The 288,358-nt window shown below is 42.2% G+C and overlaps 4 protein-coding genes across 9 annotated transcripts in view; 3 read left to right on the forward strand and 1 right to left on the reverse strand.

The window, feature by feature from the left end:
- Window positions 1–5,363: 5,363 nt before the first annotated feature.
- Window positions 5,364–185,186, forward strand: ADAMTS2 (ADAM metallopeptidase with thrombospondin type 1 motif 2). Of its 2 annotated transcripts, none has more exons than XM_054079224.1 (22): window positions 5,364–5,582; window positions 6,293–6,654; window positions 71,411–71,570; window positions 126,330–126,532; window positions 137,495–137,578; window positions 146,396–146,552; window positions 147,446–147,551; window positions 149,171–149,314; window positions 151,217–151,349; window positions 152,884–152,997; window positions 160,143–160,288; window positions 161,084–161,259; window positions 165,231–165,364; window positions 166,234–166,357; window positions 167,216–167,296; window positions 168,741–168,904; window positions 170,489–170,648; window positions 171,405–171,537; window positions 173,912–174,119; window positions 174,520–174,649; window positions 175,661–175,750; window positions 180,008–185,186. In XM_054079224.1, exons 1-22 carry the CDS (start codon window positions 5,498–5,500, stop codon window positions 180,466–180,468), a joined length of 3,555 nt encoding a protein of 1,184 aa, XP_053935199.1. In that variant the 5' UTR covers window positions 5,364–5,497; the 3' UTR covers window positions 180,469–185,186. The 2 variants fall into 2 exon arrangements, with proteins under 2 accessions (XP_053935199.1, XP_053935198.1); XM_054079223.1 differs by having other exon boundaries at window positions 5,383–5,582; window positions 180,005–185,186.
- Window positions 185,187–191,289: 6,103 nt separating this feature from the next.
- Window positions 191,290–198,061, forward strand: LOC128853573 (uncharacterized). 3 transcript variants are annotated; one of them, XM_054079241.1, is made up of 2 exons: window positions 191,290–191,445; window positions 194,666–198,061. In XM_054079241.1, exon 2 carries the CDS (start codon window positions 194,668–194,670, stop codon window positions 195,655–195,657), a length of 990 nt encoding a protein of 329 aa, XP_053935216.1. In that variant the 5' UTR covers window positions 191,290–191,445; window positions 194,666–194,667; the 3' UTR covers window positions 195,658–198,061. The 3 variants fall into 3 exon arrangements, with proteins under 3 accessions (XP_053935216.1, XP_053935215.1, XP_053935214.1); XM_054079240.1 differs by having other exon boundaries at window positions 191,384–191,523; XM_054079239.1 differs by lacking the exon at window positions 191,290–191,445 and adding an exon at window positions 192,744–192,892.
- A 9,994-nt stretch (window positions 198,062–208,055) lies between these two features.
- On the reverse strand, window positions 208,056–238,276 carry CNOT6 (CCR4-NOT transcription complex subunit 6). 3 transcript variants are annotated; one of them, XM_054079542.1, is made up of 12 exons: window positions 238,107–238,276; window positions 225,214–225,327; window positions 222,472–222,658; window positions 218,939–219,024; window positions 217,905–217,994; window positions 217,730–217,798; window positions 216,166–216,323; window positions 215,504–215,658; window positions 214,405–214,559; window positions 213,218–213,448; window positions 212,288–212,490; window positions 208,056–211,614 (listed from the first exon to the last, which is right to left on the reverse strand). In XM_054079542.1, exons 2-12 carry the CDS (start codon window positions 225,323–225,325, stop codon window positions 211,402–211,404), a joined length of 1,659 nt encoding a protein of 552 aa, XP_053935517.1. In that variant the 5' UTR covers window positions 225,326–225,327; window positions 238,107–238,276; the 3' UTR covers window positions 208,056–211,401. The 3 variants fall into 3 exon arrangements, with proteins under 3 accessions (XP_053935517.1, XP_053935515.1, XP_053935516.1); XM_054079540.1 differs by having other exon boundaries at window positions 217,890–217,994; XM_054079541.1 differs by lacking the exon at window positions 238,107–238,276 and adding an exon at window positions 230,659–230,682 and having other exon boundaries at window positions 217,890–217,994.
- Window positions 238,277–287,985: 49,709 nt separating this feature from the next.
- Window positions 287,986–288,358, forward strand: part of GFPT2 (glutamine-fructose-6-phosphate transaminase 2) — a 17,072-nt gene continuing 16,699 nt past the window's right edge. The window contains exon 1 of the mRNA XM_054079888.1: window positions 287,986–288,081. Within this exon, the coding sequence (XP_053935863.1) occupies window positions 288,075–288,081 (7 nt within the window). The 5' untranslated portion in view covers window positions 287,986–288,074. The remainder of the gene's footprint in view (window positions 288,082–288,358) is intronic.

A 288,358-nucleotide genomic window follows, 5' to 3' on the forward strand; every position in this document is an offset into this window, starting at 1 on the left:
AAGACTCTGTCAATAAAGTTCCTTAAGCCCCCGAAGTTCTGGGACATGTCCCGTGCTGCTCCCGTCTTGGCCGAATCACTCAGGTCTTCTGAGGACCTGCCTGGGCAGTCTGAGCACATCTGGTGAGGGCAGAGGAGGTGGTTCTCGGAAACCTCAGGATGAGCAGGCAGAGGAGATTCCCCCCTTTTGTAGTCAGGATTTTATTAATTACCAATTAAAGTTGTACATATTTTTTGTCATATTACCTCATTTCGTATGCTAGAAATCAAAGTGACTATCCTGGGTATTACTGCTTTAATTTAGTTTCCTGTCACTTTATCTTTCTTAGACTATTTCTTTGGCACTTTCTTCCTTAAAAAATGAAGTGGAAGTGAAATTATTTCAGAGAGCTTGATAACTTGGTAGTTTATTGTTACATTGATCTGGGGTTTTTTTGTGTGATGGATTGATTCACTACTGTACACAGATAAAGGGGGGAAAAGGTGGGACTGGCTGCCCAGGGAGGGGGTCGAGTCGCCTTCCCTGGAGGCGTTTAAGTGAACGGGTGGATGAAGTGCTTAGCGACATAGTTTAAGGGAGTGTTAGGAATGGTTGGACTCAATCCTGTAGGTCCTTTCCAACCTGGTGATTCTATGATTCTATGTTCCAGTTTTAGTTACTGCTTTTTTTGCATACACTGCTTCAAATCAGCATTAAATACATGCATTTTTTTTTTTGGTAGGTACTATATAATACTGCCACGTAAGTGCAGAAGGGTTCAAACAATACAGAGCCTGGAAATGTCGAGTGTGGCAGTGAACTGGCATGTTATTTTAATTTTCCTTCTTTTTTATTAAGGTTTATAACCTTGTATAGCCACTACGTGTGCATCCCAGTTCAGGGTGGAAGCAAAGACAATGATCTGCACAAGAAACATAACGCAGACAACGTACAGTCCTTTTGCAGAAGGGTGTTGTATTGCCTGTGAGGAGGTCAGAAATGAGAAGTCTCCTTTCAGGGGAATTTGTGTAAGAGTTTGGACTGCTTTGGATCGTAAGGGCTGTAAGTTACCTGCTCAGGTGATGGAGTGTGCTTTGGCTCTTACTGTAGTCCAGAATCTCTCCTCGCATCCCCACTAACAGGCAAAAGATTGATTTTCCCTTGAAAACAGCAAGAGATGTTAGAAATCTCAGATACAAGGGTTCTGGCTGCAATATGCAGTTAATGTGTGTTTTGAACACTTTTGTAGCAGTAGCGGGTGATTCAAGCTTAGGATCTTTTCATTTTAGTAAGCAAAATCAAATGTTGAGAGAAGATCTCCACAGGGAGGGTCTGACTGCAGTTGATGCAGATGTTCCCTACCTGGCACAGGAACTGGTAGCACAGACTTAGTGTAGACAAGATCGGCAAATAGTCTGTGCCGAACTCCATACCGGTTCAGGCAGTGCTGTTCGTAGCTCAGCTACCTTGTTTAAAGCTACTTTGAGTATTTCAGCATAAGCTGCTACAACACCTCTCAGTCAGACTGGGTATTTGCTCAGGACACAGCATCATTTTCTCCTTTCTGCATGCCTGTCTCCAGCAAAGGCAAACATCTGTGTGATGGTAGTGCTGTTTGGCAGCGGCAAAGGCAAACCCTGAGATCAAACTATTGGAGCACAGTCATCAGCCCTCGTACCATCATTCCAATAATATAAACATGATGTGGCTTCATTCATATTAATTCAATTAATTTAGGGGTTTGTGGAGTAATGCAGCAGTACATATATTTCACATGGAGTTTTTCTAGTTCATTCTAAGAAAATGTGAAGCTTTCTGCTGGAAACAGCCATGGTAAGGCTTTACTACGGAAACCAGGCAGTGACCTCGGCTGCCCATGCCAAGAATCCTGGGCAAATAGTTTAGGAAATGCAGAAGAATTAGTTCTGAGGAGGGTGTTCCCCTGAATTTCTCAGCTAAAGGGCAGGGATGTAAGAACTTATCTTCTTGAATTGCAGTTGTTCAGACTCTGTGGTGGTTGGCATGCTTTGGGCGACCTCCTCAGGGTCAAATGTGGATTCATTTTTTTTCTCTGGAAGGATAACGGGCCCACTGCTGCGCCATGTGGCACATCCTCAGTTGGTCTAAATTGGCATCGTGAATCCACTGCAGAAAACCTTGGCTCCGTTGAAGTCAGCGGCAGAACTCTCACTGACTCCAGTGGGGGATCAGGATCCATTCCAGCGAGTTTAGTGGCAGTGCCATTTTTACCAGCTGCAGATCTGGCTCCCTTGTTTGACACTTGTTCTCAGTTTGCTTTTGCTTAAGAGAAAAATTTAAAGGCGGCTGTAAAACAGCTCCACCAACCCCTGGAGTCCAGGGAGTTTCTGGTTTTCGGCCCTATGTGATAAGATAATGATGTGCGTATAGAACTGGGTTTCTGCATAGGAATAAACTTCTACATGAAGGCAGTTAAGGATTCATTTTGTTTATATCGTTACTCTGCAGTACAGCTGTTATCTGTATTAAAGCATATTTTCTAACCTTCAGTTTTTTCAAGCAAAAAAATCCGTCTTAATTAGTAAAACTGTTGGCTGGGTTGTTTTGTGTATCTATAATATACTGTCTCCTGATTTTTTTCCTGGATGCATCTTATACAAATAAGGGCTTTGATTTCAAATACAGGGCCAACTCCTTTCTCTTTCAAGTTTATGAGCAGAAGTTATTTCAATTTGAGCAGGATGGGATGGATGGAACATAAAAAAGCCACATCATCAGCTTAAAATACAAGTCCAATAAAAATGGAGTTGGAACTTCACCAGCTGTGTACTGATGAAAGTACATGAGATTTCAAGTAAGAGAAGCTGCTCAATTTGGACTCGCAAACAAAACAAAAAAAAGAGCCAACAGAAAAAACAAATCAAAAGGAAGAACTGGGAGAAGCCCCGTGCAGACAGCAATCCCAAGCAGAGGTCATTTGAAAAGATAAGTGAAGGGATGTAATGTACAAATTGATCTACTCCATTATTCAGAATAATCTTTCCCTTTTTATCTTTAACCTAAAAAATGGGAAAACCAAACTAACAACAAATGAAGCAAGCAGAAAATCATGTACTGCCATAACTGACCAGGCGTGGAGTCTGTGAAACCCAGTCACCAGCACTCAGCAGTACTAGCCAGCTGTTATTTTTCTTCTGTGCTCTTCACTTGTGCCCATGATACAGGGGTGGAAAGTAACAACTGGACCCTTAGTCATCCAGGGGCAAGAATAGTCAAGGATACCCAGGAAAATTCCTTGGCAGAGGACCAGCTTCCTGCAGAAAGCCATCGCATGCAAATTTCCAGAGGGGTATAACACATGCAGGCACAGCGCGAGGCGGTCTGCGGTAGGTCAGGCTGTGGACGGATGAGGACAGCGAGAGCACAAGAAGGGACAATAGGATTCTGCAAGGTTAAAGTGGTGAAAACAGCAAATGATCCCAATAATGTAACAGCTGAGTAAATATATACACTATCTGTAAGGAATAAGCGGTATGGCATTTATCCTGGCCATATGGAAACAAATATAACTTGTTTTTTTTCCTTAAAGGCCACTCTCAATTTTTTAATTTTTTTTTTTAAAATACTTCCTCTATATTGTATTTATAGTATTCCTGAATGCTTCCAGGGTCTATCTCTCCATTTGCAGATATCAGATAGAAGATGGTTTTGCAGCAAGTAATTTCAGACTTATTAGCACAGAGTCTAAACATTTTTCCTGGTGAAATGTCTACTTAGAGTAATTTAGTCGCTCAGTTGAAGATCTCTGATCATGGCTTGCCAGTGTTGGTGGCGCTTTTCCCATTGGGGTCCTTGCTTTTGACAGGAACTCAAGACTCCAACAAAACTCATGGCGAGGTGCCTTAACTTTGTGTATCGTGACTTTGGCTTTCTTCAGCTGCTGGTTTCCATGTGGATGCTGAGGATGGAGCCAGGACCTCCACAGTGGGCACTGCCCCATTGTCTGGGGGTTCCCAGCCCAGTGTGTGTGTGATTGTGCGTGTGAGGTGTGTGTGTTTCTCTCTGTTCCAGGATGCTTGTCCTCCCCCCTCAAGTCCTGTCTCTCTGTTCCAGGATACTTGTACCCCCCTCTTGTCCTCTCGCTCTGTTCCAGGATGCTTTTGCCCCCCCCCCTTGATCCATCTCCCTGTTAGAGGATGTTTGTGCCCACCTCCTGTCCCGTCTCTTTCTTACAGATTGTCCCCTCTCCCGTCCCATCTCTCTGACAGAGGATGCTTGTCCCCTCCTCAAGTCCCATCTCTCTGTTCCAGGACACTTGTCCCCCCCTCCCACCTGCTCTCCCTGTTCCAGGAGACTTTTTTTTCCCCCCCTCTCGTCCCTCTCTCTTAGAGGATGCTTGTCCCCCTGCACATCCCACCCCATCGCTCTCTTCCAGGACACTTGTCCCCTCTCTGGTCCCGTCTCTCTCTTACAGGACACTGGTCCCCCCTCCCATCCCTCTCCCTGTTCCAGGACGCTTGTGTGTGTGTCCCCCCCCATCTCTCTCTTTCAGAGGATATTTGTCCCCCTCCTCTCTGTTCCAGGACACTCGTCCCCCTCCTGTCTCCCCTCTCTGTTCCAGGACACTTGTCCCCCCCTCCCACCTGCTCTCCCTGTTCCAGGAGACTTTTTTCCCCCCTCTCGTCCCTCTCTCTTAGAGGATGCTTGTCCCCCTGCACATCCCATCCCATCCCTCTCTTCCAGGATACTTGTCCCCTCTCTGGTCCTTCTCTCTCTTACAGGACACTGGTCCCCCCTCCCGTCCCTCTCCCTGTTCCAGGACGCTTGTGTCCCCCCCATCTCTCTCTTTCAGAGGATGCTTGTCCCCCTCCTCTCTGTTCCAGGACACTTGTCCCCCCCCCTCCCACCTGCTCTCCCTGTTCCAGGAGACTTTTCCCCCCCTCTTGTCCCTCTCTTAGAGGATGCTTGTCTCCCATCCCATCCCATCCCTCTCTTCCAGGACACTTGTCCCCTCTCTGGTCCTTCTCTCTCTTACAGGACACTTGTCCCCCCTCCCGTCCCTCTCCCTGTTCCAGGACGCTTGTGTGTCGTGTGTGCCCCCCCCCCCCCCATCTCTCTCTTTCAGAGGATGCTTGTCTCCTCTCCGTTCCAGGACACTCGTCCCCCTTCTCTCCCCTCTCCGTTCCAGGGCTCTTGTGTCCCCCCTCTCACCCCCCCTCTCCGTTAGGGGATGTTTGTCCCCCTCTCCGGGCCCCGTCCCGCCCCGGGATGCGGCGGGAGCCGCGGGGCCGTTCGCGTCTCCCTCAGGGGTGCCAGGACGGGCGGTCCCCGCTCCCCCGAGCCGGGCTGCGCCGTGTGGCAGCGCCTCTGTCAATCAGCCTGACTCCGCTCCCGCACGCCCTGTCTCTCCAGTATTATACCCCCGCCGCCTCCTGGTGTCTCTGCTTCGCTGCGAGCCGGGAGCGCGGCTGCGGCTGGGGCCAATGCGCGGGCGGCGGGGCGCGGGGCAGCGCTGAGCGGGGGCAGCCGGGGCTGCGACATGGAGCCCGCGGGCATCGCCTGCCTCCTGCTGTGCTGCTCGCTCGCCCTGCCCGCCGGCGCCCTGCGGCGCCCCGGGGACACAGGTAGGTGCGGGTGCTCGGCGCTGCTCCCCTTCTGCAGCCCCAACGGGGTTTTTTTTTCTCCCTCCCTCCCCTTCCTCCCCCCCCCCACCCTCCCCCCGAACTTCTGACTTCTTCTGCGGCGACTTTTGCCGGGTTTCCCGTTGTTTGCTGCGGGCGGGGATGGGGATGAGCTGCGGAGCCCCTCCGGGCAGGGCTCTCTGCGCGGGGTGCCCTGTGCGGGATGAAGCGCATCGCGGCTCCTCTGCCTCCTGCTCCCCCCCGGGCCGTCCCGGGGCCGCGGCCGGTCCCGCTGCCCATCGCCGCTCCCCGGGGGCACTCGGAGGGTCCCGCTTTGCCCTCGCAGCTTTTCCACCTGCAAACCGAGCTCCTGCCCTCCCGAACGGTCCCCTCCCATCACCGTTGCCCTCTCGGGTGGTCCCGAACTCCCCGAGGGGTCCCCTGGGCAGGAATGGGGGGGTCCTGGCTGGGCAGGAGGGGAGGGCAGCGGGTCCCCGCTGGGTTCGGGGTCCCTGCGGGGCGGGGGAGCGTTTTGGGGAGCAAAAGGCAAGTTTGAATGAACTCTGCGCACTTCTACCGGTGAGCGAAGCGCGGTGTCCGTCTGCCTTATGTAAGTGTCTGCTGGGCTAATGAATAATGGAATAAAAATCCCGCGGCATCAGGATACGTTTAGCTCTAGCATCTCTCCCCTCTCCTGCTTTCTCCCTGTAAAGATCCCATTCTGAGGAATATAGAGGAGTACAGCCTCGTCATCCCCACCAGCACGGATGCAGAGGGCAGGTTCCTATCCCACTTGGTGTCTGGACTGCCAAAAGCACGCTTCAGGAGAGCTGCGGAGGACTCGCGAAGTGAAGCGGCAAACGAGCAGATATTTTACAATGTCACCGTTTTTGGAAGAGAGTTTCACTTCAGGTTGCGGCCAAACTCCAGGCTCGTCGCCCCTGGAGCAACAGTTGAGTGGCAGGAAGACTCGGATGAGACTCGCGTTGAACCTCTCTATGGGAATTGCCTCTATGTTGGGGATATCACTGATTTACCGAACGCTTCGGTCGCTATCAGCAACTGCGACGGACTGGTGAGTTGCTTTTGTTATTATAGCAAAGATAATTACATTAATTTTCTACGGTCTTTAAATATAAAATGTGTGGACTGTCAGAAACTCACACCTCCTATGGTAACTGTGAATGCAAATTAACTAATGTTCCCTTGTGTGGGAATAGCTGCGCTGCACCAGGCGCTTCTTTACAGACAGTGGCAGTAGAAGTTTGAGCACATGCTCTGTGGTAGCGGCTCTGAACAGAGCAGCTGAAGCCAGGATTTGCCTTGATTTGTGGCAAAGTTACTCGAGGTGTCTGATGCTTTGAAACAGAGGATGAAACGGCACGTTCTCAGCATCTCCTTCCGCTTTGCGCTTTCAGTCTATAAAGTCTTAGAAGAGTTTATCCCAAATAACGGGCTGGACTGCCCTGGAGACGCGTTTGATAGGTAAAATATGTTTCTGCCCTGGAAAATTTTTATTTAGTCAGAGTCTGTTTTCATGGATCTTTCCCTCGCTGAGTTTCATTGCCTAATCGAGGGATTGATGGAAAATCGCAAAAGAGTTTGAGTGTTGCAAGCTAAGCAGCTCCCTGTGATATATTTTGCAAGGCTGTGTGTTTTAAAACTTGTTTCTGTTCTGGAGTGCGTGTTCACCAGTCAAATTCCGTTTATCCCTGACATCCTAAACTGTCATACTATCATTTGAGTAGTAATTACTGCAATTTGTTTAGTGAGAAGAGGGCTATATTTTGATAGCAAACAGTCTGACCCGCCAATATTTTTTTGCTTATACCCTTCAGAGTTCATAATTTTAAGATTACTTGATTATAATGCATTCTGTTCTCTGCGTTAAAAAACTATGAGTCAGTTGTAGTTCTGTTTATTTAATCATAGGAAGTTGTTCATTTGCTGTGCCAAGAAGATAACATGTATGGAGATAGTATGTTGGCTATCTGAGAATAGAAGGGAACTGAATGCCTTTCCTCTTATTCCTTCCTTTCCTGTGGTTTCTCCTAGCCCTCTGCGTTCCTGCTTTGAGAAGCAGGTTTTAATGTTGTAGTTGTTTGATGTGGACAGCTGGCTGAGGGCAAGAGAAGCACCAGGACTGAGTCAGAAGAGTAATTCAGAAAGCAGAGCATGAGCCTGTGGGGCTGCCTCTGGTGGGGAAGCAGTTCTGGGCTCTCCCCGTACCTAGCTCAGATCATCTTCTGTAAAGCAAAATTTACTTGCTCTGGGCACTGCAAAACTGCGGTGAAGGAAGGCTCTTCTTCCTCATCCATCTGGGCTGAAAGGTTGAGGGAGATCCCGTTGATGGCTGCTCCTTGCCTTGTGCTTTTCTTTTTTTTTTCTTGTGCAGTGTTTGACTGTAAGGGCAGCAGGGAAACTTGTTCTTTCTGCCTCCCAGCGTTAGCCAGAGCATGGATTCCTTCTACTGGGAGAAGAGAGTTATGATAAATGTAACAGGAGTTAAAGCCAAAGTAGGGATAACTCTGAAGGTCTGATGCCTCATGCTGCACGTGTAAATGACAAAGTGTTTATAAAACACTGCTCTTTGCACATTTGTAAGCAGCTTCTCAAGCACAAAGGAATGAGGCCAAGCCTCAATTCAATGGCAGTCATAAATGGCTAGAAGCCAGAAAGCTACCAAAAGAATTTTAGTTTCCAACCTTTATCTACAGCCTGTGTGCCTCTTCTTTTTGGCATTCTTGATTTCCTTAGACGAAGCAGGAGAGTTGGTCTAGTGTGGGAGTCACCGTATTCCAAGCTGGATGTCATGCTGGTTCTTGCATGGCTCTACAACTTCTGCCATTCTGCTAATACATTTGTAAATGGCTCACTGTTTCCCCCAGCGTGTATCTACATCATATGTGTTGCAAGGCAGAAACCATGTTTGGTTTTGCCCAGTGAAGCCTTCTTGCAGGAAGCATTACCTCAATACCTTTAAGCATTTGGCCGTAATGATTTCCCTGAGATTGTGCAGTAAATCTGTTATGAAACAACAAATTGAACTCCAGTCCCTTGGGTGCTATGTTCCATCTCTACCCATTCCCTCCATCTCAGTTTCTTTCTTTCTTGTGGAGGGAGAATGTAAAACAGATTATCAGTAGGATTACAGAAACTCAAAGAAATTGTACTAGTGCTTCCCAAAAAGCCACTGGTCCATGGACAGCAATAATAAGCAACTAACCCACTGAAGTTAGCACTGCACTGAACTGCCTCTTGGTTTTACTTTTTATTTCTTGTGTTTGCGAGGAGTATTGAAGAGTCTCTGGAGCAATATATTGCTAGCAAGACTTTCGTAGAGACCACTGGGCTGTACGTTATTCTCAGGTTTATTGGTATTTCAGATGTGAATGAAGACACAGATAAAGGTCATTCTCAACTGGTTTTGTGTCTATTTTTCTCTTCACATCCAGTTTATTTAAGGGGAGACATTCTGTAGTATCATGGATTTTCAGTTGTCTGACAATATACACACGATGGCCAATGTTCCTAACATACCTTGAGTACTTCCACCTCCGTTTCTAGATTACTCTGCAGAGAGGGATGGTGGAGCTCTCTGACAACTGACTTGTCAACTGACAAGTTAGAGTTGTTGGTTATACATCTGCTTCGTTTAATTCTTAGTATTTTCTTGAAGCGCTTGCTTTTGAAGGTGGTTTGACATCTGTCCTTGCTTCTAGTGGGCTTCCAGCTTTTGCATCCGAGTATTTGGGTTGAAATAATATTTGAATTGAAGTTTCAGAGTTTAATCTTTACGTTGCAAACTTTTGTTGATTGAATCTGGTTCAAGTCAGTGAATGCATCTGCCACTTTGCCAGCTTCTGATGTTATTTCCTCTGAACGTCCCCTTTGGTTTGCGCGTTACTGCCAACTGTGTCTTATTTTCCAATTATTGTCTGAGAAGTGTCTGTCTGGTGGGGTTGGTATTGCCAAAATGAGGAGCTCTTGGAAGGCATTTACATGAAACTAGTAGGTCTGCAAGCAGATTTTGAACTGTACTATAAACGATAAAGGTTTTTAATCTGGAATAATTCAAAAAAATGAAAAGGTACTGTGAATGCCTATACAGAATTATCTGCTTATCTGCTGCCCTGACTGAGTAGATACACAGTTTGGGTACTTCCAGTTTTCAGTGACAGAAGTCACTGGCAAAATTAGTTTTATTGGCTTGAAAATAAAATCAGAGAACTTCTGATGGATGCAGCCTAGGTGTGTTTTCGGAGCTGAAATGGATCTTTACAAATGATTGCAATTTTAAAGCTAATCAATGGCTCTCTGAATTATGGATGTGATTTTCACCATATTTTTTTATTTTAAAAAAAGTTTTGTCAAAGATTTCCCACTTAAGATAAAACACTCTGGACAACTTGGTATCATTTCGGTTGGCATGATAGCATTCAAACTAATTTTCCACTGTGTGGGCAGAACCAAGATGGTCCTCTTTCTGTGGCCTGCAGAGTGTTATGGAAGATACTGCACCTTGAGTACATCCTTGGTCCTTGGCCTGACCCTTACTGTGGATGCAGTTGGAGGATGAGGGAACTGGCTGTCATCTCCAAGGATTAGTTGTGAAGAAGTGGTTGGAGGCTGTAAAAATGCCATAAACAAAGATTTAGGATTATGATAGACCTTCCAGATTGTTGCCTGAACTATGGGAACTCCCTTTCTTTACCCCAGCAGATGAACCTCCCATTGTAGAAGAACTCTTTATGCATCTGAATTTCTTATTTTAACAAGTACTTCTGTGGTGCTTGAGGCAGATGTTCCAAAAAATATCTTCTTCGGGTTGACAGGAGGGCAGTATTTGGTTGTGGTACTTCAGGGACATAAACTCTCTTCCAGCCTCCTCGTAACATTTGTAGTCTGTGGGCTAGAATGTGTGCTTAAACACAAGCAGATTCAGGAGAAACACAATATCAACACCACATCTGGTATGGATAATGAGCACATGATTAAATTAGGCTGCAGTGCAGCGTCAAACTTACTGACGGGGTCCTAACAGACCGAAGATCACAGCTTCATGTTGAATAATCCGTATGATCTAACACCCACTGGAGCAAGTGGAGGAACATCAGTTTTGGTAACACAACATGGTGTCTTAGCTCTGCTTCATTAGTATAATCCTCTTCCTTTTTTAAAAGTTAAAATATCAGCTGTTCCAAAATTTCACTGTGTTGTCATTAAAATGGAAAGTTATTGCAAGTAGACATGTAGAAAGTATTCAGACTGTCTACGGTTGTATGTTTTCTTATGGAACTGTAAGCATGACGTGTCTTGGGGTACCAAGCCACAGTCGCCTTAATAGTATGATGGACATAAGTGCTTCTTATGTGATGAAATAGGCAGAGTTTGCTCTACAACATCAGTTTTTACTGTATGCTGTAATAACCCTCGCAAACCGTTTGACAGAAGCCTGGTGGCTGGCTGCTTGCCCAGATGCTGTTCCTTCTAGAAATGCTTGGGACGCCAGCAGCACTTTTTCAACTCATGCCTAGTACTAATAGGAACTGTAGCTCTGGATGAGTTTGTGGTGATCCATTTGCTTTTAATTGCCAGTCACGAATCCTTAGGAATTGACCGGACCTTTGACTGCTGTCTGGATACATACGTGTCAACAGCAGTGTTAGTTGTCCCAAGACTTTATTATGTATTATTTGTATTATTAGTATTTTCTTTACTGCTTTAAAATCAGATAATGTAATCATTTTATTTTTTTTCCAGTCTGTATTTTAGAGGGGTGTATTCAAATAACCTAATTTGTAAATTGTAAGTGTAGGAGCTCAGGTTCTGTATTCAGGCAAATGGTGTTTCCCAAGAATAGTTCCAACTACTCATGTGAAATAGCCACCTTTCTCCTTCCTGGGGGAATATTCCGCACCTCCTTCCTGCCATGTTCCCTGCATTCCAGAAGACATTTAAACACCTTATGAAGTCTATCCTTGTTTAGTATAATCCTGCTTCCCTTTGAGCTTCAGCTTGAACTCTTTGAAGTCAGTGAGTTTTAAGGTTATATTTTTAAATACCTTCCTGACAGAGATGCTTTCTTGGAAGTGGCCACACAGCTGAAGTTGAACCCGATTCATCTTACGTCAGTCATGTAATTTACCTGGCTAAGAGGGTGAAGGATCTGCTCAGAATGAGTACATCAGGAGAAGACAAATATGCTTATATAACTTTGTTTGTTTGTTTGTTTGTTTTTCATTTTAGACATCCAATCTCCTGCTTTTATATGGATTTAAAATTCAGTTTTGTTTCTGTTTTATCTGTTTTTTTGGATTACACTGGTTTGTGATGTAGGAAAAAAGCAGAACTCAAGGTAGCACAGTGTTGTCTTCAAAGTCTGGTCAGGTCAAGTGCCTTACAGTTAAAGCAGATGCTCGATACAAATAGTTCCAGTAATTCTCTTTTGTGTGCTAAGTTCTTAGCATTTACATCGTGATTGGGTCGCATCCAATTTTAGTGAATTTAAAATATGGCATATATAATCTCTTCATTTGGGAGCATTTTCTCTTTACATTTAAACAATATCAACCCAAATTTTCCATTTGTTTTTTTTGTTGCTAAAACCACTATGGGATATTTGCTTTTTGGACAAGCAGAACTATAATACAGTGGCAGAAGAAATACAAATAATTCCTGTGACACAATAGAGAACAAAATTTATAAGCCATTCTCTTTAAGAAAACAGCAGCCCTTGTTCTGCAGATGGTTAGAGTGGGATCGCCGTTTACCCACACGATCTTTGGAATTCAGCTGGGGTCTCTACGTGTTTATGTATGTACATTTTAGCTCAGGGTCTTACTGCACATCCACATCCCCACACAAGACTTGCGTTGCCTGACAGTATGGAGCTATTTTGATGTCTAATACTCGAGCATATCCATGTAATCTGACAGGACAGAGGCTTTGCTTCATAACCCATTCTCTGGGTTTCTTCTGTTCATGTCCCAGCCAACACTAGCCTGATTGGGCAACCCCTTCTTCTGTGTAAACTGCAGAGGCTTTCCCTTTTAAAAGTTATAGTATGAAACACAGAGAGTGTAAACACTATGATTCAGCCTCTAACTGGAGTAAATTGTCCTCATTTTGCTGTCTTTAAAAGAGACTCTATCATCAGTAAGTACTGTTTTTTTCTCTCCTTTGCATCTTCTGTGCACGGATCATCTCACCTACATTTTATCCGAGAGCAGAGTAGGTCATTTCCTACATCATACAGGTGGACACCATCTGGACAGAACAGCCTGAGGCAAACAAAATGGGTATCTTTGTGGTATGTTGTAGGCCTTTGGATAAAAGATAGGTATTTCCTTATGTCCTCTTTGACCTTGTGTTGCATTGTCCTCATTGTGGAACTCAGCTGTTCTCTTCTCTTTGACCACACAAGAACTAATTTTCCAACCAGAATATTAAACCATGTGCATCCGAAAAAATGTGCCGAACGGCTCCTTCTTTCTATCTTGAAAGATCCAAATATAGTAACTAATTTTGACAAGGTCATGATTACTTTCTGGGGTAAGCGGAACATCTATTTTGAGAAGTCTGTCCCTCTTTGGCTTGCAAAGGTAGGTCCCTTGAAAACTGCTGTTAGCTTGCTTAGCTACCAGCTTAGCGTTTCCTCATGGTGCGGCAAGGTGTTCCAGTATTATAGAATCATGGAATATCCTGAGTTGGAAAGGACCCACAAGGATCATCGAGTCCAACTCCTGTTCTTGCATAGGACAACCCCATCTTTCACACCGTGTGTCTGAGGGTGTTGTCCAAATGCTTCTTGACTATTGTGAGAATTCAACAGTGCAGACTCCCACAAATGGCAAGGCATTCCCACATTCTGAGCTAATTACATGTTTACCTTTTGCTGCTGAAGGCTGGGGAGTATGTTTTGATCAACTGGAATTCCAGCTGTTGCATGGACTTTTTCTCCACTGATCACACTAGTATTTTATTTGACCTACTTCTGAGCACTTTTTATTAACGGTGGCTGTTGCTTTGTAAGCAGGTCATGCTATTACCTAATTGCACACTAGGACATTTCTCCTACTGGGTCTGATTTAAAGAGAGAATCCGGGAGCAGGTCTTCGTTTTCTTGTAGGAAGTTGCACAACCTCAACCAACAAAGATGATGTGCCCACCCTCTTTTTCAAACCAACTTCTGCCTTTATTGCTTTCCTTCTTCCAGAGTTTCAGTAGGTTCTTTAACACATCACATCTGGTTCCTTTGGCCTCTTTATCTGTGTGTGGTTGAAATTCATCTTTGTTTGCAGAGTCTTGACACAGCGGGTTCCCAGTTTTAATAGCCTGCAGAATGAAAGGCCCACATTTCACATGCTATTTTCAGCACCATTCTATTAAACTGTAGCATTGAAAAGAAGAGTCCTCTTCAAGTGCTGAAGAGCATGTAGCTTCCTCATATCTAAGTCTCTGCTATAGATCTTCTGAGTTATTCCCAGGTCTCAAAACATCTGGTACTTTATTCAAATTTGGAGTTTCTGGAGTCGTAACCGTGAATCTCAGCATCAATTTTTTAACGTTTTTTTCTAAGTAACTTTTTGTTGTTGTTGTTTAAAGTAAATGGGTTTAAGTAAGAGTTTCCCTCAAGGAGAGGCGGAGAAATGTAAGTTGTGTTTCTTGAAGTCTCAAAAATCACCATATCAATGAAAATCATCCCAAGCGTGCTGTTCTGAAGAGTCAGTTTACACTACAGATGAGTCTGTCTTAGCATCTCATTGCTACTGGGAGGGGTGATACTCTTCTCCTGGCTGCTGCCTGTGCTGTGCTTCCATTCCTCCCCTGCTCCAGCACCTTCCTTATCTTATCGCCTCATGTGATAACCCAGAGGGTGAGTGACCAAACCAGTGGGTTGCTGCCCGCCGGTTTAGCTGCTTGAGCTGGTTTGCCATAGGGTGAGCTGGATGTTTGTACAGGCAAAGGGATGAACGTGGGAATGCCCTCAGCTGAGCTTGAGGAGAAAAGTGAGATTGCTCCTTCGGTAACAGATAGACTCAAGCTGTATTGTAAAACCACATCCTTATGATTTTGAAATCGGTCTATTTAAGGGAGCCTGGCTTGTGCCTTTGGGCATCAGAAGTTGGACTGCAGCTTTGGACAAACTGTTCTGCTCTGCAGATGATAGCTTTCTGCTTTGCAGCTCTGCTTGGTTGTTTTTTTGCTTTACAATAGAATTCCACCTCCATTGGAGGGGAATGTTATAGGATCAGAGAAAGGAGTGGAGTTTGCTGCTGTGTGAAGAAAACTTACTCTGATGGCAGAAGGGAGGGTGGGAGAAGCAGTTGGGAGTGAAAGGCAAGTTGCTGAATGGAAAGAAGAAAGCAAAAGATGAGGATCTCTCTTGTCTTGCATGTACTTCTGAGAGAGTTTGTCTACCAGCATGTGTGATGTGGGCTGGTTGCCCCTCAAGTGGAGGAGATTCAGTTGCTGAATGTGGCAACTTTGGTATCATTTCAGCCTCCGTGGTCTCCCAGGGAGAACCTACCCTGCCCACTAATTTATATACTTGCCTGTTTTATTCCCCATATCCCTTGTATGAGAGTATCTACTAACAGGTTTGCTTTCCAAAACTTTGCCTTGATAAAATTGAAGTCCCATTTGTACAACTCACTGTTACTCTTTTGTCTTGGTATCCTAAGCATGTTATAGTTTATCAGCATTCCCTTCAGGTTTATATTTTTTCTTATTCCTTTTATATTGTTTTATGTCAAATTTAATGTTTTGCCTCTTTACTGCTGCACTCACGACCTTTATCTTCAAAATGAATAAATACAATTAATTTTTCACCTGTGCGTCTCTCTGTGGAGAATGCAGAGGCTGAAATTGCTCAGGGTTCGTGGTACTTTCTGACTCTTACACCTGCAAAGTACAATATAATAATTTTTCTTTTGATGTGGTGAACTATAAATAAAGTTACTTTAACTTCCTTCCTTCTGTCATTCCCTTTAACTTCTCCTGCAGTTGCCACCCACATGTTTGAATTCCATTACATGGTCAGACTGCTTTTTTTCCCCAGCATTTAACCTCCAGCCCAGTGGACCTCAGGGGACAGATTACAATCCATTTTCTGCTGAAATTAAGCATGAAACCTACTAATCCTGTAATGAGAAGGAGTCAGTGAACATAATTGTGGGTGTTGTGGATAGGAAGAGCTCTTTCTATCTGTAACAAAATAAAGCTAATTTAATGCATTTAAATAATTTTCTTCCCTAGGTGTATTGACTATAGGTAGTTGTTGTTATTGCCCTTTATTGGAGCTGAACTAGTTCCAGAGGATTTTGAAGCAAGAAAACTAGAAGAAAGTACTTGGTCAACATTTAAACTGATCTTTAAAAACCATGAAAGCAAATATCTTTCTGAGGTTTTAGGACAGCACAGTGCCACATCTTGATGTAGACTCTGAATCTTTAAGCCCTTATTAATGTGTTTTTTGATTTGCTACCACTGTGAGAATAATGAAGTTGACATGTGGAGGAGAAGAAACTGCATCGCTAAGTAGCAGGCTGGCCAGCAGGTCTTTCTGACCTCTTTTCTTTTACTCCATCACTTGAAGTTCATGAAAGGTCGGGAGTGGTTGAATGCTGTAGCCAATACAGCGTGTTTCTTTGGGAGTGGAGCCCTCTCAGCCCGCTGTTGTGCCTGCTTCCCTCTGTTGCTGGGTAGTCTCTCTTTCATTCCTCTCTCCTTCCTCTGTGCTATGGGAGTGACTGGTGGGCATGTATTAGCCACCTTAGGCAAACTCATCCAAAGGCACATCACACTGTGCACCCCGGACAGGGACTGTAGATTCAGTGCTGCTCTTTTGGTCTCTGGTTGCTTCTTAAAGCTGTGCTTCTAAGCTTGTGCCTTTTTGGCATAATATATGACTGTTGCACAGTAGAGGATGGAGAAAGTCAAAATAATATGGCAAGTCAGAGAGGAAAGAAAAGGCTTATTTTCTTGGGAGTGAAAATATTTCAAGAGGTAAGCACGGTAATAAACCATTTACATTTTAATGCAAATATAGTGAAATGATAGCATTTAGAATGGAAGAGAGGAAAGCACAGATTTTACTCCAAAGACTTGCTAACATTGCTGTTATTTCTTTTCCCCATGGGCAGGAGACAGAATGAACATCTAATAGCTGCCCTAAGCACATGTTTCTTGTATGTTCTCCCATGGTCGAGGACGTGGCTCCCAGCGCAGGGCCATGGCCATTCCATCAGTTGAAGGGCGGACCCATTTGCAGGGCACAGCCCCGTAGCTCATAAGAGGAGAAAGAGCCTGCAGAAAATGCCAAGATTAACTAAGGATAGGTGGCAGCACAGGCTGTGGTTACTGTTTTTAATAGTGGTTTTATTTGTTTTAAATCATGGCTTTGGGGTAAATCATGTTCATTCAATTCCTATGCAGAAGAATATTCTCCTTGATTCTTCGCAGTGTTAAAATTGTTAGGTTTCTTTCTTTTCCTGAGCGGAGGAGCTGTGGAAGGAATGTGAGAGATGTTGTTTGGAAAGCATTCTGCAAACCAGAATGTATTTAAAAAACAGTCTTTGAGAAATAAATCACTACCTGATGATGAAGACAGCTGAGCTGGGCCAAGAGTCCTTCACGTGCCAGCACTCTCTCACGTGACAGGAGTTATATTGGATGCTGGCAGGCTTTGAAGCTTGCAAGGCTGAAAATGTCTAAAAATTTTCATATACTTAAAGTCATAGCTAGAGAAAAATATGGCTTTGAAACTTTTTTCAGAGCACCTTGCTAAACAGAGTCACAAGGTCACAATCTTTTTACTCGTTGGGAACAAAAAAAAGCCCCCAAACCCAGAAGCACAAGTTTCCCACCGCCCCAGTTCAATACCACTAAAGAGCTTAGGGATGAAGAAGTTTTAGAGATGAATTTGGATTGATTTCAGATTTATGACAAAGCTTGAAATCAGAATTTCCTAATAGCTTTAGGTTTCATTGTGAAAATGGCAGATCCACCATTCATCAGTAGACCAAAATATTTAATCCCCAAATAAATGCTAGAGATGTCTGTTAATAATACCTTTGTTTGCAAAGTTACGGCACGTTGAGGCTGATGGAAGCAGTAGGTGTAAAAGTGTGATTAATTAAAGGATGATATACCACTCTGAAAGAGTAATACGAAGCTCAGTCTGGATAAAATAACAGGCAAACAAAGAAAGACCAGCCGATTTACAAGATATTTTTAAGTCATTTAAACTCCTCAGTAGGAAAGGGTAATGAATTTACCAGGAAAATAAAGTTGTTAGTTCACTGCAGTCAAATGAAAGCCAACAATAATCATACGTGTCCTATAAAGAGAATAAAGATGAATAAGAGAATAAAGATGCCAAACCTATGAAAACATAGGGTAATCTTGCATTTATCTACAAAGAGAATCGCACAGACAAAATAGATCTATTTCAATTTTTTTGTGTTATGGTCCAGCGTAACTTTGCAGAAAGGCCCTGGAAGCCCCATGGCGAGTGACTGATCTTTGAGTTTGTTCCAAAGCAGTCGAAGTGTGTGTGTTTAGTTTCACTGACTTCATTTGGCTTTGTATGGGCAACTTGATTAGTGAAGAATTTGGGACAGAAAAGCGGGCCGTGGAGTATTCTGCATCATAACCTTGTCTGTCACCTTGTTCTCTGTTCCCTGGTGCAGCGGTGGTTGGTGAGGGAGGCGACTACGAGAGGCTCAAGTGCAGCTTTTCCCACTGCTGTTTATATCCTGTATGCTGGATGGAACAGGACAGAACTGCATGCTTCTAAAACTGAAATAGCTCTGCTAAACCTTCTTCCCCTTCTGCCTCACACCACATCCCCACCACAGAAGAGGTGATGCATTAAGCAAGGGGGAGGGATCAGGAGAAACCCTCCTCTTGTCCATGCCAGGAGGATGAGGCAATTCCAGCTGCCTTGAATTTTGCAGGGTCATTCTAACAGCTCTTCTGTCTCCTCATTCCTATGAAGATGGGGCCAGAAAGGAGAAAGATTTTCCTGCTTTCTGACCCTGCCTTTCTTTGCTTCTGTGCTGCTGGTGGTGTGGTGGTGGGAAGAGCTTTCTCTGCCTGTCTAAGATTATTAGCTGTGACCTCAATAAAACTAGCATCACTTGTAAAAAAAAACCCCAAAATGCCAAATCCACTCCCACCCCAAACAAAAAAACCACACAAGTCATGAGAGAAAACAACACGAGGAAAACTCTAATTGCACATCTGTTCAACAGACTTCTGTGATAACTCTGCAACAGTTAATTGAAACTCATAGATTGTGAATATGCTTCCAGCCAAACTGGAGTTTACTTTCTCTGATGCAATCCCTTTCAGCTCTCCATTGCCCTCTGAGATTCTGGTGGTCAGGATTCCAACAATCTGTCAGTAGATGGGGAAAATTAGAAGTTGGGTCTTTTCAATTATAATGAGCCAAACCTCTGTTAATCTGCTCATCGTGTCTCCGTGGATTTCTGGGAGTTCTGTCACTTTGCATTAGCTGAAGGCTTGGCCTTATGTAATTAGATGTTTTCACACTCTTCTGGTGACATGCCCTCCTCTGACAGCCTGGGTTACAGGCTACCATGGTGTGCAAAGAGATATACTCCTTCTTGGGAGGCAGCAGGACACACAAGACCTATAAATGCGTATGCACTACTAACATGTGATTTTGTTAAGTAACATAGTCAGGATTTGATTACGTACTTGGGAATAGTGAAATGCATTGGAAGAGGAGACCAGGGATCCTGGCATCTTTGAAGGTTCTCAGAGGTCTTGGTCGTGAATGGGCAGATGGGTTAAAGAGACAGCTGTGGGCGCTGCTTGTTCTCATGGAGGCTTCATGGCTTCCTGTCTCTGAATAACCATTCTGATGTAATTTTTGTGATGTTTTCGTGTTGTTATGCAAGCCTGTAGAAATTATGACACCACTGGCAAAACTGTTGAATAAATATAATGTTAGTAATGTGAAATTCATCCGTGATGGATATACTTAGGTCTTTGAAGGGTTTGGGTGCTTTTGGCAATTCTGTTTTCTTTCAGAGTGATAGAAAGAGGTGTTTGCTTTGATTTGTAGGTTTAAGAAATATTTGAGCCTAGATAATGTTTTTATAGTGCACTTCCAGAATGAACTCATTGAATCACTGTAGAATCACTGAGGTTGGAAAAGACCTTTAAGATCATCAAGTCCAACTGTCAGCCCAACCCCACCGTGCCTACTAAACCGTGTCCCAAGGTGCCACGTCTGTACACTTTTTGGGCACCTCCAGGGACGGTGAGTCTACTACTTCCTCGGGCAGCCTCTGCCAGTGCATGACCACTCTTTCAGTAAAGAAATTTTTCCTAATATCCAATCTAAAACTTCCCTGGCGCAACTTCAGGCTGCTTCCTCTCGTCCCATCACTTGTTACTTCTTGAAGTCTTTAATCCAAGGGTATAATTTTGGAATATTCAGTCACTGCTTGCAAGTCCTACAGTGCGTTCTAGCTGTCCCACTGTGGGAAACTCTTGGTTTTTCCTCTTTTTCATTTGTTTCTATGAAGGCAGCTTTTCGCTGACGTCGGAGACCTATCAGGTCAAATTTAATCCTGTATATATCTCTTCTGTGCCACTGAGTCCATTGCTTTGACTTAATGCAATATCAACAATTGCAATGAGTCTACCAAACCTTTAAGTTTAAATTTTATTTTGTTGTTAGAACATCATATTCCTAACTGAAAAAAATATGGGCAGAACCTCATACATGAGGCTGCTTAGCGACCTATATGCTATGAGGAACAAATTGCAAGATGTTTTAAAATGTTCTTTGAAAGAACGATGAAGATAAACTGAACCTTGTGTCCTCTGAGGAAGTTCTGATCTTCTGTAGGCTGCTTTCAGGAGGAGCTGTTAGCACTCAAAGAGGGCAATTGAACACAGATTAGAAAGTGCTGAAACATTTTAGCAGACTGGAAACTCAGAGAAGTTTTCAAGTAGCATTGATGTGCTTCAGTGAAGTAGGTTTGGGTACTTCTAATTAGTAGAAGGTGACCTTACAGCTTCACTGTGATGCTGCAGAGTCATGAGGGAGCAGAACACAGTGACAGAAACACACAGAGAACATCTTGTCATAAAGCTGCCCATTTAGCTCTGTGCTACCTTGCCAGCCTTTTGAAAAACCACTAAACAGACTTCTATTAAACTTCAAGATCAGTTCCTGAACCACTTAGTGAATATTGCCAGCGAGCGTTCTGTCCTACTGATGAGAAAAATACTTGTCACCACTGGCATTGGCTGTAGGAGGATTGCAGGTCGCCTGATGTTTGATATAGAGTTCTGTTGCTTTTCAGTACCTGGTTTCCATAAGCTTCTTTAGCATCCGTGCCAGTGGGCGCTCTGTCTGTGTTTCCCAGCCTTGTAAAGCAGTGGCACTGGGGCCAAAGCAGAGAGAAAAAAGTGAGCAGGTAGCTACGCTCCAAACCCTTCAGGTATTGATTTTAGCTCAAATATTACTAAGAACCTAGCCTAGTCTCCAATAAAGAGATAACTTTCTTCTTCCTGAACTACTCAATCTGCTGCTTTTCGCCACAGCTTTGGAAGAAAGCTGCAGAGTACAATACAGTGGATTTTGGGAATGGATTTAGCTCTGTGAAGGTAATCAACATACACGATCGCAGGTGATCGGATATACTGTCTATACTTTTTGGTGCATCTTGAAATATGGAAGCACTGGGCAGTGCCGGGGGCAGCACAGTGCACTGGCTTGACCAGCCCTAATGCTTGTGTTTTCCCGTCTATGCGGATTCAGCTGATGATGTCCTTCCTGAGCTGGTTCTAGGTGATGGCTGAGCCCTTTGGGTTCTCGCTCCTCGCCTTCACAGAGCCAGGGACCTTCTCAGCATTGCTTCTTTGCTGAGGAATGTGGAGCAAATGGCCATCCTTGAAACTGCTGCCAAGAGGAGGTTAACGCCGCCCCACCACAGTTAAGGGTTTGAATTCCTGAGCTACAGAGATTGTTTGAAAGTCTACCTCCCCACAGGCTGCTGCTGGGCTGGTGCGCAGTACCGCTCTCCTTTTCATGAGCTGGAAATACTTTCTTCACTGCAGAAAAATGCACTGTGGTTCCTGTGGAGAAGCATATTATTTGGAGCAGCAAGATGACTGTCTATATGTGTGTTTTCGGGGACGGGAAGGGACGGGTCAGAAGAAAGGCCAAAGGAAAGGGCGGTTACAGACATCTGATCAGTGTCAGTAGGGCAGGACGCTGAGCCCTGGCACTGGAGTGCTGAGGTGGTGAGAATAGTTTATGAGTAGCCCATGCAGCAGGAATGAGCAGAAAACGCTGTCTTTCTTATTCACAACAAAATCCTTGTTTGATGAATATAATCCTTTAAAAAGCGCCTCCAGAAGGGAGAACGAAACAAGAAGTGAGGACCCCATTTATCCTCAGTGCTGGGCAAGGCTGGAATGCTGACTCCATTTGTGAGCAAGCTGAACTTCTTGCATCTCACAAACCAGTACACGTGATGGTATGAAGTGAGTCAGGGCTGCCCAGAGGCACCGGGCACGTGGGGGCACTGAGCTGGAGCCATGCATGTGCATCACCAGTGCGTCCCATGCACTGCAGGACAGTCCCCTCCAGAGCTGTTGGGATTGATTCCATGGGAAGGGCTCATAGCTCCAGCCCAGAAGGGGCTGAAGCACCTCTCATCCTCACCTGGAATTTTCTTTTTTTCTCTATTAACAATCTGCCAAAGCTGTGTTCAAGGAAAGTTGTCTCCCAGCCTACTGTGCTGCCAGGATGAAGTGGTGTGAAATGGAAAAAAAAACCCAAGCCATCCAAGAGGATCCTAGAATAGTTAGGATTGGAAGGGAACTTAAGGATCATCTAGTTCCAAGCCCTCTGCCATGGACAGGGACATCCCACTACAAGAGCACAGGTTTGTTTCTTTTGTTTGGGCTTTTAGGAATTGTAAAAGTATTCCGTGGCTGTTCCACTGAGTCAGCACTGATGGGATATGAGTTCTGAATGTGATTTCTGTGGTCAAACTTTGCAAAAAGCTTTGATGTTTAACGTGCCGGTCCATTAAAGCACGCTGCTATGTAAGAAATGATGCAGTTGCTTTGTGCAGCTTGGCTAGTATTGCCAAAGTGGGTCAAAAGTATCAGAAGAAGGTTTAATATCCCTGTTTACGTGGTATCATTTTGCTTGCTTTGTGGTTCACTACCTTCTGTAGTGATTTGGGTATAGTCTAAGAGCAGAAAGCCTTCTCTCTATACGATAAAAATAGCTGGTGCTCTCTCCTGCTAATTTGATTAAAGTGGTTATGGAAATTCGGCTGTGTTACGTGTAATGCTGACTGCTCTACTGAACAGAACCTTCTTCAGGCATTGACTGTCTCAATGCCACGTGGTCAGGTTTAGATGTCATCTGGCCAAACAGCCTTAATGGGTTAATCGTGTTGGTGAAGCTTTCTTCGGAGCAGCCCAACAGATAGGCTGTGTGGGCACAGCTAAGGGGATGCTGGAGGAATAACGAGTGTCTGGGGGCAGGACCTTTTAAGTACGGTTGTGTTGCCAAATCTATCTTCAACAGAGTGAACCATCGTCTACTTGTACAAAGTAGGCGCTGCAGGAATGGCTTCAGAAGATTGACTCTTTTGCTGTCCTAATCGTGGGAAGGTTTTCCATGGTGAAGCGGAAAACCTTTAATCACTTTAATCAGAGTGGTAAAAAATGAGCGGTCCAGCGGGTTCTATGATACGTTCAATAATGAGATTTACTTTAAAGCCACTAAAAATCTTAGGAGGGTTTTAAGATTGTATTTAAAGTGTAAACTTGGAGTATCTCTTCTTTTCCTAGGGGTGTTTTATTTGATTCTGGTCCTAATTCAGGAGTTGGTCCAAAGCCCATTAACATAAATGAAAAGAGTTTTATTGACTTTGATGGGATTTGGATCATACTGCGCTAATTAAATAGTAAAGTATCCATTAGCAGTGAAGAAAACAGAACGGAGGAGAGCCAAATACTGTTGTGATGAACCCTGTGAAGTTGAGTGAACTGCAGCCAAAGTCTCAGTATCTTTGCAGATGAGCTTTTCCGTATTTCTCTGCTTCGGTCCTTCCAAAACAGACCCAACTGTGGATTTTTAAGAGAACTAAATTTGTAAAGGTCGTTACACTTGCACTGCCTATTTTAATAATTTATGTAGACACATTTATTCAGTGAAGGTTACAATATGAAAAAAATGGAAAGTGAGGTGTGAGAGAAGACAATGATAGGCTTTAAACAATCTTGAAGTCAGGTGCTAATCATTTACACTATTTTATTTGAATATTCTTGTAAGGTTTTTGAGTAATACAGAGTTTATAGATTTCAAAGAAAAGAAAAGCAGTTTTTCAGTGCTACTGATTCTCCAAGTAGACGGTGAGGGTAAAAGTTCACGTACTACACATATAGAAAATCTACATAAAAAGTAGGCTACATTTAAAAATATCTGTATTTTTTAAAAAGGCTGTTATGGAACTAGCCAGAGAATCAGTCATAGCCAGACAGATTAAAAATACAGCGATAAATGAATTTATATCCACTGCTGGGTGGATGCAAAAGTGATCTGCGGTCTAAAACTCAGAGATGCTGTTCCTTGTTCGTTTTGCTGTGATGCATTTTGCCTGGAGGGCAGCAGTAGCCCCAGAATTCAGTAGCCCCCAGCACTGTTAAGACACTGAGCTCACCACTCCAGCAAGAGGCATTTACAGGGGTTTCCTTACGGCAGTGGGATGGTTGGAAAAAACCCTGCATTTTAAGGAAGTTGGATGTGTTAGGATGGAACTCTAACTATGTAAGCTGAAGTTCCGAGGAGGCCAGGTGCCCATCTGTGTTTGGATGTCAGTTCTCCTAGAGCGTCTTTGAAAATACACCTTAGATGAGAAATTCTCTGAAAACATCTTTCTGGCATTGTTTGCCTGCTGAGGCGTTTGTGATGAAGGGTAGTGCTCTCATGCCAGTTCACAAGGTTATTTCCATTTCAGATGTTTGTCTTCAGGCTTGCTAGTATCTACCGACCGTCCTCTCTCTCACGCTCAGTTAGCAAAAAAGAGGTTTCCCCCCCCTTTGCTGCTCAGATATTTATGAAGAAATATTGTCTGCAATTTGTTTTAGTTTTTCAATTAAAATTATCAAGAAAAAAATGTTGATGATGACACCATGATACTGTGATGCCATCTTCTGTGTTTGTAAGCATATCTCGGTCTCCTGTTTGCAAAAATCATGAAGGTCACATCAGCTGCAGATTGGAGATATTTAAGTTTAATTGTAGATTTCTACTTCTGTGACAGTCAAAAGCCAAAACAAATAAATGCCCTAGTGAAATAAAATTTCCTACAATACTCAAAATAGGAATGGATGAAGGAATTGATTTCAGGCTTAACAAGTCAGACTTTTGTCTGGGCTCCAAAAATAATGAGGCTGAAGTGGAACCCCACCTTCCCTTTGTTTAAGCCTTCCCTTTCAAATCCAATGGTTGCTTAGTCAAAAGTTTCCAGAAAAATAATCTTCTGGCTGTATGTTTTACATGAGAAAGATTGATTGGAAAGAATTTTTTGTATTAAGGAAATGGATGTGTGGGAATTGGGTCTTCAAATCAGGCTTTTGATGGAGCCTGCAGAGTGAAATTGATGTTTGGGGAATTTAGAATTGTTCTTGTGCTTGTTGAGTGGCCAACAGAACAAAGCAGGTACCCCGGAATCATAGAATCATAGTTTGGGTTGGAAGGGACGTTAAAGATCATCCAGTTCCGACCCCCCTGCCATGGGCAGGGACGTCCCGCTGGATCAGGCTGCCCAAGGACCATCCAACCTGGCCTCGAACAGGGCAGGCGCCAACTTGCGGCAGTAACTGTTTATGAAAAGGGGTTTATAAAGCAACTAGAAACCATTCAAGGATGCAATTCTATGCATTTCTGATCATTTCTAGTTCTGTTGGCCCATGTGGGTACACTGATAAGTTACAGGATTAACTCTTCAAAGGACATGACTGTCCCTTATAGTGATTTCATTAATTGTAAAAGGAAAATTAGTTGGAGGCTCCAGCACATGGGAATACAGAGACAGATTTGCTGCATATAGGCTGCAAAAGAAAGTCTTTCCATATAAAATAACTTTTTGTTCTGAGCTAGGGGAAACACTCCAAAATATAATGCAAATGCTTTCACCACATTTAGCTTCATTGTTTCTAAAGTGAAATATTTCTGTCTGAGAACAATTGACAAACTAATTTTTCCCCACCCAAACCCTTTTTTAGTAACTGTTGGTCCAAGTTTTTCTTTTTCCTTTTTTAATGTAAAATGTTGCCTTATGTTCCAGGCAATACAGCATGTGTTTCCATAGCAACCTCTTCTCATGTCTTGAACTTGTCAGCATCAACATATGACATTTTAAACTATAAAGCGTTTACACATACTGCTGCCTCGTTGGACCTGAGTGAGATTTGTCAAAAAACAGGTTCTTGCAGGTAGTTGAAATTAGGGGAAGGTGATCGAGTCAGATAGTCTTCCTACCTCCAGCTTGTTTCCAAAGAATATAAGAAGTCCTGTTTCCCTGAGCTCGAAATAAATCAATCAATGGGACATGTATTCCTGCTCCCAGCTCTAAGGCTGCTTCACCCAACGACTTACTCAAAGTCTAGTTTTTTCCCTGGGGCTGTTTGTCTGTGGGTTTCTCTGCGCTGTGGTTTCTGACTTTTCTCAGGCTGTATTTGCTTCTCAAGCTGTACCATGTTCAGCTGAGTTATTCTTGACCATGATCTCTGCTGCTGCTATCTTAAACCCAGTGGATGGTGGACCCTTTTCAGGTTAAGTGCAGCCTTGGCCAACTGGCAACAGATTTGCAAAACATTTAGGAAATAGGAGAATGAGGAAGGGGAACGGAAAAGACTTATTTGGCTTGGGAAAGAATAGAAGGGATGGTATTCCAGTGAGCAGTAAAGAAGATTTAGTTTGACTGACCAGATATAACTGTAAAACTTTCTCTTGTAGGTAGGAGGGAGAATCGATATAATTCTGAGATGTGCTTTTACTGTCTTCCTTTTTCTCCATGTAGCATGGTTTGGCTGCTGATTTGAACGTCTAAAATCTATATTTGCAGATATGGGCAAGCTGCCAAAAATGTGACTAATAAAAAATGCCTATTGATCTCTTTTTAAAGCCTATCTTAACATTGCTCTTTGGAAGATAGTAATCAGTTCTCACTTATTATGGTATTTATACAGACACCTTCCTGAAGGTTAGCTCTATTTGTTACTAACAGAGAGGAGTACTGTTCTCCTATTTTGGCTGTCAGTGCGTATTTGGATTATCTTTCATGTGTTCGCATAGAAAAGAGCTGATTTACCCAGAAGTATTTGTTGTGGCCTTAAATCCTTCCTCCACTGATCTGTCCCCACGTTGGTTAATGGTTTGTTTTGTCTTGATTTCTGCTTTAACGGTTTTGAGCAGGAGGCTCCTTTCATGGATGACCCCATGCATTCAGAAGATGTGGGTGTGGATTCTTTCCTCTGTATTTGCCGAAAATAGATAGCACAGCGATATTTAACTATGAGGAGTTGTCCTCGAGCTGGCCCACACACACGCCCATTCCCATGTAAGCCATAGCCTCGTTAGAGGTCCTCATTAGATGTGCCAGTATTTCCATGTATGGCACAAACCTGATGGTGTAATGAACTTTGGTGATTTGTTGTCTGGGACTGGACCGTGCTCTAAAAGCGGAGCAGGTACTGTTTATGCTGAAGGAGTAACAGTGCTACAAAAAATAGGTATAAGACTATCCAGGCAAGTATCTGGTTATATATTACATATCCAGCCTATGTTTGCATTCCGGGGTTGATAACTTTATCAGGAGAGATGAGAAGTAGATGCTTGAATTTCTCCTGGACTTTCTCAGTTACTAAACTGGTACAGTATGTTCTTGGGCCAGTGCTTTGATGCAGCTGAGATACAGCCAGGGGGAAAAGAATTTCATACTTTTAGTCTGCTAATCAGGAAATGAGATAATTCGTATAAAAAGTCTCTGTCTGGAAAAAAAAAAGAAGAGCCTTCTGGTCACTTTGTAGACATTAATTTTCAGATAAAGAATTTCGATTTTGCTTCTGAACCAGCAAACATTTAATTCAAATAACACAAAGCTTTGTGTTTTCTGTGTTCCTTAAATCCAGTTTTAAGCAAGAGAGTGGCCTTTCCTTCCTTTCAAAATACAGCTGATTCCCTTGAAATTCTAGGTGTGTAAATACACATTGCTCTCTTCTGTTAGTTTTCTGCATCTTTGGCTCATTGAAGTATAATCCAGTAAATACCACCTTCACATCCTCTTTAGAGGTCTGGAAAAGTTCTGCTCTGTTGTTGCTGAGGGAATTACTGAGTGTCAGTATTTCCTTTTTTTTGCCCCTGGTTTGTAAGAAATGTTACCTATTCTCCACAGCTTTCATTACATGAACTCTTCTAAAGCATTTACTCCTTCTTTGATTCATCTCATTTCAATTATGGCTCTTCTGCACGTTCAGTCTCCTACTAAATATAGCGTTACTCGCTACGTTCACTGCTTCCAACTGAAGGAAATCAGACTGGCCCTTCCAAAGGACTTACGTCTCTCAGAATTTGGGTCTGTTACTGTGAGTCTATTACCCTTTTTTCTTGCTGTTACTGTCACCCTCTGAGCTGCTGATGAGCTGCAGTTCCCGGGGTTCCTTCTTCCCCGCCAGCAGTGCCGCCTGGAAGCTCCTTCCAAGGTGTTGGTTCAGCCTCTCCACGTAAAGAGAGAGTAAAGTTGGGGGTGCGCGAGAGAGAATTATTGAGTTGCAAAGGGAAGGTGCTCCGTATGTGGCACATACATCCTCCTCCCTCCTTCCCCACACCATAGATAGGAGCTGTTTGAGGAAGAGGGAGGTAAAGCATCTCTCTATCTTTCCCATTTGTCAAGTGCTGGCTCAGAAGAGGTGAGCTCTGCTGAGTTCAGCAATAAGTGACTGTAATATTATTTTACCTACATAAAATAGCAATTGCATCGGTTCTGAAATTGAGAATTACTCAGTTATTTGGAGCGGTGCAATTAAAAACTAATGGATGAAAGTGAATGTAACAATAATTTTCTTTTTATCAAGTGTCAGATTCATGTTTTTCTCCTTGTGTGGTTGCCTTGGGTCACTACTACTCAGCTGGTTTTTAGAGAATACAATCAGAATAATTGCATGTTAAGAGAGACCAAGAAGGGCTTAAGAGAGCATGAAAGTTCCAATTCAGTAATGTATTTGCATGCATTCCTTTTTTTAATCCGCTGTGTAGTTACCTTACCAAGCACCTATTGCTCTTTTCTTTGGAAAAAAAATAATCTTTTTAGTTTCTGGATTAAGATTTATGGAAACTACTGGAAAAGAGAGGTTTCCTGGAGTAGTCTGTGTATATCATTAAATTTCACTGTACTTGTAACATTATATTCCATTTTCAGGATAGTCCAAGTACCACCTTCTGCAAAAGACAGTTGATCATTTTTGTGGAACTCGCAGAAACTCAACATAAAATATTGATGAAATGAAATTTAGGCTGACTACTTTAGGTCATTGTACATTCAGAATCCCCCAAGAACTTAAAAAATGGAATAAATGGGCAAATGGTGCTAATGCACCTCTAAAGCATATGAAAAAAAAATGCGTAAAATATGTAAATCTTTCTTACTTTCAGTACTTGCAGGGAGCATAATGTCATTAAGAAAGGAAAATGTAAAACATGTGACAGCAGATGCCAGACTAACCGCAGTACTCAAGCTCTCACGAGAAGCCCCCTTTTCAAGCTGTACGCAGCCTTGGCCAAAGCATTCTTTTTGGACTGCGAGTTTTTCATTCCTGGTCTTAGGCCAAAGGTAAATTCTCTGTGTGGAATATTTCATCAAACCCAGTGCAATGGTTTTGTGACTTCTTGTGGGTGCTCCTGCCACTTTACCACCGCTGTGCGAATGCTACGACAGCTGAGTGAGGTCTGGTGAGCATTAGCCGCTTCTGCAGCGCTCGCAGTGATCAGCTGGAGTTAGTTCAGTAGGTTAAGTGATCAGCAAAGAATGTTTTTGCGTGTATTCACAAAAATATTGCTGCAGTCCTTTGCCTTTTGCTTTTAATATCACCAGAATATTTATGATGCTGATGACTGATCTCTTGTATCACACAAACTGCAAAATCTCCTGTAGCAATCCTAATGCAGTGCTTCAGACCAAAACAGCCTTCTCAGAAAAATAAGATTTTGCAACTTCCACTGGTATCAAAGACGATGGTGAATTTTTTTGAACCCACCCTCTTCATAATCCAGTTCAAAGTGCAGATTTTAGTAGAATTATTTAAGGAACTAAAAAAGATAGGTGACAACTAGTGAAACTCCCACGTGCACCTGAGCTATGACCTTGGCTTGCCTGACCTCCAGTGATATTGGTATCTAACTCACTGGGGCTGGCAGGCATTGCGTGTCCTACTAAGTGCCTCTTTGACGTGTAAACGCCTTTGGGTACGTAACCCCACACATTTGAATTTCTGAACTGTGAGCTGTTGGCTTTTGTTGGATCTACTTTGTAGACTTCTGAGGAAGTGAAGTTATGCCGGACTTCACTGTCCTCTTCCAAATTTGGTTCCAACCCCTTTCAAAGTGCTTTGGGGTTGTTTTAATGCTTTTTGAAAACAATGATTTATGTGTCCTCTGTGAAATAGAACTGATGAACATCACTGTCCTAGCAAAGAAGGAAAAGTGGAGACAAGGACTTTGAAGTAGCCAGAGCTTTTGCATGCAGCAACGTGAACAGGTCAGGCAAGCAAAGAAGAGCTACAGTACATTTCTAGCACTGTTTGAAGGTAGTAGTGAGTTTCATTAGAGCTGACTTGGCTGAAACACATTCACTTGTGCTCTTCCTTGAGGTCAGACGTTTCAGGGCTGTTCTCAGTTGCAGTTTCATTTGGGTGACTTGATACCTTGGTGTTGTCTTTCTGTGAAACGGACTTTTCTCGCCTTGCTTCTCTGAGATCTTCTCTACAGCTTCAAAGTGATCCTGTATCATCAAAAGAAATCCCCTTTGTAGTTTACCTTTTGGCCTTTGCCATTCTTTTGGCTCTTCTTGGCAAGATGCCGGCATTACGCAACCAGATTTTCTAAGCAGGCAAAAATGGTGGATGCAGAATGTATCAGTGTGGGATCCCTGATAGGCTTAAGTGTGTATGAAGCTGAATCTAAGTAGTCAATTACTTGCTGTGGCTTATTTAATTTCACTCAAATGTTTTCTCTCTTGATGGTTTATAAGGTATTCATACCATGTTTTGCCTAATTGACTGAAGTTAACTCTGCCTTTTCCAAAAGGAAATATGCCAAACTATATGGTTTCAAATGAAGACTGTAGTCACATGGGCATTTTTGCCAATATTATGCCAATATCAGTTACAACATTTAGTAGTGAAAAAAGTGCTGTTCAAACAACATGATAAAAAGCTATCAGAATTTTAAGGAAGACAAAAAGTAAATGGGGCTGTCAGGAGGCAAATCTGGCCACTAAAGCAGTTTTATCTCATGGTGAATCTCTGCTGTAATCTAGGCTTCCATTCATTGAATGAGTAATAGCAGATAGAGAATGATCTCTTTTTTAATGTAATAATGTGGGTATTCATATTTTTTGAGAATTCAGCCTCAAGTTCTGAAGAAACAAAGGTTTTATTTCAATTCGACTGGATATTTTTGAGATTTTAATTAAAGAAAAAGAGCCTTTTAGTCTAAAGAAATAAAAGCTGTGTTTCTACTAGACTAGAGACACACAAATTTACTGTTGCTTTTTCTGTGTTTGTTTAGTTTTGTGGTTTTTTTTTTTTTTTTTTTTTGAAGTGCTTGTCTGCCGAAGGCTGTAATTGGCTCTGGAGAAGGCCTTTTACTTGTGTTTCCCAGTCATGGATGTCTGCACTTATCTCATTCTTGGCATCCTCCCATTTCAAAGTAAGACGTGGCAGTAAAGTATTCTGAGGCTGTGCCAAAGAGCAGATTGTCATAGGAAAAAAAGTGTTTCTTATATGTTATGCTGAACTGTTAAGCTTCTAAGGAATCAGACTAACCTCTTTGACCTATAACATTGGAGAAGAAGGTAGTTACCACCCAAATAACAAGTTGCTTACTGGTGCCTCTGAGGACAGCACATGTATTTGAGTGAAGAATAACTTCGTTTTGTGTCTCTTGACCTGTTCCCTTCTCAGAGTGTGGCGTGGTTGTGTTGGAAGGACTATGGGATGCAGGCAGGCGTCTGAGGTCGCCCATGTGCGAGCTGATCTGCTTGCGCTCCAAGACAGCTGCTGGTGTGAGAAAGGTGGTCGCCCTGTAAGAAACCCTGTGCACATCAGATTTGCCTTTTTATTTGTTAATAACTTCTTATTTTTTGTTTTGAAAGCTGTAATTACGAGGTGGAAGTGAAAATGAGTGAGGGGTAGAGTAGGAAGAAAAGCTGACGATTTTAAACACGTGATAGTGTAGATCAGCCTTCCTTACCAGCAGGGTTTTGCAGTACAGCTCACTAGCTGTTCCTTTCCTCTGCTGGTTTCCTGTGAAATGGATTAAGGCGTTAATGAATCTGGAAGTAATTCTATTCCAGTGTAGTTCTTGTAGCTGAGAACGTGGAGTGCAGTTACAGAAAGAGAAGGCAAAGGGAGGAACATCTCAAGTTAAATCTCCTGCGTGTTGATTCATAAACCCCTGTGTATTAATCTGTGGGAATCTACTCCAGAAAGGGCTAAATCATATTTCATTAAAGTGCTAAATCTGTGTTGGAACAGGAGAAAGTGGTGGGAAGTCTGTAGCTGGCAAAAGGAGCTCACTTTGCTTCAGTGTCGCATGGATGAACAGCTGAGCTGGGCGCGATCCTGCAAGAGGGCGATGCGGGACCATCTACTCGGAATTAAAGCAAGATGTGAAGGGAGAACAGTATTTTTAATCATGTTTCATCCGAGGCGTATGTTCATTGTCTCAAGAGAGATTTTGAGATTTTGTCCATATTTGAACTGGAACAAGAAAACAGTTTTTCTCAAGCTTTGGATCTGACTTGCATCCAAAGCAGATTTGGATGAGCGCCCCACCTGAATTGTTAAGGACTTGGAAGAAGTGTTTTAGTCTCGGCCTATTTCTGGTTAAAATACATTCTTCTGCGATGGAGCAAAAATATTTAGTTTAAAAAAACCTTGAAACAGACAGGAGGAGGTTTATAATCTCAAGAGATGACATTAAGAGATGATTCTGAACGTCTTTTAAGCTGATCGGAATGTCTTTTAAGCTGATGGGAATGTCTTTTAAGCTGATCTACCTTTGGTAGGCAGGTTACTAAGGTCTGACTGCTGAGCAGGTTTCTTTAAACTCACAGTAGTGTGTGTGGTATTGAGAAAACTCCACCATCAATGCAGGGAAACGGGAGTGTGAACCCAGCCCTTGCCTGGCTTACTTGAAAAAATGTGACAATGCACCCACTATACAAAATGGTTCTCCCTCAGATTTCCTGTTCTGTTAATTAGGATGTCTCTACTCTTCATAGCTCATTTCTTGAAGCAATTTCTTAATGAGTCAGTTGAAGTTTTTTCAGCTATGGGAAGGGATGGGAAAATTTGGTGAACTGGCTAACGTTTTCCTCTGATATCTGTTTTGATATCAATTATGATTCAGCTTCCAATTAAGCAGGTCAGGGTGCCTTAGCAAGTCTCCAGTTCATGGCTAAATACTATGTAGAGAGATGGCATAAGGCTAAATTCAAGATTATCCAAAGTAATTAGGACAGAAAATTATTTAGTTTGCCTTGCTGGAAATAGTCTGACTTATTGCTGAAATGATGCCAGCCTTAGTTCAGTTCTCTCTGTAGTTCCAGGCAGAAGAAAGCCTTTTACAGCAGATTGTAATCTTTAATAAGGTTGCATTATGCAAGAGTGTAAACTAGGATGAGGAAAGGCTGGAGCAGAACTCCCTGAAATAGTATGGACTTCAGTTGCAAGAGAGACAATCTTGCAGTTAAAAGGCCAAAATTACCAATGATCTGTTGGACAATAGACTCTGATATTAAAGAACACTGCCTAAGAATATGATTTTGAGGAATAAAAATAAACATGTCCAGTACTGTTGAGTTTACTTACACTGAGTTATTCATGTCCATGTTTTGTAGCTTCATTTCTAAATATTTCTAATAGCATCATAGGCAATATTCATCCTTGTCATATTGACTTGCCGGGACAAGTGAAAACAGTATCTGCTAAGCTTTATTAGGCTATGTTAATTTGGCTGGGCTGTGTAGGATGTGCTTGGAATGTAGCAATTTGTACACTAAGGAAAAAGATGATTTCTTCAAATTAAGTTATGAAATTTGGCAGCATTTCTTAACGCAAAATGTATGCTGAGTTGGATCTAGAACAAAAACATTACTTTTAATTCGAAAAAACGGCTTTGCATTTATCAGAGATGCTCCATACATCTGGTCATCATCAGAAATGATCAGAAAAAAATAATCTGCAAAAGTTATGCCATCAAGTTCCACTGTCTTTTTTTTTATTATTATTTGTGTGATTATTTTTCTTATTTTTGTGATTACTCCGATTCTGCAGGATCGATCACATGCATTAGTGTTACTCTTAGTAACAGTATTTTTCTTTGGCTCAAGTTCTTCCAGAGTGATGGAGCTCTTCCCCCTCCTCCCATATGAAAAAGGGAATTTGAATCTATCTATCCGCGGGATTGCTCCATGCAGAGCTCTTGTTCTTCTCTCTCGCTAGCCGGTAGCTCTTCAGACCTTGATCGCTGATGTCAAGTGAGGCTTTCCGCAGTCATTTCTAGCCTTTGGATCAGATCCAAAAACAAGGCAGTAAATTTCTTAACTACTTACACAGAGCTTTTATATGCGTGATACCTTCTCTTTTTGTGCATTTTGAAAGCTGCCTTTTAAAACCCTGGCCAAAAACGTCTAATTATATTGCCTTGAAAGCCAAGGTCTTATTATGCCCGTGGTGAATTACTGGATGCTGTTCTACCAGATGTGCCTACGCCACTCTCTCCTCCTTTGGAGCCTGCCTTCCTGCACATCTGACAAAAAACTCAGGACCGCAGCCGTTAGTTGGCACTTTGAAATCAAACCATCTTTCATTAGAGTTGGTATTTCTGACCTTTAAGCCCAAAATTCTGAACATGCTCCCTTGGCGGCTTTGGGTTTTATGCTGTGCTTTAGGCAGTAATTTGCTGAACCACTCCTGTACCTTCCAAAAGCCATTTTCCTTTTGTAATTAAAAAAGCCTTCAAAAGAGATAGCTGCAAGGAAAGCGGAGCATACACTGGACTCCTAAGGCTTCTGGCTTTTTTTTGGACTTAGGGAAAGGTTTTGGAAAAACTGTGATTTCTGAGGCTTAAACAGCAGCAGTAAAAAGTAAGATAAAATTTTATGAAAAATTGATATAACTCATGAGAACCATGTACTAAACAAGGAATTATCTTAATAAGGGAAACAATTCCTATGGATAGCAAGACTTGCTGCTCTGTTTAAAGTCCTTGTTACGTACATGTCACCGCATTGCTTAATTTTATTGCTCTTAAATGACAATGGAATAGAGCTTTCTGTGATATCCTGAAGGTCCTACTCAGCAGATGTACTCATGCATAGAATATGTATAACTAGTTTTGCCTTGTGTATGCTTTGCTGCATGAGATAGGGTGGTGTTATTTTACTCAGGGACAAAGTATCTAAGGTTTTTTGAATCCCTTCTTTAATTGTCTTTGAATTAGAAGTGCTACTTCAGATGTGACATCAGGACTGTAATCTCCTCGGGCTGATGATACAGGTATCTGTAGTCAAATTAATCCAGCTCCACAGTTCAATGGAATGAAATCAAGTTGGGTTTTCAAGAAGCTTTTAATTTAGGTCATTTTAAAGTGCTCAAATAGGGCTTTGAAGAGCCAAACCTACAGACGCACAATTGAATGTTCCAATTTTAGTTTAACTAGGGGTGACGCTGTTGTGTTTGCTTTCCTCACAAGATGCGGGAGGATTTTAAACCATTGCTACTTTTGTGAAGAGAGGAAGATAAAGGGTACCCAGGACACCAGCAAGCTGGCAGAAGAGGGAAGTGAACAGGGGTGTGTACAAGGGAATGTAATGTTCAGGGTAAATGTCTTTGTCCTTTTCTCTAAGGATAAGCCCTTCTGGACTTAAAAAGCTCATTTCTGTTTCTTAAGGCAAACCTTTACTCAGATGGCACTGTTATATTTGTTGTGCTTATCTAAATCTTCTATGTCTTCCCCTGTGCAGTCTCCTTGCCATCGAATTTTTATGGACCCCTAAGTAAAAGGGGAAATTAAAAAGCATCTATTTGTTTACTCTAGTCCCGTCATCTGGAATAAATGTCTCAATTTATCCCAAGCCCTAGTTACACTAAGAAAGTTCAGTTAACTGATGGTAAATGAACCTGGGTCATCATTCATTAGTCTCCATAGCTCTGACAAAGCCTTCTGGTCTACCTTTTTTTTCCCCCTCTTTCTTTGATATTTAAATTCTCTTTACTTGGTCAGGATGGGTGTTTTCACTCAGTCCCCCGAGGCCTCTCATGAAAATGAGATGTTGCATCATAGAATATCCTGTTAAGCAAAACTGCCTGAATAAAATTCAGAGCCGTGTTTTATGACAATAGCTGACTGTACCGCCGTAGGGAACACGGGTCCCTCAGGACTTGCACGTTCCTTTACCTTCTCCTTTGATCACGATGAAACAGATGAAAAGTTGCTTTTATTTTTAATTACCCTTCCCTTGTTCTGCTGTAGTTTGAAAGTAGATTTCAGAAAGGCTTTAAGTAAACGATATTAAAAAAACCACAGTGAGGCACTGCCAAATCCATGTCCCACCCATTGCCCGGGGCCGTGTGGAGCATCTGTTCTATTAGTAACAGGAGCAGGAGAGTCCCAGCTCCCAGACCTGCACAGGGTGCTCCCGCAGCAGAGCATCGCTGGAGATCCGGGCTGGAATTCCTTCTCTCTCTTCTTGGTATGTTTTGCCTTTTGGCTCCCAGAAGGCAAGGTCTGCCTCTTCTGTAGGATGATGCCTCCTGCTGTCAAAGCCGTAAGCAGATGAGAACCCCTTCATCCTTAAATGTATTTGCATATCCTGCAGATATGTATAAAAAATTGGAAGGCCCAGGAGTGTGGGAGGAGCATGGAAACCGAAAGCTTGTTATGCTAAGGCTAATTTATGGCTGAGGCAGGGAGTTGTGGCAGCAGGCTGAGGCAGTGGACTTGCTGTCCCAGCTAATGCATTTGCGCCTACAGCTGTTTTGATCTATTCTGTTGCTCCCATCACGATTACAAATGTACCATCCGTTTCTTCACTGCTCCCAGCTTACAATGTAATAGAAAATCTGCCTGAAAGTTGGGAAAGGATAATGAAAAGTGGAGGGATTCTTCTCTCTCCAATTATCCATTTGTTTTTTGGCTTTATGTGTGGGTTTCTTTTTTTCATTCCTGCAGCACTGAGATTTGCAGGCAGTTTCCTCCTCCTTTGATCCTCCTCCAAATGCCAAAAAACCCACAAACCCATACTTTTTAAATGTTTATTTGTAATCCAGTTGTTAGAAATGAATCTATCCATGAAAATCACAAACTGATTTAAAACTCCTGCATTACCTGGCTTATCGGACCTGCTAAGGCTTTAATCTCAAGGTATTTTTCCTCACTTCGGAATTGTGAAATAACCACTGTTGTGGCCAAATACCGCCTATCCCAGCGCTGACACGCAAACCGTACGGATGACGAGCACTGCACAGAATGTACTCTTGTGTTTGGTGTCATCCTCCAGTGTGACACACAGCTCGCCTTTGCTCTGCGCAAAGGAGGTTTCCTTGTAAACTGCAAGAACTTGTGAAAGTGGATTAGCTGAAAGTGAAGCCAGCCCTGGCTTTTATGGGAAAGCAGCTGGAGGACAGTGTTTACCACTTTCTCCAAGTTTGAACTTCACTGTGTAGCTCAGTTTAGCAATGGGACTCACTGAAAACTACTGATTGTAGGAAGAGCTTGTGAATGGGTGGAGGTGGCACCTGGAGTAATGATATAGTAATGATATTACCTGGAGTAATAATATAGCTGCAGCTGTATCCATGTTGGGTTTGGTTGGAGTTTCTTTAGAACTTGACGTTGTAGTTACGGTTTGTTTTGTACGCCTGCACTTTTCCATGGCAGAAAGAGTTTCCTTTTAACAAGGTAAAGGAGACCAATAAAATAGAGTCCTAAACAAGTTCTTTGAACAAGATGAATCTGGATAAAGTTAAAATATTAAGAGCATTAGTCAGATTATATTCTTAATGATGTTTCCAAACATGATCCTTCCTCTTTATGCCCCATAGGAACTGATGCAAAATGCTCTGTACAAAGACCTTAGATTAAATAAAGTTTTTTTATTTAAGGTTCCGAAAGAACTTTACCTAAATAAAATTATTTTTTAGGGCATTGAATGAAATAGAACTCCTGAGCTGTGTTACACAATCCCTTTCCTTGCAGCACCTGTTTGAGGTTGTCCCTTTTGTCATCTCTGTTTCACCTTTTGGCAATCTGTGGCAACTCTGTAGAAGAGTCAGTGGCAGGGCTAGGAGAAGGCTGGAGTTTTCTGTTGCAATTACACTATGCTGCCCTCTAAATGCCAGGGGTACAAGTCTCTAAAATAGTTCTGCCAAGTTTCTACAGTCAAACGTGTGTTTTGATTACAAATGGCCCGGGATTTAATTTTGCCAGCATTTTTTTTTTTACTGTAAATTTCTGAAGCAAATGGAATAATTTAACTGAAATTCGCTTCACGATAGATATATTTATCTTAAACAATTTTAATCGGAAAACTGTCTTCAGTATTTTACGATGAAAACATTAGAAGGTGCAACTCCCTGCTGTGCACTAATGAAAATAGGCAGTAACTCTGCTGTGGTCAGTGAAATTGTTACAAGAGCGTAAAGAGCCTAAGGCCCCATTTTATGGTCTTGTGTCTGTTTAGGAAGCCTGGCGAGTTTGAGGATAGAGTTCTGTCTTGCAGACGTGAAGCCACAAGTCATTATGAGCTTCTTGCTCATTCAGAAACTGCAGTAACTGAGACCTGCTACTTCCAGCGCTGTTTTGCAGACTCTGTGCATTGCAAGAGTTTAACAGAAAGAGAAGATTAAATAAAAGTGGGAACCATACTCTTTACTATTAACTCATCATCTAGAAAATAGCAAAAAATAAATATCCAAAGGCAAAGGAAATGTTGACAAACATCATGGAAAGCTGCAGGGAAGGAAGATGAACATGAAGTAATAATTACTGGCTGGTGTCCTTTCAAGCCAAGAGATTTACTTCTTAATTAGGAAGCTGCCTCTTGGGCTGGGAATAATTAGCAAATTTAAGTGCAAATGAAGGGGGAGGTACTAATCTTTTGTAATTCATTAGCTCATTATTAGGCCTTTTGGAGAACAGCTGAAAATGATAGTAAATTTTTGAGAGCATTTAGTGGGTCATTTTTCTGATCAGCTTTTGGGCAGCTAATTTACCGGTATATGTATGCTGTTTTAACTATTGGTAAACTCCTCAAGGGTTATCAGCCTGATTTGTGACTATAAGTTGGTTGCTCGCCTCTCAGCACAATGCTTGAATAGCGTGGAGCATGCCTGAGGAATTTCCTTAGTCTCCAAAGGTATGAATGTTGACATTGGACCCGCTTTTAGGAAGTGGAATCCCATGGATGTTAATGGAAAAAATATGGAACAAAATTTCTTCTCTTCCTGCAGATGGTCTCTCAACTCTGCTAGAGTGGTGTAGAGCTGATTTGAAAGGGGACTGGGAGGCAGAGGGAAGTCTGTTAGATCCTTTTCAGGTGGCACTGTGACACACTCCTCTTGTTTGCCTGATATCAAGGTAAAGATGCAATGAAAACCATTGGTCTTGAGGTCCACTTGGATAAAATGGAAGTGGCGCTGAGGAATGAATGTTTTGTGTGGTCAGTGGGTAGAAGGCATGAGGGGAATTGAAAACTCTGGAGGATGTTTGCCCTTTTCTTTGTGGAAGGGTTATGCAGCTAATTTTACAGAGTGGATTGAAACTGTCGTGGTTTCATTCATAAGTACTAGAGATGAGTGGGGAAAAAAGAGACAAGGTTGCTGGCTCTTAAAACCACAGGAAAAGATATGTTCTCTTAGGCTGATTTAACCCTGTTGAGACCAGCAGGGGTGTCACTAGTGTAACTGATGGCATTTGGATCTAGTAAGCAGATTAATGGCAGGATGTGACATTGGATCAATCATACAACTTTTAGAAGCGCCTGTGGTTGGTTGGTTATCTTGGCTTTTCTAGCCAGCCCACACTTCCCAGATAATTTTTAGCTGTGTTTGCAATGCGCTCAGTTTAGCTTGGCTAGTGAGAATGCTTCTGTTGGCTGTGCCTCCATGAAGAGAGGTCTGCTTGGTCATACGTGAACTCCAGATCACATCCATGTGTGACCTGTTAGAGCTTATGTCAAGGTATGCTTTCTATCATCTCTAAGACCAAGTGCAATGTGCCACAGAAACTGCACCTTCTGAGCTCTTTTTCATGGTCTAATTTCACTTGCTAATTGATTTTTTTGTTTATGTCCCTTTGGGACAGTGAATCCATTGAAAATCTTTGTTGTTTATTATAAGTATCGGAGTTTGGATCATTTACTGCTATTTTAGTCTTAAAATGAAACCCATCAAACACATCATCTTATCAGAAATGGGCCGAGATCTGGTCAGGACTTGACACACTGTCGCAAACGAGCATTTCCAGTATGTTTCAGTTTTAAAAAATGAAATGCTTTTGAAGTGCAGCATTATGATGTGGCTTTCTCATTACTGTTCAACTGTGGCCCAAGCTTGCATCTCTCAGTGTATCAAAATGGTTTATAAAATAGTATATAGGCTTTCCATTTTCTCTTAAATGGTGCTGAGAAACTCTTGAGAGCTAGCAAAACAGCATTAAAAAGTGACCAGGGGCTGGCCGTGTAACACGCACAACTGTTCCAGCTCAGCAAAAGCAATATATAAAATGAAGAGTGTGATAATTTATTTCGGATGAGACTTAGGGACAGCCTTCCTGAGGAGCAGTCGCACTAACAGCGTAAAAAGAAAATGTAGTTTTGTCAGTATGAAGATATTTAATGAATATAAAAGTGTTTGTGAAGTACGTGTGTCAGAATTGTGATGTAAGAGCATATTATACATGTTACTATATACCTATAGTACAGCAAGCAAGCGGCATTGTAAATTCTAGGGCACGTACAATGAATTATCCCAGTGACCTACATAATTTTCTCTCAGAATGCTTCTTTCCTCATATTTTTTCAAACAGTCTGTAGTAAATCTTCCATGTGTGTTCACTGAGATTTAGCCTTAAATCCTCACACTATTTACCCCTTAAGGTTGAAAGCTTGAATTTAAGATAAGCTGCCATAGAAAAATGTGTGTTTCACTTCCAGACAAGCAAGCTGCTCCTAACGCTTACCTAACTTCATGGGGAAGAATGTGGGAGATGTGATACTTCGCCGTTTAGTCTCCATGAAACATATATACTTGGTGCTATGAACAGGATGTTTCATGTTCGCATTCCTTGTGGTTTGTTGTGCCTCAGCAGATGTATTTGATGGAGTTATTTGTACCATAACCTTGTCAACAAGCCAGTGATAACTAATCAAAATTGCAACGCAAATGGGTGTTGTGAAACAAGCTCATCGTGTCATGCTAGTATTATTGGCTTATAATTAAATATTCTTTTAAAGTATGTGGTTTGCGTGGGGTAAGAGGGGTCATAGACAGGAGCCAATTTCATGTGCATAAGATATTCCAGTACTTGAGAAAAGCATTAAGGAAAAAATATGCTTAAACTGTCATTGTTTGGTTGCAAAACAAATGGAAAAATTAAGAATTCTCTGCTTTTCTGGCACAGTGTGAAATTCGCTAATCCCTTTGAAGAACTCAAAACCCCCATGTATCATTGCAGTCTAAATAGATATCATTATAGATACCATTACTGTTAACAGTTATTCTGCAGAGAATTTCGGCAGAACCTGGTGTAGGAGAGGTCTTGCATGTCAAAGTACAAATGCTTCTGTGGCTTCATGATATCGTCTGTAACCTTTGATCCAGACGGCTCTTGGGCTGAACACCAAGGCTTCTGCTCTCATTTGCTGTGTTTAAATCCTTCTGGAAATGTGTTGCGGTAAAGCCAACTTAGAGGGCTCTTGCTCGATCCATCTCTCCCACCCCTAATTACAACATCAGGGCCAGAGGAGGCTACAAAGATGAGCAGTGGGCTGGAGCACCTCCCATACGAGGACAGGCTGAGAGAGTTGAGGTTGTTCAGCCTGGGGAAGAGAAGGCTCTGAGGAGACCTTAGAGTGACATTCCAGTACCTGAAGGGGCTACAAGAAAGCTGACGAGGAGCTTTTACAAAGGATTGTAGTGATAGGACAAGGGGCACTGGGTATAAACTGGAGAGGGGCAGATTTAGACTAGATGTAAGGAGGAATTTCTTCACGATGAGAGTGGTGAGACAATGGCACAGGTTGCCCAGGGCAGTGGTGGCTGCCCCATCCCTGGAAGTGTTCAAGGCCAGGTTGAATGGGGCTTTGAGCAATCTGATCCAGTGGGATGTCCCTGCCCATGGCAGGGGGGTTGGAACTGGATGATCTTTAAGGTCCCTTCCCACCCAAACTATTCTATGAAAAAAAATAATATTTTTTTTTTTAGTTATTCACATTCTCATTTTGGTTTTTGACCCTGAGCAGGCTTTCTATGTTGTATTTTCAAGTTGCTTACGTATTGTGAATGCTTCTTTGTTTTTTTCTTGAAAGCCCACTGTATGAATATAATCACATACATTTAAAGACAGGAACTGAAACTCGATCCTATGAGGCTTCTGATAAAACCAAGAGAGTAAACATGCAGTTGCTTACAGTTAAGAAGACAATAGATTTCAAATACTTCAATAATCAAGAATTGACTTTAGGTCAGGGAGTCTATTAGGTTCCTTCAGAACCATATCCTCATCCCACCGGGAACAGGAGGAGCAAGCACGCTGATTGATCCTCAGTTCCTCAAAATACAGATGTAATTTGAATAATCAGTAGGGGTTACAGCAGAGTTCCTTCAACGTGGTCTCCAGGGTGTGCTCCCACCACAGGCTGCCCAAACTCATCTTGGGCTCAGTGTGGCTCAGTGCTCAACCCTACAGGCAAGGTCCTTGCAGTGGGAACTTCTACCTGACATAATGATCTTTCAAGCATCCCAGAGCTGTGCTTTTCAAGAGCCCATCAATGGACAGTGGCATTTCTCAGCTTGCCAGCAAATATTTGGGAGGTGGTAGGATTTTTCCCTGAGTTCTCGCTTGTTTGTTGTGGATGGACAATACACAAAGCGTTCCACCATAATATGTTGTTAAAACATATTGTTTTTCAATGGCAGATTGGATGAGGCTTTGAGCAACCTGATCCACTGGAAAGTGTCCCTGCCTATGGCAGGGGGCGTTGGAACTGAATGAGTTTTAAGGTCCCTTCCAGCTCAAAGCATTCTGTAATTCTGTGAAATATTTTATGGGGTAAAGAAAACTATCTGCTTTTTCGGTGTTTCAGCTCATGTTATGAGCTCAAGGTGAGAATCTAGTCTGACACAATTTTGATTGCCTTCAAGATCTGGGGTTTGGGAATCTGGGATTTTGATCTGTCCTGGTTTAAGTCTAAGATTTCCTTGTAATATTTGAACTGCTTGAAAATAGTGGTATGTTAAGCAGCAAAACCTGACTTAACGGTAGAAGGAAGGAATGATTTTGTACTTGGATCTATCCATAAATGAGACCTAGAAAGAGCATGTTTTATTTCTTAAATGCTAATAAGTATCACCATTATAAAATGCATGTGGAGTGGCTAGAGAGGAGCTGTGGGTAATTCAGAGCTAGGCTGTGGTTTTGGGAATGCAGTGCAAAAGTACTCCTCTCTCTGCAGTGCATCATCCAATGGGATCTGTAACATGTTTTGAAGAGCTTCATGAAGATACCAAAAGCAGCAAACCTGTAGCAGGGAGGTTACTTGTGTCCCCTGACTCCTTGTTTCCCTGGAAATTTGTTAGATGCATGTGTTGGAACATATATTGATAATAATGGTGAAACAAAAATTAATGACCACCTCAGCCTTCACCAAACACTGAAATAAGTATTCTGTGCTTTCCACAGTCCTTTACTTGTTGGAATTGATTTTCTGCTGGAGCCAGCTTGCTGTGTAGCGTTGGAATGAATTCGCATAGTTTTACAAATTGGCTGGATTAGGAGGCCCAGCTTTACACGTCAGGGGTTGTTGTCAGATTCTCCAGATAAATGGGGTACTGCCATCTCAGGTTTTTGACTGATTCCCAAGGCACAGGTGTGTATGGGGTTTTTTTCCTTATTTTTTCTCTTTCTTTTTTTTTTTCCACTTACACACACATATGTAAATGACTAGAAAGTGTCAGGGATCATAAGTCATATCTGGCCCCTCTGGACAGATGTCTAGAGTGCTTTGAATGCAACACGTGCAGCTACTAAGAGCTTCTAAGTGATGACATGCTGACACTTAAACCAAAGCAGTAACTCATAGGAATGTCAGTGCTGACGTATGTGGAAGATGGATGGGAGAACTCCTCTTCCTTCGGTACCTTCAGAAAGGAACACCAGAAGGTCTCCTTTCCTTATCCTTTCTTATCCAGTAACTCCATGAACTTGACTTTCTCCTCAGGAGGACCAATCAGGCTTTTCTCTATATAAAAGATGATATTTTGTGTGGCTTTTCCTGGTGAGCTGCAGGTGGGATGTAAATTTTATGCATGTTTTAAAGAGCTGCTTGTAGTCCATGGTTCCATCATGGGTTTCTTGAGTCTAGGCTGTCTGGTCAGCAAGAGGGCACTGATGTCTTTTCAAACACATGGTGTTTAAAATGAGGGGGGAGAAAGAAAAAAGCGCTTTTGTTTTAGTAGAATATATAGAATGAAAAAGTCTGATGTGAGCACAGGGGCCATGCAGAGTTGTCTTCTGCCAAGTCACTGTGTGTCAAGAGAAGGAGGCAATTAAGATAAGTGATGTCAGAGCAACGTGATGTGACCTGGATCTGAAAAAAAAAATAAAAATAAGAAAAAAAGAAGTGCTACCTCACAGCTGGAATGTTTCCTCAGACGGCTACCTTGAAACATCTGAGGGAATTTCCCAGCAGCGTTTGTGAATGTGTCCAGACGTGGCTGGAGGCAGCGGAGGCCTGAATGCAATGCTGGAGGAGGCATGTCAGCGCTTGTGAAAGTAAGCGACGGGCTAAGAGATTGCCAGGTCACAAGCCAAAAACAAATTCAGGGAGATGGGTAGGGTCAGTTCCCAGAGCTGTGTGCGAAACGTAGCCGGGGAGTGTACTGCTGATTTTTCCAAGAACAATTGTGGATCAGTTTTGTAACACTGAATGTTTGAAGCCTTTTGTCTTCAAATTCCTTTTTTCTTTATTTGCTGCAAATAAGTTTTGTATATGCCAAGACTGTCAGATAAATGCCTGCTTGATTCAGCTAAATGTTTATTTTAGCCGACTTCTATGCCATTTTGATCAAATGAGTGCGTATTGCCATTCATGTTCTCAAATTGAGATGATTGTGAAATCCAACTTAACTCAGTCCATGAATAGGTTTTTAGGACAGAGAATCTTCTTTATATTTTTTGTAAAATGATCTGTAGGTTTTCAACATTGTATAAAAGCTATTAATAATTCAGGGAAGCTTTTGAAAATAAGTTCTGAATCAAATGTAAACAAGCTGAATACCAATTTCCTACAGCAGCTCTTACTATTTCTACGTTCCCATCCAATACACAGCCTTAAAATATGCAATGATTTCATATAAACAGGCATGAGTAAATGGAAGCTGGACACAAGAAACACCATGAATTTCAGAGTTTATGTGAATTTATTTTGTAACTTGGTTCAGTGTGCAGAGTGAAAAAGATGCTTCAGTTGTACTCTGAGCCGTGGAAGGCAGCGGAGGGAAGCTTTGAGCTAAATCCAACTTGGAGTCCTCTTGAATTCAATTTAGGTGGATTGCCCTCGAGTCAAAGGTATGATTGCAGTTTGTGTAGAGTACATGTACTGGCTTTAAAATAACTGAGTTGAGTATTGGTAACAGCATTGCCGAGGCAGCAGGAGCTTGATGCAGAGGCTACAACCCCCAACCAACCTGTGACTGCAGCCCCCGTCACTCAGGGCCATAAGCCTGAGCTGAGCTTCACCGTAAAAGGAATACCCAAAGAGCCCGTTTTAAACTTGCTCAGTCTTAGCCTGCATGAGCTGTAGGTGCAATGTTAGGAAGCAGACAGACAATCCATAGAGTGTAGAGAGGGATTCATGCACTGAATCCTATTGCTCAGAAAATGAGATTTGGTTAAAAATCCTCAGATTTGTTGCTTAATTTCTCATCATGTTTGGGTTTGTATCTGCTGCCTCCTCTGAGCTTATAATACTGCATTAAGGTTCAAACATTTCTTTGCAACCACAACAGCTAGAGCTGTTTTGTTTTAAATGCAGGGAGAGAATCACAGGGAGTTATGCTCCTGCCAGAGTAGGCTTTAAAAAAAAATAACCCTGCTGGTATCATAACAGCAGTGATAAAATTGTGAAATGAGTTCTTTCCTCTAAGTATGAATTGCGTGATCTTTACAGGAGTAGAAAAAAGACTTTACTGGGATAGAAGAGGCTGTGGTTGTGTAGGATAAACCACCAGTTTTTCTGTCTATCACTTCGTCAACTATAGTGTTCTCTCTCCTTGAATTATAACTTGCAAATCCTGTGTTCAGATTGGAGCTTAACCTTGAATGGAGACTAAGCAAGTAGATGGGATCTTTGCAGCAAGTTTGCAGGAGGTGTGGTACGGAATATCACGTAATATTAAATAAAGCCATGAAATGCAGCGCTAGTACAGAACTTGGCATGTGGAAAGGAACAGCTAGGGAGTTGTACTGGTAATATGCAGCATTTCCACCAAACTCTTCCTCATGAGCCTCTGGGAGGTTGGACTGTTTGTATGGCAGTATGGGAACCAAGTGAAACTGTGTTCTTGGACGCTGGGAGTGGGATGTGGGCTACAACGTACCCATCTCTGTTTAGGACAGTTGAGGAATGCTGCAAAGGGCAGAACAATTCCAAGGGAGGGGAGGTGGAAAGAGGTAGCGAGATATTGAGGTCTGTAAAATCACGGGTGGTCAGGAGAAGGTAAACAGGTAATCGCTATCCCATGTCCGTTCCTGTATAACAACTAAGGGACATCAAATAAAACATACAGAAACCGGTTTCAGACAAACACAAGGAAGCCAATACAGAGCACTATAAAGCGATGGAACTACTTGATGAGTTGACACTGTGGGTGTTAGTGTTGTGTGAGTTCAAAGAGTCATCAGAGAATCACAGAAGAAAAATTGATTAGGGTCTGGGATGTATCCAGTGCCCAGCACTGCTTCAGGAAATCCCTGCCTAGCAGTTTGCTGGAAGTAAGAGGGGTATTCTGGAGAACACTGCTCTTGCTTGCCTTACTCTTATATCGTTTTTTTAAGAAGCAATTATAGGATAACTTCAGAAAGAGGATATTGAGCTTTTCTTTCTGAGTCCAACTACTGAGAGTATTTGTTTTTAGGTTATTGTGACTAGGAACCCTCGGGGCTCACGGACACTGCTGTCATATCTTTCTCTAGCATCCTCTGTGTACTCCGTCTGTCTCTGGCCCAGTAAGCACAGGCATTTGATCTTACTCATCATATATGATTTTAAAAAATAACGTACTTCTCCACAGTCCCATCAACACACCCGGTTACTGCTGTTAGGAGCGGCTTGAAACTTTGCTGCTAATGCAGTTCTCAGCAGCTTTCCTGTGTTATATTGTCCCAATATCCCATCACTCTCCATGTGTTAAGCTTCCTCAGTTTCTTAAGCTACTTCTTCCATCTTCTGTTAGTTGGCATCAAAGCTTTTTAGACTTTGGAGGAAATGTTTTCTTTTGCTAATTCACCATTTGCTTTAGCAGTGTGGGGCTTGTGTTTGTTGTGATATTTTTAAGATATTTTCTTGACATCACGACTGATTTGCAAGACATTGAGAAGACACAAAAATACCCAAGGTGAGAAGGTTGAAGTTTGGTTTAATTTCTTGGCAATGTGCAGATTTATGTCCCTGGTCTCTCTAGTTAACAGTGCAAAATATCAGCCTGTTCCCAAAGTATCAACATTCTTGGGTCTTTTTCTGGTTGAAAATCTGTTTCTCACCATCCATGTCATTGGGACGGGGCAGGAAGTGACTACGTAGGCTGCTCCATCCCATGCTTTTATTGCTGTTCTGACAAATGGGTGCTCAGAGACCCCTTGCTACTGGGATATTTTGCTTATTCATGAAATTTCATCAGTGCCATTTTCTGAAGAAATTTCTTGGTCTACGTGCAGTGTTGTACCCAGAGGCATGCATTTGGCAGGCCTGATAAGAAGTCTGAGTATTGAGGATTGTTATGTCTTTCTCACCAATATGTCTAAATTATGCTTCATAATTAACTCTGGCAATCTCTCTTGTCCAAGCAAAATTCATCATTTTGTGATTCTCTGGGGCTTTTGCCAGCTTTCCCGAGAGGACTGTTTGCACTGTGGGTGAGGAGATTGCAAGGCCAGCTGAAACAGCCAGCAGATGATTCCTCTGGTTAGCGTATAGTGAGTGTGATGCCCATTCTTGCTGAGAGCGTGCCTTTTCCTTTCTGGCAGTGGGGCAGTCATCAAGGAGTCTCTTTTTGTAGTAAATAGCTCTTGGCCTCAGTGGGAAATGAAGCCATGGGGTTTTTCTAATCTTACCTGTTTTTTGTGGGTGTAGTTGCTGTGTGTTCGTCTTCTGGGTAGGATTAATTTATGATGAACAAATGCCTGTTCCGGATGAACATATTCTACAGGGCTTAATGAGCTTTAATTATGTGCATCAACTTTGTAGCATTAGTTGATGCATTTACCTCTTCTTATTCTGTGCACCCTTCTCGGTTTCGATTCGGATGCCTCCTTATCTGGTAGGAAGCATGCTGAGCTATGACTTTTTCCCAAACTGCTCCAAGCAGCTGAAACATCTTGCACATAAATTTTCCTCAAACGCATGTTTCGAGATCTCCTTTCATGATTGGTGTCCAAAGCCCTGTTTGCAAACCATCTGCAGCAATGTCTAAATGGTGCAGTGGAGTGGTCCTCTTGCACCTCATCCACACTGCCCATGGTTCACTGTCCCCCTTCTATTTGACAGTTGAGGCTCAGAGCCTGGCTCACCCAGGAGATGGAGACATGGCTTAATCCCAGATCTTAGAATCACAGAAACGTAGAATGGTTTGGGTCAAAAGGGACCTTAAAGATCATCCAGTTCCAACCCAGTTGTCCTAACCCAATAGTTCCAAATCAGAGCATAGAATTTTACTTTTTTAATAAAAATCTGATTTACAATAAATGCTGTTGGATTATGGCTGTCAATAGGGTCATGTCCACCTCTGACCTCTCGGCTCTTGTGATCTCAGGTGAAAGGCTTCTCTGGGTTAGAAGCCTTCCTCACCTGCCTCTTCAGGTAGTGCAAAACTCATTGCCAGAGAGGAGATAGGAATTTCATCTCCAATGTGTGAAACTTTCCAGGGAGACTCGTTTTGTATTGTTAATAATGAAAATTGAATGTTATTAATAGATGGCCTTTTGCAGTGTGTCTGTGTGAACAAATAAGCTGTATAATGTAATATTGCCCAGAGCAGATGTGTGTTGGAGAGAGAACAATGACAGTGGAGGGTACAGACCTGGAGCTGTGCGTTACAGGGCTGATACATCCCAGGAGCTGGAGTATGTTTTGCACATATGGGATCCCCCATTGTGGTTTCAATTTGCATGGTAATATTATTTTTTTTAATATATATTCTTTTCTTTTCTCCTTTTGCTTTCCATCACTATATTTAAAAGTTCCTGGAAGAAGACAAACCATTTTCTTTGGAGCCAACAGCAATACCACATTTTTTTTGCTTTTGGCAATCTGCTAGTGCTTGGATTTCGATTTCCTTTACCTACTAGATATATTTATGCATGTAGATATTAAAATAACACAAAATGTATTTTGTCTGTTTCTGTTCATCTTTAAAACAAGGTGCAGCTGTTGACCCTTACATGAGTGTTCACTTGCCGTGGTTCATTCTTGCTCAATGTGTTTTATTGCTGCACCCGGGCAATGATTGCTGAGAACAGTGCGATGGGCTTTGTTCTCTTTCCCTTAAAAAAATAAGAATTATAAGAAATAATTACAGGTTTACATGTGGTGAGGAAGAAATATTTATTTATGTTCTTGGCTTGGTCATTTTTCATCACCTTACATTCCCTGTGATATAAATCTTTTGTTTCTAAAAAATGTGACACTTGTGACAGCTCAGTTAAAAACCACGTTCTCCTCCTTGCTTGTCAAAGCTTTTCTCTTGGACCTTTTTGCTCCTTACTGTAGGTTCTGCTTTCTCTCCGATTCTGCCTTTCCCGTTTTTTTCTTTCCTTCCTGTTGAGTGTTTTGAGTCATGGGCCTTCCCATTCCATCTTCCTTCCTGCATACAGCAAGTAGAGGATTTATCTTAAGCATTTTTCAGCGGCAGGTCGACAGAGAATCCCAAGAGAATGTTTTCTGGGATGTTAGGCTGGCACAGAGCAGCAGGGACTAGGTCAGCTACTTCTGGAGCCTGTTTTCCTTTTGCTCCACTGACTGCCTCTGCAGCCTCCCCTTGTTCAAGAGGTTCAAAATCCTTTGGCAGCTCGGAGCATGTGTTGTATTCGGGTCATACTGTGCTGCCCTTGAGAGGTCACCATCCAGGATTTTGAGTCATCGGATTACTCCTCAGTACGTTAGTCATGTTTCTTGGATGCAAACTAGAGGCTGAGGCTGCATAGAGTCAGGGCGGTGACGTAGCAGAGGGAACACAGATGGAGAGTCATTAGGGTTACTTGGAAGTTTTTCATCTATTCTCCCTCTGAGAAGAACACTTTTTCCCCACCACAAACCATATATTTGCTCAGAAACGTCTATGTAAAACTTAGATTTTCCTTAAAAAGCAGCAACTTTTTTGAGATTTGTAGAGAACTCAAAAATTGAGCGTTTTTTTATTTAATTAAGAACAGAGGGAATTTATTTATGCGGACATATTTCTCAGAAAGTGGATGGGAGGCCCTTTCCAGCCTTTCCAAGAGCCACCCTTTCTCCCTACTCTCCCCTCCTCAGTTTCTGCATTGCATATGCACAGAAGCACCGAGCATAGCAACGTCACTTATCTCTAGGCTATGAGCACAGGCTTCTCCCTCTGTCCTGGTGACCTGGAGGGACAGAAGTCGCTTTGAGGTACATCACCACCTGTCCTGGGTCGCCTTGTTTATTCTTAGGGAGTGAAGAATCATGTTTCTTTTCCTGCTTTTTTTTTGTTAGTGGTTTGCTTAAACCACTAACAAACCATTGACAATCTGGCTAAGATTCTGGAAAAGAATCAAAATATTAGATTTGCATTGTGGTTCTCCTTCCCTCGGTGCTGCCTGATATGTGGGATTCCAGTGTGCCTGGAGCAGCAGCAGCTTCCCAGCAGAGCAGAAGCTTCTCTGCTCACATGCAGAGAAGGTCCTGTCCTCGGGTGCAGTACTGTATTTTCCTCTCAGGGCTGGGACTATAGTGATGCTCTGTAATGTGCTGATTTGCAATTCCCTGACATATGCTAGTTACAATGATACATGAGGTTTTGGGAAAACAGCCCTCCTAATATACATGGGAGATAACACAGCAGATGACTGTTATGAGAGAGATCTGAGACATCTTATTTAACTTAATATCAAACCAAATGGAGAAACTTTGCAGCAATGACTGCCAGATTATCCTCTGAGGACCACAGCCTGACTATTTGGCTGCCAATAAAACTACATATTTTTGTATTTACTAATGGGGGAGAAGTGAACTCTTTATGGTGAGTAATACAGATAGCGGCAGCTCCAGTTTCTCTTCATTCATCACTATTACTGCTTTCCCCAAGCAAAGGTCGGTGGATATATTTGGTTTGTTTGCCTCCATTGTAGGATTTACGTTCATGAGTCACCAGAGGGTCTGTGATTGCATCCTGGCAGGGTGAATGGAGAGAGTTGCTCTTTCAGGACTTCTTCCCAGCTCTTGTTGGAGGATAGACCCAGGTGGTGGTTCAGTGCAAGGGGAAGGTCAGGATGTGGAAAGTTTAGTTCCTTAGCCCATGACTCATCTTACCTTAGAGATATTCTTTCACGTGACAAGGGAAAAGGTCTATGATCAGGGCTCGATCCTGAGGCAGACAACCGCCAGGAGAGAAGCAACATCTTTTAAGTCTGCCGGTGATTGTCTTGAAGTAGGTCAGTAGGTCATGCCCAGATATCTTTAGTTTCTTTTGAAGGATAGTGCTTGTAACCCAGATGTTGATATATCTTATAGACCACAGGTAAGATAACGCTTCCTGCCTTTATGTAAAACAGGAATTTCAGATGGAGAACGTTTGGTTGTAATGACCGATCCTTGTGTGCTTTCCTTCAGGGTTTGGTAACATTCAGTTTATTTTAATGAATATGGTATTGAACTTTTCACAGTAGGGTTTAGTGAGCAGATTGGAAATTCTGAAAAAGATATTAGAACTGGGTTAATAATTCATAGAGAGTAATTTATTTTATGAATGTCACCTTTTTCTATTTTGAATTGCCTGGGAATAAAGCATGACTTGCTTGAATTCAGTTGTTAATTAAAATCATGCACCAAATAATTTCTGTCAGCAATCTCCTTACTTTGTAGCTCATTCACAAGTGATTTGTTGAGAGCAGTTGATGTTCAGAAGCTCAGCTGTTACACTGGACACAGATATTTATTTTTCCGTTTTTTTCTTTTTTTTTTTTATTACAATATCGTGACTTGCTGATTTTTGCTTTGGAGGAGTTGACTAAGATTCCAGAGTTTTCTGATTTATGAGTGGATGAGAATATTGCAATATTTGCCAGAATTTCCAGTTCTGGCCAGCTGTTCTGCCAAAACAGTATTTCATTAGAAGGTAGATGAAGCAATTATATTAACAAATATAAACTGTCACATTTTTTCCTGTCTTCTACCTACTCTAAAACTTAACTTCTGACTTTTCTAGTAACCGGTGTACGCAGGCTGTTTCCACCACGGCAATGTTACTAGACTCTAGTGTTGATTTTTTTTCAGGTGTAAGTTTGCAGAGTGAGTGAAGAGGAACTGTGACTGTTTTTTTTTTCCTTCATTTTGCTCTTCCTAATAATGGGTCAGAACAGCCCCATGTCAGGCCCAGAGATTATCAAATTTTGTATAAGTAGATCGCTGATTTGTGTTTATTTTGTTTTGTTTTGATTTTTTTTTTAACAAAGTTGACCCCATTGCACAGTAGCAAGAATTAGTTACATTCAAATATCTTTTCTGTAATTTTCACTAAGCTTATCAGCTAATGAGAGCCATGCATCTTTGAACCTCTTCAAAACTGGAAGCTAAAGTAATACTTCCAAACACACTGATCTCTAGAAATTGCTGCAATCTTTCTTTTGCACATAGTAATGGGCTTTATTAATGTACCAGATTGCAATACACGAAATTAAAGGCATTAGACATGTATACTGCTGCTTATTTGACAAGGTGCTGCGTATTGCTTACACCAGCTTTGCTGGCTGTAGTTGCTGTGGTTGCACGCTCTGCCTGACCTTGTGCTGAGGTTGGGAACTCCAGCGAGCTGGGAAGCTACGCTGACCGTACGAAACGCCTCGTTTTGTCACCTCTCTTTCTAGTCCATCTCAGTGACCAAGGTGTCTTTTATAAATGCAATTTAAAATCCCATAAGAACTTCAAAAAAATGCATTGAATTTATCCCAACTGTATTTTATGCTGTTGGATGAGCACTGGATGTGCAACTTCAGGAAAGCAGAGACTGGCAGCCCACGCTCCCGGACTCTGCTGCTGCCCTGCCAGGTAGATGCTTCTTAAAATAGCATTGCCCACAGGGATATTTGAATTGATAACTGGCAATCTGTTGTAACCGGTATTGCGTTTTCATCATTCCTTGCATGGTTTTGCCCTCGGCCTGACATGTGCCTCCCATATGGAGTCAGCCTTCGGGGCTCTGCGCCCTGGACTGTGTATATTATGGCTGGACTTGATCTTAAAGGTCTTTCCCAATGTTAAAGATTCTATGGTTCTATGATTCTACATGCAAACTGCAACAGGCGGGATGCTGGTGCCTGAGCTGCGGTGTCCTGGGCTGCGTAGCAGCGCGTAGCTGAGCGATGCGCTCTCTGCAATTAGGACTGACTTACGTGAGCTCAGGTTCTCCAGCTGCTGAGTAGCGACAGATCATAATTCTTTCTGATTACCTGATGTTTACCCTACTCCTCGTTTGTTTTTGTATCTAGTCCTTGCGTGCAGGATTATCGTTTGATTGTAAGGAATTTGTGGGTGGCGTATTTATGCAATGCCTGACTCTTTACTCCTGAGCTTCTTCAGCGAAAAGAAATGATAATAATGCATGTTCAATCTTTGTTCTCCATTTTCTACTGCAACAGAGCTGGAGCATTATCTATTTAGTGTTTGCTCATTTGCTTTGCAGAATTCTTACTGCTTTTATTCAGTTTATGTAGGTGTCTAATATTGCTTTTAACTGTAGATTGCAATATGAAGGTTTTCACAGAGTAAACATACTCAAATCTGTACAGAAGATTCTTAGTTAATAATAGAGGAGACTAACATAACCTGTTTTAATTTGACATTACACATCCTTAAATAGGGTGTGGAGGCACACTGTGGTGTGGAAATGCAAGAAAAATCATATTCATGGTTTTTTTTCAGTATGCAGTTCCTTCTGCTTGGGTCAAAGGAAGGGGGAAGAACAAATTCCAGTAAACCTATGTGTATTATTAATGTGCATTAGCTCACTCAAGAGGACTTCAATCTTTTCTGTATTGCTCAACTAAGAAGATGCAAAACAGATCTGTGGAGCAGAAATGGAAAAAATGCATCCAAATAACTCACTCTTCTGTGGAGTAGCAGAGTGGGATCGGACACCCTCAGGTGTGTACTGCATGAAGGGATGTGCTTTATTAAGCACAGTGTCAATGGTCCTTTCTTCAGCCATGTGTTTTGATATTAAGAATGTTGGCTACTCCGATTCAGGCATTTCCAGCAAAAATTAAGGGTGTTGTTAATCCTTTCCTTGCTATGAAGAGTGGCAGATTTAGCATCGCTGGTGAGTGAGACAGGAGTCACTGGAGGAAAAGGTGACAGGTGGAGGAATCTCTTTCTAGGCTTCTCTTCGCATGTTTTCCATGCGAATTCAATGGTTTTAAAACAATTGTAGTCACATTAGTTAGTGTGGTATTATGGTCTGTGCTGATCTGTGTATGTGTTTGCACTGCAGGGTTGGTCTGTGCTACTGATATTCTAATTTAATGATTTATGTTTTTTCAGTTGAATTCACAGGGGGCTCCTGATACCAGGCCTTGGCTGTCACTTTAGGAGAACACGCGCGTGCCAGATATCCGGCTATCCTTTGCATGTGTGCTTCACAGAGGAAAGATTAGGCCCAGGTTTAAAAAGCAAGTTTACTTACTCTTTCATGTATGCAAATATTTATTTGTGTTTCAGCTCTTTTTTTCATGAGGTGTAGTTAAGAACCCCTACGTGTTAATTTTAGCCGTAAATAAAATTTGTACAAGTACTGAACAGAAATGTACAAGTGCCCAAGTTTACCTTGGCAGAGCACAAAGAGGAATTTTAGAGTAAATGGGTCTTTCAGCAGTTTTTCCCCTATGAATCACTTATAAAATAGGAAAACCCTGTGTTTGCACACATCTTTCACTTGTGCCAAAGTGTCTTGATTGCTGCAGGGTCACATTCAAGCTTTGGGGAAGAATAGAGTCCCAAAGACCAATTGCTGCTTCCTGAATTTTGTAATTGTTGAGGTTCTGCATTTCTGGTCTTATGACTGTTCAGGCACAGGAGCTGAGCACCGAGAGCTTTGGCCACGGTGAATGACTTTGCTTTCTGAAAGGAAGCCTTAGGAGACTTGTATGGTGTCATTTCGTTTTTCCCGTGAGACAGAAGAAGTAAAAAAGGATGGCGCAGAAGCTGAAGAAATGTTTGTTTTTAAATTGATTCCTTTCCAAGGAAGTCAAAAAGGAAGGAAATTTGAATAGCTGCTGAAAGGAGAGTTCTGTTATCTACTTCTGTAACCCTTATTTTCCAAGGTTTGGCCAATATTTATACACCTTTCTGCTGAGCTGTGGTTTTGGCACCAAAATATCGGTTGTGACTTGTGTAATCATGTGGTTCAGATCAGTAGCTGCCTACGAGAAAGCTGAAGTTATTCTTATTTTAAAAATGCAACCAATTTTGAGGGATTATACTAAATTTTAAAAATCTCTGCAAGATGTGGGAAAACCTCAACATTTCATTCATTCTTGAGAGATACATAAAGGGACTTGGAGAGAGTCAAATAATAGAAAGAAAGTTTTCAGTTCCTGTGAGATTGAACTCGAATTACTTTTACTTTTCTTCAATAAACTATAAAAATTCAGTGGAAACTCTGTAAGGAAACCCTTAAAAAAATGTCATAGAAAAATGTGGACTCTAACTACTCTGTTTTCTTTTCTTTTCTTCCTCTTCTTTGCCCAAGGTAGGAAGTAGTATCAAAGATCATTTCTATTAGAGCTGTGGGTAAGAACTGTTACTGTAGTAACTTGCTTTAGAAATAGAACACACTTGTGACTGTAGACATTAGTGAGCAGATGAACAAGTTCGTTCATGCTAAAATCATTTGGTTCCCATAAGCATCCTGATGCCTTTCTAATCAAGGATATGTTAGTACATTTAAAATTTTGTCTGTATTAGCGTTAGCTGATAAGGAAAAGGCATCTTGAATGGAGTACCTTGAGGATCACAAGCCCAATATAAAACCAGGAGAAGACAGAGCTCTGTGAGCATACAGGTGTTTTAATAATCTCTCTCTTCATGTGCTATGTTTTTTCCCAGTGCAAGTCCTCAGGGCTAATTAACCTTCTTTATACTTCCTTTCTTCCTCCTCTTGAGATTATCCCCACAGATTGAAAAATGACATCTCCTTTTCATGGTAATTTAACATACTTCTAAATGGGTATTAGCCCAAATGGAAACCAAAAATGGGTATCTGAAAATTCCTTAATGAATTGAAGTAGGCTGAAGTACTTCCCTTTGAAGTACGGTCCTTCTGAAATGGGCTGGTGATTTAGTGGAGAAGGAGGAAAGGCTGACGGTCCACAGCGAGAGGAAGGCAGGCATCACATCTGAGGGCTCGAAGTGTTGCCATATAATTTTAAGCCTTTGTAGGAAGGGAAAGTGGGAGTGACCTGAAGTGTTCTCATATCCCAGACCTCTTTCAAGTGCGTGTCTGGTTGCTGAGGTGATGAGTTGGAAGAATGAACTCGTCATTATCTTTTCTTCTATATGAGCCACTTGTGCCCAGAAGAAATCTGGACCACTAACAGAGAGACACCCCTGGAGATGCCACTGTGAGCTCTCTGTTTGTCTTTTGTGGGCACATGGGAGCGCAGTCAAAGTATGAGTAGAGTCCTCTCTACGTGCCTGATGTGACCTAGTCATACCTGGAATTTCAAAGAAAAGACTATTTCATCCATCACCAGTCAAAACTTTCAGGGATGACTTGCTGCATGTGTCTGTCACCACAGGAGAGTGCTTGTCAGGCCACGGGTTTATTCTCACTGCTGCATACTCTGTGCAAGAAACCAGGTCTGATCACAGTCTGCTGTCACGAGACTGAGTGACCTCTGTCTTTCCAAGATGGAACAGGTTCCTTCCACATATTGTAATTCTGACTGATGGAATGCTGCTTAAGAGCTTGAAATATGGCTACAAATGACAGTACTTGTCCTCAGGCTCTGGAGAGTCAGTGCATCTTGTTCTTTTGTGCTCTACAATTTTCTTCCTTCTCCTTGCGCTTTAATGGTTTCCTAAGGTTTGTTATTCCCATAGACCTTGTGGTGGGAAGGTGGCTTTTGGCGTTTGGTTCTTGTGCTGCTAACTGGGAGATGCTCTATCTGCGTCCACCTGTGCTGCTCAAGTGCCGACTTGTCTCTGGGAGGTTTGGCGAGGTCCTGGTTGTGCCCTGTCACCGGCTGATGATTGCAGCATTGCTGTCCTTGGCCACCTGGCTCACAGAGGCAGACTTCACCAAGCACAGACCAGAGTGGAGAAGAACAAAGCAATCACATTTGTCCATTTACTAAAGCAAATCTTAGCGTTGTGCCATCTGTTCTGCGACTACATCAAACCCAGTGAGCTCTTTGGAAAAGGCAGAAAATATGTTCAGAATCTGGGGGGAAGATGGATGTGAAAATAAGATGCTGAGAATTGGTAGGAGCCTGGATAACACCAGAACAGACTGAAAATAACAAAACAAAAACGTGAAGTAGAAAATACGAGAAAGAAAACTGCTTTAAAGTGGGAGGAAATCCAGCGCTCATTAGATTTTTCTCCTCTACCTTCCCCACTGACTTTTGTGTGCACATTCATTTTTTTTTTCGTATCAATTCCGCTCAGGAGAGCAAATCCAAACTGGTATTTAATAGTTCAGAAATGCTGTGATGCAGCAGAAGCCCACAACCCTGCACCCTGCCATGCTGGCTGGGGGCACCGGTCCCTCCTGGCTGATGAGAAATCCTGGGCAGCTCTGGGTGATGCTGGCGTACCCCAGCCGAGCATCGGGCCCCCTCTGCCTGCTGCCAAAAGGCACAGCTGTGATCCAAAGCACAGCTGTGTGTCATTTTTCAAAAAGCCAGGAAGGAGAATTGCAGACTGTGTGAAAAATGATAAAATCTGGAAAAAGTTTTTAAAACAACCTTTATAGCTTTGTGAAATTCCTGCTTCCCTAGAGTTCAGATGAATCCCATGAAAGTCTAATTGCCTTAAGCTCCTCGTTGCACTGCAGTGAGCGAGCCGGGCTGGTGGCCGTGCTGGTGGCGAGGGGCTGGAAGAGAGGATTGTTTGTTGACTGTCCTTTTGCAGCAGGGCCAGAGCATGTAATGATGTATCCCTTAAGGCTGTGTAAACTGAGAACTGTGGTACGGTCAGAAGTGACTATGATGCTGGGAGCCGCTTGGAGCATGAGGTTTTGCTGGTAGGAGGGGAAAGGGTATCTTGTGGTTCACGCTCTGGACTTGGCCTTCAGGACATCTGGTTTCCTGTCTCTGCCACAGAGCTCCTGCATGTCCTTGGGCAAGTCATCCAGTTTTTCCACGTCTTGTTTCCCCAGCGAGGGAAAGGGGATTGCTTTCCTCTGGCACAGTGCTGTGAGGCTCTGTAGTGTTGGCAGTTACCATAGAGATGAGGGACCTAAATAGAATTTGAAACTTGTTGAAGGAGAGCTATGAGACCTGATGGTGTTACCAAAAGAACAGCTCGGCTCTGGCTGTGTTGCGTGGGGCAGCTACAACAGGTTGTAAAACCGTCACAGTAGGTGTAAGTCCTGTGAAACCAGGGTCAGCTGGAACATAGCCTTGTAAAAACAAAACCTACTAGTAACAAACTCGACCCATAAATATGAAGTAGTATCGCTAGTTAAATAAACAAAAAGAGATTTTTCACTTTAGGATCCTCTGGGCATTTTCATCTGATTAAGTCTTTTGGTCTGGCAGGATTCCAAGACCAAGAAGTTCAGACCTGCTTCTGTTCTTTCAGGGGCACCCTGGAGCTTCTGAGGCTCCTCACTGTTTGTTTTAAAGGTCTTTAATTTGCTATAAGATGTCAGCTGCAGACTGAAAACCATGGAGCTACTCTGTGATTTGTTTTAGGCAGAGGGAGGCAGGGGAAATAATGTTTTAATTTAATTGATACTCTCTGCTGTGTAATGGAGAGATGACTTTCAGGTTTTCCTTATTGTACCATTCATTGTTTTCTTCTGTCTTTCTCATTCACGTTAAAGATGTTAAAGCAAATATTTAATGTATTCAGTCTCAGAAATGAGAGTGGGTTTGAGGTCCTGGTCATTCCCATTAAACTTCTTTGGAAATGTTTCAATGTGGTTGTATTTGCAGGCATCCTGAATCCAGTGTTTTCAATGCAGCTATGCCACCGACTTGTGTAACACAATAATAATGCCATCTGTCTTGTCTTTTTTTATCCCAAATTTAAACATCGGGGTTTTTTTTTTCCTCTCTCTTTCTCTCTCTTTTTTTTTTTTTTTTGGCGTGTGCTGGTTGACTTTGACTGTAGAGTGACAGAAAATCTTCCTTGAACTTGTTGCAATATTCATCCAACCCTCACCTGAGCTGGAAGTAGCTAATTTAGGACTTTTTAAGATGTGTAGGTTGGTTAAATGTTCCTGCCAAGGCATTTTGTTTTATTTTTTTTGGTCAGCGATAGCTTCCACTTGACAGTTTCCTGTGTGTTCATTCCCTAATCTTCCTGAACAGTGTCTCTTGGGCTTCTGATAGTGCTATCTCTAACCTGAATTGCGTAGCTCGCTGTGAATTTAAAGTGGAAGAATGAGGATTTTGTTGACCTCCTCTGTAATTTGTCAGAAATGCTGGAAGTTCATGGTGAAGCTCGGTGCCTCACTGCTCACATGACCATGTCTTACCACCAGCGTGTTCACCTGTGTGTTCTGGGATGCACATGAGTTGCTTGGCAGCTCTGTTTTCTGGTTGAAGGATATTTCACTCTCAGGTCCTAAATGCCCCGTGTCACTGATGGGTATCTTCAGCAGCGTTCTGCATGCCCTCAAGAAACAAAGGACAGCTAAGTTTTGCCCTGTGCTGGATATTTGTTCCTCCTCTAGACAGAACTTGGGAGAGATGATTGCAATAACTAATATTGATTTGGATGTTGGAGCTGATACAGATTATCTGATAATTTCTTTTGAAAATGGAAGTTTTTTGCATTTATAAGGGGAGATAACTGGCTTTCTTACTACATTATTTCCTCTGATCCAGATTCTTGGCTTTTAGGTCTTGTAACTATTTGGACAATTGACTTTGAGAAGCTTGTAAGCATTGTTGTTGGCTGCAAATGTTTTTTCTCCTCTGCCTAGTAGTCTAAATTAATAATGTCTGGTTAATTATAAAGTAGTCTCATGAGATTAAAAGGTAACTTTGAATAAGAAAGCCACATCATTTTAGACAAGACACGTACAGGATGAAAACCTGCTCTTGAAGGATTTCCTTAATATCTTTTATTGTAATAGTGTTGTCCAGGTAAACACATGCCACTTGTAAACATCAGAATGTGTGAGAGCTGACCCTAACCCAGCTCTACTGGAGGGAATATACGAGCCCACTGACATGTGGTATGCACTTTGATTTCTAGTAGTTCTGAAAGATTTATGGGCTGATTTATGCTTCTTTTGTTGCATTTATTTTCACGGAGTGCATCCCTTACGGGCTTCATTTGACTCAATGAGTGTTGTGTCCGCTTTCTGTCTAGTTAGTTGCTGCAAAATGTTTGGAGCTTCACTTCTATTTATTTATTTATTTATTTTAGAAAACAGGCACTTTTCTTAACTTTTGCCAAACATTATAGGTGTTTTTGTTTCCAAAACAAAATGTTAACAGTCTGCCTTGTGCTTCAATGCTTTCTAATTTTGTGTGTTTTTACAGTTATTACAACCAGTGGTTGTATCCTTTGTTCCAAGGACATAGATCAGTAGCTACTGCTAAGTTTCCTGAGCCTTATTTGGGCTCAGCTGATGTTCTCTATTTCTTCTGCTTCTGAAGTCTGCTAAAATGGAATTATTATATAACGCCTAAACCTTGTTGCATGAACTGTAGGTACCAGTGCAGGGTTAAAAATAAGGAAGGGTAATTAAAAGATTTTTAAGGACAAGCTTTTGGGGTATTTTTTTAAAGCTGCATAAAACTTCCTATAACATTTCAGGGTAGAATTCCTATTAGAGTTTCTTTTTTTGCTTGTTTCCTGGTATGTCCAAGCTTTTCTCATCAGCAATTCTTATTCTCTCTATGCTTTCAGATCTTGGAGAGTTATCATATGCTTCCCTTCCTCTTTGTCATGTAAACAAATAGTGCACATTAATTCTTTGATTTAATCCTTCTTAATAAGACTGTTCCTCCAGGGATTAATTATTTTAGTTTCTGTACTGAATCTTGCACTTTGTTGACATCTTGTACCGGGAGCCTACAATTGAAAGCAGGATAAAATTGAAAGCTCATCTCTCAGTTTTTCATGCTCTCATTTGGATAACCCCTTTCCAGGTTCATTCCTCCAACACGGTGGTAAGAGAAGGAAGGTTAAAATAAGCCTGTCTATAGGCTATGGAAAGGAAAACAAGTCCTAGCTGTAGCAAACTTTTCTCCTCACCCTTACGGGCATCTGGTTTAAGTAACACTAGCATTTAGCAGAGAAGAACCTTATCTGGTTCCCAGACCATGAGTAACTGCATTGCTCGCCCCTGGATTTGGGTTTTGAGCTGCTACATGGAACAGTGCAAAGTGGGTGTAAGACGTTCTCTTCCAGGTGGGTTGAGGGTCTTGCTGTCACTGGAGTTGCTAACGTTAGAGGCTGTGGACCAGGGAGACCTGGTTCTACCGAGGTGCACGTCTTTCTAGGATGGTGATTTTGGGGTAAACTTCCTGAAGCTGCCCGTTGGTTGTGTGGGCAGTAGGGGTGGAGGAGGAGGAGAAGATGGGAATGGCCCAGGCCAGAACTGGCTCCTGCTGCTCTGCAGCTTGCATTCTGCAGCTCACCTACTCCTTTGGAATATGAAATGACATCTTCTAAAGGGAAAATTCAGGATTTCTATAGTGTAATTTTAAACTACTTTAAATGCTAAGTTTTGACTCAGATGAGTTTAATATATTAAACTTCTTTTAATACAGTAAACCTTTTTGTCCTGTTTGTGGTCTGGATCCTTTTATCTTGTTTACCATTGCAAAGATCTAGGCTGTTCCCTACTGATTAATGGATCTGATCCAGCTGAATTCAGGATGAAGACTGTTTTTGGGAGACTGCAGCGGTGCTTTGGTGAAAGTCTTTGGCCTGTCTTATATAGAAGGTCAGACTAAACTGCTTTAATATTTATGAATCCGTTTATGAGTCCTGGCCCCGAGATTTATGAATGTGACACCCGTTGACTTCAGTGGGTGGTGATTTGTGCCTTAAGCAAATATCTTTTTGAAAAGAAACTTGTGTAGCAACCATCCCATTTTGTGAGAGTTGGAGCTGAAGAGCTTTCCAGTTCGACTGGTTTTGTTTTCTTGCAGAATGTCAATTCATTTTTATTGCTGAGGGTAGGACACAAGTATGCATTTTGTCAAAGTGACCTCAGAAATGCCTTATTGCAAACGATTCCTTGTGTTAAAATTTAATCCTTCTGGATCTCGCTGTTAGCAAATTCATAGGTTTGATATTCATGCTTTTCCTCTCTGAAAGATTAAAATTGAGAAACTCTGTTGCAGGGAACTGCAATTACTATTCCCTGCTTGCAACAATAGCAATCAAGTTTATAATCCCCTGAGTCTGCAAGATCTGCCGCATTTATCATTTTCATTCTTAACAGCTATTTAATAACTCACCTCTTTCCCTCTTGGAATTACACGTACCAGTGGACATCAAGCCTTGAGGCTTTCCAGAATGTTCTTGCTTAAGCATCATTTTAGCTAAAAAAAAAATTAGTGTTCTCTGTTTAAAAAAAAGTACAGCGTTGTAACAATTCTTTCATCTGAACTCTTTGGAGACCAAAGTTCCTGCAGTTGGTGGTGGCAGCATTGGAGAGATGGAAGCCAACCTGGCAAAGGTGCGATGCTGTTTCCCTGTAGAGCTGCAGGAAAGTCTGCTCTGAAGTCACTGTTACCCTTTTGTGGGCTGTACTCTGTGTTTGCCACAGATATTCATTTTTGCTGAAACCCATGTTATTGTGTATTGCCTAAACCTGTTGAAAATGAGATTTACCTCTTGTGATGTACCGGGATTCAGAGGCGAGAGGCTGCCGAGATGGGGCGGATTGTGGGGGACAGAGGCAGGAGACTGAGGGAAGGGAGGTGGTTCTCAGGGTGGTGGCCGTGTCTCCTGCATTGCTGCGGGCCCTTGGCAGGCACCAAGGGACAGAGGTGAGAATTTGGTAATTTTCTTCTGAAGGCAGAGCAGCTGAAAGCAATTTTTTTAGTGCTGTCCACTGGTAAGAGCCAGGCACTGTTGTCGTGAAATCTGCTGCCGCTGCTTTGTGAAATCACTTCAATTGTGTCTGTTTTCTTGATGGCCCAGTGAGAATGGGACACATGCTGCCTCACTATTGTGTCTCTTAAAAACCACACCCCTCCCCCTTTGAGTTTCTAAAATGATTTATACCATATAAATACAACATTTGGGTCCGGATTCCCATCTGCTGTGAACAAATGCAATTCTGTTCACCTCAGGTTATATCGGCTGCAGATTTGTCCCACTGCTATTATTAATCTCACCTGCAATTGTGCAGTAACTAAACTGGGCTCTGGGGACAAAACCTTATTTTTGGTAGCAGTGGAAGTGTGCAAATGCTTGAATGGATGGGTATCCGTCCTCCCTTGAGCTACAAGGGTTGTACAAAAGCAGCCCATCATGAAAGCACTCTTAGTTCAAATAGCTCTTGTATGCTGCTTTTCATTAGTCGATCTCAAAGTACATTAAAATGTGACCTTATCCCCATTCTGCAGAGGATAAATAGGGGCTCTAAGTGACAGGCAGCTTTCATGGGGTTACCATGCAGGCTCTGCCTCTCTGTCAGTCTATGCAATTCCTATGTGTATACATAATTATTTCTCCCCTTAATTTTTTGATGATATGTGAGAATAAAGCAACTTAATTGCAAACCAACTTGAAAAAAAAAAGCTGAAAATTACTCCTTTAGACTAGCAGTAATAAAAATATATATGTTCAGTTAAGAACTTTCTTTTTCTCTCCTTCCCCATCCAGCTTGGGACTGAAGAAATCAGGGTAGCTTCAGGGCAGCAGCAGCACAGAGCACAATAAGCGACAGCGTGTTCCAAATGTTTGCTACAATTCCTTCAGTACCTCCATTCACTGGAGGGAAAGATGAATTTTCAGCACTGCACGGGTCCTTCCTCCGCAGTGCTTCTGTAGTTTGAGGCATGTTCTCAAAGAATCAAATACAAATATGAGAGAAGAAGCTTTTTTTTCTTTCTTTTTTTCATTATCTGTATGAACGAAGCTAAATGGAAATAAAACTCCAAGCGTGTCTGTCCCTGAATCGATGTACGGTGTGACTGGGAATGAACACTTTGCAGAACTGAAAGTATTGAGAGATCCCATGTGGGCTGGGATGAGATCGAAAGGTCTGTGTTATGTCCTTACTTCTGGCACGGACTTCCTGGGTGATCTCGCCCCTGTCAGAGCTCCTGGTGCATCAGGTCTGTTCTAATGTAGTTGAACCAATAATATTCCTGTTCTTCGCTTCAATGTTGGGAGGACACGTCTGCCGCTACTTGGAAGAAAGCATGATCCTGTGGTTCTAAGGCACAGAGAAGCATTCATAAATAAAAATAACTATTGGGATTTGCTGTCAAATTCACTGCTGAAAGTGCTATGGTAGTGCTAAGTTTGGTCAAACGTATAGCAGTCGTGTGTATTTAGAGTGCAGGCACATTGATCTAAAAATAGAATAAGACCTTGTCCAATATGCTGTTCTGCAAATATAAATATTTTCTCTTTCAAGTCATCTACAGAGTATTTTTGGCAACTATTCAGTGAAATGCAAATCTCCTCTCTCTGTTTCTCTGCAAGCTGATTGTTGGGAGGATCCCATATTGCAAATTCCTCTCTGGAGGCTTCACTGACATCACAGGCAGCGCAGGCTCCTAACCCAGATAGCCTGAACCGCCCCTCGGTGTCAGGAAAAGCATCCAAAATTCAGGACTGTGTGTAGGACTTGTTCATGCACAGGTACGTCGTGTGGCTGTTTACCTTTTATAAAATAAAGCACTCAAAACAACAGAGCGCTCTCTATACACAGGAATCCTGTTTCTAAGAGTTTCTGAAACATTCTGGTTTTGTAGTTTTCTGACTTAATTAACTAAGCAGACATTTAGGTATTTTTTTAATATTAATTTCAGGTCCATTCACGGTTAATTTTAGCTTCCTATCTGTATTGTGTGCTTTGAGATTGGGAAGTAAATCTGCCTTTATATGGCAATGAGAAACTTTGTAAAGCTCTACTAATGAGGAAGAAAATGAACATTAATTAAACTTATGGTAACAGGATGGGCTGAGGCTATGGAGTCCTGAAGCAGCAGCTAGATGGGTTACTTCATTACAGCCTAGAATAGGGAGCTGTGATGGGAATTGGAATGAGGAGACAATTAAGTAGCTCACCAAGTGCAGAGCCAGTGATACATTTAATTATCCACAGCAGCTAATGCTCTAAAACCTGGAGATTTCTGTAGATCTAAATAAGTCAGGCAGTTTCTTCTGTCAAATTAGACTTTTAAGGAATGCCTTTGGAAATGCAAGAGGGATTGGGGATATTGAGGAGACTGGGGAAGAGACCTGATTTTCAGATGAGCTCTGCAGCGTGGTGGGAAACTGCTGATGGGTCTCCTGGGCTAGAAAGGAGGTCTCCATCACGAGATGGGACTTGTGTAATTATCTTGGGCAGAAAGCCCCAAGTGGAGATGGTGACCTGATGGCAGGGTGGACTTGCCTGGTGAAGCTTGAGTGGTAGAGAAGAATCCATGTGGCCATTGCCATATCTGTAGGTCCTGTGGTCCTTGAAAGCCCCACAGCTCTTTGGGGAGGTCCAGGAACCTTGTTACCCCCAAAAGCAGGTAGTGAAGCTCTAAAGCCAAGCGCTGTGTATTGCAATGGACTCATTTGTGACTCATCAATATGATTCTTGTCTTAGTTAGACAGGATGGTCACTCTCTGCCTTCCTTGAGAATTTTTTCCTGTGTAGCTTTCCCTTCTAAATAACTGCCTTGCAAACCTTAGCAAAGGTTTTGATTCTCTGAACTGTAGTTTCCTTTTGATTAAGTGTCTTCTACTCTAGTCTTTAATGCATATTAATGAATGCTAAGCAGTGCTTGACTTGAGTAATTTGCAGCTGGGATCTGAATATCCTTGGAAGGAAGGCTTGGGGATATCCAGCTTTGGGAAATACTGGGATATTATAGGTTCGTTGCTGCAATTTGGTGCATTCCAAAGGTAAACACTTTTTCAATTAATTTATGTTTTTATTAGTCACATTGTTACTTAGCAATATTCCTGAATTCATTATAGTTTCAAGTTAGAAGTCCTAGAAGAGGAGGGGAAGAGATAATAGTTAGCTCAGTGTTTTCTTTTCCAGGATTGGAAGTCCTTTCCACAGCAAATGCTCATTCCCAGACCTCGTTCTGAATTACACAGCATGTGTGTGGCTGCAGGATGGTACTGAAGGGAGGCACTGCTAATCTGTAGCTCCTGGAAGAGCAGTCCCAGGATGGGCAACGAGCCGTATAAAACAGAAAAACACTTTTGCTGGACAGTACTACTAAGCCCTTGTTTCTTGAAAGCCATTACTGCTCCTCTGTTTGGAACTTGGGAAGGCAAATGAGAGGATTAATTCTTCTTTCTCGTCCACTGGAGCAAATGTCTAGAGGATGGTCCAAGTATTTTTCTGAAGTCCTTCTTAACCTGGGCCAAAGGGAAGGCACAAACTTGCTCAAACAACAAAGCATTTCTGTTTTAGCCATCCAGAGGCATTCTCCAGGAAACTGCACCAACTTTAATGCTCTTTGCTGTCATCATAAACTTGGTAGTTGTCTGACAGTTGTCTTGGCATGCCAAGCTCGCACAAAGGTGACTGCATCTGTGGATAAGATCAGGACTAATGGGTGAAGGGCATGAGCAAACTCATGCTGCCTGAGCAGTGCCTTTACCTTGCTTGCTTGGCTGTGCACAACACTGGTGTGGAGTTGATGATTGAAAGCAATTTTGCTTTCATGGTGGCTTTTTGGAGGGTATTCTGAGTAGTATCAGAAAAAAGTGCTTTAGGCAATTAATCTTGAGCTTTTCGTGTTCACTTGGCAAAAAAATAAAAAATCAGCCTTAGTAATTATCCTGCAAGACTGTTGTTATGTTGGTTCAGAGGTGGAGAAATGGAAGTAGAGAGGTTAAATGTCTTGCTCAAAGCAGCAAGGAAATGTGTGGTGGAGACATTCAGGAGCCCCATGTATTTCTTAATGAATCATTTATAACTGGATATATTATTAGCCAGGTGGCTTGAACTGTGGATTGCTGTAGGAACTCTGCCTTGCAGTCTAAATGAATTTTCTTCCTAAAGTCTTAAACAAAGCTATATTTGCTTACTTTATTTCAGTTTAGGACATGAAAATATGTTGACTAATTCAAAGACTATGTAGGACATAGTGTATAGAAATGTATAATTGTTTTACAGTTTGAACACAAACTAATTCTTTCCTAATAGAATCATGGAATGGTTGGGGTTGGAAGGGACCTTTAAGGTCATCGAGTCCAACCTCCTGCAGTGAGCAGGGACATCTTCTACTTGATCGGGTTGTTCAGAGCCCTTTTCAACCTGACCTGGAATGTTTCCAGGGGTGGAACATCTACAGCCTCTTTGGACAACCTGTGCCAGTGCGTCACCACCTCATTGTAAAAAATGTCTTCCTTCTATCTAGTCTAAATCTGCCCTCTTTATTTTAAAACCATTCCCCTTGTCCTATGACAACAGGCCCTGCTAAAAAATCCTTCCCCAGCTTTCTTGTAGATCCCTTTAAGTTGCAATAAGGCCTCTCCAGAGCCTTCTCTCCTTCAGGCTGAACAACCCCAGCTCTCTTCGCCTTTCCTCATAGGAGAGGTGCTCCAGCCCTCTGATTGTTTTTTGTCTCTCCCCTGGACCTGCTCCAACAGATCGGTGTCTTTCCTCTGCTGAGGACACCAGAGCTGGACCACATACTCCAGGTGGGGTCTCACCAGAACGGAATAGAGGGGCGGAATCCCCTCCCTTGACCTGCTGGCCATGCTGGTTTTGATGCAGCCCAGGATACAGTTGCCTTTTGGGGCTATGGGGCGCACGTTGCCGGCTCGTGTCCAGAAATGAACTTCTGACCAAAAATAATTGATATATTTCTCAGGACTAAAGGAAAGAAAAATTCTGGTGTAAAAGAAAGTTATTTTTGTCCAAGATTAAAATGAGAAAATATATATTTGGCTCTGTTTGAAGGTTAAGTTTCTTCTTTTCTACTCTGTAGCAGAATTAGGATACTACCATGGGGAAGTACCGTGTGGTGGCATGTCTATCTGAGAAGTAGAGTGTAAAATAAGATCGCTTGATGGACGGCTGGGTATTTGGCAATATTCAGTGCCACATGAATCCTCCTGCATGTGAAAGGGCCTGCACCAGGCACAATGATCTGCAGGAAACATCAGCATTTGACTTCTGTTTTTATGTCTTGGGAACCAGCATTCAAATATCTCTTTTGTTTGGTCATGCAGTCAGTCCCAAAGTGTTCCCTTCATGTTCCCGGGGGGAGTCTTCTCACTGAGTAGACGTTTTCTTTTCCAGAAGGCCACCATACCCTGGAAGGTAAAGTTCACCTATAGAAGTTGTTCTTCTACAGTCAGTAGCTGAACTGGTTAGACAGAAGTTGCCTATCTATTAATTTTCTTAGAAAGTCTGAACTTCTCCAAACTCCCATCGGTACCACCTGCTGTGCACAACGTACAGCCGCACTTACCCCAGGATGCTGAAGGATGGTCTGCATTTTAAACTAAGATATGGCATTAGCTGCTTAGTTAATAGTGACTTTAATAAATCCAGAAATGTGTGTGAACATGTGTGCAAAACCGTGTTTTTTTCCATATGGCATTGGAAAAGTTGTGTGTTTCTCCTGAGCGTATGTGTGGTGTGTGCATAGTATTCTGTGCAGCTGAGCATGCAAATGCTTGTTCCTTCTTGATCCTTAGTCATGTAGGTCTCATAAAAAGACTTAATTTCTGGATCTATTTAATATCCAGAAGAAATGTGTGTGTATAAAATTAAAATATATATTAAACAGAAAATAATGTCAATTCTGAATTTTTCATGTACCCTTTTTCTACAGTAAAAGGTTAGTTGCTGTCTCTCTGGGTTCAGCACTCATTTTTTTTTGGTTGTCTGGGCTTTCTTGAGCTGCTGAGCCTGTCTCACCTTTTTTTTTTTTTGTGTCTGATGTAGAATCTAAATTAGATAAGAAAAACCAGGACAGGATTTCAAATTCAGTTTCCTCTATACAGGCAGGATGGCATCAGTTTAAATTGCTTCGATATAATTTAGCTTCTTTAATTCTTCCCTTTCAATCTGTTTTTGTATACATTATACATATGAAATCTGGGACTGGAAATCTTGCCTAATGTAAGTTAAGACATGACAAATGAACCTGACATTTTTCCAAGGAGGGAAGCAAAGAACATACTGTATTTATAGCAGTAGGAATATAGTTTGCTGCTTGTAGAAGAAACATATGCGTTGTATGAGAACTTTAGTGCTGGGATATGAGAAGTGTGTTTAGCTGATACTTGCTTGCAGTGAGGATACTGGATTCAAAGGAGCCAAACTGGTTCTCCTGGAAGCGTGAGATAGGGCTTCACCAGCAGAGGGTTTAGGTTCCCAGGAGCTCAGATACCAAGATGAAACGTTTCACAGTGTGGAGATGTTCTCCTGTGCCCAATCTGAAAGTCCAGTGACTCCAGGGTCACCAGAGAGAATGGGAAAGAGTGGGATAAAGCAGCTTCTGGAGGCTGGATATGAGGATTCTCAGAATTTCCTTCACAGTACTTGTAAGACTTTCTGTTTACAAGCTAAGAGTTCATTAGTTTTAAGTTCTCAAACACAGATGTGCAAACATATGCAGAAAAGTTGATTCAAGCCAGTCATCTCTGCAAGCCAGCTACTGGCTGCTGTGACCTTCTGTGAGGCTGTAAGGGGAGACAAATGGAGGTGATCCAGGTGCCCAAGTTGTTTCACCTGCAGGAAGATGATGAAAAGACTTCAAAAGAAAAAGTTTTTGGTCCTTGTGGGGGCTTCCCCTGAGCACAATGAGAATTGCTTGGATGATGTTCCTCCGAGGTGCTCTGTAGAAGTACAAATCTATCTTTTTTTATTATTATTATTATTTCTTTTTCAATTTTTATTACGTTCTTAAATTAGTTGTGGCTAATTCTTGAAAGAATATTTTGTCGGTACCACCCTTTATATCAAGAGGGAAATAACTATGCAGCTTTGTTGCCTGCATGTTACACATAGTACTTTTTTGTCTTGCTTCTGAACAGAAAGGTTGATTCTACGTTTTCTGACAGACCAGCTTGTGGCACTGAACCAATCTTTTATTTAGCAAAGATAGTAAACGCTGGAGTGGTCTGGGGCTGACAGATAGCTAAGGTCACAGTAACTTTCATTGTAGCTGGTTTCTAATGGAAAGTGTATTTCCTGGACAGATTCTTAGACCGGTACTTTGTTCATGTGGCTTGAGGAGAAGTCCTTTTGGTTCAGGGTTGTACCTTTTGTCCTTTCTTGTCAAGTTGGGGAAATGATGCTTGATTTTGCTCTAATAAACAATTCACCTGGTTTCCTCTCTGCATTCTAATTGCTCTCTAGAGAGCACTAAAGTGTGCTTAAGCATATTGTAACTGTTTACTCACAACGTCTGCTGTGTGTGCGGTAACGCAAAATGTTCGATCTCTGCCCTGTCGCTGCAGGCTGGCATGATTCGCACAGACAAGGATGAGTTCTTCATTGAACCTCTGGAGAAGGGGGCCCAAGAGGAGGAGGAGGGAGGAGGCAGAACGCATGTGGTCTATCGCAGAGCTGCTGCCAAGAAGCAGCTTCCTACTGAGAATACGGATACCCTGTATAAAGGTAAGGGAGAGATGTTAATTCCAGCTGATGTATAAAGTGGAGCTGAAGGCATGTAGCCAATGTGTTCTGCTATCTTTGTCTCTTTTATCCTTGGAGATGGAAAAGTGTTCTTCTCTTTCTGTGGATGAAAAGGTGGGGAAGGAGTTGAAGGCTTTACATGGAGTAAGCAAGCACTGCAGCAGCCAAAGCCATCTCCAGGATGGTGGGGCTGTGCGTGCTTTAAGGAGTTCCCTTGGCTCTGGACACAGCCACCATAAAGTCGTGCATCCCATTGGGTCCCTGGGTCAGAGCAGAGGAAGGGGATGGTGGATGGAACATTGTAAGAGGTGCCTGTGTGTGCTGGGGACAGGTGATAGTCCTGGCTTTGCAAAGGCCGTGTTGGAAGGCTGCAGCAGGGACACCAAGACTGATGTGGTACACAGGCTTCTCATTGGCGGTGTGTTTCCCAGGCTGGATTTAGTCCTGACAGGGCAGCAGTGGTATCTTCTGATATGAAAACCAACTTTGTTGATTTATTCGTTTCCCAGTGTGGAATATAACATACTCAGTATGTTATAGACAGTGATAGAATAAGAGAAGCTAAACGTGAACGCCCGTTCTCTGTAGTATTTTCTCTTTCTCTAACTGCTTGGATGTTGCACCTTTTTTGCTGAATAATTAAGGGATGCAGATCTGGTAAGTGGATGTTTGGACAGCTGACTTTAACAGTGTGATTAACTGGGTCGTTTGAATGGAAGCGACAAAACAGCTACATTTTTCTTCCAAATGTGTGTACCAAACTGCAGCTATTTGCCACTCATAGCCTAGTATTGTCTTATTTCGGCATAAGTTTTGAAGTATAATGCAGTGTGTTAGATTGTCGTTTTTAGAAACCTCCTCAGTGACCCCCATCCCCTGCTATGCTACCTTAATAATTTTCAAAAGACAAAGAGTGTGGTACCTGTCGTAAAAACTCTACCATCAGTCTTGCACATAGCAATCCCCAGAAAACACTTGAAGGAACAGATAGTCACAGTGATGGAGCGCTGAAATTAGGACCAAGCGAACAGTAGAAATTTCTCAGTGTTGAAGCTGGAAAGGGGAGGAAAAAAGAAAGCAAGGAATAGCATTTAACTAACATTTATTTTCCACTTTGGCCATGAAAATGACCCAGGAATCTTGTGAATGATGCAGTGCAGTGTTGGGCTCTTCTGATTGTCTTTGTACTCATTCTGAAACAGAGCTGAGGGATGGGGGCATCCAAGTGCCACAGTTCCAGAATCACAGGAAGTAAGTTGCTCCATTAGTAGATGTTTATAAAATTATCACAATGTTGGAAAATATCAGCCAGTCACTGTATTTCCTCTTAAACAAAAGAGACTTGATTTTATTCACACCTTATGGCAGTATTTTTGGTTTTGGATGGTAAATATTCCTCAGGAGTAGGAGTCTGGTACACAGAAAAGCGTAAATTGTAGATCAGCTCCAGTTATTGGCATGCGGTACCTGCTAGAGGAAGAACAGTATCTGAAAACACCTCTCGGAGACGCAGCGCCGCACTGCGTGGCTTCTCGTGGAGCTGGCGACCAACCTGCGCGTGGGTTCCTGCCGTGACCAGCAGCAAAGCTACGTGTGATGCCACTGGACACCTGCCCGTCACCTCACCTGCGCTGTGCGCTCGCGTAAGGATGGAAGTTTGTAGGCTGTGGTACAATGGTACAAAATGACAATAGCCATCAGCCAGTGCTGGGGGTTCAAAAGCAAAGGCAAGGCTGAAAGCTTGCAGGCAACGCTGAGGAGTAGCATTGACTGTGTCTGGAACAGCTGGTGCTGATGATAGGCAGGAATAGTTGTGATTTTTCATGTTTCAAATTTTAAAGTAAGGAAAAAATCCTGAGAGTAGTACATTCCCTTCCACCCACCATCTTTTGATTTGTTAATTTGATTAAGGATTAGTTTTATTTTGGAAAAAAATCTCCGCTATGCTGTACAGGTATTTTTCCATGAATTTCTCTTTGCCTTTAAAAAAAAAAAAAGTGAATGGCCCTTCCAAAACTGGTCTGTTCTGCTCTACTTTTCATTAAACCTGTCTTCCCCCTTCCGATTTGCCCTAGGCAACAGCAATGGAAAGGGCATACTTTCAAAAACTGTAATTTTATTTTCCAGTTTCTTTTTTGCTAGAATGCATCTAGTTTTGTTTAACAAATGTCAAAATATTTAGTGACTGGGTGTTGATAAGCACACTGTGCTGCATGTTTCCATAGTGCTTTAAATGAATCAATGGGCTTATTTAGGTGATAAATACTTGGTAGGGCACTTTCATTGTGCTCTATCTGTCTTGAAAAAAAAGAGGTAAACCAAGAAAACTCCCCTTCTTCTACTATCCCTGGGGACAACTGCATTGTTGCCAAGTCCGATTAATTTACATGTGTTGAAATATAACACTTGGACTATTTTTAAAGGTCCAGCCCCCGGGAATGTTGTGAATATATGCTGTTTTTTTGTTTTCCTTGAGGTAAGCTTCTGGCTCTCTTAACTGTGGATAAAAACTTTATAGATTTTGACTGTATAAATCTTTTCAAGTAATGAGTAACACAAAGTCTATAGTAGTCCATAATTTTGAAGACAGCGTCTTTCAAAATCCCGTGATATGTTAATTTAATCCCATGATTTGGGAGGGGATTGTGACTCATAATTTTTGAATGTTTGGTTTTGGATAGAAAGATATGCGTTCTGTCTAAACACTCCTATCTCTGGCACTCTTTATACAAGAAATAGGACAAGCTGTTCTCTCCCCAGTGAAACAGGAGGTGAAGGAATTGAAAGCTCCATGAACTTGGAGTTGGGTAGGTCAGTCGTAGTTTCAAGGACTTGGGGCTTGCGCTGGGCAGCGGTCATGCTGGGCCTCACACAGCACAAGGGCTTTGGGATTGACTCCCACAGCTGGTGGGTCTCTTAGGATGCCGCTATTAAGGAAGTCTTTCCAGGTTGTCCCTTACAGAAGTGGGGCTGGGTCTGTGGAGCAGAAGATCCCAGCTGGGCACAGGGGAACTCCTACAGTGCAGGGCACAGGACTAATGCCATGCTAGGAGGGTTCTTCACACCTCCCATCTCCATGCAGAAGTGAAGAGCTCTTCATGCCCAGCATGCTGCCTGAGTGGCTGCTCGTGTTTAGCCATGTGAGACTTTGGGGGCAAACTTGCTCTAACCACAGTTATTCTGGTAATGCATCTACATGGGAACGTGGTCTTCTAAACACACTTATTCTGGGTGGTGGTTTGTTGAAGAGCTCAATACCCTGAGTCAACGTGTACGTCCCCATGGCTGTCTGGGCAGAGAGCTCCAACATGGAGCTGCAGGACAGCAAGAGAGAGACCCCAAAAGACACCTAGGACTAATGGAAGGTCTGTTGATTGTTGTGAGGGTGGATTCGTGCATAAAGAAAAAAACCAAATTCATTTTCCCAACTGTGGAAGAAAATTCTAGATTATGTTAACGGGTACAGTGAGGTGGGCCTGACAGCAGGGTTTTTCTAGCATTTTGCATATGCTATTATCAGTCTTTTGTATGGTAGTAAGGGAAATAGAGATTTTATTCCATCTGTTTAAAGATACGAACAAACAAAAGACAACCTCCTAAGCCCTGGAGAGATCAAGGTATGCATCTTCTTTGATAAAGGCTCTGCCGACGTGCTGGAGTTTAGGAAGTGGCATGTGCTGGGAGAGAACAGGCATGAAATGAGCAGCAGAGCTGTAGTCTGATTTCAGACCGTGCTGGGTTTGCTTTTGTGTTTATATAAAACTCTATCAGAATATAAGGAAAAGTAAATACTCATTTTGGCAGCCCGAATCATTGTGTTGTGACTGGTGTAGGGTTATCTGGTGTTTGTGACAATGTGCAGGGAGTAAAGAGTCCAATATTCCTATCTGGATTTCCCTTCTCAAACAAAACTATTTGTTAATGTACTGGAGCAATGTAAGCATCATATTTTAAGCAAGTCATAGTCTGCAATAGAGTAGTACTGTTGAAGTCTGTGTGAGCTTACTACAAATTAGGCTAATTGTTTTGGAAAGAGAAATGTTTTCATGCAGTGGTTGATATATTGCAGGTATGGTGGGAATAAACCCTATTTTCTTTGGCAACTACTTTTACTACTTGCATGAGTATAATAATTTATCTTCCTCTAGATAAAAATAAGCAGCATGTTGAAAATATTTTAGTATTTCCAGTTGAATTCCTTCTTAAAAAGATGAGAAATATTGCTTGACAGCAGGCAAATTTCCTGTGCAATAGAATTAGGATTAAATAGGCAAGCTAGAGGAGGTTGGTTTTATCCTTGGAACTGCTGGATTTTTGCTTAGATGTTGTTTATGTGTTAGGTGAAGAGACGGTAAGTATTTAATTAATGGTTATGATGAGGTCTGGAAAAGCAGCTTGATTTTTTTGTGTCAAAAGACAACCTGATAATCAGGCTTGTAAGCTTTATATCACATTTCCTCATCTTAAATTGTTCTGTCTGTTATGTTGATCAGCTGAGAGGGAATTATTATACTAAAACTTCCTTAAAGTTTGCTTTCTCTCTCAAAATCATTGTCAGATATGCTGCTCTGAGTTTTATTGTGTTGCTTTGCTGATGAGAAACAGAAACTCAACTTTAGTTGACAGTTTTATTTACTGTGCAGATGAAAGATGACCTTAGCCAAGAACAGTTTATTACTGAGGAAGACAGCAAGGTAGCTCTCCAAATGTGCTTAAGCCAGGCAGATTGTTGTTTCCTTAACTGCTGATTAAATCCCTTGGAATGGCCAAGCCCAATCTGACATAAGTCCCATCATGAATATACTTGTGGCTGATGAGATGGACAGGCTGACAGCCTCTGCTGGAGATGCGTGATCCCTTCCCACAGCAATTTTTTGCGTGTGGTGATACCTTCAGAGGGGCGGTGGCTTGGCACTGAAAGACGTGATCATTTTTTGTAACCCTTTGATGTATTTCCTGGGGCAAACCTCGTCTTTTGCTTTATGGTTTTAAATTCTACTGCTATTTTATTTCACCATCAATAAACACATACCAAGGAGATAAAAGGACAGAATTAAGTTGCTATTTCTACTCAACAGAGGCAACCATCTCCATTCTGACAGATACTCAAACCTCATCAGAGCAGAGCTGCTCCACAGTCCTGTTATTGGCATCTCCTGCCCCTCCGTAGTGTGAAAGGACAAAAGCCTTTCTTCCTCCTCATGCTGATGGAACGTTAGGCCATACTGAGGGACTGGGAGACAGTTCAGCAGGAGAGAAATCCATGTTGATAGAAGCTGAAATAACCAAGCACTGGAAGATGTTGCAAAAGATAAGGAAGTTAAAAATATTATGAAGTTGTAACAACTCAGTTGCTGGAGCTTTGCAGGTTTCTAAGATGATATTTCAGAGGAAGACTCCTCCATCATGGTCCATCAAACTGTCAATGCCATTGATTTACTAATGTATTTAAATTACTTTTTAGAAACCAACGTGCATCTGGTGTATATTTTACTGGATTGCCTGAAATGCCACTCAGATTGGCTGCAGGCTGGCTGGTTGCCATTCTAATTTACAGAAACTTTCCTGGTTACCTTTGCAAAGGAACAGTTCCTTCAGGAAACAGAAGTGTCTCCAAGTTCAATCAATATTTCCTCTCAGCATGTACTCCTGCTGATTAATTACTGTTCCCTTATTTTTGCAGTCAGTAAGGCACTGATGACAATATTTTTTGTCTCCTTCCTACATCATCTGTGCATGATAAATACATCTGTCTTTCTCCTGTCTTGGGTTTTCTCTGAATTTCACATTGCAGATTCATGGGGCTTTTTGGGGGGGAGGGGGGGAAGAGAAAGATTGAGAACTCAGTTGCAATTCAGCTTTTGAATAAGAAGCAAGGTTATGCACTCATGAAAAAAAGTCTCCAGGGAGTGGTGTTAGGCCATTGCATGTCATCCTTCCCAACCATAGGCACAGCTTGATGAAGCTGATCTTTGCTAGCACAGGCAAATAGGACTCGCAGCAATTTTAATATGAAACTTTAGGATAAATCTAAGGGTTTCTATTTTTATAACAGTGCAATAAATCACCTGGGAGGATTAGGTGAATACTAATGAACAATGCTCTTGCATATGCTTGGTGTAATGGAATTTTCTACCGTAGTCCTGCCCAGCAGGTGGCCTTGGCTGGGCTACAGAATGGTCTCAGGTAAAAATTCAACCTGTCCTGTACTTCTGAGACAGTCAGTTTTCTTTTGCCTAGAAATAAAATTATAATGAAGATAATGGGACTGTGTGCTTTCATGGTGTGGGGGGAAGGGAAGTGCTCATGTAACCAAAGTTGCGTGGTGATGCGTATGTGTATCAGGACCACAGGAGAGCTGTGTGGGCTACTATTACCATGAGCTTGTTTGAATTTTTGAGTGCTTTGGAGAGTGGATTGCATCTTCAAAGTTTTTTTTTTTGCTTTTAATTAAAAACCATCTCCTTCTCCCAGATGCTAAAAATTGTTTTTAGAATGTTTGAACATGCGCATTAAATACTTTCTCATTATTATTTTTTCTTGATGTCAAATGCTGAAGTCATTGCAGCACAGTTTTGTTTTGCTGGGAACAGAAATCCTTGCATAGATAAGCCAAGTTAGTGGGGCAGCACGGGGCAACGCAGAGCTGCACGGCGATGCTGTGGCTGGGATGGGGCAGGGAGAGGCTGAGAAGGAGCTGCCGCATGGGCCGGCTCTGTTGGGGATTCCCGGTGCTGAGCTTTTGTCTTCCTTTCCCATAAACTCCACAAAATTGCAGTCATTCCTGTAATAAACTGTCACAAAATATGGAATACAGGAACATAATAATATGTAAAGAAGCTCAGTTTCTCTGTTTGTCCCTGCGGTTCTCATTAGATAGTTTGAGCTCCATGTAGTTTTCGAGGGAATACTTAAGTACATGCTTAGCTTTAAGTTGAACTGGTATCAGTGGGATTCAGAAATGTACCTTGGGCTGAATGGTTTTGGTTTTGAATGGAGGTGGAGTCCTGTTTCAGTTGTGAGGCAAGTTACCAGAGTGACTTGCTTCCATTTAGATATGCATGAATTAAAGGTGAAGAACTGAATTATTTGTGCTTATTTAAATGTCACTGATTTGCTTGTATCGCCAGCTAAAGTAAAAATAAAATTAATTTCATACTCAACCCATGAGTTAATTTTAGACTCTCTATTGAATTTAGACACAAACGTTGCTAAATATAGCAAAATGATAATACAGGTGATATTGGTCTATAAAACAATAATTTCCAGTTCTCCTACAAATACTCCTACAAAATTGTGAGAAACCCTGAGGAAAGAATGGGGAAAGCGCTCAGTTTATTTTTCACATTTTTCTATCAATTCAGCACTGGAGGTGTGTGTGAAACGAAGCTTGATTAATCACTTGTTTGTTTATGTTTAGTCAACACTTGTTTGTTTGTCGATCGTTTATAGAGACAAAACATTTTAGAATAGGTTTCATTAAGTTTTGGTTTTATTCTTCCTTATAATACCCATTGATCTCACAGTCCTTAATGAATTTAGCCTCGCGATCTCCTGGGAGGAAAGCGAGAACAAAATATTTGCCTTTTGGACGAGAATAACATAAACCGTGTTTTTCCTGAGAGCCGATTGAGTTTCTTGCTGGTAATGGCCGAGTATAAGAGCAGAGTCCGTCAGAGCAGCAGTTCATAAGTCAGACGTTGCGTTCGGAGCCCAGGCGGGTGCTTGCGCGTGCGAGTGTGGGCAGCCGCCCACAGGCATGTGAGGAGTTTGTGCTTATGAAAATGTATGTGCACACCCACATGGTTTTTGCAGTTTCACATTCACTGGTGAGTTTTTCCACAACGTGTCATCCTATTGGGGTTTGTTTATTTACAAGCAGTGTTCATGTTGTCCAACCTGCTGAGAAAGACAGAGGATGGCAATGATCCAGTGGGTTCTGATGTCTCTGCCAGGCGTAAAGGGGGAGAAACTTGTTCACAGAAAGACCTTAACATTCCATCTTGACAAACTGAAAGTGTTCTGCAACTCATATCTCCGTTTAGGAAATGGATTCTGGAACTGAGAATTTAAAAATATGGGTAGCGTGTACTGTTTGCTGTTTTGTACCATGAGATTCAAACTCTGTGTTTAATAACAATACACAAAATAGCATCTGGTATGCATCACGAAAATAAGCTCTAGTAGAAAATGCCGATAAACATTTTCTGTTTAAAATGTTTTCTGACTAAAAGTGGTATAAATTTTGCCTGCTGTCCATGATAATGATGATAAAGTGGTTTGATCAGGCAAAAAGCTCCAGGCATCATCAAATGAAAGCAATGGGCAAGCCCAGAGTTGCGAGGGAGATGGATATCCTTCAGACATCTAAATTTCTGTCATTTCTTGCAAAAGAAGAGCCAGATGTGAGGCCTTGTGAAGTGGCCCAAGGATTAAAAATGTATTCCAGCTGGTTCTGACTATCCTCAGCTGTGTGAAATCTGCTCCTCGGTGGCTGAACCGCTGGGAAGTGCTGTTTGCTGCTGGTATCTCAGTGCTTGCAGAAGGGGCACTGGGAGGTCCATGTGGAAGCCTGGACAGCTAATGCCTGGGCTGAAGGGCTGTCTTCTTTAGCTGATGTGCATATGGTAGGTTATGCAGGATAGAATGCACTTAATCACTGCGTTATGTGCTGTTCCATTTAAAGGCTGTTCTTCCCACTGCCTTAAACCCACCTCCCAGTATAGCTATGACTGCTTGTCCTACCTCCCTTCCCTGTTGCAATCACACGTCACGTGTGGCTCGGTGAGATGCCGGAGTGCTGGGGGAGCTTAACAGTGCGGACAACCACTGCTTGCCGCTACTCCCTACTGGGAAAGAGAGGATACAGAGCATTTCACCTGCCTTTTGTAGACAGGTTGAGAGGGCGATGCAGCTCTCTGGGCCTGATCCTTCCCCTGGTGTGTGCAGGTACAGTGATGAGCAGGGAAGCATGTGCTTCTCTTATGCTTATGTTTTTAACAAAGCATGTGTTACGCTCTGCAGGAGACTGGGGAGTACACCTGCAGGAACCCGGTGGTTGGTATGAATTAGGTGCGCGGTCTACAGAGCCTTGGTTTATAGCTCGAGCTAATAATTTCCTGTAGCTGTTTTGTAACTCTTGATTACTTATTTGTGTGCTCTGTGTTTTGAACTCCCTAAGCAATGCTTGAGGCTGCCTGGACTTTTTAGGTAAAAATAACTTTCACTTGAAAAGCAAGCAACAGCAGTGCTAACTTTCATTTCAGCTAGTGCAGGTCTCCTTTCCCCTGTGCTTTCCTGGAATTATAAAAGGCAAGAGGAGCTCAGCCCAGGAAAAGTACAGTAAAATTTCTGATTTCTGTTGCATTGAACCTGCATTTTGATACAGGAGTAAATGAATTCCTTTTCTACAGAGCAGAAACACTGTTTTGAAACAGTGGGATATGTAAGTGGGATAAAGGAGTAGCAGAAACTAAGTTACAGCAAAGTATGAGCACGAACTCTAATTTTTCTAAATGATCATATTACAAATTATTTGTAATTATTTTTTGAAATATTTCATCCCTAACTATGTATGGCACAGTTGGTGATGGTTTGAATTTCATTTTCGTACAAACCTCAGCTGTCGCGTTACCTAACATTTGCATGTTAGATTTAAAACGTTCTGTCTGCAGCACTGACTTGGGTCACGATGTACTTTTAAGCCAAACAATGATTATTTTGTTAATACAGAGGCATCTTCTTGGATTGGAACCATTTCTGTTAAAGGCCCACAGGTGAGCAGTAGCTCCTTAACTGCTTCGCTGGCTTACCGTAGCATCCCGGACATTGTGTGATGCTCTTGCTTGGTTTGAACTGTGCAGCACACTCACATCCTGATACTCTATTGCTGAAACTCTACTTTTGTGATGAGAACATCTCTTGCTGGCCACACAACCCCTCTCCCTGCTGCTGTCATTTGAGCTGCAAAGGGATGCAGTGCCCAGCTGGAAGCTACTGGATGGTCCAACACCGCCAGGGCAGGCAAGCGAATCACTGCGGTGCTTTCCTTATTGCCCATGGAGGACCTGCTCTCCACTGGCTGTGTGTCTCGAAAGAGACCCACTCAGAGAGTGGCATCTGGTTTTGTTGTCCACTTGTCCCATTCCCATGCAAAAGGTAAAGTCTCTTGCAGACCAAGAGGTTCCTCTTTTACTGTGTGATTTTGCATGGCTCTTGAAACCACACTGCTTGTTAAACAGTTAAATACCATTTATTTTTCAGCAGGCTCTTTGATTAAAAGCCTGGTATGCATCTTTGCTCATCCTTTTATCTGTGAGTTTCTGTGCAGTCACTTAGTTGTTCCAGCTCTCTCTGTGTGTGCTCGGACCATCTGGCACAGCTCTCCTGCCCAGCGATGCGTAGTGCTTTCAGGGGGAAAAATTATTACCCACAATCTGGGTGGCGAGGGTGTTAGGGATTGGTTTGATTTCGACTCCAGAGCTGGCAGTTCCACAGGCAGGTAGTTCTTCAGAGAAGAAGGTTCCTCAGCAGCCCTTTGCAGTACTGCCTGATGGATGTGCGAGGAAAGGCAGCCAGAATTCCCAAGTGGCGGGGAGGAGTTGGGAGCAGTGGTCCTTGGCGGCTCAGCCTCCGCAGTCCCTCGTTGCTGGCTCGCTCGGAGGCTGTCGCGCTGCAGGAGCTGCACGGGGCTAAGGATCACTTTCTTCAGCACTGCTGGGCTTCAGACAGTTGTCCTTGGAACAAAATTCATTTCCCTGGGCTTCGCTCCTTCTTTGCAGGGTTTGGCTGCCACAAACTGCCAGTTTTAAAAGAAACATGGCCTTTTTCTTTTTTTGCCAGTAACCCGAATATTTTAACGTTACTTCAACAATCGCTGCTTTTTAAACACTGGAGAATTTTATTTATAAAACATTTGAGGAAGGATTCTTTTCTCCAAAGAAAGAGTTGCACATAAGACACGCTCAGTCCTAAAACTAACCTGGAATAAAAGCCTAATAGTGGTTTCTATGAACTGCCACATGTGGGAATTTTTAAAACTTATAACCTAGACAGGAATCTGTGCACTTTCTGACCACGTCTGTTTGCCTGTCAGGGGATTTTTTTTTCCTGTTGTAGATGTAGAGACGTATTACGGTTGTTGAAGGTGTTTGCTGACTGTGGATGGTGAGAAACACTGAGAAAATGGTTTATGCCTGATCAGCTGCCCCTGAAATACCCATCCTTGTGTCTTCTTTCCAAAACCACCTTGCACTCATAGCAAGGAAGTCAGCAGAGAAAACTTCCCTTGGTGGGGCAGGGATTTTTTTTTTCAACTTTTAAAGAAATATGAGCCATAGTTTTTGTTTTCTCTGATTTTTTTATTTTATTTTTTTATGAAGAATTTTTTTTCTTTGGAATGAATGGGCAATGTGGTTTAAAGTGACATGGGGTTCTAAATGGATCTTTGGATGTGGGAAGTGATGACATTTGGCAAACATTTTTCTTCCGTAGGTCAGCAAACTCGGGCTGCTTCGTGGGAAAGCATCTGGTTTGACTGGTAGCAACTGCAACTAAACAGTGACATGAGAAATTCCCCTCCACTGACTATTAATATACATGAAATTAATAGGCACTGAAAATTGTATCTTATGAGCTGTGTTTTCTGTTGCTGAGTGGGCAGCAATCCCGTTTGTCTAATTCACTAGGTCATAGTGTTCAGAGTGCATTCATCCTACTGGGTTCCTTTCAAGGGTTTTCCTTTTTTGAGAGCAACTGTTATTTATAGTAATGAACATATCACAGTCATTAATATCTTTCTCCCCGTGGAATAGTGCAGAGGTTTGATCCCCATTTTACAGACACATCTGCATCTCGGTGCTCTTGTACCATTTATTCATGTTGAAGAGGGGTATGCCAAACTCTAGGTGTTTGGGGCTTGAGTATATTTCTTCAGTGGCTTTTAAAGCAGATTTCTTTTCAATACATCAAAAAATGGATTTAATGGTGGCTGAGGAGTCTGTTCTTTCAGCTTAAATGATCTGTTATCTAAAGTCATAGATTAAATCTGGGCTTGAATCCTTGTTCACATGTTTGCTAGCCATTCTTCCACCCAGTTGAACTGAGCCTTTTTCCAATCCTTGTTACGGAAGTGCTGAGTAAAGATTAAAAATCATGGATTTTTAACTTTATATTCTACTTGCAAGCTGAAGGGATTTTTTTTTTTTGCTTTGTTTTTCTTCAAGCAGAATCTCTGGAGACTTGTTAAACTATGAAATGGTTAGAAAAAGGCAGCCCAAAGGCTCTAGCTAGGGGTATTAAACGTCCTAGGCAGCCTTGAAACGCTGCTCAGTTTCCTGTGTAAAATCTAACAAAGGGGAAAAATCTGATTTTGGGTTAACATAAGATGACTCGAATATAATTTCTAAATTTCTGGTTATTTTTCTTGAATCTCCCAATTATAAATGTGCAGAGAAATGGATGGTATTGACACTTCCATGGCAACCCGTTGCAGCGTTTCAGATATTGACCTGCAGGTCATAGATTACTGAAGCAGAATTTTTTAGAAGACTGGCAAAATCCGTGAGTCTGCTGCAAAATGTACAGACAACAGCATAGCAACAAAATGTCGAGGAGAAAACACAGGCTTTGCAATAAAATCTGAGCTGAAAGTTAAGCGGAAGTTTTGTTTGACTGTCAGTAACAGCAAGTGACAGCCCGGAGGGGTTGGTTGCTGCTATTTTTTGGCTGTGGATCTGGTTTGCATTTGTGGCTGGATGTGTGATAGAGGTGGGATGGTTGTGGAAATGATGTAGCAACTCTTATTACGCTTATAATAGAGATGCTAACAGGCTTCAAGAGAGCCTCAGCTGGCTGTCTTCGTGCTACTGTTACACTGGCTGTTGGTGGTGATGATAGGATGTAGGTGGGAAGGGCGCACAGCCTGAATTAGTTGAGCCGTTGATCTACGTGGAGGTATTTACTGGTCCATAATAACTGGTTGCCTGCTGTTCGATTTGGGACCCCCTTATCAGACATTCTGAAGAGAATTAAATGATCTTCCATGCTGTTGAAAGCGTGGGCAAAGGGCAGAGCGTTCCTTGCAAGAAAAACGGGTGCATCTAAGCTCTGAGGATTTGCAGCAGATAGGATTGATTGCACTGGTAGGATTTACTGTCTCACATCAAACAACTGTCTCTGAAGTGATGGCGGGGGCATTTCCAGGAATCTCTAGGAGAAAGAATCCCAGAGCTAAAGGGCCACATTTCTTCCTTAAGATTTGTTTCTTTTCAATTTTTCAAAGTTTTTAAAGGAGAGTTTGGAGTCTTTGCAATGTGAAATAGAACCGTACTCCCAGCAAATAAATTACTGTGTCTCTTTCAAAATCCCCGTAGGCAATGCGTGTTATGTGATAGCTAATTCTCACAGACCTTATATGAATGCATTTTCTGGGAACTGCCTTTGTAATAATAAATTAGTCGTTGACAAGTGGGTAGGGTTCAGCCAAGCCATGCACTTGATGCCGTTCACACTGATTTTAATGGAAAGGTTCCCAGTGAGTTTAGTGGGGGCAGACCCAGTGCAAGGCTGTGGGAAACTAATTCAGGCAAATTCAGCCACCCAAAGTATCTTTGTCTGCTTTTGCTTTGTCTGTTTTGCTTAATTTTGTTACTTCTGGGTTTCATAATATACTTTGAGATCCATTTGAATACATTGAAACTAATGTGTAAGTTGAAGTTAAGAGTTGAGCATTGTGAGTATGATCCATGTATTCCCAATGATGGAGTGTATCTATAGACATGATGGAGTTGACCTGGTGTTCCTACTGAAGCCACATCACACAATTCTGCACTCTTTGACAACTCTTCTGTGTCTGTTGAGAGACTGCAGCATCTTTCATTGTTCAGGAAACATTACCGGAGACCCTTGGAAAAGATTCTTATTTTTCTTACTGTTTTACCACTGTATTCCATGCATGGATTGTATGATTTTATGTGCTCTTTTACAAATGTTGCAGTTGCAACCAATGTGTTTCCCTCACATAGCGTTGTCATAAGGCCGTGTGCTATACACATTAATGTAATTTGCTCGGCATTTGGGCAGAGTCTTTTTCTGCTTCGGCAGCTTGGCCACCATGGGGTGATTTTTTTTTCTCCCCAGTTACATCTTGTCGATACTCTTCCTCCTCTCAAGAAACACATTATTAGTTTCAACCAGTTCGACCAATTTGCTGTTAATGATTCTGATAAGAAGCTTCCAGATCATAAGCCACCAAGTTATATATCTTGGGCTTTCAGAGCAAGCTGCTCTTTTTCTTTTTAATGAGTCTTTCTTCCTTTCACCTGGTCAGGTCCGCCTTCCTCCAGTGTTTGTTACAGATGCATTCAGAGCTGGGATGTAATTTTGTTAAGCTCTGTCAGTAATAATCGCACCTCCATTCCTTCTAGTGCTTTCTGATTAAATAATTTTCTGAATTTTCTTTGTACAGCCCTCTCTTGGGATATGCACTTCACTGCGCTTAATCTCATTATTCCATTCATACTTTGTTTTTAATCCAATTTGCAGGACATCCATAGTGCCTCCTTTTCCCACAGTACTTTCCGAAAACGTCTGCTTTGTGTTCATGTAGCCATAGCTTCTTGTCATCCCTCTGCTCCAATTTTATGAAAACTGTTCAACTGATTTCAATGATTGATTGAATTAGCGTTGGGCTGTTCTTCTCCATATTTCTTCATTTCAGCAAACCCGTTTCAACTTTTCAACTGTAAAAAGTCCAAAATTTTTACTCCACAGCTCTGTGCTAACTGGTTTGTTCTTCAAGTTCCTCTCTTTTTGTCTCATCCAGCTAAGCCACTTTTTTTACTTGTAACAACCAAAACTAATTTAGGTGTCCAGGTGATGTCTTGGTGATTTCCATCTTTCCCAGATGTCTTCGTATCTTTGAAGCTTCTCACCCACATTTTTTCAAGGAACTGGTCACCCCCCCTCGATATTTTGACCACCGTATACCAAGATGTCATGCCTTTGCTGCTCTCATTTTCTTCCAGTTTACAGAATTATAAGAATTTGATATAAATGTGTTAGCAGTAAAGAGAAATTCTCATTCATGGACAAATTGGAGTCAAAGCACAAAACCAAGATGCAATCGTCGTTCCCCCAATCCTTGTTCTGTTAGAGCTGAAAAGGATAGAAATGCCTTCCCTGTGCGCTAACACCAAAAGCATCTTGCAGTATTGATCTATCCCCATTCCTCCAGCAGTCGTGTCATGTGCAAATAGATTTCTCACTTCCTTTGGAATAAATGTAAACAGTTTAAGTTTTTCAAAACGAGTTTCAAATTATTTAGATACCCAGGAGAAATTACTGTTTTCCGCCTCTGTGGAAAGGATCTCAAGAAGGTAATTTTACTGGGTTCAGGATCTGAAGGGGGAATCAATAAGGCACCTTCACACTTAGAAGCTCCTAGTTTGACCTCTGTGTATACCCATTAGCTGCTCTCCTCGTTTCACTCCCTCAGAATTACCTTAATAGCATAGTCAGGGTAAGCCCTTGGACTTCATTTAATTTCAGTTTTTGCTCTTAAAAACCACAAAGTGATTAACAGGATGTTTCAGAAATGCTGCCAAGAGCTCAGGGTGAATTTCCTTCCCTTGGAAGTGCCAAGCTTGGCTGGAAGAGGGGGCTGCTGTACAAATCCAGGCTGGGATCTGCTCTCCATTTGCAGAGGGGTCTAAAGCTGCTGCAGGTGCTTTCATTCCTCAGTGCTCTTACCCTTTGCCAGGGGAAAACTTTCTAGTTAGAATATACCTGGTTAGAATATAGACGTGTAGTGTCCTAAGGGGCCCTGTTGATTCCTGGGCAGACTGGGTGAGGACAGCAGCACAACTCACCTTATTCCTGGGGAAGAGCAGCTCTGGTGCACACTCAGTGCAGGATGGTTCCCTGCCAGGATGGTTGGTAGGCAAGGTGGAACGGCATATAGCAGAGTGAGGAAGCGAAGAAGGAGTGCCATTTAGTGTCTGGTTGTAGAGAGAACTATATGCTTGCAATATGTTTTGCCTTCTGCTGGCAGTCCTGGTGTGAAAAGCAGCATAGCTTAATTAAGCAGTGTCAAAATACTCGATTCTTCCAATCTGCCTTCCAATCTGAAGTGTTGTTCTTTGCTGGTTTAGCTGTATCTTGCAAAAAGTCTACATCCTTATGGCTAAATGATCAAGTTTCATGAAGAATTTCAGCGTCAACCTGATTTTTGATGCATTTTAATAGGACTTGGGCAAATCTTTTGGGCTTTGGGTGTCATCATTCTGTCCAGAATTTTCCAATCCAGATGTGTGCATGCTTTGACCAGCACAAATCTGCAGTGTCCAAGTAACATGCAAGATGTAGGACACTGTGTGCATGTCCTGCACTACTGGTCTGCCCACACACTGTAAACACGGCACGTACCAGTTGTGTCCTGCTTGCTGCACATGCTTGGGAAGTTCTAGAGCATGTTCTGCACATGTGAGACAGCACTGAAGGACATCTCAAATATACTGGGTACGTGTGTAGCTCACTTGTTCCAGTATGTTGCAGCTGCACTAGATTTATGACTCTCATGGAGTTGGTTACCTCATCACCAGTGCTCTTTCATGCAGCAGTGGTCCAAAACACCAGTAGCCTGGTCAGACATCTGGACATCAAGAAATGTGAGACAAAGAGCCAATATTCTCTAATTCTACCTGGGCAAAATTTCTGGGACAATAAAGAGCAGAATAGGAGGAAACCTGGATGAACAAACTGCTGTCAAAACCTTAGTCTCAAGGATGTACTGTTCTCAAGAGCTTTATTAGGATCGTGTTTGATAAGAATCAAGTTTCAGTGGTTTTTGGATTGTATTGTTGAACAAGATGAAGCTTTCTTTGCAAAATTAAAATGAAGAATACAAAAGGAATTTGTTATTGGGTAAAGAACTTTTTTCTTACTAGAACCTTCTTCCCTGAAATATGAAAGAATCCTTTCCAAATCAAAAGTTATGCAAACATGTCTGAATATAGAAATGAAACTGGAAAGCAGTAGGTTTCTTTTGCCAGTTTTGCAGGAGGCCACCCACAAAGGTATATCTTCTTTTTTCTGTTTCTGTTTCCCCCCCCCCCCTGAAAAAATACAATGATTTTTGGCCAAAATTGGAGGCTATTTTGGTTTTATAATCATGCTTATCAAAGCGGAAGTGAAATGTAGTTTGAATTTTTCAAGTAATGTATAATTAGCTGAAGAAATAACAAATAAAATAAAAAGTTTAAAATTTGCAGATGATTTATCATGAAGGCTCTAAGTTCTCCATTTGGTTGAAGGCATTTTCCTTGCTATTAGTTGGTTTTGGCTGTATTTTTCTTCTAGCTTTGAGTGTTTGGTAATGGTTTGCTGAATTGAAATGAAAGTCCTGTTTTGACTTGATATTTCCAATCTATTTCTCAACTGTTGGTATTCTCAAATTTTACTTGTCTTGAGAGGCTGTTACTTTCCATTCAGCATATTCACTCCTTCTGACCAAACGGACAGGAAATGTACTTAATAATTTCTCTGTAACCCAGAGAAACACGGGATTCCCCGTGGAGGGACTCTTTGCAATGGTTACAAATGATTCCTCTCTCTTCGCATCTGTCTCTCTGCCTCGCGACGCTCTGCGTACCATCTGATGTATGGTTTTTCAGTGTAAGCAAATCCTTAGAAGTGTGGTTAGAATGTGAGATGTTTATCATCCTTTATGATTCAGAAGCCAAATACTCCAGATCTTTGAGATGACTTGTGTAGCAGTATCCTCTGTCTACAAAGGAAATAACCTCTTTGGTTGTTCAGTGCACCCTGAGCCCCTGTATCAGCTCTCCTTCCTGGGCATTGATTAGACTTATTTAAAAGAATTCCAGAGAAAGAAATCCAACTGTTTGCACTTAGAACTTACATTGTAGTCTAAATGATCTCACTGCTTTAAAATGTTTTCTTGGGTCTAGATTTAATAATTTTTCATGATCTGTCCTTCGTAGCTAACCCTCCCCCACTTTCTTCTTAAAAAAATTCCTTCCCTTCCATGTGCCAGTGTTTTCTAGACACATAAGCTGTTATCAGGTTATCTCAGCCATCTTTCAATCAAGATGTACTTTTTAGTTCCTGTAGATGATTGGGTTTTTTTTCTTCGTCTTCATCTTTATGTAAATACAAAAATCGTACTAATGTAACCTCCTGTAGTTAAAATGATGCAACCTCGCTTGTGTCGTTGTGTAACTCAGTTCTGTGGGAAGACAAATGCTGCTTAGGATAAGGCTCCTTTATCCCAGTACCCACACTGTTGCTGGCACACAAGGTAAGTGATCTAGGACAATAAACCAGAAGGATGCCTTTAAGTGAACAAAGATTTCCACACCCTTAACAAAGAAAAATAAAACAAGTGAGTAGGCAGCTTGGCAACATAGTCATCAGCTGAGTGAATGTGTGTCCTTGAGCAGAGTTCATGTTCTGCTGCGGTGTGGTGGTGTTTGGGAGGAGGAATGAATCTTATTCATACATTTGTATTCCCAAATAAGTCTCAGTGATTAAAACATTCTGACTGAGTGAGGCTGTTTTTTATAGATTTGGGATTGGGGCAAAGCAATAATCAAACGTGGAGGATGCTGTTAATCCTGCAGTACTGTCCTGACATTGGGGGTAGTTATTTTCCTTAAGGGATATTTTTCCAGAAGTGTTGTGACTGTGTGGTGTTGGAATGACTTCACATCCCGACTTTGAATTAAAAAAGGTTTCAAAGATAATAAAACAGAATCACAAACAAAACCCTTAATGCAGGCGTTGAATTCCTAAGTCTGTTTCATACAAAGGCTTTTCAAGAGTCACTAAGTCAATAACTTCTCTCAACTACACTGGTGTTGGTCCAAAACTCTCTAAAGCCATTGACTTTATTGAGATTACACTAAATATCTCCCAGCACAACTGAGAGTTGACTCTAGTCCCACCTCTTTATTGTCCATGTGCGAGATGGTTTCCAAAAATGAGGAGAATGTTGTTCGCTGCAAAGGGGAAAATAGATCATTAAATGTCTATGCTGTGGTATAGACTAACCAAAACATAGGAATGGGTGCCAGAAAATTCGTAGCTAATATATCCAATGTATTTCTTTAAATGAATTGCTCAGCAGTTTGCTGAGGTAAATCATGAATGTCAGCAGGAACCGGTGGGAATTTAACGTTAGAAAAATGGAACTCCACTGTTCAAGGTAATGAAAAATCCAGAAGTGAGTGGCACTTTCTAACATTAACACGTGTTCTCTCATTCAGCAATGCTGTGTTGCAGCGGTTTGGCAGCAGGGAGAAGACGGAGCCTATGCAAAGCTCGAAGCAGTAATGTTATTCACAAAGTGCTTTGGAAATCGTGGTTTTTGCTTAATAAAGTAATTGGAAAGTAAAAAATTGATGATCATAAATGCTGCGGTGCCAAATGCAGGCTTCTACTCAACAGATACCTCTGAATTTGGGACAATCAAACTTGCGTGAAGTTGTGACCCCTCTAAAATTACTGGGAACTTTCCCAGAGAATCCCTTTTGGTGTCAGTTTGGTAGAGTGTTATGATATGCTTTTGGCATGTAAAAGTGCGTCTCATGAATTTTGCTAACCTATTCCCTCATTTGCTGCTGTTTGTTGGTATTGGAGGGACTCTGGGTCTCAACAAGAGACAGGACTTTTCCAGGACCAGTGAATTGTCTAACAAGATTGTGAGGGAAATAAAAAGCATAGAGGGAGGTGGATCGCCAGAGGTCTCTGAGGGCTAATGGAGCAAAGGCAGGTGGTAACAAAGGAGATGAAGATGCTCAGTACTTCACAGTACCAAAATTTCTCAGTCTTTTTTGTTGTTTCCTTTTACTCTCTTCCATGGCTCATCGTTAGCAATGCTAGAAGCGTCCTTGAGATTGGCATGGAATAAACATGCCCAAGGAATCAAGGTCAGCTTGTCAGCAAAAGTTCTGCTGTCCTCAGCTGTTTCCATAACATTGGGTAGATTAGTGGGGCCTCCACAGAGAGAGAAAATAGCAATAGGCTTCTAAGGACAGGGACTATCTAAAAAATGGTCCAAAGTCATAGGTCCTTTTTAGGTTTTAGAAAGGACAATAAAAAAATCTGTGTTCAGTACTGGTCATGTATTATGTTTTGATGTAAGTACCTTCTAGTTACCTTTGTCTACCCTTTAAGTCGCCCTATTGCACTGACACTGAGAAGCAGCGCTTCATTCAAGCATTGTTTGTGGCCTCAATTGAATTGATCTGAGGCCACTTTCCAGTATAAATATTTTTGTTATTATTATCAATAATAAAAATAGAAATATGTATGTGCAATAATGCTCTTAGTGCAACACCTTCTGCCCATTAAACGTTTCTACCAAGAAGTTTTTGCCGAGGGCAGGGCAGCCTGGCCGAGGCACGCTCGGTGGCGTTGACTTGTGCAGCTGCTGCCTGTGTAATCCTGGAGAAATCTACCTAAATCCTCCAAATCAGAATTTCATGCTCCCTGCTTGAGGCTGGGTGTGAAATTTTAATTTGCACTTGTCAGTCTGAAGTAAGGGGGAAAGGGAAAGCAAAAAAAACAAAAAAAAAAGGCATATGATAAATGTCACACTTTCCTTTGAACAAAGCAACGCGGTACTTTCCTCCGGGTGTCTCAATGAATCTCTGTGTGGGCAGTTTGAAGCTGGCAGTTTATCTCGAGAGATGGCAGAGTTGTAAGCAGTGTGGGTAGTGTCAGCTATCATTGAGTTTATGTGATGCTTCCTATTATTGAACTCTGATTTAATTTTGCTAAAAATTTGCTGAACTTTACCGGTTTGGGCTGAAGTTTTTTGTGTCGGGTGTCTGCCAGGGCCAAGTTACAGTGGGCACTTCAGCCAGAGGGGATTTTGGCAGTGCTGTCAGGTCCTGCTTGATGAACACGGTAAACAGAGCTCTCCACGAGAGAATCTGCGTAGGGCTTTGCTTTCTTCTTGTTGTCCAGAGAATCCCTTCATGCCTTAAGGCCTTATCCCTTTTCAGACTCTGCTCCAAGCACTGCAATTCCTGCAGGAATTCCCTGACGCTAATCACTGCTCTGCCTGAAAGTTTCACAGCCATTAATGCATCTATTTTCAGAGGCCTCTGCGAGAAGAGAATGGTTTTTTCCACATCTTACAAAGGAGGGAACCGAGTAAGCAGTGACCAGAACTTAAAACTTCCCTTGGATTCTGGCTGACCCATTTGAGATATGCTTTTGAAAGTGATTTAAACATTCGAACCACACTGAGCAGCTGTAATGCCCAGTTGCAGACAGAAGTGCTTGAAGCTTTTAAGAATCAAAGGGCTGATGTTTCAAGCCTGATGGCTACTAAATGAGGAGCACATCCTTAGTGGTACCTGTAAAGGGAAATCTTTGTGGTGTATGTGGTAGAGTGGAGTTCAGTTTTCCAGTGCATCACTTTCTATTCCTTCCCTAGACACTTTTCAACAACTTCTCGTCTTTTACAACATGTGATAAAAGATGTTCCACATAAAATGATTCATTACCCTCTTCTGATTCATGTCTACGCATGCTTATAGTTTGTGTGGTCAGAAGCTCAGTGGAAAAAGAAAAAGGGTATGTGAGCATCTCATTAAAATCTGTATCATAATACATAAGCACTGGGGACCAGGGTTAAGGTTGCAGAAGCATTAATGAAGGCATTTCCAGTAAGCGGCCTTCATAGCTGAGACAACCTTTGACACTGCTGCTTTAGAAATGCTATTTAAACGTGGGTTGCAATTTTTCTCTATTAGAGAGTTGAAGGATAATCTGTACTAATTGCGGTTTCCTACTTGACTTGATCTGATCTGGGGTGTTTTCTGATGGGTACTTGGGCTGTGATTGATTTCCACAATACTTCCAGTGGAAACTAATCCAAAGCTCAGTGAAATTGTTGGTATTCTCTTGCACCAGACTGCCGAAGAAGGCCTAAATAATCTGTATCTACGCTACGGGTAAGTGCTATTTAATAAATGCCAGGCTAGGCTTCTTTGACTGAATTTCCTTACTTCAAGAAATGTTGTTCTTTAAAAGACAACGTCGGGAAACTGTGCAGTAAAACATTGAGTCATTGAGATTTTTCTTCACCCAGATAAGTTTCTAGAAATTTTGATTTTGATGAAGGCCATTGCTGCTCTGGTGGAGTGGGGCAGATATTTATCTTCTGAGATTTGAATTATACCATTTTAAATTAAATCTCCATGATTTTTGCAGAGACTAGAATTTGCCATAAGACAGAAGCAAATGTACTGAAGAAATAACTATCTGCTATGCTGGACAGTGAGGCAGGTTAATACACAGTCATTAGCTAAATGGCACACTACTAACTAACCAGTGTTTCGATGGGTTGGGTTATGCAACAACAGTTGTAAAAATTCACTGGATTTGAGGTTATGGAAATATCACTGAGCAGAAACACAGATACTGATTGATAAGAAGTTAAATTGAATCTTTCTGAATAATCTGGCTTTGAAAAATTAGTTAAATGTCTCAGCTTGTTGCAAAGGGCAATTTTTGCTTTCATAATGTAACGTTATAACCAAACATGCCAAATAAGACCCCCCAGTCACACTTGTGAATGAAGACAGTTGCTAAATACTAAGATCTACCCAGTGAAAGCAAATGTGGGCTGGATAAATATTGACTGTTCAGCTTTATTTCCTTCTACCTCCTGTTTTGTTTCTTATAAAAAATGGGCAATGATTAAGTGGTCTCGTGTTTACACAGAAGTGGGAAATTATGCCATTAAGTGAACCTTCGGAGCAGGAGAGGGCCTGGAGGAATTCCTCTTGTCTAGGGGAAGCTTTTGAGGCTGTAGTAGTGAATGGTGGGAGTTTGTTTTGCACGAAGTAGGGCACCGTGTGAGGTTCCAGCACAGCCCAAGCTGCTGGAGCAGCCGAAGAGCAGAGGCATTGTCATGTAGCACTGTGGATCCTGGAGGAAGTGTAAACATGTGAGCGCAGTTATTGCATGTAGACCCTTTGAGCTTTGTTTTACAGGAAAACAGTCCTTCTATGCCTGTCCCCAGTAGTTTTAAATGGAGCTTAATATCAGGTTTTGCAATGACTTTAATATGAAAGGCGTAGCACCCAGCTCTGACGCAAAGCCGTCCACCCCGCGTGCCTTGATTTCCATCTTACACAGTCAGCAGACGCAGAGGAATTCTTCTGGAAAAGGACTCAGAGCATCTAAGTTGTTTTCTTTTTCTGAATCACCATCTGGATGCCTTTTTCTCTTTGCTTACTATTTATAGGGTCTAAGGTGAGTGGATTCCTAAACAGCGAGCTGCATCAGATGCTAAAGTTAGGCAGGATGACTCACTCCATGGATAGTGACCTAGTTTGAGTTGTCTGCAGGGGATGGTGTGTGAGAGATGTCAGGAGTGTTGTAAGGATAACAACAGCAGTGGAGCTGGGCATGTCGGGGAAATTCTACATCTACGTAGTGTTTTTATAGGATAAACCTTTTCTAGGACACGTTCCAGGATGGAAAGGAGCTCATGTAAGCTAAGGTCTTGTAGCTTCTATACAGCTGACTTGACCTTCCTACTGGATGTACTGGGTAGCTGGTTATTAAGCATGGGTTGTGCAACGAATATACAAACATAGAAATATTGAAAGGGTTCTCCCTGGAGTGGGTGCATGAAGTTTTTGTAGGATTTCAACCCAGAGGCCAGTTTCCTGGAACTACCGAGCGAAGGCTGTTGATGGAATGCTATTGAAAAGCCAGAGAAGTCAAGCAGAAATTAACTGCTCTCCTGAAAGGAATAAAGGCAAGCCACCCCATCTCATTTTCTGAGTTAAAAGCTACAATTTTTCTCTTATTCCACACAGCTAATGTGGCTGAATTATGAAAGCCGAGAACGCAGCTTCCTAAATGCTTGTTGTATTTACCTGTATTCAAATGCTAACTGGTGCGTATCTCTGGTATATCTAGCTATGCAGTAGGCAACCATTACTTGAAGGTAATATGAGGAGGCTCCTTACCCTGGCACCAGATCGCTTTTGAAGACCGACACAAAGCAGAGCTCACCTGCCATGCCACCTGATTGATTTCACAGATTTGTTCTCTTGTGTGCATCCTGGTTAAACAACCAGTGGATGATTGGCAGCAGCCAGCTAAGCCTTTACCTTCTGTTTCATTTTGCCAGAAATCAGCTCTATTTGCTTTATTTTTCTCTCTACTTAACTTTAGGGAGATATGGTGGAATTCTAAGGCCAACAGGCCACTAGTTTTGAAAATGGAATACGTGTTGTTCTATTCCCTGTGTGCACATACTCAGTGAGACGATAATCGCGTCCATTTAGGCCTCCAAAAGCAACGGTGTTCGCTTACTTGTTTTGCCATGAATTTTACTGAGGTATTGTGACTTATGTGATGCAATTGGCAGGAGGATGTTTGGCAGGATGGGAGAGCGGCACAGCTGCGTTTCCTGTGGATATGTGGAAACAACATTTAATATTAAACAGTTTTTTGTTCCTTGCTAGAAATGCCATTTTTAATAAATGGCATTTATTTTAGTAAATAAATTATTGTCTGTATTCTGTCATATAAATCTGGCAACCTGCTTTTGTGGCCATTTTCATTAAGTTAATCTAGTTTTGCAGATAAAAATATTTTCTTCCAATAAAGCAACATGTGTCTATGGAATGCCTGTTTTCTATAGTTTAACTAGTGAAAATAGTCTATGTTGCATGCAGGGAAAAGAGGTACGTTGGCTTTTGTGAATATTAGTATGCTGCGAGATTCGACAGCTTGAATATAGGTTACAGAGTTTCAGTTCATTAGTGATACCAAGAAAGCAATTAGAGTTTCTGGGATACAGGTAGTCTCCAGTGGCAGATTTGTAGGTTGTTGGCATTTTTTGCTCTGAATGGATGAAAGACTTGCCTAGAGAGACACAGACAGACAGAGGCGCATATATATATATATATATATATATATATATATATAAAATCAACTACCAGGAGAAGAGATAAATGACTACTTTGGCTCCCAATGTTATGGCCACTTGTGACTGCTAACCTTTTAGTGTGATATTTGCCGTTGGAGGACTAAATATGAACTCTTCTAATCTTTCCCTACCTTCACCACTGCAGAGTACAACTGAGGTTTTTGTGGGTTTTTTTTCCTGTTATACATTAGAATCACTTTGAAATGTGTTTGATTGGAGCAGAATCTTATGCCTCACTAGAAAAAGAGGTTCCATGGTTGAACTTCCAGGAAATGATAAGCTGCAGGACTCTCTTGACTGTTTACACTGCTCTTCAGCTTGACAACCTACATCTCCTAAACATAAAGCGTTAGCCAAACTGCAAACACAGGCTTCCAGTAGGATAACCAGAGAATTGTAGAAACATTTAAGTTGGAAAAGACCTTTAAGATCATCTAGTCCAATCAGTGGTGCCATGAGCTGCTGTAGGACAGCCCCAGAGTACACGGCTCCTGAAGTCTTTCTCAGACTGCAGGACCTGGGTTAGACCACCACAGTTTTAGATTAATTAGGCAGGGTTTCATTAAGGTATCCCAAAGATTTATTGGTGTATATACTGATTCTTTGTTTTCTATTTCATCTGCTGTCACAAAATGCCAAGTTGCATCACAACAAACTGTCCCCTCCTTCTCCCTTCAACCCCTGACATAATGCTGAATCCCTCTTCAAATCTGAATTCAGGCAAAGCAGCTTTGCAGCGTGTCTTTCTCTCTCGTGAAAGACTGTGTCTTGGGATGTACTTGTGGTGGGGTCCCCTTAAGCTGTTCTTAGCGCAGAGTCTTTCCCCACAAGAGCAACTTCAAAACAGAGCATCTCTTACAGCAGACAGTTGACTTTGGCTGTTTGTAGAAGGGAAATCATATTTTGTAGCCAGTTTGGCTTGCTTGAAGACTTCAGAGCAAGAATTCTGATTGTTTTTCCACTCAATGCAACAGGTGGCTTACATTTTTTAAGGTAGCTGCAGAGTTAGAATTTTTAATATTTTTGCAAAGGCCTCACTTTCAAAAACTGCCGAGCCATGGTTGCTAGAGAATTTAGGCAAATTGAAGACATTTCAGGCACCCAAAACCACTTGGTGCCTGAGAAGATCCGAGCTACTGAGGTCGTGTTTGGATTTTGAAAGATAAATTGATTTCACCAGACATGGTGTAAGGCACCAGCGAGGCTATAAATATAGTTGGTTTAAAACTAAATTATAACACCACAATGATGAAGCCAACTGTCCTTTATCACAAGAAAATTAATTTTCGTTTCTGTTACTAATCACACTTAAATCTGTCTTGGGTCACCAGAAGGTCATTAGGTTTTCCATTTATGTGTTTCCTAAATGAGTTTTAAAGCACTGTAACTTTGTGCTATTATTAACTCTCTGAATTAAAAGGAGGCATAAATCAAGACTGAGTGGGCCCTAAATACACGCTAGAAATAGTCTGGGATGTGTCTGACCTTTTCACAGTGGTGGAAATCTGCCTGGTGCCAACTATTTACTTATGCCAGCGATACTGGTTTTCTAGCAAAAGATACCAGAGTGGTGGTAGGGAGGACTGGCGGGATTTCAGCTGTAAGCACGTTAAGCTATTGTGTGACAGGACAGGGCAAAATAAATGACAGCATTTTCAATGATTTAAGAAAATGACAAGATTTTTGCTTCCTTTCAGTTCAGATGCACACACCAAATTTGGGTGCGTTACACAAGCGACTGAGCTCTTCCCCTTGCGCTGGAGTTAGATGATGCCAAACCAGAGAGGAGCGAGACCTCCAGTCCCACCTCATCCCACTACCTGGTATCTGCAGGAGAGTTGGCCCCCGACAGCTCTACTATCCATATTCTGCAGTTGTAGGAAACCTTACTTTTTTTGGCCTATATTTGAATGCCTGACCTATTTCCCTGTGGAATCAATGAAATTTTCTGCTGGCTTTAGTAAGAACTAAATTGATTTTTAAAACTTAAACCAGCATATTTATTTATTATTAGTTGAGCATTCCCTTTAAAACCAGGAGTGATATTTTTTTTCCTTGTAGAACAAACTAACATTAAATGATGTTGATGAAATGACGATGATAAAAACTTAAGTGAAGATGAGATGAACTGCATTTGACATTTTCCATAGTGCCTTGCAGTTCTGGAAGTTTATTTGCTTATGAATAATGACTTCTGAGCCTCTGACTGTGTAAACCTTTAAATATAAGAGCATCATAGCAAGTTCTCTGGAACTCCATATGTGCTTACAGATAAGGACATTAGTGAGCACTGTGTAGTTTTAGACCATAATATGGCAAGAAATCCACTTTAGGATTAACTTTTTTTTCTGTGAAGTAAGTTCTGTGCTCCACAGAGCCTCATTTCAGCCTTCTGGAATTCTTGATAGGATTTGGTTTAGGTAGTTTCCATCACAAATATATATTGCATATATTGTATATTTTATTTCATATTGTACATTGCATCTATGCAATAGAGAAAACATTGTGCAGGTACGTAGGATATCAGCCCTATTACAACCAACAGGATAATGTGCAACTACCTTGTGGAAAAACTTTGCAACTTCAAAAAATGTGCCAATTTAATAGGAATTATGATATCTTTTATCACCATTCTGATTTATATGAGCAAATCGAAAGTGAGAATAAAGCTGGATTCAGTTTGCTGGAAATGCAGCCGGTCAGTGGCAGTGTGTGCTGAAGTTGAGTAAACACTTTGTGTCTTAGGACTGTCGAGTAAACAAAGTGTTTGTTCCTTCTGGAGAACTTTGTTGGCCTAAGGTATGGTTCACCTTATTTCAACTCAAGCTCAAAATAATCTTGCAGGCCTGTAGTTGTTCTTGTAAGCTAATAGGGAAGAACATATGCTAAGCATTGGTAATGTCAGTTAAGCCCTTAATTAAGTGATGAACGAACCTCAGTTTTTCCCTGTGGTTCAGATCGGATACTGCTCAAAAGCTCAGAGATTCTCCAGGTTTTAGCCAAGTTTTTTGAAGTATCTCAAATTTTTCAAAACCAGGTTTGTTACTCTCGTAAAGATAAAATTTTTCTAGACTGTGACCAGGCTATAAAATCCTTAACCATCCCCTAGCTGCGTTTTGGCATTTTGGGATGGAGATGAGGGAGGTAGAAACAGGTGTTTCAAAGACAGAAAGATATTTGGATCAGAGTTTATATTCTGTGTCTGCTCCATACAGGCTTCTGAATTCAGGAAAATCTTAGCTCAATTTTAAAGAAGATCAGCATTTGCCTGTGCTCCTGTGAAGTTCCATTCTTCCACTTTGAAAATAAGTAGATGAGGGTGTGGCTGAGCTTGTGTGCGCTGTAATGAGGGAACTTGGGCTGTAGGACCTGCACTGGTGGAGCACCTGGGCGGGTGTGTACCTGCTGTATCACAAAGCAATAATGACTGGTTTCAAATGAAAAGGCAATCTACTTGTTGCTTGATATCTTAGTAAGGAAATAGCAGTCAGTCAGGGCTATGTACAGCATCTGAGTAACAGTGAGTGTTTGGTGTCCCAGGAGTAACTGCTTTCTGAATGTCTTCAAAGCCGGGACAGGGTGCTGAGAGGAAAGGCAGGGTTTGGTAATTTGTTTCTCTGCTGTGTCACCTAATTAAACACGATGCCATAAATAGCACTCCTAACAGACCGTGGAATGGGCTTGGCTCCGTATCTGGAAGAGGAGTGAAAACGCATCTTCACAGAGCTGGGATGTCTGAAGAGTTAAGAAACTACAATTAAAGCCTAGATTTACTAAAATCAATTTGTTTCAGAGCTTTTCTGTGCTATGTTTTTAGAGGAGTGCTTTTGAAAGCAGGGCAAAAGCCTTAGGTTTGGATTGAGACGAGCAGAGCTCCCAGTGCACGTCTAGGCCCCTCTCCATATTGCCTTGGCTGGCCTTTGCTGCAATGTTTTTTTCATGTCATCTTATAGGCACAGAATTAAAGGTTATTTCCATTCCTGCTTCTTATCGCTTTAATCTTTTGCCAGCTCTTAACATCTCCAGCAGATTTGCTCTGGATCTGTTATTCCCATACCTACCCTCTGCCTGCGACATTCTCTGACATTTTGAATTCTGCACCATCCCGTTACTTTCTTTTTCTCCCCGTTTATTCTTTAAGATTTTTTTTTTATTGTTTATCTGTTTTACTACTCACTGGAACAGCTACACAAAGTGATTGATATTGCATACAGTTGCTACCAAATTCAGTCTTACTCCATGAATCATGAACGTGAATATTGCTCATAATATTTTTGCATTCTCTGGCTGCTTAGCCAATAAAAAAAAAAATGCTGTTTAGTTCCTTCTGCACTACATCTTCCAGGTGGCTTTCTTCTGTGGTTTAATTGTTTATTAGCTTCAGGATCTTTCCTGGAATTAGAGAGAGTGAAACCAAGGACTGGGAAAGATTAAGCCTCAGTAATGATGGTATGACTTCTTCCTGTCTTCATTTGGGGGAAGAAAAAACAACAACAACAAAAAGGACTTGTTTGAGGGGGAGAGGAGGAAGAACAAGTAAAAGAGTGAATGAAAGGGAGATATCTAAGAAAAAAAAAGGAAGAAAAAGATTTTCTGTTATTTTTGAGTTATTGCATATCTGTTTCTCCGCTACATCTATTTTTCATGGGTTAAACGAAAGAATGGAGTGTGTCTGAACCTGTTGTGGCATAAAGCAATATCTTTGTCTAATGGTCTAAAGCCATGACCAGGAGGTAGGAGTCCTGCACTATTCATTATGCCGCTGTTTCGTCCTGCGTGTTCTCAGGCCAGTCATTAGTGGCATTTATCACTCCTCTCCCCCTGCATAATATTCCCCGTGGTGAGCTCGGTCTGATAAATCATGTTTGAAGAATACAGCACCCAAAGTGATGCAATTTACAGCTTTTACCCTCTGGTGTACAATATACAATACAACTTTGTATCTGAGTCTCTGGAGGAGATCTGCGAAGCCAGTGGAATTAAAAATTGGTAAAGAGAGTTTTATATTCTTTGTGGGGAAAAACAGGTGCTAAACTTTTGATGATGTTGAGTTTTCTCATGCCTGTGTTCAGAGTATAGCTGAAACGACTAAGAGCTGAAAGATGTGCTGGTATTAAAGGTGGAGAACAGTTAGTGGGCACCTTCAGAGACTGTGCAGTTGTGGAGGTGGGGATGTTGTGGCACTGGGCTGGGACAGCTGATCTCTGTTCGGTCACCTCCCCTCCCAGGGCCACATTTTCTCTCTCTCTACTACAGTGTAATGATACAAGCCTCTTTTGTGAGTATTTTGAGATCTGTAGATTAAAGGGTTGGCTGCAGCTTCTACTTTCCTTGCTGCTGCAGATGTGCTTGTTAAACCTGCCTGGAAGCTGAGGGAGAACATTAGTAACCCCTTAAAAACCCCCCAAATATGGTACCATTTATACAGAGCATCTCTGCTGCAGGATGGGCTGTCGCCTGCCTTTGGGGCAGAATCCCAGGTGCTCAGAGCTCATTTTTTGTGTCTGTGTTCGGGGACTCTTCCTCGCTGAGTCTTGTCTCTCACCTGGCATGACAACATGGCAGGGATGGCTGAACTGCAGCTTCGTTGATTTAGGAGTGAGATTTAAGACTAGCTGTCTAGACATTCTCTGTGGTGGATTTTCAGCTTCAGACTTAACGTGTTCCCTTTTTCCAAAGTCACTCAAATCCACTGACCTTCAGGCCCTGTTGAAAAAAAAGTAATCCATCAATTCTAGCAGTTGTAGTGATATTTCTTTTTTGTTATTTGTAATAAATTACCTTAGCCTTCTCTTCTGCCTTCTTTATTCTTATCTTAATTCAATTTATACTATCTCCTACTGTAAAGACAGTGCTAAGGATGTTGTTGGATATTATGATGTATATAAAAACCTGTTGCTTTTGGAGTGCTCTTTTCTAGCTGACACAGGAGTATTCAGATCTTAGAAGAATTATGCCGTGCAAAATAATAAAAGTCTTCAGGCACATAGGTTGGTACTCAGGTATCTGGCTTGCAAAATGATGCAGGGCATGATTTGCTGTTGGTTTTTGGGTAAATGCAAGTTTTGTTGAAATGGTAGTTGAACAGAGACTGAGGTCTTCCACAGCTCTGCTTGCTGACGAGCCTGTCTAGCTGCCTGGTTTTGGCAGAACGAACCTGTGGCTTTATGAAACATACTTTAATGGAAATGTCTCATAGCAGAGATTAACAAACTTCTGTGCAGACAAACTTTTGCTTTATGACGATGGCTGTGTGCATGCCTCTCCCAGGGCTCATTACCCTCTGTGCAGGGTAATTTCTGTTACTGCACTCGACTGTAGACTATTCCTACTCTGAACAAAACAAAATGCCTGTGCTGTTACTGAGCCAACTTTTAGTTAATATATGGAGTTGGGAAAGCATGGGATGCGTTCCTGGTGTGTATAGTGTCTCATTAGCCATGCAGACAGCATCTTTCCATTTTTCAGGTTAGATAAGTCTTACCTCGGTCTTCCCTAGCGCCAGTTTAACTGACTTCAGTTACTCCCTATTCTAACAGAAATGAATCAGAGTTATTTTTGATTGGTAATAAAATATTGCCAAAAATGAGTATGTATATTGAAATTACAATTGGGAGTAAGTTACAAAGATAATATATTTTAGGAGTGATGCAATTATTCCTAAATTAGGGGTAACAAAAATGAAGTATATCCAAGATTGAAATTATTCTCAGAGAAATCCTAGAAAGTGAAGACACAGAAGTGGAAAGGAAGTATAAAGCATCTATTTTTTCCTTGAGACAGTTCTTTGAAAAGACAGCAGAGGTTCTGTATTGGGCACCACATGCCTTTTTCCTTGGAACTGCTGCTCCAATACTCTTTGTGAGCAACAGGAGGGGTGTATTTCTGCAAAGCAAGCCTGGTGTCCTGCTGAGTACCGGCTCTGGGTATCTGAAGGTGGCCCATGATGCCAAGGGATGTCCTGGACAATGGCAAAGTGCTGGGCTAGTGACAGGATGTAATTTGAGGCACTTGATGTCTTGGCCTATATGGCTGGGGGTACATAAAAAAATTTCCATTCCATAGGGGAGTGCAGCCATCCTTAAGGATGTGAGTTTGACTTGGAATTACCTGCAGCAGCAGCAGCAGTGATGGTACCCATAGTGCTGCTAGTTGGTTTATGTTGAACTGCTCTGTGAAGGAACTTGGTGGGATTGGAAGTGTTTGCAATAGCTCTTTTATGAGAATACTTTTGTTTTTGAAGAATAGCAGTGGAAAATGTCCCTTTATATAAATTAAACACAATAAAAAATGACATAGGATGCAAGTTCTTTGTAAGTGGGAAGGCTGAAGAGAATAGCTCTGTTGTTCAGTGAGAAAGGACAAATATTTGATGCAAAGGGTTGTGACAGGCCAATTTTTGATTAATTTAAAATTATAAGTTAAAAAAATAGATTTGTTTCTACATTCTCAGGACAGGGTGCTATTCTTAGAAATCAAGTTCTGTAACTTTGGGCATGACACACTGTGTCCTGCATATGAAGACGGCTGGAGCTTCACTCCGAGTTCCAGACTTGTCTGAACCTAACCTGTGGAATTCATCTGTGACTTCTGTAATGTCTCCTAGACAGTGCAGATACGCACTGAACGCACACAGCAAACCCTGAAATGATTAATTCATTCACCCTTTGCCAGGCCTCAGAAAGTTTCTTGCCATTTCCTTGTGCTGGGAATAAAACATCCAAATTGCTGAGTTTCAGAATTTTGCTGAAAATTCCTTGTAACAGTTAAAGAAGAGAGAAACTTCACTTGTTTAATTTACTGACTTGCATTCCAGGACTCTGAATGTTCCTCCAGCTTCCAGCCATTAAATAGCAGTGCTGGTGTCTGGACAGACCCAAGGGGCCTGGCTGTGCTTTTATGGGCGCAAAGCTCTCTCCTACAATGTGTTCTGATAAATAGCTATTGTGTTGCTTGTTCTTTTCCCATTACTAGGAGTTCCACAAAACCGTCGCTCCGTGGTGAGCTGGAATCAAGCTTTGGAATACTCTACTTTTAGAGATATAAAATGGTATTTAAAAAATAGTAGGACATTGATTATAAGCTCTCTGCTTCTTCCTAGCAAGTTAGAAGCAAAGGTTGTGGTTGGGGTTTTGAGATGACTTGTCTTTTGAATTTGAGACCAATAAAATAACATGTTAGTTGAGCTAATGATATCTCCAAGTGTATTAACAAAACATTATTCTGGTGGTCTTGGAAAGCAAAAATATGGGATAAATACCTTGCAGTCCTCTCAGCAACAGGATTATCTCTGGCACAGATGATGTTGGCTTAGTAATGCTTATGTTCTTAGTTGCATTTTGGTTGTTTTGCAAAGATCAGGATGAAACTGTGGCTCTCAAAGTTAGTGTCAAGAGTTGAAAATGTGCTTGTAAACTTTGGAGTGGTTGTTTTGTTTAAGTACTAGCACTAAACTGGGTGCAAGGCAGGACTTTTGTAAGAGAAAGGAAGAGAAATATGAAATGTTTTATGGGAACTGGAAAGGCTAAGCAATCCATGAACATCTCTGTGATGTTATCCTTATACGCTGTTATACTCCAGAAAATGTATTTAATGTATGGCAGCATCTATGTAATCAGCTGTTACATTTTTCTGTTTCCCCCTTGTGCAACTTCAGTCTGTTTGATGTTCAGGAAACTAGATAATGACTTGGAACTCAATATGAAGAATACTCAGCTGTGTCTGCCCGCAAACAACTGGGTTATATCTTTATTAGGTAGTAAAATCAGAGAATGGCTAACAGAATTGTGGATGCTTTCCACTGATGCGTAGTTTCACTGTGTCTGTAGCTCACATTGTATGATGTTTGAAATGTCTTTGGTGTGCTTTTCTGTCTCTCTTGCTCTGCTGAGCACATACCTACTTCTCAGAACTATTGACAAGGTTACTTCAATTTACCCCCATGTTTGGATTAGTTTTTCTCTAGTCTCCATGGTAAGTAACAGAACTACAGCTTTGGCCAAATGGAAACTGGAAGAACAATGCAAGAACATCTGTGCTGTTGCACATGTTATTTGAAAATCTCTTCTGTCTAGGTATCAAAAATTTGTGACAGCTGTGAAGGTCCTACAATTCCTTCAGCACAACTAAAAGATTAAAGACCCCAAAGGTCTGGAACTGTATTTAGAGGAAATGCATCACACAGAATTCCTGAAGGCAGCGGCTGTAACAAAAATTTAAATGCTTTTTATGATATCTTAGGGAACAGGACTAGAAAGAAGTTGGACTGGGACTCTGAGAAATTAAATCTCTTTATTGCTTGCTGTGGGTTGACATCCCAAAACCTGCCTGTCCCTGGAAAGATGCTTCTTCAGACACTGCTGTGGGAAGAGAAGCCATCGAGGCAGAGGATGGCTGAAATCCATGCTAGTGCATGGAAATCACTACGGGATATTGCAGTCACTTGGGCAGTTTGGAAGCTTTTATCTCTATCCTGAAGAATCAGAAATGGCGTGGAGACCGGGTGTTTGTTACCGGTGGGACAGGACTCCTCTTGTCTGGTGAGGCAGGTCAGACTCCTGCGTGGTGGTTTGGTACAGGGGCACACAAAGCACTGTTGGCTGTATGGCCAACCCTCTGGTGGAACTCTGGGCTGGTTTTAGGAGGTGTCGGGTCCAATGGGCACCAGCTTACTAGAGGTGATCACCTGAAACAGGCCTAGTCCAGTTCCTGTTCCTTGTTTCTAGCATGGAAACCAGGTGAGAGAACCATGTGTGGCAGGTGACTGCTTCAGTCTGTCACTGCATCTTACTCGTTTGTAAGACTGTGAATATGCCATAGGTAAAACTACACGATAACCCCTGCATGATTTATGTGGGCTTTTTTTCTTGATATGCCTAATAAGCTCACTGGAAAATCATAGAGTAGTTTGGGTCAAAAAAGACGTTAAAGCCCATCCAGTTCCACCCCCTGCCATGGATAGTGACACCTCCCATTAGATCAGGCTGTTCAGAGCCCCATCCAACCTGGCCTTGAACACCTCCAGGGATGGGGCAGCCGCAGCTTCTCTGGGCAACCTGGGCCAGTGTCTCACCACCCTCACGGTGAAGTAATTCCTCCTTATGTCCAGTCTAAATCTGTCCCTCTCCAGTTTATACCCATTGCCCCTCGTCCTATCACTAAATGCCTCTGTCTAAAGTCCCTCCCAGCTTGTTTTAAATTACCTGGAATATCCATTAATGCAGAGAGCGGGATGAGAAAGGCAGCTCCAAGCCTGTCTGAAGGCTTGTTGGGGTGGTGGGACTCCAAGGATCTGCAGGAAGGGTGCTCGGCATCCTGCCTAATCTATATCTGCCCCAAAGCTGGGCGAGGGCAAGGCCAGGGATGTGTCCACAAGCACCATGGGAGGTCTGGGAATGTCGCTTTCTCTTTTTTTGGGTGCCCCATGTCGAATCGGAAGGCTCCTCTTACCCCTGCGCAGCAGTACAGGGGCTCTGGTGTGATCCTTTCCTGGTTGCTGGCAGCCTGTCCTTCTGAAAGGGCAGCTGATGGAGGTGAAATTTGCTGTTATTTGATATACAGCATCTTCTAACAAAGTCCGAAGAAAGATGTGATGAAAGGTTTATATGTAAGTAATTATAACACTGCAGTATTCAGTTCAGGCAGAAATTAATATATGAGGTGAAAATGTCAAAATAAAAGGTCAGGAAAGTGAATTACAAAGAAAGTTGAACGTTAGCTAAGAAGCAGTGTTTGTTGGCAGAAGCTCCCTCCAGTATAAAAAAAAGGTTAGGAAGGGGGCTTATAAAAACTGAATGTTTCTCACACAGTTAGAATTCTGTATTGGTTATCTTGAAGAGTCATGCTGCATAGTTAAACTAGGACAATTAATATAATGAAAAATTCATGTTTATAGCTTCTGGGTTTTGCCTGGGGATACTTCATAAGCCGAAAGTGACCCTTTCCCTTAGAGGTGATTCCAAAGCTCGACACGACATAGGTGGGGCAAGGGAAATTATTCAAAGAAAACAGAGAATTCTTAAAATAATAACCACCAATGATAAACACAACTGAGAAATGTTTAATAATAACATTCTTCATAATAAACCAAGCTATCCCTTTATATAAGGAGGGCAGCCATACAGCATTAAATAATAATTCAGTAGGGCTGAGAGCGGTGGAATCACCGTTTCTATTTTAGCAATAAGCAATAATAATAAATTCTTTAGGAGGATGCTACAAAAAAAAGTGTTGGAGGAAATGCACAGTGATTGATTTTTCAGATTTAAATTGTACAGACACATTGAATCAATGAGCTCTTTGTGCTTAAAGCTTCACCTACTTTGGCTGCAGAAACTGGAAATTTATGTTGTCAAAAAAATTGTAATAGCTATAAATTGCTACACTGGTGTCTTTTAAAGTTAATCCACTTGGTTGCAGTATGAAACTGATGGTTTTCTGGCTTTCATAAGTTGCCTCGTAGCATGAGTTGTCTGAATTACTGGTTTTCCTTCCAGCAGAGATTTGCTATTAAAGTTGTTGTCCTGCTGTACGTAGATTTCAAGGATTATTCATTCATTTACTTAATGTATTGTCCCAAATAACTTATGCAAAGTAATGCAATTTAATGGGGGGGTTATTGATCATTTCTGCTTTTGTAAATGTACTTTAAGAAGGCAGATTAAGCGATTCTTAACAAAATCTTAAGTACTGAAAGGATTTCTGTTTTGGCAAGTTTCGGTAAGAAGTGTGCTTCAGACCTTGCATAACCTGGCACGGATCAATAGCATCTGGTGATGCGCTGACTTTTGGGGTTGCAGCACTAGCAAAGTAACCGTGTGTGGTATTCTGCTTGGAAGAGTGAAAGTGACTCTTTTCCTCAGGTGCACAGAAACCTCTTGCACATAGTATTCATTTTTGTCCACCTTTATTGATAGCGGTACCTGAGCCCTCATTAATTTTTAACAGAGATGCACTGTATGCAATGTAAGAAAATTATGTTGCCTAGCTAGACGGTCTCAATAGGTCTTCTGGCTGCAGTGAGTCTGTATCCTGCCTGTGTAATGGAAGTGCTGCCCACAAACCACCAATGTCAATAGCAAGTCCTGTCTGTGGTTTCACACCAGTTGCACGTACAAGGTCCAAATCCAAAATGGATATACCCATGCATTTACTGTGGGGTAATTTATCTCACATAGAGTTTCCTGTTCTCTAGACCACTGTGAATGACCGTAACTATCCTCTTAATAGATCCATTGCTCTGTAAAATATTATCCCCTGTTTTTTTTTTAAATCTATTTTAAGGAGGCAGAGTTTGGTCATGTGTATAACTCTCCTCTTCACATTTTTCCATCATTTGTCTCTCCTCCTCCAGCATCCTAAGCCCTCTGTCCCATGTTGGTGTCCTCAACCAACCAACACCACCAGCAGGTCATAGTGTGTAAGTAGTTTCCTGAATTATTAAAATGTTAGTTTTAATTAAAAGCATATTTTTTTTTTCTCTCATGGGTAGATGAATGGGTAGCTGTGGTGTGACCTGCTGGGTTTATATTTGCCTGTTGTTCCCTGGGCTAGGTTGCAGTAAAGGCATGATTCAGTTGTGGATGTACTTCTGTGAAAGGTGACTTTGCAGAGATGAAAATGTGGACTTCCATATGAATTGCTGTGGAAATGCTGCCAGATTCTGTTGCACTGTTACAAATAGAACATTTATTTGAGTGCTGAGCCATGCAAAGTTGAGCTTGGATCCCCAAATCGAGTTGATTACTCTCCTGCTCACTCATCAGCAACGCCAGAGTGTTGTACTCAGAATTTAGGTAACAGTCTTATTGCATCAGTCCAGATACAACCCAGATCATTTTTCTGTAGTTGTCTTGATCCTGGAGTAAACCAAAACCCCAGTGTTAATTATAAACAGAAATAGGTCAGCTATGAAATACAGCTAGAAACAAAGGCATGAGTTAAAATATCTTTTTAAATCAGGCATGGGATAAGTATTAATCCTAAATCTCCTTAAACTGTTTTTTGAAAGGATTAATAAACCTGTACCTTACACAATCTTGCTCACCTCCTCTGGATTTGCATGCTCTGTGGCCGGCTCCTGAGGCCGAGGATGCTGCTGCTATGAGGTTATAGACACAACTGTTGGCTGGAGGTTTGGAAACTGGGGTTCAGTCCCTGTGCTTTGACTATTTCCAGTGCTACAAAATCCAGAGCAGTTCACCAGTGTTTCCTTTGAGTCTGAGTGACGAGGAAGTCTGTGCTGAGCTCTGCCTGCCCTGCTGCTGAGCTGAGTGCAATTGCTCCTGCACCCACTCAGACTGGCAGCTGATCTAACATTGATTTAAGAGAAGGGGATCAGTTTGGGGAGTGGGCTCACTGAACACTGGGCTTCTTTTAAAGCTTTTATGAAATCTGGAACATCTAAATCTAGAACTGCAATATAAAAAATTGTCAAATGATAATGCCTTTGACATGAGTCCCTTCCAGATGAAATGTGGAAGTTATTCCATGTTTCCTATTATTAAATCATAAACAGAATCAATATTTCTGGGCTGCCTTCTCTTTTAGCAACTTAAATAATCCTTCCTGTGATGAAACTGTTCTGAACACATCTTCCTGAGAATTTACCTAGATGTTCATCACCACAATGTTTGAAAATCTTCTACTTCAGTATCTGTAGTGAAGTGCTCAGCATCTCAGGGGCTCTGTTAGGGGAGAGACACAGTGGCCGATCTAATAACTGATTTCTAGTTATTTATTGTTTGTGTCCTCTTTCTGCAGATACAAAATTATTGTTGTCTTTTTCATTTTGCTTATCATTATTGCTGTTTAATGATAGATGATCCAAGGGAATACACCAAATGAGGAAATCTTGGAAACCCCTCCTCAGAGTGTTATGGAGAGTGTATGTGGGAATGCACAGTTTAATTAGGGCTACCTGGCAGACATTCAGGCAAGGGAGGTCATGCTTAAATAATTTGCTGAAGTTGTTTGAGGATACAACTGCCACAAGAGATAAGGGGAAGTCAGTGGATGTGGTATATTTAAATTTTGAAGGAATTTTCTGCATCCATGCTGTGGCCGGGCAGGAGAAGGGCAGGGCAGGGAGGACACCATGTGCAGGACCACGTCTGCTGGGAACTGGCGTAGGAATAGCAATGATGCTGCTAATCTTATATGCCAAGTCCCACCTGTATTCCTATGTGCAGTGGGGAAGGTGCTGTACTGGAAGTAACGCATCATGAAGTAGAACAGCTGAGGAAGCAGAGAGTACCCACAGACATCAGTGCAAGAAGAAGGCACCAGAGGAAGTCACTTTTGAGGGAGACTGGAGACAAGGGGACCCGCTAACTGTGTCACGCTGCCTGCTCCCCTTCTGGGTGGCTGGAGCAACTCTGTGGGGACAACTCTAACCCTAACCCTAAGCCTGCCCCTAACTCTAACAGCTCCCCATAGAGTTGGCTGCAGAGAGGTAGTTATCCCTTCCTACCTTCTGGCATCTGCTGTCTGCCCCATGTGAGAAGCTGGATGTTTCTGTCTCATCATCATGTCCAGGGGCTGGCTCTGCTCGCTGGCTGCAAGAGCAGCCTGGCCAAGAGACCCAGGCAATGCCACCCTGCCTGGGATGTGCACAGGTCCCCCTGGGGCACCGAGCCCTTCCTAAGCCTCTACCTGAGGCTGAGAGGGGGAAGGGAGAAGGAAGAGTGTGTGATGCACATTGGGAATCATGTGTACTTTAGCTGGAAATCCTGGCGTGTCTCTCTGCTGTGCCGCGGTGGGATGCTGTGACCTGCTGTGCGTGGGTGGCTGTACAGGAACACACTGGGGTTGCACGCTGAGAGCCAACATTCCTGGGCAGAGGCAGTGATTAACTCACGTGTGTGTGATGCACTCAGCCAGGAAATCCCCTCTCCCTTCCAGCACAAGGATTGAAGCAAAAGCATAATATAGACACACCATGGTCTATATAACCTTTTTATCCACGTGTTTGTGCTACATATATATAGAGTAGACTTAATCACACATAGCAGGGAATTGTGTAAGAACTATGCAGGAGGATTAACCTTGATTTAATGGGAACAGGTTTTTTTATTGCTTTTAAACAAATTGACAGGTTAGCACAGGCTCTTTAAACATGGCAGCACTCATGCTAAGTCTGAATGACAGAAGATTTGAGTGTTTTCAACATTAAAACATCCAGAGAGGCTTTTCACAGCCTTGGACCCAGTTGGCATGGTGCTAAGAAGCCCCCAACTTCCCAAATCTCAGAAGGGCTGTAAAACTAAGCACGGTGCTCCTCAGCTTTGAGTTTAAACTTTTAAATCCCAGCCTACCAGGTAGTCAGAGTGGGCCTCTACTAAACCTGAATTACATTTAGCATATGGTTTTATTAGATGAGACTTTCCTCAACCATGTCAGGCATGAAAGTCTGAGTATAAATAATGTGTTTAAAGCTGCATAGAACTGCTGTCTGTAAAACAATGTGTTGCTCTGAAATTGCCAATTAGAACTCCTGTTCGTTTTGTTGTGGAAGAAAGACGTGCTCTGACAGCTTCTTCTGTGTTTTTTTTCAGATTAGGAAATAACAAACCCCTGTCGTTTCTCACATTTCTAATTGACATGCTAAAGAGGCACATTCAGCGCAGAGATGTGCGTGAGCTACTGAGTTTTATTGGGTTTTAGTTATGGCTAATAAAACCCATTTTCTGCACAGTTATTTAATTTGCATCTGTAATTGCTGCAGTTGTACATAAATTAGACATGCAATCGGAAGCCTAATTCAGCTTGTCTGCTCCTTATGCTACATCCATAATTATGGAGCCGTGCTAACTTCGTGTTAGGAGGCAGAGATTTACAGAAGTTTGAGGAAGCGGCTGGCTCCGGGAAAAAAAAAAGACTTGTTGCTATTAGCTGCTTACATGATGGTTATACCTAGTGCTCAGCCTAGACTAGAAATTCCTCATAACATGGTGTCAGCAGTGAATGGGGGATGCTCCCTGCCCTGCAGAATTTACAGTCTCAACAGATCTGGCATGAGCTGTAGCAGCAGCCACAGGTCGTGGTGTGGCAGAGAAGCAGAGGTGCAGCCGCTGGTACAAACTCGGTCCCTGCCTGGCTTTTCCTGGCTTCTTTTCCTTTCCTTCCAGGATGCCAAGGGAGGGAAGTGGAAGATACTAGCTAATCCCAGGGTGCAAAGCCGGGAAGTGGAGGGTGCTAGTTGGGATCTCGTATCCCTTTATTGTCCCCTCACTTTCCCAGGAAGCGGTAAATCTGGGGAAACTCCATCAAGTGTGAGTTGGTATTACTGTACATGTACATTATTCCAAGACGTGTGTCAGGAAGGCAATGGTAGGAGGAAGAAAGGCTGTGCTGGTGCCAGCCCTGCTGTGATAATCCTGCATACACGAAATGGCTCTGTTTGACCCTGTCAGCCTGATCCTTGCGCTGTGCTTGTCTGTTGTGGTGGACGCTCTCCTCAGCACTTTTTGTCAATCTTCCGAGGCGTTTGTGTCACCACCTGTGGTCCTGCCCCTTTGCAGATGTGGTCCTCCTGCGCTCACCCCTGTCAGGAGCAGCTGCAAAGCTTCAGCTGGTGCCACAGCCTGCAGCCCTGTGTGTCTGCTTCAGAGGCAGAGCTTTTAATGCATCTCCTGCCTTTACAATTACCTGCCAAACCGGCTGCTCCTCAGTTACATAGAGGAAATTTCCATCCCTAGCAGATGTTCGGTCAAGTCTACCCTGCGTTACCCTGTGAAAGGCAAGCTGCTTGTGCAGGAGAGCATGAAACCACCGGTGGTCAGGAGCCCCGACTCTGGGAACCAGGCGTTGCTTGTCAACTTGGTTCTTTCTCTCTATTCAGTCTCCTATTCCTCCCAGATACGTGTTTTCCCTATGCTTTTGTGCCATCAGCACCTCTTTTTTGCCTCTTTTCTTGCAGTTCTTCACCAGTGTTTCCATCAGTGGTCCAGCACTTGGAAACACATCAAATGTCTCTTCCCAGAGTGCTCTGGCTCCATCATCATACTCTACGAGAATCTACCAAACAGAGCAACGCTTCTCCGCAAGCCCAAACAGCCCTTGTCCCCTTCACACACATGTTCTGGCATGAGCCTTTTCCTTGCCCAGATGGTTATGTATGAAACCTGTTGAGATTTTACCATCCCTTGTCTTTGGGGAAAGGTGTTGATTTTCTGGAGATTATTCTGAATTGCAAGGAGAAGGTGGAAATGCGGCCCTGTTCAAGTTAAGCCACTGGTACCACTGGTGTGGCTTCTATATATCTACCTGTAGATGTGTGTACATTTATACATCTTAAGCTGCTGCTCCTCCTGGGGCAGGATATTACCCCCCCAGGGTGCTGGGCATGTTGCTGGCTCTAGGAAGTGTCTCGATTGAGCTAAATCCAGGCCTGGAAGACTGGGAAATGGAGAGAGAGGAGCTGCATTTGCAGCTGGATGAGGGAGTACGTTTTTACCCTCTCTTTGCCTTGAGTAATGGTGACGGAGTGTTTGCAACAGGCAGCAGTCTCTCTGGGTGAATGTAGGACATACCTGTGAGACCACATGCTGTACTGTATAGAATTTAGGTTTTTAATCTTTTCACAAGGAAGTTCAATCAGTTGCCTTAGTTTCTCTGTTGTGAGACTTCAAATGGACCTGAAATTTGTGACGTTAAGAAATAATCCTGGCAAGTTAATGCTTCAGACATTTTGTTCTTCACTGACTTTCTTCGTACTTCAGGTGATCCAGATTCCAATGTTCTCTTTGTCTCCCAGAGTGTTACGTGGCTTTCTAGATGAGCTTTTTTTAACGCAGTGTAGTGGGATTTTGTCTGAAAATATTTAGCTCCCTGTGGTCATTGGGAGGTCACTGATCACGGGCTTCTTTAGAACAAAGCAAACTAGGAGCAGCTTGGTTAGCCAGTCCTTAACTAGGAATTCAAATAGTCCAAGTCACGTATTCAGATAAAACTCATATCTCATTGCAGAAACTCAGATCTTGACTGACTCAATTTCTACCAGTTTTAGAGTGTGTTAATTACTAGTAGCCTTTACTAATGTCAGCAGAGCTCTTGGTTAACTTCTCCATTAATCTAGCAACTGCTTCCTAAGGCGGTTGGAACGGTTTCTTTGGTGGCTTTGACATTTCCTGTTTGCTCTGCAACAGTAACAGGTTAGAGGCTAAATGGTCTTTCAACACTGTTGGAGTTCAGAAGGTAGAAACTACTTGAAGCTCTGGAGCAAGTGTCTGTTTTTACCCTTAACAGCTTCTACTGTTTCTCTAACAGCCAGTGAATTTTCTAGTCTTTTTAGCATTAGTTTGTGTTCATGCCATTTAAAAAGGATTTAATTGAATTAAAAAAATCTGAATATCTCAATTTGCTTTTGTTTCTGACAGTTTTCCAATATGTTAGGCTTCTTTTAAAAATGTTTCTAATAGAATTATTAGCTAACAAGTGAGTTGTCCATCAACCTAAAACCCTTCATTCTGCCCTGTTAAAATACAGATTTTTTTTAACTTTAGCAATTACTCTCTGTGTATATACCTACATGTATGTGTACTTATATATGTGTGTACATTTATATATCTAAAAGGCTTCCCAGGCTTCTTACTGGATGTTATACATTCACTTTCCAAAGTGTGATCTCATTCTCTGTAGTAAGAGCAGAGCAGTCATTAATACTAAAGCAATTTTATAATGCTCTGCAAAGTGAATACAAACGCAATTTCTGACCACTTTAAGCTTTATTTACACAGACAGAGATGATACTGTCTTTAATTCAGGAGATAAATTCCTTACTACGTAATTCTTGAAAGGCTTTTATTTTGAGGTGCAGTGGGTATGATCTGTCCCTGTAGGACAGTTCTTTATCTCCTGCCAAGGAGCATTACATCCTACCAGCTACGTCTCATTTAATAGACAAACAACCTCAGTTTGATTAGGCTGGAAGCCAATCGGAAGGACAAGTCGGACAGCACTGAGTACAGCTTGCTTATCAATAATACGTGAGTAACCCGACGAAAATACAGAGGTCCTGAAATGATGATCGTTGTTTTGGGGGAAGTAGGATAGGGAGTGAAAAAGAGGCAAATGAAAGCTCTATTTAGGCGTGATGTTTGCAGTTGAGTTGGGTGAAATTTTTTATTGGTGATAGAAGATAGTGAATTTTCACTGAACTTCACACAGATAAAGAAAGACCCTGAAAGTGTTGAAAGACTTCATGTGGCAGTGGGTTTGAAACAAACCGTTTACCTTTATTCCCTTGAAATGTTTTATATTTTTAAGTAAGTATCTGACTTGAGACTTGAAGCACTTGATTTCCTATCAAGCGAGTAAAACATGATTTCAGATGAACTGAAATGATTTGTTTGTTTGTTCACGTTAAAAAATTTCCAGCATTCAAGTCTCTTTGACCCAAAAGGAATTAAAAATATCTTGGACCTGCCAGAAAACTAAACAACTGCATGATGACCTGCCTCTAATCCATCTAAAGCCCACAGATATTAATGCTAAATTTATCTTGGAAAAAGAAACATTAAAGCCTACCCTGCATGCGCTGGGGAGACGGATTGCCCTGCAAAGCTAGCTCTCATCCCTGTGCTTCTGAAGCTTGGAGGCTGTTCGTAGGCCCCAGCTCTCAGGGCTGAGGAGCAGGAGGTGGGAGCGAGCCCTGTCTTTGCCTCCCTGGGGGCACTGGGGACCTGCAGCAGGAAGACCAGTCATGAGTTCTTTTTACTTTCCTTTCTTGCGTTTGTGTTGCTTTAACTTCTGCCTCCTGATTCCCCTTCTCCCCAGAGGGTTTTGGTACCCGTACATCTATCCAGCTTCTTTCCTTCCCCTTCTCTTCTCCAGAAGAAGAGGTCCATACTCGTGAGAAGTGCTGCATTTTGGAAGCCTCTCTTCTCAGTCGTTGTCTTTGGGACTGTCTCCCACCCACACGCTGCAATAGGAAAGGCAGCATTTTGCAATTTGCCTTTTTTAGGGCCTGGCGGATTAAGAGGTTTTGTACAAATGACAAAACAAGCCTTTGCCCTTGATTTTGAAACGCCTTGGGAATAAACCTCGTGCGCTTTCACTGGAGCAGAGACTGGTTCTCTCTTTCAGGGTTTTTTTAGTGTCATTTCGAAGTTTAAGAAATTCCTGCGTCCTCCAAGTTAGCTTTGTCTTTCTTACAGTCTCTAATCAATTGCAGCTGGTTTTGTTATTGCAGAAAGTCCAAGCAGATTTAGCAACAAGGATATTTTCAAAACATAGGTAAAATTATAACTCCTTCTCACTCCAATTCAAATCCTGCCAGTGTAAGTAGCCAAGGCATCATACATCGCATTGCCAGGTATACTCTGACTGCCCAGATGATGTTATCTTCTTGTGAAACTCAGAAAAACCTTTTTTTTTTTCTGACCAAGTGATGTTTTCTGTCATAATCTGAGATGTACAAGAAGTTGGTTGAACTTAAAGGTAGTTCAGCTTGCATATGTTTTTCACCTTAGCATTTGGAAAACTTTCTTCCTTTGCTTTTCTTTACAAGGTGAACTAAGCAGACTGTTTACTTTGTCTAATTAAAAGATCATTATGATTATATAGAAGAGCAGGAGCTGTTTGCATTGTCATTTGTGTGATACATTATTTACACTGATGAGATTATACTATGTTTGTTATACTCGACATTGAAAACATTTAATTGGATTGTTTACAACTTTGTGAGACTTTATACCTGGCAGAAGAGTAATCCTTTTAAAAGGATCGAGTAATTCCACTTTGAAATGTTATCAGAAGGTGAGATTTGTTGTTCTGTAGTTATGACTAAAGAGCATTGGAAAGATATGTATATGCTTCAGCTGTTATTTTTGAGTAGTATTTCCAATGTATTTGTTTGTCTTTTCTCTCTTTTCTCACCCTCCTTTACTGGCTAGGAATTTTGCTCTTTTTTTTAACCTGTGCAGTTTTTAAAGTTTATTTGTTAAACTGTAATTAAACTTAATGTCCCTTTCTGGCAGAATAGTTGGCTTATGGAAAGACAACTGCCACCTCCTGCAACACGTTGTTATTCAGGTCCTGTACCATGGTTCAGCATTTCATTCTGTTAAAAATGCAAGTGGGATTTTTAGACATGTCACCTACAAAGCCAGGGGGTCAGCTAGGCAGCTTACTTACTGTGCTAATTTGCTGTAATTTAATCATGCTTGGAATATGGATTGGATGTTTGAGTAACTCAGTGGCAGACTGGGACTCCAGTAGCCCATAAACACTTTGTCAGAGCCTGGTCAGGGAAAGTAGGTTGTGGGTCAGATGCTGATCCCTTACTCTGAGAGGAGTGTGAACGATCTGACTTAGGGACTGGAGGTGGCATCTCTGGGGCTCGAACAGCTTTGTGGAGACATGGCTCTATGCCGAGCGCCTACGTGGAGATGCGGCTGAACTCTGTATTTTAATTGGTAATACATTAGTTGCAAATGAGATTGAGAACGCTGAGCTCCTTTTGTAGCTCTTACATGAGTCATGCACAACAAAGCTCGCTTTGCGTGAGCGCACATGTGCGCTTGAGGGCTTGATAGTGATGGAGCCCCTTTCCTGGGGCAGCTGAGGGTGGGATGTGGTAAATCAGACAACATGTTTTGCAAGTCGCAGGCTCTGCAGTACAGGCCAGTTTGCAATGACATGCCAAAATATTTGCAAGTTAAGCGCTTCCCACATGCAATCAATTAAGTCAATGAAACTTAGAGGTTGGCCCATAAATTAGTTTTCTACAGAGTAGCATTTTTTTGCCTCTTTCTGAGCTCGCTTTTAAGCATTGAGTTAGGAACATCTTGCTCGTTCATTATTTGATACTAAATCCTGAAACCTGTGTTTGCATTAGTAAGGTTGATAGCTGAAAGTTGCCCAAGGGATAAATTTTGCTGTTGGACAGAATTTATGTTCAGTTCCTAAAGAGCTCCATTTCAACCAGGTCACATTGACTGTTTTGCCATTCCTTTAATTTCTCCTTTTTGACTCTTATGTTGTAATATGAAAGTTAGAATTGTAATATAATATATTTCACCATTTTGCAAGTTTTAGCCCAAGGTATTGTATTACCTCTCTCTCACTTAATCTTTTAACAGTGCAATTATCTATCATCTTTATGTTATTCATTGTGTGACTGTGGCCCTGATGAGATCAAATTAGTTTTTGACTTTTCTTTTTAGTATTGTAATTCCTTTTCTCTTTGTTGTGACATGCCAGAAAATATCTCCTTGGCAACATCTAGCTGTGGTTATTCTGAGTGTCTCTCACTTGGCTGTTTGCCACAGCATCCACCTGGCCATTGTCACTGTGCTAATTGGTTTATCCTTTGGAAAAGACAATTTTTCTTTTCAGTCATCAAAGTTTTCCTCTATTTTGCCACTTTGGTAGGTTTCAGCTTTATTATTCCTTATAACTCTGATTCAGGCAGGCACTTGAGCATGACTTGAGATTTGAAGACACTGCGTTGTTGCATAGGCGACAAGAAAAAAAAAGGGAACGGTGATTGTGCCTGTGTGTTTGCAAGAATGTGCCCTCCTTCTGCAAATATGGGACAACTGTTCTGCCTCAATAAGTGTGCAAGAATTGCTCTAAAAAGGCCCATACATACAGTGCTTGAAATACCATTTAATTTTTTGAACTCCTCTGGATGTCAAATGCCACAGCCAGATCATTCCAGCAGTTCAGCTGCCGTATCTGCTGGCCTTCCTGCAGCAGGATTCTGAGACCTGTTTCTGAGAGCCCAGCCTACCCTGACACCCGTAGCAAAGTTCCCCCAGACAGCTGAAAGGTGGAGCAGGCTCTGTCTTGGAATGTGATTTGACTTGAAACGGCATTACTGTAAATTAAGAGGCAGGGAGCTCATAATGAGATCATATGGTTAGCAAGGCATGCAGCTCAAAAGTTTCCTTTTAAATTATTCTTCTTTTCAGATAAGGGCAGGACGAGGTTTCATAACCTTGGTGAGGATGCCCGGTGCATGCCCAGTCTTTAGACTACTAGCGTGGTCTTGCTTTTGGTTTATATAAAACAGTGGAAGAGGAGGAATTTGAACACACACCCAAAGAGGTTTCTGCTGCAATAATTGCTCTTGGTTAAGGATTTACCAAGAAGCAGCTGCTGTTTTAACCCATGACTCAAGAAATCACAAGAATCCTATGACAATTGAACTCCAAGTTAGAAGTGTGTTGAGTTAGAAGTGTGTTGAGGCAGAGTCCTCCTGGGCTTGCTTTTTAAATAGGGCTATCTTTGTATCATGTGCTCAGTGCACTGTGTGAGATCTACTTCTCTTGTTCAGACCATTTTCAATTTGCTTTCACCTCACAGGAGCTCTCTTCCACTTTAATTCACCTTGTTGGATTTACCCAGTTTTCTTGTGAATGATCTGTAGCAGACGGGACCCGATGCAGCCTGTAGCGTGGGAAGGGGGGTTAGAAATTATGAAAGACCAATGTAGCTGAGCAGTATGGTAAAGGGGAGAAGAAACACAAATAGAGGGCATTTGGAAAACAAAACAGAAAGCAAAGAGGAAAGTGAGCAGGGCTGCAAAACCAGCAGAAATAAGTTGAAAAAAAAAATCCAAGAAACAGAAACTATTGATTAGCAAATGAACGAAATGCATCACGATCGTGTGTGAGCAGAGTGAGTAACAAAACCCCAAACTGAGGAACTTAAAAATGGGAGAAAAAATTGCCAAGAGATAAAGAGCATGATTTTTTTGACTGTTCATTGTTGCCTCCAACCTCCCTGAGTTGGACTTCAAACTACCATGGAAGATAAATGAGGATTTGGTAGAATACACAAAAAGGCTAATTGAGGGCTAACTGGGGAGTCGGTTGATCACAGAGGACAGGCACGACCGAAGCCTCCAGCATACGAGTGGCAGGGAGCATTGCAGGAAGATGACTTGTGATTTAAAGTGCAATTCCCAAAAGAGCAGTTCTTTGTCAAGCTGTCGAGGGCGTTTGGTACTTTTCCAGAGGTGCAGATGTACACAAGCAGTGGGACACAGCCTGTTCCTCCTGCCTTTGCAGCACTAAGTGATGGATGGGCTCACGCCTACGCTATGATGACAAGTCCCAGGCTCAGAGTGGCATTGCCACCAGCTGCAGTGCAGCTGGAAAGGGGTGGGTGCCCCGTGCTTCTGCACTGCCTCAGCACAGCAGATACAGATATGCTTGTCACTGCAGCAGAACAGGCTCCAGCTGAGCTTCACTGCTAGTCAAGCTGAGTGACTGGGGTTAAAAAGAAAGAAAAGAACAAAAAAGCTGGTCGTTTGCAGCAAGCCACGTGAAGGAATTGGAAGGTGGGAGTCCCTTCAGGAGTGTGTCACAGGAATGAAGATCAGCAGCACAAGAGTGCATCAGAAGTGCTGATCCTTGTGAGGCTGCAGAGAAGATGCTCAGCAGTTGGCTCAGGTGTTTGTCTACTGTCCACAAAAGCAAACAAGCTGCATTTCAAATGGTGGCTGGTTGGTCTGAATGATGCTCACTTATATTTGAAAAGAAATTCCAGTGAGTTGCTGTGCTGAGAAGATACAGGTGGTGGCTGTGAACATGACATGCAGTTTCCCAGGTGCCTGTCCTAGTCTCAGCTCTGGGCTTGCCAGAAAGTCCTCTTCCCTCTATCAGAAAGAAGAGGTAAAAAATGAGAAACTGCTTTATTAGGACAACATTGCTGCTGTGAGACTGGAGAATCCTAAAGCTGGTATTTTTCAAGTGCAGTAACTTCATGAGGGACTCCTTAAGAAGTGAAGGTGCAGCTGTATTTCCCCGAGCCTTTTTGAAATGGGTCATGAACAAAACAAGATCACAAGCCAGCAACTGTGCTTTTGGTGGATGTCCTAAAGGGAGTGACAGAAAACACAGGGAGAGGTGGTTTTTGTGGCAGGCAGCATGTTCACGCTTCAGTAACTCACAGCATCTGTTTGAGCTTCGCCTGCCATGACGGCTAAGGGAGAAGCAGGAGATGTCATGTAATTAGGTTTCTGTAAAGTACATGATATCAAAGATTAATAAGCAAAGCAAAAATTCCCAGAAAATAAGGTATTGTCAAACATCCCAAACTGTCACAGATGGAGACTTCTTCTGAAGCCCTGCAAAGGCAAAACTGATATTTGTGTCCATGTGTATTTTCCTTGCCCTAGAGACGGGGATCAGAGCCAGGCTGCATCGTGCTGCCGTGGGACTGGGAGTTCAGACCTCTAGTCCCAGGGAATGTGGGAGCTCAGGTAGAGCCCGAAACCAAGAAGTAAAATAACAAATTGAAAAGTGGAACAGATTAAATAAAAGATTGGGATATTACACTTTGCTCAGGAGAAGGGAGCAGAACAGGGGGATATTGTACGACATATAGTGCTGTAGCAATTTGCAGCTCTATGGTATAAAGACCTTTACTCTTTCCATTTCGATGTACTCTACACATTCTAATGCATCACTGGGGCTGTTGCAGCTGGACACATTGTCTGCTTCTTGAGTCAGCAGATGACGAGGACTCTGCTGCCTGGGAGCAGTTGGGATCACCTCTCTGCCTCCACTGCAAGCAAAAATGAAGGACGTCTAAAAAAACTCCCAGGCTGTGTCAAGCAGGATTGAACACCCACTTTTCCCTTGGCAGTTTTGCTGCCCAGCCCTCAGCTGCTTTCTGCATCTCCCAGCACTGTGGGGAAACTGTCAGAGGCAGGAGCACAAGCCAGGCTGCCTGGCTCCTCATTTTATGCTTAAGCCAGAAGCACAAGTTTCCCCCCTATTGGCAACTTGGGCATTTTTAATTCCTTCTCTGGAAGATGGTCTGCAGTGATAGGATAAAATCAGTGATAGAGCAATAATTTTTTAGCTGGCTTGAACTAAAAGTTTTTTTGAGGGATTTGTGAGTGAGCTGTTAGAGTGTTGCTGTCTTTTGATTTATTCTGGATGAGCAGCAGAAGAGGAAAATATAACCATGTCTGTCAGAGGTTAATTTTCACAAATGTGAATTTCTCCTAGCAGGAGTAAGGAGGTTTCGACACAGGCTTTTGTTAGCCTCTACAAATGCCAAGTGTCTGCTCTTGGGAGGTGGAGAACAAAGTTGGCACCAAGAATCAGTGGCTGATGCACTGATTTGGCAAAAGTTGCTGAAAATTAACATCCGATGGAGAGGTCTTGGGATGATGTGCAGTTTGAGGTGACTTATGGGATAATGTTATTGTGCAAAGTGCAGGGGTGATGAGAAGGAAGGTAACGTGGAAAATTTGAAGAGGGAGTTTAGTGTCTTAGTGTGCTGGCCTCTTCTCCCAAGTGACAGGGGACAGGACGAGGGGGAATGGCCTCAAGCTGCACCAGGGGAGGGTCAGGCTGGACATCAGAAAAAAATTTTTCATAGAAAGGGTCATCAGGCCCTGACGGAGGCTGCCCGGGGAGGGGATGGAGTCACCATCCCTGGAGGGATTTGGAAGGTGGGTAGATGAGGTGGTTTAGTGGCAGAAAGGGGTGGTTGGACTCTATGATCCAAGAGGTCTTTTCCAACTTAGTGATTCCGTGATTCTATGATTCTGTGGTTTAGTTCTTCAAGTTTTTCTCTTGATGTTTTCTAGCATATTGTTAGCAGCACAGTTACAACAAAGTTACTGATGTTAGCTAAGGAAAGTTAAGACGCCAAAAGGTGACAAATTTCTTAGTTGTTATTGATGCCACTTTGTTTCACTTTCCCGGTGGTAGAATATAGGTATTAATTTGACTCAGATATACCTGTCGTTTAGGAGCAAATACAACATGGGTATAAGACAGCACGGGCCAACAAATCCAAGAAACTGAGCTGCAGAGCAGCGCTGGAGGAGTCATCCATGCTATGCGTGGTCAGGCCATGTGTGGAGGCATCCCTGTCTGTCCCAGGAGAGCCTCCTGGGAAAGAACACTCAGTGGGAAGTTGGGAAAGGAATTAAAAGATCTTGCAGCTACTGTTGTAAATGCTTTAAGCTGTGCTGCTGATCTTGGGATGATTCCAGCACCAACTGGAGCCAGCGCGGTGCACTCTCTGCTGGGATGCACATTGGTTCGGTGCCGCAGGGGTACCAGTGCCTAATGGGCATGTTATTCTGAAGGGGTAACACTCCAAGGGTGAAGGTAAGCGTTGAGGTGGGGAATTTTTATGCTCTAAGCAAAATTTAAAGTAGCTGGTTGGCACCCACTGGCAGCAAGGTGACTCCCAGGGAACCACCTGATAACTTTCCGCAGGAGCTGGCAGGAGTGTAAGGGTTATAGTGTGACAGTGATGAAGTGAGGAGCAAAGAGGGAGGACAGGCAGTTTTCACTGCAGGATGGTAGGATCACATTTTGCCTCTGGCTGCTGATTTACTCACACAGGAATAAAGATACTGCGCTAGGAGTTAGTCTGACTTTGACACATAAAGAAATGAAAGCACAAAAGCTCTAGGATACATCGACAGCCAACCGTCCACCAAAATAACAGCACCCCAGCCAGCAGAGCTGCCTGTCTGCAGCTCAGCACAGGGCTCGGGCTCTCCTCACCTGCCCAGCACCGCTCTTCTGCAATAGCAGGTCTGATAGCTTTGGTCTTGCTCCTGATTACAGTAGGTTTTTTTAGTGAGCAGCAGAGAGAGCATATGACCTGCAGCCACTGCCAGCCTAGCCTTACTTTTCTAGAGAGCATTTTTATGGTCAAATTTTACAGTAACTGTGACTTGCCTTGTTGATCATGAATGTAAGATTGCCCCTCGATCCCACAGCAAATCCCCTGAGACTGCTGTGGAAGCTTGGTAATTACTTCTGGGTGCTAACGAGGATTAACATGAAGCTTTCCCAGTGGAGCGAACCATGAGAGTGGGGCTGGAGCTGGCTGCCTGGCAGGTTTTGAGCCCTGTCTGCATCACTGCGAGGCCAGACCCGTTTCCCCTCCACAGTAAACCTACGAGTGACAGCTGGGCTCTGCATGAAGAATGAATTTTCATGCTGAATCATGGATCCTGACCAGACTAATTTAAAAAACTTGTGGCCCCAGGAGCAGAAGCTGCTGGGAGCCTTGAGGCTGGCAATGAGAACATGGTGATTGTGCTTGTTAGCTGCAATAAATGCTGCCCTCCCAGGAGAAGGACCCTGTGGCTCCATGCAAATGTAGGACCACTCTATGGGGCCATCCGTCTGTCTGAGCGAGGGGACCTCCGCCAGAGCAGTGTGGTGGCCTGCAGCTGTGGGTCTCCTGACAAGCATGTCCTCGGAGCTTCGTGGACAAGTGGTGGAAAGCTGCCCAGGCAAATGTGTCTTTTGAGGACTGTCCTTCGACTGGAGGTCTCTTCAAGGAGGCTCAGAAACGGGCATCTTGCCACTTTGGGCATTGAAGGGTTGGGGCAGTCAGTGGTGCTGCAGTGGGGACTGGGGGGGAGTGGGAGTTGTGCCTCCTGGCAGCTGGAGGCGCTAGGAATTGATATGTTGTTGTCACTAGGGCAGGGAGCTGTGGGGACTCGGCGCGGGCTGCACATTGCGCAGGGCCCGCTGAAACGGCCGCCCGAGGCAGCGATCTTAAGGCGAGAGCACAGACATTCTTGTAATGAGCCCAGTGTTTTGGTGACTCATTCATCCCTTCCCAAGCAGCCAGTTTTGATGTGAAAACTTCAATAAATGAAGATGGAGAATCCACTTTTGTAACATTTCCAAGAGTTGATTCTTATTTCTGCTTTGAAGGTGATGGCTTTAGCTTCCTCCCTTTGCTCCCTATTATGTTGCTCTGAACTAAGCACTGGGAGCCTTTAATCAATCCACAGCACTCTCGCCGCTTTTCTTTGCCTCTCTGAGCAAGTCTTTTCCTGACATTCTCTGAAATCAAGAGGTTCTCGTTGGGGCTTCCAGGGCTCTTGTAATGCAAATTATAATAATGATATTAATGCTAATCATTGTTATTCTATAGGGTGAAATGTCAAGATTCCGTATCTTCACGTTAACTTTTAATATGTATGTGCCATATTAACAGTATCCCGTCCTGTCAGACAATGTGCTTTTCACATCACAGCAACCATTAGAAATGAGTAAGAAAGCTGCCTACTATTGTGTGCCTGAAGGATTGGTCTTCAACATAGAATAACGCAAAGTGACATGGCAAATTGGGAATGATGAAAAGCTTAAATAAGTTAAAAAAGTTGTGAATGTAGCTATAAATTAATTAATTTCATGTCTAAAATGTGCTCCTGAGTTGTAACAATAGAGGATCCATGTCACTACCGTTGAATTTCATGTGTCTGTCTATGAAAGGAGCTAATATGTTCGAGCAGGAGGGGTTGGTTTATTACTACCTGTCTGAATATAAAAAGGTTGCATTTGCCAATGTGCTTGCCTTGAAATAGGATTCTGTGGGCAGTAAGAGCAGATTTTGAAGTGTGATATCTGCCTTTAATTGTGGTTCTGAAATGGAGGATATCCTTGGTAGCACAGGAACCCTGAACAGTGTATTTTTTTTACAAGTACTTTTAAGCAGCAAGTATTTTACTGCAAACAGCTTCACTCTTCTCGTTAAGACATTGATATGACTTGTTCTTCTTTTGCCCTTGTGTTTATTATGTGGTACTACTTTGTAGAAAGTATTGCTTTTACTTCGCAGAGTAAAAACTTTTGGGGTCAGATTTCTCTCTCATTGAGGTCATTTTTAATTGACATTAAGTGAAACTAATGCTGTTATATAACACACGGAACATAACAAAGGCTGTTACTTCAAATTTATATCAACTTGGCTGAGATCTGAGCCTGAGCCTCTCTTGGTTGATAACTCATTTCTCCGTTTGATTTCAGCAGCTAACCTCACTAATTTGGATAGTCTCGACAGTGCGTTGAGCTTTATTGAAGACCGGGTGCATAGATCGAGGCAGCGCCATCGAAGGCATGTGACAGACGATGATTACAACATTGAAGTCCTTCTGGGAGTCGATGACTCAGTTGTTCAATTCCATGGGAAAGAACATGTTCAGAAGTACCTGCTGACCCTTATGAACATTGTGAGTACAACCCCGCTAACTGCACTGTGGGAAGGCACTGAAAGGACAGTGGATGTAGGTTGGTTTAGCCATTTGAATAAGACATAATAGATTTTTCTCATGGCAGGAGATAAAATAATTCTAGGAGGAAAATCCAGGCCACTTTCAGAAAAGCCGAAAGGGGAGAAGGAAAAGAGGAAAAAAGGGCGATGGAAGAAGCTGACTGTGGGACTCATAAAATGTTCAAAGTTCTGCTTGTGTGCTTTGGTGGATGGGGGCACGGGGTCAGGGGCTCAGGTTCTTGGAACTCATTACGTTTTAGATGTACATTCCCTTAACCTAAGCTCCCTGCTGAAAAACATGGTTTGGAGAACTATCTTCAAATAAGGTTCTATTAGAAACTTCGATTGGCTTATACGTTTTTAAAACTGCTCAGTTAAATTCTTTGATTCCTTGAAAACCACTTTAGGTCTCAGCCCACCTACTTACTCCTTCTTCACCCTGCAGTAAAATGCTGTGCAGTGTATCACTGAACTTTCTTAAACTGGTTTAGTATTTACTCCATGGCTGACATCTTTAGCTTTCCTTAGTTAAATATTTCATCTTCAGAAGCGTTGTCTGTGCAATAGAGTACACTATGTGATATAGTAGTGATGAAAGGAGACACAAGAGAATATTATATTTGAAAGAACCATTTTTTCTTTCTAAACGTCAGCACAGCAGATACAGCAGCCCTCTAGTACCCCAATCAGTAAGCAAGGACTCTGGTTTGTGGGAAAACAATCAAGGTTTGAAAAATGATCTCTATTACACATATTATTATTATTATTATTATTATTATTATTATTATTATGACAAAAAAAGGGAAGTAAGTATATAGCCGCCTTCATAGACAGCTCATTCAGGGATGACTTTCTTCCTTCTTGTTCTCATATGGAACTGGAGTCTCTTCTCAATAGAACATACTTCTGTAAAAACCTTTATTCTTAGTGAAATATTGTTGAGTAAAAAAAATGTAAGGTCTTCTCTGCTTTTGATGAATAGAGTATGGCTGCTGAGGTATGCTGCTCTAAGAGTGTGACTTACAAACCATAGAGGCAGATGTATAGACATAAATCCAGACTATTAGGTGCATTTGCCTGGGTTGTATTTTTTTCCAAGATATATTTTTTTAATTATGAAGCTTGGGGTTTATTTTCTTTATTACGTTTTTAACAGTGTGTAGAACGGCACTGTTTTTCACTTTAAATGAGAGGTGGAGTACAGTTTAAGGCAGTCTCTTGTGCGATATAAATTCAGTTACACTGACTTCTTATAACAGTATTGTAAATAGTTAAAAATCTGCACTAGCATTAGAGTTATAGGGTACTTAGTGTCTGCTCTGATGGCTGTAAATACCTATATTCTAACAGAAATGACATAGTGTATTTCATTTATTTGTGTGGTTTGTTTCCTCTGAGGTTTAAAACAAAGTCTACAGTGAAACAGATGGTTTTATACAACTCTAAATTAACAAGCCAAACAGGCCAAACCAGGAACGTGGCACACAGGCTGAAACAGATTAAACAGGACTCTTTACTTATCATGTCACTTAAATCTATTTTTAAGAATTAAAATATACAGTAATCGTAAAGAAGCCATGGATGTTCAGCTCTGGAATATACTTTTTCCTAATTTTAGCAAACCATCCAACACGCAAATGGTAAGAAATAACAACTCTTAAGCTTGCTGTCTCTGCAAGTGGTTTAGAAAGTGCAGACCGTGTAACTGTACCCACAGGGCTATAGCAGCTCTTGGCATAGGCAGTTGTTGTTCTTTTGGAAGATCTGAGGTAGAAACGTGTCGTTGGGGAACTGAGAATGTGTCCCATGCCTTGTGTCTAAGATGTGAGGAATTGTCCTGTTCTTTTTTTCTTCAAGATTTGGCTGGTTGGCCTCTATTTTACCAGATGGATGGGTGATGGTAACCAGTTTTATTTCCAGCTGTCCAAGCGTTGTTTCGGTATGGAGAGGCAAGGGGGTTTGTTACTGCAGATACCAGATGGTGTTGGGGACCTGTATTGTGTCAAGGGACATCACAGTGCAGAACTTCTTCCCCTTGGCAGTGTAACTCCAGCTGGCAGTTCCTCCAGGTCTTGCCCTCATTACTAGATGGGTGCAATATGTATTTCTTTGTAGACCATTGCTTTGGTCTTCTTTGCTAAAATTCACACAATGACTCACCCATTGTCCTATCTTCTGCCTCCTTGAATAGGTGCAGTTCTTTTTTTTTCTGTAGAAAATGGACCAAAAAGCCTTTGGGTCCCTAACTGTTAGGAGTCTCATGTAGACAGTATGTTTCTAAGGAGATGTGTAGGTCCAAGGGGTAGCTGCAAAAGAAGAGACAGCTACAAAGAAGTCCATCTATGCTTTTAAATCTGATGGAAGATCATACCATAACCACCAGATTGTGTGTACCCTGCTAGCTTTATGGATGTAATCAATTAGCTTGGTACAGTAATGACGTACTGATCTCAAAACCAAAGAATACGTGGTAAGGCAATAAAATAATAGTGGAAGTATTTACTTGGAGGTAGGAGCGTGATCAAATAGTTGAATTTCTGTGGTTCCAAAAGTGAAATAAATCTCAGGTGAATCCTCCCTTATGCCCAAACTCCCGGAGGAATGAAATGACTTTCCCAGAAGCAACTCCCAGCATGGCTGTTTCTCCCCAGCTTGTTTGATTTCACTGCGTGTGATGTTGTGAGCAGTTGTCCTTAATTAGCTTTTGCTGGGGATCTTGGGTGGAACCCTACCACCAGCTCAATAAAAACAATATATTTTTTCAAGCCCAGTGCAATGACTTACTCAGTAAATCTGTTTTGTACTGCTTAAGTGATGTGTTACAGTCCACACCTAAAAGCCATAAAGTGAGAAAAAACAGGGGCCGGGTGTCCTGGCTATCTTGGATAGCTGTGCTAATATTTATCCCAAAGTTTGGAAATGAAGTCACTCCCAAACAAATGCTGATAGACGCCAGAGGATTTTTAATGCTTTGGGCTATGGCCACGTATCACCTGACTGTCCGCCAGTCATTTCACCGCAGTGAACTCGGCCTCTTGCCGCCCCCTTTTTATCCTCCACTCACTCCTCATACAAAAAATCTGGTTTCTCTTGACGACCTCTCCTTTCTCTACTTGGCATCATTGGACATTAAGTCCATCTTTTGAAAACGCACCATTGTTTTCGCTTTAGAGACCCTCGACCGCCTCTTGCTCACATTTTCTTTTGTATGTCATGCTGTGTTTTTTTCCCGGGAAGGATATTAGCTTGCAGTCCTCTGCATTTCCAAGCGTGAGCCCACACATTGCACAAATTAACTTTGTATTTATAGCTTGCAGGAGCATTGCAAAGGGGGAGAGATATTTGAGAGGTACCTTGCAGCTCTGTAGTTTACTCAAGAACATGGAAGGTAGTTTAATTTCAACAAGAAGGTTGAAAAACCCCAAGGATTTTATTTGCTCTTGCAAGTGTTTGGGACATATTAGAAAAGTACAAGACTGGCAGTGGTACTGGAGAATTATCTTGTTCCTTGGGAAACCAAAGGATTTCACAACAGGATGCTTTGAGAGGACGGGCAGGGTGCAGAATGGCCGTTATTGAGTTAAAGTGCATATTGGTGGTAGCCAGTCCCAGGGCTGAAATTCTCTGATCATTTCATAATCCTCTCAAAAATAATTTTCAGGATTAAACAGGACGTTGCCCGCCTGCTGTGGAAGGGCAGCAGACCCGAGACTCACCACTACATTTACCTGGCTGAGCCTGCAGTATTGATTAAGGCGAATATTTCAGCCTCTGCAATGCTGTGTTTGGGGTCACGTCCAGGATGGGTATCTTCAAAACAGACTTCCTAAAGAGGCAGAGGTGGAATATGTGATCTTACAACATTTTGGCCATTGCAAATAGCAAAGTCTCATGAAATAAGCTCAGCTGTGAATGATTTTGAATATATTGGCTGTATCTGTCTTGACTTCAACTATTCAACTTGCATGCCCCTCTTCAAATTGTGTTTATTTTTTCGAGCGAGGCCCTTGTTTTTGCTTTTTCTCGTATCGTTTGTCTGTCTCCCTCCACAATATTCCTCAGTCCCTCAACTACCTCATTTTCTAGTGCTGGTAGTTGTCACCTTGGTATGTATTGTGGAAGAATTTGTCTCCAAAGTATGTACATTTTTTGATTTTTGGACAGTTATCAGGGGCAAAAGTCTTCAATTTGCTTTTGATTCCTTCACTTTAAAATATGTGTTATCACAATATTTAGGGGTTAGCCTCTGTTACACCTGTGTAATGGATAATTAGCCAAAACGCTTGTGATTCTAAATCCTCAAAGTAGATAGTGCCTAACTGCCATTATTTCAAAGGGAGATAGACCCTGAAGAGGATATATGACTCACTCTGGGCGAGATTCGTCTGAATATTTGGTCATTTACCTGTCTTTAAAATCGGTGAGAACTAGTTTTAAAAATTAGCCCATGGTATTATGTCTCTCCCAGACTTTAAGTGAAACTTCAGCTCCAGAACAAATACATAAAGCAACTTTTCATTTGAATACCAGAAATCAATGGGAATTATGCAGCTGGGGTTTTTGTAAAGTCCCTGGAGTCTTTCACCTGCATCTTTCAGCACTACACATGTCTTTGAAATTGTGGCCCTGAGGCACTTTTGAATATGTTATTCATCGTCTTTAATAGGATCTACATGATACTACTGTTATATATGAGATTTCTGCTTTCGTATCTCTGGCTGATGAGGGATGAAGATTTGCAGGTACAGAACAGCAAGTCCCTAATGAGAGGAAAGGGCAGAAATGCCGTTGATTTCTAACTGGCATTTGGATGAAAACCTGAAAGCATGTCTAATTCAAGCTGTTAAAAAGAAAGTGATGATTGAATGCTTTGAAATAATGGTGCACCCTGTATTCATAACTGTGCTTTTTAAACTGAAAACCATTTTTTTTCGGATGGGAATGATATTTCAGTAATACAGAATTGGCTGGATTCCTATAAAATTAAATAATTCATAAACACCAGGACTCATTATTTCAAATCAATTTATTTAAATATGTACAATTCAGATCTGAACTGACTCTTAGAAGTTCCATAAATAACAAATGCGAGTCCAGCTCTATTCATCTGAGGGACTTCAACTGTCAATAGTTGAATTACAGCTTGCTTGAGAACTTAAACACATGTATGTGAGTTAACTTCCCATTTAGACCAATCATTATAATCCAGTAACTGCGACTAGTGAGAAGAACAGTTTCTGACGCTGCCTCAGGAGATTATTTTCGTTCATTATCTTGATTGCTACACTACAGTGGAAGTTGTACTTGTGATGAGGCATTCAGGATGTCCTGCAGGAAATACCGTTTCTGAACTCTTACAGGTTTTATTCATTTCCACAGAGGTATTATTTCCCGTGTCAATTAGGTGAGCTCTGCTCATTATTATTAACTGGAATGTGCCTTACTACCCTGCTGGATGTAGCACAGAGCGTCACACAAGTTTTGGTACCATCATTGAAGCAGAGGGTAACTACTGTTAAAATAGAGATTTTCTTTTTTCCTTTATTCCAAATACCAACATGAACTTTAGCCATAACTGTTGCAGCCAGGAACTTTTGAGTTGTGACAGTGTGGTTTGTGTGATGGAGTATGGGTAATTAATATCAGCTTTCACATTTTAGATGCTTTTTTGTAGCCAAACCACTTAGATTTGAAGAGGTCACCATATTTATTGCATTGACACCACATCGCTTTGCCTTGTAGTAATATAATAGATGAGTTGGCTTAATTATTTTATGATGCTATGGTTGGCTTTATGAAAGTGATCTTGAGACAGTAATTTGAACAAATGCTGAGTCTTTTGGTGCTAAGGTAGTTTACAGTGTTTAGAGATATTTCTCAGAGCAGTGGTTTGTGGGCAAGAATGAGGAGTTCCAAAAGCCTGAGGGCAGAACTAAGAAAAATAAATTAGTCATGAAGTCAGAAAACAAAGTCTATGACCTTTTTTAAAGCCAATGTTACAGTCAAAGATGAGATAGAGACCCATAACACGAAGCCACCTAGTGCCTTGCCAACACATCTGCTCTGGAGAGTGTTTTTCATTTTGATCAGAAGCAGCTAACTCGGACTTGGTAACATCTACTGACGCTCACACCAGGGAAGGTAAATCAGGGCTGAGGCTCATATTTGCATACCAAATGCCAGATTCTTATCTGCATTTTGCAATGTACCTTGCCAAGCTCTTCTAAAACTGCCTGTTGCCTGTGGTTTTGAGCAGAATGATAGATGTTTTCCAAATCTGAGATCACAATTTGACCTTTAAGTTTCATGTGAAGGAGAGTTCCTTTCTGAGGAAACGAGGAAATGCCTTGTAAGGACTAGAAAGGGAGACTGGGAGCCCTGCATTTTCCCTGATGACTTTCTGTGTGACTATATTTTATCCACCAGAGGAACTGCTGTAATTTTATTCCTGTGGGATTAAGATGAAGCTTTGGGAATGTTAGAAATGTTAGTTTGAGATCTTCAAAAGCATAAAGGAGGTGATGAAAATTGAAGAGGATAGTGGTGTTTGAAGCGAGGGGGGAACGCTTTTGGGAGGGTCAGGTTACAAAAGTTTGGGCTCAGTATCCACCATGACATTTCTGATTGCTATTCTGTAATTCAAAACAGCCATTTCTTACAGAAATAGGCGATCACTGGATGCCCACCAGGCACTGAGGCTTTGCTGCAGATAATTATGATCTGATGAATGAGCTGCATCTTGGGCTGGGCTCAAACAATGGCTTGCCAGGAGCCCTGCCATCCCACAGGGAAGGCACTGATGCTCTCCAGCTCCTCTGCTGTCGCTCTGGCAGAGATCCACACATGGTCCCTACTCTGCCCGAGAGCACGTAGCCATCAGTACTGCAATAGCAGTTATATAAGGATATTGGGTGATCAAAGAGCGATCTAATTGGGTTTGCGATGGCTGAAAAGCCAGATGCATAAACTGCATTTTGTATTGTGCCCTCTCCAAATGGTTAGAAATGCCCTCTGATGGCTGCTGTAGCTAGGTCAGATCCGTTTGAGGTTGATGGTAGCCAGAGGTTGAAACTATTAGATGCCCGTCAGGGGTGTGTGCTCAGGAAGCCTGGGGAAGTGGTGCTTACCCAACCGTATGGCGCAAGCATGGAGCTGCGGAGGGTGCGCCTCGGGATGAACTGAGCCGCAGTGATTTATGGTTCAGTAGGATGGAGCCGTGTTGTGATGAAGTGGGCTGTCATTTGCATAGCAGACACTAACAAACTTTGCAAAGCTGGGCAGTCCTTCAAACTGCATGAATGAGTTTGCCTATGACTTGCCAAAATATGCAGATTATTCTTCTTCCTTTTGCGCATTGGTTTAATTAGAGATTCAGGGAACCACCTGACTTCTCCTATAAATCCTGCCAGCTACATCAGCAGGTAAGCTGCTCCACACCAAGACTACCCAAATTGCTGGCTGTTTATTACTTTTTGTGTTACAGCAGTTTTCTAAATTTCTTTTTAGGAGTAGACCCGGTTTTGCTCAATAATAACAACTTTGCAGTGCTTCTTTTACAAAGTGTGATGCATCTCACAGATGCTTAGCTTGTCTTTAGTTGGGCTTTTTTGATGTATTCTGCATGCTCACTGTGCTGGTTTCAAGCTCGATCAGAACAGTTATAAAATAAGGAGAAAGGGACAGAACAAAAAACCAAATAGAGTCTTTGTTTTTCTTATATAGAACTGATCTGTGCCAGCCCGAGTTCTAAATAGCAACTTTAAATAGAAATGTATGTTTTGCTTTGACTGAAATATCCCAGAAAAATAAACCGAAGTTATCCCAAAATAGTTTATAAACTATAAGAGCTTGATGAAAGTCTCTTTACAGCGTTCCACCATGTTTTGAATTCCTTGAGATTTATGCAGCCTTCTTCATCACCCTCTATAAATGCTGAATCACTGTAGGACATCTAACAAGCTTTAATGCATTCACTGCCTTCAGTTCAGGAGCTGTGATTTTGAGATGGTCTTTGTGCACTCTCTCATTCTGTGCAGCCACATAATTTTAGACTCGCTGATCTAAGAACAACAGGAGATCAGCTCTGATTTTTCTTGAGTGGATGTGAACCACGATATCCTACTGAAGTACGTGGAGATGCAGTGCTCTAAAAGTACTACGGAATCTTTGTCACGTCCGTGTGTATTTGCTACACGGACATCTGAACGCATATATCCATTATCTGATTATTTCTACTTTGAAATAAACATTTCGGCAGTTGTGTTGGAAGAGAACCAGGAGCCTTCCAATTCCATGGGTTGGTTGATCGTTTTGTGCCCTGTACAACGACTTGCATTAGCTTAACTCTGCTTTCCTGTTGGAATGACAGGGGAGAATTTGGAGAATCGGAACTAGGGGTTGTGGAGGCCCTTTTGGTGTATGCACTTTTCATGAACGTTTAAGGGCGCAGGAATCGGTCACTTTTATCTCGTATCTTTAATAACTTCCTGAAACAAATAGATGCTATTTAGGCCATGCTGAAAAAAAAAAAAAGCAAAGCATTGATTTCAGTGTATTATTTATGAGACCCTACCAGTAAAGCCACAGTTCAGCCTGGAGAAAGGCGCAGAGGGTTCAATTCAGCTGCTGTGTGAAGAGGGGTTGGGCTCATCCTTATTAATGAAATGAAGAGCCAGAGCTTTGAATTGACCCACTGTCTTGCAGAAAATTGAGTATCCCAAGAGAACCAAGCAGCTTTTTCACAGTGCTTGAGCTTTTCTGTTCATTCACAGTTTGTTTGTTAGATGTCATTTGCATGAACAGTCAAACAGTGTTTCAATTCTGTTCCATCAACGTTTTCAAGCCAAGTTTCATTTTTGGCATGCAACAGCGATACGGTTGTTCTGTTCAACTATTGTTAAAAGAGGCTTAGGTTAAATTCTGGAAGTTAATGACAGAGCGGTGTGCAGCTATTTGGCTTATGCTTTATGAACTAATTAAATACTTATTTACATGCCATGTTTACTGTCCTCTATACACAGGAGTTTTTATTCAGTTCTCATTTCATGTGTAGATAATTTACAGCGTCATTTCCTTGATGCGTATGATCTCTTCCCGCTACACAAAGAGTGAGGCAAATTAATACCCCTGCTTCCCTTGATGACACGTAAGGGTCTTTTTCCTGGGTAAAAGAATTTTTGGAAAGCAAAATGTGTGTTTATATCTTGACTCTTTGTAATCTGTGTTCAGTAATGGTTCTTAGAGTTGAAGCAAAATATTTTTTTTTAATACAGGAATATAAAGTCAGACTTCTAAAATCTTATTTTGGTGTGCAAATAATTACCCAGAGGGATTGTTTACAAAGCATATTTGAGTAGATCAGCTACTTTACACTGCAATGAAAATAGCATCCCTTGAAGCCAGTCATGGCCATGGGCTCCTCACCCACCATCTTCCAGCCCAGGACCTGCTCATCAACCAGTACTGAGCCTGGATCCTGGGCTTCCCACAGCATGTTCCCCAGGTGCCCAGGCAGATGCCCTGCGGGGTGTGGGTTTGCTCCTGGAGCTGTGGTTCAGCCACGCAATCTCATAACCATCAGCTCAGGATTTCTGAAAACTTGGACTTTTACTAGACTTAAAATGAGGTCTTCATTTCCAAAAAATACTGAGAAAATGAATTAAAATTCACTTTAAAATGTCAGTGGGGGTTGCTTAGCAAAACCTACACTGATGATTTTAGTTTTAATGGTTTTTACAGAGATAAAAGATGGACCGTTAAAACTAGGGCTGATTGAAGAAACAGGACCAGGACATTATTTACTCTGTTCCTAATGAAAGGTTTGCTGAATGTTACTTATTAGCTTGTAGTAATGAATCTGTTTTGTAGGAATAAATGAAATTTAAGTCCAGCCAGTAAAGCAGTTTGGTGCAGTCTTTACAAAGGGATAGAGGTGTTAGGAAAGACACTTGCCTTGCAGGGAATCTCATCTGCCTTTTCTAATTTGTAAAGCTAAACCCTTGCCATTTGGCCAAGTCTCATGTAGGCTTCATCACTGAATACCTAAATCAGCCTCTTTAGCAATTAATATTTGCCTAACTTGATTGTAGCAGTGTTTCCTAAGTAATCTTTATATATCCACATTTAATTCTCCATTCTAAATATTTATAGTTTTCTTTTCAGCGTTCCCAGAGCGGTTTCCCTGAGTGCATGTCCAGTTGTGTAGCTCTAGTATTAAAAAGAAGACAGTTTTTAATGTGCTGGCATTTTGTAGCTTTTGTTCTACTTGCAAAGTTGAATGTTGATTAGTTTTGACGCACAATAAAGCCAGCCCATGTGGCCGACCATGCTTTTTGAGCGAGGTATGTCCTCTTGTCAGAATGTGATGTGATGGGTCCCAGATGGGAGCGTTCCAGGGTGCAGCTGAGCCCATCCAGCAAATGGCTCTCAGGGAGAGGTCCTGTCGCTCTGCTTGCTTGTCCCCTTCCACATTCATGGTCTTGCCCAGCAGAGAGCTGTTCAGGATGTCGCTTGGATTGCTGCACTCGGGGCTCCAGCGGGCACGCACAGCTGGGATGGAGGAAGGAGAGCTGGGAATCTTCCTTCTCAGCAGCACTAGTTGCTAGATTAAGCTCAGCTGCATCATGCCGGTGCACCGTGATACGTATAAGTCCATTTAGGCTGGCACTTAAACACCTGTTAATATGATTTCTCTGATGATGTGTTGATTTTAAATGATTTCCTGAGTTATGGCCTTTTGGGAGGCTACAACAGTTTAGGAAAGAAAACATTCTCTCTTGCATTGGTGGAACTTTCCCTGTTTCATATGAGATCACAAAGTGATGTTTGGCATAGACGCAGTGCATAAAAGGAACTGCTGTATCGCTGCTTTTATGGCTACTTGTTGCCAACACAGTGGTTAAAGTGCTGAACTCTTTTGCAGGTCAATGAAATTTATCATGATGAGTCCCTAGGTGCTCACATTAACGTTGTCTTGGTGAGGATAATCCTGCTGAGCTACGGCAAGGTGAGTAACGTTTGATTTAAACAGAGGATGTCAATATCTTTGAACTTCATTCTTTTATCAACAATATAGTTACCAGTGACATGTATTGATTTTGTATTTTAGTACATATTGTCCTTACCAGTCTATGAATATAAAAAACTTTCATATTTATATGTATTTGTTTATCATTTGAACTTCACATTTCAAATAATTTCAACGTTTTCTGGTTTTTCCCTGTGACAGTTTTAGTTGCTGCTTTGCTCTGACAGTTTATATTTTCAGATTTGTTTGGGATAATCCATGAAGCATAGTGAACATTTTGGTTCCTAAAGAAAACATGAAGTGTTGTGGTAGAACTGTATGTGAGTAGCAATAAACACAAGATCAGTTCTGCAAGATGCTGAGGGCCACAACCTCATTCAAATAACTCACTTGAATTTGGGCTGAACGTTACTGGGAGTACACATGTGCGTAAAAATAAGTGTGAGTTCTGTGGGATAGTCAGAAGGCAAAAGCTGTGCAGATCAAATCTGTAATTAGATTTTCCTCCCTGGTGCAAATGAGGGAGTTCTGAGTTTTAGTCTGGACTCTGCTGGAGACAAGTTACCCAGGCTGGGAAAAATCATTCTGTTGGAGCTTCCGCATCTGAGAACTAAACGCACTGATGCACTCTGCATCCATCTGACGTGGATGATGATGTAGTTAAGTATTTTGGGTAAGATAATCAGATGCGCGTCCTAAAACAAAAGATTTAAAAAGTCGCTTTTGCCATTTTGTGACTGAAAATTCATGATGTGTTTAGTTAACATTAAATTACAAAATAAATGAAATATCCTTGTGACTGGTGTAATGAAAGCAGTTTGAGGGATTACAGATTCACTAATAATTCTCATAAAAATCTGATATTCTGGTAGTGCTAGAAGCCAGCAGAATTAGCACGTGGGCTTGTCACTTCCTTGCTGTCCTTATTTCATAAGTATTTCATAATTGTTATGTGTGTCCATCTTATCTCTATAGATCTGCACCAGTCTGAACTCTGCTAACTCCTGCCGTTTTTCTGATGGCAGACAGTAGCTATGGCAGACCTCAGTTCGCCTTAAGAGTTTTTATATCCTTGTGAAGAACAAAGCTTATAAACAAATAAAATTGTAAAGTTCCTGACCAGAGGACTAGAACCAGGGAGCAGAAAGGGAGGCAGCTTCTCTTCAGAGGGCTCCGATTATTTAGCAGTGGAAAAGCAAAGAGAATATGTGTATAGTACTTACGTTCTGAACCTGTTCTGAGGAATTAGAACAAAGCCTTCAATATTCTACTGTCCCACACACCAGCACTAACAACTTTCGGTAATATATGTTTAAAGTACATAATAAAAAGGGAGAGCGCCCGTACAACTTAAGGCAGTGCATGAATGAAATAGCCTGGTTGGCTTCACAATATGAAAATATTATCCCCGTCTTGTTTGAATGAGCATTCCTTGACATGGCTGATATCTTCAGATTCGTTTGCTTCATTGTAGGCAATTTATATATATAATCAAGGGTGCCGTTTAAATAATCATAATAATTACTTTATGGTCCTGTGATTGATGAAGTATGTACCATCAGTGTCAGGTTTATGACAGCACTCTGAGCTGTTGCCAATTCTCCCTCCCTGAACAGCCCTCTATTGTGGATTTTTTTAAAGAGGATTATATTATTTTATACAATATGTCATCTGTTGATAAGAATAATATGGACAATATTTGAGTTGCATAGCAACCAGCTTTATATGGTTCTTGCTTCAAGATACTCCACTCCTTGAAATTCACTTAATTTTTAATATTTTCAAACACTGTACATGTAGAAGTTTCAATAATTTCAGCAATTGTTTTAATTGCCCTGGTAAGATGAAAAGATTGAAGGCGATCCTTGGTGATCACATGTTGAAGAGCAAATTCAGAAGATCCGACACGGTTTTGCTGAATTAACACCCTGTGTAAATTATCACCTCTGCACTTTGAGGGTATGGCAGGCTGAGACCTGCCAAGGAGCACCAGCCTTGGATGCTGGTGCTGGGTTTTTTTGCTGTTTTTTTTTGCTGGTCGGTGCTGTTTTTGAGGAGAGGGCAGTGTGTGGCTCTGCTGTGTCTCTGGGTAGGTGTGCTGAGGCTAACTGCTCTTTCTTGACTCCCCACTTTTCCCTTAGTACTTCAAACAAGCAAACAACGTAATCTAATGTACCAGAGGGGCTGATGTGAAGTCCTCAACCACGCCTGACTGCTGCCCGCTTATTTACCAATCCCATCAATAGGATAGAAAAGTGCATCCTGCAAAGGCTGCTCCATATCCACGGTGGCTTCAGAAGCTACCGTGCATTTCTCTGCATTTTCTTTCCATAGACTCACAAAGTCACAGGCTTTTTTGATGTGTTAGGATACTGCAAATAAGTAAACAGAGTACGTGTGGCGCATTTTCCATCAAATGAGAAAAAGATGAGCTGGCTCGCTTCTGTCTTTTTGAGTTCAGTAGTAGGAAGATTGATTCCAAATTTTGGGAACTGCGGATACATTTGAGATGAATATAATTCAACGTTCGGGCAAATCATTCAATTTAGACCTATTTTGGCTGTAACAGCTCTGTAATCCAGCCAGCTCTCGAATGCTTGGGAGAATAAGCAAAGCAACCACTATCACCAAGTGCAGAGGAGGTGGCAAGAGATGAGCTGAGAATGGACTTAAAAACCCTGACTGGTTATTATAAATTTGGTTTGGAAACATTTAATTCCTGAGCACTGCATAAAATCCTTTCATCACCTCTTTGAGGTGAATGAATAAAGGTTGTTATTCTCATTTTACAGCTGAAAACCCAAAGATGTTAAGTGTTATTTTCCAAGGCCACACGGAAGGCCACTGGCAGGCTGGGGATAAGACCTCATAAATTCCTGGCTCCAACCCCACGCTCTGTCCATCGACAATGGTGACTTTGTGTGCAGATGAGCTGCGCTTGCACAGGGGCAGAGAAAAGCACACACATTATCTGGGATGGGTGTAATTAAGACGGTCATTAATGGAAAAAAGAAATCAGAAAGAATTTTGCAGGAACTGCAGGGGTTTCAAGAAATGCAGCCACCTAAGGATTTATGAGGGTTATTTCTTGGGAAATGTGAACCTGGCTGTGTAAGACACCCCTGAACTCTCCTTTGGAGCAATGTACACTGCTCAAGTCACCCTATTCAGGCTGGAAGAGGGTTCCATAGGTTGAGGGGTGCTGTGTCTGCTCTGTACACTTCTGGGATGGCAACCAGCAGGGAGAGAAAACCCGTGTTAGCTATAAACCAATGTTGGACCCAGAACAAGTAGCTTGTAAACTGGCTCTGTGTCAATTTGGTCAAATTGAAAGAGGAACCTGACCACCAAGGCGGAAAGCCTCTCAAAAAGATTAGGGGAGGGAAGAAAACCCAAATGGCTTTAAGATGGCAGTTCAGGAAGAGGCTGTGTGGGGTGGGTGCCTGCAATTCAGTGGGTTCAACTGAGAAGGATTTTTCAATTGTGTTTGTCTGGGATACTAGTAGAGCTCCTGATGCCTTCATTTGGGACAAAGTTTTACCTTCGATCTTTTCATAAAATGATGCTCTCTTTATTTCTGTCATCTGACCTTTTCATGTCTAACCGTGATACAAGCAGGGAAGATGTTCTCAGTTCAGCCAGAACAGAAGGCCGTGGTTCATTCCAAGACAGGTTTTTCTCTTCATTTCCCAGAGGTTGGCACATGTGACACAGCTGAGATGGAAGGACAAGCCAGATTTATCCCTTAGATGTGGAGTGTATCCTTTCCATTTTGCTGTTGAACCTGGCTGGAGGGAAAGGGGTGAGTGCTCCCCTCACCTCTGCTCTTCCTGGAAAGAGGCAAAGACAGGCTGAGAGCAGTCACGCCTGACCGGGCAAGGGGGTTATTAGCTGTACATTCAGGTCACAGAGCAGCTGTACTTGGAAGAGACCTCTGGGCATCGTGTAGTCTCATGCCCACCCCTTCTCAAAGCATGGTCACCTAGAGCAGGTTGCTTGGAACCTTGCCCACCTTGGTTTTGAATATCTCCAAAGACTCCACAACATCTCTGGGAACCTTGCCCAATATTTGGCCACGGTAAAACTACAGTAACACTCTTACAGGTGTTTTGTAGGGTTTTCTTACGTTTAAATGGAATTTCTTATCTTTCAATTTGTGCCCATTGCGTCTTGTGCTTTCTCTGGATACCACTGAGAAGATTCTGGCTCAGTTGTCTTTAGTTCCCTCCCAATAGGTGTTTATATACATTGACGAGATCCCCTCCAGCCTCTCCTTGTATTGGGAGGTCACTGATGTGGGTGGAATATCTTAATTTTCCACTGACGTTGGTAGGTGCAGCAGACCCGAAATCGTCGGCAGGAATCAAGCCCTAATCTTGTAACGTGCTATGCAAACACGTCTGAACTTGGAGCTCCTGATCCCAGTCTTTGGCCATCTCCAGTAACCAATTCTGCACAAGCTGTGTTGCGTGGCCAGAACCTATGTAGCTTATAGCATTTTGACTGCTGTTCATATTTTTGTACTGTTTTTTATATGTTTAGAGTGGGGATAAAGATGAGATCAGATATTGCTGCTCTTATTTATTTATTTATTTTTTATCTGGGGAAATGGTTGAATTGCTCTATTTTTGTATTAGACTCACAGATCATGATTACCCATTGTGTTTTGTTTGGGACCTCGAAGAGTATAGAGCTGACTGATAGCATAAACACTACTTGGTATTCCTGATCTGCTTAAATTTATACAGAATTAGAGACAGAAAAGTGTTTACAAACTGCTGCCATAAGAAAGCTTTACAAATCCTTTGAGTGCAAAATGATAGTTTATTGAATGAGTTATTTTTGTTCGTTTGGTTTCTATGGACACTGGATAATTGTATTTATTTATTTATTGCTTGCCTTGTTCAGGATGGGAGAATAATATAGAAGATCTAATCCAATATACAATGAACAATAGATGTGTCAAATCAAAGTAATGTAAACAGTGTATTTTGCAGTCTTTACTTATTCAAGAAGGGAGAGTCATACATTAAATAGTTTCCCGAATGTGTGTGCTGCTTTAGTCCAACTTTTGCTACCATAGTTTGAAGCCTGTCAAGTTAAGCATGTTTCTGCTCCTTTTGGAGCTACTGAAGAGCAGCAAAGCCTTCTCCGTTGGCACTCTTGGAGCACCACCTAATGGATGAGTTAGGAAAGGTCTTTTTTCAGCAAGCTTCTGACTAGCTTACATTTCTTGTGTTCTGCTCATCAGTACCATTGCAAAATTGTACCCAGTTGGTAGAACAGTTGGTTACGGAAACCTTCCATTCTCTGCTACCAGTGTGCCTTTCACAGGTGCTGGCGAGCTGAACTTTTTTTAAAAGTTTGGGTTGACTTTGCAGTTTTTCTTGTAAGATAACTTTGTATTTGAAATTGTTAAAGAAAAATTTTACTAATTTCTTACTTTTCAATCAATTTCCACAAATATTTGAAGGACCTTCTAGTCAACTTCATAAATGACTTGTTCTTCAGAGTTTTCATAACAGAGAACTGAACATTACACTGATAACATCCCAAAAGACAAAACAGGTTGCAAAGAAGGTTCAAAGGCCTCTGGATCTATGTACTAATGGCTTTCAACCATTTCTTGCTGTCCTGCTTTGCCTCTTTGTATGAATGGTAGATGCAACTCGGTTGTCTTCTTTTTTTGTCTAGTTTTTTCTGCTGCTGCTTCCATCTAAAAAGGAAGGGAGTATAGAAGAAATGAAGGCACAACCAAAAAAGAAGGAAAATGGAGGGCATTAATAGATGTTGAGTATCCCAGAGCAAGGATCTCCCCTGGTTCCTTAGGGCAAACTGTCCTTGTAACCCTCTGTGGCGTTCCCCCCCAACGTGAGGGATGTTCTCCTAGCTGAGCTCTTTCTATTTCTTGGCCAACACCTCCATCTGTTTCCATCAGCAGTTCTCTGAAATGCCCACAGTTTTTTTGGGGTGTTTTTTTTTTGCTTTTCTTGCTGTGAGAGGAAAGTTTCTCTTTCCATTGGCAGTTTTCCTGCTGATCAGCTGAGTAATGCTCTCCACAGGCCTCCTGTCCTTTTTGGAAAGAGATCCTTCCCAGCCAGGTCTGAGCTCCTAGCCAGATGCAGGACCTGCATGTTCCTGGCAGCGTGGACTCTTTGCTGGCCAACAGTAACACCTACACCTCTTCTCCATATGCAGCCCCCAAACTTAGTCTGTGTGCAGTCTGACAAAGAGGGATTTAACTTTTACTTACAATCATTATTACTTTACACTGTTCGTCTCTTCTCCTCTCTTTCCTTTTGCTTTGTCTATTTAGTAAGGTGCTGGACTTTTCCAAGCCTGATTGACTTCCAACAAAATATTATCAAGTGTTATCTGATATCTCTACAAGACTAACTTTTTGGATAACATCCTTCCACAACACATTGCATCTGCCCTGTCTAATAACAAGCTGTGCCTCACCCTGTGATTTCCTAAGCTCCTTCTTGCAGAACAGCAACATTTCCGTTTAAAGGCAAAGCAGCTGAAAAAAAACCAATAAGAATGCAAATAAAGACTGACTCAGAAAACCACTGATAGAAAGACCATTGGAGTCTTGGAGGTTATTTGGAGGAAAATACTACCCTATACTTGTGCTCCTCTAATTCCCTTCCCTAGGCATCCCATTGCCTACTGTCAAGAGAGCACCGTGGCTTACATGGTTCTTTGGTCTGAACCAGCGTATACTGAGGTTGACTCAGACTCCACATCAGTGGTTCCCTGGCCATGCAATGTTTGCTCTTAGTGTTTTTGTTTGCTTTCTGAATAATGTGTCTTATATAAAGCAATGATTTTCATTTGGTAGAATGTACAAAAGGAGGCCACTGTGAGAGAAAGAACCATTAGCAAAAGATGCACATTACTTGAGTTTTTTCAACTTCATTTTACAACACTCTTCCCATTTTTAATCTGCCAGTGAGATTTCTCACTGAGGTCCTTCAAGGCATTGATGTGTCTTGTGAGGCTTTGAAGAAATGAGAACAAGGTAGAGAGAGAAGATGTAAATAGATTTTTTGTTTGTTTGCTTTATTGTTTTACCACTGATGGAAGTTACCAAAGACCTCAACAATGGTCAAACCTTGTTTAATCAAACAGTATTTTTGCTTGAAGAGTCAGGATTTTACTCTGTAATAGTAACTCAGAGTTTGTTTAAGTCTGTTCTTATAGATATACCAAAATGCAATAAAGGCATCGCAACTGTCATAGTATTTAAACACGTTATTAATTCAATTTCCAAGGGAATTAGGGCTGGAAGCAGTATGATCCAGTGTGGGATTATATTACAACTTTTTCATTCCACAGTGGTATCAGAATCCAAACTATGCCTCTATTTGGTTTATTAATTTGTTTTTCTCAACATTCGCAGAACTGTAATACTCCAGTTTTGCCAAAATCAGACCTCAGTTTGGCAGGCATTTCTTTTATCAATTCCAGTAGTACTTCTACAACCCTTTAAGGATTTTCTTTTTCGTGTAGTCAATACTCTCTGTACTCCATCATGCACTCAGTTACAGGACACAGCAAATACATCTGTATTTGAAGCTGAACTATATTACTTATTTCTTATTTTTGGCCCAGGATAGGATTTACTCTACATTAAGTATTTTGGAATGACAAATGCTTACAGTACGGTATCGCATCTAAACTGTATTGGTTAGTGTTATGATTACAGTGTTGTCATGGTAATGTAATCGTTGCAGATGAAAAGCCAGGCTTCACATATGTAGTTCTTACAAATCCTGGAAGACCCAGAATGGGCCAATTAATCATACATTTTATAGCATCCCACATACAATAAGTTTGCCTAAGTCTTAGCAATGCACAGTATTAAGTAGTGTTAGGTGGAAATTCTTAAGAACGGACTATTTTGAAAAAACGCAAATGTAGCAGTTGGATTTTAAAATAGTTTGTTCTTTCTTGATCAAGAGAATTATTCTTTCATCACACCTAACACACGTGAGCTCATTTGAGTCAGTTAAGCCGTGCCAGAGCACCACCTGTGTAACATGCGGTTTATAGGAAGAAGGTTGTACCACAGTGGGAACTTGCGTGTGCTACCTCCTGAAAGATCCTTCAGATCTGGATGAAGAAAATGCCTTCTAATATATAGTCAGTGGGAAAGTCCATTTCTGAAAGTACACAACTGGGAAAAGTACATTTATGTTTTACACCTAATAGAATATCCAGTAGCATTCAAAGGTTTGACGAAACAGCCCTAACAGCTCAGTTGCACGGCCAAAGCAGCTGATGAACCAGGGCAGGGTGATGGTCATCTGCTGCTGTTTGCTTCCCTTGGCCGTTAGGCGTTACTCTTCCCCACACTGGGTTAGTCTCCACTGACCAAAAGCAGCTGCAGTTCCAACAGGAGAACAGGCTCCCTCAGAAGCTGTACATCCAAAGTGGAAGCGATGGTGCAAGGTGGCATAGAAGTCCTAACGCACAGTGCACAGTACAGTATCAGTTTTCTCATTAAAATACCCATCTTTTTATTCTGTTATGTCTGTTTATTTTTCCTTAGTTATCTCTTAGACCTCATTATATGTGGAAATCTCATTTAATCTAACTGTGAACTCTAGCTATTTTCTTACTTTCTTGACCCTGTAAAACTTGTTTCTGAAGTGTCATTGTCTCTGTAAGAACAGACTTTTATTGGAAGTGGGATGTTTAGTCAAGCACGTGAACAAGCTAGGAAAAAAAATTACTCAAGCTTTTAATCAATAATTATTGGTGTCTTTTTTTTTTACTGTGTATGTGCAGTCCATGAGTCTGATAGAGATTGGGAACCCTTCACAAAGTCTGGAAAATGTGTGTCGCTGGGCCTACCTGCAACAGAAACCTGACACCGGGCATGCAGAATATCATGACCATGCTATCTTTCTCACACGGCAGGATTTTGGTCCATCTGGCATGCAAGGTGAGACGTTCATCAGGTATTGTTTTGTAAACGTCCACCCTTCTGAGCAGCATTTGCGTTTATTGCTTATCAAGGCTAGTTATGTGAAGTTTAATTGCGTATCTTTTTCTTAGTTTTGGTCAACGTTCTTTCCCTGAGATCTCTGCATATGGCCATTTTCAGTTGGAACTGTTTCACTGACCGTTTTAGTCATTCTTACTGGTGGAATTACTTAGTGGATCCCCTCTTTGATTTTGCTGATGCCAAATGAGTGAGATCTCTGTGTAAAGAGTCCTGAAAATGCCCAAGGATTAAAGAAGAGATTTTATGTTTAAAAAGTCTCTAAAGCTGTTGCTGTGTTCCAGCAGGATTGCCAAGAAATACTGTTACAGAGAGGTCTGGGATGGCAAGACCAAGTGCTGTCCACTTTTTCTTTTTTTTTTTTCCAGGGCTCTGCCTCATGTGAAATCAGGTTTGTTCACGGAAGGGGATGAATCTCAGAGCTTTCCCTTCCCTTTTGCATTGGCCAGATCTGCTGTCAGCACAGGGCTGGAGCTTTGCTCACACTTTCCCAGAGGGTTTGAACTGCACAGAGCTCCTTGTGAGCTCTAACAGCAGCATGCAATGTCCTTTTCCCCAACAGCTTCATGCACTTGGAGAAGGCAATTGCAAGATGGTTCTAGAAGTGACAACAGTATTCTTCATGAGCCAGGAATAAAGTTTTGATTTGTTCAACAGGCTGGTTTCATGCTTTGTAGGTGAGGTAACACGTTATTAAATGTTTGGGGGTAGGTGTCTCTTGAGAGGACCGTTTCAACAGTATTTGCGTCACAACAGAAGTTTGTCCTTGAGCTTCTTGCCACATTACCTTTCCATACTTGTTCATTTTCTGAAACACGGGGTATTTCTCACAGGCTATGCTCCAGTCACTGGAATGTGTCATCCTGTTCGAAGTTGCACTCTCAACCATGAAGATGGTTTTTCATCTGCATTTGTGGTGGCTCATGAAACTGGACATGTGTGAGTACAAATGTGGTCATTGTGTCCTACCTTATAATGTTGTTGGTACTGACAAATGTCCGTGATATTGGAAAGATGCTGTTTATGTTAAGAAACAATATTCAGCCCTGGCTTCAGATCTCGGCTCTCTCAAGGCTTTCTTTATAGTCTTAAACAAGCCTTATAGTTTGATATTTTCAAATGGAAAAAGGAGCTAATAACAAATTACCTTCCAGGGCTGCTGTGAAAGTGAATTGAATGATGTATTATAGTCTCCTGGTGGAAATGTAAAGTACTCGTAATGATGAAATATGAATTCATTAGGTCAGTGGAATACATGATTCTTGAAAACAATCCATATTAAATAAGCACATAATCTGCATACGTTACTGCGGGTAAAGGATACAATACTGTATTGAAAAGAGGTGCCAAGCACTGAGGTTACAACTGTTCTAGTTATTTCATATGAAAAATGCAATCATTTTACTTATTGATGTGATTAGAACCAATGACCAGGTAGCAGTTGTCAGAACTTCGGTTTCTGCCAGAGTATTTTAGTTTCCCTGTTCGCAGAGAACACCCACTGATTTCCCATTTTCTCTTTGGTAGAACAACAGTTCCCAGAAGGCTTTTTCTGAACAGTTTCAATCCATTCTGTTTTCCTTAAGAAAGCCTGCAGGCACTTTTCCCTTTGTTGAATGAGAATGATTAAGGGCTTTAAACAAAGAATTGCCAAAGTTTATTGAATCTCACTATAAACGTACCTTAATTAGACAAGGACATAGAATTAATATCCAGATGGCATTTGATACCAGATTTTTTTAATTAGGATTAAAAAGAATACACAGTGAGCTTTAAAAGAGATACAGCGGAAGAATGTTTGTAATCTCTCAAATCACATTCAGCCCCAATCTGTTAATTTGGTTTGTTATGGACAGGTATTGCCCATGTTAATCAAACAGTGTTCATATTAAAGAAATGCAATACAAGAGCCTAACAAAGGGAAGGAAAAAAATATATTAATAATAAAAGAGAGAAGAAAATGTTAAATATCTGCAACTTGGCTAATTGTCTAGAAAGCTTGAACAATGTGGAATTGCTGCAGGGCCATAGCAGCAGCTACTCTAAAGTAGCTTTCAGTGTGGTGTCTGTCTTTTTTTTTCCCCCATTTAAAGGATTTGCCTACAATTGGAAATTACTTCAAATTAAGCTAAGGTGTGATTTTTTTAAAGTTAGGTAAACTGAATAGCTGCGGGCCAGAGTATGAATAAATTTCAGTTAATGCTCCTGGAGGGTGGACTGGATCCTTAATCCAGAAATTGATTCATTTGGCCGTAGGAATTCACAAATGTGGATGTGCACAGAAGTCTAAAGAGGCATTTTTAGTCTATTTTGAAAGTGGATTAACCTAATCGCATGAAAGTACTCTCGAGGGTCAGTGCTTCTCTGTGGGAGCTCCTACAGACTAGCTCAGCCTCACCCTGTCTTATTTCTCATGACTTTGCTCATTTGGACAAAGTTCAAGGGACTTATGAACCTTGTTGCAATCAGCCACTGGTGACATTTGGGATGTGGAAGCACTTGAGCTCTCAGAGTTCACCTGCGATGTAACTGTGCCTGCTCTCTCCTGTGCGGAGCAGTTTAGGCATGGAGCATGATGGCCAGGGGAACAGATGCGGAGACGAAGTCCGCCTGGGAAGCATCATGGCCCCCCTCGTGCAAGCTGCATTTCATCGCTTCCACTGGTCTCGTTGCAGCCAGCAAGAGCTGAATCGGTATCTCCAGTGAGTAGCTGTTAAACAGCCTCTCTTCCTTGGTTAGGAGGCATGTAAGAGCAATCCTGCATTTAGCATTTGTGCTTTATCCTTTTGTTAGTTACTCAAACGGGGTTGAATAAAACAAAGAATTCTTTCCATCCTATCGAGAATGAGATGATTTCCCATCAACTGCAAATAATGCAATTAGTTTGATGTCAGTCCATGTTAAATTGTTCTCATTGCATTTATACCTGTTCATTTTCTAGACATTGGTAGTACATATGCTGTCCTCTCGGGAGTTATGAGAAGACACTGTTACTTATCTCATTGCTAGCTTTCCTCCCTCTCTAATGTAACTTCTAGGGGGGAGCAGTGCCTATGCTACCCAGCAGCATGGAGCCTCTTACAGATACCAGATTTGGCTTCAACGGCCGTTTGGTGGTTATGATACCTGTCAATGCTAAGATGGTGCTGCTTGAAGAGAAAATTCTGCTCTTTAAGTGCTCAGGGCTTTTCTTGGCTTGAATAGACATCTAAAGAAAGAACATGGTTCTAGAATTAATTTGTCAGTTGTTACTTTTCATACATACAAAAGCTATTTAAACAGTTTCATCTATGTCTCTTGCCTTCCCTTTGAACCTGACACTTTGAGCACTAGCCCTGCACTGGAGTTCCCTGACAAACTCTGATGTTTATGACCATGTTTTTGCTCCTTATAGAAAAAATATTCCTCTGTTTTATGGGCAAGATGTACAGAGAAATGTGGGGAAACTACTAGGATACCTAACAAAACCTGAAAATGGCTAGGAAAAAAATTGCAGCAAAATACACAAAGTAAGCATCGGTCAGTCTCTTTGTCAATATTTTTATTACTTTAGGTATCTTAGGCAGGGCAATAAGGAATAAAAATATTGTGAGGGAAGTGTGATTATTTCAGTTATCAAGATCCTTCAGAGTGTTAACCATTAAATAAAGGCCTAGAGGGCTGCTTTACATTCTTTTAAATACAGCTGTTTTAAAATATCTTATAACAAAGCAGAACGATGGTTTGCTTTGAAGTAAATCTAACCTCCAAATTCTGCTTTCAACTCTTGGTATCTTCAAGGCAACCCAGAATGGTTGCCAGAATAGATTCATCTGTGGTGTCCTCGTGACTGTTAAATAACCTGGAGGCATTTCAGCAATACTGTTAATCATATTGGTTTGGTGAATTAACCAAATATTATACCGTGTTAACCATTCAGTGCTATTGGCATCAGTACTCGGTTGTCCCTGCAACTTCGTCAAACATGATTCTAATATGTTACCCACTGTCCTCACTATTTAGGACAAGAGGGCAAACTCCCATATTCATCGCACAGAAAATAAACTATAATTTATGGATGGAGCTGAGAGCTGTCAGCAGAAACAGAGAAGGAGCAAACCTGAGCATTTAATGCAGGCAGGAAAGTACACATGCTTGTAAACGAGTTGCTGCTGCTCAGCAAGGACACAGGAAAACTGCAGCCTTAGTGGTAATCTGGTATCATTACCCTGGCTTCTGCTTCTAACACTTCCCTTGAAAGACAGTTCCAGGTAGCAAGAAATTCCACAAATGGAAAATTAATTAAACTTTCTTTTCTTCTTGGTCTTGTGTGGATTCTTCCTTTGATTCCTCTAACATAAGGATCCTGGAGACTGATAGGAATTTACCTGCAAGCTAAATGGAAATTACAGTGGAAAGCTTCAGGAAAAATACATAGAATCCATTAAATGTGGATACAACATAGTGAAGTTAATGTGAATGTAATTGCAATATTAGCTACTCTTCGTGACCAACATCTGAGAAATCGTAGGCTCTGTTTTGTTTGGAACAAAAAGGCAACGAAACCACAAACACTGTGCAAGTCTCACAGCCCCATCTGTTACTGTAATTTTTGCCCGTTGCAGTTCCTATGATTGTCTGCGTGATGATCCCTTCGAACATGACTGGCCTTCCCTTCCACAACTGCCAGGAATTCACTACTCCATGAATGAACAGTGCCGTTTTGATTTTGGTTTGGGCTACATGATGTGCACAGCTGTGAGTACTTAAGTTTGGCTTCTGCTATTTCTCATCCAGGAGTGCTGTAACTGTCTCTGAAATGTCCTTAATAGGGACAGTGTAGTCAAGGCCACAAGGAAAGATATGCCCACTTAGCTGAGAGGAAGGAATAACGACTGAATGTTGACAATTACGTTATTTTAAGTATCTCTGTCTTTTTATCTTTAAACTGGAGTTAGAGCAAGAATTATTCTGTAGTTTCTGACTTCAAGCAAACGAGCTTACTGCATTAGTGAGCCTCCCTTTGCTGGCAGCTAGTTATTCTGCTATGAAAATCCCACCCAGATGTGAAGGAGATGGATTTGGTGGTACATTTTTTAGTGCTAGCATAGGGCAGTGGACTTTTATGATCCAATTTTACGGAAAGCCTGATGCATTTTGATGCCTAGCACGAGAAAATAAGCCTGACAGCAAGTAGAGCAACTTGCAAGGACTCTTGATCACATGGTTGGCTCTCTTGTACCAGGAAAACAAGAGACAAAGTCAATTTAAAGCAAGGCAATACTAGTGCAATATTCAGTGGAATGGTCTTACAAAGCAGAGTCTTTTCCAGAAGGGCTTTGCCTCCCACCTCCATCTCCTCAAGTACGACAAAATATTAAATGGAAAGAGATGTTTTTGGCTGGTGTGGCAGCTCCTAGCACGTGAAATTTCTGCCTTCCCGTCTGCAGGAATCTGTGCACTGAGTGGTGTCTCTAGATAATGGATGAGAACCTTTAAAGCGTCAGCTGTAGTATTGTGTCTTGACACGTGTCCTTCTTACACTGCCTGGGAAGAACGTCCCAGCCAAAGATGGTCTTTCCTTACAGCTGTACTCCACAGTCTGGGAGATGGAGGCTTTCGTCGTCTTTGTTCGGAATAGCCAAACCCATGTCCAGACATCATACTTTAGCATGTCATGTGGTGGGTGGTTCTCATCCTCTCCTATACAAACACTTGCATTGTGAGTAAAATGCCAATTTATTCATTGGCATTGGATCAGGGTCCTGAGCTCAGATTTCCATCCCCCGAAAAAGGGGACTGCAGCAGCTGAGCTGCAGTCTGGGCAGCTCCTTTACCTCCCCCGTGAATACTTAAGGATTTTTTGTTTTGTTTGCAACGTTGTTCGGAGAAGCTGTAAGAAAAGACAGAGTGAGTCTTGCTGTCCTTTCCCCCTTGCCCAATCTGCCTTTTGTCACTAGTGTAAAACTATTTTTATCAGAATCATAGAAGGGACCGTGAAGGTCATCTAGTCCAACCTCCCTGCAGCGAGTGGGGCATCTTCAACTCGACCAGGTTGCTCAGGTTTTGCCTTATAAAGGGAGGTGAAATCTCACTTCAGAGTCACCAATGATTTTGCATGAAAGTTCAGAGATGCTGACACAGACACCACGGTGTTCCTTAGGAATCAGGGATAACAGCTGGCATGGTAAAGCTAAGAAAGGAAAAAACCCACCATGCTGCAGCTTCTATTGCAGTTCGCAGTGGGAGTTCTCTTAAAGCATCGTCCACTCTGATTTTTCTTGTGTTTCAGTTCCGTACCTTTGATCCCTGCAAGCAGCTGTGGTGTAGCCATCCCGAGAACCCCTACTTCTGCAAAACAAAGAAAGGGCCTCCGCTGGATGGGACCATGTGTGCACCAGGAAAGGTGAGAGTGGATGCCGTGTGTACCTGTACGCTCATATGTGTTGAAGTGTGTTTGTGTGCAGCTGGGGATGTTCCCCATGAAATCAAGGGGAACAAGAGAAGAACCTGTCTTGAGGGCTTGAAATCTGCTGAGATGTGAGGCAAGGTCTGAGCGCAATTAAAGCTGTTGAGCAGCAGTAGGGGAGGAGGTAGGCGTGAGGGCTGGCGTGTCCTGCATGGCAGCTCTGTGACCATCGAAGCCCGTTCTCCTGTAAGTTCTGAAAATATCTGCAGATTCTCTGTGCTTCTTGCCAAGTCTTTGTGGCAGATCCAAAAATTGGGCAAATTTCCACTTGCCTATGGCTTGTGTGAGATCAGGGATGTGTGTTTGTATTGCTGATGTTGTTGTGATGTTTACTGGCCTCTCTGGTACTGGGGGTGAAGAGAGCAGTGAGGTCCTGGAGGTGATAGCCAAGCTAAGGCTGCTGTGGTTGCCCTGAGGGAAAGGATGGATGTGGGAGTCGAATGTTAGCTAGAGAGCAGGTGTGACAACAGAGAGAGACTGTAAAGAGAGAAGAGCAGATTTGCAGAGATGGGTTTGCTGGCTTGATGAGAGTCAAGGGAGGCATGAGAAACTATGGAGGGAAGGTGCAAGGTGACAAGGACTCAGACGCCTCTGACCGCCAGTAGGTCCATTCTGGACTCTGTTATCCTTCTGTGGAGGTCACGCTGTGCTAATAGCGAATCTGAACTCCAAGTCCTTTGAAGTCTGCTGAAAAAGTCTGGCTTCACTGGGCTTTGGATGCGGTTACTGAGGGGGAGAGGAAGATGTCGCTACTTGGAAAGATGTTTTATAAAACCCAATGGATGACATCATTTATGCGATAAATGAACCTTATTAGCAGCTGCTGTTGTGGTTTGAAATATCTTTTTTATGAAAACATAATGTAATGCTAAATTAATTCCCTAACAAGTCATGCTCTATGTAAACTGCTCCCTTATGATTCTCTCTTTAGATTATTCCTGCTACAACGGCTCTGGTTCTTGTTTAAATATATATATACGCATATATGCATATATATTTTAGATTAACATCCAAAATCTTAAGACAGTTTCTTTGTGTTTACTTTTCTATATCGTGATTTTTGTGTTAAAAGTATGCATGAAACGGCCAGAAAAATAGTTATATTTCATTTTGTTGCATCACCCTATTTCCCAAGCCATTCATTTGTATTGGTGTTTGAACAGAAATTAGAAGGAAAAAAAAAAACTTGTAACCATACAGTTAAGGATCTGTCAGTGCTTCCATTATAAACAGTTTGTCAGGATATTATGTAACTCAGCTGTAAAAGTTTTCTCTGGACTGGAACTTGGGATCCAAGGGTTCAGCAAACTGTGCAGGCAGCCAGGCTTTTTAGCTCAGTGGAGATGCAAGGCAGGATGTGCACAGTCTGAAGTTTCAGTAGATGATAGGACTATGACTGTTTTATTCCCAGAGGAGCTGTCCCAGTTTTTTTGATAAATCAACTTATTGCAACCTTCCAGGAGAAAGTGAGAAAATTATATAAAGTGAAAACCATTTTGTTAGATAAGGCTCAGCAGTCTGAGCTAAACATTGTTTTAAAAATAGCATGAGTTTTGAAGGTTGTACAACTGTCTTTGTATATCTGAGCTCAGCATTTGACCGGTGTGTTTATTAGTTGTTGGTATTTTTAATACAGGCACATCAGATCAGTCCTTTTCCACTTTTCCTTTCCTTTTCATTCCTGTCTTTGATGTGACCTTTCCCTGATCACTGTTTTCATCAATTCAGGCGATACCAGAGACTCTGACCTGAAAGGATGGGGACTGTAGAATGCAAAGCTGGGACTTGGTTGCAGTGTGTCAGCTTCCCAGGATACCTCTTCAGCACATGAGGAAAAGGAAAATAATTTCCAACTTGATTTTCTGCTTTCTTTGGAATAACACCAGAAAAGAAAAGAACAGAAACATAAGCAATTAAAGATGTTGATTCAAAAAAGATCCATTTGTTTCCCGCTTTAGAGGCTTGCAGTTTTCATGATTTCATACCGCTAATTCCCAAAGCCTATTTTAAGCTCAAACCAATCACAACACTGCTGATGTGTCAGGGAAACATCCTGGCTTTGCAGCAGCTGAGGGGACCGAATGCCAGAAATGAAAGCGGTGTTTGGGAGACTAACACGGCGGATGGTGCGTAGATGTTCACACCGAAGCCTGGTGTTCAGATAACTGATAACTGGTCTCTTTGCTTTCCCAAACTTAGCAGATGCTCTTGAGGAGAATCCAGTACAGCTGCCTCTTTCCTAACTTGACAATCAGGGGGCGAGAACACCTATAGGAGTCACCAGATCCATGTCTGCGGGTCCAGCAAGCACACTGATAAGGACCGTGTCTCTGCACACCCAGGCTGTGTGTTGAACCTAAGCACTGATCCTTAGAAGTGGAAGAAAGAGTAGAGTTCCTAATGCTGTCTCTGTGTGTGTATGTGTGCATCTATAGAGATGTATATTTAAGTAAATATATGTAAGTGTATATAAGCTCTTCTGTGCATGTTATTCGAAATAAGTTGCCAAAAGAGCGAGGTTCTGCCGTTTCAAAAACTTTTTAATAAGTCTCCTTGTGTGAATGGACACCACGAACAACTGTTACGTTAATTGGCAGTAAACCAATCATTTGCTGGGTTTAGGGATAGAACAATAAAATATTTTCTTGGAGCATCTCAGCCAGAGAAGAAAATTTCTACTTTTATAAAATACTAAAGGAAATAGGATACATTCTCTTGTGCTCAGCCTGTATTTTTTTTAAAACTAGATTGAGTTCTCGATAGCAAGAGGCAATATTCTGTCAATTCTGTGAAGCTTCAATGATGCAGCACCTTTCAATTATTTCTGTGTCTGAATGATCACTTTAACTTCCATGAAATAACTCCAGTGTGTAAAGTTAAACATATGGAGGGTCGGAGTCTTAATGTGAAGTCAAAGAGACTCTATAAATTGCTATAGTAAACCATGCAGATAAGGCACAACTGTGCAAATCTTAACTCTGCATAGCATTTTGTGGATTCAAAAAAACATAGGCTTTCAGCTGATAAATTCCTTAGTTGTATATAGTTCTGTTAGCTGTGCGATTGGCCTCAGGCTTCTGAAGCCAGGCAACCTTCGGAAATAGACCACCAGATTTTGTTGTACCATTTTTTTAAACTATTACTCTTCTGGGTAGACATTTATATTGGCTGAAGTAGCTGTCTGCTCTCCACAGGATAGAAATAAGCCCCAAAGTCATTCATGCAAGGAGATCGCGTGCTCAAGTCCATCTGCTTGCTGCAGTGACTAACACAAAGGTTTGCACCACCTGAGCCTCCTTTGCTTCTTTTCTGGGAGAGCGATAAGAGCTGCTCTGCCAGCCGAGCTGATGTTGCTCTTGGATTTGGCTTATGATCCAGCACAAGCTTAGCAGATATTGTCTTCACTTGCACTTAATGAGACAATCTGAGTCAAACTTGGAAGGACTTTTTGATTCTGTCAGGAAAGGAAGGGAATGATTAAATATTGAAATAAATAGATATTATTGCAAAGAAAAATGGACCAAGAAAAAAGGTTTCTGAAAACACTAATGTGTGCTCAAAGCAATCCAGATAATTTCCCACTGAGAAAGCTGACCTCAGCTTCTCTCGGAGACAGGAGACAGATGGGTAAGTGTATGCTGTGTTAGTCACCACAGAAACAGTGAGAAAACTTGATTCTCCACTGAAGAAACTTTTACTGGCTTGGGATACACGTTAGTGTCAGAGCTTTGAGTTTGTCCCTTGCAACTAATTATTCTCAAACAGATGGAGCAGAGCGTGCCAGCCTGCATGTGATCGGAAATACAACTAAATAAGTAACTCTGTACTGATATGATCTCAGGAGAGTGAGAAGAGCTGAGAGCTCGCAGCCATGATGCAGCGCGAGGGGTTACCTGGTGGATAACGGGGTGTCAGGTGAGCAGACAGGAGGATTGCCTGTACTTAATAGGTAGAGATAATCATGGAAGATCTGCAAGTCTATTCTTGAAAAATTAACCTGCAATTATGGTAAGCCCACAGGAACACTCTGGCTCATTTTATGGCATCCACAGCAGTTGTTTCAAAGAACTGCTGAAAACAGCAGTGGAATCTTTTACTGCAAGAGATTTAAGCTTCCTCTCCTGGAAATTGCACTTGTTTTGGACTGTCCTGTTTGCCAGAAAAATAGGCGAGACCGCAAGAAGTCATCTTGTCTTCCACTAAAAAAACAATTCGCATTTACCCATGTGTTTGGTTTTTTTCCTCATTAAAAAAAAAAAAAAAGCTTTAATATGCTTCAGTCTTTAAATGAAAACCGCTATTTCTGAAGGGAATAGTGTTTGAAGTTCTCTGTTTTCCATCTTATCATGTAGTAGCAATAGAAAGGGTTGACTTTAGCTTCCTTTATTACCCTGGAGGTTGCTCCGTCCCAGGTTTCACCTTCTCGTGCATTTTCTTGCATGGATCTGCACAGACTAAGATTCAGTTGTGAATCATTTTGTTTCATGTAGGCTTCTTTCTTTTAATCCATGAACAAAAAGGCAGAGCTGGGAATGACTCATTTTACACAAATGCTTGTCTCCTAATAGCTCTGCCTCAGCTTCCCGACAACAGGCGTATGACCAGCTTCTCCAGTAAAAATCCGTGCTGCTCTTTCCTTTATGCAGCAAAGTCAATAACACTTTTCCATGTTTCCCTTCCAATTCAGGGACCAGTCACAGTATCAAATGAGTGGTTTATTAGTGTTTGTTGCAAATCCATATCCTCCTCTTACTGGCTGAAACAGGGAAGAGATTGGAAAACACAACATCATGTATCTCTTCCTCCATGGAGTCCAAGAACTGGATCACTGCATAATGAACATACGCTATGTAGCTCTTGAAAGGGATTCACTGATTGCTGTGGAAGTTACTTAAACCTGAGGGATGCAGAACCCTGATAAAAGGATGTTTAAACAAGAACAGATCAGGAGCTGTCACATCTCATCTGCTTCCAAGCCCAGCTGCAATGTGTATTGACAAGTTGATCCATTGCCAACTTCCCTTGCATCTCTCTGAACGGTCCCATTACTACTCAGTGCCCAAAACCTCAAACTGTTCGTTCAAACAAACCTCTCTAAAGCCATAAGTAAACAGCCCCTGAAGGGTACAGCGCTGAGCTTCAAAACTGAAGAAAGCAAAGGACACATTAGCATTTTGCATTGCTTTCATGCTTTGCTGAATTATCTCTTGTTCTGTCAAACAGCAAAGAAAAATCTGCCCATTACAGCTCCCGAACAGGATTGGTATAATTGGCTTTGTGGTAATTCATGTATTTCATAGGTTTTGACTTTGAATATTTGAAGTTGTGAGAAATAACGAATAGTTGAAACCTAATTTCTACTCTCTTTTCTACTCTGTGTCCAACTAAATCAACACCAAAATAAATTACATGAAGAAAGAGACAGTCATTGAGCAGACTAGCGAATCAGTAAGCTGTGTCTTGTCACCATTTTACTAATGATTCTCTCTTTAAATTCAGCATTATTAATGATTAGCCATCACTTTTAAATTTGTCTTCCAGAGCACTAATCGCTCTATGCTTAAGAACGCTCTCCTGTTATATATCTTCTGATTTTGTTTTTGCTGGCAGCATGCATTTAGCCATATGCTCGGCTTGTGCCGCCTGCCAAATTCCTGCATTCCAGGGCTTGTTAAGCTGTGTAAAATGTTGTTGTTGACTTGAATGTTAAGGAAAGTAAGTGACTGATTGCACTTGTTGTTGTAGCCATCTGTGCGCCTGAGCCAAAGCTCTTATCCTGACAGCAACCGTTAACACGGACAAACTACAACAGTCTAATGCAAAGTCATTTGTTGGGCTGGGAATAGTTTCCAGCACCCGCACTTCATCAGTAGACTTTTATGAAAGCAGAAATAGTACCAGTAGGGGCCAGAATCTATGATCCTTGAGAATAATTTATCCTGACTTTAGCTAAGAAAAAATTCCTTGATCAGGGACTGAAGATATTGGTAGAAAGGCATTGTTGGGTTTCTTTAATGAGAGGAGACAGTAGAGAGTATCAGTACTGAAGATATGAAGAGTCTTAAAGAAATGCATAAATAAGTTATAGATTTGGGGAATGTTCCAAGTTGTGTGTTTCACCCTGTGTAAAATGACTGTGTTAAAAATCATAGAATCATGGAATGGTTTGGGTCAGAAGGAACCTTAAAGATCAGCCAGTTCCAACCCCACTGCCATGGGCAGGGACACCTCCCACTGGATCAGGCTGCTCAAAGGCCCATCCAACCTGGTCTTGAACATCTCCAGGGATGGCATATCCACAACTTCTCTGGGCAACGCTATTTCTTCCTAATATCTAATCTAAATTTTCCCTTTTTCAGCTTAAACCCATTCTCCCTACAATCCCTGATAAGGAGTCCCTCCCCAGCTTTCCTGCAGGTCCCCTTTAGGTACTGGAAGGCTGTAAGGTAAAAGAAGAGAGAAAGCCTGGTAGAATGTGATTTCATTGTGCCCAGGGCTGCTCCCTAATGAGTGCTTCCTAGTGTTTTGATCGGGTTTACTATGAGATCTCCAAGGAGACAACAAGAGTTCTTTATTTAATAGCACTAATGTCTAAAATGTGAGCTGGCTTTAATTTCATGCCACTCTGCTGAGCACGTCTTTGCAGGAATAAGTATTCCGTGTTAGGAGCTGCTGGGAAGGACTGTGCTGTGGCGGGAGCTCTTGCCATTGCTGCCCAAAGTGGCTCCGTGCAGTCAGGAAGGGGCAGAATTTGCCTTTAGCCCTCAAGATTTGGGACTCTACCATTTCCCTTAAATGAATCTGTGTTATTTGTGTTGACATCACCGCTGCAGACGTGTGATGAAGGCATGTAGTGCCGAGAGTGGTTTAACAAGGCTTGAATCCTGCAAGCATATTTGTTCATATTTAACATGGGTAAGTTCATAAAATCTGTGAGAGTTTGGGGTCATGGGCATGATCTCACAGTAAGTCTCACTACTTTCTGCTGGTGAAAAAAAATCCAGAATTTGTGCTTAAAATGAAATCTGCTGCACGTAAGCTTCTGATCTGATATAATTTAATCATCGAATTTTCTCTTTTAGCATTGCTTTAAAGGTCACTGCATCTGGCTAACACCAGACATCCTGAAGCAGGATGGGCACTGGGGAGCGTGGAGTAAGTTTGGCTCTTGTTCTCGCACCTGTGGCACCGGAGTGAAGTACAGGACACGGCAGTGTGACAATCCGCAGTAAGTATACATACACCCATGCGGTTTTCTGATGTGGAGCGAAGGAATGGTTAGAATCCTTGCTGAATTATGAGTGCAGTAATGCAGTAAAGGATGTTGAGTGGTGCTTGCTAAATCTGACTTGTAGTATGTCTTGTCAGAAATTCAACTTTTGCCCCTTAGCAAGCCCTGAATCATCTTTATTTCTCAGTTTATCCATCCATGAAGCTGGTTATGCAGTTACAGGGATCTTGACAGTGCTATTACACTATTGCACCTTTATTACGTTGGCAGAATGAAAAGGTACCTTTATAATTGTGGGCACAGTTTTAGTTGTAAAATCTGTTTTCATGTAGGAAAAGACTAATGTTCTCTATGTTTCCTGGAAGAGGGTGCACAAATCCTGAACTCTGTGTTGCCAGATCCAACAGTGATCTGATGTCCGTCTGCGTGGGGCTGCGGCACTGAGCTGGGCTGTTTCTGGATTTGCTGCTGGCTTAGGGGTAAATGGGAATGAGTTGCTTCATCTAGTCATGATGACTTACGTCCTTTTCTGGGCCACACTGAGAAAATGGATTTTCTTGCCTTTGTCAAGTGGTTTGAAGCTTTTCATGCAGAAATTGCTTTTTATGAGCTAAATAGCGACAGTGGGATTTTACAAGAAATAGATATTTTTCCAGAGCAGAAACACATCACTGGCTTCATCAAGTGCTTACTGACATGACTGTGAATCAAATTACTCCTCAAAAGGTTTGATAGATGCTTGATTCATGCAAGTGTGGCAAAACTAAGCCTGGTATTCTCTCCTCTTCAAAGTCCTGCTAACGGAGGCCGTACATGTGTGGGGCCGAGCTACGAGTTCCAGCTCTGCAACACTCAGGACTGTCCTAAGGACTTCGAAGATTTCAGAGAGGAGCAGTGCCGACAGTGGGATCCTTACTTTGAGTACCAGAACACGAAACACCACTGGCTCCCCTATGAGCATGTTGATGGTGAGTGGTCCCTTTTTCCTATGAAAAGTAAAATCAGTTGCAAAAAAAGAGTAAAAATTATATAAAGTGAGGTAAGACTAGTAGGGAACTCACGCTCAGATCTGTTATGAGTTGTTTGGAGGCATTGGTGTCAGTATATGAGTGATCCAATTCATGTAGAGTACTTAGATTTTTTAAAAGCTTTGGATGCTGCTCCCTTGTTAACTGCTGTTAAACAGAGTATTAGATAAAAGGGAATGGTGTTGCATGGGGATAGGGTGTCCCACAAGGATGGGTGCATGGGAGCATGTGTGACAGTGAGCTGGAAAAAGGAGTAAAGGAGGTGGCAAAATCTGTTCAGCGTACGAAATTACTCAAGCTAATTGAAATAAGCAAACCTACAGTGAGAGCTGCTGAAGGACCTCGTGACACTAAGTGACTGAACGTGGAAAATGAAGTCTGACGTTGATAAATGCCAATAATGGATATGGGGATAAAACCAATCTGTGTATATATATATATATATATATATATTGATCTGTACACAAGCTGGAACTCTGAAGAGAAAGGTGTGGGAGTTGAGGATAGCTTTAGGAAAACATTAGTTCAGTGACTATCAAGAGACGGATGCAGAACACTGATCTGCTCTGTATACCCGCATGATGTGTCTGCATTTTAGATACTCTGTCAGTGTAGCTCAGGTTGTGCACATCTCACTGCTGCCCCATTGCTGAAAACCCCACAGAAAAGCCTGAGTAAAGTAAACATAAGCCACGACTCCTGTGTAAGGAGAGTTTAGATAAACTAGGACTTTTGACTCTGAAAAAGGGATGATTTCTTAAAAAGATAGAGTTACAGAATTGTGAGTGGCATGAAGAGACTGAACTTGGAATGATTGTTTACTGTTTCTCATAACACGAACCGTCAAATAAAATTCAGAGAATAGAAAAATTGTCAGGTGGCAGATGTAAAACAAGTAAGAACTATTTTTCCACATAGCGTATAATTAAACTGGAATTCATTCCACTGCAAGCTGCAGATGCCAGAAAGTTTTAAAAGGGATTTAGGGAAATTCTTGAAAGTTCTATAATCCATCAAAAGCTATTAAATGCTGAGCTCCAGGCATGGCGTAGGAAATCCCAAAGCTGCGGTTTACGAGGAACTTGGAGAATATTCTGAGAAGTATATCAGGTTGGTTCTTACATCTTCCTGCAAACGCTGGTGGTGCTTTCGGAGGCAGGTGTTGGGTTGGACGGATGCTGGCTCTGAAGCAGCGTGGTCAGTCTGATCTTGGCAGAGATTGCCTCTTAGAACAAAAACGTTCGTTTTCCTGTTTATGCCTCTGCTTTGCCATCAGTGAAAGTGCAGCTGGTTGATGTAGGCCATGAAGGCTGTTGCCGTGCTATTCCCATGTTGTGTTGAAAACATGCCGAGAAGAGATTCTACTAAACAAAAAGGCGGGTGGCGATGATTCTCAGCTTGTTTTTGAGGAGTGTGGGCTGCTCGCTGTTTTTAATCGTGGTCACTTCATTTGAAGGGTGGGCACTCCGGGGCGGTGTTGGCCTGGCACAGGGCAGGGATTGGGTGCCCATCTCTGCGAGGGGAAGGGTCACTCCGGGTGAATCATTTTGCATTCCAGTGAGAGGATATTCTGCCAGAAGTTAATAGCAAATTCCCTGTAATTACTTTGCCTGACTTTCTTACCAAACTGTTCTCAGGGTTCCTTCCTTCTTTCTTTTCATGTCTTCTTGTGCAGTGTGGGGTTTTCAGAGGCACAGACACAGCCTCACAGCTTAATTTCATGATATCGCTTTGCTGGCACAGAGAGAGCAGATGAACCCCGTGGCCCGCAGACCTTTGCTTCTGCTTTATCCTTTGGAGCAGTTTGCTGCAAAAAAAAACCCACTGAAACTAATCAGATGTTTTTCTATTAAATTCAATGGCTTCTGGGTCAGAAACCAGTTCACTGATGTGTGAGCACTGAGCGCTGCGCACCGCTGATTTCCCATATAACTACGCTGTAACTGCAGACACCTTTGGGGTTACATTCATCTGTGCAGAGTTATCAGAGGGAACAGCTTTTGTGTGAAAACAAGGCCAGAGAGTGGCTTATGCTTGAAATCTAATATATTTAAAACTCCCGTTTGTAAAGATATGGCATACGAGCATCATACTTTGTGCAGATAATGCAGTCATGGCTCAAAAGTGACATAAATCCATACACTTCATACTGCTGGACACGTCTGACACGTTGTGTTAAGTTGTGGGGACAGAGAGGAGTATCTCATCCGGTGGCTGGAGAAAAGCTGCTGAGCTGGGGTACACCCCAGTGAGTGCTTGAGGAATCTGATGCTGCACTGTGCCATTACCCACTCAAAGCCCCCCGAGCATCCCGTCTCCCAGCCTCCACTGTTCTCCTGTGCCCCTATGCCGTGTCAACTGCTATAAGCTGTTAGCTGCCAGCCACAATTAACGGGGAAGGAAATGCGTGAGGAGCAGGCAATAGACAAGCATACAGTTGCATCCATGCTCCTGCACCTCTACTATGCCCAAAACCGGTGGATAGAAAGAAAATAATTCTTTGCAATCCACTTGCACATTTGCTGGTAAGAGAAGCCTCTCTAAAATAAAGCCCTTGTACAGAGCCGTTGGCACCCAGTCAGACCTCCTGATATTTTCATTTAATTGCATACAGTGAATGTATGGTATGTATGGAGTGGGTGTGGGTATGTACACAGAGGCTGGGCGTACGTGTCTGTCTTGTGCCTAGGTTAATGTTTCTAGTATGTGCAAATACATTTGGTTTGTGTTTATTATGCTCTTGGTAGTCTCCTACTAATAATCTGCACAAAAAGGTGAAGTACGTGCTTTAATAGTGTAAATCCTACATTTTTAGCACGACATCTCTGCATTGTTCAGGAGCGGTAACAAAGGTGTCTGATGTACCAATACCCAGTGTCCGTGAGGACATCAACAGCAATTACAAGGACTTTAGGACTTTATTAAAAGAGAGCAGAGGCCATGGAACTGCACAGGGAAGAATGCAAAGGGCCTATGAAGATATATTTTAATTGAGCTGCTATAATGGAAAGGTTGTTATTGTTTTAAATAGTGGGAAAAGTGTCTCGACTTTTAATCATGTTAAAATAGCAGAACCTTTTTTTCTTTCATCTAACAGAAAGGCCATCCACTCTTCACTGCCAAGGGAAGCATAGTGAATCCTACTACAGGGCTAGGAACGGCAAGAGATTTGGGTAAAATGAAATACATTGGTGGAATAAAATTTTATTCAGCCACTGAGTAGTGATTTTAGCTTATCTTTTTGTTCATGGCTCTTTGGAATAGATTAGGAGAAAGAGGAATGCTTGTCTGTTTGTCCATGTGCTAGCAGTAAAAAAAAAAATGTTTTTTTCCTGAATCTCTTTGACACCTCGTCTTGTGTAGTGATTTAAACTGTCATAAATAGAAGTACAATAATAAGGGAGAATTAACTTCATCTTCAGAAGGAAACAGTATGGCACAGCTGTCTCTGAAGACGCTGTGGATGCCTGACTTGCTCAGTGTTGAGCTGCTTTTAAGGGCAAAAGGATGACCTCTTTATTTCAAATTTCAGTGCAGTGCAGGTGAAACTGGTGCAGAAGCCTGCATCTCGCACAGGTAGTCATGTACCAGGCTGCAGAAACCTCTGCCAGATTGCAGCATCTGACAAAGGATTAAATAGAGCCCCCCCCAATCAAAGTAAATGATCTGTTCTTTTTAAGACTGTCTCCTAATGATGGCACGTGGGTGCTTTTTGATTCAGCAGTTTCCAGTTGATCTCATAGCCTTTGAGAGGGGAATAAGCACTGACGATTTATGGAGTACCATGTTGTGTTCCGTGAGGTATGAAAGGAAGAAGAGATTGCTAAAATTATCGAAGGTGCTGTTCGCAAAGCCAGCAACTAAACTGTCAGGACTGAGCACGCATGATTTTGGGTAATTTTATTTTCCAGCTAAGGAAAGGTGCCACCTGTATTGCGAATCAAAGGAAACCGGGGATGTGGTATATATGAAGAGGATGGTACATGATGGGACTCGCTGCTCCTACAAAGATGCTTACAGCATCTGCGTGAGAGGAGACTGCTTGGTAAGCTTTGATGGCTTATTTCAGAGCTTAATGTTGTCAAAACAATTAAAATGTTTTTCTCCCCAAGAACGATCATTTCTTTTCTCCCCAAGAATGAACAATTCCAGTTTTTTTCCCCAAGAATGACTATTTAAGTATAATAACGCATTGGACAAGAAGGAGATTTTATTAGGATTATTGTCACAATATTATGTGTGATATTCACAGTTGCCATCACATTGCCTGTGACTCAATTCCAACAGCGCCTACCTACACAAGTAATATTTAATGCAGTATTTTAGGATGAAACTATTACAATCAGCTTTCAACGAAAGCTTTTCCTGCTGAGGTTTAGCGGGGGTAGAATGTACGATGAAGCAGGAACATGCAGCAGCTTTCAAAGAAAGTGGTGTTAAGATATGGCTGATGTGCATTCTCTTTGTATTTGATCGTGCTATTTTTAACAAATCAATGACACTTCCTCTAAGTTGGGATCTGCCACAGGTCAGCCTTCCATGGAATTAGAGGCTCAGACTTAGCAAAGCACTGGTGGAGGTGCTGATCCTCACATAGATGCTTTGATTCTCCTGGAATTCAGGCATCTGCTTTAAGATAAGATGAGGCTTAAGAGCTTTTCCTCAGCTGTGCTGCTTTCCTCCAGTGAGAGGACCACTGTGAAGCACGATAGACAAACATAATCGCCTGATTGACAGCTGTTATAGGAACTGGAATTATTAAAATCTATTTAGGTGTCGATCTTACAGGAAAATAGTACAATTGGTTCTTTAGGTGTCAAAACCCAGAAGTGTGGATTTCAATACCTGAAGTGAAGGCTCATTTAAATTGAAGTGTGGATAAATAAGAATGACTTTTTTTCCTCTTGCGCACAGAAAGTTGGGTGTGACAGGGTCATAGGTTCCACGAAGCAGGAAGATAAGTGTGGTGTTTGTGGAGGAGATAATTCCCACTGCAAAGTGGTGAAAGGAACATTTTCAAGAGTACCTAAGAAACAAGGTCAGTGCATATAGTTTTGGGGAACACGGGGTATTTTTGTTTAATCTATTCAGGTACGTGGAAAGTACCAGAATAATCATAAATCACTTACAGCATTCCAATCAACTCTCTGGACTTTACTTGGAGATGTGTCTAGAATTTTAAAATACTACATTTGTCCCGTGGTCAGTAAAGTCTGCTGATACCAGGGCCTGTGCATGGATAGAGAAGGGCTTCAGTGCTCTGTCTTGGAGAGCTATGGACACATTGGCGCTGCTACTGAGAGGAGATTTAGATCAGATATTGGGAAGAAATGTTTTCTTGGGAGGGTTGTGAGGCACTGGCCCAGGCTGCCCAGAGAAGTCGTGGCTGTCCCACCCCTGGAGGTGTTCAAGGCCAGGTTGGATGAGGATTTGAGCAGCCGGATCCAGTGGGAGGTGTCGCTGCCCATGACAGGGGGTTGGAACTGGATGAGCTTTGAGGTCCCTTCCAACCCAAACCATTCTTTGGTGTCACTCAGCTGCTCCATGTGAGTCGCTGGAGTGCTGCAATGGTGTATTGCCATCATTCGCTGTCAGACCGCAGCTTGCGTGCCTCCCTCTGTGGGTGCATAAGGCACTAAAAGTCTATTTTAAGTCTGAAGTAAAGTCAATTTGTTGATGATATTTAAGGCATTTTTCTTCTGACCTAAAGCCCTTTGGCACTGTTATGTTCCATCTCGTGGCACAGAAATAAGGATGGGAATGATGCTGGATTAGGTTCAGCTTACTGTAATACAGCCTGCTTTTAGAAAATATGATCTGTTTAAAAACCTGAGACAAACTCTTGCTGTTCATGACATACTAACCAATTACTATCTTTTTGAATACTACAATAAAGGGCACATTAAGATGTTTGAAATTCCTGTTGGTGCAAGACATTTACTCATACAGGAAACAGACGCCACCAGTCATCATCTCGGTAAGTAACAAGTAGGAAAATTTTCAGTCAGAATAGGTTTTTTCTGCTGTTTATTTTTGTCTCTGCAGCCTCACAGTGTGTTTATGCATTTGTTTACCCATTATCCTCCTGCACCACATACCTCCTTTGAGTATATTAAATTAGGAAACTTGTTTGGCAGCTTGATTTCCCTGTCCTGTATTCCCCGGTGTCCTAGCCAGAAGGTCCCTGCATTGGCACGTGCATGTGCAAAAGCTCCTGGAAGAGGAGCTGAATTACATTATGGGCTGCAATGCATTATCTTCATGTGCATCTCGTAGTGTGCTTCCCATCCTCAGTCATTTCCCGGCTACATCCAAATCTGTTTCAGGTTCTGCCCCATTGCTAACGGTATTAATGCAAGGCTGCCTGATCAATCATGCAGCTTAGAAAGTAATTGAAATCTGCTCCTTGTGGTGCCCTGTAATCAATGTGAAGCAGCGTCTAGTAGGCTGTTATTAATTGGAAGTAGATTCTCAGTGAATAGCCTGCTAATTGTATCAGGAGTCATTCCAGCTTCTCGCCAGCGAATTCTTGCCCTGCTGCTCAGTGCCGCCCAGCCCCGTCGGTCGGGAGAGCTGTTGCTCGCCCATTCAGACATGGTTCTTCTATCCATGTGGCATAAGCGATACACAGGGACATGAGCAGCTGTCTCTCTGTCGAGGCCAACGCTGAGGGAACAGGATGCTCAGGTGGCTGCTAGGCAGAGAAGAGAACTAAATCTTGTGTTGAATAACAGTCTCTGATTCTTCTAATGAGGAGAGCAAATTTTCCATCTTGAGAGAAAACCAAGATTCATAAGACAAAAGTGGCTGAAGTCTCTCTCGTGAAGGATGGGACATTGGTGACAGTTGAACCAGAGGAATCAGGTGCTGTGTGCAGTGGCAGGAGCCCACAGAGCAACAGGAGCTTAAGCAGGGCTGTATCAATGTCAAGGCTGGATATGAACAGGAGAATTAATGCAGTTTCTAGAGTTTCTCTCTTGCTGTGGGGACCTGCTGGGGTTTAGCCCAGAAGCCTTTCTCTCATGGAGCAGTAACAGCTTCCTGAGCTGCCTTACAACATGTGAAAGAGCTGAGAAGCTGTGGGACCCCCCACTGGCTCTCAAATTGGCTCAGATTTGGCCAGTGGATTCAGAAGTTGTTAGTTGGGAGCAGGCAGATGGACACACGCGGTGCAGTCGTGCTGGCCTCATTTCTCTGGCAAGGCAGGCTATGAAAAAGGAAGAAAAAAGATGATTGATGTTTCTGGAACTGAGCAGGAAAGCATTTGCAGTTCAGTGAAACACCTGAAACAGCCTTTCCAAACCTGTAAAGCAACAGAGGGAAAATGCACGCTGGTCTTTTCTGCTTCTTCCACTGGGGCAAGAGCAGAACAAAACTCAGCAGTGAACCACTCATATTCATTTTTCTTCTGTTGTTCCCAGCAATTAAAAATCGTGCAACGGGGAAATTCATTCTAAGCGAAGACAACTATGTGCCAGACTCTAAAGTGTTTATTGACATGGGTGTGGAGTGGGAATATCGGAATGTCGATGACAGAGAAACTGTGCAGACCATGGGGCCACTGCGTAATGGAATAGTTATTTTGGTAAGTCAAATGGAAACCATCTTCCACAGAATCCAATATCCAGGGTTACAGAGCCATAATGTGCTGCAATGTATTGTAGATCCCTCCTGTGAGTTACAAGAAGACATCTTCAATTATAAGACAGTAGAAGGTGTGTTTTAATTCCTTTCTCCTTAATTCATTGCTCTGTATAAGAGTTGTTATAACTCAGGGGTATGTGTTGAGCAGCCAGCTCTCCTGATTATATCCTGTGGATAACCTCGTGAATGGCCACTGTGTAAAGACTCCAGCTTACTTATTCTATCTGACAGGCGAGCATTAGTTAAAAAAAGGTCAAAATGGTTTATAGGAGATAGATCGAATAGCTTCTCCTCCAGTCCTTGTTTTGAAAATATATCCTGCAAAGGCCAATGCAGGATTCTTGTGTTTCCAAGCTCAACTTTGTCAAGGCAGAGGCAGGTCTGCAGTTTCCAAACTGACACGACTACGTTCTTTTTTCTTGCAAAGCAGCAAACGTTAGACTACAATGAGCAGGGGTAAGTTGATTGAAGAAGGGCATTGGAGCTGGTGAAGGGTCTGGAGCACAGGTCTTAGGAGGAGTGGCTGAAGGACCTGGAGTTGTTTAGTCTGGAGAAAACGAGGCTGAGAGGAGACATTATTGCTCCCTACAACTCCCTGAAAGGAGGTTGTAATAAGGTGGGGATTGGATAAGGGGAAACGGCCTCAAGTTGCCCCAGGGGAAGTTTAGATTGGGTATTAGGAATAATTTCTTCACTGAAAGGGTTGTCAAGCCTTGAAACAGACTGTCCAGGGAAGTGGTTGAGTCACCATCCCTTGAGGTACTTAAAAGCCATGTAGATGTGGTGCTTAGGGACATGGTTTACTGGTGGACTTGGCAGTGTGAGGTTAACAGTTGGACTCGAAGATCTTAAGGTCTTTTCCAATCTAAAAGATTCTATGATTCTGTGATTCAGGATCCCTCTTAAAGCAGCTGTAGTGTGTTGACCTACACCAGCTGAATATCAGAGGAAGAATAAATATTATGTTTTCAAAGGACCAATATTTTGCGCTTTATTCACATCGAGTTCTGTTTTCTTGCATTTGTCTTAGTACAGTGTGCTAGCAAAAACTGTTTTCAAATATTTTATATTTCTGTCAGGATTAAGTAACAGGCTTCACAGAATTCCCGGGATTACTGTAAGGATATTTATGTTTTATCAGAAATATAAGCAATTTTCTTTACTGCTTTCAGTTTCTGTGTGTTTGAATTTACTTTGTGTTTCAGTGGAACTATCCATTATCATTTTAGTACATTTCCTTCTTTTATGATGAGATATGGAAAAAATTTAGTATTGTGAATTCAGTCCAATACTGGCAAGAAAAATAAGTCTAAATCAACAACAGCCTTTCTTAATATGCAGTTTAGAAACTGTGTCATAAGGATAGAGATACTTTCTCATCAGGGAAAAACAAAGTGTTGAGTGCAGCTAAAAGGTTTAAATCCCTCTGAGGATGTTTTTATATCTGAGCCATGATGATTGCTATTTCATGTCATTTCACATAGCTTCTGGTATCAGTCTTTTTTACATCTGTTTTCCTTACTAGGTGATTCCTCATGGTAGTGCCAAGATATCTTTGACTTACAAGTACATGATCCATGAAGATTCCTTGAATGTAGATAACAATAATGTTTTGGAAGAGGACTCTGTGTCATATGAATGGGCTCTAAAGAAATGGTCCCAATGTTCAAAACCGTGTGGAGGAGGTAAAAACAAAACCACAAAGCATTCAAATTTGATTAAGAGAAAACTAAAGGGATGAGTGCCACGTCTGGAATTCATTGCCTCAAGACATTAGGGAGAACCAGGAGTATGGGAAGGTTTTATTTAAGTTAAGGAGTAGATAAATAAATAGTGAATGGAGTTAAAAATCTGATTTAAATGGTTTTGGGGGCAAATCTGGGTGACTAATTCATGATTTATGTTTAGAAAATTGAAAAATAAGACAAATGTTCAAGATCTGGATGAGGGTCTCCAAGACATGGGGCAGCCCTTAGTATATCTGCAACCTGTGATGTGGACCTTGCAATGTGAAGGCCCCTGCTTTGAGGGCCAGATGTAGAACCTGGCGCTTTTCACCAGACTGATGGGCAGGTTGCAGCCCCTGGATGTGGCTGTGGAGGTTTGCTGTGGAGGTTGTGGAGCCTGGGAACAGGGAAGTGGTGGAGTCACCATTCCTGGAGTTGTTCAGAAAATGTGTAGATGTGGTGCTTTGGGATATGGTTTAGTAGGCATGGTGGTGTTTGGCTGATGGTTGGACTTGATGATCTTACAGACCTTTTCCAACTTTAACGAGTCTATGATTCTATTCTATGAATAAGTGTTTTTTAGTGTAATTTACAATTCCTTTTGTGGCGTTAATCTGTAGTTCCAACTGCAACCTTTGACAGCGTACGTGCAGTTTGTCTGAGACCTGTGTAAGATCTACCAGTACTGAAAATAAGAGCGGTGTCTTTCTTCAGGCTATCAATTTACAAAATACGGCTGCCGGAGGAAGACTGACCACAAGATGGTTCATCGGAGTTACTGCGAGTTGATTCAAAAGCCGAAGCCCATTCGCAGGGTGTGCAACCTCCAGGAGTGCTCCCAGCCCATGTAAGCATCACTGCCCCCCAGCACTGCTTGGCAGCAGCCGCAGTAGGTGTTATACCCAGCTAGCGCTTGTCAGCTGAAAGAAGGTGACTTACGCTTGATCTCTGCTTTTCCAACCTGATATGTGGCTTCTTGAGCTTGGGGGCGCTTAAGTATCTCTGTGCATCATTGCAGAGACCCAGGACTGTGAGGATGTGATGCTATATTCTGTTTGTAGAAATACAATGGGACTGCTGGTTCCCATTACTTCTGAAATAAGTTGGATTAGAAAAGAAATGCTGTCTTGATCCAGATGTTTGTGTCCAGGCCATCTTGAGGTAATAAAAAAGAGACATAAATTCAATTTATACCAGTTGATTTTACACAGTGTGACTTAACCGTGTAAGAACAAATTTACAGAGCGCTACACAAGAAAACTAATGTCATACAACCTCTCAAATCCAAATCTTCTTGGATTTCACAGCGTATTTTTTGACATTTAAAAACAAGGCAAAATATTTAGCCTGGTAGATTTCTGTGGCTGCCCTCGTACAGCATGGCATGTTTGTTGGACCTTCAGCTATGCACAGTCAAGTGTTATGAATATTTAAAATCACATTTTACAGGTGGTTTTTCTGGCTGGCAGCAGGATACTGCTGCCATGTGTAGGACTCATATATGCCTCGTGTTGCTACTGCAACAAGAAAAGAGTGTGTTGATCCCAACTTTTGTCTCTGGGGACCAAGTCTAGATTCCAGGAAACGCAGCAAATAAGTAGAAAATACCACACAATATTTCCTAACTTTCTTTCAAAAAAGGTTTGCAAGAGAGAAAAGTCAAGGAGCTCTGCCCCATAAACTCAGCATGGGTCAGGGTTTAGCATTTATTTATTGAAACAGAAGTAATGACCTAACCATATCTCAGCTCTCTGGAAAGGACTGTAGTGTTCTTTCAGCTGCAAATATAATTGGACCCAGGTACCACAGAGATTCAATAGGATCCTAAATTGTACTTGGGTTTCTGAATGTTTTGTTCACCTCTGTTTCCATTGAATGGTGTCAGAGAATTTGCACTTGTACATAGGAGAGGCAATTATTTAAGAGATTTTGAGAAGCTGCATGACACCCACTGCACTAATATGCTGCTTCTTCACTGCTGGGAAAAAATCATGTTAGTCTCAGAAGTTGCCTTAGGATTCATGGCTTTGTGCTCCACAGCACTCGCCTTCCTCCACAGCTGAGTGGTTTCAGTAAGCTACAAAGAGAAAGTTGGGTGAAATCGCCACTTTACATTTTGCTTAACTTGGGTGTTTAGGGCACTGCCTTTGCGCACACTAATTCTTGAAGATTTCTGAAATCAAGATTTTATCAGTACTTGGGGACAATTGCTTCAAGCTCAGAATATTTCTTCAGATTATATATATATTTTTATTAATATATTTATCCCATGAATGCTGTTTACATTGAACAGTCTTTCTTTCTTGCAGATCTCTGCATTCTCTAAATATTTATAGACTGCTGTATAGCTTCATTACTTGATTATAACAAAGCTTTCAGTAGTCTACATAAATTTTGTCTGGTCCTGTATGCCCTTTTTGCTCTCCTTTACGTTCCTTACAATTTATAGCTGTAATTCTTGAGCTAGTTTGGATGATCAGAAAGTTTTACAATTGTGTCCCATTGGAAAACGTGACATTTTTCAGTGGCCAACTTGACCTACACATTATGAACTCAGACTTTCTGATTTTCAGTGGCCTGTTGCCTTGCCCAAACCCAAACATTTATAATGCTGAGGCCCCCAGTTCCCCTGATCTCGGCATGCAAAGCATTGATGGCGCAGCTGGGTCTGCCAGTGCTTCAGCAGACGGTGTCTACCATGGCCAGGGATGTGGTCCATGGATTATCCAGATACAGACCAGGCAGGAGCTGTATTTTTAGCCCAGATGTTTTGGATTCACTCCTGTGGGGATGGCTGGTGCATGCTCAGTTTTCCCTGCAGACAAGGTATAGCTTGTGCACCAAGACCTCGGAAGCTCAGCAGCACCCTTGGGTGGCTGCTTTTGGCACGCGAACTACCAGATTTTCATCTGTGGTCTTGGAAAGGTCAGCTTAAAATCAAAGCAAATGGAGCAAAGTAAGAATAATGCTTCTCTCAGAGATAATGAGAAAGAGTAATTTTAAAGATCTGTGTCTTATTACATATTTCTCAGGGGCGCAGTCAAATAAAACTCACCATAACTGCTTATGGTTTTTTTTCATATCTTCTTCTTTTTCCATTTCCAAACCAGTATTAACATCTTGTTAATCTTGTCTTTAAGACTTACAGTTCAACAGATAGTTTGAACTCGCCTAATTTAGGAGATAATTTTACTCAACTTATTCTCTTTTCGCTCCCCCAGATGGGTCACAGGAGAATGGGAGCCCTGCAGCAAAAGTTGTGGGAAAACAGGATATCAAGTACGATCTGTCCGATGTATCCAACCCCTACACGACAATACAAATCGGTCTGTCCATACCAAGTACTGCAACAACGACCGTCCAGAAGGCAGGAGGCCTTGCAACCGGGAGCTTTGCCCAGCGCAGTGGAGAATAGGATCCTGGTCACAGGTCAGTCTCTTTCTGGAGGTCTCAAGCAACTAATTTCTTACAATGCATAGGGAGAAAATATTGGAGTTTGTTTGCTTCCCATTCCAATGCGTTAATACAATAAGCTAATACCTATACAGAAGGTGTGTTACTTCCATTGCTACTAATGGCACAGAAGGTGTGTTAGATGGAGAGATGGTGGTAGGGAAACAGCCCATAAAGCCATCCGGTGGTGGTGCTGGATGATCCAGACCCAGTGAGCCCCCCATATACGATAGCAGCATCAGGAAAACTGGCTTCTACATGCTCTTTGTCCTGTTCATAGTCCCTGAAGGTACTGCCGTGGTTCGAATGAAGTACCATGTCAGCAGTGTTGTTTCCAGAGGGTGGCTGGAGGTCTAACTGGTGCATCTCATTTCAGTGCTCTGTCAGCTGTGGCAATGGCACACAGGATCGCCCGGTCGTGTGCCGGACCAGGGACAATGCTATTGGCATTTGTAAAGAAAATAAACCAGAGACCGTAAGGATTTGCAGACTACCTCCATGTTCAAGTAAGTGCTTGTACCATATATTACTTGCTAAAAAATACATTGATTGTATTTATTGGAAATGCCTTCATCAAACTTACACTTGTGTGCTGTGTCTGCCTGGGGTGGTAATTCTCCATAGCCCCTGTTTTGAACAGACTTTCCAAATGTAGAACTGTTGTGTGATTATTGGGCTTCCTGAGCATGTGGTTGTGCTCTTCTCATGGGAGCAAGCACTGCTTGCCCCAGGACAGCAGGAGAGGCTGGGGCAGACCTCAGCACTGTGGTGATGGCTGGATCCAGCCTGCAGACGACAGCTCCCTGAGGTGAGAAGCACTCTCTGAGTCTGGCCCTGCGCCCCTAAGACCTGCTGGGCTTGGCAAGAGGCTGGTGCGTTGTGGCTGATCAACGGCATCACGTATAAAGATGCCTCTTTGCTTTACCCACCTCCAGCAACAATGCCAGGCTGCTTTTCCATTCTGTCAAGCACAAGTTATCTTCAGGGGTTATCTAAATTTGTTCCTACTTAATCCAGGACACTTAATGCCTTTATCCTTGTTAGCTTTTCAGCTGTTTCCAAATGGTACCTGTGAGATCATTGTACGTACTCCTATTATTAAGTAATTAATATTTTTCATTTACTCCAGATGTATTTCTCAGGGTAGCTTTTGATTCCTAATTAGTTAGAAACAAGCTCTCAATCATGGTCTCCAGTACTAAAATTTTGAAGAGGCAGTATAAGCAAACTAGAATGGAGGTATCTTAGGACATACCTAACGCTGCTGTGAGAAGTCCTACTGGAGAATGGGCCTTCACGCTGTCTTCAGTGTTGACTGTCAAGCACTGGGCACAAAGTGTCACAAACTGGGAGAACAGCACCTTCTGCCCAAAATGCACAGCCTGCTCATAATTCTTCCCTGGGCTCCTTGACCATTGGAGCCCACTCATGCTCTCAACGTATCCACTTCCCATAGATCAGGTACTTAGTACTAACATATGTTGTGTTACATCTTTTTTTTTTTTCCTCTGTTCAAGGAAACGTTTCTGATCCTTCAAAGAAAACGTACATGATACAGTGGCTGTCAAGACCTGATCCAGACTACCCCATCCAGAAAATATCTTCAAGTAAAAGACCTATTTATAACTCTGCCTTTGCCCTTAAATGCATGCCACATCGAATGTGGACTTTGCCTTTTGCTCTCTTCTTCTCTCTATGCGGAAAGTTCCCTTGACTTTGCCAAGTTTAAATCTTGGGCTGAATCTTTTTTTCACACCAAGCACTCGGTGCTCGGTGTCTTTCTTCTCTGGAGCTTGCGTAGCACTGGTGGTGGAGGTCTTGAAGTGTTGGATGTGTGAAGTTGGATCTCCACAGTATGTTGCAGTCCTCTGAAAGGGAGCTGGGATCGGTTTGCTTGTTGCTTGATGATGGTGAAAAAAGGCTCTTACTGGTTCATGATGTTCAGTTTGATAGCAAAACTGAGAACTTATTGTGAATGTGATCACATCACAGTAATGACACCTTGTAGTGCTAAAGTTCTCCTTTATCTAAAAACTGTAAATCTCGTAGCTCTAGTTTCAGTTCGCTGACAGGGTAGTCTGATGAGTGAAAGAAATTTTTCATTCCATTTTCCTTTGTGGTACCATTGCTTTACCCACCCTTGCTGCTTATTTTTCATTCCTGCCCCTCACATTTATGTTTGTAACCTGTGGAGGGCTCACGGGGAAGCAGAAGCCCAGTTTCTGTTGGTACTTTCCATGCTGCTACGATGCCATCCACTCTCGCCAAACCTCCTGGTGGTGGTTTGAAATATTTTTCCTTGAGAAGAGCTGCGTTAGTGTTTCCCTTCGCACAATTTTTTGCCAGTTTTGCGTACTTTCACTTTAGAAACAAAACCGAAGCAGAACAGGCATGGTCCACGTTGAAGGTTGCGTGGTGGTGTTTTTCTTAGCCTGGCGGAGGCAATATGATGTTTTCATTGACTACGATGTCTCCAGCTGCTCAGCGCAGAGCTGTTTATAGTCATTACATCTCTGGTCTTTTTTCACCATGTGCATGTCTGACTTGACTGGTGCGGTTGTATGTGTGCGTGTGCGTGTGCTCTATAGATGTGTCAACTGGCAAACATAACAGTGTGAACTACTACAGAATTACCTCAATTTTTATTGCTTTTTTTTGCTTAGAAGAAGAATTTTAGAAAAATGCCTTAATGTTGAAATGTAAATGGCATTAATTTACCAGATCCAGCTTTAAATATAAACAGTACACTGGTACCTTGAGTTAATCTTCATACGGAGTGTTTTTACTTGAACGATAACTATAAGAAGGCAGTAAATTTGAGCTGAGGTTAATTTGCACAGTGCATTTCCATACCTTCTTCAAGGCAGGATTTGTGACCTGACTTACTGGTATTTAACTGGCATTCTTGCTTCACTTTCTGTGTTTGTGTTGAAGATTTGGAATTCATAAGTCATAAACCTGTTTGTGACAGTCAGTACCAATAGTAGAAGCGTATCAACTTTAAAACTGCAGTCTTGGAGCAAATTACTACCTTATTGCATTGATCATATTCTTTGGAAAAGTGGCATTTTTGAATCTTTGGGTCGTCAACAGTGTAGCACTTCAAACTTGTCATTATCATGTGATCACATATTTAAATTTTGCTGTTAATATGAGAATTTCCTGAAACATGTTAACAATTTACATGACAAGGTGAAAAAGCAAAGACACGTATCTGGCACTGAATACTGTTATGTAAAATAATCGGTGTTTAACTGTATAAATATATTCATGACTGTTACCTTTAAATAGACAATGTTTAGTGATGTTTCAAGAGATGGGTGGCTATAGAGAATGGTGCAATAAGGTATCTGGGCATTGTGCACTATGTCTATATGCACTTTGGTTTATCAGGGATATTTTATTAGTGTTTTGTATGTATTTAACATAATATTAAAGATGTGCCAATTCAGTTTGCTTTTCAATATTTTTTTATGAGACTAATGTGTACCAAAGTGACTGTGAAACTGATTTATTTTTTTCTTACTGATGTTTTGAAGATATACTTCCAATCTGTCATGCATACTGCAAGTAAAAATAAATAAAAGTTCAGCAAATCTGGATATTTTGGTTTGGATAAAGGACAAAAAATTCATTCTGACATTCATAAGTCACAGAGTTTATTTACAGAAATTATCAGATGTCACTAACCATATTGCATAATGTGGTTTTATTTTCATGTATTTTTAAGCTTGACATTACGTATTTTTGAGAGGAAAAAAAGGCATTTTTCTAAAGGTGCTTTTAGTGATTCTTGCAAAGAACAGATCTGCCTTGTTGAAACTACATTTAAATGTAGTAAGCGTGTTGGCTTTTACTTTGCAAGCCATTTGGAGAAGCGTTCAGGTCATGCAACACAAGGCAAAACATTCAAAGGGGACTCTACATGGTATGTAAAAAAATATATATAGTTATATAGGTGCATGCAGTCCTTTGTATGGAGTTGTGCATGCAGGTATGAACAGTTCCAGCTCCTAAAGACTGGTTTGAAAATGTCTCCAAAACCAAGGTACTGTTTTTAATTTCCTGAGGAAGGAGTTGTTCTTTATTTCCAGCAGCATCCCAGTTTAGCATCTGAAAGATAGGAAAATGAATTTTGTTTTTCTGCAACAAATGCAGCAATTGGGGCGTAAATACAGTGCAAGGAAGGTGTTTCCACCTTCCCTGGACGGCACTGGCATTTTAAAGCAGTGGCGACAGTTATTAGTTTATTTTAGACTGATATGTTTGCCAATTAAACACCTATAATGCCCTGTTTTGTTAACTGAGGATGAGTGAAGAGGCGATACCTACTCTTTCTGAGTTTATGTGGTATCTCTGAATCTGCTCTAGTTCTCTACTTTGCTGTAAGGTTGCTGACAGAGTAAGTCAGTGTTGGGAGCAGGATGGTGAAATACGAGCTCCTGTAACGCGCTGACTTGAGCGCACTGTCTGCCATCGGGCGCACTCTAAATAAAGGCGAGTAACTGGAGTTACTCATCCTTTACTGTAAGAGTAGGTGGAGATGTAGTAAGAGCAGGGAGACAGACAGAAGTGATTTCAGCTCTGTCTCAGCACTCTGGCCACAGAGAAAATATTTGGTTACTGATTATGCCAAGTGTTGGTCAGTCTGCCCTTACCAGCCCTGTCCTCTCCTACAAGCTCTTGGGCTGCATGTTGGGATTTTTTTCTCGTAGTTTCTGGCTCCATCACTTCAGCCTCGAGGCACAGGAGCTGTACAGCCTCTGTGTAGGAGGACAGAGGACAGGTAGCTTTCTCTCCAAGGAGCTTGCTAACCCCTCGCCATCCATCTGCTGCCAGTTCATACAGTCCCCTACCTCCACTGAGCGTAAATCTCAAGGCCTCGAGTAATCTCTCAGTAGACATCTGTTAGTGTTTCTCAGGGAGTAAAACAGTTTGACCAGATCCCCTTTGCCACTTTAGCCTACATTTTGCTACCTGTATTTCAGCAAGATCAGGATCTGCTGTAACACCTGTATTATAATGCAGATTGTTGTAACAGCTATCGACAGCTTAAAACCCATAAATTATGGTGGTTTCTCTTCTAATACGGTTTTTCAGTCAGTGACACAAAACCCAGGACTTGTTACTGACTCTCCCAGTCATTAATGAACTGGTTTGGCCACAACACACTGGAGTTTGTTGTTCTCCCTTCAAGAGGAGAAAAGCCTTGTGCACCACTTTTCTCTCAAGAAAGGGACAAGCTCAGACAATGCTGCTTTTTTCAGAGTAGAGGTATCTAGCAAAAAAAACCCAAAAAAATCACTCTAGTGGGAGGTGGATTAATTCCGAGAGTTACATGGTACGTGTAGAAGTCAGACCTCATTCTTGAGACAGTCCAGATGAACAGAAATTATTCCTGTCCATGGTTAGTTGCTGCCAGGCTGCAGAAAAGCATTAAAAGGAGAGGAGGGAAGATTTCTTGGTATAAACCTTGATGACTTTCTGGTGTAGTGTTTGCAAAACACCAGCACTGTTGGTATGGTTTGAACTCTAAGCCAAGGCAGGAGTGCACATCATTGTGGCTACACAGTCTTCAGGGAACCGCTCACAGAATGTGAAGCCAAAAATTCAAGTGTTATGGCCTATAGCACGGATGGGGATGGGGCACAGAGTTCAGATCAGCTTTTGCATCCCTTCAAGTGAATTGAGTTTTAGGTTTAATATTAAGCCTGCTTCTGCCTATGGAAGGCTTGTTTGCCAGTTTCCCATCCCACTTTAAATACCAAACCCTCTGCCCACTGCCAAAGCTTCAGCTCTCTTTCTTTTTCTGATTAATGTGAAGATGCTCTTTATTTATCCGTTCCCTTTTTCTCTTTCAGAAGATCATTGTCAAGGAGACAAGTCAATGTTTTGTCGCATGGAGGTTCTCTCTCGTTACTGCTCAATTCCTGGTTACAATAAGCTGTGTTGCAAGTCCTGTAATATGTACAGCAACATAACAGAGGATGACAATGTAACTGATTCTAACGTAAATAAGAATAATGTCATTGAGGAGGAGCTCCTGACAACCCTCAGCCCTCCGATGGGAGTGTCCACCACACAGTCTGCCACCAGCCCTCCTCTTGTTTCCAAAACACGTGCACCTCCTCCTAATGCAACTGAGGAGCACCCAGAAATCAATGCGGTGGATGTTCCCTATAAAATCGATGGGCTGGATAACGAAGTATCGCAGCACAACATCATTACACGGAGGAGGATACCTTATGAAAGGACAAGGAATCAAAGAATTCAGGAGCTGATTGATGAGAAAAGAAAAAAAGAGACTCTTAGGAAAATAAACTAAAATGGAAATATGGCACAAACAACATTTTTCTCTTATAGAGATGTTACCAACATCATGGTATTGCCGATGTCATAGAGACTAAAAATGGGAGAAAATCAAAGTGGTGCTATGGCGGAGATGCCAAATTCTCAAGCCTACTATAAATGGAAATGACAGATTGTTTCATGAGTGCTAATCCGAACACTTTGACGGCTAGGTTTACAGGGTACGGTCCAGTATTAGTGCAATATCATTACAGCATTTCACTGAATCCAAACAAACTGTAATACCTAGGCCAGGTTAGCAGGTTTCTTGTTTATGGGCTCTTTCAAGTCTTCTATGCCTGTGTAAAACTGCTTGGGAATAGTAATGGGAATTATATTAAGGGTGGAAGAAAACAGTCCCAAGACGTAATAAATGCCTTTAACGCTGACAAGCAGGTGGTCAGCAATCCTGTGATGCTTCTGTGCATTGCATAAAGCCGGGCACTAACTCAGCCCCTGGTTCAGGAAGGTATTTGAGGGCGTGCCAGGCGAAGGTTAGCTGACTTTTGCAGAGCTGCTCCCGTGGTCATGGCTAGGCATGTGCTCACATAGCTTTCTTAACCAGAACTGTGTAAGAAAATACATAGAGAATTCTGTAGCCGTATATTTATGTGTAATTTAAAAACTGGCAAACAGTAGTTTACATATTTCCATACACAATTTCAAAGGATTCTCCTAAACTTTTGAATACACGGAAGATATTTAGAAGGGTAGATCTGACCAACTTGGACTGACAACATCGTAGTCTTTCTGTTTACAATTATCCATATTTTTTTATAGTCTTTAAGTTCCTGTAGTGCAACAGCCTCAGTGATCTTTGTTGGTTGGTGCTTTTTTATTGGTCTGATTATTTTCTACCCACATACTGTTTAAATGACTGGATTCTTGGTGCCTTTTCTTTGGTGCTTTGTTAAGAAAAGATTTTTTTTTTTTCTCCCATAGGATGAGGCTATTTTGGAGGAAATAATTTTGTATTATCTTCCTTTTCTTAGGACAGCTTTATTGGTGCAGATGTGAGCAGTCATTTGCTGTGCCCTTACCTATACACGTACACACACACACGTGTACTGACAGTACCAGGTCTGCTAGAAACTTAAAGAAGTGTAACCTGACAACCCTTTGAGTACTTCCTTTCCCCTCAGGGTCATCATGGTTTTCATAGGTCATTTTGAATTCTTGGTTGGAGATCAGAAGATGAATTCAGCTTGGCTCTAACGCTGCAGAGACAGGGAGTGTGTCCTGGTTCCTGCTGTGAGCGGCATCTGAGCAGTTCTCCTGTCTCCTGGCTTGGACTCTTCCATTTATTTCCTCTTTGCTGGTAAACCTCTCGCAGAGACCAGGGCTTCCCTGAAATCTTACTTTTATGACTATGTAGGTCTGATAGCTCTTAGTGCAGATTTTCCAGTCTGAGAGTAAGACCTCATCCTGCAGCCTGAGCTGGACTTGCTTTGAAGCAGCATCACTACTAGCGCTGTGTACGCAGTCGCAGAGTTATTGGAAAGGTCCTGAGTTTCCAGCAGTGTGTAAGCTCTTCTGTGACCCCGCTGCTGCTGAAGAGCTTCAGAAGTATTGCGAGGTGAACCGTGTGGCTTCCTGCAGCCCTGCCTTTTGCCTTTGACCACCGTGGCTGAATGAGCTGCACAGTTTCCTCTCCAGAACAAGCCAGTCCTGCTGGAAAGAGGCAAAAGCCTGCAGGAGCAGCATGGAACTGTTTCTGGCCTGAACTGTGGCCAGAGGTCTTTGAAGGACAAGACCTGGTGTAAGAAAAATAATTCACAGAGATATTAGCCAAGACAGACAATGAATGTTTTCATCTGATGTGATGGCATCAAGCATCCCTTCTTACAGAGGACCAGGGTGATACCCTTGGGTGAGTGTTTAGGACCAGCTCGGATGGCACCAGGGGTGGGAGTTACAGCGAAGGCCGTGAAGTCCAGGAAGCAAAGCGGTCCTGGTAAAAGTCCAGAGCACTAGGAAACATTTCCCAGGCCAAACAGATGTGGCTGCAGATGTGAAAGCAGCAGCCAGCGCAAGCTGTTCTGGTTTTGAAAAGTAAAACTAAAGCTCCACAGTTTGGCCCCACTGAGCAGTAGTTTGCTGGGGCAGGAGTCTCACCTCAGAACTTAACTCGTGAGACACTAAGCATTTTCCTGAAGCTGAAGGTTGGTTATCTTTAGTCGCCGATGCGGCAGCCCTCGCTCACCCCAGCCCTGCTCCCTGCCTGCTGTTACAGAGCCACCATGCATGAGTGTGCCCAGCACTGGCCCAGGAGCCTTGTGCCGAGGGATTTGTGGCTGTATACAGACAGGACAAGTTTTAGTAACAGTGTAGGGTCAGGTCACATTGTGCAAAACAGAGCAATGTAGCAATGAGCACTGAAGGGAGGGAAAAAAAGAACCCCCACCATGCTATTTATAAGCAAGGAAGATGTGTCTAAATCAACATCATTCCAGCTGCTGTGCCATGGGGGAGACAAGCTGTCGCTGGGCTCCCAGCCTGTAGACATAGTGAGTATTTTTTGCCTTCCACATTTCCTTTATACAGATGTGTTTAGTGTGAAACTCATCTTTTCCCCTTCAAGACATTATCCTGCTTTTAGCTCTGTGGTCAATAAAAATAATAAACCACAATCCTCAGCTTTGTCATAGCCTAGAAGCACATCCAAGCAGATGATAAGACCTAGGAAAAACCCTTACAAACCCAAAGGTAGAGAGGGTTTGAGGCTTTGAAGTTATGCACGTGGGGAGGTAGAAGTTTCCTGTATTGATAGTACCAGTTCTATTCACTGGGACTTTGTGGAGACCCATTTCTCTGACCTCCAGCAGCCCAAGATAACCCAATAGCATCTATTCTTCCTTAGTATCAGAAACAGGCGTAGTCAACCAGGCGCTGTGAAGAAATGCCACAAGAGGAAGTTCCCAGAGCTGAAATGTTGTGATTCAAAAGCCTCTTCTGTCCAAAGGAGTTCTAATTTGCCTCCCAGTATCAAATTGGGCAGGAACGGATTTGGTGCAACCTCAAGTGACCTTTCTGCAGGCAGCATGAGGGAAGGCCTGTTCCAGTGCGGAGGCTCAGCATTTAAGGAAGTCTCAACAGTTCTGTGCTGAGCATTTCCAGCTGTGTCTCCCAGTGGCCGGGACTGCTGTAGGCTGGACACGGTCAATTCACAAGGGTTTCTCTTGCTCACGCACAGCATGGACACCTTGGCTGATACTTTCAAGCTGGTTCAAAGTTCAGAAACTTGACCACTTTGTTCTTTCACCAGAGTGAGTCAGTTTGCAATCAAACAAACCAAAAACATTTTTCCAGGTAAGGTGGAAACTTCTGCTTCATCTTAGAGCAGGAGCAGCCTCCCAGGTGGCTGACGTGGTGCTACGCTATGTCTGGTGCTCATTAGGGACCCAATGCAATGCCTGGTGGTGTCTGTGTTTAGTAAGGGCTCGCTCCCTTCTCAGTCTCGCCTTTTGGTAGATTTAACTTGATTAATTTCTTTCTGGTTTTAATTTACTGAATATTTGTCTGGCTGTTATTTGGGGAACACTGAAATTATATTTGAAAGAGCAGCTTTGGTCTAGATTGCTCAACAGAGTGAGACACACATGGGTCCATCTCCTTATGAAGCAGAGTCACCAGTTGCCTTCTCTTTACATTCTTGATGTAGGAGGGGGTAAAAAAGATCTCCTCAGAGCAGGAAAGATACCTACTTTTGAAGTTGGCATGAATTTCTATAAGGTTTTTTTGCCAGCAGTTCCCCATGGTATGTATTTCCTAAGAACGTGTACTTCACTTCTACTGGAAAACACTGATAAATAAAAAGCAGCCGAAGGCAGTAGGTGAGGTTTTGCTCTCAGCTGATCTTGGTTCCATGTCATGCAGTGGAAGTTTTGGTTATTTTTTGGCTGATTGAACTTTGACACCTCTTTCCTCTTTTCTACAATGCTGTAACTGGGCAAGAGCATCCTTACAGTGTGTCTTCTGCAGCTGTTATGGTGTCGCTCAGGCACTGTGCTTTGAGACATAGTGAGCAGAAAATGGTATTTTAATGTAACCTAATCCCTAGAAACTAAAGCAGATTTATAAGTAAGTATATTTCTGCAGGGACCATCTCAAAGACCTGAGAACTAAAGAAATGTACTCCCACTAAGCAATACATTTGCGATCTAACCATGCAAGTACATAGCTTTCTAAATTGTCATTTTTCTGTTAGTCTAACCTTAAAATCCAACTGACAGACCTTCATAAAAAAAAACCCCAAGATCCCAAACTAATTCTGGTTCATTTGGCTCCAAGCTACTGCCATTTCTTTCACCAACATTCCTTTAAAAATGTCTGTAATCTATTATGAATGCATCACTTTTTTTTATATTCATATATCCATTCCATATTTAGTCTCACCACATCTCCACAGAATGCTTTCAGATAATTTGAGAATTCTAGAATTGGTGCTTTACCAGTACTCAAAGGGTTTTATGTTTTATTTTATTACGTAATGCATTTAATGTCTTATTTACTCACTACAATGCACATTATTAGCTATGTTCATCTGAATATCTATATGTGACTTCCATTCACTTACATATGCCTTAACAGCAATTGCAATAAATAACCATTTCTTGTATATTAAAAATGTATATACAAATTAGAATCTTTAATTTTATAATTTATTAAATTCAAATGTCCGTGTTCTTTTGCAAAGTTTTTGACTTTTCCCTGTGCTTTTTTCATTGGAGCAACATTAAGCAGAGATGCTGGGGGAGGAAAAACCAGCATCTTCAGACTTGAAATCCAATTTAATTTCTAAAACTTATCTTAATGAATTGGGATGCACTTTACGCCAAAGTCCTACATCCTTATTACAACATCCATTATCCAAAGCCAAATAGCACGAATTCACTGGACCAAAACCTCAGTTGATAATTAAATGGATATTTAATCAAACTCACTTACACCTGCTTGAAGCTCTCATCCTTTACATTTGGCTGATATCCATCCTGGTCCATATATCATCTCCTTAAAATGCTGGGTTATTTGGGCTTCTGTTCAGGAACAATGAGCAAAAATTCCCTTTGCATGTCCTGTTGATACAATAATTGCTTTGTTTCATTAAATTCTTTTGTGTGCATTTTCCTGCTGTATCCTGCACACTCGTAGCCAAGTTTCCTTTAAAGCATAATTGAATCTCTCCCATCTAATTGAATTTTGTTGCTTGAGGATTTGAAAGATCCCTGCTTACCTTGATTATTCAGTTATCACCGTGCAGTGCATTCAAGTCCAACATGTTCTTTAATCAGGTAGCGAGCCACATCGGCATTTTCAGTACAGAAAAGACATTTACTTATTTAAATGCCCTGATAAAATGGTGAAGCAGGCGAAACCTGGGTTTCTGTGACTGTGACAATGGATGTAGTATCTAATTTATAACTGTGACAAGTGTTATGTTTAATTGGCTGTTGCTTTCCCAGCCCAAAGATTTGGAGGTTATTGGAGTGGCCATGGGAAGGGATCTCATGTCCATACTTCAGACATGAGAAACACCCATGGTGGGGTCAAACACATCCAAGGGGAAGTATTGCGGTCATCCCGTGGGCCCTGCTGGGTCTGCCACTGTTTCAGAAAGCCCATGACAGCTTAATAGCCACACAACACCTCTTTCTCCAGGTGTAGTTGAAGATGGCAGCAGGTACCTGCCATGGGGCTGGATGTGCTTGGAAGCTGTGCTTAGGGAACAGCACCTTAGGTGTTTGCTCCAGGAGCTTTTTTCCATGTAGGACATTATGCTCATGTCCCCAAAACTGAGTGGGTCAGCTTGGGTCTCATTGCAGATAACTCCCTGTAGGAAGCCTGGTGCTGCAAAGAGTGCAGGATCACAGCGGGTTAAACGCTGCTGAGTGTATCACTAGCTGGGATTGATTTACCCAGCTCAGGGTGTGCATTAAAGCTCTCTGGCAGTGGAAGGAAAAGAAACATTATCCTAAAACAGAGAAGCTGCGGGGAGAATGCTCTATCTCATCCACACAGACAATGTCTGTACAGTGTCCTACTCCTGTGGCATCCATGAGCACTTGTTCCTGAACACGGAGCCCTGTCTGCCTCTTTGCATCCCCCCCAAAAGCGACCCTCCATGTACGATGCATAGGCAGCAACCTGTAAGCTAAATGCCAAACCCGTGCATTGCACTGTAAAACGGGCCTGGATATTTGCAAGCTCTGGCTTCTGTGGCTGGGGACCCCATCCTGAAGAGATGCTGAGGGGACACCCCACTGACTTCATGGGAACCACTACTTTGGCCTTGGAAGAAATAAAATTGGCCCCTGCACAGCTGGGACTGTAATTCACAGCGTGAATTAATTTATGGTATGTGCATACACGCTCTTTTCTCATGTGCAAAGACATCCCTCGCTCATGCACAGGCAGTCACAGGTGCTGCAGCATTACCTGGGGGGCAACTTGTTCAACACAGGCAGAAGGAATGGTTAAGGGATGACGTTTTCCAGCAGAAACCCTGCAAATCCATTTGCAATCCCATTAACACCGGTGAGAGGTAGCTTGGGCAGAGCAAGGAGCCTGAGCTGGTAAACTAGAGCCTACCTGAGCAAATAGTCATGTCCTGGAGGAGGGACTTAGAGGCTGCTAGTGCAGAAATAAGGAAACAGAGCCAGAGAATCTCACAGCTGGTTCTGCTGAGCACACTCTAAAAGAAAAAGAAAAAAGAAAAAGAAAAAGTAGTTCAAGGAGCAGTTCCAGGCCAGGAAAGTAGTTACTCAGGTTATTCACAATTATACCAGGCAGAACGTAGCTTCTCCAAAGTGCTGAGCTCTGACTGCCTCTTCACAACTAGGGGTGCACAGCATGATTTCCATCCACCCTCCCTGGGCTGCTGGCTCAGCACTTGGCTTTGCTGTTAGGAGTTTAAAAGGGGCTGAATGTCTGGAAACCACCCCTGGAGCTGCACATGCATGCATTGGTCTCCTGCGCGCTCTCTCTTCCTATATCAGTCCCACAACCCTTCCACAATCCCTCCTTCATTAGCAGTTTCCCAAAGCTGAGCAGGGACCAAAGCACCGGAGCCGCAGAACCACATCAAGTGCGAGTGCACTTTGAAAAACCTCATTACAGCAAGAACCAAAGCAGGATGACACAGGGAGGAGAAACCTCATGCTAGTTAATCTGCTGGGTTTTATGCTTCATCAGCAGAGTGCTCCCACCAGCCTTACGTGATGAATTTGCACTTTGCATCCATCTCACCTTGAGCAGCGCTTGGATTCCCAGCAGGATGGTGACTGAGGACCCGCTCAGGATACTTTGCCTTTCCAGATGCAGAGTTTCGAGTTGAGTTACCACTAGATGGTGGCATGGCACAAGAAGTACGGTTATGGAACAGCTGCTGGCCTTCAGTACCAGGGTGAAAAACCTATTGATGGATGAGAAGGTCTCGCAGCACCCCGACATTGCAGGAAGGACCAAATGGGGTAAGACCTGCTCAGCTCCCACCAGAGTGTGAACATATCTGAAGATGCTTTTCAAAGCATATTTAAAGAACAAGCTCGAAGCCCGGAGGACAGAGAGACAGCAGCAGCAGCGGAGAAGTAGAGCCGTGATCAGCCCTGCCACCCAAACCACAGAAGACAGTTCAGAAATGAAGTTCTGGCAGTGCTGGTTCTTAGGGCATCAAAGCACAGCTGATGACAGAAAGTTTAGCGGCTACGAACACTGCAGGGTTTTCCACTGATGGTTACCATGAAGTGGTCTTGCAATTTTTTTTTTTTAATCAGACAAAGCACTTTAATAAAAGAGATGCAATAAATATAGGAAGACAAAGCTGTCTTGGGTGAGCCGGCAGCTTGGATTAACAGCCAAGTGCTGAGCAGTTTGTAAGAAATCATTTCTGCAGTGAAAAGGGATCTGTTCCCATTTGCAAGTGACTGGGCTGCTCCTGCAGTTGTTCATAATCAACGAATCTTTTAAGCCACAAAAGTAATTTAAATCAGGTTTACCTCATTGTTTGGGTCCTTTGTGAGCTTCCAGAGGGGTCTGTGGGGCAGCTTCCACAATAAAACCTGTCTCTGTATTTAAAGGATGGACATCCTGGGGCCTGAAAAATGAAAGCCAGACAGACTTCTGTGCAGGTGAAATCTTCAGAGCAAAGGGAAGAAAACACCTCAGCAGCCTGAGCTGAGCAGCCTCGCACTCTTCTGCACGGTGTGTTTGGATTTATTTTCAGCCCTAGGAGAGGCGGATCAGTAGCACAGCAAGTTCAGACCCCTTTGCCCTGCCAGCAATGCCAGAGCAGAGGAGGAAAGGAGCTACTCAAATGCAATTAATTCTCCAGCAAGGCCTGACCGGCAGGAAACACCTTGTTACTTGTAATATGTAATGGCACAGCTGACTGCTTCCCATGGTACGGATTTCTCCGATTTTCCAGGCACTGCTGGTGTCCCCGGGCCACCCTGCTGGGTTCTGGCTTCAGGCAGCTGCTGCAAGCAACTCAGCACCCTAAGGTGATGGTGGCACAGGGGTTCTCCATGGGACCCTGGGTAGAAGAAAGCTTTCAAATGGTGTTGGCACAGTGTCCTCAGCAAGCCCTGCCATGATCAGCACCACTCAGCTTCCCAGAGTCCAAAAGGGCCAAACCTGCATCAGGCACTTTGGGATGCTCAGGTGTCTTATTCTGGACGTGCATTTCTGTGATCTAAAGTGCTATATGGAAAAATGTGTGCAAGCAAACCTACAATGTAACCTTATGGAATATTAATAATAGAATAGGAAAAAAATTGTATTATTTCTAATAAATATTCTAGACTGGTTTCTCAGCAGAAGTCGCCAGGAGCAGCGACCACAATTTACACTTTCTGAGACTTCAGGGTTCTTTAACACAAGTCCACACCAGCACTGAGCTCTGCACGCCATGGGCAGCCCGTGCCGACGAGAGCCAGGCTGATGAACCCAGGACACTGCCAAGACCAAGAAACTCCCAGCAAAGACTCCCAGGAGTCATTTTCCAAGCTTAATTGAAATCCCAAGGGAACTTAAAATCATTCCAAGTGCTTAAATCATTCCAAGCCTTTTCAAAGCCTCCTAGGAAGGACTCCGCCTGTTTTCCCAGCTGGATGGAGAGCTCAGCTCCTACAAACAAGCCTTGTGGGTTGCGGTAACCCAGTCCTCAGCAATCAGTTCCTCGCTTGCAAAAGACCAAGAAATACCTGGTGATTTCCAGAAAAATCTGTGTGCATCAATTACAGTGTTTGTACAAGAAGCTGCCACCAGTTACCATGTGAGCTGCAGCCACGGCAACAGCTGTGGGTGCGACATTTCTAACCCAGCTCTGTTTAGTTAATAGAAAAACAGCTCATTAATGTTTCACGGGAGGATCTTCACTGCGTACTGCATGGGCTGCACAGGAGGTTAACAGGCTAAGGGCTGTAATTAGAGAACACAAATAATCTGAAATCTGGCACAGATCGGGTCAAACTGTTTTCTATTCCTGAACTTTAATGACAAACCTGCAAGAGAGGAGTGGCTCGCTGCACCAAGGCTCGGAGGAGCTCAGGGTCGCGCTAACCCGTACACCGTCCCCGGCAAGAACTAACACTGTGACAAAGCCCAGCATTAATGCAACTCCCTTCCTGACATGTTTTTAGATACCAGCTTGCAGCATGGGAGTAGGATGGAAACATCATCCAGTCATGCAACAGTCATAATATTTGCTAACTTACCAAAAAGCCTCATTTCTGCAGGCAGGAGCACAGCAGGACAACATCCATGGGCAGATAGATGCCTCTTTGTGGTGCTGGTTCCTTTGGGTACTGTGGCTGCTCCAGGAGGAGGAGAGGGCAGGGAAGAGCAGAGGCAGAGAGCTGCCAAACAGGGTAAAAACTGCTTAATAGAAAAGTTAAATAAAGAGTGAATTTACAGTACTACTGGATACTGAGAAAGCTTGAAACTGGCACCATAAATGTCCCTTGGAGACCTCGTAATCAGAAAGCGAAGGGAATGGACCTTCAGTTTAGTGTCTTTTTGACCCCTTTTTGGCAGCAGGCACAGTCTCCCAGTGCGGGAGCTTGAATCTGGGATTTCTTTCAGACAGGGATTTTGCTACCACAGCCCAGGGCAGCAATGCGTGGATCTCAGTGCCCAGGGCTCGGCTGTGCCACCGCAGCCATGAGCAGAGCAGCAATGTGGCATCATTGAGTCGTCACAGTAGTGCCACCGGGTGTGACCTGCATTCCTCCATCCAGCTCCACAAGAGCTGCCCAGCTCCTTGCTACCTGTGGGGTTGTTGGTTGCACCCCTCTGTCCAGATTCATTATTTTTGAAAGCATAAGGTTACAATTCCCCTTCCTTCAGATCAATATTCCTTGCAATATTCCAAAGCAAAAGTTATTTATGAAGCAGCCTTGGCAGTGCTCGCATCCCACCAGACACCATCCCACAGCCTCTGTTTGGCCTTATGACTATTTTTCCTGAGAATATCCAAAATGCAAACTTACTTTGGTATCCATTTAGGGCTCCCAAAGATTCAGTGGTTTGTTTATCTAAACATCAACAAGCTTCAAAAATGCCCAACGGAGAGCTGCTGGCTACACTTGGGCAGCTCCCTGAGCTGTTGGAATACCAGGCTTTCCCCAGAACTGGCAGCATTCAAAATAATCCTAACGAACATAAAACTAAACAAAAATTAACCCTCCGGCATTTCAATCTCAGACACTCAATGAAGCCTTGCAGAACCAATAACTCGTGTTTTCCTCAGCAGAGTGGGCACCGCTGCTGTTGCTGTTTTCTTTTGCCGTTAATCCCAGTTGGTTACTGTTTTCATGCACTCAGGAATGCTGATTCACTGCGCTCTCTCGGGGGAGTATAAGTACGAGAGACCAGAATAGTTTAACTAGAGGCGTCCTCAGAAGTGCTTGGAAGAAACCTGCGGCAGTGTTGTGAAGAGGCAAACAAGCATTCAAAGGTGCAACTCTTTTCTTTTTTAATTAACTCTTTTGAGCAACCGCTTGATGAAAGGTGAAACCAAACGGCTGTTGCTGAGGTAAAAAAAAAAAAAATAGGTATTGCTGTAAATTATATTTGGTTAATGATAACTACTTTTTAAGCATTTTTGTGTATGCATTTAAATCTCCATATCATCAAGAATGTAAAAAAAAAAATAGATGATAGAGAACAAATAATTTATACTGGGGTTACCTGGGTAATTCCAATAACAGTTTGGATAAATACGTCAGTCTAGGGTTTCTGCTTTTCTCTCCATCCCTCCCAGCAGCTCAGGACAGGTGGTGTGGGGAGCAGTAAGGTTCAGAAATGCAGCCACGCTCCTGTCCTTGGTCACACCGGGATGTTGTGCAGTATGGCCATTCTCTGGTAATGAATAGCAGCCATCAAGGCTCCCTTGGAGGACAGAACTGGGAAATAAGAGCAAAAGGAAGATTCTGCTGCAAATCAACTATTCACCTCCTTTCCCAACGTGATGCTGCAAGAGAGGCTATAAGAAGGATGCTGGAGTTAGACTAGAACTGCAATCAGTTCGCAGCATGCTAATAAGGCAGAAAACAATGACAAATCCCTCCTGCCCAGAGACCCGCAAGGCTGGACACGGCTGGTCCTCCTGGCAAAGCCATTTGCTGTGATGCATTCGTGTGGTCTCGCTCACCAGGCGCCAGCTCAGAGAGACACAGACAGGGCCGATGCTGCATCTCTTCCCCAGGGGCAGCAGGGACAGGGGGTTACAGGAGCAGAGCCCCGGGAGGGACGCGGCTGCCCGCGCTGCGGTGGGGTTGGCGGCTGCTGCGCCTTTGCGGTGGATGCGCGGCTCGGGCAGATGGTCCCTGCGGCTGCCAGAGCAAAACTGGGAGTGGGGATGGAGGACAACGGTGACAACGATGCTGAGAGCATCCCCTGCTCTCTTGGGTAGACCTGGTGAAGCAACGGGGATTTGCTCATGAAATAAGACAGAGAAGGACTGAAAGCAGCCCAAAATGTAAGGGTTTAGCAACAAAACGTGATGGTACTACAGCGTCTTTTCACATCCCCCCCCTCAAGAGCAGAGGTGACCCCTCTGTCCGCACCGCACTCGCGTTTCACACAGGGAAATACAACGAGGCAGCCGAGCAGCAGGATTTGCCGTGGCCCTGCGTCCCTGGTGCCCGCTCGCTGTCCTGGTGCTCCGTGGCGTTTGTCAGAAGCGCGCTCCGAGGCAGGGCAGGCAGCCAGCGGGCTATATTTAGCAACAGCAACAAAACAGGCAGCCAAATCAGCTGACTGGAGGCAGGGAGCCTGATGCACGGGTTAGTTTTAGACAGCACATATTCCGTACTGAAAACAGGGAGGGAAAGAGCCAGGGAGAGGCAGAGGAGCTGCGGAGCTGAAAGCCGCCTGTCCCTCCACACCAGGCAGCAGCGCAGGTAAGGGGAGAACATCGCAAAACCCGGGGTTCCACCCTGGGCTGAGTCCCAAATATTGCTGGGAAGGAGCCCGGATGGCCACAGCCGGCGATGCTCAGGTGTGGCTGGGAGGGGAGGCTGCAGGGCAGCCGGCTCGTGCTTCCAGGGGCGGGTGGGAAGGTGACCCCGGCACAGAGCGGGGCCACACCGGCACGGTGCCCGCGGCAGAGGGGATTGCATCTGGGCTGGAACCAATCCACCCCATCGGAAGAGTTTCACTGTAAATAGGTAATTCGATTTCCTTCCGGAGGAAGGACACATTAACAGGACCTAAGTTAATGATTAGCACTATCCTAAGTTAACATGACATGCCTGTGCCTGTTGCGTGGAGCATCCGTCTGTCCCCCTCGACACCGGGGTCAGGGCAGGCCTGGGTGCTGACTGCCAAACTCCTGCAAGGGGATGGGGGGAAAGGCAGAACCTTCTTAATGCTTAAAGAAATGAGAAGAGAGGAGCAGATAGAGTAAAGAAAGGGAAAAAGGCTGTAAGGTTTAAAACAAGCATCTCCTGTTCTGGGTTCAGCAAATCCCCCCTTGGCTGATTTCACCTGTAGCGTCTGAGATGAAAACCAGTAAAAGGCAGCAGCAGCTGGGGGAAGCATGGGCACCCCGGCAGCTCTGCCCTGAGCCCGGCAGGAGCTGCTCACTTGTGCTCTCTGTGTGATCTGCAGCTTCACAGAGAGGTTCAGCAAAGCCAGATTTATTTCCAGCAATGACAAAGAAGACATTAAAATAGCTAGCAAAGCACTTTTGCGTTTAACCACACAACAAAGCTATATTGTGTAGGCAGATTATTCACATACAAATTCTATCGGGGGTAGATTGTGGGGAAAAAAACAAAAAAAAAAAAGAGAGAGAAATGGGATTTGGGCTATGTGGTCATTCCTGCCAGAAGGGAAGATAAGCAAAGCATGTGGGAGAGTATTTTGAGAGAGGACAAAAAAAAAATCAGTACTGTTAGCAAATGCTGCAACATGAAATAGTTGTAAAAAAGGTTTACCTGACTCATGGAGCAGTTTGATGAAAATCCATCCTAAGAAAGAATTGAGGATAATTATTTGAACGTAATGAACATTAATTAAATCCCTTTAACTTTATGGAAGTGTTCAGGGAAGGACCTACCAATCCACAACTACCTTTATCACAGAATAATAGAGTGGTTTGGGTGGGGACCTTAAAGATCATTTAGTTCCAAACCAGTTGCAGAGGTAAAAATCATACATTATCACCTACAGCTTCTGGAAAAGATCAGCTGTAATGTCACTTTATTTATCTGATGCTCCCCATGAGGGTAGGTCAGCTCCTCTCCTGTCAGCTTTTGCCTGTTCGGAGACAATGCAAAGACAGAGCCCTGTTACAGTGAACGGACCGGTGGAATATTTAATAAGTCTCTTGCTGCTACAACCCACACAGCGCACCTGCACCACGCTCCTTTAGCTGCTGATGCCTTGCATTGCTTTGGAAGGGAGCACTGTTGCTGACCTCATTAAAGAACCTTTTATTTTCTACCGCAGTTTATAATTTGGCTTCTTTTGTATATATTGGCTGTTTATTCAGCCATGGATGTGGAAGGACTGTCAGCAAACCTTAAAAATGCAGTTCCTGTAAACGCTGCTGTTTGCCATAAGAAAGCATCACGTGGCTTAGGTAGCACGGATATTACACAAACAAGCCCAGCATTTCTTTACGGCAGCTGCCTTTCACACGCTGATCATGTCTGCTCTGTCCTTCGCAGCCATGGCACCGCGGATAAGACCGAGTCTTTCAAAGCCTCTCCCAACCATACGTGAAACTCATGAGGAAGCGATGGAAGATTCAACGAGGAACTTGAAGCTTGCTGGAGGCACTGCAGCCAGGCCAGATTCGTATTCCAGCGATGATTACATTCAATCTATCTGCCACCTCGCCAGACCCACCTTCCCGGCTCTTCCTGAAAGCAGCCACAAGGTTCAGGACAGAAAAAGCCTGAAGATCCTTGAAGACAGATCATGGTCTCCGTTCCTTGGGGAGACAAAGCAAGAATTGTCAAAATGTAAGTTGACCAATTTAATGTCTAATGTGGTGCCACCGGGAAAAGTCACACCTGCAGAAGCCGACATCTGGTCCAGCGCGGACCCCCTGGCACAGATCTACACCCATACAGGAAAGCTCTGCCCCTCCAAGGCTTCTTTGTATGGCAAAAGCTCCAGCACAGGTTACTCACAGTGCAACTCTAACCCCTCAAACAGTGAACTTCATCCCCCAACCACAAAAGAAGCCACAGGAAAACCCAGTTTGCCGCGACTGTTCAGTTTTCCAAGGCTTCCCTCCCCAAGACCAGTGCAGAAAGAAGCAGTCTGCTCAGAGCTGAAGTATCTCAGAAGAGATGAGGGAGCAGTGTTAGGGAGTAACCACAGCCAGAAAGAAAATGGCCCTGTGTTCATTACCGGGGAAGAGCTATCACCATGCTCAGCCAGAGGGAAGCTGGTAGGAAACCCAGTCCCGCACTGTTCCGTAAGAAAGCAGAGTTGCTTGTTCAATGCAGTGGGCACTGATGAAAAAGAAGAGAGAGAAACTTCTCACAGTGGTAAAAAAGTAACGGGTGACGTCCACCCTAAGCAGAGATACTCAGAGTGCTTCCGGGCAGCTAAAAAAGCCACGATCCATAATTGGGTTTCAGCACACAGATGCATCTGGAAAGAAACAAGAGTAAAAGCTTGTTTGCTCCCAGCCATTGCTGAAGTGTGAAAAAGTAGCTGCTCAGAATAATTTTATTCGCAAGAAACAATCACCCTGTGCTCTAGAAGCTCTCCCTGGAGTCCTTACACAGAAAACATGGCTTGAATGTGCATGCAAGTCAGGCAGACATTTGTGAGCCATCATATCCCTCATCAGTGGGCAAAGGGACAATTCAGAGTCTCATCCACGAAGGAAACAGCAACCGATTCTCATTTTGGAAGGGCAACAGTTCATAAAGCATGTCTATCCCCACCCCCTATTGCCTAGAACTGCCCCAAGCACGAAGAAGAGCTGGAACACAAACCCCATCTGTTCTGGAGGAGAAGAGATCTGGGGGAATATCAAACTATTGCTGTTTTCCAGCAAATGCCAAGCACCCAAACGCTGCTCACACCTGGGTACAGTTATTCTGAAAGGAACATTTTGACCTATGCTTGGACAGCACTAAGCATGCTCTGACATATCCATTTAATAGGACACCTGTTGCAGATCACTGTGTCAACATCAGAATACCACTTATAGGTCACCTGTCGATGAAATAGCATAAAGAAATAGTTTTAAAAGAAACATGAGTAGTTTTTGATGAGGATTTCCTAGAGGGCAACACGGGGAATGTTACAACTCCTCCCTGTGGGAATATGCCTTTTGCTTACCCTGGCACAACTCTGTTACCTTTCCTCCTTGATTACGCTTGGCAGGAGGAGAGCTAGGAGCCCTGGGTGGGATTGCCATGCCAGTGCTGAGCCTGTCCTGGGGCTTCAACAACTCGCAGTGCCCGCTCTGAGAAAATCAGCTACCGCTGTGGTCTCTGCGCTGTCACACCCGCACCAGGCAGGCTGCACACCACGAGCAACCAGCGTTGGCTGCTCGGGTGCAGGAGCCTCACGGGCTCACACAGGCTGTGCAGGCTCAGCAGCGGGACGAAGAGCGGCTTTGGCTGAAGGGCAGCCTGGGAATGCTGGGCTGGCATTCATGGACCTGAATGTAAAATAAGCATTTCTGGATTTCAGTCGGTGTATGTGCTTCTGTATTCTCACCTACCTGACCGTGCTAGTGATGCTGTTCTTCGCCCGGTGCTGTGAGACTGAGACATGAAAAAAAACACATGTGCATGTTACAACCATATATAAAACAATTCAGTTGATGTTAACACTACATGTGATGTCTGTAGGAAGGAGTGTTCTTGCATTGCTGTAAGATCCTGGCATGGTGTGGTGAGCACGCACCCAGGTCGTGCCTTGCTGCTGCGCAGAGACATCTCCAGCCAGAGAAACTGTCTCTCGTTGGCACTTTCCTGCAGTCAGAACAATCTCACATACCTGCATTTGGTACCGCAATCTCCGCAGCCAGCCAAGAGCAGTAGGTGAGAAAACTACAAAGCAATATGAGCATAATTATTATTAATGCTACTAGGAATAAATCTTTTGGCACAGAGGAGAGCAGAGGGACCAGGTTGTTTGTTCAACTGCAGCTAAGATGGGAAATACCATTGCAAAGCTGCAATTATAAAAACGCTCGCAAGTGATTTCTAAACCACTCTCGAGCAGATTAAATCAGAAAGCAACTTCTGCTCAGTACCAACATGAGCGTAAATACGCTCGAGGATCAAAAGGTGAGCATATTTGAGTTTCTCATTCTCACATCTCTTACCTCAAATGTTTTTTCTCCTGTTGAAACTCATTAGCGCTATGGAGCTGAACTGCTTCTCATCTTTGTTTTTGAACTAACCACACAGCAAGAACAAAAATGAAGGTGGCTCCAGCTTTTATTAAAGCTGTTGGAGACGGCTGAATCAAGGAAGGTGCCAGCCCACTCTGCCTTCTCCACATCTTTCCCTTCCTCCTCAGGTTCAAGTTGGGATTTAAGCGATGCTTGCCCTCATTGCCATGCTGACATTTTAATTTCCCTCCATGTGAATATTTATGACACTCATGCCTAGCAAGTCTTGTGCCACGTGCATGTATCACTGCTTTTGTCAGAGAAAACAAATAAAACTGTCACATCGAGCTGCTGTTTCCATTACTACAAAACCGTGGTTGATGATTTTCAGTGCCAGGCTGGTCCACAGCACATGGGCTTGTGAGTTGCCACCTAAACACCTTCTCCCCCCACCAGGTCTCCAACACAGACATCTCTCCCCATGCAATGCCTTGCAAAGCATTTCTGCCCTGCCAGGGTCAGTCCCTCCGTGCCCAGGACCAAAGCAATTGCTTCTCTTAACGCCAGCCAAGCTGTGAATCAGCAGAACCCCTGGGACAAGTGCTGTAGCTAAAATAGTCATTCTTAGAGTAGAGGCAAAAAAAGGACCTTCACACCTCACCCGTTTGGCAGCTGATGCCCAACTCTGTGGCTCCTTTTCAGCTGCCGCATGACCCTGCGAGTATCTAAAGCCCTGAAACCCACCAACTTTTCCAGCTTCCTAAAACCTCCAAGCAGGAATGGGAGCACTGATGTGCTGTCTCTGGAGGAGAGCCCAGCCACAAGGCCCCCTACCCAGCCATTCCGGCTGCTCCTGGTTCTGTAAACATTGCAATACTCAGAACAAAGGGGTGCAGGACTGGGTTAGATCTGCAGCTCAGGACAGCCTGGGAAAAGTCCCAACTCCGCTTACACGAGGACAGGGAGCAGCACTGTGGTCTGTGGGGGTGAGGTGAGCAGAAGGAACAGTGTTAGGTGCATCAAGGCTTGGAGGAACGAAACTTTGGAGGGAACTGGCTTTTTCTAGATAAAAAAATACTTTCACTTTAGTGATAAACTGAGGTTCATCTCAAGCGATAAGGTTTTGCAAGAGGAGCCAAAGGTTCTGGGATGCAGCAAAGAGGTGGACAAACAGAGGCACAGGTAAATTAAGGTCACAGAACTGACACGGCAGCAAGATGAGAGGAGGGAAACATGGGGCCGGTGGTGGTGCCTGTGAGCAGGGCAGCTCCCAGCAAGAGGGGGAGGCCGGAACGCTGGGCTGCGGCAGTTCCAGCTGTGCAACAAAGGCTGTGACTGATGGGAGAATGGGAAACCTGATTTACACAGGACAGAGACAGCAGATAGGGCAGGCTGTTTCTTTTAGCTTCAGCTGCCCGCTGGGTTCAGACGAATCTTGTTTTGAAAAGCACAGCCCTCACCTTCCTCACCATCACCTCTGTTGGAGGCACATTGGCCCCCATGAAATCACCGGGCAATTAAATACTACAACAGTTCCCAGAATCAGGCAGTTTTGCATCCAAATAACATTATTCAGCTCCCACGGACGTGCTTCAGGCTGGGTCAGCAAGGAGATGGGGTATAGGGCAGCCCCTCTCACCCCACTGCTGCTGCTGTTGGCTGCTGTAACAGCCCTTCTACTCTCTGGCCTCCAAGGTCTCTCCAGAAGATAACAGAATGCTGCTGAAGGAGCCTGTGGTCCTACCAGAGGAAAATAAATCAAAAGCTCTCAGATGGGGTGACCTGGAGCATAGTTATAAAGGACCTTTCTCCCTGTTTCCCCCTTTGGTGACCATACTGCCCCATGGACATACGTCTGGGGCCACTGGGAAATGCTCCCCCTCTTTTCCTCTATACAGAAGAGCAGCTGAGGAATTGCCAGTCAGGATAAACCTGCACAAATCACCGCCTGTTCAGTAGTGCTCCCAGACAAGAAAGAAATCCTTATCTAGGAATTTAGGTCACAGAATGAGATAAAAGCCGTGCTGCTTCCACGACCAATCTCATGGCAGCTTCTGCATTTGAAGTCAGTGGCAGAAAAACCTCATTTCTTGAGCTCATCCGAACTGCTGAAGGGACTTGGATTAATTTGAATGGGGAATTGGTATCCAAATCCCACCGGCAGCTTTTGGTCTCAGCCTTCGCAACTGGTTCACAAGCAATCTACGGACTAATGTGCAATTTTGTTTGTATGATCATACAGCCTTTTACTGCTGCAAACAGTAAATGCATTTAGACACAGAAAACCATGACCAGAATTTACAAAGCAGAGATGGAGAGGTAGAAACAATCCTGCCCTGCTCTTTCCCCAAATGCTTATCTTTTAAATGATGAAGATACCAATCAGCTCAAACCAAAGGTCAGGAAGCAATGGCTCCATGAGCTAATGGGATGTGATGATTAGAGCTATGTGATGCAGCAGCAGCTCAGGAAAATTCTTCCAGCAGCCACAGCACACAGGGACCTTCATCCACCACAGGAGGAGCTTTTCTGTGACAACCCAGATAGCCAGGAAGACAGGTGTTAATCAGAAACTAAAATACAAACCAGTGGAACGTGATGACAGACAAGGATAGGTCATGAACAGGTTTCTCTCAGTGAAGGAACGTAATAACCAGGGACAAGCTGGAGCAGACTTAAGGGCTGCACGTGAACAGGGAGGTGCGTAGATGAGATTAGCAAAACCAGTTTCTACAAAGGTCTGTGAGCTCTGAATTTAGAATTAAAGCAACTGTTTTGAAGAAAAAAATCCAACTGTTGAAGCTCCAAGAGAAAACACAGTGCCTAATTTAAGACGATCAAATCCAAGCCCGCGGCAGAACGCAGGGTCCCTCTGCTTAAAGCAGAAGCTTTGTGGATAGTGAATCAGGATTTCCCCATGCCCTGAAGTGCCTGCAATTGGGCTTAATTACTCATTGAGGGCATATTTTAATTAACTTTGAGCCTTCCTAGGTGAAAAGTAATGATAAATGGTGCACAAAGAAGTTAAACTGCATTTAGTGACTAAGCAGGAATCCCTCAGCTTTGAAAGAAACCCTCCTATGTGCCATGAGCGACATGATTAATGGCAAAGTGTTTTTGCATTTGCAGCTGTAACCGCAGACAGGAGAGAGATCCAAAATGATGGCTGAAAGCTTTTCTGCTTGTATTTGAAGAGTCAGACTGTTCAAGCACAGCTCTCTGCCTTCCTCACCAACCCCCAGATGTGCTTTGTGGCCGGCGACACTCATGTGGGCCAGAGTTGACAGCAATGGTGACTCCTGAAGCACCACATCCTGGTCTCATGGCCTTTCCCCACGCTCTGGGATGCTCGAGTATAACTCAATTTGCCTGGCACGAGCTAAAGCTGATGCAAAAATGTTGTGTAAATACAGATATAATGTTCCTGGCAATCACAGCCTTCCTAGAATTAATGCTCCTGGAGGCAACACTTCCGAGGATTGTTATGAGAAGCTACAGAAAAACTGGGCATTTTTGAAATACCATCTAGTTGCTACATAATATTTGACCAAATGCCATTTAATATCAAAGGGAGTCCCTAAGTGCTTTGGAATGGGTTTGTAATGGGAATAATTTTCTGCTGCATTTAAAGCATAGATTTCTAATAGCAGCTGATGAGGGAAATAAAATTCTTATTATAGTTTATTTATTTGCATGTATTAGCATTTGGTCTACCATTTCTTGTCTTTGCTTTTAAATTAATCTAGCTGAAAGCCTATCAGCTTGCTGTAAGCTTAAACTGTGCCTTAACCCTGCGTTTTATCTGCCTGCACTTCACACGACTCGCAGTGGGTTTTCCCCTCTGCCATCAGCAAGTCTCGATTCTGCAAAGCACGGTGGTCACCCAAGGCAAAAGCAGAACTAGCCAGCAGGAAGACTGCCACATCTCATCTGGTGGTGGAATACATTTACGGGTCAGCTGCGTTTCGCTGAATGTTTCATTATTTTTCCCTTGGTCACAAGTATGTAGGAGAGAAAATGGCTTCTGTTTTATACCAGAGGTGCTGGGCTGCAGTTTATTATATCCTTCCAACTCACACGATGGAGCATCGCGTGGAGCTAACCTGGCTCATAGCTCAGCTTCAGAAAAGGGAGATGTCATATTTTGACCGTCTCCAAAGCAATAATATGAGAAATATCAACTTTGCTTGAAATGCTCTTCACATCCTGCCCTCAGCTCATATTATGAAATGCACAGAAAAAGCTGTGACATTCACTCATAGATGCCCTTTGTGATACAACGCCAACTGCTCGCTAGGTTTTGTCCAGCTGGGCGCTGTACAAACGCACGGAAAGCAGTCATCCTCAACTTGCCAAGCCTAAGAGTGATTCAAACCTTATTAGTGAGATTAGTTGGGTGCTTCAGATTAAGGCTGATTAGCATGAAGAGCAAACAAACCTTTGTGTGGTCCTTGCTCAGAGCAGAGCCACCACTGTTAGTCAAAAATATTCCTGGTCGGTAGGGCAAGCAAATATAAGCCCAGGGTTGATCGCGCCCTGGTTTGAATTCATAAACTTATAGGTCCTATTCAGAAAAGGGTGTCCTCTGCTGCTGTTCCTGAGCCTGGTTCAGCCCCAGTGCTCCCTGCAACATCCTCAGTACCACTTCTGCAAGGTTCTGTGCGGTGACGCTGGGCATGGCCAAGGCACCGTGGCATTTAAGCCGCTTGGTAGTGGTGCAGCTTTGCTCCCCATGTGGCTGGGTGCAAGTCACCCTTCCAGGCACAACCTGTCCCTCCAGGCTTGGACACTGGTTGCTGTACCCATGCTCAATGCTGCCTCTACTCAAAACCAGTTCGTTGGAACAAGGGTACGTGGATGGAAAATGAAAAGCAGATGATTCAGAGAGAAAGCATCAGACCCTCTTGCTGCGCAGGGTCAGCTCCTGGAATTAATTGCTGCAGGATGTCAACAAGATAAAGTTTAGCAGGATTCAAGAGAGGATTAGACAGTCCTGTGATCAGGAACATTTGTGCAATGCTAATTGGGTCAAAGAAATACAAGAGAAATTATGTGGTGTTCTTCCCTGAAGGGCTGAGCTGGTACCAGCTGGATTTAAAACAGATTCCTCCCCACCTCGCCAATCTTTTTATAGCAACAAGCAAATAGCAGGATCTATTGCAAAGCGTCTTCTCTTTCCTTAGAATAATAAAGTATTGCCAGCTCTAGGAAGTCCTCAAGAGCCACAGCAGAAACTGGTCCCCCTGAAACCTCTTCTCTTCATTTAAAATACAGGAAGTTTTACCTTCTCTCCTGCCACTAAACTTCAGATTAATTCATTTCTCAAGAAGAGAATGAGCTACACAATAAATCATCTGCAGACAACCCTGTTGTGTCTCCACCCTGAAACCCTTTTCTAAGCATAATTAACCAAATTAATTATTTAACTGTACAATAACACCAGCTAGTAAAACATGCAAGGGAAATAGCTGAATCCAAAAGCCAACACTAGTGCTATCACAGGGAAGTGTCAGTGGGCTAACGAGAGGGGTGGTTTCTACCACCAAAGAGAGGAGAAGAAATTGGGTCTTGCTGCAATTAAGCAAAGGAGCAAAATCCTCAGTGAAACACGGACTTCATTCTCCAGGCAGTCAGATATGCAGCAGTTGCTCCATGGAGGGACAATCTGGCAGATGCTGTGCCCAGTATAACCTCTTCTGAAATTTCCTTTCTCTTTAGAAAGATGCTGACAACAATCTATAGTCTTTGCACATTTTTCTGACACATTTTAAAACCCCCCTGGCGCAGCTGGCCAGAAGGCACCGTGCACTGCACGTGACAGCAAGGGCAGCACAACCCGCTCCACGCTCAGCAGTTCACGTCATTAAATTTCACTGTCTTCAACAAAGGGATTCTGAGAGGAATGTCTCACTAAGGCTGATGTTGGCAATACAAAATTACCTAGAAATCTTAGGCAGCAGAAACCTTTGGATCCTGTGCCCAAAGACAAAACCATCTTCCTACAGTCCACCACAAAAAATACAGGATAGAAAGAAGAACACAGCAACATCTAACCATTATCCCATTTGGCTTGGCAGAAACTTGGGATGTCCATTTTCTTCAAAATTACAGTATTTGAAAATAAGGATGAAAAAAATGCTGCCAAAGTTTCCAAGGAAACAAATCCTCCCCAAACCTTCCCACCAAATTCTGTTGCATCCAATACCATTTGGTCAATTCCAGGGATTTCATTTCAAAATGAAGTTCAAAGTCTTTTGCAAAATTCTACTGTATTTTCCATTTTCCTTACTGCCCGCTTTTCCAGGAATAGCAATGCTTAATGCGATCAGTCACAACTTTGTCAGACTGAGACACAGCGGGACGGCGAGGACCCAGCTACCAGAGAAAACTCCCTAATTAGGATTTATTAGAGTTCTTTCGTTTCTCATTAACGGTATCAAGAGCCACATTTACACAGCAGTTTGTCATACATATCTTTTTCCCACCCCACACCCCCTTCAGAAGTGTTTCTTGCTTGGATCATAACAGAATAGTTGGACCGTAAGATTTTACTGCCCCTGGTAGGAGCCCTTACATCCTGATCTGCAGCAGGTCCCAAGTTATTCAGCTCCATTGTACTTCAACAGACAACACACACATATATTTATGGATCAGGGCCTTTGCAGGCATATTTAAGGAGCCACTGCTTTCAGAATCTAAGAGTATTTTTAAAACCACTACAAAAAAACAAGTGCTGCAACCATACATGTTTCTCCCACTGGGGACAGAGGAGGGTAACAACCACCCAACAGCCTGAAGGCACATTGCTCAACCGAGAGGTACTCCAGGCAGGACACAGCCACAGCCTCTGTACTCTTCTCATACTTTTGATCTACCTGAATGCAGAGCAACTGCACCCTTATGATGCTCTCTTCAAACACTGTGGCTCCCAGGAGGCAACACTCACCTGCAGGACACCAGGGAGCAGAAATGACCGACAGCCTGAGTTGTGGAACACGGGCATCATCCACTCCACTGTCCGGACACAAGTTTCTGACTTTTTGAGTTATTTTTGCATTCTGTAGAACGAGAATAATTCTTACTTAGGGGACGAAGGAGGATTTGTATTATCAGCCAAATCTGTAAGAAAAAATAATTATATAGAAAGAGATATTTCATAGCTGGCAAAAAATTGCAGTGGGAAAAGAGGAGCAAGTGCTGCAGCAGTGGGTGTGTTCTTTCTCTTTATCCATTTCAATAGTTCCTATAGGTCATGAGTAATACAAAGATAAACGTAATGGTAAGGCTGGCTGTCTACTGAAGGCGATGTAACTCGATGAAACTGCAGTTTTCACCACCAAATGTGAAAGTTTAATTAAATTGTACAGCCATAACAAAGATTCAGGACTGGACCCAGCAAAAAATGTAAACCCAGTTCAGTGGAATGTGGATTCCTGTGTCCGGAGCTGCAAGTCAGGCACTCGCCCTCCCTGCCTGTGGTGTTTTGTTGGGCTAGGGTAGATCTCGTGGAAGACAGTCTTTCTACATGCACATATGGTAACTGCATTTTTCGTACTCCTGGAATATCTGTTTTCCCAGTGAAAGCCCCGTGAATTAATGGAAAATTTCCTGTTGGCTGTCTTGGGTCAAGACCCACATTTCTACCTTCTGTTCATCTCCCTCCTCCCTCATCGCTGGATGAAAGGTTCAGTCTAAGGGACCTAAATTAATCCCAGCCCCTCCTGCTGTCTATAACATAAACCTACACCAGAAATAATTCAGTTTTAATAAGTGAAAGCGTTAGCAGGAATAGCCCCCACTGATACCCAGCTACAGCCTCTCAGAGAGCTACTAAGGACCTATAAACCTTCAGCCATTTTACACACTGTCTTAAAACACTGCAAAGGGAATAAAAACTCTCATGAACTGAGAAACTGAAAATCAAAATGCACTTTAAACAATAAGCGTGTTTGGCTTGCTCCTCTCTCCCTGGGTGATGCACTTGGACTTCTTACTGAATAAAGGTACTACTATTCATTGGAAAACTCATGACCACACTGAGACAAAGGAAGCTCGATCTTCAGAGGTGCGAACCAAGACAGATATTAAATATCTCCGTTCGTTTCCTTTGCATGGTAATCTGTAATTAATAATCTTCCAATTTCAGCAGCAGTTCTCCCACGGCTGGCAGCACGCGCCCCATGACCTGTGTCAGTCCTCAAGTCCAAATAACAAGAACTGCATCTGCAGCATCCCATCGCCACACGCAACCACGCTGACTGATTTGCATCACATCTGTACCTTGAACTAGGAAAAAACCCTACAAAAAACTTAGAAAAACTAAACTAACTAGGAGAAAAAAAAAGAAGTATGCTATGAACGATCACCCGAAGATCAAATCTTTGCGATCATTAAAACCCAGCAGGAGTACATATAAAATTTTATCTTCTATAACGCATATTTTTAGCATTTTTAAAACAAGTGAATCCTGTCCATTCACACACCAGGAAGATTTAACCAGAACACATTATCCTATATCTTAAAAACTGATAATCTGTGAGAATACCAGGCTTATTTTGGAATAAGAAAAATATTCAAACACGCCAAAGGTCCCTATGGCTTAATTAGCTTCACTGCTTTCCATGCAAACAGAGTAAGTGAACATTTAGAGAGCGAACAATTAGAGCCTCTGAGTTAGGAGGGGAAGATGAAAAGCAAGAAAGTAACCAGAACACTCACCTTTAATGAAGTACAATTTCTCCCAAAAGGTCACCCAATGTACCTTGCTTATTCCTTTCCTTCCCACTTACCTTTTTCCTCAGTTTCTCCTTCCAGCTTCTCTCTTCAGGCTCAATTCCAGATGTTTTAAGGCTTCTCTGCTCTACTCGTGTCAGTAGGTAAGAAATGCCACTCAGTCACCTGCACTGATTTGGGAAATCCCCACCCTATAAGGCACAAACCCAACTTTGTGCTATTGCTGAAGAGCCAGTGGACACAGGGTCTGAGGGACAGTAAGTCCCAGAGTGATTTTGCATTCAGTTAAATGAAAATAACTGCAGTTACTTTACTGCAAATTAAGGAAAGATGAGTTTCCTCCTACCTGACTTTGGACCACAGGGCAGCAGCTGAACTCAGTCTTTTGTCTGAGTGAGAGATACCTTTTTCTGTATTCTCTCTGGACTGGACTCCAGCTTCTCCATTAATTTTGGCACAGCTTCCCTACAGAGATCTCCCAATACTTACACACCAGGTTAACAGCTATTAAGAGCTCAAATCCTCTGATTTGGAATCATGCAACAACTGTACTAATCTTAAGAGATAACATTAAGTTCACTAACTCCAGCAAGCAAATGCCCTACCCTAGAATGATTTTACCACCGAGGATGAAGGAGGTCATTTTTATTCCCATCATCACAGCTGAATTTATATAACCAATATTTAATTGGCATGGATGTTACCAAACCAACTGCTGCCACTGGAGAAGGTTCATTCCTGTGTCTGAATTCCCACAAATACTCTTTTAAGAACAACTCCACAAGCCCTGCTTTGTGCACGGCAAACTCAACTCCTTGGCACTCCAGGTGCCGTGCAGCCTGTGTTGCACACCCCATCTAGTGGCAGGACTGCAAATACAATAGTGGGAATTAAAATCTCACCTGTGTGATTGAACCAAAGAGAAATGACTACTGAAATCTGGAATGGACTCACCACTCCACTGGGGACTTATAGTTCCCTCAGGACAGCGAGTTTTACAGCTACAAACTGAGCACGCTGGGACACGTGGTATTTGTGGAAACACGGAGGTAGATCATTTCTTTCTAAGCAAAGCAGTGCCAACATACTGAACTAGGAAGGAAGAGGAACATACTAGGAAGCAAGGACTAGGTTCTACCGGACACAGACAATACCTGTGGACCCTGCCCTGCACAACTGGCTTTACCGACTTACTTGGGAAGGTCAGAAGATGGCTAGATAGGAATACATGGGGTTGAGATCAGCGTACAGGTTTCCCACAAACTCTGGAGGCATGACTAACCAGGTCTTCACTTTGCAATCCAAACTCAACTGATTCAAGTAGCTTTCTGGTCTGCAGATCTAAAAAGTCACAGGAGGAACAGGGATTATCACGCTTCTCGCACGCTTCCGTTTTGCCCTCAACAAGCTTCACTCACTTCGGCAAGTGCTGTAAGTGCAACTTTAAGAATTAAGTTAAAATATGAATTAGACTTCAAGAAGGTTTGAAACAGATATTGGATTTATTGGTCAGCTATGAGTAGGAAAATACATTGGTAAAGAAAAAGAAGACCCTGTATATAAATATAATACTAACTAGTTAAAATTTGACCAAGAAGAAAGTTCCACTGAAGAGAACAGTAAAAGCCCTTGTTTACCATCAGACCATATTCAGTTTCCCATTTATCTTATTGAAGAGCTGCCTATAGACAAATGCAACATTCTTTGAGCTTAGTGCAGATAATGTGCTGGTTTTTGTTACATGAATGGTAAACAAGAGTTAGTCCAGTGCATTACACATTATACAGAAGTACTGTGAATAAAGACTAAGATATTCTAATTTAGACACTACTTAAACATACCAAGACACTTAAGTGTTACAAATTTATGCAACCAAAAGAAAAGAATAGCAGTTAACATACTAAAAAAAATACTGTGTCTGGCTGGATGAAAAAGGCTTGCTACTTAAGCGGTTAACTGAATTATTTATTTTTTTTTTTTTTAAGTTTTACAGTGTAATTAGGTTTTTTTTTCTCCCCCCCCTAGTGGCGGTGTAATTATTTTGTCTTTCATACAGGTTTTTCTGTGGTCAAAAAAAGCAAACCATAAGCTATTTTCTAAGTCTGCTCTAAAAAACAGCTTGGGACATTTGCTGAATTTACATTAAAGCTGCAGACATACAATATTCTTAAAGTCAGTTTGTCAAATGCTGGCCAAATTCACCTTTTTTAAATCAGAACTGCTAACAGGACAAAATAATTACAACACACACCGACTTACATGCCCTTTCTCCCGCCTACTTGTGTTATGTTATAAGCAGTAACTCATGGTATTAGTCTCATACTCTAATCAATTCTTTTAGTTAAAGGTATATTTCAATTTACACTTTGACACCCAGAATTCTTGGTGAATGTAAATAAAACTAGACAAGACTGTACTTTAAGTGGAAAGAAGCCTGGTCTAACCTAAGCAAATCCTTTTAACCCCAAAGATGCTCTGTGACTTTTGCTGTATGTGCTTTTACAACAAGAACACTGAAGGTACATTATGGCAACGCCCAAAACCACCTCAAAAGAAAAATATTGTGAACAACCATTTCATGTTAAAAACTATGAAGCAAACATTTTGATTTTGTGAAGACATGGTTTATTGCCTTATTCTATGTTATAGCTGGAAATTGAGACTTTATAGTTAGATTTGTTTGACACAGGAATATATTTTCTTTGAAAGCTTACTTGACAAAGTTTCTCAGCTCTGGTTTAGTGCCAACTGGTCTTTCCCTATAATCAAAATATTTCTCCTCCCTTCAGCCCCCCAAGTCATAGCTGCAGTCCACTTAAAACCCAGTGAAGTCAAAGGAGTGTCTTCAATGTATTCAGTGGGTTTTCAATTGGAACCTGATGGGCTAGTATAAAAGCTGGAGGAAACGGTTCTTTAAATGGACCCTTAGTCTATAAAAGGTGAATAAGCAGGAACAGTTGTGTCTCCAAAAGCACAAGGGGCCGTATTTCACCATGCTGTCATAAATTCAAATATTTAAGACTAAGCAATACAGGAGAACACATATTGGATAAAGCTCAAACCTTTAGAATCTAACAAGTGCACTCAAGCTCCAGCATCTAATAAAGTAAATTATCCCCCTCTAAGAAATACAAAATGAGTAAGTGCTTCCCTTCCCCTTCTGTAAAGCTTTCTGGACTCATTACACAATCCAGATAATCAGAAAAGAAAAATAGTTCGCTCAGTCTGACGAGCTAAATTGGCTCATCCTCACTGGAAATTGTCATGATGTATATTACCAAGACATCATTAAGGAAACATGAGTAAACACCTTTTATTCACACTTTACAAAAAAAAACCAAAAAAACAAACAGAAAAAAATAACACTACGCATTAAGTCTACTACAGCAATACTACCAGCATTTCAATGTACTGATTATAAACTGGACAGGTTTGGTGTTTTCACAACTAAAACCAAAACAAAATAACCCCAAGAGATCAGGTCCCAGACAAGGATTCAAGATCAAAATTTCTCCTATTGAAATTAAGATGTACATTTTACCTAACCGAACCGTTCGCAGTTTTTACTTTCAGCTTAAAACAGAACGGTTTGAGCGCACTTATGTGCCGACTACTTTTCAATAAAATTTTGAATCAATATTACCAATCCACTCTTATATATAAAAATTCACAATATTTAGAAAGTTCTCTTAATGCTCAGTGTCCTTTTGCTTCCCTGCCCGCAGCTGAAACAAAAGCTGTTTAAGACCAAGCTCTCTATCTTCATTTTAGTTTTTTTTTTTTTATTTTATTTTACATTGATTATTCAAGTTGTTTTAGTTTAAGGAGATGATAAAGTCTCCCTTTTAGGATACAAAGAGACAAGTTAAATTTGTAAGCTGTTATATACTTGGCTTCATGACACAAATGGCACTGAGGGTACACTATAACTTTAGTCTTGCTTGACACTTTAAAATAAGACTTGGTCACTTTTTAAAAAAAAAATGATCTGAACAATTGTCTTTGGGACCTGTATTGAAAATGCATTTATTTTACACTGCTTCATCGATAGAAAATATAAGGGTAGGTTTTTTTCTTCAAGGAATTATACTTTCTGAAACTGAGGAACACACTTAAACGAAAGAGAATTCACATGATAGTAATTCTTAATGGGAAAAACAGCACTGTGCAATGACACTGAAAGAAGCAGTGCATGGGTATTAGAAGCTAGAAACTGTGTACCCATAACCTGAACATGTTCAAAAGTGTGATATTCAATGCTTCACAAAGGAAAAAAGATGCCACAGCTTATACAAAAGTATCTTCATAAAATTTTCACAAGTGTTAACATTATTTAAAAAAATAAAAGAGGATGCACAGGATCTCTCTGCATGCACAGGCAGTGCTAGTTGAGAACAAATTTAAGCAGGCACAGTGGAGATAGGACAACAATTTAAAACAGAAATGAAGAAGCTGTACACGAGTATCCCTAAAGTTTACTTCGAAAGTCAGAGATGAGAAAAATATCTGAGTGTATAGACATCAGCAATAACTTCCAATCCATACAGGTCTACTTATATTCACTGCTTAGCTTATCTGTTCCGTGAGAACCTTATGCTCTTCTCTTTTTAAATCAGAAACAGAATGCATTTAGTTCTCTGCGATATTAAGATTTTACAGGTTTAGATTTTAAAAGCAACGTTCTCATTGAACATAAAAAGTAGTATAAAAAGGGCTAACGAAACCCTAACAGTGCAAATCATTAGCAGAGAAAACCTGTGACAACCTCTTTTACAAGCTGGCCTTTATAACACATGAAAACAGATAAAAATTTAGCCTTAGTTTACAATACAATCATTTTCCAAATCTGATTTTTCTTTTTTTAAAGTACAAAATCTCATAAATCAGGTTTTCTGTTGTTCATATACAATCAATAAAGGCTAAATTGAAATTCTATATTTTACAAACAAGTCTGAAAAAGGAGGGAGTGAAGTACGGAAGAATGTTCTGTGGATGTTCCTACTGGCCTCAAAAAGTAGTGCTACAGATAACTGTGCAAAGAGAATATACTGTATAACAATTCCCTATTTCAAGGCATGAAAATGTCATGTTGGATAAAAGAAACAGGAAGGTTAATTGTAACGTATTAAAGAAAGGTGCAAACGCACCAATCGCTGTCAAAACAGTATACAAAGTATATTGGGCTCAGAATTGTGTCTGTTGATAGCACCTGGCTTTTACTATGTCTTTAGCAAATAATTAGATTTAAGATTAAGATTATTAAGAAAAAAAGAAATCCCTGTTGGCCATACCTCACTCCTCTATATTCAGATTTTACAATTGTACAAGTTAGATTGAGGTTGCCCTCTAAAATGTACTTGACTACCTCCTGCCAGGGAGATGGATTCCATTTACAGGAGGCAGGAAAGGCAGCAAAAGCTCCAGTTGTGCAAAAAGTGAGAAGTGGTCAGAAGGGATGAGTGGATGTGGACAACCACTTATATTGTTCTCTATTAACCAATGATGATCCAAAGGTCCAAGAATGCCAAGTATGTTTAGCTGAGGTTTAGAGTAGAAGATGTAGTCAATAATACCCTAAAGCAAGGAAAGAAATAAAATAGATTATTGGGATATATTCTTTATTTAAGCTACTGTTCCAAACAAAAGGCGAGCCCAGCATTACAAGCCACTGAAATGCTACCATTCCTTCTCCACAGCACATCATATAAAGGAAGCAGAAGTCTTAATCCCATGAGTTGCCCAATATAGATTAGGAAAACAAAAATTATCACTTCTGCTCTGTTTTGCGGGTTGTAATTTCCAGCCTCCTACAAAGCTTCAAATTACATTCCTCTGATTTTGAGGAGGAAAAGAACCATCTTTGCCTCCCCTGGGCAACGGAGCACAGAGCTTTCCAGCAGCAACATGGATTATCTCCTTGCAGTTGACAGCTTAAGTGCCTCTGATGTACTATTTTGTTTAGCTCGGAGTATTAAAATACAAAATCTGCTATTTACAGGGAAGGTTAACAGCACCCCAACTCTTGCAAATCCTCTGCAAGTTGCTAACGAGAAAAAAGAAAATTTGGTTTCTAGGAGACTGGTGTGTTGGCCACTCTAGTTCCCTATGTTTTAAATATAAATTTGGTGAATTTACTGTTAGCTATTCAAACGGATTAACTACTATGTTACAGAATTTCATGCAGCAAATCACATCAGTTACAACTTCAAAATGGAAAACTCTTCCAAAGCATCAGCCAAGTCCTTACCTTGAAGTCAAATGTGTAATTTGTATAAGGCATGAGACCGTTCTCATAGGCACTCTTCAACTTGAAACCATGTGTAATTCTTCCATTTGTTGTTCCATTTTTCCCATTACAGCTGAAGTTAGTAAGACTTTCATTGTATCTCAGTTCCTTAAAATCTTTGTGGTTTGTTTCCACTCCACCAGTGCTCAAGTACTCAACAACACCTATTAGGAGTGACACATACACACAAGAAGGTATTAATAAGCATTCAGCAGGTAAACGTGTGTAGATTACTTGAGTCATACGTGCAACCTTCTGTATTATAAAATCAAAACCATAACATTTATACAACAGTCAGCACTAGTTCTCATAAAATATTTCAAGACAATGTATATGTATATCAAGAGCAGATGTCACCCAGAACAAAGAGACATGCTCTGGTTAGAAAAAAACAGAAGGTTAATTAGGAACAGACTGAGTGGGAGGAAGATGAAAAACATGGAAGTAAAATTCTACCGATGCTAGGTAGGCAGCTTCCTCGTCTCTGTGCTCAAGGCTTGCCTTTCAATGTTCTTCAGCTAAAGTGTCGCAAAAAAGCCAAATTTTGTAACACTACTTCAGATAAAATTAACTTTGAAGACACTGCAAAGCCAAATTGGCAAGTTATTTCTGGAAGATATTTTCTTCCTTTCCTTCCTCTTGTTCTATGATAACAATGAAAATGCTCCTGAGACCAGACACTGCACTGCTGAATAGGCAGTACGGTCACTCACAAAAGAAACAGTTCTGACTTTTCTATTTCTCCTATTTTCTTAGTACCTTTAGAGCTTACGATATCAAACAACGTATTCTCAAAGTTGAAAACTCCTTTAAGAAAGCGAGACCTTAAATTTTGAGTTGTTACACACTTGAAAAAGCCTTAAAAAAAAAAAAAAGATATAGAACTCTTACCAGAGTCTGGCAGAGAATTGAGATCTGCACACAGTACAAGTGGAATGGTTCCAAGTTCTCCCGAAACACCAGGTTTGAGACTACGAGAAGCTTTATCAATAATGTTCTTCACCTCGGACAGGAACATCATAGTCTGAACCAGCTTCACATCAGAATAATCTGGGTCCCAATGCATATGTGCATTAGCTACAAGAACTAGCTGCTTTTCCATCCCAAGATGTGGCTTTCCAGCTAGAATTTAAAATCAGTTATTTACCTTACATGTTCAGCAACAATGAACGCTACTATTAAGTATGATGTTTGAGGGGAGGAAAAAAAGAAATAAAATAGTAGTATACCCTTGAAGAGGGTTAATATCATTTAGTTTAAAATGCTCTGAAAACTCCTTTTACACCTAACAAGTGTTTTAGTTGATATAAAGCATTCTGACTAATTGTGCTTAACATTCAAGACCACCAGACTATCCTGCTACAGGTAACACATACAGATTTAAGAATACTGTGAAGTACCATAAACAACAGATAATCCTAATTACAGGAAAACAGGGTAGTTCTGAAAAATTAGAACAGTTTTCCTCACGTTGTGATGGCAAACGGGCACTGCTCCGATCTTGTTAGGCAACGTGCTCTGAATTTCAAGTAATTCACATAAGTTACCTCTCTTGCTAGAATTGCTTCATAAGAGGTTCATTTGTTGGAATCCAAATTAATAAAATATCTTTTGGATAAACATAACACAGGCTGAGTAGGTACCCACTGCGATACTTAAAAAGCCAATTTACATTTCCTAAATTAAGAATGACAGGGCAGAACAAGGAGGTTGTATGAGCAGCAGAGTGAAGAAAATAACAAGCTAAACTGATGCAGATCCATGACCCAGGAATACGTGACTAACACCAACTGATTCTTTGATACTTGTACAAAACTCCAAGCAAAAGCATCACTCAAAACCAGGTCTTTATATTTTTTTTCATGCAAAAAGGTATAAGCAGGAAAAAAAAAAATAAAATCACCTAAGCAATAAGGCTTTTCCCCAAATCCTCTTTGGAATTAAATTTGTCTAAGCATACAATGTGCAAAGTTACCCTCCTCCACAGAAACTAGTCCCTCTGATTTACTATAACAAAGGTCAACTTTTTAATTTCCAAAACATAATCTATTAAAAAAACTTAAGTAAATAGCACTTACATGACATTTCTATCAATTCCTTTCGCAGTTCTAACAATACAGCAACTCCAATGTTATCTTTTGTCATAACTCTATTCAGCATAGCTTCCGAACCTTCCGAGTTTGCCATAGCTAGTTGATTGAACTCAACAGTATGTTTTTGAACCAAAGTAAATCTGAAAGAGAACCATCACATGTTTTTTTCCAGCAGCTAGACACAAAAGGAATAATTCTCCTTATAATTAAAGCTCAAACAGATTTATCATGAGAAAAATCTCCGCCAATCACATAATTTAATAAGCTAAGCTGAAAGGCTAGCTTTCCCAGCAATTTTTAGGCATTTTCTACTAAATTATTTTCAATTAAAAGATTTGTGTGAGAGAGAGAGAAAGAAAAAGAGAAACACTACAGAAAAGGAGTGCTTGTTTCCAGTTCTGCACTGCTTTCTAGTTCCAAGATGCGTGTTCAATACAGGGCGACTGATTTTTTCCAAGCCAAACAGTATCAAACCTGGCACCTGCATTTACTTGTGGACACAAAGAAATGAAAGCAGGAGGAAGGGAAGTTATTACTCTCATACCCAAGCAGTTGTACCAGAACAACATGACACAAGCAGGAAGCGCTCTTAAATCAGCTCTTAAATAACAGTTTTTTTCAGAAGTGAACAGTGATATTAAGTGCCTTGCTTTTTTGCTTTATCAGAACGCTAATGTATCAAAAATCAACATCATATGAGGGCTTATTTCAGCACTTTTGGAGATAATCAATTCCTTTACTCAAAAAAAGGCAAGAGAATAAGACTATTATTTCATTTTTCATCATTAACACCTAATGCATAGGATGGACACACTCAACAATTGAAGTAAAATCTAGTCAAATTCTAACCTGCATTGCTGTAACAGAATGGAACTTCAACTTAAACGTTCAAGATGATTTCTTCTATTGCCGTTTATGCACAGACACAGATTACTCTTTCCAACGACAGGATGCTCTACACGAAACACCGATTGGCTACAAAAAGGGTGACTAATGCCAAACTGTTTGAGCTATAGCCTGACCTGAGAAATTACGTCAGAGGAAGTAAGACAAAATAGAAAGCTTTGCAAAACACACTACTTACTTTTCTGTTTTGAAAAATATTGCACAACCATCAACATGTTTTCTTTCCTGTTCTGACATTGTCCTAGCTCTAGATTTTGGACTGAAGAATCCATTGTAGCCACGTTCTTTCAATTCTACCAGGAAAAAACTGTAGTACTGCTCCGTTTCAACCTCCTATAAAGTTGTAAGACAGCACAGCGTGAATGTACTATCAGCAAAATACAGAAGACATAGTATTTAGACTCTTCAGAAGTGTAAATCACTTTCAAATTAGATTTAAGGGGAAAAAAAAAAAGAATTAAGTACATCAGAGAATGCAACTTTGAGAGCAATATCCCTATTTTAAGAAAATATAAATTAATTTCTGTAATCCCCAGAGTTATGATTATCTCAAGCCTTTTATTTGAAAATGTGTCAATTATAGCCCCACATACACACACAGGCACAAAGACACCCCCACGTACATGCCTTTGATCAGCAGCTGCTGGTTCACATTCCAACTGTGTGGGATGAAAAGCATTCTTTTGATGTCAAGCAACAAATAATGTTCTAAACACCACTTCTCTTTTCTTTTGTTTTTAGAAGACTTTGAAAACAGACCATTTACCCTAAATATAGTTAATGCAGAGAAACCAGCACATGGGACTATAAAAGGAAAATAAATAGTAGTGTATCTTTTACCTGAAGACTTATGATGTCAGCATTGCAACTCAGGATTTCCTGCATAATGGCTTTTTTTCTGTATTCCCAGTTCAGTGCCCAAGATGGACAATAGCCATACAGCTGCCGAGTAGCATATTTATCACAGAGTACGTTGTAACACATGACAGAAAACAAGGCTGCAGAACAGTAATTTTACTTACACACTGATATATTAAACAATAAAAAAATATATATACAATTATGTTCTTCTCTTTTGTCTTCTACAAATTTAGCATTTCATGCTTTGCTTGCTGCAACCAAAACAGTGCACATATCCATACTAAAAAAAAAAAAAATTAGTCCTTCTATGAAGAAGTTTGGACCTAGGGCAGCTGTCTTCTAGCATTTAATTAGAAAACAAAACCCAAGCTCCCCCTCTTTTTGTTTAATGCAGTAAAACAGCATAAAGTACACTTGTCTACTAAGTGGTGCTCTGTTGTGAAAACCAAAACCTAAGGTAAGTGTATATGAACACTCAGACTTGCTAGCTATACAGAGGTTCGAAAACTCTTCAAATAGACTGTTTAAAATCTACCTTATTAACGCCAAAAACTTACAATAGATCCATCACCAGGGTAAGGATCCCTTTGGACAATGAAAAAGTATAGGTAAACACCCAAATGTTTCCACCTTAAAAATTTGCTATTCGGGTATAATGACAAGAAATAGCTACTCTCTGTATGAATTTGGAACAGGAGTGATAATGGGACAGTTTGGCACAACTTGACAGGTAATACAGCAGCATGGATTTGGGGTTTTGTTTTGTTGGGGTTTTTTTGTTTGTTTTCAAACAGCCCTAAGGAATTTGCCATACAACAATAAGATACGCAGAGGCGTACTGGGAGCTCCTCTCAAATACTGAGTACAATTCAGGTAAAAGGAAAGACAGCTGCTTGAAGATTTAGCAAATCTCAGTCAATCTCAGGCTGACTGGGGGTCAAAACTCAGTATTTTGAAAATAAATAGGTGACAGCAAAAGACAATCTGAATTAACACTGTCATTTTTGAAGCAACCATCTCAATAGGGGAAGAAATGTACATCAGTCCTAAAACAGAGGATGCTGCAGTAACTGAGAAATACACTAAGATTTTTGGTATGCAGGTAAATAGAAAAGGCTGTATTTTAGACAATTCATGCAGAAATAATGAGTAAACAATTAAACATGACCTGAATCCCAACAGCAAGAGAAGTGCTGAGTCAAAGATGATATAACGGTTACTTCAAAGAAAAATTGGACATTTTTTGGAAATTATGGTTATGTTCTTCCATTTTTTTATTCTTCAACAAATGTTCAATGAAGCCTGTTATAATTCAACTATTTAACTAATTGCGGACAGCAGTTTCAATTCCTGTGAGAAGGATGTTAATTAAAAAGAAACTACTTTAGAATAAAAGATCGGTAAACCTCCAACTGCGATCGAACTACTTCAGCAGGCTGGTCAGCACTGCACAGATGATTGGTTAACTTAAGCAATAAAATACTATCCACAGATACTAAAGCTCCACAGCTTTTTCAAAAGCAAAAGAGAAGTGTTACAGTACCTGTTGGTCTTGTACGGTCTGGTTCCTGCAACATAATCCATGATCTTGGTGGTGGTTGTTCTGTTGAAACTATGGGAAGATTTTAAAGTAGAGATACAACAAGTGATAATCACATTTATTTTACGCAACAGAAATATCTGTTTTAAGAATGATCACTTACTTCTTTTTGCAGTACCTGCCAAATTATCAAGCAAATAGTTCAGTAGCCTTCGCGTCCCATCTGGTTCCTGATAAAGGTTCAGAATATCCTGTGTAAGTGGATTTCCTGCAAACATTTACAGAAACATTGAATAAAATATATCGAGCCGCTACGAACTTACATATCAGTGTTTAAAGTCGGCATCTCTGAGAAAAGATACTGCATCTAATATGAACAACTTGGAGGTTTCACATCTTGGCTCTTTTCAATACAGCAAAACACTGGATGTGAACAGCTCTAGTGAAGTTAGCTACATTCCCTCTGGCATCTGTCTTTGGACTGGTCGCCCCAAGGGTGGCCACTGAATCTGACAGCAGTGAAGAACTGGCAGGGTACAACACACGAGCAGAGCTGTCAAGCCCAAACACAGAAGCCACCTCTACTTGTTTTACTCAATGCAAGTGAAACATCCACCATCTGCTAAATGCATAAGCAGACTGTAAAAGTTTTCATAGACAATGGACATGACAATTACCCAGTTTTAAGGCAGAGAAAAGCAGACTTTTGAGACTTAACAGTGCTTAAAAGTATTGCTTTACTCAGTGCTCCTGAATTTGTGCTACAGCTTCACCCAGGTGAGCAACTTATAGCAGGATCCATACAGTTCAGAGAAAAGAAAAATAAGGAATAAAGATTTAAATTGCTGTTGCATAAACAGTGCAGTCCTTAAAGTCATACAAAGCATGTTCCCTTTTGGTTAGAGTTGAATACCTAGAGTCAACTGCAGATCATCTCTTAGTTAAAAGCAGCACTGTATTCAACCCCTATGCAAGCACCAAAAAAGCTTCCTCTTGCTCTGCAGAAAGAGAAGCGAATCTCTTTATATGTGGTGCCCTTCAAACTAGTACCTTCTAAAATAATCCCCAAATAACAGTACTTATAAATATGGATAAGTAGCTACATCTGGGATTACCATCCAGTAACATTTCATGAACCAGCAGTCTATAGCCATTACATCTTGGAAGCAATATCATTAAACAAGCGTGGATACCAAGAAAAAGTAGCAATACCTTTCAGACCCAAAGTCTGTAACTGGAACAGTTTTCCCAGCTCAAAAGGTAAAACTCGTAACAGGTTGTTATTTAAATGTAGTTCCCTGTAGACAGAGCAAGAATCATAAAAGGCTGAAAACAGACTGATGTTTGCCTTTAGTATGAGAAATTTAACTAAAAGAGAAACAATATACTAGCAAACCACAACACTGAAAAACTCTAAGCAGCAATAGTTAGGGAAATCCCAAGTTAATCAAATGCGCACATAGACAAAATACATATAAAACTGAAGTATAGAGGAAAGTAGTTGTTTGGCAAGTTCATCTTAAAAAGTCAGATTTTGTGAATATTAACAATAATTAGATACTTCTATAACTACAAGTGATGAAGCAATAACAGCTCAGGCAAACCAGATCTTGAAACAGTTTGGCTATGATTAAAGGCCAAACAAAGGCCAATTATACCCCAGAAAACAAAAAAACCAAAATAGCCAGGACAATTAAAGCTATCACATTACCGTCTGAAAGTAATTTACAGTAGTAACTCTCTGTTGTTTTCATAACTTCAGTGTTAAAAAAAAAAGATTTGCTTTTACACTTACAAAAACAATATACAGACAGGAACAGAATTCTTGTCCTGAATTATGATATCCCAGAGAAAAGAGAGACTTAAACAGAAAGGAAACCTGGATGCCAAGAGTTACCTTAGTTGTTTTAGCTTCTGTAAGGCAGCATTCGAAGCTAAGAGACAATTCTTTCAGCCTCCCATTTCAAAAGGAGGCTCTGCCTGTCCCTTCCCTAACAAGGACTTCCCGAGAACTTCTCTGTTTCCATGGAGCAGTGAAAGATGATACAGGAGAGAACTTTCTTTTAAATACACTGGGTAATGTAGAAATGTCAAGTTATCGCTCAATTGATTGCCAGAACATATCACATCAACTATTCTTTTCGGTATGGCTTTTTTTCCAAAATCCCATAAACAAAAGCAAACATTTTAGAGAACACCGAAGCCCACTATGCCCCTTCTAGGGTTTCTAACCATGAATGAGGCATATGGCAGGCAGAAGAGAGGATGGTGGGGGGTAGAGAAAAAAATAAATCAACATCTCCACTAGTTCTCAGCACTTCCACAGGTATTTGAGATTTAAAACACTATGATTAATAGGGATTATATCTATATGACACTATAAAGCTAATAGTTTATTCTTTAAGAAGCAACATTTTCTCTAAGAGGTTTTCAAAGCACTGCTGAATTCTAAAAAAAGTTACATATGAATTGCAAAGAAATACATTAAATTATTCCAGAGGAAAAACACTGAGCTGGGAGACAGACATAGTAGTAGGTATCATTACATTCTCAGATGAAAGAATTATTTTCTCTAATGATCCTTGCCTCCACAGAACTTGCCCCCTTACAGCAAAGGGGATCACAGCAAATCCCACAAGTTCTTTGAAGCATATCAAGAGAATCTGTTTTACAGCTGAGCTTTCCAAGATAAGATGCTACAGTGTTTATTTTTGCCCCTCTTTCCACAAAGATCAGAAATCTTACTGCTCTGACACCTCTTTCTTCAAGTACTTGCAGAAAAAAGGGAGATGCAAGGAGCCTTAGGTGAGCTTTGCCATACAGACCAAACCCAGAGCTCCAGATGTGGGAGCTAGAAGAGCTGCTATCAATTCCCAAGTGTGAGAGCACAAATTTTTCCTGTGGTTCAGGATACCAGCCACATCCAGTGCTGAATTCCCATTACCTGGAACAACTACCCAGAAGCTGTGCAAAGTGTCTGCAGAAAGAGCAGTCTAAAACAAAGTCCAGCACAGCGGAGACCTGCGGAGTGCTATCACACAGGATGCACTTATATTTTCTCACTTTCACCCCAGGGAAAAGAAATCATGGATCAGCTGCAATTACTGAGGACAGAAAGCATAGTGGGTTGAGGCATTAACTTTTCACATCTAGAGATCTGGATGCAAGTGCTACATTTAGATCACAAATAGAAAACCAGTGCAATCCTAGACCATAGCTCCACGCCTCACGCTCACGAGATTTAGCTTTCTCTGCTCAGAGAAGACTTAAGACTTGGGAGACTAAAGCTTCGTAGAATCTGCCAGAATAAATTGGGAGAAGTATCGGGAAGGAGGCATCTCTTTTGATGCTACTGATAACTACATACTGCTAAGCTAACTGCACACCACGATTATGTTTACAGCAATATTTTAAAAGGAAAAATGGAAAAAGGAAAGTTTAAAAGGACTGATGAAAAGACTGAGAATGTTCCAGTAAATTTAGAAATGCTAATTCACAATAACCAAGGAGTGGATAAAGGAGGGAAGAAACCTGTTGCTAATAACAGCTTTTAATTGAACTACTAACACAAAGCTTTCTTTAGTACAGATCACTTCACAGCTGAAAACGACCATGCAACACACCATGGAACAGAACTGCCAATTATGCTGTAAAAAGCAAGGTCCCTTTGCTCGGCCTCCAAGGTTGAGACTTTAACTGCTTTGGAATTTGAGCTTTTAGTACCAATTTAATCAGCTAGTTTAATCCTCCCCAGCAGAGTGGACTTTTCTAAAGTAGAAGAAAACGCAATGACTCATATTTCTATGCGCAAACTTGCTTTGAGTCCAGTTTCATTAAAGCAGCACTGGCATTCTCTATTGTCTTCTTCTCCTAGTAACTTTTGGACTCTCTATGCTGGATTTGAGGCATTCTTAAATGTCTTCAAAATTAAAAGCAATGAAAGCGAAGATAAGGCTTTTCTTTCGCATGAGGGACAAAAGAATGTTGCCTGTAAATATGTACTGTTTTATAAATCATTTTCATATTTACATAACAGTGCTTTTACAAAGTTAAAAGCTGTAGCCTTAATTATAATCTAAATAAGCATCACTACTCATTTTTTGCTTCCAAAAGGAGGTACATGCAAATTTTGCACACCTTTGCATTGCAAAATTGAGGGGAAAAAGGTGCATTTAGAAGAGTTTTTTTCTCCTTCCCAGTTTGCACTGGAATGCAGTTACATGATAGCAAAGGTGGGAAGAAGATACTAGACAAGTTGCAGTTGCTATAAAGAAAATAAGAACTACTGCTAAGAATAATTACTAAACACTACATAATGAGGAAAAAACTGTGGTTAACACGATTATGAATGTTTAATCTGACCTTTTTCTTACCTTACACTATGTGTTAGAAGCAATTTTTTGTGTATCAGTATTTGTTAAGAGAAAAATACCAAGAAGATTTGTAAGACAGAACGCAAAGAGATGAGTAAGAAAGGAAACCCGACTAGGAAAAATATAAACCGGGTGATTATTATCAACCTGACACTTCTGAAGCTCATTCTGTACTGTCAGATATCAGAGCAGGAGATCACAGAAAAGCCAGCATCGCTATAGTTACACATACCATACCAAGTACTCAGGGAGACAGACAAAGAAGAGGGAATTTATGTATGCTTTTTGTTTACTAGAATGTAGAAAATATGCTAAATTTTAAATATACGAAGATAATAAAAGAACAATTAACTCCTGTTAAAATTCGCATACCTGAGTGACACCATGTTACCGAGCTCAGCTGGTAAACTGCGGATTTTATTAGAGGACAGGTCCAGATATACCAGATTGTGAAGCTTGGCAATGTCTGAAGGAATACGGGATAAGGAATTGTCACTGAGATACAAAGCTGTCAAATGGGTCAGCGTCCACAACGACGAACTTAAGCTTCTCACTTTCCCTGCGGAAGGAAGGTACAAAAGAGAATAGAACATTTATAAAATCTAGGCATAGCAATAATCACACACTCTGTAGATGTGTAAGGGAAGGAGGCTTCAGGCATTGTTTTGTTTGGGTTTATTTGTTTTTGGGGGGTTTTTTTTGGTGGGTTTTTTTTTTTTTTTTTACGAGCTGTTTTATTTTATTCAATGAAAATTTCATTAATCACTGCTTCTGTAGAGGAAAATAAATACAGCAATGCATACGAGAATGTAAGCTGTTGTCAGGAAGGCTTAAATTGTTTCTTTCCAATCCATACTTAAGGTTTAAACAACAGTCCTTCTCAAGTTCCACACAAAACAAGACACACTAACTGACCAGGTATTTGATAATTAACATAGGCGTAAGAAACAGATTTTTTTTTTTCAATTACAGTTTACATTTGGGGTGAAAGATGCTTCTTTGGTTTGCCCTTTATTTCTGTGCAACATCTTTCAAACCAAACTTCTTTATTTTGTGGCATTAATCCAGTCAAGAACAGATAGAAACACTATATTTAGGGTGACTAAAATGCTTAGTTGAGAACATGGATTTCCATCTAGCATTCAACTAAAAGCTGCATACACTATTGATATTTTTAAAAAATGGTATGATTTTTATATAAACTGAAGGGTGGAAACATGATCTGTGTGACAGAATCACGATTTTTATATTGGTGCATGCAAGGAATGCGAGATATCATCAGAAGGTCTCAAAACATTTCTTCCCTCCAGGATTCTCCCTTCCCCATCCAAGAATGGCTACTTTTCAATTTACAGAAGTCATCTCACTGCACCAAAAGCATTCGAAGAGTACAAACACCAGTTTCTCCAAGGCAAAGAGTTACTTGCAACAGCCTTTAAAAACACCCACTGTGACTCACCAATATTAACTACAGTCTGGTTAATATTATACCAACATACACACATTATAATTCCTTTCCTTAAAAGATTTTCTTCAAAATAAAAGTCATATTTAGCACCTGGGGAAAGCTACATTGATACATGTGTATCTGGGACTTAGTCCCTGGTAACAAAAGGTTTAACACAGGTATCATTTCCAGTGAGCTATAAAAGAGAGCGAGTGGCTTAAAAAAGCCTGCAGTGAAAAAGCTCAGTGATTTAAATGAAAAGAGTTAAAACACTCTGTATTAGATGCCCAAGTATTTTGCAAAGAGAAGACAGCATTAACATCAATGAAGCAAAAATATTGTCAGATTTCATTTTGCAAGGCAAATGCTAACATTTCTTAGAGGATTCATGCTACTGTAATGCTCATTAACAAATCTTTTGAAAGATTTTAAACACAAATCAATACTACTTTGCATTTTTTAAAATTGAATTAACACCTCTTCACACAAACCCTCTGCCCCCAACGCAAACAGGTGACTGCGATCAAAGAAACCCTCGTAGCCAAAAGGATTTCCAATCAACATGACTGATCCACCTTCTTCACTACCTGCACCTCTCTTGGCTGGAATCAGTCTATAGTGAGATTACTGGGCATGAAAGCAAAGAGCCATCACTTAATGCATTTCCTTATGCAGAAGCAGCAGATGTCCAAGTGAATATCCAAGCCTAATGCTGATATATAATGCTGATTCCTAGAGCAGCATTTAACTAGGTTTCTGAATCTGTAACCTTCAAGTAAAGAATGCTGTTCACATGTTAAGGCACATGGCACTTGAAGCAAAGGACGGATTCAATGATCGGGATGGTAAGACTCTTCACAATTCAAAGAGCTCTATTTGTATTCCTCTTTCCACAAATTTCTCTATTGGGCAGTTATTTAGAAGTTGCAAAAATTGCTGTGTGGTATTTCTAAAGAACCTTAAAGCAAAGTTTCAGACTAAATATAAATCATCACAAAATACTTCTAAATTCTTAAAATATTTGCTTGAATTTCCTTGCAAACACACTTTATGCAGCAAAATCAGGATTTGCTCTGCAAACTGAGAGACTGATGTCCCACATCATCTGGAACTGATGTTTATGGATTCTGAGCTTTATCTTATTTTCAGGAAGAGAATCAAAGTCAAACAGTATCTCAAAACTAGCGCAGTTCTCAGAGGATATTTTTGATTTTTAATTTTTTTTAAAAAATCTGAAGAACAGAGCAAAGATTTACAACTGCTTTTAATCTGAAAGCTGCTGCTTCAATAGAAACTAGGCTGTCACGGGTAATAAAACATTGTTGTTACAGTATTTGAATTAACAGCATGTCTACACATCACCCTCAACTTCACCCTTTTCGCTCTGACAAATCACATCTTAAATCCACGCTTTCACCCACCACATCTTCTTAAGACACGGAAGTCACATCTTCCCAACTATGCCCCATCTACCCCAACTTACCTCTCCTACAGCTCCCTACATTATCCCAACCCAAAGTCTTCCCCCGACACACCCAAAGGCTGGCAGCTGCTCTGTCAGTGTGCTGCCTCACTTCAGTGCAGGGAACTCCACCCTAGACTTCTTGTCCAAGCCCGTGATGCGTAGGCTACCCTTAACTTGCAATGACCATTCCTCAGTTTCTTACCGCTTATTTCCAACTCTGCCCAGTGCGACTTCTTTCCATTGGCTGCTTCCTCTGAGGACATAATTGTGTACATCCTCCGTGGATCAGGTGGATCGTACTTTTCCTTGGGCATTCCTGTTGAGATAAAAGGACAATGAATTAAGATACTGTATACTGAGAACTATTTAAAAGGTAATTCCTGTTTCAGTTAAATTTCGTACTGTGTTTGCTCCAAATACTTTTCAAAACTTCAGATAAAGATAACCCGTGCCCATTTACTAACTCCACCGAGTGGGGAAGACTGGTATAGAACACAGATTCCATGCTCCTAGAATGGCAAACGACACTTTCCACCCAAAAATTTTACAAAATCTGTAAATCGACATAAACATTGTGTCCTGCTATCTTTCATCCTAATGCTCCTGGTTCTTCAACAACGCAACTTCAAAAACTGATGATGACTGCTGCTGGATTCACCCTCAATACAAACTACAAAGAAAACAGTTGCCAATAACCTTGACTACTTATCAGTTCCAGATTTACTGCAATTCTCAAATTTTCACACAATTCAACACCCAAGAAATGAATTATGGTTTCAAAAAAGATCCTTAATACCTTATGTCTGCAAATGACAGCTTTCAATCCAACCCTCATTCCACTCTTCTCTGTCTGAAAATACTGTACCTGAGGTAGTCATTTCTATTGCTTTCTTCAGTCAAGTGTTTAACACTGAAATTTAATTCCATTTCTTTCACTCTCTTTTACGTCATTCCTGATAGCATTTTTCAAGTTTGTCTCTTTTTACCATACCCAACCATGGATCTCAAGAGAGAGGTGGCAAAAATTCCTCACAAAAAAAGATTCCTTCCAATATAATTTGCACTTATCAGAAGTAAGAGTAATGTTTTTTGCATTGCCCTAGACACATCTAAGAGCTTTTATGGTAAAGATATCACCACTTTCAGCTGCCACATCCACGTACATACAAAAAGGCACAAGCAACAAACTATAAAAATTACAAAAAATAAATTAAATAATGCTGGATCAAGTTACATTTACAAATACATTACAATCAATATTATGCAATTATTAATCAAAATACATTAGAGCAATATGATAATACTACCCAAAAACACTCAAGAAAGAAAAAGCTATCCTGGTCAAAATCATGATTGCACCTACTTACCAGGTCTTTTAAGTATTTTCAATTTTTTTATATCCCTAGACAAAGTATATACATCAAAAAAGTGTTGTATATAGAGAATAAAAAAAAGGAATATCTATTAGCAAACCAGACTATCAACCAGACTGCCTATCTGCTTTTTTGAATTTACTAGAAAATGTTTACTCTGCATGTTAAAAAAAACCCAACAGAATCCCCCTAAAACTTTCAGCTAATTATGTATTATAATTAAAATAAAGCTTCTCATCACATGTTTACTAAAAAACAACAGCTCTTTTACTAGTTCACACTCCTCCTTCCCTTTCCCACTCCCACTACTAGTCAAGAACAGACTTCTGCATTGAAAAGAAATTCCCCTTTAAAAAGTGAATTGTGGGTAAAAGGATATTATAAATAGCACCTGGGTGGAGCTCTTTAAAGAATGAAGGCACTTGAGTACCTAGGGTACTGGAATCACCAACTATAAGACCTTCTTCTTCAAACTTAGCTAATTAGAGGAGATAAGACTGGATAATAATGACTAAAAAGGTAAAATGTAACTCCTTTCTACAACAAATAAGCAACTACTGCAAAACATATAGCAAAGTAATGCACAAGGCACTTCTGCTGAAATGGCTATGTAGAATTATCTATAATTCACAAAGACCAACGCCACATAGGAATGCTCCAGTTTTTCACGAAGCATTTACCTCTCTCAGTCATTCGATGCTTTTTCTTCCTGCAGCTCCCTGAATTAATAAATATGTTCCAATTTTTCAAGAAATGAAGCAGGTATACTAAAGGCAGGAATCTCATTCAGTACAAATGTTCCCCAGAGCACACTCAATCACATGCACTAATTAACAGGCTTGCTGGTACCAGCAGCATATCGCTCCCCGCTACCAGAAGAGGATGACATACTTCTCCAGTGGGTTTTGTTAATGTGCACTAAAACAATTAGAGATTTAAGAATCTGAGGTTATTTTAACACTGGGTCTTGGTGACCCTGCACTCCTGGTCCATCCCTGGCACTACTCTCCCTCTCATTACAGCTCCTGCTCTTGATGGTTTTTCTTTTCTCACTGCTGCACTTCACAGTGGGTGATCCTCTACTGTTTGGGATTACCAGGAGCACAAAAAAAAAAAAGCAGCAAATGCTCTTGAGACTCAGGGCTGAAAGGGCTGCTGATGACCAAGAGCATCGGCCACACCAAGTGTAAGTGCAGCTTTATCTACAAGGTAGAGCTCGAGATTTCTCAGGATCTGACTACAGCAAGAATAAATTTGGGTCATATTTATAGGCCATAATAAAACACAAGTGCAACACAACACCTTGAATTGCATTTCAAAGCTTCACAGTATGGAGCAGTTCAAGAAAATCAGTGTCTTCTACAAATCACTCTCTCCACCTCCCCAAATCCAAATTTAGAGCCTACTGAGCTGCTAGAGTTAACTGTGAAAGCTAAGGTAAATGTGCGATTAGGCAATAAGCAATTTTATGTAACAGCCATAAAATGATGTTGAACAACCTTAAAACCATCGATAATTGCAGCTTTAAGCTATCATGATGATCATTTTTAGAAGAGTTTACACCATCTGCAACTGTCAGTTGCACCAACACAGATGGTGGAAAACACCACTGAGCTCTGGGCTGTTACCACATGCAGTAAGGTAAAGGAGAAAATCCTTATAAACAACAAGGCAACGTATATGCCTGCAACACACCCCTGACCACAGAGATTTAATGAAGAGGACATTAAAATATGTCTGAATGCAAATGAAATTGTTTAATATCTTGTGCCAGGTTATTAATATTGTTATTTAAATAGTTGTAAAAACAGAAGACCTTGGAAGTTCAAAAAGAGCAGGGCAGCCTATTCCCACCCCAGGTCACTGGGTCCCAACACAGAATTAACGCCCCTTATCCCAAAGAAACTCAGCAACACAAGGACAATGAGGTCAACAGTGCAAGGAGTCTGACACAGGGAATTAGATCTCATGTCTTCAGTATGGACACAGTTTTAAGCAGAGTTTTGCAGAGGGTACAGTGAAAAAGGTGGTGGGACAGTGTAAGGGAGAGCAGGGACAGATGAAACCCTTCAGGGAAAGGTGCAGGTCACAGATGATGAGGATCAGGAAGAGAGGAAGAAAAAACCTGACAGCTGTCAAGCCAAAGGAGGGCAACCTGTTAGAACAAGAGCTGACAAAGTTGGCTCATACAGCAGGTAGATATGATGGAGCACCGGCTTTGGATTCACTTCAGAACATCCTGCTAAAGACAAAAGCCAAATGTTCCCAGGTTGCAGTGCACCTGTACTGATTGCTGCCTGTCTCTCCAGATTAAAGCAATGAGTGCAGTCAGGTGAGGTCATGAACAGCCAGGCTAGGAGCTCGTTTAGAGAGCTGTCTTGGAAAAGAGATGGCGTGATTACCAGCAACGCTGCAAGCCGATGTGCTACAATATGGAACTGCTGCTGCTTTGCTCCAGAGGAGCACTCCCAGCTGCAGCACCAGTGCCACTGCAAGAATGGTGCTGGGAGGAGCTGGGAGCCTACAAAAGGAGGAGTTGGAGAGCTGCCTGAAGGCCAGGTCACTTCAGCCACACTACCTAAGGCAGAAGAATGAAGACAGTTCAGACCATTACCCAATGTAAGTTAAGAAGTTAGAACTTACAAGACAATTTAAGTCATTTTCTATTTATAAATGCAGCACAGCATTAATTATCAAAACAATAACTCTGCACTGCTGAAAATTAGCAGGATAGAACACAATCTGCAGTACTTCCTATGAATTATAAACCATTAAGTTGCTTAAAATTTTAACAAGAAAATGATAGCACATATGAGATGTGGGTTTTCTTCTCCAAACCTTAATACTGGAAGCTCACATCAGACCACTCCTTTGTCACCTTGTACCTTTAACCTCAAACCTCTTTTCGATGTAATCCAAAATTTCATTTAATTTTGGATTTGGAAAGCCATTTGGAAAATGGGTTCCAATGACTTTCCCCACAAATATCTGTCAACTTAAGAAACACTTATATGTCTTGAATTCAAAGTTTATTTAGGATCCTCCTTGCCTCCCACCACCACTTGCGCTGTGGTTTTATAATGCATGAAGCAGAACTAAGCTGGTCGGCCTGCTGCAGTTCCTTCCTCCCCAGGACCATGTATTTCCACTTCATTCTTGCATCAGCACTGACTTTTGTGTGATAACAAAAGGAGCTGGTTAAAAGAATTAAACTGCCTGAAAGCTAAGGAGGAGGAGGGCAAAAAACACATTTGAGGGAGCCTAGCTTCCTGTATTATTATTCCTGTACAGCAGTAATGTATGTGTGGATTTGCAGCACAGCTGCTTATGGGACTGAAATCAGGACAACAACATAATTGTCCTTCTGGCCACACCTCCCCGAAATCTCTTATCACACAGCAGGAAGCAAAATCTTGCTTGCAGCTACCTTCACCCATGCATCAGTTAAATAGTAACACTGAACAAAGTCTGAAATCCTAACTGAAGGCAAAGTACGCAGCTTTTTAGATAGCTTAAAGTTGCAGCACTTCTAGCAATGTATAGGCTAAACAGAAATGTTAACCTGCATTTAAAGGGTTAACCTCAACCGCGAGCTTTATTAAAATGAACAGAAATTACTGCCTTTAACTCTAAGCAGTGACCTTCTTCAAAGGGTACAGAAGTACATCTAAAAGCAGTACATTTTCTGCTGGGGCCCTCAGCATAGGAAGGATGTGGACTTGCTGGAGCAACTCCAGAGGTGGCCACAAAAATGATGAGAGTGATAGAACCCCTCTCCAATGAAGAAAGGCTGAAGAGAGTTGGGATAGTTCAGCCTGGAGAAGAGAAGGCTCTGGGGAGGCCTTATTAGGGCCTTTCAGCACTTAAAGGGTCTACAGGAAAGATAGGGACAGACTTTTCAGCAGGGGCCGTTGTGATAGGACAAGAGGTTTTAAACTAAAAGACAGTAGATCTTAACTAGATACTAGGAAGAATTTTTTTCATGCTGAGAACAGAAAGATACCACAGCAAGGAAATGAAGCAAATCCCAGCTACACCTCAAGTGGCAGGTGAAGCCAAGTTAAAGCACTTTCAGCAAAACCCTTATTTAAAATTTAATATTTGGGGGACACACATACACACAACATAAACTAGAATAGGTGTTTTTTCTGTATGCCTGACAGTGTTCCTACAAATTCTTCTAAATTTCACATCAGTCCTATTTCTACCAGTGTTTTATTCAGAACATATTAAGTTGAATTTTTTTTCAAAAATAAATCTTAACATACACCTACAGTTTCGGTTTTCCCAACCACCAGCAGGTATACACCATAATATGGAAGACTACTTGCATCTTGATATGAAATGCAGCTTCTGGTTACATTTTCCTACAATATACAACTGTGCAAGTAGATAAACCAAAGTTCAGGAATGCAGTTGTAAGCCACCACCTAAAAGAAAAAAAATTGAACAAATGAAAGCTCTCTTAAATTACAGGAATCCATACTAAAGGACATGAGAACTAGAATTACAAATATTCTGATCCTGAATAAACAGAAATTTGAGGACTTGTCTACCTATTGAAACACAACCTTACATTAAATTTGTAGGCGTGAACAAGATTGATTTATTGAAATATACACAAAAAAAACCCGTAAGTGTTGCAAGAAAACACAGATTTTTTTGTTTTCCTAGTAGCAGCTCCTTTTAGGTAAATATCAAGTCTGTTGTGTAAACAGCTATTATTTGTTGACTAGTGCAAACACTCTTGGCATTTTATTTTAAGAACTGTTCGAGTAGGGTTTCTTTTAAAGTAAGCATGTAGTACTGAAAAAATAAGACTAGGAAATATTGATTGGGAAATGAGTTAAACGGTAACACCCGAATATTTCAGAACACATGCTATGAATGAAAAATTTCCTTTTACCTAGTGCTGGGAAGGATGGCACTTATCAGCTGCATGCACAGGCAGAATGGCAGAAGTACCAGGGGTTGCACAATGACTCCTGAAATGCTGCCCACCCTCAAGAGACTGAACTATAATGCGTGGGAAAGTGTCAAGATCTCTATAACCCTATTCATAATAATCTAAATTAAAAAAAAAAATAAAATGCTGTTGCGTCAACACAAAGTCAATTGATTCATTCAAAGTGCTTTTTTCACTTGGTAGGATGACGTTTTAGTGGCTGTTAGCATATTAAGATTTAATCACTTCATCAGGGAAGTAATGCTTCATCATATTTCGAGGAGTTCTAAAACTAGAATTTAACATGACTGCTAATACAAACCCACAAGTTACCCTTCCTCTTTTTCAGACTTGGATAATGCAGTGGGACGCGAACATGCATTACAACCATGTAATAATAAATACAAGATACTTATTAAGTCAATACACATTAGTTCATACGAGTATATTTGGACTGTGACTAATCAGATGAGTTATTTGATTTGGCACATTTAAGTTCTACTACAGAAAAATCAGAAGTTGACAAATGCTTTAATATTCTTTTACAAAAATATATAAAGCTGTAAAAGTTCTGCAAAACCCTTCATCTACCTGAAGTTGATTAAAATGAGACATAACTCTTCTGAAACTTAAGAAAAGCAAAGCATCCCGGTGCAGATCAACTGTGCAGATCAACTGTGCCATGAAAGCCAAGGGATTCATTGGCTTCCAATTTTAACTTCCACAATCAGTTGCCTTAAAGACCAGTTTGGGTTCAGAAGAGAACTCTCAAATGGTCAAAATACGAAAGCTATAATAAAGCAAAGATGTCCTTGACTGCTCCATCTTCCAGGCAGACCTACGAAATAGATTTATTTTACCTGACTCAAATATTTTATCAACTCACATTCCCACCCCTTACCCTGCACAACATCTCATGATGAGAAATACTATGTCCAAATGTTCTCAGTGTAGCACAGGCATAGTCCAGACGATTAGAATAGTTCCTGATTATCAGCAATTGTATGTAATTACGCGTACAGTAGAAGGCTTCTGTATACAAAACAAACACTAACGCAAAACCAAATTGCAAAGCAAAGGCTGACCTTTAACTGGTATCCCTAGAAACACTTTGGCTAGATAATGAGTACCATACAACATTCAGATTTTTGCATTTTCTATTTTAGTGTATTCTGAAATGCCAATACATTAAAAGATCAGCCAGGTTCACTAATTACTTTAAGAATTTACTTGCATTATATAATCATATACTGTAAGAATAAGATGGAACCTAAAAGATCAACTTTAAAAAGAAGAGCTCCATCGTGAAACATTTAGAGTTTAAAAAATGCAGACAAGCAGTAAGACCAAGACTTAAAAGCTTCACGTACAAATGTCTTCAGAAAGCTACTGAGAACGGTCTCACACTCCAAAACATTAATACAATGCCAGCTTTCACTCCACTGGTTGTGTCCAGACAACCATATTTAACAATTTAGTTATGATTCCTCATGATACATGGAACATCAATTCTTGTATAGAGTAACTACTGCACGATTTCTTATCTTGGTCCAACTAAGTAAGCTATTTTAAATACTGGCAGGTATACCACAACATTCGTTACCACATTTCCCTTTATGCATCTGCAGACTAATTACCACATTTCTGTTGTTTTGTGGGTGAAAACATGAAGTTACCACACGAAACTCTATTCTCCTTTTTAGCTTTGCAATAGAACCTAGGACTACGAGATAACCTATTTAAAATGAAGCTTGCATGAAAGCTCATCTTCAGCATTCCTGCTATAGATGTAAATGAGAGCTCAACAGGAGATACCAGTATCTAAATCCAAAACTCTTTGCTTTCCTAAAAAACAATTTCTAAACATTGAAATTTTTGTTGCTAAATAAACTGAACTTCATGATATCACAGAACTTGTTCATGCTTTACCCATCTAGTCACATCCTGACAGAAGCAACCAGACTCTTCACAGTTGTTTTTACTCTAAGTTAAACCAACAAGCTGAGAATGTTGTTCCACGACCATGCTTTTCTGCAGCAAAGCCAACCCAAGATTTCTTTTCTCTCCCCAAGTTCTACTTCATCACCTCCCTTGGTTGTGTTAGTGCAGCTTGTGAGACAATGCCAAAACCCAGCAATGATACCAGCTAAGAAAGTGGAGGTTATGGTTGGTGGTTTTAAAAAAACAATAGAAAAGTATCACCACTACAGCCACTGACTTACTCCAACGATTGTACTGACGTAGATCACGCGGAGTTAACGAGCAACCAAAGCAGCAGCTTTCCAAGTTCTGCCACTGGAGAAAAGTCCTGACGTACTATACAAGAACCACGGAATAATCGAACCTACCGCTCCCTACACAGAAAGTATCTATGCCACAACTGACAATTACTGTACAATCAGTTCTCAGATCCCCAGAGGCAAATCTTTCATAATGGTCCTCAGTAAAGCAAGGTTTACTTCCCTGCTTTAATTATTCTTCATACAGACCACTTGTTCCTAAAAACTCTTGTTCCTGAAAGTACTCTATTTACAGACAAACTGTGACTAAGGTAGCACTGTAACTCCTCTCTCTTAGTCCACGGGATCTTTGCTTTGTCAGGCAAAGCTTTTCTATCTGGTGGATAACTGTTAAAAGTTCTTTAAAATAATATTAAAGAGCATTAATGGTCAGAGTTTGGCATAAAAGATCTTAATACTTTGTATTATTTAGACATTATGATGCTATCTCTTTGTTCTGACGAGTGATGTATGTGAGATGGCGCATGCTCAAACCTAGCTGTGTTTCAGTTTAGTTTCAATCCTCCCTGTCTTTGTAGGTGTTGGTTCAATATGTCTTTTGTTCCAAAAAGCACACTAAAGGATCTGTCTCTGAAGCACAGACAGTGCTTAAAGCTTTTTTCTGATTCCGGACTGCAAACTGATCTGTCCAGAGAGATACTTTCGTGGAGCATCTTTCAGGTCAGATCAACTTGCAGGATCCATACCTCGCTCATCAATATACTCCGAAATAGCTCTAGCAGTAAAGCAGCACAGATGACTTATAATATGCAGTATACTAAATTATGGAATACTTCATGGTTTCCTAACTATGGCAAGATGTTGCGCCCTAATGACATGGGAGAGCATTCAGACTGCTTCAGCACGTTCTAGAAACCCCCAGTCTTCAGACTGAAACTGCTGTCTTGCTATGGAAAGGGAGAAACTCGAAGAGCTGAAGGAGGCCTTGGAGATTCTGGTAGTATAAAATCATATAGAAACTTCAGGACAGTGTTAAAGTAGGAAGCTGCTTTCCTTGCACAATAAAGGTTGCATATCAGAACACCAACTAAGACATGTAAGAGAACCATCAAAATATCCAGGCTGTGATCACAACATCTAGATGGCAGCCTCCATACCATTCCGTACACCTTTCCCAGTCTAAAAAAAAAATAAAAATCAGTATCTTTCTGCAGAGCTCCATTATAGCATAAATTGGAACACTAACAGCAAGTATTTTAGTTCTAAAGTAAACAACTATGTACATTTTTTCTACTCCAAGTCCCTCCTTGATTCCTTCACTTAAAAAAAGCACTCTGAGGCATTAACAAAAGGATTCATGTTGCAGTGTTACAAAAGAGAGAACTGAGTTGTTGCCAATTTTTTTTTTAAATAAGCACCATCTTAAGAAGTGTAATTAGTAGCTCAAAAGTACACGTTAAGCATTTAAACAGCTTTTTTTCTATGGGCCCTGCCTAAGCATTTGTAAACCCTGCAAGACTACAACTGCAGAAATTGCTCAGTGTACAAACCAAGTGCAGGTCCCAAGTCTATGCCAAGCTTCCCTGACGAGTGGGCTCGTACAACCAGATTTCAATGCAGGAACTTAAATGACATCACTTAATACAATGTTAATAATCTTGCAGGATATTGTACAACAGTCACACTTCCAAGTGTGAAGCACCAACACTGAAAAAGGAATACATAACAGACAAAAACCTGCAGTGACTCAGTTCAAGCAATTTATGTATAGAGCTTTCAAAATTATACCAGGAAGAAGTTTAAATTTAGACTGGATTCAATAACGTCAGAAAAGTGTTTTAACACCGAAAGTACTATAAAATCTCAGTATATGGACATGCAGACTATGTATGCAACAGGGGAAGGGTCAACCTCTGTCTCACACAACTGGGACAAAATCTAGAGAGAAGGTCTGCTGAGATTATTCTTGTCGAGTTTTAAGATTGGTGGTAGTTTTTTCAAGCTCACCATACACAACTGCAACCTTTGAATACTATATATTCCTACTTGGAGAAAAAAAACTATGTAAACAAGTAACAATTCTTGTATATTCTTTCAATTCTGAAGGCTGAAAGGCAACTTCATTCATAGAGATACCATCTGTGCATGATGTTCACTTAATGTGGAACCATTTGGGCCAAGGATATAGTGGTACAGACTGCACACATGCACGTGGATAGCCAAAATTACATGACAAAACCAGGAAATAATTTAAAACTCAAAACAGTCAGCAAACAGAACCAGGGCCTCTGCAGCAAGGACTGCCTGTTGTAGCAGGAGCTGCACAACTGGAAGGAATTCTAGTTCACCACCCAGCCTCCGAGGCAAAGCAGTAATCCAAATAATAAGACACACTGCACTACAAACAAAAATACTTAGCTTTTCGATAATCGATTAACACGACAATTTTTATTTATACTGTCAGGCCTTTCAAAGAAATAGATACTTTTGTCAATATTTGGGAAATAATTTTCAGTTTGTTGAACGCTGGGAGCCTTCAACCCCATCACGAACATTGCGCTTGCTCAGAAGAATGTCTGCCTAATATCTAACACAGCCTGATCTTAATAATTTTTACCTTTATTATAGCTCATTCGGTTTGTAGTCCTTTGTAAAGTACTTTCCAACTCTTCATTTTTAAAATGTCAAAAGCATTTACCCGCCTGTATAGTATTGCAATCCCATCTATCTTTATATTTCAGTTCTTCCTCTAAAATTCAAGCAAAGTAAACAGCCTGAACACATCAAGACTGTATTCAGAGTTCAACTCCAAAATGCAAATGGAAAAGAGATGCACAGTAGTATCCTTTTTACAAACTGACTGATCCGAGTGACTGAGGTGAAAAGTGAATAAGGAGTTAATCCAAATGCAAAGGGCTCCATTTCAGTAATAGCATGAATAAACCCCCACAGAAGGCTTCGCTGCTAGCAGCAAACTCCACAGAGTCCAGATGAACCAGCAGGAAGAACAGAGGGCGGATAATCCTGTAAAATTACCCCAGTGGAAATGTTGATAAATTCCCAATTACAAGACCTGCTCTAGAATGAAAAAAAAAAACGCGAGATACAATACAATTACCAGTCAACACTTGCATATCTTTGTATTTAAGCCAGACAAATACCACAGGTATTTCTTAATCCCCTGAATTTTGAATTAGTTGCACATTATGGGGAAATCTAGATGAAGAAAACAAGCCCCAGAAACCAAACAAAAAACCCAGAAGATCTGCAAGTCCAGTTACAGAGCAAACACCTGTCTGTGAAGTTGTATTTTCAATAATAGTTTTCTGTGTATTTGTGGAAATATAGAGATCTGTATTAAAGAAAGAAAAAATTGCAGCAAACCCTCCGTTTCAGAGCATTTGTTCTATTTCTTATATTACACAAAGCAAAGTAGGTTTCACATGAATCTTTAATGTTAGTGGAAACACTGCTGGTAAAACACATGGACACGGTTTATAGGTGTGCGAAGACAGGCAGATGCGCACACAGGTGGTTTTACCTGATCCTAGGCTTAAATTTCTCTCTAAAACAGCGACTGGGAAAGGCTGGAGCCCAGGAGGGAAGCAGGAGGGCACCCTCCAGGCCTTTCGAGCGCTCAGGGTGCAGCTCTGCCCCCACTTCTCCCCACACACCCGTCCCAGAGCCGACGAGACGCAACGAGAATCCCGCCCAAGGAGCTCAATTAGCGCCGATCGCACCCCCCCCCGCCCCAATTCCCCTCTGTTTATCCCTGCATGCGCCTGCCCCGCCGCCTCACGTGCCAGCGCGCGGCCCGCCCCCCGCGCCCCTCCATTGGCCGCCGCGCCTGGCACTCACCCCTCATTGGCCGCCGCGGCTGGCGCTCGCCTCTCATTGGCCGCTGCGGCTGTCAATCATCCCCATCCGCCCGACCCCCCCCTCCGCGTTTCCCTCCGCCGGAACGAGCCAGGGCCGCTGCGGGCCCGGGCGCCAGCGAGGCCGCAGCACTCACAGCCGGCGGGGCAGGCAGCGGCTCCTTCCGCGGCGGCGGCGAGTTCGGCTGCCGGGGCAGCGCCGCCGGCCCGGGCGCAGCGCGGAGCCGCGCCATTGATGTCATTTCCTCCTGCCTTTGTTTAATTAGTCTAAACTCGCATCGCACGGCGAAAACAAACAAACCAACCAAACTTCATCCTTCCCGATGCCATTAGGCTCATCGCTCCCTACCGCCAACGGAGCGGGGCTGCTGCGGGGCGACAACCCCCCCGCTTCCATCCCTCCCTCCTGGGTGTTTACCGGGCGCTTCTCCCGGTGTCGGAGCCCCGCTCGGCTTCCAGCCGTGTCCAAGCGGAGCGGAGGGGTCCGCACCCCCCTATTCCATTACCCCCCCCCCCCCAATAACACCGCCGCTCCCCTCCCCCACAGCAATCCTAGTCGGCCTGTCCGTCCCGATCCGTCTGTCTGTCTGTATCCATCCGTCTGTTCACACCCCCCCCACGCCCCCCCCCATCCCGGTCCCCGCCGGCGGGGCCGCCCCTACCTGTGGCTGCAGCATCCCCGTCCCCCCGCCCGCCTCTCTCCGCCGCCTGCCTGGCTCTTTGTTTCCTGCCGCGGGCCGGACGGCAGAGCGGCTCCCCCCCGCCTCCTCCTCACACTCATTGAAAGCAAACAAGCATCATGGCGGCGCTGGCGGCGGCGGCGGCGGCGGCGGGCGGGACGGCCCTCCCCTCCTCTTTCCTCCTCCTCTTTCCTCCTCCTCTTTTTTTTTTCCTCCTCCTCCTCCCTCTTCCTCCTCCTTCTTCCTCCTCCTCTTTCCTCCTCCTCATGGCATGAGGTTTAACCAGGCCGAATGCCGGGTTTTGCATTTGAGGCACGACAACCCTGTGCAGCTACAGACCAGAGGGAGAGTGGCTGGAAAGCTGCCCGGAGGAGAAGGACCTGGGGGTGTCGATTGACAGCGGCTGAACATGAGCCAGCAGTGGCCCAGGTGGCCAAGAAGGCCGATGGCATCTTGGCTTGGATCAGAAATGGTGTGACCAGCAGGGCCAGGGAGGTTATTCTGCCCCTGGACTCGGCACTGGCGAGGCCGCACCTCGAATCCTGTGTCCAGTTCTGTTCCCTTTCTCCAAGAAGGTTGTTGAGGCTCTGGAGTGTGTCCAGAGAAGAGCAACGAAGCTGGTGAAGGGGCTGGAGAACAAGTCTTACGAGAAGTGGCTGAGAGAGCTGGGGGTGTTTAGCCTGGAGAAGAGGAGGCTGAGGGGAGACCTTATTGCTCTCTACAACTACCTGAAAGGAGGTTGTAGAGAGGAGGGAGCTGGCCTCTTCTCCCAAGTGACAGGGGACAGGACAAGGGGGAATGGCCTCAAGCTGTGCCAGAGGAGGGTCAGACTGGATATCAGGAAAAAATTATTCACAGAAAGGGTCATCAGGCCCTGACGGAGGCTGCCCAGGGAGGTGGTGGAGTCATCATCCCTGGAGGGATTTCAAAGACGGGTAGACAAGGTGCTCAGGGACATGGTTTAGTGGCAGATAGTGCAGTATCCCTCAGCCCCGCCTGCCCAAGGAGTCAGAGTGATTGGGAATGGGGGCGCTGCAGGGGAAATGGGGAAAATGTGGGGGAAGGTGTAAAATGGGGAGAAAAAGCATCTGTTTTGGGGCACAGAGAGGATGGGAAGGCAGGAAACTGGGTGTAATCAAAGCATCAGCTGTATGGCGAAGCACAAAATTGGTATAAATGGGTATCAAGGGGAAAAGAGGTCCTAGCAGGCAGCCTGGAGTGCTCATCAAAATAGGCACTTGTTTGGAAAGGGACTTAAGATTCTCCTGTGAAAGTCTGAATCAGAAGCTCAGACTTGTGGTTGATGTGCTCAGACAAAATATGAGTGGTGTGTAGAGTGCTGCTTAGGAAGGGGGATATATTTTGTATGTTTGTGTCTTTCATAGCAAAATTGTGCGCCTGATCTTTTGCTGTGATATTTGCACGAGCAGTGTTTGCAGTGAAATGGCCACCAGAACCTCCATCAGCACCTTGTGAAACTCAGGTTATGGTTCACATCATTTTCTGTTTTGAACTGCTGAACCGATGTATGCAATGTTTGGAAAAATAAAGGACATAAAGTGTTGTTATTACTGCCCCTGTGCAACAGAACTTTATTGTAAGATCATAGAATCATAGAATGGGTTGGATTGGGTTGGCTTGGGTTGGAAGGGACCTTAAAGATCATCCAGTTCTAACTGCCTTGAGAGATCCTACGTGAAGGGGTGCTGCTGAAGTGCCAATTGTGGTGTAGTACTGGCCAAAACTGTAAATGATGACTTTGAAATAAAGGATTTTCTTTGATTCTCAGAGAGTTAAAACGTTCAAGCATTGGTGATGGAGCATCAAACGTGCACTTAGTATGCACCACCTCATCAAAAGGAATAATAAAGAAAAAGACATTATCCCAGCTACACAGCCCTGTTTCTGAAATGGAAAAGCTAAATTAGAATTGAAGCCTCGTCTGTTTTGGTATAACTGGATGCGTAGCTGGAAATAGATGGCACTCACACTGTTGTATAACAAAATATTCTCTTGTATCATAATTTAAAGGAAGTTGGTACCTGGTTGTGCTTCTGAGGACACCACCACCCAATGAGAGCAGCACTTTGAAAAAGGTGACCCAGGCACGCTGTGTACCAAACCTGATGGCAGAACTTCCTCCCTTGAAAGGCTGAGCCCTTTAGGACTTTGTTGGAAATAATCCTGCTACACTTCAGATTTCTATTCAGCCTTATCGTGTCACGTATCTGAAATGCTCTTGGATGATAAACTATCTCCTCGCTGCGTGGTGCAGTCCTGTGCTAGAGATATCTGAGCTCGCACTGTTATGGGATGCGGCATGGGCTCTGGCAGAAGTGCCGTATCTGCTTCCCAGGCTTGGCTGGCTCCGGAGAGCTGACAGTCATTCAGACCTAACTCGAGTAGCTCTACATGTCATTCTCCTGCACTGCATGTCTTTTCTTTCCGATAACCAGCTGTCCTGCACATTCTTCACTTAATACTTTCTAGGTCAGAAATGGCTTCAATAGACTATATCATTTTGCCCAGAGCTAATTCTCCAAAAGCAGTAGGAAAGTCTTTGAATACGTTGCAGGATTTTCCAGGAACTGCTGCTCAGCAAAGAAAATTCAGCTGATTGTGAGTCTCAAAAAATGCTCGCAGGGAAACTTCATTCCTCAGGGATGGATAGTGGGAAAATAATACAGTACATTTGGAAAAGACCACTGGTGAGGGCCTTCATTGCCGCAAGGGGAGACCGAATGGCAGAAAATACTAGTAATTCTCAAATAATTGAGATAAGGGGAAAAGAGCATTAGAGAAAATAACTGAAAAGCAATTATAAAATATTTTGGTGTTGTTGTCCATTATATAAACTAACGGGATCACGGCAACTTGGCAAATTCCATGTTATTTGACTTTCTGATAACTTTACAGGTCGTTAATAAAAAACACTCCAGCAATATTTGAAGAATCTAAAGATATGGCTTTTTATGCCAACAGTTTTTCTTTGCTTGCCTGTGTGGTTTGAAACAACAGGATGAAGTAAAAACAGGTATCTGGGTTTTTTTTATTTAGAAACTGTTATGCTCCACTGTATTTCCTGTGCAGAAGTGCTGTTGCTCATCTGTACGTGTGATTAACTTTTGCGCCCTGTAAGTGTTATCAGACCTGTAACCAGGCAAACACTGGAGCAGATGGCCAGGGCCAGTGTTGGTGTTTCTGGTCTGGGTGCTTAATGAGATCTGAGAGTGTAATGTGAGCCTCTTTCATTCGGTCTGTCTCGCATGGCAGATATACTTCATGCAAGTGCTCTTGTTGCTCAAGGTCACAGATTCATCAATCAAAAGAGAGCCCTTCCCATTAATCTTTTACCTGCCCATGAGAGTTTCCAAACAGCTTAGGAGCTGCCGTGTTGCATGGAGTGCCATTGTCTTGAGTTTGGGACAGTACTGCCGTGAAAGACAATCAGATTTGAGCAGGAAGCATTAGTCACTTTTTAAAACACAACACTAAATTTACTGTACTCTGTGCTGACGTTTTCATTCATTAGCCCTAAAACAAATATTGCTTTTTGTGCTGTGGAATAAGGCTTCAGCTGGGCCAAACCTTGCTTGTGAGATACAGGCATGTGTCCCATAAGATGGAGGTGAGTGTCCTACAACTTTTCTGACCTTACACCTGGAGCCAGAAGTAGTTGCTGTGAGTAGCTTAAAAACTTAGTACGCTGTCATCTCCCCTTTTCATGTGTGCATCCAAGGCCGGAGCTGTGCCTGGGAAGACTCGGGGTCCATCATACCAACACTTACAGCTGTTTTGAGGTCCTGTTGCCTTCGTGCACTGACAGAGGGATGTGAAACTTGTGGTAGAATGTGAAACTTGTTGCCTTTGTGGCTGAGCTCTGGTACATTTTGCTTTGTTTCCATTGCCAAATTTGGTGAAGCCATGCTCTTTTGAAATATCTATATAAGCTGTACAGTAGCAGCTTGTTTGACTTCTTAATTCTTTGTAGTAAAAGTTATATCCTTCAGCCTGTGTTGCTCATACATGATGAGTGAGCTGAAGAGACATCACTCCATCCTGAGTGCAAGCACGTACAGAGCTGTCATGGCTTATGAAAGCTCTTGTGCCTGGGGTTACAGAAGAGGTGAAGAAGGCAAGGCTTGGTTCTCACCACTCTCCGGCTTTCTGTGCCCAGGAAATGTGAAAAGAACAAAGCAACGGGAAGCGAGGAGTGAAGCAGAGGGAGAGAGCAGAGTTATGGCAAACGAGGAGATAATGAGGAGGAAAGAAGAGAGTAACTAAGAGGAGGAGAGGAATCCCGAATTGGAGGATAGAGCTTAATAGTAGTCTAAATTTTCATTATGCCCAGGTGTAGTGTAGAGACGAGGACCTGAACTGCAGGTTAGCTTCCATGGCTGTTGAGGACAGTGGGATCACTGCTTTGAACATGGAACATTCCTAAACTGACAGGTGCCATGAAAAATGAGGACTTGGAGCGCTCACATTATACATCTAAAATCATTGCATGTTTAATGATTTCAGCGTTAAGTTTTATGGCCTGTTCTCCATCTACCAAGTGAATGTAAGAGCATCTCTGCCACAGTTGGATAGTAAAGATAAATCTTTGATGTTTATGGAGCATTAAAACTACAGTGAAAGCCCATACAAAAAGCATTGAGGCAATTAATATTCCTTCTTCCCTCTGCATGGAATGGAGCTCAGTGGTTTCCAGAAGACTTGTGTATAAAAAGATAACTGAAAACTCCTCTTATGCGTATCCACAACAGAGCTGAATTAAGGAATTTTAATCCTGGGATGGCAGAATTTGTAGGTAAGGGCTTTGCAGCCTTTAATATGCACTGTTACACAAAAATGGTCTGAGTACTTAAAAAAGAAGTTGAACATGATCAAAAGCTTTCTTTCTAGAAATCTGCATTTAATAGGAAGGCTTCGATAGTGAGGGAAGAATTTCTGTTTGCTTTTTGCCTGTTATGGATACTGATACTTAACTGTGCCACCACCTGAGATGCTTATGCCATGTTTAGACGACTGTTATAATTACTTAGATATTTGGTCTGTTATCAGGACTGTAACAGTTTAAAATGTGTGCTGAATCTTGTCAGCCTTCAGCTTGCAGGTCTACAGAGCATTTAAATAGTAATATTTTCTAGTGTGTCCATTCCTGCTATGCTATAGTAGTAAAGTAACAGATCTAAGAATACCATAATTCTTACTTGCCTAATCAAATATTAAAATCTGAACACTATTGAGAGGCTGGAATTATGACCCATGATGTTGTTTTCCTCATTGTCATTTTTTAGGTACAGGCTGGTTGTTAAAAATTTTTGTCTCTAGAATCACCTCTCCAACTCTCGATTGCCTTTCTCCAAGAAGATGAACTTTTCTTATTAAGACTAAGTTAATTATAGGAAAGAAAAGGCAAAAGGTATGACCTGCATGCATTCATTACACAGGCAGAGCTCCTAGCTGCATTCAAAGCACGACAAAAGGAGTACAAGGCTTCGCCTTCCATGGGAAGAGCTTTTATGGATGTGAGTGAATAGGGAAAATTGCTATGAAATACTTGAATATGCAGTTGTGGCATCACAACTGGGAGGTTAAATGCCAAATAATGCTTTTATTGATATTAAGATGGAAGGTTTCTCAATAGTGGAAAGCCAGCCACTCAAAGTACCCACACAGCTTTTTGGTCCTTTCTACCACATCCTCTCCTCTTTGTACCCTGTTTGGTTTTTTTTTCTTTTTCCCTCTTCTGTCAGCATCTTGTTTTTCATTTTTATTCATTGTTGCTTTCTACACTTTTCTGTAGCAACAGAAACATGTTTACTTGCAAGCTGATCCCATCTGTGCTCCTGCACAGTAAAGCTTCCCCCTGCCGTGGCACTGCAGGTCTGATTTCGTTTCGTACGATGGGTAGGAAGCTCCAGCCTTCAGGAGTGCCAGGATTTCACACGGCGTATCAGACAGGCCGGGTACTGTCGCTTGGGCATGTTTCTTTTTTTAAAAAAAAAGTGGGTGTGCAGTTTTTCTTGTGGAAGAAAATGCAATAATACTATAATCATTTGATGCCTGATAGCTCACTGAAATGGAAGACTGCTGAACTTTTAACTTAATTGGGTCTCTTACGCTTGCATGGTTCTCTACTCATGAACCAGAATATATGGGGACTATAACTCAAATATACGCTCAGCTGTCCCTGCTGCAGTCTCATACCTTGCAAATTAAGTAGGATCAGGGCTCTAAAGAGATAACTAAGGAGACCTATGTCCTGGAGGAAATTACCATGAATTATAAAATGATGGTTTCTCTCTTAATAAAAAATGAACTAATGCTCCAGTGTGACACTGGAACTCTTCAGCTTATAAAGGTACTGTCTTTGAGGAAATATATATGTTAATCCAGCTGTCATGCATAAATTCTCATTTGGGGTCTGATCTAATTCCCATTGAAGTAGAGATGGACTCAATCTACTTAAATTTCTCCATGCAGTTTCACGGCTTTCCACTATCTTCATCTGTTGTATCACATTACTGTGTGTGGGTAGAGTTGCCACATTCCACCCATGACACAACTGCTTCAGTGGCAAGTGAAGTGATATCTGCATATGGTATATGCAGCCTTTACACAAACCGTATGCTTTCAGACAGCTATCTGTGTAACTGGGGGAAGTTATGGAGGCTTCTGAAATAAAAAGTTAATTTGCTGCATTATTAGAAGACGTTGCGAGCTCTGTTTATCCTTACTATGACCTTACTCTTGATATTTGAGAGACAGAATGAGTGATTTATTGTTTACTTTTTGTAAATTAGTAACTCGGTTTAATTACTTTGAATAACAAAAAAAATGGTCACATGAAGCTTTTAGAATCAATCTCAATAATTTTCTCATTTCTTGCGTCAAACTTTAGGCACAAATTGTACTTATATAACAGTAAGTGACGTCATACAATTTCCAACTGCGGTTAGACATAGTCTTCCTTTTGCTACCTGTAACACATTTCCAAGATGTTAAAAGTCCTCATTGTTCATTTTTTTTGTGTAGGACATCATTATTTATCTGAAGAATTTTGGCTAAGGACAGTCCCTAGTGGGGAAAAAGCATCACTGAATTTATAAAATATACTTTAACCATGAGGCTATTCTAGGCATTAATTTTCTTTTCTTTTCTTGTTGGTAGTTATGTAAAAGTCAATAGCCATGCTGACTAAAAGGCTGCGCAAGCAAAAAAGATGAAAATCATTTCTTTCTCGGGTGATTGTTGCAGGCGACAGGACTAAAATTCGTCCAGTCCTTACAGCTGGTGATTGGTGCCGTGCATTAAGGGGTTTTCTACTCCTTCCAAAGTATTAGGCACTTTGAATAAATGCCTTCAGTTGGAGGAAATGCCAGGCTTATCGTCACTGATCTGACCTGCCGTTGTTTCCTCTGTGTCCAGAATTGTTGGGCTGCGAGATTTAAAAAAAAAAAAAATAAAAGAATAAAAATTTATAGGACAAAAATCAAAAGGTTTGAGCCTAATGCAACCGCCTCAGTCACATTTCCAAAAGTGTGGCTTTCAATATCAAGCCCACTCCTGAGGAACTGGCAAATGCTCAACGAGCATAACACAGAGACAACTGGCAGCCTGAGTCATTTTCACATGCGATTGTTGAATGTGACAGATTGGGAATAGCAAGGAGTACGAGTTCATGCTATGAGAGTGGAGTAAACCAGCATCCGCTCGCTGGTGCAAGCCTATGGATAGGTGTGGGCGCTGCCACAGAGAAATGCCAGCAAGGTTTTGGAAAAAATAAAAGGGGTTAAGCAGACATGCTATTTCTTCCTTTGCTCATTTTTATTGTGGCCACAGATTGTTTCTTTCTTCTCTTTATGGCAGATGGAAAGTGAGAGAAGAGCCCTTGGAACATATTTGTACAGCCTTGATTGTCATTAACTTATTCCCCTTTTCACTTTTTCTTTGGCTATTTTTCGTCTTTCTACTTTACACCAATGCTGGATTGGCCTTTTTATTCCTTGGTAGTTGCTATTGCAGCACGTTGGCTGAACGGAAACAGTTTTGGCTTAAACTGGGCTAAACATGCTTATAGAAATGATCTCTTCCAAACCAACCTAGTGGACATTTGCTTTCAGAGCAAACTGCAACAGGCTTGGGAAGGCCAGGGAAGTTACTGATGAAATCTCTGCTGCAATCCAAGTTTCTGTTGCAGTCAATCAAAATATTATATCTGATTAATTAATTAATTAAATTTAGCCATACTTTATTTTCATATGTGCGCTTGGAAAAGGTGACATCCTTCCTAATTTCTTGATCATAAATGTTTGACATGTGATCTCTGCCAGCACAGCTGAGTGCATTGCCTATTCGAGACCAATCAGTAATGTCTTCTGCACTGATTTGGTGGCTGAAGTTGGCCACCTAGATATATAATGTTGTGGGTGAGAGACTAGTTCATTTAGCCTTTGTAAAACAGTTTACCTGGTTAACTGGTTGTAGAGGTGTTGGATGGGAGGTATTGAGGACCAGCAGCACCACTGACAAGTTTCAAAAGAAGCAGATGTAAAGACTTTGAGATGTGTTACTTTGATGCCTAGAGCCCTTGCAAATGCAAAAGCCTCTGCACAGGCTGAGAGGGATAAAGGTGTGGTTTTGGTATGTCCACGGGTTCTTTCCATTCTTTTTCTTGTGTAAGATCTCATGTGTAACCATGAGTTAAGGACATGTGTTTCTGCCTACAACAGTTGAAACCAGATCTGTTTTTCTCCATTATTTCGTCAAGACTTTGGGAGGATAATGATTCCAGAGAGCCTTTTGACTGCAGTGAATGGTAAATGCCTAGACCTTTGCTGCCTGATGTGCCAGGCACGCACTGTTTGCTCACCACAGCAACAGAAAAAGGTTAAATACATTCTTCGTGTTTGTGAGCTCTGGGCTGTTCTTGCCAACCTGAAGTGACTTATTGCTTCAGGTCTGCCTTCCTAGTTTGGAGTTGATGACTTGGTGGAGATGTGTGGAAATGAAGTGACCCGTACCACAATTTGTTTATTTAAACTCATATTTGTTCAATGACTCCTTTGCCATTGTTTGTGATGGCTGTGACAGCAGCAGCTCCTCGGTGACGTGTCAGCAGCGTTCCCTCCATCTCTGCACCTCCGTGTTCATCCATGGACCCGAGATTCGCTTGGAACTGCTCCATGGGCACCTTTCTGAACTTCTCTTTAACCTTGTCTCCCAGTTCCATCCTCAATGCTGCTCTTCTTTGAACAGATTCCGCAATGTCTCCAACCCTTTCTGCTCTTGCCCACAGCAGGCAGCAGAGGTCAGCACATGCTTATGACGGCACTTTGTGGTCTTTCTTAAAGAATTGGACTTTGCTAAGCTTCCTCTTGTTTTATAAAAAGTGGCAGGGGACAAGGTGGTTGCTTCTAAAGAGGATGAGCACTTGTCTTCCTCCCAGGTTTTTCTGCTTTTCCACAAAAGCTAAAGCCTCTCCCTTCCACTCTGCCATTTCTAGAGACACTTTCTCCTCTGTGAGTTCCTTCACCGTGTCACAAAAAGAGCTTGTCTTGGCTCGACTCTGTAATCCCGTGCGGGATAATTTTGCTGCGGAAGCATGCAGGTAGTGCTGAGCAAGCAGAGCACCAGGGCTGGAAAAGCAGTGAGCTCAGCCAGACTGTGGGTACCTGCGCGAGAAAGTCAAATTAAACTGGCTGCATCAGCTAGCGCCGCTGCTGAAAGGAAACAGTTGCTCCCAGCCCAAAATTCTCCTGAGCGACGTGCCCGTAGCCAGGGCAGCATTTCAAACAGACAGGGTCTGGCCACTTGGTTGAGTCTGCCCTCCAGCTGGCAGATAAAACATACCAAACCTTCTTCCTGATGAGCTGTAGATCAACAGGAGCAGTGTAAGCTATTTTGGACAATTCCTGTAAGTTCTATGAGAACTTACATGGTGCTTTGTATTGGCCCAGTGAGAACGTTTGCGTGGGGCTGGATGAAGATGCAGATGCGGTTTAGAAGCATTCAGCCCAGTTAATCCATATGTCAGTAATACATTCACCCCGTGATTTATTTAGCACAGATGCTTTGTTTACTGCTCGCTTTGGAAATATTTCAGCTCCAATAGAAGTGCAAACTTCTTTGTTTTTTTTTTTAATAGCAGGACTTTCATAATTAACTTACATGTTATGACAGTCTAGAGCGGCCTGAAAAGCAGAGCTTCAATGAAATGTCTTAAATGAAATTAAGGTGATCTAACCTCAGGTTTCGCATTTGACTGGGTTTATAATTGCTTTCAGACTGCCCACATCTGGACAACAGCATCTGTAGTTTGGCTACTGGGGTAATGACTGAGTCCTCTTTAGTCCTGGGCCAGAGCACAGCTGACACATACCAGGAGGCTTAACCCTCCTACCTGGCATGGATTTTCAGGTGTAGCTGGTCATGTAAAAAGTATTATACATCTGATCTGTTATAGTTGTATATACATATTTATAATTCTGAGAGCAAAAATGTCAGCATTTTATGCTATAGGAAAAGGATGCTGTCACAAGATCTGACTTGGCTCTGCTTATTCTGAATTAAGTTTTTTCAGGATTGAACTATAGGCCTACTGTAATTAAATTATATTTGAGGTTTTATGTCTTGTTTCTGACAAGCCAGAACTTTTCTTCTGCAGCAGCAGGCTGGGATCCTGTTCTTAACTTAAATGTAGAAAAAATAAAACAACTTAAATGTAGAGAAAGTAACAATACTCCAAAGAACTGCCCAGACCTCCAAATATTCTGGAGGTTTGTTCTGTGTAGTCTAATTAGTTCTTAATACACTGTAGTCACTGTGTCACCTGTTCTTCAGTGCAAATCTCTCTCGGGCAGGTGCTTATTACAATATCTGGCAATATTACCTTTTCTTTCATTAAACTTTTACCAATGAAACCTTCTTAATTCTCATCTGGGTAGTCTAGAAGATGAATTATCACTGCAGTCCTGTTTTCCAGAGCTGAAGTTGAGCCAAACACAAACTTTTCCAAAGAGTGTATATTAATTTTGTGTCCCAGTCAGCTGGTAAATCACATGGTAAATGGTGATAGCAGGAATGGTTCTTCAATGAGGTTGCATGTTTCTAAGTGATATTTTATGATATTTACAGAAAAAAAAAACCCTAGTTAGTAAACTGTCCTATAAAAGACACATTTTAAGTGGAGAAGGAAGGTTACTGGTGATGACTTATTTGTTCTTGAGTAAATGAAGATAGAAGTGGCAGCTGATATTAAGTTACTGGTCAGACTTAGCCAGATTGTGACGTGTAATTGCAACATGCTGCTTCAGAAGGGTGGTGCTTGCAGAAATGTCTGTGCTAGTAAGTAAAAATTCCCTTCAGGACAGGATGATAGGAAAAAACTCTGGGAACACGTCCTAGTGTAGACTGAGTGTCCTGCCAGTAACCTTCACTGCGGTGACGTGGGAGGAACCACCCGGTGTAAGAGTGCAGATGGCTCACGCTATTAGAGATGTCCCCGACAGGCTGGTCAGCTCTTTCTTGTTTAATTTCACTACAACAGGGAGCATGCTATTAATTGTAGATGGGACATGGATGTGTGGAATGGTGGTGTCTAGCTCTGAACAGGACCTAAAACCTGAGCCTCTCCTCTGTCTTCTCGTACTTGATGCTGATGGCATTGGGGGCTGAACCTGGGTCTACCAAATTAATTCCTTCCCATTTAAGTTGTCTTTTATGGCTTGCAAAAGAAGGACCTGAGCTGTGAATAAACACTACCATGAAGGTGTGACTGGGACAATCTTTCTGGTTTTGCTCAGTGGTGTAAATGATTTTAACTTTGTTTTTAAGCTTTATCTTTAAAAATAATTTTAAAAAAAAGAGTAGAACTGCTCCCAGACAAGTCACAGAGCCTTGTTCAGGAACAGAGGCACTTTGTTCTGTAAGTCCAAATGAGCTCATATATGTTTTCCTTTGATTTGGGAAAGTACACATGGCTAGAGACTAAAGGGATGCTTCACCTGATTTTGGCAAAGAACATGGTACTCATATCATTACTGATGTGTAAGCAGCAAAGGCTGCATCCTTTGCTAGATAGCAAAGCTATCCATCAGCTCTGGCTCCCACACCTTGATCTTTTTGCTGGAGTTGTCATGGGTTCGGTTCTCTGACTGTCGGCCAAGGCAGACGATATCTCACACACAGTGTCTTGCTGTTAGATATTGATGGGGGCTAAGGAGAACATTAGTAATCAGAGTAACTCCACCCTATATGGTCACGGTACAGTACGCAGCTGGGAAATTCCCATGGAAAACTCCAGAAAACCTGATAAAAATCCATGAGCTTGACCTCTGAAGCCTGCAAGTTTCAGCTGAAAAAGGTTTAACCTAAGGAAATGGTAAATCTGAGGTGTTCCTAAGTGGATCTGAATGGAGGCAAGCTGAAAATATATTTAGAGCTCTTACTGTAGGTTTGTGGGATTAGCATGGTCCAGCCAGAAGGAAAAGGTTTTCCTCTCTGAGAGAGGATTCGGTTGCCAGTTATCCTATAGAAGCCAAGTCCTGTAAATCTTATTTTGATAGAAAAAATCTTCTCAGCCAGAGAAGAGATTCAGGCCATGGCTGGGTTTTTTTTTTTCATATTAAATAGCTTTCATTTAAGTGTTTGTGGTGCTTAGGTGATATGGGTCAGGTCATTTTATTCTGTGCATTTTTCTGTTGTACATCCCTGGAGGCTTGTACAGCCCTTAAGGACATAACTGGCCTTGGTGCAAACTGTATCTCACTGCTGCAGAACTGAATTGAGAAAATCATTATACAATGCAGCAGGTGAAGTAACCTCCTGGCTCAACACCGTGAAAGGGTTGGAAAGGAAAAAGGAGCAGCCCAGGCTTCAGGAGTCAAGGGGGAGCGGAGGCAATTACCATGCAGGAATGCAGAGGGGAGATCTGGTCTGGACCCCAGCTGTAATAAAGTCAAGCTGCAAAAATACCCTTTTTTTTGATGAGAGATTTCAGGAATTCTGACCATTATCACTGAAAAATAGACTGCAGCCTCAATCCTGCTTTCTCCAAGTGTGAGAATGTGTAGGTTCACATCAAAGGATCTGGTTCATACGTGCTTTGTAGATGCTCATCATGACCCTACAAAGCATTTCAGTGCTTATGCGGTGAATATGAATAATTTCATTGATCTCATTTAAACTGCTTATGTATTTAAAATTAGGTGTTGAAGTGCTTTGCATGGTTATAAAGGCCTCTAGGAAAGAAAAAAAAGGGATTTAATGGAAACGTCCAAGTGCTTCTAAAAGAGAAACTCCTCCTTAGTGCTTGACTGGCTGAATTCAAATGAGACTTATCAGAACACCTCTTCAGGTTAAAAAAGCAGGTAATGCAGGGTGAAAGAGAGTATTTTTGAAAGAAATTGCTTTTTTAAGCATCAGTTCTGGTAACTTTGTGAATGACGTAGTACTGCTTTATGCATCATAGGGTGTGTTGGGTGTATTACACTAAACTATATGGTGTAAAATCATTCTTATTTGGCAGGAGAAATGTTGGACAGTATTTTGAAGGGCCTGTAGCTTGTCCATAAAAGACCTTTATTTTTCAACCACTGTACTGCTATGCACAGGAAAAGTAACATTCCATATAACCGAGCTGTAGAAAAGGCATGTTTTAGCTCTAACTGTTTACAAGTATAGGCAGATGTAAAAGACTTGCTTTTGTTTGTTTGTTTGTTTGTTTTCTGCAAGATTAATGATTGAACAGATTGCTTTCTATTTTTAAAGGCTCTAAAAGATCATGGAATCATAGAATTGTTTGGTTGGAAAAGACTTTTGAGATCATTGAGTCCAACCATACCTAAAAAAGGATAAAAAACCTTGTGTAAGATATGACCTAATCTTCAGATTTTTAATGCAAGTTCTGCTCACGTTGTAGTGTCTGATCTATGCTGTTGCTCATGGAGGTGACTGAACTGGTGCAGATGTTTTCCTTCCTTCATCACTAGAAACAGCTGAATACACAAATCCCAGCCTTTCCCCGTCAAAACTGATCGGTTGCCTCATACGTAGCTTAGTAATATATAGAAAGTTGATTTGAAAACATTGCAGGGAACTAAGCAATTGTTGTCTTTGCCTGCTTTGTAACCCAAACCACAGTGTTCATCAGAGAGTTTCTGCACAAGCCCAGATGCTCCAGTCCAGTTACTGGCTGAGGTGTAAAGATAGCTGAGCTTCAGTAGGTATAACCGCACCCAGAAAATAGGAGGGCTGGGTGCTCCCAGGAGTGGTAGTGGTCTAGTTTGAACAAAGAGCTGTACTGAATGCCAGCTCAAAGTCATCATTGGTTTTACCTTTGCTCATTTAAACCTGTTTCTTCCCTCTAACCAATAGATGCCTTTATAGCATCATTTCAATTGATTGAAACAGTGATAACTGTTACAGACAGTACTTGTGCGCTTGACAGTATTAGAAAGGGCACTGTAATGTGCTGTCTCTATTTAGTACCACGCCCCAAGACAGCTACGTTAACTCCAAGGCACTATTCCTCACTTCCAAGCATCTACGAGAAAGTATCCCGGATGCTCACCTCTTGAAGACAGTGGAGAAGCTGAAGTAGAGAACAAGCAATTTAAAAAGAAATGATATAAAACTCTGCAGCATTTGCCTTTCAGAAACCAGGTTGCCTGTGCCCTTTGTGAAGTGGCACAGGACGGACGCTCCATGTGATATTTCATGCAGTGTCCTGAAGTATTATTTCCAATAACCGTTACCAGCAGAAACAAGGCTGGTGTCTCTGCTCGCAGTGAGGCATTGCAGAGCTTCTGTACACAGGACATTGCACTCCTTAAAAAGTTCAGCTCGACTGTGCCAGCCACGAAGCAGAGCATTACACAGATCACTTGATTTTCTACAGTCATTCTATTGCTTGTAAGAAATGGAAAGGAAAAGCAACTGTTATCACAGCTGCCTTCGTAACCACTGGGTGGATTTTATGACCCCATTACAAGCATTTTATTACTTAATAGTAATTCCTAAATTATTCTTTTGTGTGCATCTCATTTGAAAGTAAGATGATTTGGGGATAAATACCTACTTTTTAACCAACAGTCTTTCCTTGGGTTCTTAATAAATTTTTGGAGGTGTTTTGGTTCATGAACCTAAGAACCCACCTGCCAGGGCTTTCATAAACCAGCACCCCCCTTTTCTGTCGCTGTCAAGTACTACAGCCCCTTCCTATTGACACGGCAACTCCTTCCCCTGCCTCTCTCCTGACTTTAGTATCTTGGCCCCCTGGTCTACTTCATTCAGAAGACTCTCTACCCTCTTTTCCTGATTTTTATTTTTAGTGCAGTATCTCTTAACTGACTGGCTGGTGCTCATCTAGCCAAAAGCCAAAGAAGGAGAGTTAATTCATTAAAAAACCCCACCCCACAAATGTTAGATGTTTTAAAAACATAATTATATTGTATGCTATCCATCCTCCTGGCTCTCATAATTTATAAATTTACAGCTCTCCAGAAGAACACACTCCTTAGCACAGCAAGACCCTGATTTGATCCTAATTGTGACTGCTGGGCCTTAAGACGCTGTTTATAAGCAAACCATACACGTGCACGCGGCAGCAAGTGTGAGTGAGCCTAAGACGAGTAACCGGATTATCTGCTAGCTGTGACCTTCCTGCCCCACATCGCGTGAGACCCCAACTTACCCATGAGGGAAGGGCAGGGGCGTGCAGGCACCAAACCTGCTTGCGTACAAAACTTAGAGAGATGAGGCCAAATTCTGCTGGGTCAAACTCAGGACTAAGCCAAGCAAAGCTCTGCTGGGACCTAGCAGTGCCTCTAGAGGCTGCCAGGCAGCCTCTGTCACCTGCAAATCACTACAAGAATAACAGCTCAGCTGTGTTATAAATAGCTTGAAACCTTGCATGTGTGAGGGTAGTTCTGGGGTAATTAGAGTATTTCTCTACTTTAAGAATCCTGTTGGGATTGACCCTAATGCTTCTTCATGCACAGATCCCTCATTCGACTGCAGTCATCTTTTCTGGGCAATTTTTTTTGGCATAATTGCAGACAGGGGCGAATATCCATGTGCTCCTTTGTGTTGTGGTGGTAACCTGCAGTTAAGGCACAGATGGGTGGGCTTCAACTCTTTCAGACTTAGTGATCCCTTAAATTTTTTCTAGTGGAAATAAGCATTACTCAAATTTTGCATATGTATCTCTTTGCAAAAGAGAACGTGGATGTTTACAATATGTCTTCCAGACTCTATTTAACATTAAAATTTTGTCAGCCGCTGATCGAACTCCACTAGAAAATATTACATTGCACGTTGGAAGTCCTCTAAAACCTTCCTGCTCTCCCACCCAGAAGAACAGCCAAGTTATCTCATAGACTTATGCAATTCTTCTTCTGCATCGCCACTGAGGGCCGTGAGGAGCTCAGCTGGCAATGCCCCCAGCCACGGCTGCCAGAGGGAGAGCTAATGCTGTGCAAACCTCGCTCTACCTCACCGCAGTTCCCCCAGTGGAAATTCCCAGTGGAAATTGAAGAGAAATAAGTCAGCTTCATTTCATATCAGCTGGAATTCCTGCAATGTGTGGGTTTATTCTGATAGTATTAGTTAGTCATTTCAGGTTTTAACGATTGCTTTCCCAGTGGTGTGAAGGTGTAGGAGAATGGCATTCTCTCTCACTCATCAAGATGTACAAGATGCAGAGCACAAGAAGCTCAATACCTGCTAAGATCCTGCAGAAGGATAACCTGAAAGAGGTTTAAAGTTATTTATTAAAATACTTTTAGAATGAATAATCATACGTGCTTGTAGTCTTCTTCCATTAAACGAAGTCATTTGTTCATAGGATGATCCATTTTACTGTGTCCCACAGTACTATAGAAGTCAGCAGTGCCAGTGCTTATTGAAGCTGTGCTAAATAGTGAGCACACAGAAAACTAAACATCATCTTCACCAGAGCCATCAGCAACAGCTTCTGTTCTCTATCAGGCTGCTGGATTTAAACAAGTGAAAAAGTACAGGATTTTTTTCCAGGCTCTGAGCAACCTTCCGGTTTTTGTTTGTATTTGTATCTGCAGGTGGCATCTGATCCATAAGACAAATTAATTGAAGGTCTACTTTGATCATAAAATGTGGGAAATAGCTGGAGGGTGAAATATCAAATTGGGATTAGGAGACTAAAGCTATGTTTTATAAAGGAAAACCTTGTGCCTGGCAATTGTCCTTGTAATGTTGCAAGAGCCAGAGGCATCGAATTAATTCCCAGTACAGCTGAGTTCTAATTATCCAAATAGATCAGGGGACCCAGCAGTGCTACCTCCCCCACTAAAGTGCGCAAAGCCACTTCAAAGCAGTGCATTGGCTCCCTGAGACGCTGTTGTGTGCGCAGCTACCACTGGTGGCACCGCAGTCGGCATAATCTCATACCTCATACCAAGTGCTGCTTGGGTTTGTTGTTTTTAAAAAAGGATGGGACATCAACTTATTGGGATAATGCAATTAGGAGGTCATAACTCATCCTGAGCTAATGGAGAGTGGTACACAAAAGGAAACCAGGAGAATGATGTTTCTGCAGAGGAGCAGAATCTCTAACCAATTTTCCATTTGTTTTCAAGGAGCTACAGTCCCAAAGGGACAAAGCCAAAAGCTTTGTCTGAAGGTTTATCTGTCACTTGCTAATGGAATCTCAGTTTTTCTTCTTTCACCTCAGTTGCTCCTATGAGTAGAAGTCCAGGGGAGAAGTGGGAGCACATCCGTCAGTGGGGTTTCCAGGCTTATTGGAGTTGGATGCGCATGCAGATGTCAGATGAACTAATATTCCTGCCAGCAAGGCAGAATGAAAATGCAGAGAGGGGTTGCTTGTAGGTAGATGGAAAAGGAAACCTCAGGGCAGCAGCGCATGGCCAGGTCTGTGCTGGGGTTGCTCATTGACTGCATTTCGGGGCTAAAACTCCAGGGCCTCTGGTATTGAACATGACATTACTGCTAAAATAATCAGTGACAGACTTGAAAGATTTAATGCAGAGTAGAGCCTAGAGACTGGCTCGTATAACCGCATGTATTTGGTTTCATTAGCAGCTTTCTGCTTGGAGAGCAATCATAATCATCTTCTTCCTTAAAATGCATTAATTGTCTCCCAGACAGGTTGTCCAAGAAGAGTCCTGGTCTAGTGGATTGCTCTGGCATATTCACTGCGAAGAGCTGATAGCTGAAATTCAGGTGGAGAAATGCATCCTGCCAGGATGAGCATTGCTTCTGCAGCCAGGCTGCCCATGCAGATACTTTCATTTCTCCAAGAAAGGCTGTGGCAGCAACGGAGGTCTGAAGGCAATCTGTCCTGTGCACCTTCTCAGCGCAGGATAGGTTATCACAGGCATTTATTTTAAATTGACAGTGGTGTGGTGTTTTGGGCCATGGGTGGAACATGGATTTTTGGGTGTTTTCCTTATTTATGATTGGAAATACTTAAAAAGCAGTTTCTGTTTCGCAGAAGAATAGCTATGTCATCTTCCTGTGAATAACACTGGGTGTTCACATCTCCATGGCGATTGCACGTGATAAAATAAACAGATGTTCTGAGGTTCTTCTACGAGAAAAGTCCTGTAAAGGTTTGAGGTTCAGTGCTGCTAATCCCTTTGCCTTCATATTTCTCAAAAATAACAAGGTCTGCCACGGGGCACGCTGCAGCTCACGGGAGGAGCAAAAACAGATCTGAAGAGAATTACGACTGGAAAAATTTTCATTAACTTTGTTTTAAAAATATCGGTGAAGATTTTAGGAATAAGGCACTTGACTCAACCTGCCTTGCCTTTATTTCCATCTGCCTTAATCCTGCCTTCAACTTTCATTTCATATCCTAATTCCTTTCCTCTTTCAGAAATGAATAGGGGTCTCTCTTAAATTCCTCAGTCTCAATCCCTTGCTCTCCGCAGGCTGCAGGACAGCAGCCCCTCGAGGTAGAATACTTATGCTAAATACCCCTCTGCCCAATACATGTGTGTTATGTGGCTTTTTACCGGCGTGTTTTCATGGACACACACACATATACATACTCCTGCCCGCAGTTTCAAGAAGCCATAAGAGACCACGGCAGTCAAATGAATTTGAGCCTTTATTTGAACAAATGTCAGAATTCGCTGATGTTCCTGGCACAGCTGCAGAGCGCTTCTGCCTCCACCAGCTCCCCTGGGGCTCGGGGGTGCTCAGGGGGACTTGTGGGTCTGGGAAGGTGCTGTGGTGGTGTTGCTTTGCAGTGGCTACACAGCTAGCGGTGATGGAAAGGAGGGGAGGATTGCTGTCTAAGCCAATTTATTCTTGTTGCTATTTCACCGGTGCCTCAAAGCCTGATCCGAGTGGGGCTGCTTAGTGCTCTGTGCTGCATACGGCCTCACAGACACATCGCTTTCCCAAAAGGCTTTATGCTCTTAAACACACCAAGCAAAAGGTGGAAGGGGAGTGTGGGGTGGTGGGGAGTGCTTCCCTCTCTGCCCGTGCTGGAGCAGCACCAAAGCCTCTCAACTCCCAGCCCAGCATCTCAGCCGCAGCTTTTCTTATCTTTTTCTTTTTTTTCTTTTTGCATTCTTCAATGCATTTGTTGGGCTGCAGTTGCCAGAATGCCCCAGACCTCGTCAGAGGCTCTGATGTGCAGTTGAGACTTCAAGTGTAAATAGAATATTTTTTGGGGAGCTAGCCCAGCTCCAGCAATACGCCTGAGGGAAGAATGGCTCACAGGCTGTTCCGCGCATCCCAGCCAATGTGACTGCTGATAAACTGAGCATCCAGTAGATACGAGAGTTGTCAGATTTGCTCTCGTTTCGTATAAACCATAGAGAATTTTATCCTTGAAGGACAATAGAAAAAGATATTGAAAGTACATTCACCATGCTTTCCATCTTTTTGGTACCCTTTTAAATTTCAGATGCATTGTTCCAAGTTGGGTTTTACGGAGTAATTATAAGGTGTTGGAGTTTGTTATTTTCCTGGATGACAGCTGTACTCAGAAAAAAGCAGTGAATAAAAGCCACGTTAGCAGTTTGCCCTGGGCTGGTTCTCACTGTGAGCCAAGCCCTCTGTTCCAGAGCTCAGCTGTTTGCAGTTGGCAGTCCATTTATTTAAGAGCTATTAAAACACCCAAATATTTTTTCCCTAGAAATTTGATGAAATTGAATGCAATTAATTTCCGTGTTCCTAGTAAGCAGTTAAATGATTTTTGTTCCACGTTAGCTAATAAAGCTATCACGATAGAAAGCTGGTTTCCTGCCACAATGAAGCAGTAATATTATTTTGCTCTTAAAACATCAGCATTCGTCCGAGGGTCACAAAACATTTTGCAAAGGTGGATGAATGTAAGGGTTGGTATATATATGTACGTGTGTGTTTGTGTGTATATATATATATATATATATATATATGGACCATCTGTCACGGGAATTTCTATTACAATCTGCTGTCTCTAACTGAAGTCACAGCTGGTTCTCGCTGGGGTGAAAGCTGACCCTCACCAAGGATATGTGTTAACTTCCAGACTTCTGAATTCTTTAGAGGTGGTTTAAAAAGTCTGAAAACACCCATTCAGTCTCTTTTCCCCCATAAAACAAAAAAAGACTAGGAATTTTTTGGTTATGCTTTTTGCTAAGAAAACCCAAGCAAAACCCCTTGGCTCCAGTTGGCTGGGAGATTTATTAGGGTGAGGTAGGGAGAGCTAATTTTCTCGAACGGTTTCAATTTCATTTCTAAGCCGAAAGAAAATAAATCTTGAAACTTCCATTTTTTTATTAAACGTACTGCTATTTTCTAGCCAACCCTAAGTCTGAAAAAAACCCAAAACCAACCACCCATAACCTAACGTGATCCAATCTTGGGTGCCAAGAAAAATCCTTTCTGACCTGGGTAAGAGACCAGAGTGCTCCGGGCAGGCACAGCAGCGTGGGGAAAGGTCGGGGCAAGATTTCTGGAGAGGCTTTTTCCTCTCCAGGAAAGCTTGATGGGATCAGCCCTGGATTTCTTCCCTTTATCCAACCAATAATTCAGACTCTCAATCCCTGGCCAAGTGCCTGTCCCTTCAGCAAACCCTTTGGCCTCTTCTCTATGGCAAAGAAGTCATTCCCCTTGGTTGCCCAAACAGCCAAGTGTCTTCACTCGGCCTTGGGAGATTTATCTTCTCCTGCATTTACCCTCGTGCTCCTCACCCCTCTGTCCTCTCCTCCCGTGGTGGCTGAGCCTGGCTTGGCCTCTTTTTTTTCAGACTTCTGAGATGCTGCTTCTGCTCTAGTGCATGAGAAATGTGACCACACACAGTGAGAAACAGCCAGCCCTGACTCCCTCCTGTGGAGGCAGATTTGCTGGGGAAGGGGGCACTGAGCAGTGTCTTTCAGCCTGAAGCCAGAAAACATCGGTCTCGTTTGCTCTATGACGTTTCAAAAAGAAAGTGGCATCATTCTGCCAAATGACAAAGTGTAGCACTCATAGAAAATTGTTTCCAGTTGCTTTCCAGCAAGTGAAATGAATCCAACCCAAAGCAGCCCATATTCCCCACGTTCACCCATCCGTGAGATGAAGTTTCGTAACAGAGCGCTCAATGCTGAGTGATTTCCAGAGTGAGAAGATAAGGGGATATATCGTATTTAATTATGAAAGCAGCTGAGTCAGTTCAGAGATTCAGACTTAGGAGCAGCTGCGAGTGTGGAAATAAAACAAACCGCTTTCAAAATATACTTTAAGATCCTTTGCCAAACATGTATTCTTATTCACCTTTCAACCAACACTAACCTTTTTAATTAAAAAGGGAGCAAATTCCACTATTATGAACTGTTGACTGTCAGTAGGAGAAGAAACATCTGTCCCGTGTTAACTAAACTTTCAGAAGGATTTTATTTCCCTAAAATGCCTCCTTTTTATAGGCTTTAGCTTTATTAATACTATAAATGCAACAAATTGTATCCGTTTAAATATCCATCACATTCTATTCAGAATGAGCAGCACACCTGGGTTTTAATAACCATGGATGAGAAATCTTTATGAAATGCAGTGAATTTTTTATGAAATGCAGTGCACTCACTGGACATTTTACCATTAAGTTCGCTGGAATCAGCTTTTCCCTCTGTTCACTTTCAGTTGTCATTTCTTTCTCTCCCATGAGGACAATATCTGTCCCCTGCTGCCACCTACACCTAAATCAGGCCAAGCCATCCCTTCCTTTCCATCCACAGGTTTATCAGCTTCCCCAACTTTGTGCCAATACCATCCACTTTCTTCCCTGTTGCTTTGCCAAAGGCAAATGCAACGCAAATCAGTGTCCAGGCCACCTGCCTGGGCTGCAGCCAGACTAAATGCAGGCAGGTCTCAGGTCTGAGGCTGCACCTGCCCCTTGCCAAGATCAGGGCAGCCGTTTCAGTATCTAAGCAACATAAATCAGACTGCCTGGAGCTTGGCAGTGAAACAGCCACCGATTTACTGAGGTGGGCAGGAGGACCTCAAGTTGGTGCAGGATGCGTTCCTGCATCCTTTCACAGAAGCACAACCTTGACCTCTCCCTCCCTTGGTCCATCCTTTCCTCCCATCCTTCTTCCCGACATTGCTCTATGAGAGTTGACTCATCCTGAGCTGCCTGGACTATCTGCACAGTATAAGCTTGACAGATATTAATTATCCTTCTTGGACTTACTCATAGCTTCTAGCAATGGTGGTTTTATCAAACTGCAGTAGCTAAAAAGAGGTCTTTTCCCTCTTCAGAGAATCAGCTGTCTCCACCTTACCGGGCATGGCCTAAAATGGAGAAAAAGACACACACTCTCACTAAGAAAACAGAGGTTATCAATGTTGACTGGGTTGGAAAACAAGTAGTTCTTTTGTGTTTGATCTGCATTCTTCTTCTTCTGCGTACAGCAACAGAAAATTGCCCAAATGAGTGCCATCATCGGTAAAGATGCTCATTGTCTAAAGTCTAGGAGAGGCTTCAGACTTTCTGGATAGCAGCACATGTTGCTTCATATGGAGAAAGTGCCTGGCTTGGATATTTTATTTAGCTTGGTTTCTTTTCCAGTTTCTGCTTAAGACCTTGGAACTGGCCTGCTTTTCACACCTGAGGCTCACAAAAGGTCTGTAGATCCATGCTAGACACATGGAAGGGGGCAGGAAATGGCTGACAAGGAAAGACATGCCTCCAGAGTCCAAAAGGTAATTATTGATGTACCCAAAATGTCACTGGCTGGACAAATGATTGGAATAACTGACCAGAGCACTGAGCTGTTTCATGTTGAGGGAACAGGACTCCGACAAGCATTGCACTCACGGGTGGAATTTCTAAAGTAAATGGAGCCACTGCCCTGCCTCTTGTCTCAAGGCCCTGACCCAGAGCCTGCTGCAGCCAACGGGAGTCTTTCCGTCAACTGGGGAAGGAATCCGAGGTATAGAAACACTAGATTGTGTGCACAGAAAAACAATTAGAAAAATTCTGTTGGCTACAGTTGTTCCCATCTTGCATGTTTGTGGATTTGTCTGGTTGGACACATGGTTAGAAGAAAGAATTAGGACTACACACATATCCCCCTAGAGAATTAACTTCCCTTATTCCCATCTGACAAACCACCAAGCCCAGCAAACATCTTGACACCAGATTCTTTTCTAGCATGTTTGCTAATCTGCAATGGAAATGAGACTGAAAGGGCCAGATTCCATTGCTAAACTGGTGAGGGTGTACTGTGCATACATAAATCAGGGCAAAAATATAGATAAATCCTTCTTGCCCACAGAAATCTTTTAGCCGGAGATACACTCAGCTGGCTGGGACTTAGACGGATGGGATCCTTACTCCGGTTTGGCCGGAGGCCCACAGGGTGATCTGGGCAAGTCACCTTTGTTCTGTGTTGGCACTGGAGGCGCTTGAATTACTCTGCAATTAGATGTTCCTGGCAGTCCAGATGCTTCACAGCTATTGGGCTTTTTTCCTTCACACTCCTGGGCACTCTGTAGAGAAATCTTGCATAACAGAGACTCTGGAGGCACAGTCGAGTCAGAAGTAAATCCTGATGTCGGAGCGTCTCCAAGCCTTTCCCACAAGCCTGATACTTCTGCTGACAGATCTTTCACTCATGCCCAGTTTTACGCCCACTTAACCTGCATTTATAAATCTATTGGGAGAAATGGCTTCTTGCTGACAGAAAAAAAGAGAAAGGTTCATATATGATGAAATAACGGTGGTGCTGGTGAAGCAGCCCTTAGTCAGAGCGCTGAGCTGTGGGAGCTCATTACTCACAGTGAGCACAACTTTACTTTTGCCGATGCAGTTCCTCGCTCGGGGTCAAGCTGAAATCCTGCGCAGCCAGTGTTATCTTCACTGCAATTAAAGGATGTTCACCTGTTTGTGCCAGGCTTGGGTTTGCCTCAGTATTTACACATCTGGTAAAGATCCAGTTGCCTTTTTTTTTTTGGCTTGGGCTTTGGCAAATGACAGTCAGGAGAAATAGTAATCTGAAATGTGTATGCTAAACCTTTGATCACCGATGAGAAGCTGTGATTAATTTTATTCCTTTAAATATTCAAATGCAAATCCAGAAATCTGAATTAATATATTTTGCTGGCATCACCAAAGGATTGTGAAACAGGAAATCAAGAGCACAATAACTTAAACAAAAGCTTATGAAGAAATAATGGTAGTGGAATGGGTAATGAGTCAGAGTGAAGGCTGGGCTGCTCAGAGAGGGCTGTAAGAGCCTGGTACGAGTTTGGTGGGATCTGGGGATGTATTGCCTCTAAAGTTTCTGGAAAATCCCAGCCTAAAGCAGTTGCTAACATTTTATTGCCATTTTTTATCTTCATAGTAAAAAATCCTTAATAAAAGTAGCTTTCTCTGACCTTGTGCTGAGTCCCGGTTAGACTCCTTGCCCGTGGGTATTCCTGGAGCCTATTGCCTGTGGCAGAGGCTCCGATTCGTGTTGCACAGGAAGAGTGGAGAAGGTCTCCCTCAACATGCCAGAGAGATGCTGTGGTTTCATAACTTCTTGTTGCTGATATTGGGCAGCAGCCTTACAGAATACAACATGTCTAAAATGTATCAGGGGGTTTGATCCTGTAAATTTTGATTATGCATTGTCAATTGATCTCTAGCGTCACTTATCATAATAAAAAGTGACATAAGGATTACTTAAACATGACAGTTACCCTGCTAAATTACTTACAAAGATTTAAAGGGTGATAGATGTTTCCATGAGGAACAGGTGTCACGAGTGAGTACAGTCGTATGAGCAATAAATAACAAGTCATAAACGACCAACTCTGTAACAACAGATTAATCATTGTTAGCCTTCTCTGGAATATTTATCATTGGAATCAGATCATTAATTTTCTGCCTACAACCTGCAACAGGTTAACCGGCCACTTTTACCACTGAGCTACACCTCTGGAAGCCTGATCCTGATCCTGTTTGCAATCCCATGGGGCTAGAAAAGATGTTGCTCCAAATTCTGTGAACTGGTGCTCTTGGCACAATGTTCTTTGGTTCCTTCCTGGCTACCAGAGGGGATGTCATCCCACCAATGTGGTTATAAAAATACTGAAAATATTCACTAGCCTGGGCACTCGTCAGGTCCAGGGGGAATGATTTCAGGAGTTGGTAATGTCTCTCTCACGCTGCCAGCCTCCGCCGTCTGTAGTAGTCTGGGATTATGTCTGAGCTTGTGGAGCTGATGAATTGTGTGTGTGTGTGTGTGTGTGTGAGAGAGCCACTGCCGGAAATTCAACATCTGGAATCGATTGTGCCACAGTCATCCTGAGCTAAGCTGGAAGCCAAAAGAGCTTCAGATTGCATGGGTGCATTTTTTAACTCCACGATTGTGGGATTTTCAAAGCAAACAAAAAAAAAAAAAAAAAAAAAGAAAAAAAAAGAAGAAGAAAAAATCCAACTCCTATCATCTCTAATCCTCACAAGTTGACTTCACGTTCTTCAGTTTCAAGGGTCAAATTGTAACCCTTGCACAGGAGCTCGGGAAAAGCTCCCACCTCCTGCCCTTTCAAAGAGGACACATCATTCCCAGGCACAGAGCACTCGCAAAAAGCCAACCTGGGAGAGCACTGACCCTACCTCCACACTGCCAGGAATGATGTGCGGCCACATTTCACCTCTTTGCACCACTCACATAGCAGTGAAGAGACCACAAAGGAGTTTGAGAACAACCCCTCTGGAATCCCGCATCTATCTCCATGGTAGGCATCATCCCTGTGCTCTCCGCCTCCTCGTTCACTTGGGTGAATACACATCAAGAAGAAAGGTGGAAAGCAGAGGGGAGAAGAAGGTAGAAAGAGTGGATCTGCAGTTGTGCAGATGCTCATGAAGCAGCCGTGGGACTGCTCTAGGTTACACTGAGGACAGTGCAAACCCTGTTTCTCCCAGAGTTCCAGCAGCACATCAGGATTTTTACTGCTTTGGCATTGCTGAGCTCAGGTTTGCTCTATTTTAGAGAGAAGTTTCTCTCTGAGGTTTTAGGGGCTGCAACATGATGTCTCTGTGCTGCAGGAGGCAGGAGCCAGAGGGTGGATTCAGCAGCCACGCCTGGAGGATGGTGCACACAACAGGGCACTGGGATTGGAGCTGGAGCATCACCCCGATACGGCTCAGTCTGTGCTAACTGTAGGGTTAAAGAACAGCTGCCACTTTGTGGCGTAGGCTGCAGGGGTTTACAGTGGCATGAATCTGGGATTAAACAGCTCACCCTATGGCCCACCTCCTTCCTGGGTAATGCCACAGGATGTGGTGCGGCCAGTTGAGGGTTTTGTTAGAGGCTGTTCCAGAACCACACTGCTCAGGTGGTGAGAAAGCCCCTGATTCCCAGCCTGAACTGGCCTGTGGTCAGTTAACCTCATTTGTTCCCCTGCCAAAATCGCTCTTAAGTAGCTCTTCCCTCTCACAGGCATTACCTTTCCAAGTATTTACAGCAAGCGCTCAGTCCTTTCTCGCTCCTATGCACCGAAGATGCCGTTTCTCAAAATCTGTCTTTGAGGAACCCCCTTGTGACGTGGCAGTCACCAGTTCCTTTTTCCACTGCTGACTTGGTATTTCCCTTCAGCTGGAGAAACTGCTTAATCAGCTCCTGTACTTTGCCCGAGTGAGGCATCCTCTGGAGTCCTGGGTCCAGTTCTGGGCTCTCCAGCTCAAGAAAGACAAGGAACTGCTGGAGAGGGTCCAGCAGAGGCCGTGAAGATGATGAGGGGACTGGAGCATCTCTTATAAGGAAAGACTGAGAGACCTGGGTCTGTTTAACCTGGAGAAGGAAAGACAGAGGGGATCTTAAAAACGTTTATAAGTATCTAAAGGGTGCGGGTCAGGAGGATGGGGCCGGGCTCTTTTCAGGGGTGACCAGCAACAGGACAAGGAGCAACGGGCACAAACTGGAGTATGGGAAGTTCCACCTGAACATGAGGAAAAACTTCTTTACTGTGAGGGTAACAGAGCACTGGAACAGGCTGCCCAGGGAAGATGTGGAGTCTCCTTCTTTGGAGATATTGAAACTCACCTGGAGGCATTCCTGTGTAACTGGATTGAGGTGAATCTACTTTGGCAGTGGGCTGGACTGGATGATCTCCAGAGGGCCCTTCCAACCCCAGCCATTCCTCTCGTGTCCTGCTGTTATGTATAACCTCATATGACTAATGAATCGAAGGGACTGCTGTGTGTCAGGGTTGAATGTCACTGAAATGTGGAAGAATGTAGTTCTGAAGTGAGGTCTGAATTTGGCTGTTTGTCCTGTGGCTTTGCCATATGAATATATTCCAACCCCTGTTTTATGGGTAGAACTGTGCTCCAGTTTACCAGGATAGATTAGCTAAGACTGAACATTCTAAGTGTCACAAGAAACTTAATATCAGCCTATTTTTTTTTTTTTGTTATTTTCTGGCCTTAAAAAAATCACAATTTGTAGAAGTAAAATGCCCCCTGACCCCCAACACTGGCTCACTGATTGGAATATTCCTGAGCTATCACCTCCCTTCATCCTGCCACAGAATTTGTGCCACACTCCATCCAGCAAGTGATCACTGTGGGATGTTTAAACTGAGAAAATAAATAAACCCTGGTGCGTTCTGAAGGGAGGCAGATTTTCACTGCGTATGAATCTTGACGACATACATTATGTCTACATTCAGCAACAAATCTGTTATCTCCTGGCCCCAAAAACATGCCACAGATGCAAGTTACAGAAAAACAGCTGCTACAGAAGAGGCATATGTAATTAGTTACCATCAAAAAAATCCATGAACCTAAACAATTGTGAACTACTATACAGTCTCACTGCTTACCACAACAGAGAGAGCAAATCTAGTTTAGAAGGGAAATGATTCAAAGCACTGATGTCCAAATCAGGAACATCCCAGCAAGACCTCCCACAGCAACAAAAGAATTTAAAATAACAGGGGTTCAAAAGGACAGGGCAGACAGCATTACCTGGGCTACAGAATCGGATCTAGAACCCCTCACTATTATGGTGAAAACATGTCCTGATTAAATCACTTCCACTCTGCCGCTGTCACAAGTGGCTCTGCAGCATCACTGTGAGCCTGTGCTTACTGTAGGCTGATTACGCCGTACAATTGCTAAAACCCAGATTTCTAATCAACCATGTAGTTATGGTTTAGGAGAAAGAACTAGATCTGGAATTAAAAAGCCCAGGGCTTTTAATTTGGCCACTGGGAACATTGCCTGCTGCAGGCTCGGGCAGGAGTTACTGAGTTACACCAACTGTCGTGTGAATATGTCACTAGAAATGAAGTGGGTCCTCAAGCACAAAGAAATTGGCCATCTCTCAGTTACAGGATCACTGTTAGAGAGGCCTGAGTGGACGTGGTCAGCTGTTGGTCATGAAGTCACGTCAATGGAAAATAAATGCCACTGAATGAGCTTTTTGACACCGTACCTGGTCAATGATTGCTCTTCGAAGCAGGATAAGAACTGGACTATTCAGATATTCATTACGAATCATTATACGACAGACGATGTATTCTGAGTCTTGGGTCTTAACATCTCAAAATGTAGTCAGCTATTTGTACTCTTGGCTCTTGTGTTTTCTTTAATCACTTCAACCTTTGCCTTTCATAGATGTTTCTGCTACAAGCCGCTGCAGGGACTGCCCAGCTCCACTCCTGGTGTGACAGTAGAGTCTCAGACTGTCTGTGTTTGGGTATTGGAGTCTCAGGGTTGGAACTATTTAATGATGATTTTGGCTGCTGCAGTGGCATATCAGGCTCTAACATCTTGACTTCTTGACTTTAGAAATCGGAGGGAATCTGCCTCCTAGTCATCTAACGATTATGTGCCGAGGAGTGTTCTGCCCAATTCTTTGTGGGTACATGAAGTTTACAAATCCGTGAAAAAGAAAATGCCATATAGCATTTTCTCCAGCCTAAGAATCTACCACATTATGACTCTGTAATTGCTGAGCTCTGTGCAACATAAAAAGAAGAGCTTACAAAAATACAGAGCAAAAGCTCCCAATTCCCCAAAGAACAAAAATGGGAACAACATATTCTGAAAGTTCGTCCTCAGCAGCCAAACTCTGATCCAACACAGATGTAGTTGAATATTGTAGATGGAGAAGATTATAATGTTATATATTGTTTTTCTTGCCTTATCATTCTCTACATTTTTATGGGACAGCCACATCTTGCTTCGTGTATGAATGTAAATACATATGTAAATGAATACTGTTGTGCAAAGCCTTTTTCTGATATCAATAATGGGATGTTTTCATCCCAGTGTTAGATGTACAGCATACTAAACTGCACGCTTTTGTCTTTTGAGCATTATACTATTTCCTGATAATAAAAGTATGCAACCCCAGCTTATTGCTCTCCATTTAACAAAGGAAATAAATGTTTATTTTGTATGTCTGCAAAGTACAAACTCAATTAAAGGAATGACTGATGAAATACTGTCTCAGGAGCTTGTACACAGACTTAATCACACACGAGGGAGAAACCCCCCTGGAAGACCGATTATGCTGCCCACCAAGAATGATGCCAAAATCTACTAACTTCAATAGGAACAAGAAGTGGCCAAAACTCCTAGTGCTTAGCTGGCCTCTCCAGGCTAAGGGTTGGCAAGAAACTATTAGCATCTGCTGCAGGATCCTGTCTTCTGCTGTGTATACAGAATTGCTCCTTCCACAATACCCCACATCTACAAAGACTCATCGCTGCAAAGCGCTGCCAGCTGGATCCGAGCACCCAGTGGTGCATGGCTTGGATCCCTCAAAGATCTGGTCCATGCTTTTGGTATTAATTTTACTGTATTTGAGCAACCTACAAGAGTGGGTAAATGCCATAACTGAAAATGGTCAGTCTTGCCTTGTACCACTGCAGAGCGTTGGTTTCAAAAGTCCCTGATGTCGGTTGGTTAAAATATCACTGACAAATTTTAACAGGCCTCACTCTAGCTGATTTTTGACATGGAAAAACAAGTCTTTCTGCTGGGACATAGTGCATATTCAGCATCATCACTGGTAAAGCTGAAGTCAATGGCACAATTTTTCAGTTGTGTCATTCTCAGAGTGATTTCCACAGCCGCTTTCAGATGAAAAAGACATTAGGTAGGACAAAACACCGCACTGGGCGTTACAGCCCATGAGGGTGGCTGTTCCACTCTGCTACTACTGACTTGCGTAATTTGACGGTCAAACCTATTGAAACCACACAACATACTCTGTTTTTCAGTTTCTTAGACAGTGATGTAACTCCAAAACAAGCAGTGATTAATAAAATATCATTCGTCCCACCCAGTGCAAGAAGTGTCAGACTGCTCCAAGCTTTGCCATTAGACTGAAAATGTGTCTCTAAAAGAGCTTCTGCAGTGCTGTTTCTGTCAGAGACATGGTGGCTGATCATCTCTGCCCCATAAAATTTAATGTTACATGGAAGGGATACTCTAGGTATGTCTGGAGAATGATTCAAGTGATTTAATTGCGTGAATGGTTCCTTGCTTAATATCCTAAGTCATTACCTCTGCTAGGTTTTGTGCTTTCTTTAAAAACCCACAGAATTGAAAAGGAAGTATCAGAGGAGAAAATATATGAATTTGGGAATGTCTCGTTTCTGGAAAGATGACTCTGTCATGTCTGATGCATCAAGGACTACCTCACGGCTGACTGCTGTAGGAGGGGTGCATCAACCTTGGACCAGGAATTCCCATGGAAACCTCAAAAGTTCAGACAGGCTCGTTCATTGCTCAGCTTCATTATCTCTTATCCTCATTAAAGTAAAAATACCATCTAAACCAGGATATTGCTCAGTAAAGCTTCCTCTAAATGAAATCATACTGAAGGAGTGAGAGATGAAAAGGAGAGAGAAGAATAAAGGCACAAGTAAAGCTGCTGTGAAATGCGTCCACTTCCAGGATCACGCAAATCAAGAGTGAATGTTTTAGATAACCTCCTCTGGCTATAACTTGACATGTCAAAGAGCAGTTCTGTCCCACAGACTTTGATTTTTTTCTCCCCTTAGCAAGGTAAGAGGAGATGTTTCTGTCATTCAGTGACATTTGTCTTCTACCATGATGCTAACACCACTAACTCAATTTATATCAGCCTCTCAGACTGACAGATACCGAGGAGCTGTGGAGGTAGAAATCCCTCCAAGCCCTGATACTGTTTTGGGGATTTATTAGGACAATTCCACAGGGCAAAAGACAATGCTGAGATGCTCACAGCAACTGCGGGTCTGCAGTAAGCTGTCTGCTTTGCCTGGCTGCTGTTGCACCAGGTATGGGTGGGAACTGGGATGAATGGGGCTGACGTGCATAAGACTGATCTCTCAGCTGGTGTCACAGCCTTTTTTGCAGATAACGTTAAGTACAGCAATGGTTTGCTGAAGAAGCAGTTGGGCTCCGATCCCTCACGGCAAAGCAAACGTGACATGAATGAAGCTGGCAGAAAAGCCTCGTGAAAGCACAGTCACTTGGCAAGTTGCTGGGATGAATATTTTTGTCACCCAAAAGTCACAATTATTCCTTCACCCATCTCTGTCTTCTCTGCCTCCAGGCAATCAAATGAATGTTCTGGTATTCCTCCAGAGTGCATTACAGTGACATTACAGAAGCAAGAGAGGTATCTTGGATTTGATTAACCCTCTTGTACTGAAAGCATGAAAAAATAAAGCCCAAGCAAAGATGAATCTGAAGAGGAATTTCTTCAACAGCTTCACCTCTCTAGAAGCAGTCTATTGGTTTTGCTGAGCCGTGGTGAGCTGGCAAATAGAAGCGTTCCTTGGCAGGATTACCATCAAACTAACCAAACTGAATAAATACGTCTGAATTGCAGGCAATAACCTGGGGCACACTAAGGATCCAAACTGAGTCTTGAGGTGCGTTGTCAATGAATCCTTGTTGTGTTGCTGCACTGTACACACAGGGTAAGGCTCCACTCACTCTCCATCATCACATCTTTAACACAACTACACACAGATGAGTCTAAAAGCACCTTTGTCCCCCCAAAATATTTAATCAATTCTTTCCTTAACAAAGGTTGATTTTCCTCGCTGTTCTCCTGCTTGCATAGTGAAAAGAACTATAGTAAGGAAGAAAAAGCTGTAGCGGCTCCTGCTTATAATTAAAACCACATTGTGGCAGAGCCCTGAGGACTGGCTGGGGGAGGTGGAGGCAAGGGGGCTCCCTGGCTCTGCTCACAAGTATGATTCAATAAGTCATTTCCAGGGTAAACATATAAATCTGTCCTTCTTGAACAGAATCCAAACAATCAGAAGTATCCCCTTTGCTGTACTCAAAACATCTCTGCTGCTACTGAGGAAATGACAGGAGTGGATAAAAACAAACACCCTTTGGTGGAAGTCGAAAAAGAAAACATTCAGTTTAAATGCTCAGATGACCACTGAGTAACTTCACTCAGAGGCTAAAGTTCTAACTGTTGCTGATGTTCCTGATAAGTACCCTACCTCATTAGTGGCGTCATGCACGCACTGATGTTGTTGCTCAGAGCGTTAGGATTAGATGTTAAGATGGATGCCCCAGAGAAAAGGAAAAACAGATGGAAAAAGAAGAGAATGAAAAATCAACACTTCTTCCCCTGGAGCAACTATGGTTTAGCTAACGTGCAAGCCTGGATTTGTACAGAAAGCAGAACCTACTATCGCATCCTGTTTTCATCAGTGTGCCCTGCTGGGAGAGCTCAAGACTGGCTCATTCGAGTGGTGAAGATCAAGAAGAGAACTCTTCTCATGAGGGTCAAAACTGCTGTGTAATCTACGCTTATCTGTTTAGACAGGTTTATAGCTTGGTAAAAGGAGGATTCAGCCAGGTTCCCAAAGTATGGTTGTAGACATCACAAAGACAATCAAGTTACAGCCGCTGGAAGTCAGGAAGACGCCACCACACAGTTCATTCTCGCTGTGTAATCAGCTGGATTCTGCCCTGAGGATCTATAAGCAATTCAGCAACACAACTACAAGTGATTTTCCAGTAAACACACATAGGAGACTGCATATTTCTGTGGTTCTTTCCCAGGTCTTTGGTAGCTGCATACTTATGTAGTTTATCTTCAAATCTGCCAACTTAAATGTAAATTGTTTGGCTAGAAGATGGTTGAAACTCTGTAGGTAATTTTTTTCCCTACTTCTAGCTTAGCTGACTCCACTCTTGAGTTTATATTTATTGTAGAAAACTATGATGAGGTTTAATTCCCAACGGTGCAATACCTGATGCTACAACATTCAGTGGGTCATTTCCATCTTGAATACAACCTCTTCCTGCGTTAGCTCGGTTCTATGCGTCACTGAGACGCACATGATCCCATCACTTGACTGTGTTTTTACGCACAGGAGAAGGACAGGCAGCGGAGTGAGTAGTCAGGAAAGAATTACATTTTTTCTGTCAGTCCTTTCACTAGAGAGAACATTTAGAGACATTATTGGCATAGTCATGTGGAGTGTTTTCCAGAGCAGATTTCATCAAAAGACTTCAAAAAGGGTTAGGAACATAAATTTAATATTTAGATCATCTTGTGAGGAACAGATTAGTTCAGCTTTGCTTTAGAGCTGAAGTAACTCCTAGTGAGAGCAGAATAAAGCCCAACACATTTTGTACAGCCGGATCCTTCTTATCTTAACTCATACGGCTGACGCAGAGTGTGTCAGGGCAGTAGTCACTGGTGGGGACCGGAAAGCTGAATCTGTTCTCCTGCACTAAGAAGGGATAACCCAGAGCAGCCACACAAGGAAGAACTGGAAGCACACAGGAGGTTTGGTTGAGAGAGGGTGGGTTGTGATATCTACACAGCGACTTCTAGGAGAGGGTTCACAGCTATTCTGGCAGAGGGAAGTGCCTCTTCCTTCTGTCAGATACACATATCAGGTCAGGCAGATGTACTGGGCAGCAGCCTTCCCAGCTGAACAACTTTCACATTAGGTCATTTCTGGGTAGCTTTGACGTTTCAGTGGGGTTTATTTCCCAGTTCCCCAAGGACATCCTGCTCCCATGTGGAATTTGAAAGCACGGCTATGGAGGGCTGAAAGTGCTGTTGAACTGCTTTTAGAGGCCCAGGACTTAAATTCTCAAGCTGCCTAGGAACGAGGCATTATGATACAAAGCAAAGCAGCACCCAGGTACTTTTAATGATCCAGATTTAAGTGGATTTATTATTTATATTAAAAAAAAATAGGTGGTGGAGCATGAGATACAAATAGGATCTGGTAAAGCCCATTAACCCCTAAACCATCTTACTCTGATCTAACTGGTGCTTTAAAGCTAAAGGAAAATGCCACAAGCTTAGTCCTAGAGTTCACCTTGGAGACACCTCCAAGTAGAAAGCAGACTTGATAAGTACTTCATGTCCCTTAAGGGGTACATTCCGCTTTCATAGCACTTTCTGAAGGTTGGGAAATCAGCTGCTCAGAGCCTGTACTGAACACTTTGCAGACTGGGAGCTTCAGTATCTGGGCTAGTGAGATTGTGCTTCAAAGGGAAGTTGGAGGCGGAGGGGGGGCTCCCTTGCAAAATTAGGCTCCCCGTCTACATCCATGGATTCTTATTGTCTGTTACTGTGAATCGCTGTTATATTTTCTACAAGAGCAACTGCTGAAACACCGCATCCAGCTGCTAACAGCTGGGGTGCTGGGGAACAAAACATATGTGGTAAGCCATTTTCTTGGAAACTTTTTAGATATCTAAATACAGTCTGAAAAGGGAAATCATTTTCCCCAAGACACCTTCCCTTTGTTAGCTTCCTCTCCCAACAGTGTTCTTCTGATGTCTCACTTTGTGGCAGGAAGCAGAAAGTCTGCTTGCAAACAGTTAGGATCCTGCTTTACCACAAAAGATCTGGCAAAATGTTCTGTGGGTTTAGTTTCATGTTGAGCAGCGCAGGATCAAAAGACCAGCTTCTTTCTTTTCCTGAATCAAAATAAGGAAAGCAGAGAAACCTAACTATTTCCATGCCCACGGGGCTAAAGCTGAATGAACATAACAAAATCTTATTAAACAGAAAAGGCTTATTCACACAGTTGGTATTAGCACAAGTCAGACCATCAATCGGCTGAGTCCTGGGTTGGTTGAACATCGATTTCTTGAGAAGTTTATGATTCCTCAAAGATTTACGAAAAAGTATTCCATCAGAAAATTCACATGGGAAAAAGCATTATCTAATTCACGGATTCTGTATCCCAACATTTTGACATTTATTCAAAGGCATAGCACAGAATCCATTTGCCCCAAATATTGTACTGCAAATAGTGGAAATGACCGTTTTCAGAAAGTCATAGGCTGACCTTTGCTTATGTTACTGTTACTCTAACAGTTATGCCCACACAACCTATCAGCTAGCAAGAAATACATCTATAGAAAAAGAAAAACAACTAATATTGGTAGATAATTTATTTTGTATCTTACTGTTCTATCAGCACCATTAAAGCTTAGTTAGCTTTGGATGGCTCATTTGTTTTTGAAAGCATCTCCATCTGTGTCACATGTTTTGTTAAATCTAAACTAAATTTGGTAAAAAAGTAATTGTATTTTTGCCTGCTCGAAAAGTATGTATTTCCTGTTAATTTTGCAGAAATGCCTTTTAATTTTCTCCCCAGTGAACTCAGCTCAGCTCCACTGAAAGACAGTCATTTCTGAAACCTCCTCTGAACTGTCGCTAAAAGCTATTTATTAGAGGTGATCCTTTAATAAGAGGGGGAAAAAACTGGATGTAGCTTACCCAGGGGATACTTCTTAGTTTATTCTGTTGTCAAGAGGTTACCAAAGAAGGAAGTTTTTATTGTATCTTGGTAGCTTTTCACTAGCAATGCATGTCACAGGACAGTAAGAACAGGTAAAGAAGACAAAGGTACTAGAATTGCTCCTTTATTTCCATTGGCTGCAACAAAAGCATTCCATCTCCTCTTGGATCTGTTTTCCCAAGTGCCAAGCGACACACTAATAAATAAGAATTGCAAGGCAAGAAGAATTAAGAGTTTTCAGACGCTTTATTTGTAAAGGGCAGGTCCTACCTGCTTAGATCATCCAGGACATCTTGTGTATGGAAAAAGTGATATTTCATCACCTTTTGTTTTCAAGCGTGAGCTGAGAGATGGGCTTGTGGTTGGGACAGAGACACTACAGGGCCTCCATTCTCAGCATCACACACTGCTTCTGGCTTTGTTGGAGACTTTGGCAAGTCCTTTACCCCGTAAGCAGGAATAAGAATATTTATTTATCACTTTTTTTATCTCCTGTGCAGATGCTTTGTCCTGTTAAAACCAAATACAAATGTTGAATTGTAGGTGCTGTGAATAATCTGTCCTACATACATCTCTCATTAAAGCCATGTGCGCAGATCTGAGATCACAGCCGATAAAAGACAGCCCTTGCCCCAACCTACAAAGCGTACATACTGCCCGCAGCATTTTACTCCTTTGCTTTGAAACTTCTAGCAATAAAGACTTGCTTTCTTAGGAATTTTCCTAGCAGCTCTTTGCCTCTCTAAGGAAAATGGACAGATATGAGTGTAAACAGACTCACAGATCCTGGGTACAAATGACCAGTGAGCAGGGACTCCCTAAAGCCAGTGGTTAGGGTTGGGTAAAGCAGGTGACCACCCTGCCAGGAGCTGAGAAGAACCAATAAAACCCAAGAAACCACCAGCCTGAACAAGAAGGGAAGAAATAAGCTCCAGCTTCATTCTTGCCTCTTTTGACTCAAGGGAGGACACACAGGATAACCCGGAGGGCCAGGTCCCGCCAGCTGCAAGGCAAAACCAGGTGGTTGATGCAGCAGCGTACAACTTATGCCACTGCTTGTCTTGAATGTTTCCATGAGAGCTGCTCCATTTTGAGCCAGTTTACACAAGAGCGGTTTTTGGAACAGCCTGGTGGATGCAATGTTCACAAATGTAACTCATGCTTTTGAAAGCTCAGATCTCATCCTAACTCCTTAAGCCATCTCTATGGAAAATGGAACTAAGATTCCCAAAGCAGCTGTGTGTTTGGGTTTTTTTCCTTGAAAAGCTTATAGTCTCCATCCGTGAATTAACTCAGCTGCTCTCAGATGCTGTATATGAGGTAAATTACTCTGTTGTGTGGCTGAACTTCTCTTACTACTGGGTAATGCTTGGCTATATTAAAAGTCTGTAGTCCTTACCATGCCTTTAAACTGTATCTGACTGTTACACCTATGAAAGAGAAGTGATTTTTGCAAATGTTGATCTGTTATTTTAAAGGAGAAGGAGGAAGCTTACATTAGTTCAGTATTAGTAGCCAAATGGGGACCTACCAGGCTTAAGGCAATGAATAAGCTGTGGTTTACACCATTAAGAGTAGGGAGAGAGAGACTGGGAGTGGGTTTTGGATCTTGTTAGTCTGTAAAATAACTGAAATCGTATTTACTCCTGTTAATGAAAATTTATAGGGGCTCTGTCCCTAGGAGGAAGGATGTGCTTTATCCAGAGTTGTACTTTTTCCCAGCCTATCTGGAAAAAATATATTTAGATGGGCTGGAACAATTGAAGGACAAGCTCTGTCTGCATTGCTGGGTAGTTCTGCCTTGAAATATTTGACAAGCTGTATGTAAAATATGTGGTTTTATTTTCTAAATCTCTCTCTCAATGCCTCTTCTTCCCCTCCACCTTATTAAAAAAAAAGCTGTAAAGAAATGAGGAAACTTGAAAGTTAAAAAACATTCTAGGGGGTTGCCCAGAGAACAGAGGAGGCTGTAGGAAGCCTTCCATAATGTGTCAGCTCTCCTTGCCTCCTATCAGTGCATTGAAATTGCTATATTAATTAGTTTGTATTTCTTTAAAAACTGTAAATGCATCTAGGCCTTCCTAAGGAAGAAGTTGCACTTAGAGACAGAGCTCTCAAAAATACCAGGATTAGACTTAGCAAAAAACTTTATTTGGGATGAAGCTCTTCCCTTGTGTGTCTGAGTCTCTGCAGCTGATAAGGATGTATTTACGGGGCTGAAGGTAAGAAGCAATCACTTTAATTGAATATATCTGAAGAACGTTTGCTTAGAAACCCCCTCCCAGAGGTAAAAGATAAAAGCCCTGCCCCATTCAACAGGTCAGGCTGCTGGGTGTGATTTGCAAGGGGAGGCTGTGTGTCGCTCACAGCAGACTAGCAGAGGCTGGAGGATGGCTCAGGCTGGTATCTTTGCTCTTGAGACTCAGTGATGATGTTCTTGCCTTGAAACAGCACCCAGTAACCTGGTGCTGCTGCTGGTTTCTGCAGATAAGGTACAGAAAGATGGTCCTGATCCTCTTGAAGTCGCTGAAGATCCTATGCCCTTTTTCAAAAGGGGAGAAAGGTTTTAGCGCTCGTGCTTTAATCAGCTGCTTTGCACCAACCCGGTGTGATGGTGGGTGATGGTTGCTGTTCTTGCAGAGGATGCTCCATGGTGTCAGCAGTGCATTTGGGTAGCAAACCAAGCTATTGCCTGTACGCCGCACGCAGTAATTAGCAGACTTGTAGATAGATGTCACCAATAGCCTCAGCTCTAGACAAAAGAATTTGTCCAGTTGTTTGCAGTATTAATGTAATGATTTGGTTTGACAGACACTGTAATCTCAATAGATCCTCTTCTTGTTTACATGCCTACTGTCTCCCAGAGAGCTGCGGTGCTGCCCAGGTACAACAGGAGAGTCTCTGAGCTATTTAACATAGTTAATATACAGTATCCCAAGTTCTGCCTCCCAGGTCGGATGATAAAAGCCCTGGTAGTGAGCTTTGCTGTCCACTGTCTCTTTCTAGAAGGTTATGCAAGAAAGACCAGTGAAGATGGGTCACCTATGTTAGCAGTCTGCACGGTGCCATCGAGGGACTACCACTGGCTTTTGCAAAGGTGAAGGTAGTGATAAAGCCTTGCGTTGAACCTAGTGGGTTTCTCTAACGTACTTCAAGCCTGCAGATTTGGGGGCGTAGAAACACACGTAACCATATAATATTCTGTTGCCCTTCCTACAGCTGTGCTTAGTTGTTGACAACATGACTTGGGAGAAAGCAGATAGTTTTGCAGTCCAGAAATCTGGAATTCATTAGTGGAAATTTTCAGACGTGGGTTGTTTTTCTTGGTTTTTTTTTTTTTTTCCCCTATTCCTTGGCTTAGCTGCAAGAGTCAAAGCAAACAGAGCTGAAAATTCATAGCAAAGGGTGTGAAAGAGTTTCTTTTCTGTCTTCCACTTAAGAAGTGACTGGACAGAAAAATCAATCATAAGTTTCTTTTTCCTATTTTGTCTGTGAGAGCGAACCTTTACTTAGAAGAGGAGCTCTTAAGAGCTTCTCTGGAATTCAGGTTTATTTGGAGAACACCAACATGATACTTGCTACTAAGGACTGCAGTTGTGCAAACCTCAGGAAGGAAAGGGGAGGAGACAGAAGTGATGTTAATTTATTTGCTGAAGAGTTCAAACCATGTAGTTTTGCCTACCAGAATCTTTTTCTTCTACCAAAAATCACACAGGAACCCTGCACAAAAATAAACACTGCATGGTGAAATGTTAGCCTGTGACATTCTGACTCGAGACGGGAGCAAAGCTCTCTGATAATGTGTCCTGGCATGTGGTGCCGCATCTTGGAAAGATGGAGTTTTGTGCTTGCACTTTTCATTGGATGAGTTTGTTCTCTAGGCGGTTAGAGAAGACAGCAGCATTTCAATAATGTGACTACCTGGAAAAAGCTGGAAGTGGAACTGTCTTGGGAGGGAGTAAAAAAACATTTGCATGAGTAAAAATCTGGGAGCACTGCAGCCTGCGGAGCCAGGCACCAGTCCTGCTGTTGGCTTGCTGCTCTGGCACAGAGCGCACAGCCAGGTTCTGCTTTGAGCTCTTCCCTTCTCAGAGTCTCAGGTTTGGTTTTAGGTTTATCATCCATTCCGTTATCTAGATTTGTTGCTCCAAGTTTCTTGTATCTGGGGGGACATTGGGATTGCTCCGGGTCCTGGCAACTCATTTCTAGAGCACTTTCTTTGAGGTCCTGTTCCCGCAGCCTGTCCCAGGAGCCACCCTTCCCTGCCACGTTCCTTCCTAGCATCAAATATTTCCTACCTTCTTACATTCTTGTGATGCTAAACCCTGGGAGAGACTGGGCCCTGGTCCAGGGCCAACAGCTTTCTGACAAGTACAAGTGACACGGTAACAAATAATAAGGTTTTGGAGAGCTGCCCTTTCAATAAGTAAAGGGGAGGTGGTCAGAGAATTCTCACATGTGAAACGTCAACTACTAAATTTTTTCAGCACACACTGTGGGTCTGCTAGAAAGGCTAATTCAACATGAGCTTCTGGAAGCTGTATTGCTTGTGAATGCCGAGATAGTTTATGCACACCTACAGTCTGGCAAATCCTTTAAGCCTTGCATAAATACAGGCTAACAAAACTACTTTGCCTAGGACTTTAAAAGTGTTAGGTAAACTTCTTTGGGATTGATAGAATTGGTTGTTTGGGGAAAAAAAAAAAAAGCTCCCTGGTTCTGCTTCTCATTCTTACACATCTTGGATTCCAAGCTGAGTTAGGGTTTATCCCCCTATGCAGAAACAAGGGAAGCAGATTGATGTGTCGCAGCAGCCTCAAAGAGAAGTCTTGTCATAAGAAAGCTTTGCCCACACCTGGGCAGCGCAATGACTCCTCCCAGTTGGAAGTAAGGACTAGTGAACCCCTTGGTGTCCCTCATCTCCAGTCTCTAGTGTAGAGAAGGTGCTGTGGCTTGGTACTTCACTTAACATCTATGCTCCTCACTCTGAGGCAGTCAGTAGATAATGTGACCAAGAGAAAATGAAATGAGAATATTTTCCCTGTAAACCGAAATGTGTAATTACAGCAGATGATAATCCTCCATTTCTTGGAAAAGGCGAAGACTCAGCTGGGATTTCCTCAGCATGACGCAGTTCAAAAAGCAAATGACACTTCACAGAAATCACTGCAAAGCTAAAGTAGCAAATGTCTGGCCTTTAGTGCCAAGGGTGCTGGTGCTTGTTTGTAAACCCACACTCTTCCCTTCGGTTCCCAGAATGGAAGTTCTTGTTCCAACTCCAGTGGCAGATGCAAGACAGACTGTGAAGCTGTTCCTTCTGCCTTCTTTTAGTGTTGCCTCTTATAAATGAACTTGGAAGATATCTGATATGAAATAGAAAAGTTCCTTATTAGAAAATCTCTCGTGTATTTATGATGGTTTTAGCACATACAAGTTAAAACTGCATTCATTTAGCATGTTTAGAAGTAATTTCAATTTTTCACGCCAGGTGGATTTATAAACACACATTCTCCTGTTAAATGTAAACCATTTCATGCCTTTAATTCAACACCTATCTGTGTTTATTTAAAATGTAATCAAACTGCATTATAACATATCTGAGGCCGAGGGTCTGGACCTGAATGGACTGTACGGCACTAGGATGCTCCTCTAGGCTATGGCAATGCCATGTGTGTGACTGTACAAGCACCAGTTTAACGTTGCTATGGTTAAAAACTTTAGCACTACTTCCCCCAAAAACACGGGTGGAGCCTTCATGGCTCGTAAAGCCAGAAGAGACTGGTGATCATCTCTGCTTGCTGCAGGACTGGTGGTAACTGCCTTGACGTGGAGTTGATGTCTTAAGCTGATCCTTTATGGGGGTGGAAGAGAGTCTGGTGCCTGCAGCTGTACAAATAGGGGATTTGGCTGTTTTGGTTTCAAGTTTGTCAGCCAGCTTTGGGTCAACTGAATTGAAAATTGCCTGGCGTTGCTGTTAAAGCGTACGGCAGATAAAAAAGGTTTCCAATCTGCCTTGAAATTATGACTGAGGAAGAAGAATTTTTAAGATTAAAACCACTTCATTTTAAGATGCAACTAAAATACAAAAAAACCCCAGAAATATCTACTCCTCTTTGATTTTCTGGCAACTGTTTCCTTGTCAAAACCCCTCTCCCCCAAATTTTTGCCTAAATTTTGTTCAGGTTGTAGTCACTTAGTATCTGTTTTTTCCTCTTTAAATTGCAGGAGCCATAGAAAGCATTTAAGAAATGTGTGCCCAGTTTCAGCACCCAAGTCAAAAAGCACAGTTAATAGTGGAAATACTACTTTTACAATCAAAGAAGGCACTGGGAGACAAAAGGTGTTGCAGGGGAAAAACCCGTCACCTTGTCTCCCACTCACCTGGGTAGAATGATGGGGTGAATTGAGGACAATGTTTTCCTTCAAAACTGAATTCCCTGCTTTCAGTCAACCTACAGCTACCTCATCTGGTAAGTTCACACAAAACTAATCATAACCCAGCGACAATACCGCAGGCGACTTTGGTTGCCAAAGGCAACTTTACAGTGCAACAGCATAAAAATCCCCACAGGGATGTCATCCGTTCATGCATCTCATGGGATACCCTAAGCATGAAATTCTAAATCCATTTAGTAACTGGAGCTACAAAGAGTGGTCCAAGTCCATCTCGGTGACTGAACTTGAAAGAGTTTTCTTAATTTTACTGTATCCCAAAAATCCTATGCTTAGGAGGATGGAAAGCTATATTTGTTTCAAAAATAAACATATAAGGGAAAATACAAGGAATTTTTACTGGCAGTAAACCAGTACAATTCATAGCTTGGCTCTAAGAGCTGTTTAGCAGTGTGCTATCATTTGCAGGAGCTGTCGGGGACAGCTGTACAGCTGGATGGGTCGGCAGAGCTGGGCTGGAGCAGGACACGCAGCGGGGGAGCTGCCATAGCCCTGCACAACTTTTCCTCCTTTCATGCTCACTGGAGGGTAACATCCTGCACACTTGTCTTAGGTTTTACAGCCCTCCGTTTCTGTTAATGATCAACATGTAATCAGCAGCCTCTATCACCCCATTCTATTGCAACACCACAGGTGTAGTGAACAAATGAATGCCCTGCATTTTTCTTCTTAGGTGCTTCCTGGTGCCTACTCCAGAGGAATCAAACTGGTTTGGCATATGACTGGTGCTAGAAAAGCTATCTTGAAATCCCCTCTGTGCAATGTCTTTCTTTACACCAATGCAAACATGCCCAAATCTGAGTTTTACAACTAGCAGATATGCCAGATATAACCCCAAAACTCTAGGAACAGAGATATAGAGGGGTCATTATTTGGTAGTAAGAGTAAATGAATGCTTCTATTTAAGCATAGCTTAAATTAAGCATAGCTGTCTTTCTTTGAATAAGAACAAGATCATAAGCTGTTACAAAAACCATTCTAAGAAGCTGTAGCTGTAATTTGTGTCAAAAAGGAAAAGTACAGAAACTATAGGTAAAACCAGATATCAGTGCAAATACCTGTGACTCCAGGACTAAAAATGACCCATCTGTGAGATGAGTTTCCTTCAATCATTTATCAGTTGCCAAAAAAAAAAAAGCATGATGCATCTGTCCTAATTGTTAATGTATTTATTAAAGCTGGGGAGTTTCTGGTCACCTGTGGGTGTTCAGTGGTGCTCAGGCACGAGGGGCTTTACTCTCAGCCTCTTTCTAAATAAGGAGTAACACCACAGCTGCAATGTCAAATACACCAGCCCTAAAAATTACTGCTGTGTCTTGGGGCTGGGTACCCCTATTTATTTATTTTAATCACAAATGGAAGGAAAAGCGAAGGAGGGGTGGTGTTTGAGTCTCCAGAATGTAATCTTTCAATGCCTGTCTTGATTGTAGAAGGAAGCGATAGGGACAGCGGGTTTGAATGTGTGAGGTAAAGCCAGATGCATCTTGTTATATGGGCTGCTTTCAGAAACTTGGATTTGTTTTCTTTTGGTCTAGAACTGCTGATAACAAGAGCTGTATGGAAGCACCTCATACTCCCAACTCCTCGCTTCCCTCCAGTTCCTTCCAGTTGTCGCTGGAGCAGATTCTTGCTGGGCAGCAGCCACACGGAGGGTGATGGGGTAGAGAAAACTGGGCTGCTATTTAGCATCTCCTTGCCTTGCTTTGTGGAGAGGGCAGGTATGCCTTCTGGAAAACAGCAGGTTTTCATTTGCAAAATCAGAAGCTTTTTGCCAGAGAACTGTCTAAAGGGCAAACCAGAGGGCAGCCAGCAGCAAAGCTATTTTCTAGCTTCAAAGGTGTTCCTTTCAAAGGCCAGTTTAAATCCTTGAAGTATTAAAGCTGTGAAAACAAATCAAGAGAAGAATGGAATTAAATTGTTCTTACCAAAATAGCAAGCCAGGTTCATACGCTTAGAAATAAAATTAGCCAGAGCAGGGTAGTTCACCCTCTGTGGTGTTGAGTGAGCCTGTGCAGCTTGGAAAGTGCAGAATTATTGCCCTTGGAGGGTGGTTGCTGCCAGGAGGGATCTACGGGAACTGAGGAATGAGTGCAAGGCTTTCCTTTAGTAGAGAAGTAAGAGGTGATGCTGTGGCCCGTCCTGTGGTGTGATTTAGCTGTGTGACCCATATGGAGTAGATGCAGTAACTTTTGATTTTATGATCAGCACCTTGTTCAAACACTTTCAGTGTAGCCACAGTTTGGTGTGTACTAGAAAGAATTAAGGATTTATTTTAATGCTTTCTTTATGTTTGGAATTTAAGCTTTTTGACTTCTCTCATGGGCTTCCCTTCCCCTGCAAGCAGGTAACCAGCTTTGCTTCCTGCAACCCCATGTAAGCTATGAGAATCCTCCACTTACGGAAAACACCCAGTAAATGATCCTGATTGCCAGGAGTGGGGCAGGGGAGAGCAGGTATCCAGATATCTGTATTGCTCTGTCAGCATTTCTCACTCTTGACCTGAAGGACCACACAACAGGCTGAGAAAATTAATTCGGCACAAAAAAGCTCGCTTACTTTGAAAAAAACTACAGATTTTCCAAACATTTCTTTTTCTCCCTGACGCTTCACATTAATTTATTTGCAGCTCCTGCTATGAGGAATTTACATCAAAAAGACAGGAAACAACTTCATGTGGTTTAAAACTTAATGTTTTAGATTAATTATTGCTAAATGTGCTTTTCTCAAAGTTTTTAATCTTTTTATTGAGAGTAATAATAAAAAATGCAGAAATGTGGGAGTCTAATTGAGGAGGGTGATGATCTGTAATGTAGAATGGCTGCTTTTGGTCTCTCAGCTGTAATGTTTTGAGGCAGAAATACTCTTCAATGTGTTTTTAAATTATTTCAAATCTAGTTAATAAACCGGGCTGGTTTTACATTACACATGCTCATGACAACAGTTCTTCTGAGAAGCTATCATTGAATTAAATTGTGGTTACTTAATTCTCAATCATAGGTATGACATCGATTCACATTTATGTGTGACTCCTCCTAACACACATAATTTTTAGCATTTCAAAGACAGCTGTCCGACAGAGGTGAATGATGATTAACTGCCCTCTGCTCTCAAATGAAAAGCTGTTAATTACTAATATGTACTCCCAAACTGAAAATACCACTGAAAACTCCTTAGCCTTAGACAGATCCCAGGTGAACGGCTAGTTGACGCCTCCACCAAGAGAACCATCGCTATAACAGACGTGTTTTCCTCTCCTTTGAACTTCTCGGCAGAAGAAAGGTGTTGCTGTCTTCGCTTCAAAGGCACTTGCTGATTATCTATAAAGCTCGCTGTGGAGCTGAGATGGACGCAGAGGGCAGCCAGTCTTCCCTATGTAGCTGTGTCCTGTCCTGAAGCATATGGACACCACCTCCTTCAAATCCCAGCAAGGTCAGCCCCTTACATTTGTTTCCTTTATCAGTCAAATTCAACTTCACTGGAGTGACTCCTGCCTAGTGCCAGTCACCCTTGGACTGAGAAGAAATCAGAGAGGAAGCCAGATCAGGCTGCAGCCCAAATATTCTTGGGACACTTGGTAGAGACTAACTCTGTCCCATTCCATTAATACTAAAGAGGATGATCTGTAATGCATAGTGGCTGCTTTTGTTCTCTCAACTTTCAGGTTTTGAAGCGAGAAAAAAATCTTTAAGGGAATCCTTCCTAGTATTCCTTATCTCCTGTTTGTGATTTTTCCCCCTTTTTACATAAATTAATAAATTGCCACTGTTAATATAAAAAACTTGTGCTGCGTATTCTAGTCTGAATCTAGCAACAGGCTACTAGTCCTCAGAAAACGTAGTACCAATCAACCAGCAGTCCAAGAAGGGAAATTCAAGAGGAGTTTTATAACGCAGTTGTAGTCATAGAACTGCTGGAGCTGGGAGGGATTTCCATTTGGTCACCCGTCATCCTTCACACCATACCCAGATCATTCACTTCAGTGATGCCTCCCAGGACAGGCTCTTCTCCAGCAGTGTCACCAGTGAAAGCACCACAAACCAGCCTTTGCAGCCTGTTCTGTTGCGTGACTGCTCCTCCTAATTTCTTCCAGATATTTATAACAGTTCTTCTTTTTCGCAGTTCACATCCACTCCTACTTTTTTGCCTGCCCGTGTTTACTAATGAGAGTATTTTGCTCCTTTTACTCCTCGGGACAACTGAATTTCCTGAAACTCCTCAGTAGGAAATTGTGTCCCTTTTAGTGCCTGGCACAGAACACAGTGTTTAGATATGTATCTGAATCTCTTAAATATGCAAATGCAGTTTGAAGTATCTCTACTTAAAATACTGCTGGCTGCATTTCAGGCAGATCTTAAGTGCTGTAAGGACTAGTATCTGCATTAGGCTCAGAGAGAGCCTGAGCATAAATCCCTCTTCTTTCCAACCACATCCTGAACCATTTTCATCGTTCCTTGCCTTTGCCTAAGGGTGCCCCAGGCAACTTCTTTGTCACCTGACACTCAAACAGTTATACAGGATTCTCCACACTGTAGCCTGCTATCTCCTATTTCTACTCTTGCTCACTTGTGTGAAGTCAGAAAAAAAAGAAGGAAGTAGCTGGGCAAAATTCCCAGTCCTTAGAGTATCACTCAGATTTGTGTTCAGACTTTCAGGGGAAGCTGCATCGGTCTTCTATGTTGTTGCTGTCTCATAGCATGAAAACTGCAATCTGCAAACTTTGTCAAAAGTGCTAAATGTTTTGGGGGTTCAGTGTACTCCTGCGAAGAGCGTTTTTCCAGCGCACAGTGGGATTGCTGTCTCCTTCTTGTGCTGAACATGGTAGATGATACTTTCACATATTTTGGCTTTTAGACTTTCAACAAATTTTAAGGTGAGACGGGATCTGTTTGATCATCTCATCTGAATGATGCAAAATCTGTTCCTTCAAGCCAAACCAACCCACTAGGAAATACAATTAGTGTATTCTAATATACCTTCAAAGAGTCGTGAAAAAGCCAAATGGCATTAGACAGTCTGGGAAGTGTTGGCTGATAAGTTATCAAACTGCCACATTAACCACTAATTAATGCAGATCATACTTGCAGTCGAGTCTCATTTTTGTTTAGTTTTCTCCCTGGGAACGTCACGCGAAATGTCTTGCATGAGTGAAATTTTGGCCTCTGACTCGTGATCTATGGTGATTATAGTGTTGCATTGACGTTAAAAAGAAAAGTGTTTCTCACTGCCTGCACCACACAATAGTGAGAATGTGCGTTCACAGGAGGCAAGAAAAAAGTTTATTGTATGCAATTTAAAGTAAACAGTAATGCTATTTCACATGCATATCTGAGATTAAGAGCCTCTGCTTGGGCTGGACTGGGGGAAACAAGATCAGAGATTGCCTCAGAGGAGGAGCAAAGTAACCTAAACAGACAAGACAAACTGGAATGGAGTGTCAAAATGACTTGCCTGATGTCACATGGCAGGTCAGTGACAGAGCGGGGATTAAAATGGTGACAAATCATGGGCCTGTTTGGTCTTATTCTGGGGGATGGGGAAAGGAAAATGAAGCTGTTTTAGGGATTATAGTGTGTGAAGCTGTTCCGCACAGGCAGTAAAAACCATAATTAATTATTCCTTCTTATAAACAAATTTAAAGCAGAATTTCTAGCACTGTTCTCTTTATGGCTTGAAAATATTTTAAATCTTTTTGCCCTAAAATTGAGACATAGTTTCCCTTTGTTAAAGTGCCACAAAACGTTAAAAAAACCCCAGTTTTTTGTAGTTGGAATATTGAAGTTCTAAACTTTATCCTTCATTTAACCTCTCCATCAAGAGACAGTGTGACAAAGTTTGAAAGAACCACTAATTCATGTAAAAAATGAACTACAAAAAACTGCAAAAGAAAACGAGCCCTTATGTTCCAGCTTAAATAAGATCCCTAGCGCTTCAGTTTCAATAACTGCCGGTATCAGATAACTAGAATAATCTCTATGAAGTATTTTGGCACTTTTTAATAAGAAAGAAGAAACCATAAGCAGGCTGAATCATCATGAAACTTCACGAATTTTTAATTAGTCTTTTTTCAAATACAATTTCACGGTGTGAATGTTGGGTTGTCCTTTGCAGCAACAGGCGTTGGACTCGATGATCCTTGTGAGTCTCTTCCAACTCAGGACATTCTGTGATTTTATGGATAGCGGCTTGAGAGACCTCAGTGAATGCTTGCAGTGCCAAGCACGTTGCAAGCCTTTAAAAGTCACCGTCCCCTTTGCTTGGAGGAGGCTCTTTGAGATAAGAGATCACAAGTTTCTTTAGGAGGAGATAAAGCTGCACAGCTACATCCACGGGACCGAACTCACGCTGAGGTGCGCCTCACAGACGATGCCGGTGGCCTTCCTTACCCCCGCAGAGAGCCCAGCCCAGGAAGAAGAGGCTGGAGGAGATTCCTGGAGCTGAACTGCGGCTTCTTTCTTGCCAAGTAAATGGAAAAGGCCACACAGGCTGACCAGGAGCTCAGTTTGCTACTGCAGGGAAAGGCTCTTCCTGAGGGCAATGGCCTCTGTTCAGGCGAGCGCTGCCGCAGGTCCTCTGGTCCTGCCTGTGCAGATGGAGTTGGCTGCTGAGGGTCTCTTTCCAAATGTGAGGAATGTGAGCGAGTCCAGAGAAGGCCATGAAGATGGTCCGAGGGCTGCAGCCCCTCTGCTATGAGGGCAGGCTGAGAGCTGGGGTTGTTCAGCCTGGAGAAGAGATAGATGGTGCTGGGAGACCTGAGAGCAGCTTCCAGTGCTAAAGGGGCTCCAGGAAAGCTGGGGAGGGGCTCTGGATCAGGGAGTGCAGGGATGGGATGAAGGGAATAGTTTTGAGCTGAAAGAGGGGAGATCTTAGGAAGAGAGAGAGAGCAGTGAGGCCCTGGCCCAGGCTGCCCAAAGGAGAGGGGGCTGCCCCATCCCTGGCGGGGTTCGAGGCCGGGTTGGATGGGCCTCGGGCAGCCTGAGCCGGTGGGAGGTGTCGCTGCCCCATGGCAGCGGGTGGAACTGGATGGGTTTGAGCTCCCTTCCCAAACCATTCCATGACTCTATAAAATACACGTAGCCAAAAAGGCTGGAAAAACGGGGCACGGTGTGCCTCCGCCGGCAGCCGCCCCGCCTCGCCCCCCGCCCGGCTCAGCCCCCCCGGGCCGGGCGGAGCCGCCGCAGCCCCCGCTCCCCGCCCATCGCGCTATAAGAGCCGCGGGGCGGCCGCGGTCCCCGAGTCCGGCGAGAGCCGCGTGTGCGAGGAACGGGGAGCGGCGCCACCATGTGCGGTGAGTGGCGGGGCCGGCTGAGGGGGGTCCCCCGGGGTGCCTTCCCCCCGCTCCGCGCCGTGCGGCTGGGCCGGGAGGGTGCCCGGCTCCTGCCGAGCGGCTGAAGCTCCGTCTGCCCCCTTTCCCTTTGCTGTTCCCACCGCCTCTCCGTGTCCCACGCTTGTCCCTGCGGATGGAAAACGTCCCGTTCGCACCGCTCGGGGGGCACCGCGACCCTCCGGTGCCGGTGATGCTGCTCGCGGCGCTGGGCTCGGTTTTTCCTAATCCACGACAAGGG

This window comes from Cuculus canorus, chromosome 14 (genome assembly GCF_017976375.1).
Source record: "Cuculus canorus isolate bCucCan1 chromosome 14, bCucCan1.pri, whole genome shotgun sequence".
Classification (NCBI taxonomy): domain Eukaryota; kingdom Metazoa; phylum Chordata; class Aves; order Cuculiformes; family Cuculidae; genus Cuculus; species Cuculus canorus.

Coding starts and splice junctions, on each gene's coding strand:
- ADAMTS2 (XM_054079223.1), top strand. CDS start 5,498: ATGGAGCCCGCGGGCATCGCCTGCCTCCTGCTGTGCTGCTCGCTCGCC. Junction 137,579..146,395: donor TCCTGCTGAGCTACGGCAAG/GTGAGTAACGTT, acceptor GTGTATGTGCAG/TCCATGAGTCTGATAGAGAT. Junction 147,552..149,170: donor GCTCATGAAACTGGACATGT/GTGAGTACAAAT, acceptor TGTGCGGAGCAG/TTTAGGCATGGAGCATGATG.
- CNOT6 (XM_054079540.1), bottom strand. CDS start 225,325: ATGCCCAAGGAAAAGTACGATCCACCTGATCCACGGAGGATGTACACA. Junction 212,491..213,217: donor CAATTCTCTGCCAGACTCTG/GTAAGAGTTCTA, acceptor CACTCCTAATAG/GTGTTGTTGAGTACTTGAGC. Junction 211,615..212,287: donor ATTACACATTTGACTTCAAG/GTAAGGACTTGG, acceptor TCCTTGCTTTAG/GGTATTATTGACTACATCTT.
- LOC128853573 (XM_054079241.1), top strand. CDS start 194,668: ATGGCACCGCGGATAAGACCGAGTCTTTCAAAGCCTCTCCCAACCATA.